The sequence below is a fragment of the Trachypithecus francoisi genome, unplaced genomic scaffold (genome assembly GCF_009764315.1).
Source record: "Trachypithecus francoisi isolate TF-2019V2 unplaced genomic scaffold, Tfra_2.0 Lachesis_group17, whole genome shotgun sequence".
NCBI classification, from domain to species: Eukaryota; Metazoa; Chordata; class Mammalia; order Primates; family Cercopithecidae; genus Trachypithecus; species Trachypithecus francoisi.
Window position 1 is genome coordinate 5,240,144 of NW_022681462.1, and position 251,899 is coordinate 5,492,042.

The 251,899-nt window shown below is 39.3% G+C and overlaps 5 protein-coding genes, 1 long non-coding RNA gene, 1 other non-coding gene and 3 pseudogenes across 28 annotated transcripts in view; 4 read left to right on the forward strand and 6 right to left on the reverse strand.

Moving 5' to 3' along the window:
• The window catches only part of LOC117099655 (translation initiation factor IF-2, mitochondrial), a 37,636-nt gene extending 34,887 nt beyond the window's left edge, over positions 1-2,749 (reverse strand). For 2 of the 13 annotated variants that reach the window (XM_033239079.1, XM_033239073.1), the window contains exons 1-2: positions 2,141-2,747; positions 894-972 (exon numbers count right to left, since the gene is read on the reverse strand). The gene's annotated coding sequence lies outside the window, so the exon portion shown is untranslated. Of the gene's footprint in view, positions 1-893; positions 973-1,665 lie in introns of all 13 variants that reach the window. The other 11 variants (XM_033239074.1, XM_033239065.1, XM_033239071.1 and 8 more) reach the window with 10 other exon arrangements.
• A 12,281-nt stretch (positions 2,750-15,030) lies between these two features.
• On the forward strand, positions 15,031-17,483 carry LOC117099657 (putative prolyl-tRNA synthetase associated domain-containing protein 1). Its single transcript, XM_033239081.1, has 2 exons — positions 15,031-15,484; positions 17,010-17,483. Exons 1-2 carry the CDS (start codon positions 15,176-15,178, stop codon positions 17,442-17,444), a joined length of 744 nt encoding a protein of 247 aa, XP_033094972.1. The 5' UTR covers positions 15,031-15,175; the 3' UTR covers positions 17,445-17,483.
• A 3,911-nt stretch (positions 17,484-21,394) lies between these two features.
• CCDC88A (coiled-coil domain containing 88A) lies at positions 21,395-160,863 on the reverse strand. 10 transcript variants are annotated; one of them, XR_004443936.1, is made up of 35 exons: positions 159,344-160,184; positions 159,147-159,247; positions 131,213-131,321; positions 120,541-120,610; positions 118,178-118,236; positions 109,004-109,087; positions 101,790-101,930; positions 94,665-94,837; positions 88,592-88,673; positions 84,279-84,437; positions 82,463-82,609; positions 81,765-81,909; positions 76,796-76,980; positions 73,986-74,123; positions 71,423-72,493; positions 69,477-69,604; positions 64,572-64,710; positions 57,957-58,121; positions 54,007-54,168; positions 52,744-53,021; positions 52,387-52,530; positions 51,101-51,287; positions 47,241-47,386; positions 43,605-43,697; positions 43,252-43,466; positions 37,467-37,550; positions 36,277-36,477; positions 35,611-35,682; positions 34,226-34,306; positions 30,720-30,985; positions 30,411-30,517; positions 30,058-30,188; positions 25,548-25,647; positions 22,506-25,032; positions 21,395-22,160 (listed from the first exon to the last, which is right to left on the reverse strand). XR_004443936.1 is itself a non-coding variant. In XM_033239063.1 (33 exons), the coding sequence occupies exons 1-32, from the start codon at positions 159,404-159,406 to the stop codon at positions 25,583-25,585; spliced, it is 5,616 nt and encodes a 1,871-aa protein (XP_033094954.1). In that variant the 5' UTR covers positions 159,407-160,184; the 3' UTR covers positions 21,395-21,909; positions 25,548-25,582. The 10 variants fall into 10 exon arrangements, 3 of the variants coding, with proteins under 3 accessions (XP_033094954.1, XP_033094955.1, XP_033094952.1); XR_004443935.1 differs by having other exon boundaries at positions 64,572-64,713; XR_004443934.1 differs by having other exon boundaries at positions 30,058-30,305; positions 64,572-64,713.
• On the forward strand, positions 43,280-77,476 carry LOC117099660. Its single transcript, XR_004443937.1, has 3 exons — positions 43,280-43,370; positions 76,835-77,112; positions 77,421-77,476. It is a non-coding gene; the product is annotated as an uncharacterized LOC117099660 (long non-coding RNA).
• LOC117099659 (protein S100-A10) lies at positions 86,845-87,515 on the reverse strand. The gene has a single exon (XM_033239083.1). The coding sequence runs from the start codon at positions 87,398-87,400 to the stop codon at positions 87,107-87,109; it is 294 nt and encodes a 97-aa protein (XP_033094974.1). The 5' UTR covers positions 87,401-87,515; the 3' UTR covers positions 86,845-87,106.
• A 15,160-nt stretch (positions 160,864-176,023) lies between the features above and the next one.
• Positions 176,024-187,788, reverse strand: LOC117063067 (annotated as a pseudogene).
• On the reverse strand, positions 186,610-186,700 carry LOC117063101 (annotated as a pseudogene).
• A 4,250-nt stretch (positions 187,789-192,038) lies between the features above and the next one.
• On the reverse strand, positions 192,039-192,137 carry LOC117063105 (annotated as a pseudogene).
• Positions 192,138-218,648: 26,511 nt separating this feature from the next.
• On the forward strand, positions 218,649-220,748 carry LOC117099661 (protein DBF4 homolog A-like). Its single transcript, XM_033239085.1, is given in 3 exon segments — positions 218,649-219,615; positions 219,617-219,723; positions 219,726-220,748. Coding segments are annotated over 3 exon segments (1,908 nt in total). The 5' UTR covers positions 218,649-218,680; the 3' UTR covers positions 220,592-220,748.
• Positions 220,749-235,709: 14,961 nt separating this feature from the next.
• Positions 235,710-235,813, forward strand: LOC117063111. Its single transcript, XR_004428734.1, has one exon. It is a non-coding gene; the product is annotated as a U6 spliceosomal RNA (small nuclear RNA).
• The last annotated feature ends 16,086 nt before the right edge of the window (positions 235,814-251,899 follow it).

Consider the following 251,899-nt stretch of genomic DNA (forward strand, 5'->3'; position numbering starts at 1 on the left):
AAATCGTTCACAAATGATAATAGTTATTTGATGTGACCAAAGAAATCAAGGCTCTGGATGGGTGATCTTTGCTAGATAACTAGACATTAAATGTTACATTTCCTTTTTTTTTTTTTTTTTTGAGATGGAGTCTCGCTCTGTCACCCATGCTGGAGTTCAGTGGTATGACCTCAGCTCACTGCAACCTCTGACTCCCAGGTTCAAGCGATTCTTCAGCCTTTGCCTCCCAAGTAGCTTGAACTACAGGTGTGCACCACTGTGTCCAGTTAATTTTTGTATTTTTAGTGGACGCCGGGTTTTACCATGTTGGCCAGGCTAGTCTCAAACTCCTGACCTCAGGTGATCCACCTGCCTCAGCCTCCCAAAATGCTGGGATTACAGGTGTGAGCCACCATGCCTAGCCTAGATGTTACATTTCAACCAATCTTCCCAAAGTGTATTTTATGGTTCTAACATAGTGAATTTATGGTTCTGACATGGTAAATAGAATATACTGCAATTTTTTTTTTTGAGATGGAGTTTTGCTCTTGTTGCCCAGGCTGGAATGCAATGGTGCAATCTCGGCTCACTGCAACCTCCACCTCCTGGGTTCAAGGGATTCTCCTGCCTCAGCCTCCCAAGTAGCTGAGATTACAGGTGCCTGCCAGCACAGCTGGCTAATTTTTTTGTATTTTTAGTAGAGACGGGGTTTCACCATGTTGGTCAGGCTGGTCTTGAACTCCTGACCTCAGGTGATCCACCCACCTTGGCCTCCCAAAGTGCTGGGATTACAGGTGTGAGCCACCGCACCTGGCCTATACTGAATACTTTTTAAAAGAAAGAAAATAAATGGTAACTGAAACAAGCACAGTACAGTGAAGAAAGTATCTTATTGGGCAACAAAGGAAACTTACCTGGACACTCACTCTGATAGTAAGTGTTATCTGGACTCAGCAAGTCACTTGTTTCCTATGGGCCTCATTTTCTGGATCTCTGTTAAAAAATAAATAAATAAATAAGTGTTTGAATATCTGTCCTTCCTATTACAAGACTATGAGGAGAAAATGGGATGATGTAAATACTTTATCATCAGCTATTTTAAAACCATATCACATGCTTCAATACTGGCTTATAAGCTTTGAGGATTCATTGCTTATAAGTTAAAAATATTCACAAGTCATTAACTTGTTTACCTTCAGACAATTAAGAGGTTGCGTATGTGTGTGTAATCGAGCAAGCATTTTACCTTAAAAGGCTTATTCAAGTAAAGATCAAGGAAAAATCTGACTTAATGCCAACGAAATAAACACATTAAGATTTAGAAATTCAGGCCGGGCGTAGTGGCTTATGCCTATAATCCTAGCACTTTGGGAGGCCGAGGCGGGCGGATCACCTGAGGTCTGGAGTTCAAGAGCCTGGCCAACATGGTGAAACCCCATCTCTACTAAAAGTACAAAAATTAGCCGGGCGTGGTGGTGGGCGCCTGTAATCTCAGCGACTTGGGAGGCTGAGGCAGGAGAATCATTTGAACCCAGGAGGCAGAGATTGCAGTGAGCCGAGATCGCGCCACTGCACTCCAGCCTGGGCGACAGAGTGAGACTCTGTCCAAAGAAAAAAAAAAAATTTGGAAATTCATTCAATAGTATTTACACACATTAAATACTTTTAAGAATGGCACATACTTACGGTTGTGCCCCTGGACCAAAAGTAGAGTGCTCGGGAAACACAGGATTCCTTGAGAAAATAATTTTTAAACGAGTATGAAACCAGATTTGAGAAGAGCACAGATTAATGGAATGGGAGGAAGGACACTACAAGATATTAACCAAAGCACAGATATGTAATTGAGGCAGGAACTGGAAAGATATAAATAAAGATATAAAAATAACCCAAATATCAAAACTGGAAGGAAATCTGTCACTTATTCCAAGCTCCTCATTTTACAGAAAAGGAAACAAAAATCCAGAGGGGTCAAAAAGGCGTCTCCAGTGTCATACCGCTAGTTAATGGCAGTCAAGACTAGAACCCAGACGTTCTGACTCCCAGTAAGTTGTTTGGTCACTAGGATATTCTTGTCAAGGAATCTGAAAAAAGTATGTTGCAAATACGTAGTTGCATTAGTGAAAATGTCTGAAAGTGAGCTGGAAGCTTTCGAACTTACCTGAAAGGTAAAAATAAATCACTGCAGAAAAATTACGAAACTGGGGTGGCTTCGCCTCAAATTGGAGCCCAGAAGGCCTTGGGCCCATGGGAGGCTGGAACCTGAGGACCTGCACCCGCAGCGGCGCCCGACGAGGGGAAGCCGGCCGGCCGCTTCCGAGAGAACAGAGCACATGCCTTCGTGAATGCTTAACGTGGGCTTACGCAGGGATTAAATGCATCTTGGAAAGGCTTCCGAACGCACGATGTTTATGAGTTCGCGTGATTTGTGCCACTGACACGTTAGGAGAAACAACACACACCACCCACACCTGACAACCCTGGTTAAAGGACCCTACCCACTTAACTCCTACCTACAGTCCCGGGCCTCTGGATTCTGAGGACGGGTGGAGATCACCTTCCGGACCCGGAAGAACGGTCGGTAGGTCAGTCCGTCCCAGCTACGGTCCCCCCCGGGCTTCCGGTCCCGCTGGAAAAGGTTCTTTCCGAAATTCAGAAGAGTAGGTGTAGCCGCCGCGGGTGGGACTGTCTGCGGTGTCCGCGGCGGGCGTCCAGCCTGGGAGGCACTCGTTCAACTTGTGGCTCCTCCCAGGGTCAGCCGCGCGTGGTGAATCGTTTTTGCAGGTCCCTTCCATTTCTTGTTTTCCTTTCCTTTTTCTTTTTCCTTTTTCTCTTTCTGTCCCTCTCGTTTCTTTCCTTTCTTCCTTCCTTTCTTTCCTCTTCCTTCCTTTCCGTTTTTCGCTTTTTTTTTTTTTTTTTTTTAAAGAAAACTGCCTTTATTCAGTTAGAAGTTGGATTAACTGGTACAGAAAAAAAGTGTAATCAGCTGGAGAAAAAAGTGCCACCCGTGAGAACTGATGGCTCCTCTGGGAGAGAATCTGGATACAGTGAGGGTTTCTAGGAAGCAAATTTACTTCTACTCTGGGACTATGTGTGGCCTCGGTGGTGCTTGCACCGAGGGAACGTTAAATGGAGAACTGTGGGAGAAATGATACCTCCTTCAAAGATACATGTTCCTAACAAGAAGGAAAAAAGAAATGCAAGGAAACAGTGGCCCTAGAACCAGTTAGTATTGTGTGAACAGTACTTTCTCTTTTTTCCGAAGTCAGCTCGTGTGTATGGCATTTGGAGTAATAGAGTCAGAGTGTCTGATTTCCTATCCCAGCTCATTCCTAGCGTGTAGTTGGGGATGTTTTGTCAACTGTCCATGTCCAGTTTGTTCATCTACATTATAGTAATGACAGTAGCTAGTGCACAGGATTGTAATAAGGTTTTTGTTTTGTCTTTGTTTCTTTTTGTTTTTGAGACAGAGTTTCTCTCTTGTTGCCCAAGCTGGAGTGCAATGGCGCGATCTCGGCTCACCGCAACCTCTGCCTCCCGGGTTCAAGCGATTGTCCTGCCTCAGCCTCCCGAGTAGCTGGGATTTCAGGCATGCACCACCACGTCTGGCTAATTTTGTATTTTTAGTAAAGACGGAGTTTCTCCATGTTGGTCAGGCTGGTCTCGAACACCCTGTCTCAGGTGATCCGCCCACATCGGCCTCCCAAAGTGCTGGGATTACAGGCGTGAGCCCCCGCTCCCAGACTGTTTTTTGTTTTGAGACAGTCTCACTGTGTCGCCCAAGCTGGAGCGCAGTGGCGCGATCTCCGCTCATTGCAACCAACCTCCGCCTCCTAGGTTCAAGTGATTCTCCCCCCTCAGCCTCTCGTGTAGCTGAGATTACAGGCACACACCACCACACCCTGCTAATTCACCATGTTGGCCAGGCTGGTCTCGAACTCCTGGCCTCAGGTGACTGCCCACCTCAGCCTCCAAAAGTGCTGGGATTACAGGCATGAGCTGCTGCGCCCGGCTGTAATAAGCTTTTAATGGGTTGATAAACTGTTGATAAATAGTGCCTGGTTCATTGTAAGTGTTTGCTGTTATGGTTATTACAGCCTGCCCCCAGAGCTTTCCCTCACCTTGCTTGGACATTGTGTCTTTCAGCTGGTCCTTTTGACCACAACCATCACCACCTCTCAAATATAAATATTGTTTTATTATCTCTGTCTTTTGGTAAAAGGAATTTGAGAAGAAAACAAAATCAATCAATTAATCTTTGTCCTTAAGATCTACCATTCCCCTAGGTAATTGGTATGGTACAGAAGTTCATTACTCAAAAGCATACTTGCCATCATCTTACCTCCTAACTCATGCCCCCACCCCAACCTACCACCCTCTTTTTTCCCCCCACCTTCCCAATGCCTACTACAAAGGTGTGCAATCGGTGTTACTGAGTGATTTAATGCAAACTCCTCTCCTGGACATTTTTTTTTTCTTTTTTTGAGATAGGATGTCACTCTGTCGCCCAGGTTGAATGGCACAATCTCAGCCCACTGCAGCCTCCGCCTCCCACGTTCAAGTGATTCTTCTGCCTCAGCTTCCAGAGTAGCTGGGATTACAGGTGTCTACCACCATGCCTGGCTAATTTTTTTGTATTTTTAGTACAATTGGCCTGCCCAGTTTTGAACTCCTGACTTCAAGTGATCCACCCGCCTCGGCCTCCCAAAGTGCTAGAATTCCAGGTGTGAGCCACTGCACTGGGCCTGGAAATTTTTTTAACTGAACCTAACATGCACAACACTTGAAAACTATTGAAGTTTATTCCAATCGCTATCATTTTACCTACCACTCACAGATATCTACTGAAGTTTAATTTCTGTGAGAAGTAATTCTTTGCTGTCTTACTTGCCTTGCAAGGCAGTTGAGAAACAAGCAGAAATCAGTTGGTAAACCATCAAAGTAGTTGCCAGGTCTTTTTTCCACAGTATTAAGGTGAAAATAACCATCTATGCCTCTATGTTCCTCTAATGTTCTAATCATTAAGATTTTCTAATCATGCTAATACAGAAAATTAAAGCAATATACCAAAATACAGAAAGTGGCAAAAAAGAAAAAAAAAAGAGAGAGAGAGAGAATGAAAACAGTTAAAGGAACAGAGAAGCCAACCTGAAAGAGCTCCCAATGGCCAAAGCTGGAAGTATTTGAGCAGCAAAATAACAGTACTGGATTATAACCAAAAGTATCAACTAAGTATATATATGTTCATGCTAATATAAATAAATAATAGAATAAATACATAGAGAAGGAACAAATCTTCCTTACAGAAGAATTCCAAATTTTATATATATATACATATATATAAAACCTTCACTAGGAAGTGAAGATTAATTCCTCTCCACCTTAGTGTTGGCTGGACTTACTAACTTGCTTCCGAAGAATACCATATGGAGGCCAGGCGCAGTGGCTGACACCTGTAATCCTAGCACTTTGGGAGGCTAAGGCGGGTGGATCACGAGGTCAGGAGTTTGAGACCAGCCTGACCAACATGGTGAAACCCTGTCTCTCCTAAAAATTAGCCAGGCATGGTGGCACGCACCTGTAATCCCAGCTACTCAGGAGGCTGAGGCAGGAGAATCACTTGAACCCAGGAGGTGGAGGTTGTGGTGAGCCGAGTGCCACTGCACTGTAGCCTGGGTGACAAAGCAAGATTCCGTCTCAGAAGAAAAAAAAAAAAAAACACAGTATGGAAAGGGGAAATTAATAACTTTACAGTGGAGAAACTTGGCAGACAATGCATTAACCAAGTGATCAAGGTGAACATCACCTGCAATGTCTTGTTAATATCATAGACCTCTCCCCCCGAAATGATGTGATGAGGACACTTTACCCCTGTAATATCCTTTTCAAAAACCCACAACCCTACTCTAATCATGGGGAAAACATCAGAGAAACCAAATTTCTACAAAATACCTGACCAGTACTCTTCAAAACTGTCAAGGTTAGGAAAAGCAAGAAAGGACTCAGAAACTGTTACAGATCAGAAGAGACTAAGGAGACATAACAACTCAATGCAATATGGTATCCTGGATAGAATCCTGTAACAGAAAAGCACATTAGTGGGAAAACTGATAAAATCTGAATAATGTCTGTAGTTTAGTTAACAGTAATACCTCAATGTTAATTTCTTAATTTTCACAAGTGTATCATGGTTAATGTAAGATGTTAACAAAATTGGGTAAAGGGCATGTGGGAACTCTCCACTATCTCAGCAACTTTTCTGCAATCTAAAATTATTCCAAAATTAAAAGGTTGATTGCTGGGTGCAGTGGCTCACGCCTGTAATCCCAACACTTTGGGAGGCCAAGGTGGGAGGATCACCTGAGGTTAGGAGTTCAAGACCAGCCTAACCAACATGGAGAAACCCCATCTCTACTAAAAATACAAAATTAGCCTGGCATTGTGGCACATGCCTGTAATCCCAGCTACTTGGGAGGCTGAGGCAGGAGAATCGCTTGAACCTGGGAGGCGGAGTTTTCGGTGGGCCGAGATCACGCCACTGCACTCCAGCCTGGGCAACAAGAGCGAAACTCTGTCTCAAACAAACAAAAAAAGTTGATTTAAAAAAGAAAGGACCAGACGCAGTGGCTCACACCTGTAATACCAGCACTTTGGGAGGCTGAGGCCAAAGGATTGCTTGAGACCAGGAGTTTGAGACCTGGGCAACGTGGGAAGACCCTTCTCTACAAAAAAAAAAAAAAAAAAAAATTAACTGGGCATGGTGGTATGCACCTGCAGTTCTATGCTACTCTGGAGGCCAAGGTGCGAGAATCACTTGAAGCCAGGATTTCAAGCTTACAATGAGCTATGATCATGCCACTGCACTCCAGCCTGAGTGACAGAGTGAGACCCTGACTCTAAAAGGAAGGAAGGAGGGAAGGAAGGAAAGGAGAGAGGGAGGAAGGAAGGAAAAAATATGGAGAGAGAGAGGGAGGGAGAAAGGGAGGGAGGGAGGGAAGGAAGGAAGGAAGGAAGGAAGGGAGGGAGGGAGGGAGGGAGGGAGGGAGGGAGGAAGGAAGGAAGGAAGGAAAGATTGAGATCCTAAAACATGCATAAATATACCTACAGATACAATGTATATTGGTGGCTCAAGCCTGTAATCCCAGCACTTTGGAAGGCTAAGGCAGGTGGATCACCTGAGGTCAGGAGTTCAAGAGCAGCCTGGCCAACATGGTGAAACCCCGTCTCTACTAAAAATACAAAAATTAGCCAGGTGTGGTGGCGGCTGCCTGTAATCCCAGCCACTCAGAAGGCTGAGGCAGAATTGCTTGAACCCACGAGGCAGAGGTTGCAGTGAGCCGAGATTGTGCCACTGCCCTCCAGCCTGGGCAACAGGGCAAGACTTTGCCTCAAATAATTATTATAATAATAAATATATATATATATATGCATACAATCTTATATAAATGGGATTCATACAGTAAATGCTGCCTTTTGCCTTTTCAACAATATATAATGGACATTGGCCAGGTGCAGTGGCTCATGCCTATAATCCCAGCACTTTGGGAGGCCAAGGCGGAAGGATCACTTGAAGCCAGGAGTTCAAGACTAGCCTGGCCAAAATGGTGAAACCCTGTCTCTACTAAAAATATATAAATTAGCCGGGTATGGTGGTGTGTACCTGTAGTCCCAGCTACTTGGGAGGCAGAGGTGAGAGGATCGCGTGGGAGGCTGAGGTTGCAGTGAGCCAAGATAACGCCACTGCAATCCAGCGTGGATGACAGAGGGAGACCCTGTCTCACAAAACAAAACAAAACAACCAAAAAAATGTGTAAACTGTGTAACTTTGTAGATTATTGGTATTCTAAGGAATACATGAAATGATGATGCATATATGTGTGTATATATATGTGCATATATATTTGTGTGTATATATGTGTCTGTGTATATATACACATATGCCGAGAGAGAGAAATACACTTACCATAGCCTTATTTGTAATTATATTGAAAATTTGGAAATTACTAACACTTAGGTCATTGGACATTGGATATTTCCAAATTTGGAGTTGGATACGTAAATGGAATATTATACAGCCATTATAAGTAATAAAGTAGATCTGTTGACATGGACTCTTAGATGAAAACAGAAAAGCAGATTATAAAATATATAATTCTGTCTTGATCAGAAAAATTAGAAATAAGTAGCATTACCAGCCTGAGCAACATAGGGAGACCCCCATCTCTACAAAAACTAAAAATATACAAAATTAGTTGAGTGCAGTGGTGTGTGCCTGTAGTCCCATATACTTGGAAGGCTGAGGTGGGAGAATTGCTTGAGCCCAGGAGGTCAAGGCTGCAGTAAGCTATGATCACATCACTGCATTCCAGCCTGGGCAACACAGAGCAAGACCTTGTCTCAAAACAAAACAAAACAAAACACTCTTTTAGAAATAAACAGCATTAGAGTATGTACATTATGTGTGAATATTTTTATACACCTGTGATTTAAATTTTTGTATCTTCATATGTGGTCTAATTTTTTTTAACTATATATATGTTGTTAACTTGTCTTTATTTTTAAAGTGTAATATTAAAACATTTATTTAAAGAAATAGAGGGCTGGGTGCAGTGACTCACGCCTGTAATCCCAGCACTTTGGGAGGCTGAGGCGGGTGGATCACGAGGTCAGGAGATCAAGACCATCCTGGCTAACACGGTGAAACTCATCTCTACTAAAAATACAAAAATTAGCTAGGTGGCACAATGGCAGGTGCCTGTAATCCCAGCTACTCAGGAGGCTGAGGCAGGAGAATCGCTTGAACCCAGGAGGCAGAGGTTGCAGTGAGCCCAGATTGCATTACTGCACTACAGCCTGAGCAACAGAGTGAGACTCCGTCTCAAAAAAAAAAAAAAAAAAATTGGGAGGCCGAGACGGGCGGATCACGAGGTCAGGAGATCGAGACCATCCTGGCTAATACGGTGAAACCCCGTCTCTACTAAAAATACAAAAACTAGCCGGGCGAGGTGGCGGGCGCCTGTAGTCCCAGCTACTTGGGAGGCTGAGGCAGGAGAATGGCGGAAACCCAGGAGGCGGAGCTTGCAGTGAGCTGAGATCTGGCCACTGCACTCCAGTCCGGGCGACAGAGCGAGACTCCGCCTCAAAAAAAAAAAAAAAAAAAAAAAAAAAAAAGTGCATGCAACTTGTTAGAAAAGACACTATTTTATGTTTGGGAAAAATACTGAATATGAGTTTGTTTTTAATTGAACTGACCCTTTTTGTTCTTAAAGCCAACACATTCCAAAATATATTTATTGACATTTACTCAAATCAGCATTTACTATCAGTAGGTAAATCCATCCAGCAGGGATAGAGGAATAATATGTGATTTCTGATCTCAACTTAATATTTTTATTAAAATGTATGCAAATATATTTCACTTGCAAGTTAATTAAAGCATTAAAATCACAGGAAATTTCTCTTGGCCAGTAAGACTAGGACAGAAATTCCCATGTAGTTCCCACAAACCTAATCCAGTCGAACCAGTCACTGAAATCCACAACTTAAAATATCCGTAGTCCATACATACAAAGCAGGAAAAATATCTCTGTTATAGTACTTTTGTGTGGAAGTCAGTTTTCTTGGGTTGCTATGAGAACCACCTGCAGACCCTGTAATAATATTGAATATATTGGCCGGGCGCGGTGGCTCAAGCCTGTAATCCCAGCACTTTGGGAGGCCGAGACGGGCGGATCACGAGGTCAGGAGATCGAGACCATCCTGGCTAACACGGTGAAACCTCGTCTCTACTAAAAGAATACAAAAAAACTAGCCGGGCGAGGTAGCGGCCGCCTGTAGTCCCAGCTACTCGGGAGGCTGAGGCAGGAGAATAGCGTAAACCCGGGAGGCGGAGCTTGCAGTGAGCTGAGATCCGGCCATTGCACTCCAGCCTGGGTGGCAGAGCGAGACTCCGTCTCAAAAAAAAAAAAAAAAAAAAAAAAAGAATATATGGCCAGGTGCAGTGGCTCCTGCCTGTAATCCCAGCACTTTGGGAGGCCGAGGCGGGTGGATCACCTGAGGTCAGGAGTTTGAGACCAGCCTCACTAACACGGTGAAACCCCATCTCTACTAAATACAAAAATTAGCCAGGCGTGGTGGCGGGCACCTGTAATTCCAGCTACTTGGAAGGCTGAGGTGGGAGAAACACTTGAACCAGTGAGGTGGAGGTTGCTGTGAGCTGAGATTGCACCACTGCACTCCAGCCTGGGTGACAAGACTCCATCTCAAAACAAAAACAAAAAACGAAAAACAAACGTAAAAACCCCTGAATATATGACTCTATTCATTAATTTAGTGGTTTAGGTAGACCCAGAAAATTAAGTCTGATTTAAAGAACAACTCAGGGCAGGACTTGCTCACCTGACCTCCTTCTGCAGGCTTCCTGAATTGCAGTAATTGTGGCTCTCAGGAGTTACACATTGGGAGTTTATAGCACAGCCTAGGGCTCAGCTGTGTCTTCTGTAAACAGTGCTTGTCCAAGGTAAAGCTTCCTTATAACCACAGAATTTTAAATGGGTGTTTTTTTTTTTTTTTTTTTTTTTTTTTTTTGAGACGGAGTCTCGCTCTAGCCGGGCTGGAGTGCAGTGGCCGGATCTCAGCTCACTGCAAGCTCCGCCTCCCGGGTTTACGCCATTCTCCTGCCTCAGCCTCCGGAGTAGCTGGGACTACAGGCGCCCGCCACCTCGCCCGGCTAGTTTTTTGTATTTTTTAGTAGAGACGGGGTTTCACCGTGTTAGCCAGGATGGTCTCGATCTCCTGACCTCGTGATCCGCCCGTCTCGGCCTCCCAAAGTGCTGGGATTACAGGCTTGAGCCACCGCGCCCGGCCTAAATGGGTGTTTTAAAGTGAACAGAAAAGAAAAAAAACATGCTCCTTCTCTGCTTAACCCAGTTGTCATCTACTATGTAGGTTTTGTTCACATTGCATGAAACTAGTGTTTTCCCAGACAGGCAAGCAATGTGTTTACCTATTTTATGGTTTAATTAGAAGGAAATTGGGGCCGGGTGCGGTGGCTCATGCCTGTAATCCCAGCACTTTGGGAGGCTGAGGCAGGCGGATCATGAGGTCAGGGAGTCGAGACCATCCTGGCTAACACGGTGAAACCCCATCTCTACTAAATAATATAAAAAATTAGCTGGGTGTGGTGGTGGGCGCCCGTAATCCCAACTACTTGGGAGGCTTAGGCAGGAGAATGGCGTGAACCCAGGAGGCGGAGCTTGTAGTGAGCTGAGATTGTGCCACTGCACTCCAGCCTGGGTGACAGAGTGAGACTCCGTCTCAAAAAAGAAGGAAATTATATTATGTATGACCGGTTAACTAGTTATTGCCTTTTTTTTTTTTTTGAGACAGGTTTCACTTTTTCCTCCCTTCCTTTCTTCCTTCTTTTCCTCCTTCCTTCCTTCCCTCCCTTTTTCCTTTTGTTTTTTTCTTTCCTTTTTATTTTTTGACAGAGTCTCCATCTGTTGCCCAGGATGGAGTCGTAGTGGTGTGATCTCGGCTCACTGCAACCTCTGCCTCCCTGGTTCAAGCGATTCTCCTGCCTCACCCTCCCGAGAAGAGGGACCATGGGTATGCGCCACCACGCCTGGCTATTTTTTGTATTTTTAATGGAGACAGGAGTTCACCATGTTGGCCAGGCCGGTCTCAAACTCCTGACCTCAGGTGATTCGCCCGCTTTGGCCTCCCAAAGTGTTGGGATTGCAGGCATGAGCCACCATGCCTGGCCTGCTATTTCTTCAGTGGGTGATCTCTGCTGCTATTCTAATTTCATTCTTAGAAGGAAATATAGTGAAAAAAGTGAGCCTACCACACCTTAAAAACCAAGGTAAAATTTAAATAAGGAATTATATATTGATAAGAAAAAGAAAAGACTGAATATTCTATTGCTAGAGGTTAACTTTCTAAATTTAGATCAGAATAAAAAGGAAGAATGACATTTAGTTACGTAAAATTGGGGAACTTTTGTACATCAAACTTGGGTAACTTGTACATAAAACGGAACTAAAACCAACGATTTGAAGGATATATGACAAAAAGTTCATGATTTCATTATATGAAGAGCTTGTATAGGAAGGTAAAAACCACTGATATTCATTCAGTGGCTAAATGAGTCAAGAGATGATGAACAAGCTAATTCACAAATGGGGAAATAAAATAATAAACATGGAAAAGTGTCCAGGCCCTTCGTAATCAGAGAAATGCACATTAAATGAGGTACATTAAATTTGTCTAGGCCGGGCACGGTGGCTCACACCTGTAGTCCCAGCACTTTGGGAGGCCGAGGCAGGCGGATCACGAGGTCAGGAGATCGAGACCATCCTGGCTAACATGGTGAAATCCCGTCTCTACTAAAAATACAAAAAATTAGCCGGGCGTAGTGGCGAGTGCCTGTAGTCCCAGCTACTTGGGAGGCTGAGGCAGGAGAATGGCGTGAACCCGGGAGGTGGAGCTTGCAGTGAGCCGAGATCGCCCTACTGCACTCCAGCCTGGGGGACAGAGAGACACTGCATCTCAAAAAAAAAAGAAAAGAAAAAATTTATCTATTGGAAAATTAAAAAATACATTCTGCAAATTTGGGCAAAAATATAGTAAAGTAGATTAATTCATAACATTGTTAATTATACATTAAAATAATTTTTGGAAAGCAATTTAGAACATCATGATTCATTAACAACAAGGAAGTCCACCATATGGAAATGGTTAAGAAAATTATTAGATTGGTGCAAAAGTAATCGCAGTTTTTGCCATTGAAAGTAATGGCTAATATCAGCAGGGCACAGTGGCTCTGGGCACTTTGGGAGGCCAAGGCGGGCGGATCACTTGAGGTAAGGAGTTCAAGACCAGCCTGGCCAACATGGTGAAACCCCATCTCTACTAAAAATAGAAAAATTAGCCAGGCATGGTGGTCTGCGCCTGTAATCCCAGATACTCGGGAAGCTGAGGCAGGAGAATCGCTTGAATCTGGGAGGCAGAGGTTGCAGTGAGTGGAGATCATGCCATTGTACTCCAGCCTGGGTGACAGAGAGCAACCCTGTCTCAAAACAAAATCAAAACATAATAGCTAATATGATCCAGCTACACAATATATCTTTATTAAAGAAAGACACTGCAGCAATAGAGGAAAATGCTTATAAGTAATAAAAAGGCAGGACACAAAATTTAATATGTAGGAAGTTTCAACTATCTGAAAAAATCATTATGTGTAGCCAAAATAGCAAGAATAAAGGAAACAAGACTGGAAAGATTGCCACCAAAATGGCAATAACATTGCATGAGCACCATGAAAGTCTGAGTGATCTTTCCCCACTTTCTTGTTTTCTAAATCATCTGTGATGTGATACGTCGTTTTTGTTGTTGATCTGAATTTAGTAGGCCATGGGAGGTGTGGCCTGTTGATTCTATAATCAGAGATCACAGAATTAGGTGGAGTTTTTGAAGGGAAACCATGATTTAATCATTAAAGAGGTAGGTTAAACTGAGACATTTTAATATTGTGCTATCCAAGGCCAATTTTGGGTGAAACTGTGAGGTTGACTTTGAATTCCTCCTCTTTTGTAGCTTCCTCCAGGGCTGCGGGTAAGGACTAAGACATTTTACTGTGTCTTAAGAGGATTCCTTCTCCAGCCGTTCAGTTTGCACCCCAGAAATGACCCATTCACACTAAGGTTGAATGTCCCTAGGTATATCTACGTGTTATCTGGGATTTAAGCCTTAATCTAAATTCATAAATGAACTCCTAAGGTGGAATTCCAGGACTCACACATGTGGGGAGTGTGTCCTAGGATAGCTGTGTTTGAAATGCTTGTTCCCCGCTGCCGTAAAAAAACAGCACTTGAACATTAATTTATTTAGTAAGGCTATTTTTACTTCCTGCAGAAAGGGTACACTCACCAGCAGTTTTGCCAGAAGAGTACACCCAGCAAAGGCGACAGCGTCATTTATAACCTGACACATCCACTCTACTGGTGTGTCCGGTTTCCATTGGCTGGAACGGGAAGTCACATTCTGTATTTGCCCCAACTGGCTAGCAACTTAGAACTTTTTAAAAGAGGCAAAGGTAGAGGAGAACAAAGGAAGGAGGAAGTAACTTATGGAATGCTGAGAAAGATAAGAACACTTTTAAATAAGGAAGAGGAATACGCTATGACCTAATGCTTGCTTGGACCAATATAAGCATGCCAGGGCAAATATTTAGGCTAAATTGTGGAAGCTAAGAACTTAAAGCACATTTATTTCTTTATTACGGCTAGCAGATATTTAAAAATGTTAGCACGGGTCTTTGAATGAATTTTGCATCTAAGATAAGTTACTATTTATTCCTAATTAGACGAAGAGGAAAGTCTTTCAAGAGGAACTGCTACTTTGGTTTTTATAGCTGAAAACACCAAGATAGCTTAAAACTACCCGGAGGTAAACTACCTTGGAAAAAGGTGAGTCATAGTGGCACAGTCAGTTATTCTTAGATCAATAATAAGAACTGTCAGAAAGGGTAAAATGTGAAATTATAATTTACAATAAAAGTTGAAAAGCCTTAGAACAATGTGGATCTGGGCCCCCTCCACACTCCCTAATCTGGGAGTTACTATGTGGGTGTGATTGACTAATGATTATTTATTTATTTTTAGAGAAAGGGTCTCATTATGTTGCCCAGAAGGGTCTCAAACTATGGGCTCTGAGCGATCCTCCTGCCTCAGCCTCCCAAAGTGTTGGGATTACAGGCGTCAGCCACCGTGCACCGCCTATCTGCGGTTTAAACAATAAAAGCGGCCGGAAGCGGTGGTGCAGGCCTGTAACCCCAACACTTTGGGAGGCTGGAGGATCGCTTGAGCCCAGGAGTTCGTGACCAACCTGGGCAACAAGGCGAGACCCTGTCCCTACAAAAAGTTCAAAAATTAGACGGGCGTGGTTGCTGCCGCCAGTAATCCCAGCTACTTGGGAGGCTGAGGCGAGAGAATCACTTGAGCCCGGGAGGCGGAGGTTGCAGTGAGTTGCGATCACGCCACTGCACTCCAGCCTGGGTGACAAAGCGAGGCTGCGTCCCGAAAAACAAAAAAACCCCAAAACTCCCAAACCCTCAAGAGAAGATATGATCTGGGAAACCTGAAATGGGATCAGGGAAGGCTGTGAGATCGCAGGCCCCGCCGCAGCAAGGCGCCTGATGAGAGCTCCCGCAGGCCTTCGCAAGCCGGTGCCCTCAGCGGACGATGTTCAGGGACAAGCGGGCGAGGCGCTCGAAAAGGGCGGACCCGCCTCCAGCAGGCATCAGCACCACGCTGCCGGCATCGGCCGAGATCCCCCCGGGCAGTTCCGCCTCAGGCTCCGGTCTGCGCAGCCGCGGGAAGCCGTGCCCAGTTTTTCCGCCCATCGCCACGACAGCGACTGCATGGCGGGTGCAGAGTTGCGGGCGGCGCTGGAGCAGCGGCTTGGTGCCCTGGCCATCCACACCGAAGTCGTGGAGCACCCCGAGGTGAGACCCCTAAAAGTGACCGCCGAGACAGGCCCAGTGGGGTGGGCTGTGTTGCACGTCCATCGGGCGAGGCAGCCAAGATCAGGTGTCTCAGGGTCAATGTACCGTGAGAACGTCGCTCCTGGAATATTTCCCCGGTCTCAAAATACGAAGGTAACCCTGCAGGGGCAGCAGAGGACTTCCGTCTTGGGACCATGAGGTTACTGCAAGGAAATCTTTCCTCTTGGAGTGATTTGCTTACATTCCGTGTTAAGAACTAGCACAACATACGGAGGACTGTGCATCTTAAATCGGTCTGGGGTGTTGGGTCAGTCTGTCCACTTTTTGTGTAGATAAAACAAGCAAGTAGTTAACACTGTGTTCAGTAGGTACGACGTATCGGGCACCATACATAGAGCAGGACACTGAGGTTCAGAGTGATATTTTTCTACCGTGGTCAGGGTTGATCACAAAGCATTCAGCATGGCAGAAACCACCACCCCTAAAAGTGCTTACCAAAATTGACATGCCTGTATTTTCATAAATTGTAACGTTGTGTTTTGATTGGAAGTCTTACTTGCGTTTATTTATTTGTGACTGAATTTCTCTCTGTGGCCCAGGCTGGAGTGCAGTGGCGCGATCTCGGCTCACTGCAACCTCTGCTTCCTGGGTTCAAGTGTTTCTCCTGCCTTAGCCTCCAAATAGCTGGGACTACAAGCGCGCTGGCTAATTTTTGCATTTTTAGTAGATACGGGGCTTCACCATGTTGGCCCGGCTGGTCTCGAACTCCTGACCTCAGGTGATTCTCCCACCTGGGCTTCCCAAAGAGCTAGGATTACAGGCGTGAGCCACCGCACCTGCCCGGCCACTTGCAAATATTTCACAGAACCAATGTGTAACTTGAGTGGTGCAAGGACATGAAGTTTACCCAAGGCTTAACAGTTGATAATGGCTAAATATGGTGATCTTCAAAGAGTAGAGAAATATAACGTTAGTATTCCTCACCTTCACAAATACATCAAAACCGGAATCATTTTCTCTGACCTCCCTCCCTCCCATATAGTCCTATATTCTCCCCCTTCTTTATGTGTGCGTATGCCAACTTTTCTGATGTTCTGTTAGTCTGGGTTCTTATTGCCTCCCCACTCACCTTCTTTGTGGTTACATATTTGTAGAATGGAGGTTGTCACATGGTCTGGACATAAGAGAATGCTAAGGAATAGGAGTCTAGAACTGCTGTAAACTTTCAGTACTGAAAGCTTAAATTCAGAAATAACAAAAAGCTGCTGAGGAGGACTTGGCCAGTACACTGGAATAGAAAACTGACCGAAGAAACTGCCTGAGGTCCTGAGATGAGGAAATGAGATGGCATGGGCTTATAAGTGATTATTTGGTAATGGGGTGAAGATGGGTCTTTAACAGTGAAATTCAGGGCGATGAGCACTCCCTAACCTTGCTGTTTTCACCCAACAAGCAAAATAGGTATAAATGTGTGCATATGTAAACATGCATATTACTTTAAAACTTATTATGTGATATTTTATAGGTGTTTACAGTTGAAGAAATGATGCCTCATATCCAACATTTGAAAGGAGCACATAGTAAGAACCTATTTCTTAAAGACAAAAAGAAAAAGAATTATTGGCTGGTGACAGTTCTTCATGATAGACAAATCAATTTAAATGAGCTTGCCAAACAGTTAGGTGTTGGGAGTGGAAATCTGCGATTTGCTGATGAAACAGCCATGCTAGAAAAACTAAAAGTTGGTCAAGGCTGTGCCACACCCTTGGCACTTTTCTGTGATGATGGAGATGTGAAGTTTGTTCTGGATTCTGCTATTCTCGAAGGTGGACATGAAAAGGTGTACTTTCATCCCATGACCAATGCTGCAACCATGGGATTGAGCCCTGAAGACTTTCTCACATTTGTGAAGACGACAGGACATGATCCCATAATACTAAATTTTGATAAAAACTACTAAATGGGCCAATGTTTAGAATAAATTTCTTTCTGAAAGCTGTTTTTCTTATTTGTAATTTATAAAAAGCATTGAAAGCGTAAGAATATTTGGTACACTAAGTTTGGTGACTATGTAAACCACTTCAGGAGGAATATAGTATTTCATCTTTTTTTTTTTTTTTTGAGACGGAGTCTCGCACTGTGGCCCAGGCTGGAGTGCAGTGGCCGGATCTCAGCTCACTGCAAGCTCCACCTCCCGGGTTCCCACCATTCTCCTGCCTCAGCCTCCTGAGTAGCTGGGACTACAGGCGCCCGCCACCTCGCCCGGCTAGTTTTTTGTATTTTTTTTTTTAGTAGAGACGGGGTTTCACCGTGTAGATGAGGATGGTCTCGATCTCCTGACCTCGTGATCCGCCCGTCTCGGCCTCCCAAAGTGCTGGGATTACAGGCTAGAGCCACCGCGCCCGGCCAGTATTTCATCTTAAAAGAGCTTTTTTTTTTTTTTTTTGAGACGGAGGTTCGCTCTTGTCACCCAGGCTGGAGTGCAGTGGTGTGATCTTGGCTCCCTGCAACCTCCACCTCCCGGGTTCAAGCGATTCTGCTGCCCCAGCCTCCCAAGTAGCTGGGATTACAGGCGCACACCACCACTCCTGGCTAATTTTGTAATTTTAGTAGAGATGGGGTTTCACCATGTTGGCCAGGCTGGTTTCAAACTCCTAACTTCAGATGATCCACCCGCCTCGGCCTCCCAAAGTGCTGGGATTACAGGCATGAGCCACTGTGGCCCTATAAAAGAACTCTTTTTAAAAAGATATATGGAGGTACTTTTAGTCAGCTCCGAGATACAGTTTTCCATCTCCCATGACAACTACTTATTACAGGAATGCCTCCAACAATTAAAAACACTTCTAAGATTAGCTTACATCTTTAGGGTGCTTATTGTACTTGAAAAAAGCAAGTTGTAAAACAGTATGTATAAAATTATGATAGTGTACATAATACAGGGAAAAAATCAAAAGGAATATAGGAATATATTGTTGAGGCCAGGTGTGGTGGCTCCCACCTGTAATCTCTGCTTTTGGAGGCCAAGGCAGGAGGATCAGTTGAGGCCAGGAGTTCCAGACCAGGCTGGGCAACAAAGTGAGAGAACCCCCTCTCTATAAAAAAAATTGAAAAATAAAACAAGTGTGGTGGTTCACACATGTAGTCTTAGCATATTGGGAGGCTGGATCACTTGAGCCCACAAAATGAAGGCTATAGTGAGCTATGATCACAGCACTGCACTGCAGCCTGGGTGACAGACTGAGACTGCCTTTAAAAAAAAAAGTTGATAGTGGCTATTTTTGGGAAATGGGGATTAAAGAATAAGAACTCCCTAGCAAGATAATTAAAACAAACATGAAGGCAAAAGTAAACACTTTCCATTATTGGGGTTTGTTTATAAACTAGTGATTTTTTTTTCCCAGTGAAAAATAAGCTAATTAACTTTCTATGAAAATATATCTTTACAAAATTTTAATCCAGAAAAACAGCTAGGGGTGGAATATATTATGTCATAATCATTGTACTATTAAAGTTACGGGCCAGGTACAGTGGCTCACGCCTGTAATACTAGCACTTGGGGAGGCTGAGCTGGGTAGATCACCTGAGGTCAGGAGTTCGAGACCAGCCTGGCCAACATACTGAAACCCCGTCTCTGCTTAAAATACAAAAATCAGCTGGGCATGGTGGTGTGTCCCTATAGTCCCAGGCTTACTCGGGAGGCTGAGGCAGAAGAATCGCTTGAACCCAGGAGGCAGAGGGTACGGTCAGCCAAGAATACGCCACTGCACTCCAGCCTGGGTGACAGAGTGAGACTCTGTCTCAAAAGAAAAAAGAAAAAAAAAACAGTTGTATTTATAGCCTGGCCTGATGGTAGTAAGTTATCTCAACTGATTGTTCAGTCAGTTACAGATGGAACTCCTTGTTCCACTCTTTCCTCCCCTTCTACTACTACACTTGACTAGTCTTAACAAAATACTACGTTTAAAAATGTGGTAATGGAATATACATTGTTATTAAAAAGGATTTGGGGCCAGGCGTGGTGGCTTATACCTGTAATCCTAGCACTTTGGGAGGCCAAGGGTGAGGTCAGATTGCTTGAGCCCAGGAGACTGGTTTGGGCAACATGGGGAAACCCTGTCTCTACAAAACACATCGTAACAACAGCGCCTGTAGTCCCGGCTACTTGAGAGGCTGAAGTGGGAGGATTACCAGGAAGTCCAGGCTGCAGTGAGCAGTGATCCTGCCACTACACTCCAGCCAGGGTGACAGGGTAAGACCCTGTCCCCCACCCCCAAAACAAGGATGTGTTTAGTCTTTGTTCAGAGGTTGGAAATGTGAACATACAATTAGCCAGGCGTGGTGGCGCATCCCTGTGATCCCAGCTACTTGGGACGCTAAGACAGGAGAACTGAAAGAAATATGAACATACGTGTCCAAGTTTCTTCTGTTCTCCAGGCTATACTAAAGTTTTGCTCGTCCCCTTTCAGTTTTTTTGTTTTTGTACAGAGTCTTGCTCTGTTGCCAGGCTGGAGTGCAATGATGTGATCTCAGTTCACTGCAACCTCCGCCTCCCGGGTTCAAGCGATTCTCCTGCCTTAGCCTCCTGAGTAGCTGGGACTACAGGCGTGCGCCACCACACCCAGCTAATTTTTGTACTTTTAGTACAGACGGGGTTTCACCATGTTGGCCAGGATGGTCTCTATCTCTTGACCACATGTTCTGCCTGCGTCGGCCTCCCAAAGTGCTGGGGTTACAGGCATGAGCCACCATGCCAGGCCTACTCATTCCCTTTCAGTTATGGCATCTGAGACAATATAAAATTTCAGGAAAATCTGGAGTCATCTGTTATATAAAAGCTAGCTCTAAAACAGAAAAGTTGACATTTTAAAAATCTCACTTAAATGTAAACAAAATCCTTCATTAGTGGAAAGAGGATCTGATGTAGGCTATTCCTGTTCTCGTGGTCATGAAAACTCTAGTATTTCCTTCTAGTACAAGCAAATGGGATGGTCTTTTGTTTGTTTTTCTGAAATGGGATATTCTTAAAAGAACCACATTTTCCTAAGTTTGATCACTCAAAAAGTAGTTTCCATCTGGTAGAAATATTGTACTTCATCTGTACCAAGTTGTGTTACTAAAAGGCAAAATAAAAGTAAGGACTTTATTCTAAGGTTCCTCTTAGTTTTTACATACTCTGTATTCTATCTCTAACACAAAGTAGCTGTTTTAGGTTGCTCTGCATATGAAATGAAGGTACTAATGAATACACATAAATTAAGTACCTTAGGTGTTTGGTCTAATTGCCCTCCCCACTTTATGGTTAAAACAGGCCCAGAAAAACTGACTTGCCCAAGGATGAAGCCAGTTGCTTTGTCTCCTAAAGTCTAAGTGAAAATGAGAGATTCATTTGTGCAATCTATGAGATCACATTTATTTATTTATTTTTTTTGAGATGGAGTCTCGCTCTGTCACCCAGGCTAGAGTGCAGTGGCCGGATCTCAGCTCACTGCAAGCTCCACCTCCCGGGTTCACGCCATTCTCCTGCCTCAGCCTCCCGAGTAGCTGGGACTACAGGCGCCCACCACCTCGCCCGGCTAGTTTTTTGTATTTTTAGTAGAGACGGGGTTTCACCGTGTTAGCCAGGATGGTCTCGATCTCCTGACCTCGTGATCCGCCTGTCTCGGCCTCCCAAAGTGCTGGGATTACAGGCTTGAGCCACCGCGCCCGGCCTAGATCACATTTAAACCTATTTTGGGACAAAACTGACAGACGCTCTTTCCAAACCCCTAACACTTATCATAAAATGTTATGACAGAATCAACTAAACAAGGTCATCGGTTATGTCTGACAATAGTTCTCTAGGGAAAACGGAAAGAAATAAAATAACACTTGGCTAAAATGGTATCATTTTTAAATGATTACTAACCATTTGTTACAAAAATCACCTCTTGGTTTTATTTCTTTTTATATTAGTTTGATATGTGAATGTTAGTCCAACTTAATTTTTGAAGGAGAACCAAAATGAAAAATGTTTTTTAAAAACCAAACAGTGGTATCTCTTGTCATGAGTTGGATGCCTGTGACTGACATCAGGTATTGCCAAGTAATAAACATTTTGCCATTCAATTCTAAATCCCTTATTAGCATTAGTTTTAAAGGAAATGTTACAGCTTTTATATTATTTGATTTGGTATTTAATAACAGTTATAAGTACAATGGTAGACACTGAAAAAGAAAACCCTTAATAGAAAAGAAAAAGACAATTTAAAATCAGATTTTGTTGAAGGGTGTTGTAAGTGCAACTTTATCCATATGCATTCCTTTTAAGGCATTTTCATTGTCCAGATATCTCAACATGTACATCAAGGTTTATATTATAAAATGGGCTCCTTTTGTATTCATTCAAGACTTAAAGAAAAAATACATCTCAGGACTAAGTGTAGCTGAAAAGAAAAACACAAAAATTCACCACTCACAAAAAGTAACTTAAAATACAAAAGTCATTTAGCATACATTATTATTCCCCATTGTAATTCCAGATTTGGTACAGTATCTTTTTCATTTCCTGACATAAACCATTAAGACAGCACAGGCTGTAGTACTTCATTGGGAGGTGGCTACAATTCTATAATATGCACAGTGATTTTAAAATAGGCTTTTAGCATGCCTTGCATGAAAGGTGCTACATACAAACCTGTTTTGTGAGGCCGGGCGCGGTGGCTCAAGCCTGTAATCCCAGCACTTTGGGAGGCCGAGACGGGCGGATCACGAGGTCAGGAGATCGAGACCATCCTGGCTAATACGGTGAAACCCCGTCTCTACTAAAAAATACAAAAAAATAGCCAAAAAACTAGCCGGGCGAGGTGGCGGCGCCTGTAGTCCCAGGTACTCTGGAGGCTGAGGCAGGAGAATGGCGTAAACCCGGGAGGCGGAGCTTGCAGTGAGCTGAGATCCGGCCACTGCACTCCAGCCTGGGCGACTGAGCGAGACTCCGTCTCAAAAAAAAAAAAAAAAAACCCAAAACAAACAAACAAAAAACCTGTTTTGTGAACTGTTTGGTAACCACCAATTAAAAAATTTGGACGAAAGCGTTTCCACATGGACAGATCTGAAGCACATTATTGGAGCTCTGAACCAAAGCTATTACCCTGTATATTGATTCTGCAGTTTCCTTGGGGGTTTAGGTGTTGATTTAGAATAGAGCCAGATAATTTAAAGCATGTCAGGCCCCAGTTAAAACGGCTCCAATTAGTTTCCAGTTGACTTTATTATTGTTTGGCAGAAGTTTAAGGGAGAAGAGTGGCTTCCTACAAGGTTTGCTTCTCAAGGTATACTGGAGAAAGTAAAATATTCATGTGGTTACTCTTATCTAGTCCTTTCTTGAAATGGTATGAAAAAAGTGTGATGAATATAATTGAGATTATTCATATTTTTGTAGTCTCAATGTGTTCCCTTGGTTGTCTCTTTAACTGTCCCTTCTCAGGGTCAGCCTACTCAGATTCAGTACTTTACAGGCTGTTTTTCAGCATTTTCTGCTTGAAGCACTAATGCACTTAACGCAGCATGTTCTCTATTTTAAGATATTAGTGTTCTGGAGAGGTCAAGCTGTGATGTCATTCGCCCTCACTGGGCTACCTCACCACTCATTAAATTTCAGCTTTTCAGTAATTGTTCTGGGATATGTTCTAGTTGTGCAAATTAGATGCTAGCTAATATAAATCTAAGTTACCCACTTACTGTATTTAGCCATAACATAATTTCTATGTTTACTTTTATCCACCTAAAAATGAATGTACAGTTTTTGACATGCAAGTGTCTCTAGACTGCTCTGACACCTATTACCAATGTGCTACTTGAATCCAGGGAGTTATGACAGAGAGAGATGTTTCAAAGTCTACAGAATAGGTTTTAAATATTTCTGTTGTGCATTATTTGTATGTTAGTAAGAATCCTTTGTATTTACATTTACATAGCACCTTTCATCCAAGAGTTTCAAAATGATTTAATGTTAACAGCATTTGGTGGTAAAACCTAAGTTATCGGTGGCATTGAAGTATGTAAGTAAGTTCAAGTTCTCTTAAGTTCCATTTCAATTGAAACATGCTCTCTTTTTTATTGATGGTCTTTTGGAAAGTAAACTGTGAACACAACATTGCTACTGGCCTACGAAAGAGAGAGAGAGAGAGAAAGAGAGACAGAGGGAGAGAGACTTTTCTCATGGTTACTGGGTTAGTGATGAAACCCACAACTCATAAACCACACACTACGGAATATGGAATTATTCCAAAAAGTTCTTTAGAGCTGGTAATGAAAGCCTAAGAAGTACACTGTTAAAATTTTAAAAAGTCAGTATCTTTCTCATTTCAGACCTTGAAGATTACTCTGATATTGATGTTAAATAATGAATTTGCATTAATGAGTATCAATGCATTTTTTGATTTCATAAGAAAATAAAACTGTGATATAAAATTGGAACTACTAAAAAAATTGATGTTTCCTGGGTTAACTAAATCTATTTTTTTGTGCTTCTTCCAAATGTTTAAAGGTAACAAATGCATACAAATATTTCAAAAGTACCAATAACAATTATCAACTTTAATGTAATATTATAAAGGAGAAAAAAGTCATTAATAAATGATAGCCTTAATTATAAATGAGTTTCTGGCAAAATGCAGATCATAGTAAGTTATTTACATTCTTTTTGCCATTAGAAAACTTCTTAAGCAACAGTCAGCTCTCAAGTTAAAAAAATACACACACATACATAACCCAATACCAAAGAAAAGAAATGAGTTAAAGCACAACAGCTTTATCTTGGGAATGCCATTTGCTGGAAAACCATCTTACTAAAAAAAGTTTCAGAAAAACACTCTTTACCGTGGATTAACGCATGTATGCTTAGTGTTGCTTAATGGGAAATATGTAAAGATTAATATCACTATAAATTTTTTATAACTCCTATTTCGTTATGGATTTTTCAGATTTATCTTATAAACTGAATTTCTTTTGCATCAAAATAATTGGCTTTAAGAAAAAAAAGTACCAACACATGCAGTCTGCTAACCAAATAAGGCTCTGACATGCCAAAACAACTTTCTCTGTATCTTGCTATATAGTACATTCCACAAAATACTACAGCATTTAATTTAGGTTTACACAACTAAATATAAATGGCTAGATTTTGGCTAACACTTAGCAGAAGCATTAAGCAAACATGGATAAATTCATAAAACAAATGATGAAAAAAGCAGATTGTTCTTGGAGTACTTCTTTAAACACTTAACCTTAAAACACTTGGTCCTTAGCGAGAGAACGTCCTTTATTCAGTAGATCTTAACAGTACAAGGTATAGTAAGTCCTAAAACCTTTAAAAAATTTTGGCAGTTGAATCCAGTAGTGCTCCTTGATTCAAGGAATGAAGGTTTGTATTTCTTGCCTGCTCTATTCACGAAGGACTGTTAAAAGTCTCCTTAAAGATTTTAAAAAATGATTCCTATAGTTGCTAGGTGTCTTGTTACTTCACAAATAAAGGCTTCATACTGAGAAACTGAAGGACACTTTTCTCTCTGTATTTAGTTGGAAGGTAGAAAGAAGAAAGAAAATATAAGAAAAGCTTGAAGAGAGATACAAAATACAGAGCAGCCACTACAAGAACAGCATGCACCAGATATTTCTATAAGAATGAGAATGACAGAAAATCAGAGATAATTTTTGAGTGGCTCATCATAGAATAGGCATTTAGTTTATTCTCATTAATTTTCAAGAAAACTGTGGGGAAGTTGTATTCCTACCACAAAAGGCTTCAAACTAAAAAAGTAATTCCTAGAACATAATTCACTAGTAAAATTAAATTTAAAGTGAGAAAAAAACTTAAAAACAAAAAAACTTGTTCCTTGCGCTGACAAGTAAAAACCTATGGCAGCCAACTCATCTTGCTTCACTAGTAAGTAGAACAGAAAATCAATGAATTAAGCAAGCAATATTTACATCTGTTAATGCAATGTGCTCTTGTTTCACACTTAATTTGGTTAGTTTGTATAAATGAGACTAATCTCATTTACATTTTAAGCAGGAAACTCACCACTTGGCCCACATGTCATGTAGTGGGTAACAGAATTAGGAGCTTTGTTGCTCCCTAGACCTGCTTTTTGAATTTCTGCTTTCTTGTACTTTGTCCACATCTGCAGGAGAAAAGCATTTCATATTATTTAGTCAAAGATGAAACAAAATACAATTCAGAAGATAAGAAATGCACTTTCACTGAGTAGGGCAAGGAGAAGGAATCTGTAACTGGGAAAATTATTAATTGCATAGGCATCTCAATACTTAAAGATTGATTTTTATATTTTATTTTTTTTGAGACAGAGTCTTGCTCTGTCACCCAGGTTGGAGTGCAGTGGCCGGATCTCAGCTCACTGCAAGCTCTGCCTCCAGGGTTTACGCCATTCTCCTGACTCAGCCTCCTGAGTAGCTGGGACTACAGGCGGCCGCCACCTCGCCCAGCTAGTTTTTTGTATTTTTTAGTAGAGACAGGGTTTCACCGTGTTAGCCAGGATGGTCTTGATCTCCTGACCTCGTGATCCGCCCGTCTCGGCCTCCCAAAGTGCTGGGATTACAGGCTTGAGTCACCGCGCCCGGCGATTTTTATATTTTAAAGCTGTAAGTAATATTCCTAGGAAAGCTATAATTTTTTTTTTTTTTTTTTGAGACGGAGTCTTGCTCTGCCACCCAGGCTGGAGTGCAGTGGCCGGATCTCAGCTCACTGCAAGCTCCGCCTCCCGGGTTTACGCCATTCTCCTGCCTCAGCCTCCCGAGTAGCTGGGACTACAGGCGCCCGCCTCGTCGCCCGGCTAGTTTTTTGTATTTTTTAGTAGAGACAGGGTTTCACCGTATTAGCCAGGATGGTCTCGATCTCCTGACCTCGTGATCCGCCCGTCTCGGCCTCCCAAAGTGCTGGGATTACAGGCTTGAGCCACCGCGCCCGGCCTCTAATTTTTTAAAAAACTATAACAATTACATTTTCCCCCCTCTTAGTGCCAGATAGCCTTACTATGTTTATTTCCTAAATGGTCACCTATAGTTTTAAACATAATCTTGCATGTAGTAGCAAAACCATCTGGAATGAAATATTTGTATTATTTACTAAGAAAACCAGGGCTTGATGCATATTTTATAGGCAAATAATGTTCCTCCTTACATTGGTTATAGCTAAAATTGCTTTGGTCAAACGGGATGCAGTGCATAAGAATATGTTTAAAATTTCTAGAAAGGTAGGCCAGGAATACTGAAAGCTATCCAGCTTCATCATTAATAAAATTAGGATACTGAATCTTCGAATAGTTTTACAAATAATCCTTTGGAGAACTGGAGGTGTCTTAGAGAAAATAAGTGCAACTGCTCAATTGAGTCAGAGTTGCTTCACTTTCACTTTAAATGAAATTAGTTTTTTAAAATTTGGGGAATCCATGTAAGATTTCACTTACAGAAAGTGTTGTCTTTCTTAAATGTTTGGGACACATTGGTTCCATATGATTTCTAAGGTATTTCCACCACTAAAAATTTGATTCCAAATGTTATGATAAAACATAGATAAGAACTAGTGTTGTGCAATCGCGGTGGCTCACGCCTGTAATCCCAGGACTCTGGGAAGCTGGTCAGGAGCTGGAGATTAGCCTGGCCAACATGGTGAAACTCCATCTCTGCTAAAAATACAAAAATTTGCCAGGCGTCGGTCATGGCATGCTCCTGTAATCCCAGTTGCTCAGGAGGCTGAGGCAGGAGAATCGCCTGAACCCAGGAGGCAGAGGTTTCAGTGAGCTGATATCATGCCACTGTACTCCAGCCTAGGCAACAGAGTGAGATTCCATCTTAAAAAAAAAAAAAAAAAAAAAAAGAACTAGTGTTGTTTTGGGGAAATTTTATGACGCCACAGCAGGTGATGATTTCTGAAGTCTAGATTGCATTTTCCAACAGTCCTCAGGACACATGGACATGATACATATTTCTCTTACATGCACAGTGTATGTTTTTTTTTTTTTTGAAAACATGCTGCATATATACATATAGCTATTTGGGTAGTAAATAGTTCTTTCCTATAGGTCTAATTTTGTAAAATAATCACATAATTTTAATATCATAGCATGTGATTTTTCAATGAATTTTGAATTAATAAATATATTTTAAAGTGTTATGGTCAGAATTATGATATCTAAAAAGTTGAAATAGCTGTGAAATAATCTTTGACTCAGTGTGGAAAAGAAATAACACTAATTATAACATTTGTGTCATATATTGCCCCCATTTAATTTCAGCTATATTTACCATTAAGTTTTATTACTGGCTTATGAAAAAGCAAAAGGGAAAATATTAGCGCCAAATACATTTGAAATGTTAGACTGACCGGGAGGTAACTGAGAATAAAATAGAAGGATGCAAAAAGTATATTAGGTGGTACTAAAATACGACAATTCTTTGATTGTGTTCATTTGATTACCTGCACCAGAACCATTTTTTTTTTTTTGTAATAGCTATCAGAAAAAAAGTATGATTATAAAGGAGACAAATTTCATTAGGCAAATATTCTCTACATATTTTTTCTTTGGTCCAGTTAATAACAACTTAATACAATAACAACAAGTATAATATAATTTCATCCCCACATGCTCACATTTCAAGGTGTTCCTTCCAGGTGCCAGGCTGAGTCATTATCAGTAATATATAGGCTAAATCCAAATGGCAAAAAACATTCCAGAGAGAATGCTAACATGTATTCCTCTGGAAGTAAACGGATCAGGGTTATGGGTTTTTTTGTTTTTAGCCATTCTGGGAGTTAGAGATTCAAATTTAGCTAATTTGCTGTAAAAGTGCTGTGAACACAAAAATAAAACTTCTTTGCACTGGAGTCAAAGTTAACAAATATTTTCTCTTTTTTTTTAAGCTAAAGAGTTTGTATTCATTCTTAGTTCTAAAATTTGTTCTACTAGAAACATACTTGTTTAAGTGGTTACAAGTTCTAATTTTACATTTTAGTGTGATTATTCATTTTTAAAAATTGTTTTAAGGACATACATGTGTAATTTAATAATAGATTAATTATAGAAGTAATTTTTACCACTTTGTAAACTTGCTACCCTTTTTGATTAGAAGTAAAAATACAGATTTCCAACACAATGAGTATGATTTGGTTTATTTCTCTTTGACTCTATATGAAAAAAAGAACTAGAAAAACTATTGTATTAACTGATTTCAAGTATAGAAGCCATCTTGAAAAAAAGACAGTTACTTGAGCTCTTGTATTTATCAGATGATGAAAAGTGCAGAGAAGAAACAATAAATACAAATGTTCCCAGTCACTGTGTAAATCACATTTAAATTTGATGGGGTTTTCTAAGGATAACACTAAGTTTATAAGTATTAACAATCTTTTAAATCTGAAAAGTGTTTTATAAATATGGGTATTAGTTACTATTTGTTATATAAAGTATTGAATTATTAACTCTTTCTTTAAAACAGGACAGATGGCCTAATTAAATGACAAAAGAAAACATCTTTTTACATTTTCCCTCCTGATATTGTACAGGTACAATATAAAGTACACATTCTGGAAGAAAAAAAGGAGTGAGAGGAAGAGCAAGTGATGGGTGGGAAGAGGAGGAAGGGAGGGAGAAAATGAACTTTTTTTTTTCCAGAAGCAACAAAGCAAATATGACTTGGAAATGTCTTCTTGGTAAGACACCATGCAACTGTTTTAACATGCTTCTGGATATCAAAGTAACAATCGTATCAGGCAACAAAAAATGTGAAGGAGGAGCATGTATGGTTAAGGTTTTTAAAGGCATGCAGCAAACGGACAAAGCAATTAATATTTCATGCAGACTTTGGTGTGGTTACACATTCACATTAATACACATGCCATCATGTACAGCTGAACACTGTGCAACAATTTTAAATAAAAAATATAAACCTAGCCAAATATTTTGTTAACAGCAACTTTTCAAATAATATTAGAGAAGCAGTGCATATCAAATAACATCAATATATTATATTGTGCAGTTTTGATCATATACAACCATATTCATACCAAACAGTTTGATTATCCTCAGAAACCAACAATGCAGCTTCTGTGTCATCAGGACAGAGGCATGCAGGAGTGACAAGATTGCTGCTATTTACAGAAAACTGTAGGTTACTGTTACTAGGGTTCTGATGATCAGAAAACTGTTCATGTTCTTTCTGTGCAGGTTTATCCAAAGAGGCAGAAGCCTGGTCAGTTATTCTGGTGACTGGCCTAGGAGGTAACCCACTTATGTTACTAACTAATTCTGTATTCAGGGATAAGAATGGCTGAGATGAATGGGCCACAGTAAATGGCCCTATGCTATCTTTTGCCAACATTCCGAATGCATCACTAGGCATCTTAATAGTGGCAAAAGTTTGGTTTAGAAAATGTGACCTGTCTGTTCTTGAATTTCTAGCCCGCACATATAGAGACTCAGGCATGTCTATAGCTAAATCATTTTGGGCACAAGAACCTATAGTATGTGTTGGGCTGTCAAGTATATGAGAGGACCACTGGTGTAAATGGTACTCACTAGATGCTGCAGTGGTGTTGCTGTCAGCAGCAGCTGGTGATGAATCAACTGATATAGGCAGTCTACTGTCCTTGGTCAAAAAATCATGGATGCTTGTCCTTCTTGTAGTTCCTTCGGCAGTTGAGATCACGCTGCTTGCACGAGGTAAAGTGGCATAAGGGTTACTATCTTTTGATTGTCGTGACAGAGAAGATTCTTTTACTAATTTTATCTTTCCTTGAGTGCCTGGTGTAGGTTTTCCTGCAGAACTAATGAAGTAGGTATCTTCAGTTTTTCGAGGACCAGGTCTCAAAAACTCAGGCTTAGTTGTCCATCTATCATAGAAGTCCCCTGGGGTTTTTCCACTTACTGACCTGGCCAGACCACAGCTAACTGGTTTGTCTTTTCCCAAAAAGTCAGAAGAAACAGACAGACTTTTCATTACTTCATCTAAAAGATTTTCTTGACTTGAGGACTTTATCTGTTTTAAAAAAAATTCAAAGCAGGTTAGTGAATATAGTACCATGTTTTTACTTTCCTGATTCAGCAGACTGTGCAATATAAAATTGTGGGTATCTCTGAATACTCCTTCACTTAAAAAAAAAAAAAAGCTCTGAAGTTCAATTATAGAAATTTAACTTGTGGTGTTCATCTAAATTAAGGTCATCATAGATAAAACTAACCTGTATTGAGGTAAGCTTATTGCTTTCTTCCAAAAACTGTTGTAGAGTAACAACTTCACTTCCAGGGGAACCAGTTTTGATTTTGTGATGTCGACTCTCCAGTGTTTCAGATATTTTGTGTTGGAGCACTGGACTTGATCTGGTCTGTCTTTTCAAGTACTGGATTGGACTGCTACCACTGCTGGACCAAGCCTCATGGTCATGAAGCAGGCTAAATTCTCCACTGCTGTGGCTTTGTGGCCTGCTTTGGTTATTAACTGCACCTGCTTTTGGAGTAAATGGTGTGTTGACATTTCAATAATAGAAATGGGATTAATACTTTATGAGTAATAACATTTGTTGACTGTGTCCAAATTATATGAACAGCCAAATTTACTTTCAAGCTTTATTTAGAAATGCTTAGTAAACAATGTCCATCTTTTATCAGTGTAACAATTGTCTGCCATAGCCTGCTTCCTTACTTTGTCAAACTGACAACTATTGTAAACTCCACAAGGGCAAAGATTTGCTTTTACTACCACACTCAGAGCCTGAACAGAGCCTCATACAAAGCATTCAATACATTTGATGAGTAAATGAATGAATAAATAAATAAGTGAATAATACATTTTTTTAAAAAGTTAGGTTCAAATAGTTATAAAATGCCTCACAGGCCAGGCGCAGTAGCTCATGCCTGTAATCCCAGCACTTTGGGAGGCTGAAGCAGGCGAATCACGAGGTCAGGAGTTGGAGACCAGCCTGGCCAATATGGTGAAACCCCGCCTCTACTAAAAATACAAAAAGTTAGCCAGGCGTGGTGGTACACGCCTGTAGTCCCAGCTACCCAGGAGGCTGAGGCAGGAGAATCGCTTGATCCTGGAAGGTGGAGGTTGCAGTGAACAGAGATTGCACCAGTGCACTCTGGCCTGAGACTGTCTCAAAAATAAATAAATAAAGTAAATAAAATAAAATGCCTCACAATTTAGGATAAGAACATGATTAGATGAAAAAATATATATATATACACACATATATATATATACATACACACACATATATATATACACATACATACACACACGCACACATTTTTTTTTTTTTTTTGAGATGGGATCTCACTCTGTTGCCCATGCTGGAATGCAGTGGCACGATCACAGCTCACTACAACCTCGGCCTCCTGGGTTCAAGTGGTTTTCTTGCCTTTGCCTCCCAAGTGGCTGGGATTACAGGCATGCGCCACCATGCCAGGCTAATTTTTGTATTTTAGTAGAGACGGGGTTTCATCATGTTGGCCAGGTTGGTCTCTAACTCCTGACCTCAAGTGATCTGCCCACCTCAGCCTCCCAAAGTGCTGGGAATACAGGCGTGAGCCACCATACCTGGCTCATTAGGTGAATTTTATATTATTTCAGTATGTTAAGACCAAAAACTGTTCTAAATGCAGAAAATTCTATTTTAATTCTTTGCTTATCTAAGAAGTCCTCATTACTACTTGAAGGCTTCTCTGTTCATCCTACATGAGTAACTTTAAACATTTAAAAAAATTTAAATAGCATACATATAAGAAAAGTTAAATAAAGACATGAAGCAATTACTTACAACATTTCAGTAAAAGTATAAAATCAAATATGTAGTGCTTTATTCTTTTTTAAAAGTCTTGATCATCTTGCTGTCCACTGTTGATATGGTGCCTATATAACCTTAAAAGACTCAGTTGACATTAGCAACTATATAAAACGCAAATTAGCTAGTTCTAGAATACAACTCCCTCAAATCTTGGTGTTCCTTAAGAGTACTGATTTGTTTTGATCACTAACAAACTGTACATCAAAACAGAAAATGCAACTTTCCATGGTTTCCCAGTCACAGAGAGTAAAGTGGGCCACGAAAGAATTTGGCTCAACTTATGTAACATTTTACAAAAGTAAGAGTTTCTTAAATTTTCAAATCAGAAAAAAAATCATATTTTCAGACTACATTTTTCTACTGGATGTAAAAACATTTTTAATTAAATAATTTATTTCTTTTAAGGCTAGTCAAATGAAGTAGTGGGAGTGGGGAAGGAACAAAGAAATCTGAAAAACATGATAAAAATTTTTTAAAACTCCCACCTCAAAATTAGGTATTTCAGATCACTGTACTAATGTCATAGCATTAATTGATAAAATAAAATTACAACTGAGACAAAATAATTTTATAATACAAAAAGGAACAAAACAAATGCATTCTTTGTAACCTGACAATTCTGGAGTACAGAGAATAACTATGATATGTTGGTTAAATAATTCAGAGGCTGGATGAGGTGACTCACTTGAGCTCAGGAGTTCGAGACAAGCCTGGGCAACATGTTAGAAACCCTGTCTCTAACAAAAATACAAAAAAACTAGCTGGGCATGGTGGCATGGGTCTCTGTAGTCCCAGTTACTCGGGAGGCTGAGGTGGTAGGATCGCTTGAGTCTGGGAGGTGGAAGTTGCAGTGATTTGAGATAGTACCACTGCACTCTAAGCCTGGGTGACACAGCGAGAACCCATCTCACAAAAAAAAAAAAAGAAAAAAGAAAAAAGAAAACCTTCCAGGCCAGGCGTGGTGGCTCACACCTGTAATCCCAGCGCTTTGGGAGGCCGAGGCAGGTGGATCACCTGAGGTCAGGAGTTCAAGACCAGCCTTGTCAGCATGGTGAAACCCTGTCTCCACTAAAAATACAAAAAATTAGCTGGGTGTGGTGGTGGTTGGCACCTGTAGTTCCAGGTACTTGGGAGGCTGCAACAGGAGAATGGCTTGAACCTGGGAGGTGGAGGTTACAGTGAGCTGAGATCACAGCACTGCACTCCAGCCTAGGCGACACAGTAAGACTCCATCTCAAAACAAACAACTTCCAGAATCTGAGTAGACAGAGTATCTTTGAGGAAAAAGTTATCAGTCAAGGTTTCCAGACAATTACTTAAATATCTCACCTTGGAATGCATATTTAAACATTAAGAAAACAAATCTTGAAATAATTCCTTACATGAGCCAAATGCATTCATGTAGTTCTTGTTTTATACACACACACACACACACACACACACACACACACACACACACACAAATAGTTGTTTCTCAAATTAAACACAAAATCCATCCCCTTATTTTGTGGATAAATTAAGTCAAACATATTTCTAAAATATGAGTAATGTGAGTTCAATGTCCATGCATCATAAGAAAATGAAGGACAATCATTTTCACGTCAAAGAAAAAATGTCAGTAAAATAAGGACCTATAGATAATTTTGAAGTATAAATATTACCATAAGACTTTTGTCTGTGAAGACGAAAAACTGAAACTAAATAACTGCTCCTGTTTTTACATTTGTATACATTGAAATACATTTGTATTACAATGTGAAAAGTATAAAATGTTCCAAACAACTATGTTCCAAACATAGATGATTTGGATTTCATGCTTTACCCCAGAAACTTCATCCCATCTCCCACCTTTAAATACTGGAAATGGATGGAGTGCATTAATAAATTTACCTACAGCATACCTTTGACTTCATGTAGTGAAGCATTATTATTGCTATTGCTAGTGGATGTTCTGCCACTATCAAGGCTGGCTGGTCTTGAAGCTAAATGAAAAAACCAGGAGACAGTGTGATAAAACTTCTAGCTGATGATGCTGATGAGCTTTTACATTCTGATTACAGAATGCTTTGAGGAAGCAATCATGCATACTTTCACAAGATGAGCATGCCCACAAATTAGAAAGGAAATTTCCAGATAGTTCATTGAGAGAGACACGTTAGAACAGGACACTTCTGAGACAATAGTTGAGATTCAAAGAGGAGGATAAAGTGCATACTCAGATTTGAAAATGAGTTCTAAATGGATATGCCAGGAGTGTTTTAGTTGAATAGAATGACATATCCCCCTAGATCCCCCAAAATGCTACTGATTGGGTCACTTACAACAGATCAGACAAGGAACTCTGCACACTGCAGAGATACCAAGAAGAGGAGGAATACAAGCATCTATACAGTTAATGTCCTGTATTCCTATCTGTAACAAGGGAAACAACTGTATAGTTAACACTGCCCTATGCTAACTCTTAAAACCCTGCTTACATTAAAATTCCTTTAACATGTTATCCACTTATTGCTAATAGTTTGTAATCCCAGCTACTTGGGAGGCTGGGATTTTCCGGACAGAAATGGAAAAATCTGAAATACTCAACATTGCCCAAAAATTGGCTTCTTTTTGAGTCAGAGTCTCGCTCTGTCACCCAGGCTGGAGTGCAATGGCACAATCTTGGCTCACTGCAACCTCTGCCTCCTGGGTTCAAGCGATTCTCCTGCCTCAGCCTCCCAAGTAGCTGGGATTACAGGTGCCTGCCACCACACCCAACTAATTTTTGTATTTGTAGTACAGATGGGGTTTCTCCATGTTGGGCCAGGCTGGTCTCGAACTCCTGACCTCAGGTGATCTGCATGCCTCCGCCTCCCAAAGTGCTGGGATTACAGGCATGAGCCACTGTCCCTGGCCCAAAAATTAGTTTCTTAAAGTTTATCCTTTAAAACAAATATTTTTAATATTTTAAACTAGTATTTTAAATTGGCATTTTAAACCAATGGCAAAATACAACTCTTATAACTTTAACCTTATACAAAAATGGTAACAAAATTACCTTTGAAGACTGTGCAGGCATACTTTATAAATGACCTTGGCTAAAATAGAGAATATTTAGATGAAGCAATTATCTTAAAAGAGGCAGAAGGGAGTATTAGGTTTGAAGAAATGGTAGAGGTAACTAAGAGATGCAGGATAGAGAAAACATGCTTGCTGGCAATGCCACATTCACCTATTAAGTGCAAGAGTCCTAGCATTCCCATTCTGTATTTAATGTGTACTCTCTAAATAAAGTTCATTATCTTACCATGAACTCTTGATCCCGTACTAGAATCATCACTAACACCTTGTGGACTTATGTCTTCAAAGGACGTAGTATCTACATAAAATAGCAAAATGGATATAAAGATATTTTTGCAATAAAAAACCATTATAAAATTTTATTTACACAGAATATGGAAATTGTTTTTCAATCATGTATAATACAGCTTGACTTAACGTATTTCATAGACTCAACCAGAAACTGGAACTAGGAATAAGAAAAATGGCAACTCTAATGAGAGTTGACTTGCTTAGGGAAAACACCAAAAGCTATGAAACAATCTCCCCTCTGACCCTGCAAAGCAAAACAAGAGCCTGGGTGGTTCTAGGTAGTTCTGTTGGAAGTTGTAGTGCTTTTAGTTTTTAGAAAACTGGCATTGCCTTCTTTTATCACTCTTTACCTGGTTTACTTCTCCTTTTCTTGTGAATTCATTAGCTGTTTATTATGAAAGGAGGCCTGGAAAAGATTTTAGTTATTTGTATAATGTTTTAAAATTTTTAAATGATTTGAAAGTTCCTCCAAATCCAATACAAATCATGTTTTGATAATTATTTCAGGTTGTTGCTTTTTAAAAAGTACACAGGGAAAAGTCAAATTAAAATTCTTGTTGCCAACAGTGACACCACAGTGCAAATAGCAGACGGCCTATACCTTTATTATTAACCAACTGCTTGGGTCTGAAGCCTGCAGAAGAGTTGACAGTTGAAAAGTTGATGGCTGTAGTAGAGAAGGCCATAGCTCCCAATTCTTTTCTCCTTTTACCCGTTGAAATATCATCAGGAACCTCCAAATTCTCAGTACTACCTGTCCACTGTCCTGCTAGGACCATGGACTGCACCAGGTCATTCATGGCTGGGATGCAAATGAAAGCAAATGAATCAGCATGGTTAATGTATTTGTTTGTATTTCTATTTTGCAGTATAAATACTGTGGTTTTTGTCTATGAATTAATGCAAATGGACATAAAAAATTATAACCAAATGTTCATTTAAATTATGACATGCATTCAGCTGAATGAAATGAGTAGGCCAAAGGCTGACAAATTTCAATAAATACTTTTATCCCACCTCCACCCCCTTTAAAAGACAGAGAAAGGAATTTTACTAAGTACGACTGCCATGCTATTGCGCAGCGATGTGCTAAAACTTTAATTAGCAGCCTTCACAATGTGGTTTTGTGGTGACAAAAATGGAATAGATAAAGGTAAGATGAAGAGCAGTTCTTATATAGCATCATTATTGAAAATGAAAGTCCTTGGTCAGAGCAGGTTACTGAAGAAATTACTCATTTTATGACTCAGTAAGTATACCATTCAATAAAAACCTGAAAGAGATGATATCCAAAGTGACAGACACTTAATGTGATTATGTAATTACCCATGCCACATAAAAAAGAAAATCCAGAATATTATTATTTAAAGAATGACAAGCATTTTCAAGGGTTTTGGGCCATTTTATTTATTTAATTAATCTGGTTCATTAAAGGAAATTAATTTCTAATACTAAAAGTTTTGTTATATTCTCCTTAAGTAAACTTCTTTGGGAAAAAAATCTCTATGGCATATAAAGGGTTTTTTTCTGCCAATTTTTAGAAAGCACTGGAAATTTATGAGTAAGTTACATGTATGACTAGAAATATGCATGTATATGTATAAGTGGACATATACATAATGCAAATTCAGTGCCACTTGAAAAAAAAATTCTTCCAGCTCCTTATATTAGAGGAAGACTGACCTCTGCAAAATAAGGAAATTGGCACAGTCCAGAGAAAGGTTAGTGAAAAATTAGTAATGAAAGCCAGTGTAGTCAGTTGAAAGAAGCTGAACTGTCATAAAGTCTTACACATGGAACGACGGTAGCAGGCCTTCATTTTGTCTTTATCCTTCGGTCTGTTCCTCAAAAAGGGCAGTCTTTTCAGTGCAACCACTTTAATGTCAGAGCATGAGGAAAAACAGAAACAGGGAAATGAAAGAAAAAAGGGAGAAGAACAGATGGGAGTTAAATGTTGAAATTAAGGACAGAAATGAATGTTTGAGTTTTAGCTATGTATGCTATATTAAGGCTATTATTCTCATGCTGCTGAGTGATAATGAAATATGAAATATGTACTCTGATATTTTAAAATACTTGGAAAAGCACTGAAGACAATGATGAGGAACATATACATTTTTTTTTTTTTTGAGACGGAGTTTCACTCTTGTTGCCCAGGCTGGAGTGCAATGGCGCGATCTTGGCTCACCGCAACCTCCGCCTGCGATTCTCCTGCCTCAGTCTCCCTAGTAGCTGGAATTACAGGCATGCGCCACCATGCCCGGCTAATTTTGTATTTTTAGTAGAGATGGGGTTTCTCCATGTTGGTCAGGCTGGTCTTGAACTCCCGACCTCAGGTGATCCACCCACCTCTGCCTCCCAAAGTGCTGGGATTACAGGCGTGAGCCACCACGCCCAGCCTGAGGAACATATACTTTTAAAGTTTGGTTTGGTTACAGTCCTATAAAAACAGGAACTGACTAGAATTATTTATGCAGGGATCCATTTTCCTAGTTAAGTTGTAAAGGTAAACCTTTAAAATGAAGGCTATTGGTGCTTCACAGAGTCTACATGATGAAAATGTACAAGGCTTTTGAAGTCTCTATTTTAGCTACTTTAACTTTTTAAACATTAGTTAAAATATTTATTTTGGAAAACAAAAATAACTTAGGAAAATGCACCTTCGACCACAGTATTGTATTAATATAAAGCAACAAAAATTAGGGTGCCCAGGAGATGTTTAAAACAATCTTAAAAAACTTTAAGATTTCGAGGCATGGTGACTTCTGCCTGTAATCCCAGCATTTTGGGAGGCCAAGGCAGGAGGATCGCTTGAGCCTAGGAGTTCAAGACCAGCCTGGGCAACAGAGCGAGAACCCATCTCTACAAAAAATTAGCCATGTGGTGGTGAGCACCAGCTATTCTGGAGGGTGAGGCAGGAGGATCGCTTGAGCCCAGGAGTTCAAGGTTGTAGTGAGCTATGATCACGTCACTGCACTCCAGCCTGGGTGACAGAAGGAGACCCTCTCTCAAAACAAAACAAAACAAAAAACACTCGAAAAAACCTTTCATTAGTTTATCACACTTTAATAAAGAAAATAAATTCCTTCTTGGTTTAAACTGGATTCTGATGCATTATTTAGCAGCACCATTGAAATAAACATTGTTTTGACCAAAGTATTTCTAAAGATTAAATAAACAATCACATTAAGTTCATTTTACAAAACACTGGTTGGGGGAAAGAGGGGAAAAAAAAGAGTATTTAGATAGTAGAAATAAGCATTAGCAATAAGCTCCAATAAACCTAAAAAATAAGGAGGTACCCCAAAGCAAGAAAAAACGAGAGAAAAGTATAACATTTTTTAGATATTTTGAAGGGCTTTTGAAGGAATTTGATTTTGTGAATAAAAGGATTATCACTAAAATATAGGAGTCATTAGAACAAAAATAAAAACGTTCACTAGAGTCACTAACCATTCTTAAGCCACATTTTAGTAAGATTTAACCATAAAAATTACTGTATCTTTTTAGACATGTAATTTAGGAATTAGGAAAAACAATTCGCATAAAGATCTAAAAACATATTATACACTGTCTATTTAATAACTACATTCTTTCTAGTGTTTGCTGTCATCGTGTAAATAAAGTTCTTTTGACAAACTGACAAGTATCATTCATTAAAGAGAGTGCAATGGACATATAGCTCTTTAACCTGTTTGATTGCTATTAGGAGCAGTCATGATTCACTTAAGCTTTTAGTTTGACCTATTTCTTTTCAAGCTTAGTAAACACAGCTGTTTTCAATGATTAAAAAGAAATGAACTGAAAGCAATATAAAAATGGACACTTAGATAAAACAAAGCTGAGTGGTTGCAGCATGCATATGTTGTCTTGTTTACTTTTATTTCTTTTTCTGTTTTTAATTTTTTTTCCAAGGACTGCTTTACTGACAGATACTCTTCCAAAATGAACAGGATAACAGGAGTTTTATATTTGTCAGAAAGAAATGATTCTTCTTATAGCAATGAGTTTGTACATATACAATGTTCATTTCCCAAAGCATACTGAAATTAAGGGAACATTAGTATTTGTTGGGTTTGGGGTTTATTTTAAAAATTCTAAAACTGAACAATTGTAGGAAAGGAGAATATCACTTCCTTCTGATTCTTCTTCTGGATGTTTCAGCAGAGAATATGAAATGATGACAGATTTATACTTAAAACAGACAAGATGACTTCAAAAAAGACTTTTGTGCCTTTCTTGTGTATGCTTATATCTGAATTGACATTTCTTTCCTTTAAAGCCAGGCACAGTGGTTCATGCCTGTAATCCCAGCACTTTGGGAGACCAAGGCTGGAGGTTCGCTTGAGGCCAGGAGTTTGAGACCAGTCTGGGCATAGTAAGTGAGACCCTGTCTCTAAAACACAATTAAATAAAATAACAATTGCCAGTGCAGTGCTGTTTTCCTGTAGTCCCAGCTATTTGGGAGGATGACGCTGAAACAGGAGGATCCGTTGAGTCCAGAAGTTCAAGACTGCGGTGAGCTATCATTACACCAGTGCACTCCACCTTGCGCAACAGAGTAAGAACCCATCTCTTAAAAAAAAATCTTCCTTAAAAAAAAAATTAAGTATACCTATTACCATTTCTTTTTTTTTTGAGATGGAGTCTCGCTCCTGTCGTGCAGGCTGGAGTGCAGTGGCACAGGGTTGGGGGTGCAGTGGCGCAATCTTGGCTCACTGCAACCTCCACCTCCTGGGTTCAAGCGATTCTCTTGCCTCAGCCTCCTGAGTAGCTGGGACTACAGGAGCACACCACAATGCCCAGCTAATTTTTGTATTTTTAGTAGAGGTGGGGTTTTACCATGTTGGCCAGGATGGTCTCGATCTCTTGACCTCGTAATCTGCCCGCCTCAACCTCCCAAAGTGCTGGAATTACAGGCGTGAGCCACCACGCCCGGCCCCATTTCTTATTTACTAAGATGTCAGTTATTTTATATCCAAAAATAACAGATAAAATTAACTTATCTGCCACCTTTTAAAGAAAACTTGATGATCTCTCTAAAACAGTAACTACTCGGAGGATTTATGTAGATTTACTTGGTGGACAAAACCAGACAGCAAAAGACCCAGGGTAACCATAATTTTATGTGGGGATATAGAATTATAAAACTGCTTTCTTGAGACATATATGTGTATATACACACACACACACATATGTATATATACATACACATATATGTACATATATATACATGTGTTTATATATATACACATACACACAAATGTACATGTGTATGACTTTTTCTGTTGCTTACCTATGGATTCTACTTTTCAGATTGCTATATTGCATTCTGAAATATATCCCATAATTTTATTTTATTTTTTTGAGACGAAGTCTCGCTCTGTCACCCAGGTTGAAGTGCGGTGGTGCAATATTGGCTTACTGCAATCTTCACCTCCCAGGTTCAAGCGATTCTCCTGCCTCAGCCTCCTGAGTAGCTGGTGCACGCCACCATGCCAGACTAATTTTGGATTTTTAGAAGAGATGAGGTTGTCACCATGTTGGCCAGACTGGTCCTCAACTCCTGACCTCAAGTGATCTACCCGCCTCCGCCTCCCAAAGTGCTGGGATTACAGGCGTGAGTCATTGCGCCCGTCCTATAGCCCATAATTAATGCCTAATATCCTATACCCTAAAATACTATGTTTTCAGAGATAATTCACCTGAGGCCAAAACACCGTGAATAGTTTTTTGAGTGTCTTGAGAACTGCCCATTTGGAGAGTCTACCTCTGGGAGAAGCAGCAGCTGCATTTACCTGCTATTTCAAAAGAATGGAATGTGTGTGTGTGTGTGTTCAATTAGTGACACTGGCGATAGTGTGAGAGGATATAAAGTATTCTGTTCACATATTTTGTAAGAACTTTGATAGTAGTCAACTTCTTAAGACATCTTTAAAAAAATTTTCTCATTTTCTTGGAATATACTTCCAAAGCTTTTACTTTGCTTTTACTGTTTAAGCATACTAGTAATGAAATTAAAAGGTTATAATTGTATAGAGCATATTATAATGTGGTACTTCTACATTTGTAATAAAAAATTACATCACAAGTTTATATACAAATGTTTATCTCTTCAACTATTTTTTTTTTTTTTTGAGACAGAGTTTCACTCTTGTTGCCCAGGCTGGAATGCAACGGCACAATCTCAGCCTCAGTCTCTGCCTCCCGGGTTCAAACGATTCTCCTAACTCAGCCTCCCGAGTAGCTGGGATTACAGGCATGCGCCACCACGCCCAGCTAATTTTGCATTTTTAGTAGAGACAGGTTTCTCCATGTTGGTCAGGCTGGTCTCCAACTCTGACCTCAGGTGATCCGCCCACCTCGGTCACCCAAAGTGCTGGGATTACAGGTATGAGCCACCGTGCCCAGCCTAATTTTTTTAAATAATAGAGACAGTGTCTCACTATGGTGCCCAGGCTGGTCTTGAACTCCTAGCCTCATGTGATCCTCCTGCTTTGGCCTCCCAAAGTGCTGGGATTATGTGTGTGAGCCACTGTGACTGGCCCCCACGTCTCTATTTTATTTTTATTTTATTTTGAGACGGAGTCTTGCTCTGTCACCCAGGCTGGAATGCAGTGTGCAATCTTGACCCACTGCAACCTTCGCCTCCCAGGTTCAAGTGATTCTCCTGCTTCAAATTCCTGAGTAGCTGGGATTATAGGCGCAGAACACCACACCAGGCTAATTTTGTATTTTCTTTCCTTTTTTTTTTTTTTGTTTTTGAGACGGAGTTTCGCTCTTGTTGCCCAGGCTGGAGTGGTGCAATCTCGGCCTCAGCCTCCCAAGTAGCTGGGATTACAGGCATAAGCCACCATGCCTGGCTAATTTTGTATTTTTAGTAGAGACGGGGTTTCTCCATGTTGGTCAGGCTGGTCTCGAACTCCCGACCTCAGGTGATCCACTCATCTTAGCCCCCCAAAGTGCTGGGATTACAGGTGTGAGCCACCGTGCCCACCAGCACCTCTCTATTTTAGTAGATCCCTTACCAAGCAATCCTTCAATAATTTTCTTAACCTTCTGTAATTTCTAAATCATTGAATAACACCCCTTCAAATTCATACCTATTTTTCTTTGCTTCCCCAAATGTAACTGTGTTCCAATGTGACACCATCAAAGTATATGAGCAGAAACTTCATTATAAAATGCCTTATTATTCTGATTGTTATACATAATTATGAAAATGACATCTCATATTTCTCACTTGCTCCTTGCAACTGTTCTGTGAAGTATGAAGCAAAGGTAAAAGGCCTGCCCATATTAACAGAAATAGCAAGTGGCAGAGGTATTCCAGCTCTTATTTCAACTTTCTTTCTGCAATATTTTACCCCTCTGGCCAAATGATAGTATATCTGTGTATGATTTACCTCAGAAAATTGTTTGGCTGTACAATAATGCAGTACACAATTTTATGATATGAAATTAAAAATAAATGCCACTCATCAGACTATTCCCCCAAAGGACTGCTGAAGTTTTAAAAAATCTTTAGAAAGGATTCTAAAAGTCAATACTATGTTTAAAGAGTTTAAGCACTCACTGCTGCTTTTCTTGGTCCCCAAGGTCTGGCCATCTTCTAAAGAGTTTGAACCTACTGAAGAACTATCTTGACTGTCTTGATGAGGGAGCTGAAGAAATCCTTCACTGGAGTCTGAGCGGGTAGGTGTTAATGTTAGAGATTTCTGGCGTTCCCGATTAATATCTTTCTTAGACTTTATCAATTTTCTCATTTTTAGAGTAATCCAGTTGCCTCTCCTAACAGAATTTTAAAAATTGTTATCAGTTTAAAATTCAACATACAAATCCTTCACAAAATTAGAAGTCATCACAATATTAGAAATAACGTATGGTTTTTTTTCAAAACAAGAATTCATAAAATTTGGTTAATAGTACCTTCTAGGAGGAGATGGGTCATAAAATTTGTATTGATCCATAATTTTCTCTTCTAATTTCTCCTTCTGACGTCTTAATTCATTTAACTTATCACTATAAAAATAAAAATTACCTTTTAGGACAGGCATCATATTTTGTAAAGCTATGAATATTAAATTATTTTGTGACTGTGATCTAACTTCTCCCCAAAACATAAAAAAATACAGATACCATGGTCGGCAACTAAGATTTTATCAGGTAGTTAACAATGGGAATTTTTCCATGTTTCTCCTTTTTTAAAAATTTACAACTTTTTTTTTTCCTTTTTGGAAGAAAGGTGATCTATTACAATTTATATTAGCAAAAAATAAAAATATTTGGATAGTTTGCTTATAATTATAGATATAACGACTAATCCTGCAAACACATGTTCATGCAAATAGATTTTTTTCTTTTTGGCAGAATTACTTAGGCTTGATTTACTTGTAGAGAATCATTTCCTGACTCCAGCAATGCATGAGTCATCACATCCTTTTTTTTTTTTTTTTGAGACGGAGTCTCGCTCTGCCGCCCAGGCTGGAGTGCAGTGGCCGGGTCTCAGCTCACTGCAAGCTCCGCCTCCTGGGTTTACGCCATTCTCCTGCCTCAGCCTCCCAAGCAGCTGGGACTACAGGCGCCCGCCACGTCGCCCGGCTAGTTTTTTGTATTTTTTAGTAGAGACGGGGTTTCACCATGTTAGCCAGGATGGTCTCGATCTCCTGACCTCGTGATCCGCCCGTCTCGGCCTCCCAAAGTGCTGGGATTACAGGCTTGAGCCACCGCGCCCGGCCGAGTCATCACATCCTAAGTCTCATTTTTATATTCTCAGTAGTATTTACTGTATAAACATCAAAGATCACCAAAGTAATGTCTCTAAGAAAACCCCACAATGCCAAAGAATACTATTTACTTAAGAAACATTAGTGATCATTTACAGTGAGGAAGGCATGAGGTATATATGAAGATGAATAATAAATAGCTTTGTTTATAATATAGGAGAAAGAAGATATATCCATAAATATAACATATAATATCATGTGTATGCATACACACACACACACACACACACATATATATATATAAAATGACTATATAATCCAAGGAAGTAGCAGTACCAAAATAAAACACTGTGCAAGGACAACAGGAAGGTAAATATATCCATCTTAGATCACGAAATAAATCCCCATGAAGAAAAAGGCCATTATTAGATAGGCTGAAAAGGAAAGATAAGAATGCTAAATTATATGTTGGTGTAGTGTAGGAAGTTAAAAAAATGCTAAGTTATGTTTAGCTTGAACGTTATAGGCTGAGAGGAAGTAGTGAGGGAGAGTTTTGGTTTTAGATTCTGCTCAGTAGGAAATCAGAAGTATTGCAAGTTTCATTACAAAGTGGTAAGAAATCTTTGTTTAAAGTACTTTAACCCAATGATGGAATAGGATATATCAGACAGATTGGAGATAAGGCAGGGCGCAGTGGCTCAGGCCTATAATTCCAATGCTTTGGGAGGTGGAGGCAGGTGGATCACTTGAGCTCAGGAGTTTGAGACCAGCCTGGCCAATGTGGCAAAACCCTGTTTTTACAAAAAATACAAAAATTAGCAGTGTGCGGCAGCGTTTGCCTATAGTCTCAGCTACTCGGGAGGCTGAGGCAGGAGAATCGCCTGAACTCGGGAGGGGGAGTTTGCCGTGAGCTGAGATTGTGCTACTGCACTCCACCCTGGCTGACAGAGCAAGACTGGAAAAAAAAAAAAAAAAAAGACTGGAGATAAGAAAACATTCAGGAAGCTAATGGGGTAGTCTATTTGAGAGGGAAGGCTGAATTACAGTGGTGGAGACTAGGAGGAACTAACTCGAGAGATTCTGTAGAAGATGCCCTGTGAACAGATGTTGCCAACAGTTATACCACGGCACAAACAGCACACAGCCTACATTTATCATTCACCAACTGCTTGGATCTGAGGCCCGCAGAAGAGTTGACGTTTGAAAAGTTGTAAACGAGGCCATAGTTCCCAGTTAGTTTTTCCTTTTACTGGTTGAAATATCATTAAGAACCTCCAAAATCTCAGTACTACCTGTCCACTGCCATCCTGCTAGGACCATATGACAGAGGCATTTAGCTAGAAATGTCTGACATGTAAGATGGATATTTGTAATTTAAATTCAGTAAGTCATAACAGATAATAATTTTTGGAAGTCAACTATTTGGACACAAGCACTTTCACCTGGAAATGTATTAGTCACCAATGGTCAGAATAGTTAAGACAACAAAGCTTTGGATAATGGCTCTGCTTAAGGGACAGGAGACTCAAATGTCAAAAGTTTTATATATACTCAAAGCTTCTTAACCTAAACCAAGGCTTCTTTTGAAAGCAAGTAAAGGAATATATACCCCAGAAAGGACTAAAAGGACTAAAGGTGGAGCCCAAGGTGTCCAGCCACAAATGTGAAATTTCTTTGAGGTTTTACATTTACTTTGAAAGTTTACACAATTTCTGCCTTTGTTCCATGACACACCTGTGTATTAATAAAGAAATAATGTTCCCTGCCTGAAATTTTTTGGTAAGACTGGTGCTTCAGAAAAATGTATGATGTATCCTGGTTTCACATGTGCCCTGGCTATTTATGTACATCAAGTCTGAAAGGCACAGACATACTACTTCATGCACTCCTTGAATAATCTGGAAAGTAAGTGTCATCTCTATTTTAGAGAAGAAGAAACTAATGATCAAAGAAATGAAGTAACTTGTCTATGGTCACATAGCTAGTGAGTGGATGAATTGGGACATGAATTAGAAGCTGTCTGATTTCAACATCTGTGCTATTTCTATTATACTGTGGTGTTTCTCATTTGTGGGGCAAAGAGATCTATTGAGTAAAGATGAATCATCCTGTAGTAATACAAAGACTACCCACTGGGCCGCACAGGCCCAAATCTGAGTGTTAACAGATTATTTAACTCTCTGGAGACACAATTTACCAATAATTAAGCCTTGCCAATTCTCTTTCACACGTCTTGCAGCTTGATCTCAACTCCTTTGTATGGCATAGAACAACCTTTGTAAACTGAGTCCTGACTGTTTAGCCACTTCTCTATTGCACTACTCCTTTCCTCAATTTTGCTCCAGAAAGAACAATTAATTTTTAGGTCCTATACCACACCACAACATACTGACATCACACCTCCATGACTTTGTATTGCAGCTCTCCTGGGCTGGTATGCCTCCTCAAGCAAATTCCTATTGAACCCATAAGTCTCTGCTCAAGTCTCATCTTTGGAAAGTTCACCTTGCCTCTCCCAGACTAAGATACTCCTGCCCCATATGTGCTATGTTTCTATGGCCTCCTACATATACTTCCATTATAGAATTACTGTATTTAAATGTTTATTTGTATTTCTCACTTTATATTACTAATTTCTTAAGAGCAAGATTCATGTGTTTTCATGTTAGTATTTCTGATTATTAGGAGAGTGCCTGGAATATAAGCACTCAAAAATATTTGTTGAAATAATAATGTTGAAAATCAATAAAAATTAGCATGAATTTTCTCTGCCACTGGGTATGGCAATGATAAAATCATGAATAACATATTTCAGAGTGCAAAATTATTTGGTACCTACATGTACTGTCTTTGTTCAACATGAAAAAGATCCTTGCTTTCCATATTCTGCTCCAAAAGTGTTCTGTTCTGTAGCATTAATGTCTGAATTTGATCTAGTAGATGTCGATTTTCTTCTTCTAAATTTCCTTTAAGTTGGCTTAGCAACTGTTTAAACACAAACATTTTTTTAAAAAAACATTTACATTTAACATAATCAACTGAAAAATATGAAGTACTACACAAAGATTTAAGTGTTCCACTGTTTGAACAATTAGATGATTGTACTTTTATCAGAGCATGATTATTTTAGTGACAATGACACCTACAGCACTGGGTTACATGAGATATATATATATATGTGTATGTTTATGTATATATATACACATACATACGTACATATGTGTATACACACACACACACACACACACACATATATATATATTCTTAATTCTCACAAACACTGGGTCTAATATATAATAAATTATCTAACTCCCCAAACACTGCTTTCTGTCTTTAAAATGGTTTAACTTACAGTCCAAAAGCTAGATTTAAATATCTAATATTTTATTTCTATGAAATGTTAGACAAGTTAGTTCTCAGATCTATGAAATGAGGATAGCTCCCACGCAACAAGACTGTTGCAAGGATTAATTAATATATGTAAAGTATCTAGTAGCATGTGTATAGCACACACTAAGTACTTAGTATGTCTCATAATTTCCCCATCTACTGTTTTCTTTCTTGTGAGACAGAGTTTTGCTCTTGTTGCCCAGGCTGGAGTGCAATAGCCCGATCTTGGCTCACTGCAACCTCCGCCTCCCGGTTTCAAGCTATTCTGTCTCACCTTCCCAAGTACCTGGGATTACAGGCATGTACCACAATGCCCAGCTAGTTTTGTATTTTTAGTAAAGATGGGGTTTCTCCATGTTGGTCAGGCTGGTCTCAAACTCCCAACCTCAGGTGATCCACCCACCTCAGCCTCCCAAAGTGCTGGGATTACAGGCGTGAGCCACCGTGCCCGGCATCCATCCAGTTTTCAAGAAACCTTAAAAGTCTGTGTGTAGTTTTTGTGGCTTGATCAAGGGAAATCAGGTAATTTAGTCAACAGTTGGTATTAACAGCTGGCATTACTAGTAGTTGGGCTTCCAGCAGCATTGGGCCTTTTGTACGCAGTTAGTAGAAACTGGAAATATGCCTTAGCTAGGCCAGAGGTTCAAACAGAAGTTCAGAAGGCCCAAAGTGGTGATTCTAAAAGTTTGGCATCCCTTGTAGAGTAGATTTCTGGGCCCGAGCATTCAAATTTGGCAGGTCTTGACTAGAGCCCAGAGATCTGTATTAAAAAAGCAAAAGCAAATAACACATACCTGCCCTGCCTACACCACCCACCCCACCTCCCCCACAAAAAAAACATTTGGAAAAATTTCAAAGGTAGAGAGAAAATCAGAGATAATGATACTATAATCATAAACAACCATCTAGATCTGTAACTGTGAATATCATACTATATTTATCTGTATGTTGTTAAATTGAAACATAACATACATGGTAGATTTATTTGAATGAATTTATTTTCTTCCCTGTACCTATGCCCTCTTGCAATGTGACTTCTCACTTTTCCCATAAAGAAGTGGAATCTATTTCCCTTCTTCTTGAATTTGGAATGCTTTTGCCAAGAGAAAGTGGTGGAAGTGATGGTGTAACAGTTCCAAGCCTAGGCCTCAAGTTGCCTGTGGACTTCCACTCAGACTCTCAGAGCCCCGCTGGAGGATGGAGAGACCACATGGAACAGAGAAGGGTTATCCCGGTGAGGCCACCATAGACCAGCCAGCCCTCAGCATACATGCCAGCTAATTACAGATGCAGGAGCAAACCCCTGGCAGTGAGTAGATTAGTATAGATGCTCAGCAAACTCAGACTCATTAGGCAAAAAGAAGTGTTTACTGTCCATTACCACTAAGGTCCTCCCATTGTTAAAGAGCATTATCGGTGTCAATAGACAACAGATAAAGCATATATAAAGAAAACAGGCCGGGCGCGGTGGCTCAAGCCTGTAATCCCAGCACTTTGGGAGGCCGAGATGGGCGGATCACGAGGTCAGGAGATCGAGACCATCCTGGCTAACACGGTGAAACCCCGTCTCTACTAAAAAATACAAAAAACTAGCCGGGCGACGTGGCAGGCGCCTGTAGCCCCAGCTACTCGGGAGGCTGAGCCAGGAGAATGGCGGGAACCCAGGAGGCGGAGCTTGCAGTGAGCCGAGATCCGGCCACAGCACTCCAGCCTGGGCGACAGAGCGAGACTCCGTCTCAAAAAAAAATAAAAAATAAAAAATAAAAAAAGAAAATAGAACAATTCTTTTGTTGTTGTTAGATGGAGTTTCGCTCTTTTGGCCAGGCTAGAGGGAAGTGGCGCGATCTCAGCTCACTGCAACCTCTGTCCCCCAAGTTCAAGCGATTCTCCTGCCTCAGCCTCCCTAGTAGCTGGGATTACAGGCATGTGCCACCACACCCGGCTAAATTTTGTATTTTTAGTAGAGATGGGTTTTCACCATGTTGGCCAGGTTGGTCTCGAACTCCTGACCTCAGGTGATCCACCCGCCTCGGCCTGCCAAAGTGCTGGGATTACAGGTGTGAGCCACTGTGGCTGGCCCAAGAACAAATTTTAAGTGTATATAGAGCTCAATGAATTATCACAAAGTGAACACTACATTAAACCAGCACCTGGACCAAGAAACAGAACATTAATTGTATTCCAGAAACACCTGTGCTATCTTCCAACCACTATCCCTTCCCACCAAGGTTAACTACTACCTCAACCTTTTATACTATAGATTAGTTTTTTCCACCTCCACTAAATCATGTCATTATATGACTTAGCCCTCAGCCAATAATTAACATTTGACCCAAGTTGTGAGAATTAGCCAGGGATGCATAGATAGCTAGGGCCCTCTCTGGTCTCTCTCGAACAGTTTTCTGGACCACCAGTGACATGTGGGATCTTATGAAGACCCACTGAGGCTGACTCATTTCTTGAAAATCCTTTAATTTTTGACTAGTTCACTGGTCTGTTACTTGCCCCAATCAATATTTCAACCTCAAGCTATCTAAGAGTTGACCTTTGACAACTCTTCCAGGCATGGGGCTTTGCTATGCTCTGTTCCAAATCAAGTCAGTTTCCTCCAGTAGAAAGACTGCTGGTTTTCATAGCCTGCCCTATGCTCTGTCAAAACTACCAGGTATAGGAACCAGGAAAGGAGAAGAGGAATGGGAGAAGCCCCAAGATAAAATGCCTCAGACTATCACAGTTCCTTCCCAGGGCTGAATAGTTTTGCTTTAATAAATGCTTCTCAATTTGTTATATGCCCTTGTTGGGTTCTACAGTCCCAACATTGTTGTTTTTGATAGTTCTGTCCAATTGTATTGTTTCTTAAGGAGTTGATTTGCTGCATTCCTCACTCTACCATTCTAGAGGTATTCCATCCTAACTACAATTTATTTAGACTTTTATAAATCATAGGTAGAATGAACTACTTTCTGAGCTTTGTTGGGTAATAATTAGTTGTATGTTGTTTCCAACTAATTTTTCTATTGGTTTATAATTTCATGCCAAGTGTGAACATTTTTTCATTAAATGAATAATTTTACAATTTTCAAAGACTCTGGACATAAGTTTAAGCTAATACTTTTTAAAAGATTGTAATTAATGATATGGGAAGTTGTTCTGAATCACGTGTAGGTTTCAATGATCCTTGACCAAATTCTTTTAGATATACACCACTAAATATATACTAGTATTGTCATTGTAATATAGTCATTTATTTCTTAGGCATGTCTTGGTGCCTAAATGAAGGAAACAGCGATTAAACTTATTAAAGCTCACCTCACACTGGTTATTCAGTTTGGTTGATGTAATATCCAGTTGTTGGTATTGTTCCTTTAGCTTTGAAAATTCAGCTTCTAATCTTGTTTGTTCCAGTTTGGAATTATTCAGAAGGCTTTTCAAATTTTTATGGTCAGTTTGTAAAACTTCAGTCTCTCTTAAAAGTTGACTATAGGTATGATTCAACCTATAATTAGAAATCACAGAAATATAATTAGATTATCTTAATAGCTTTTGGTATAATTTATACAATATGAAATGATATAAATAACATTAAGACATACTTAGAATAAAAGACTGTTTTACAAGTTACTAAACTTATCAAAAATCAGTTTCTATTCTGTAAAAACTAGATTTTTAAAAATTCTGAGTACCTTTCCCTTGAAAATAATTTTTAATTGCCCTTTTCCATCCACCCATCTCCACACTGGGAAAAGAATTTTTTAGTCTTTAAATATGTTGAAGTGTAGGTACTGAAAGTTTCAAGTATTAGTAAGAAAGTACTGGCTGGTTATTGATGGTCCATATCTGTAATCTCAGCATTTTGGGAGGTCTAGCAGAAGGATCACCTGAGGCCAGGAATTTGAGAGCAGCCTTGGGGATCACAGGAGACCCTATTTCTACAAAAACTAAAAATTAAAACAAAATTTAAAAAAATTAGCCAGGCATGTTGGTGTGTGCTAGCAGTCCCAGCTACCTGAGGGGCTGAGGTGGGAGGATTGCTTAAGCATAGGAGTTTGAGGTTGCAGTAAGCTATGTTCGAGCTACTGAACTTCCGCTTGGGCAACAGAGCAAGATCCTATCTCTCTCTCTCTCTTTTTTTTTTTTTTTTTTTTAGGAGATGGGAGTCTTATTCTGTCACCCAGGCTGGAGTGCAGTGGCACGATCTCGACTCACTGCAACCTCCACCTCTCAGGTTCAAGCAATTCTCCTGTTTCACCCACCCAAGTAGCTCGGACTACAGGTGCATGCCACCACGCCTGGCTAATTTTTGCATTTTTAGTAGAGACGGGGTTTCACCATGTTGGTCAGGCTGGTCTCGAACTCCTGACCTCAGGTGATCTACCTGCCTTGGCCTCCCAAAGTGCTGGGATTACAGGTGTGAGCCACGCACCCTGCCTATTCTATTTTTTAAAATTCTAAATTCAAACTATGCTTGGTACTACAAAGGGGCAGTATGTATTTTGGATGTAAGAAATAATACATAATAAAAATATATATATACACATATATATGTATATACTTTCTACATAAAATGTTTGTTAGATATAATATGTATTTATTACCTATCATTTTCACCACAAAGTTTCTTGTATTCTGCAGCTACCGTTTCATGGTTTTTATTTTCAAGCAGCATTTTTTCCTGTTCTACTTTGAGCATTTTTTCCAAATCTTCCAATTGTCCTTTCTGTTTTAATAACTGATTGTAACTGGGGGAAAAAAGGCATTTGGTTTATAATAATTACAAAAAAGAAATTTTAGAAATGAAGGAAATGAGTAATTAATATCATTTAAAACACATGTAAATTTATATAAATTTCCTACATAAACTAACATTAGATGTGTTTAACATATAAAATTTATTATACTACTTGAAGAAAATTCATTTTAAATTCACAGTACAACAAAATATAACAAATTACCGGTCTTCAAGGTCTCTATGTTCCACCTCAAGATTTTTGTGGGCAGACTTCAGAGTTCCATGTTTAGAGATAAGAGATTCATACTCTGAAGCCTGACGTTCATGAAGAAGTTCCAGCTTTTCATGATCTTTGATCAGAGAATCATAGAGAGATTTTAGGTCTTCTCGCTCTTTGATTACAGATTCATTTTCATTTTCTAAGGAAGACTGCTGGATTAGGAGTTGTGCATTCTGGTTCATAAGTGAGGTACTTTGGGAATTAAGGGTGGAATTTTCAACCTATAAGAATACGTATTGTTATCAGACATAAGAAAAATAGTTCACGTTCTTTTTTCAAAATACAAGATTACAATGTTAAAGAAAGCTCTAAATGAATCACAGCAGATATATTTACATTATACTGGGAAGATTTTGATTTTAGCTTCCCAAAGAATAAGGCTACCATTTAATTTTGATTTTTGGAAATATTATAATACACACATACATATGTATATGTATTTTACGTTTTGGGTTGAATTTATTTTAAATGAAGGTGATTAGCAACCATTTTATTATATTACAAATGAAAATGTATAGAATTTGAAGTGCTAGTTTATCATTTCTCCAATTTGGTGATAGAAGTTGATAGAAGTGAAAAATTACTTGTGGAAATTTTTCAAGAGTCCAAATTCAATAAATATTTTCTTTATCAAACACAGTGTTGATGCTGATCAAAAAAAGGGTTACAGAAAGAAGAATTCTTAGATTCAGGGAGGGAACTTGTTTCTATTCTTTAAGAGGTTTCAGAGTTGAACTTTTCCCCACCTGAAGGTTCTGTTTGGAAAGACACTAGCGGTGTTAAGTGAAAGATAGATCCTTTGAACTTAGGACAGGTCTAAAGACGAAATTCTCATGTTGTCCTGCTTTCCAGTAACTAAACTGATAAAAAAAAGCTATACAAATGAAATAAGGAATAGTATGCTGCAACCATACTCTCAAACAAGGGTTTCTACCTAATTTATTACAATCAACTTAATGAAATGGTAGAAAGACCACAAATATAATTTATCTTTATTTAGATGTATTGACTGAATTTATTAATATTTAAAGCCTTTGACATTTTAAAAATTGATGTGTGAAAGTTTGGCATGGCACTAAATAAAAACATTTTCATTTATCTTTAAGTTCATTCGCTAAGAAACAATGTTTCCATGTTTACCCTCCCTTATTTTAATAGCATAATTCAAGAGTTTGGTTGCATATTCCCAAAATATTATATTACAACCTGAAGCTTGGCATTCTGCGTTTGAAGAGTGGTATTCTGTTCCTGTAATGACACTGTCTGCCTCTGAAGTGCAAGAATCTGAGCCTGCAAATTATTGTTTTGTGTCTCAAGTTGCTTCAGTTGAGTTTTCAACGCTTGCTTCTCTGCTTGCAGTGTAGCATTCTTAAAAAACAAAAACCGAAACCAAACATATTAACAATAATAGCAATACTAAACATATTTCTATAATATACTGAATTTTATACTATGAGTATTTATTAGCATTACAATCCATAAAACCCCAACAATCTTAAAAGAGAAAAAAAAAAACATTTTCCCCATCCCAAATTGTAAACAGACATTCATCAGAAAGAAGGCAATAATACTAAAACCTTAATATTGTGCCTGTGTCTTGTCTGCACTATAATATCCTAAGAATAAAATATCCTATTCTAAATATATTTATTAACACAAAAACTAGAAAGGAATTGTCAGTTGTATGGTTTTAATACTGCTTGAAGGTTCCCAGAATGACCAGAATAAATGGGGCTGTGTCCAACCATGGAGGTCTATCTTTTCTAATTTATCCAAAGGCAAATATATACCTAAGTGAGTGGTGGTCCCAGAGATAGTGCAAAACTAAGTAATTTCCAGACACAAGTATTTCAAAGGGAAGCAGGTTTACAGGAACAATCTTAACCATCTGTTTAAAATTTGCAGTCCACAACAGACCTAATGCAGATATTTTCTTATTTTTCTCACAATATAAAATGCTAATTAAAACTCTACTTCAACTATAAGACTCCTGGAGCATTTCCAAACAAAACATAAAATTTTCAGTTTTTCTAGTACATAAGGCCATATTTCAATTTTCTAACAAATGAACTACTATGCAAATCAATGATTATTATATTTTAAAATACTTGTCATTAATCTTTTCAGGATTATTTCTAAATTAAATTTCATAAAAAATCAGCAACAGCAAAGTACAAAGAACCTTCCAGAAAACAGAAATAAAACTTTAATGTACAAAAGGTCATAATTGGTCTACGCTGCAGTATGCATAAAAAGTTAACAACTGAATCACGACAGATCACTCTTAACATATCTATATGTAAATACAACATTCACTTTATTGGCTTTATGTTATATACACTGCATGTCACTGTGTAAAAGGCAGGTCAGGATTTGACCCACATATTATACTATAAAATTGAAGCTGAGGAAACAAAATGCTTTAAGATGGGTTATGATTTTGTATTTCTCTTTTGTTCATTTGTTCAAATAAAAAGGATGAAAAAATGTATACTAGAAAAAATAAAATGGAATACTGACAGTACTGATGTATTTATATACCATCTCAGCACAAAGAGGTGAACCATTTTTCACATATATATGTGAAATACTATTGTAGTTTAGCACTTTAGAAACTAAATTGTACAAGCTCTACCGATTATTCCAGGTGTCTCCAGGAATTAAAAAAATTCCTATAGTCTATAATGAAGAGAAGAGATAGCTGAGAGGGTATCTCAGAGCAGGAAAAAATTTACAATGGAAAACAAAGAAGTTAGCAAATATAATACTGGCAAACACAAAAATTACCAGCCTATTATATGGCTGACCATCTTTATAACCCCATTATCTAAAATATGAAACGAAGTAATTTTTTTCCAAAGGAAATTTATAAAGGAAGTCTACAAGAAAAAAAAGATTCACCTTACAGAACTTCATATGCCAGCTCAATTTTCTAAAATGTAATTATGAATCCAAGCAATATAGGTATATATATCACTGATTAAAAATAGGTATTTATAAATGGCCAATAAATACATGAAAAATGTGTAATGCCTAACTCATAATTTTAAATGTGCACATTAAAATATTCTCTCGTATTGCTTTAACAAAAATTAAAGCACTAGGTACTATCCAGTGTTAATATGGAAAGATAGGTATACTCTCTTAGTGGGATTGAAAGTTGATGTGATTTTTAGGCTGGGTGTGCTGATTCACACCTGCAATCCCAGCACTCCGGGAGGCTGAGGAGAGCGGATCACTTGAGGCCAGGAGTTCGAGACCAGTCTGGGCAGCATAGTAAGATGCCACCTCTACAAAAAATACAAAAATTCGCTGGGTATGGTGGTGTGCACCTGTGCTCCCAGCTACTTGGGAGGCTGAGGCAAGAGGATCACTTGAGCCTTGGAGGATGAGGCTTCAGTGAGCTATGATCTCGCCACTGCATTCCAGCCTGGGAGATGAGTGAGACCCTGTCTCAGAAAAGAAAAAAAAAAAAAGAAAGAAAATTGATGGGATTTTTAAAGACTAATAAAAAATATCAATTAAACACACACACACACACACACACACACACACACACATATATCCTTTGGCCTTGCAATTTCACTGTCAGGAATTTAGCATTCTATGAACATGTTTAAAAATAACCTAAATGGGCCAGGCACAGTGGCTCACACCTGTAATCCCAGCACTTTGGGAGGCCGAGGCAGGTGGATCACGAGGTCAGGAGATCAAGACCATCCTGGGTAACACAGTGAAACCCCACCTCTACTAAAAATACAAAAATTAGGCCGGGCGTGGTGGCTCAAGCCTGTAATCCTAGCACTTTGGGAGGCCGAGACGGGCGGATCACGAGGTCAGGAGATCGAGACCATCCTGGCTAACACGGTGAAACCCCGTCTCTACTAAAAATACAAAAAAATTAGCCGGGCGAGGTGGCGGGCGCCTGTAGTCCCAGCTACTCGGGAGGCTGAGGCAGGAGAATGGCGTGAACCCGGGAGGCGGAGCTTGCAGTGAGCTGAGATCCGGCCACAGCACTCCAGCCTGGGTGACAGCGCGAGACTCCGTCTCAAAAAAAAAAAAAAAAATACAAAAATTAGCCGGGCGGGCGTGGTGGTAGACTGAGGCAGGAGAATGGTGTGAACTCGGAAGGCGGAGCTGGCAGTGAGCTCTAGCCTGGGCAACAAAGTGAGACTCCGTTTCAAAAACAAAACAAAACAAAAAACCTAACTGTAGAGAAATGTGAGATTTATTTAAGTAAATTATGGTAACATTCACACTATGGAATAATAGGTAGTCATTAAACAAAATGAAATACACATACATCTGCTAAAATTGAGAGATCTCCAAGATAATATTAACGGAAAAAGCAAATAGGAATTTTGTATAGCATGATCCCACAGGTATAAATTTGTAAAAGAAATATACTTCTATATACAGATAAATGACAAAAAAATTTTCTAGGAAGATAAACTGTTCATAGCGATTCTTTTTGAATGAGAAAGCAGAAATCAATGGTGTGGGGATTATTTTTTGGTTTTATTGCTTAGTTTTTAATTAAAGGTACTATTTTTGTGTTAAATTAAAAAAACCACCACCACAACTATTTTACTTGCTATTGTGTAAGTTCCTTAAGTTTATTCATCTTTTGAAGGCTACTTGTTGTTCAGCTTGTTTGCTTGTTGTTTACTGTCAAGTATATACTGAACTAATTCAGCAAATATTTGTTAAGTGTCTACTACATACCAGGCACTATTCTAGATATTAAAAGCATGGTGGTAAAAAAAAGAAAGACAAATTACCTGCTTTCATAAATGAATACGAAATTTAATTTCACTGTGAAAAGTGCTATGAAAAAACTAAAGCAATGCAACAATAGTGAATAGTTCAAGTTGGGGATAACAACTTTACTGGGGGAAGGAGTCAGGGAAGACCTTCTGCAGGACATATGATATGGCACCCAAATGCTGAGGGAAGCCAGTCATATGTTCCAGGCAGGAGAAGCAAAAAGAAAGGCCCCTGAGGTAGGAACAAATAGAAAAAGGACTATATGACCAGAATTTTCTTATTAAGTGCTATCAATTGTTTAAATATTAGACAATATATCTAAGATAAATACATCCAGTGATCCTCTATTTTAAAAAAAATGATTCCTACTAAAATTAAAAAATACTTACATTTCTTTCTACTTCAATTAATCTGTCTTTAACTTTCAGAAGTTCTCTAGTTGTTTCTTGACTTTCTCGCTCCCATTTGTTGTCTTCACCAGATATTGGAGGAGAGCTCTGTACCATCCTTTCCTCATCTTGTCTCTGTTTGAGAGCTTCATAATTTTTTTTCACCTAAAATTTTATTTAAAATATTTTAATGGGGAGAAAAAAATCACCACAGTTACATTTCTCACAATTAATTTGACTCTGGGCTGATCTGGTGAATATGAGAGGCAATATACTTTTAAATGTGATGAATAATATGTATGATTTGTGCTTTTTAAAATGCAAATCCTTTCCTCCTAGAAATATAAAACGTACTCTGTTTATGTGCCAGAGTAATGTCAAATCCTATTGTTTGTCGTGCAAATGCCCCTGGATAAGAGTGGATATAGATATGTTGCTAATGACTAACAATTCTTTTTAGAGCTATCTGTAACCAATTTAGAAATTTCACAGAGATGTCTATGTAAAGCACAAAGATTTGACACTTTATTAATTTTAAGGACATATCGTGTTCAGGATTTTTTAGTTTTGAGTTGGCTCTCTTAAAGTAGATTATAATCACACTAGAAAATCCTAGAGAAGATATATCCTTGGATTGCGAACAACTCAAATTTGGATTCTCTTCAACTCAAATTTACTATTATTATACTTATCTTGAATTATTAAACTATCTTGAAGCACTAGTTTATCCTAGGAGATTCTTATAATAAATTTCTTTCTTTTTTTTTTTTTTTTGAGGCGGAGTCTCACTCTGTCGCCCAGACTGGAGTGCAGTGGCCAGATCTCAGCTCACTGCAAGCTCCACCTCCTGGGTTTACGCCATTCTCCTGCCTCAGCCTCCCGAGTAGCTGGGACTACAGGCGCCCGCCACCTCGCCCGGCTAGTTTTTGTATTTTTAGTAGAGACGGGGTTTCACCGTATTAGCCAGGATGGTCTCGATCTCCTGACCTCGTGATCCGCCCGTCTCGGCCTCCCAAAGTGCTGGGATTACAAGCTTGAGCCACCGCGCCCGGCCAATAAATTTCAAGTTAACCCTAACCTTTGCATTAAGGCAAGAATAGAAATGTTTTATAGTTCAACATTTAATGCGCAACTTAAGAAAGCCTACAACTCAACAATTAATAATGCTACCACTGAGTTAGAAAATAACGAGGTGAGACTAAAAAGATGCCAAGATAGAATGTAATGTCAAGTTTCACAAGCAATCTAATGGGTACCCTATGATCCTAGTTTCCGGGTTTTGTTTGTTTTGTTTTTACTTTTAATACCCTAATAACAATAGGTAAGTGGCATCATTTCCAGTCTCTATTTTACATGAATTTCCCACAAGGTCTTTATTCTAGGCTTAGAAAGGCTATAAACATATGCATTTATTAAGAAGGGGAGCTGAGAATAAAACTCGAGTCCTCTCATTTTATATTATTTTTTTGAGACATAGTCTCACTTTGTCACCCAGGCTGGAGTGCAGTGGTGTGATCTTGGCACTCTGCAACCTCCACCACCCAGGTTCAAACCATTCTCTTGCCTCAGTCTCCCGAGTAGCTGGGATTACAGGCGTGTGCCACCATGCCTGGCTAAGTTTTGTATTTTTAGTAGAGATGAGATTTCACCATGTTGCCTAGGCTGGTCTCGAACTCCTGACCTCAAGCAATCCGCCCACCTTAGCCTCCCAAAGTGCTGGGATTACAGGCGTGAGCCACCGCACCCAGCCGAAGGCTTCTCAGTTTAAAGCCATTGTTCTTTCAAGTAAGTATTAAAAATGATTACTTTATGTATCATTAATCAAAATTTTCATATTCAGAGAGGAAATGAATACAGAGTCTAGATAAAAATAAATCACTGTAACAAAGTAATTTAGAACTAATTAAAATATCGTGAATTGGCCGGGCACGGTGGCTCAAGCATGTAATCCCAGCACTTTGGGAGGCCGAGAAGGGCGGATCACGAGGTCAGGAGATCGAGACCATCCTGGCTAACATGGTGAAACCCCGTCTCTACTAAAAAAATACAAAAAACTAGCCAGGCGAGGTGGCGGGCGCCTGTAGTCCCAGCTACTCGGGAGGCTGAGGCAGGAGAATGGCATAAACCCGGGAGGCGGAGCTTGCAGTGAGCTGAGATCCGGCCACTGCACTCCAGCCTGGGCGACAGAGCGAGACTCCGTCTTAAAAAAAAAAAAAAAAAAAAAAAAAATCGTGAATTATGTTATGAATTCAAATTTCAAATTTTCAACAGTTCCCAAAGATAATGTAATCTTTAAAAATAGAGTTATAATTTGCATAAAGTTGCTAATGTACAGATTTTAAGTGTAATTCAGTAATTTTGAGAATGGCAAACACCTATATAACCCATATATCAACATGACAGAACACTTCCATTACTCTAGAAAGATCACTGCACCAGGCAACCACTGTTTTCATTTCTTTCATAAAAGTTCTGCTTATATTAAAATTTCACACAAATACAATCACAGTGTATATAATCTGTGTGTGTGTGTGTGTTTCTGAGTATATTTCTAAGCTTTATCCATGTGTTGAGTACATCAGTAATTTTTTTCTTTTGGTCATTATATCCAGTTTTTTGATGATGATGAAGCTGCTAAAAAAATTCATTTATCTATGTTTTCATTTTCCTTGAGTAAAGAGAAGTAGCATTATCACCTTCTTTTTCTTTTCTTTTTTGAGATAGAGTCTCACACTGTTGCCCAGGCTGGAATGCAGTGGTGCAATTTTGGCTCACTGCAACCTCCACCTCCTGGGTTCAAGTGATTCTCGTGGCTCAGCCTCCTGAGTAGCTGGGACTACAGGTGTGCACCACCACGCCCAGCTCATTTTTGTATTTTTAGTAGAGACAGTGTTTCGCCATGTTGGCCAGGCTTGTCTTGAACTCCTGGCCTCAAATGATCTGCCTGCCTCAGCCTCCCAAAGTGCTGGGATTACAGGCATGAGCTACCATGCTGGGCCACGGGCTAGGACTTTTTGAGATACTGCCATACTGCCTGCTAAATTAGTTATAACATCTTATATTTGCATCAGTATGCATGACAGTTCCAGTTGCTCCCAATTTTCACTAATATTTGATCAATATTTCCATATACATTTTAGAATCATCTTGTTAATCTGCCTGTTGGGATTTTAATTGGGATTATGTTGAATCAAGAGATCAATATGGGGAATCTGCCATTTTAACAATATTGAGTCTTCTAATTCCTGAACATGGTTCTTATTTCCATTTACTGAGGTATTCCTTTGGTGTTTACTCTAGTAGAGTTCTTGCACACATTTCCTTAAATTAATCCATAAGTATTTCATAGTATTATAAATGGTGTTTTTTAAATTTCATTTTCCAATCTTTCATGGCTAATATAAATAAAATAGACTTTTATATATTGACTTTTATCCTGTGACATTGATTAGTTCACCTTAGCTGTAGACATTTTTCTGTGAATTCCTCAGGGTTTTCTGTAAATACAGTCATGTCACAGGTGAAGAAAGACATTTTTACTTCTTCCTTTCAAATCTGTATGCCTTTCATTTCTTCTTATCTTAGTATGCTGGTTAGGATCATCAGTACAGCATTTAATAGAAACAGTGAGAGCAAAATCTTTGTATTCTTCCTGATCAAAAGGGGAAAGTGATTAGTCTATAGGCTGTTTATAGAAGCCCTTTATCTGGTAGATGAAGTTTTTTCTATTTATTCTCCAATTATTGAGAGATGAGTATTAAACTCTCTAACTATTTGTGGATTTGTCTTTCTCCATGTAGTTCTACAGATATTTGCTTCATCTATTTTGCAGCTCTGTTACTAGGTGTACCTCTGTTATTAGGTGCATAAACATTTAACCTTGTTAGCTTTGTGCTGGAATGACCCCTTTATAATTATGCAATAAACTACTCAGCTCTGCTGCTATTTATTGCACTAAAATTTACTTTGTCTAGCATTAATATAGCCAATCTAGCAATTTTTTGATTAGTGCTAGAATGATACATCGTTTTCCATCAAGGTTTCTGATAGGTAGCATATAGATGGGTCTTGCCTTTTTGTCTAATTTATTAATCTCTGCTTTTTAACTGGGGTGTTTAGAGTTTTTATATCTAATATAGTTATTGCCATACTTTAGTTTAAAGCTGCCATCCTACTATTTGTTTTCTATTTGTCCAATCTGTACTTTGTTCCCTGTTTCTTCTTTCTTTTTGCCTTTTGGATTTTTTTAACAGATAGGATCTCCCCTGTGTTGCCCAGGCTGGTCTCAAACCCCTGCACTCAAGCGATCTTGCTGACCTCAGCCTTCCAAAGTGCTGGGATTACAGGAATGAGCCTCTGTGCCTAACCTGGATTTATTTTTTGAGTCCATTTTATCTCCCTTTTTTGGTCATATTACCTATACCTCTTTGTCATACGAATTCAGTAGTTACTTTAACCCTTATACTATTCATATTTAACTTTCACAGTCTATCTTAAGGAGAATACCTCTTCACATATAGTATTAAAAGTTTATAACAATATAAATTCAGTTGAATACATAGCAGGAAGCTAGTCCATAACAGTTATGTCCAAACAGCTGAAAGTGGAAGTCAGGAATGGCTTTTGAGACCGGGTCTTACTCTGTCACCCAGACTGGAGTGCAGTGGCACGATCTCGGCTTACCGCAACCTCTGCCACCTGGGTTGAAGTGATTCTTCTGCCTCAGCCTCCTGGGTAGCTAGCTGGGATTACAGGTGCCCACCACCACGCCTGTCTAATTTTTGTATTTTTAGTGGAGACAGGGTTTCACCATGTTGGCAAGGCTGGTCTTAAACTCCCAACCTAAAATGATCTGCCTGCCTCGGCCTCCCAAAGTGCTGGGATTACAGGCATGCCACTGCACCCGGCCCATTGATGGCATTTTAAATATCTACTTGAAACACACGTACACAACTCACACCCAAACCCACTAATTTTCTGGTTGAGTAGCTTCATGAAGTTGATTTTATTTGCAACTCAGTGATACTGCTAATGGGGTAAAAAATTCAGGACAAAAAGCAGGTTAATGTATGTGTGTGTGTGTGTGTGTGTGTGTGTGTGTGTATGTGTGTGTGTGTGTGTTTTTAAATAATCCCTTTGGTTAACTAGACACAGTTCTAAAATTTATTCTCTGGCTCTGAGAATGTCTGGATGAAAAATAAGTAAAACTTATTCTGTAACAATGTATGTTCCATGGCAATGTCTGTGACAAATAGCAGCAATGGTGTCAGCAAATAGTGAAAAAAAAAAAAAATTGGAACATTCTATGTTACTAGATAATATTGCTTATTGAAAAAAATGACTAGGAGAAGTTTAAAGACCAATAGGCAGCCCTATCTCTGAAATTCTCTGAGTATAGCACCTCCTATAATTGGCATGTGCACTGTGAGGATCTTAAATCTACACCTTTGGAGTTGCTGCAAGAGGTAATCACTACTATGAGCATGAGGATTCAAAGCCAGGAAAGCTCCTGCACACACCCAACGTGAATCTTATCTTATACCTAAACCATCTGGTGGAAAGATTATTCTCAGACAACTACGTGAAGAGGATGGACTGACACGGCCCTGCTGTCTATTTGTATTTTTTATAGTGTTCTGAGTAGAATGATTCTAAATGTAGCCTATAGTAATCTTGTCAGTCTAAGTATTCAGCTAACCTTGAGACCACTCCTGGGGCACTGCAGAGATGATAAAAGGGCGAATAAACCAGAACATGACTCTACCAATCTACCATCTACTAGCCCTGTGGAATGGGAAAGTCCCTTATATTTTGATTTGCTTCCTTAGGGAAAATAAACAATTGCCTCTGCCTTGCTTGCTTACTTCACTGAATACTTCCAAATATCAAAAGAAAACAGATCTAGAAAAGACCTCAAATTTATGAGATCAGGTGCTGTCATATTTTGCTTAGCAGAATTTTCCCTGGATCCTCAATAGGAAAGAGTGACAGAGTGAAATGTCAATATCACAATGAGAGCTTTTCCCAGTAATATAAGCCTGCCTCTTCCTCATTCCACCCATACACTTCTGATATATCCCTAACAGCATGCAGGATATCACACACATGAAATAGCACTGAATAAGCTATACCATATTCATATGACAGAGATCTGTTTAAGAATGAATACTCTCAAGCGGCCGGGCGCAGTGGCTCACGCCTGTGATCCCAGCACTTTGGGAGGCCAAGGTGGACGGATCACAAGGTCAGGAGATCGAGACCATCCTGGCTAACACGGTGAAACCCCATCTCTACTAAAAATACAAAAAAATTAGCCGGGCGAGGTGGTGGGCGCCTGTAGTCCCAGCTACTCAAGAGGCTGAGGCAGGAGAATGGCGTGAACCCGGGAGGCGGAGCTTGCAGTGAGCCGACATCATGCCACTGCACTCCAGCCTGGGCAACAGAGCGAGACTCTGTCTCAAAAAAAAAAAAAAAAGAAAACTCTCAAGTTTATGAAAAAGGAATACACTAAATATCAATAAATGTTTTATATTTTTATTTTCTACTTTATATTTTTCTGTCCAAGTATTTATATAATAAATGATCCTTAAAATTCTTTCCAAGAAAATCACTTACTGTTTTAAGTTCTTGGCGCAACTGCTGGTTATAATTCGTGGATTCTTCTAATCGAGCTTCTAAAGCAGCAATTTTTTCTTCTTTTATTTCAAGAGACTTCTTAAGAGTGGATTCTAATTTTGATTCCAAAAGTTTATACCTACTATCCAAGTACAAAGTAATATAGTTCATCATTGGAGGTCAGAAAATCATTTTTAAAGATAATTTATGACCACAAATATTCATGCCATAAATGGGTCTTATAAAAACCTAGTTGTTAAAGAGGCAAAAGAACTTATCCTCTTCTTACTGCCCCATTCTCCCTTTAAAACTAATCCTGGTAATGAAGCAACAAAATCATTGAGTGAATAGAGCTCCAGATTATGGCTTAGATTATCAAAAGCAATAATTAATTCTCAAGGAATCTGGAAGATCAAAGTCCCAAAATAGCCCCTTTTAGTAATGAAGACTCTTTTTTTTTTTTTTTTTTGAGACGGAGTTTAGCTCTTGTAGCCCAGGCTGGAGTGCAATGACATGATCTGGGCTTACCGCAACCTCTGCCTGCCAGGTTCAAGCGATTCTCCTGCCTCAGCCTCCCTAATAGCTGGGATTATAGGCATGTGCCACCATGCCCAGCTAATTTTGTATTTTTAGTAGAGACAGGGTTTCACCATGTTAATCAGGCTGGTCTTGAACTCCTGACCTCAGGTGATCCGCCCGCCTCAGCCTCCCAAAGTGCTGGGATTACAGGCATGAGCCACCATACCCGGCAATGAAGAGTCTTTATCTCAAGGTACAGAGTAGTTACAGTTAAAAAATGACATATTTGTGGCACAGGATACTGGTGACAGAGTGGCAAGAGGGAGATGGATGTGACTGTTAGTATTGCAATTATCTTTCTGAATGGTAGATAAATGAGTAATTATTAATAAATACTTTTTTTTCACAAAAAGGATGGTGTATGAACACAATTCAGAGTGTATTATAAACCAGTATTTATGATCCATTTCTTAAACCCAAAGACCCTGAAGACAAAACCAAATAAAAACTTAAAGTGTGTATATGAGAGTTTCACCACATTCTTTTACTGGAATTAATTTTTATGTAAATATTTTCTTCTCAATCAGATTTTAATTTCATTGAATACAGAGAACAAATCTCATTCATTTTGGTATCGGCTCAAGTCAACAAACATTTAAAAATCATTTACTGAGTCCGATTTTGGGTATGCTGAATTGGTGACGTCTGAGTTGCTTCTGGTCTATCCTGGTAGAAACATACGGTAAACAGAGTCAAAAAAAGGATCTCAGGTGAGATGATGTATGGGAAGGCTCAGCATACAGAATGAATGGATAAGAGGCCTGAAAACATATGAAAACATAATCCTGTGAGCAACCAGATTGAAAGAGAAGACAGAAGACAAAGACATATTAAAGGAGAAAAGACAAGAGTGATCACCTCTGTTTACAACTCTACCACTTTATTTATTTAGAGACAGTCTCACTCTGCTGCCCAGGCTGGAGTGCAGTGGCATGATCTCAGCTCACTGCAACCTCTGCCTCTAAGGCTCAAGTGATTCTTGTTCTTTGGCCTCCTGAGTAGCGGGGATCACAGGCGTGCACCACCACGCCTGGCTAATTTTTCGTATTTGTAGTAGAGGCAGGGTTTCACCATGATGGCCAGGCTGGTCTTGAACTCCTGACCTCAAGTGATCCGTCCCCCTCGGCCTCCCAAAGTGCTGGGATTACAGGCATGAGCCATCGTGCCCGGCCTACTAAATTTATTTTGTTGCATTTAAATTTATCTACTTATACATTCAATTCAAAAACTAAACTATATATTCCTTGATGGCAAGAATAAGTATCTTAATAATAACTGTACTGTCAAAAAAATTCAGAGAGAATAACATGAATTAGAAAGATGGGAAAGTTAGGCCGGGCACGGTGGCTCATGCCTGTAATCCCAGCACTTTGGGAGGCCAAGGTGGGTAGATCCTGGGGTCAGGAGTTCGAGACCAGCCTGGCCAGTAAAAATACAAAATTAGCCAGGCATGGTGGTGCATGCCTGTAATCCCAGCTACTTGGGAAGCTGAGGCAGGAGAATCACTTGAACCTGGGAGGTGGAGGTTGCAGTGAGCCGAGATTGTGCCACTGCACTCCAACCTGGGTGACAAGAGCAAAACTCCGGCTCAAAAAAAGATGAGAAAGTTAGACTAATAAAGGAATTTGGGACATCATTTGAGACTGATATACATAAATCCCAAGGTGGAGGGAATGGCACATTAAAGGAATATATGTCTGTGAGCTTCTGGGGTTTTTTTTTTTTTTTTTGAGACGGAGTCTCGCTCTGTCACCCAGGCTGGAGTGCAGTGGCCGGATCTCAGCTCACTACAAGCTCTGCCTCCCGGGTTTATGCCATTCTCCTGCCTCAGCCTCCCGAGTAGCTGGGACTACAGGCGCCCGCCACCTCGCCCAGCTAGTTTTTGTATTTTTTTAAGTAGAGACAGGGTTTCACCATGTTAGCCAGGATGGTCTCGATCTCCTGACCTCGTGATCCGCCCGTCTCGGCCTCCCAAAGTGCTGGGATTACAGGCTTGAGCCACCGCGCCCGGCCCTGGGGGTTTTTTTGTGACATAAAGACTAACTTCCTGGCTGAGAAAGAAGCTGGTTTAGTAGTAGTTCAAGCCACTTTCTATTTCCAAAAAGCTTTAGTTCAACATATACCCTTACCTCCATGCCTAATATGTAAATAAATATGTGGAAATAATGAATGCCATCATATGTTGCCTAGACTATTATAATCACTTCCTAGCCTGTCTCTGTGCTTCCAAATTCATCCTTTTTGTAATCCATCTTTTATATACTCTAAAAATTGCTCACACATTTTTGTGCTTTTATACAAATGCTACTGTCTACATGGGATGCCCTTCCCCACTGTTCCCACTTTGTAAACCTCTGTCATTTTTTAAGATTCAGTTGAAACATTATCACTACTTTGATGCTAGATGATCAGCAGATAAGAAGAGCTCAATTAACATTGGCTAACTGTATGAATTAAGGTTTGGGACGAGGAGCCAAACTGTATAAAGGGTCCACCCAGAGCTGGGTTCATAAATTTATAATAGGGTCAATTAGCACTATAGGGTGTACTCTACTTTTCCTTTTGCAAAGAACATGCAGTACAGTGTCTTACATATAGTAGGTAATAAATCTGTTTGAATAAAGAGGGGATGCATATTCAGTATCTATATTAAAAGACAGTCAACGAAATCTGCACTTAAAACTATCTGATTAATTCAAATAAAAATATTTCCTCATGAAATACCTGTATAATTAATTCAACAATCATTGCTTGACTTGAACTGATTGCTAGAATATATGCCTCAAATTATATCTCTGTTATTACACAACTTTTTAAGTATCAATCTATCCTATTTACTTTGAACATTCTCAAAACTACATGAACAAATCACTATTAATTTTTTCAATATACATCCAATATAGAATATAAATACTGGAACAGTAATAATGAGTAGATAAAATATAAGTTATACAATTACAGAAATGGAATGAAAATCTAGTCTATGTAAAATAATATTCTTAACAATATACAACCTCTATTCCAGTTGGATTCATGGAGCTGACTGGATGCTAAATAATAGACTACTTGAAAATCAGATTAACTCTGTTTGATAGACTGTAATTATCATGAGAGAATACATATTTTCTTTAAACCTATACTGATCATTTTTAAAATTAAAAGGCATATGAGTTAATTTTTTAACTCATATCTGGCTTTTTTTTTTTTTTTTTTTTTAGGCGGAGTCTCGCTCTGTCGCCCGGACTGGAGTGCAGTGGCCGGATCTCAGCTCACTGCAAGCTCCGCCTCCCGGGTTTACGCCATTCTCCTGCCTCAGCCTCCCGAGTAGCTGGGACTACAGGCGCCCGCCACCTCGCCCGGCTAGTTTTTGTATTTTTAGTAGAGACGGGGTTTCACTGTGTTAGCCAGGATGGTCTCGATCTCCTGACCTCGTGATCCGCCCGTCTCGGCCTCCCAAAGTGCTGGGATTACAGGCTTGAGCCACCGCGCCCGGCCCATATCTGGCTTTTAAGGCTTTAGTATTCCACATTATTTTTATACCTCAGTTGCTTTTCTTTTCCTTTGTTTCATACTCTTCCTCCATTTATCTTTAAGTCAACATTTTGGCAAATAAATGAAAGAACAGAGGTATTTAAGCACATGATTCAGATAAAAAATAACTTGCTTAATTGACTGTGTTTGATGAGCTGGAGGTTGGTTTGTTGTTAATGTCTTATTGTTTTCACAGTCAATTATAGCCTCTGATCTTCTACCTGGGTAGCATCCTGTTTTCCTATTTTATAACTGTATTTATATAGTAACATTTTAGGTTTTTATTTTCTTCTATCTATATTAGATTGTCTATGATTCCTCTTTTCTCTTTAAGAACGTTTTCTTTTTTTTGAGATGGAGTTTCACTCTTGTTGCCCAGGCTGGAGTGCAATGGCACGATCTCAGCTCACCGCAACCTCTGCCTCCCAAGTTCCAGCAATTCTCCTGCCTCAGCCTCCTGATTAGCTAGAATTACAGGCATGCACCACCATGCCCGGCTAATTTTTTTGTATTTTTAGTAGAGATGGGGTTTCTCCATGTTGGTCAGGCTGATCTCGAACTCCCGACCTCAGGTGATCTGCCCGTCTCAGCCTCCCAAAGTGCTGGGATTACAGGCGTGAGCCACCGCACCCGGCCACATAACCTTCTTTAAGGGAAGAAAGGAACCAGAAATAGAGTGAAATATATAATATATAAATGTTTTCTATAGCTAATACAGAAAAGAATTAATGTATGAGCAAAAAAAAAAAAAAAAAACAAAATTTCAACTGTTTGCCAAGTAGACTTAGTACTCACCTGTCATCAGTACTTTGCTCATCATGTAAGAGTCTCTCCTTATTTAACCCTATCTTCTCAAGCTCATGAGTTAATTTTTCGAGATCATTGTTCATCTGTTGGGTCTTCAATTTTTCACTCACTAAATCCTTATTTTAAAACAAATGCAAAACTCACGTAAGTGTCAAGGGCATAAACATCTAAGAAAGTCAACTAAGATTCTAATTACCACCATCTAGGAATACATGTAATTTGAACCAGGAAATGTCGTTAAACCATTCCTTCATTATTAAAATGTAGTTGAAGTTATAACCTAGTTGAAATAACTTTTTTCCTTTTTTTTTTTTTGGCTAATGCGTTAAAAAAAACCTTAAAAGGGAGTAGTAACTGTTTACTTGTGAATACGCATTTAGGTTTGAATACTGTGGGGGAAAAACATATCCATTTACTTTTTAATAATGAGCCTCAACTTTAGTGCACATTTCTTCTTATAAATACATGTTGACTATAACACTTCTCTCCCACAAGATCCTTCTCCCAGTGAAAGAGGTCTTATGATACTGATCTGAAGAACTAGAGGATGTTCTTAGAAGTTTAGGCACAAGGAACCTGTTGTTCATGTTTTTAAGTCTACAGAAGAGAAAAATAAAAGGTCCCTCTCAATGCCTCTTTAGCAGAAATGCAGACTGCCCAATGTGACCTTCTGCCAGAATGCTAATATACTTTCAGATTGAACTTAAACAGTTATCACATATTATAATGCTTAGAGATGGGAAAAAAGAGCCAAACATACACCTTCTGACTTGCACCAACCATGTTTCACAGAACATACTGCCAATTTACTCCTGGAAGTTTCAGAATTCTTCTTGATACATAGATTCAAGCAAATACTAGTGGCTCAGTGTTGAACAGTTGAACCTGATTTGCATTCTCTGGCTTTGAGGTCAAAATTCATGGGGCTTTGGAGTCTGAAAAATCTGGATTTGAATCCAGTAATCCAACTCTGCTATTTATTAGCCGTGTGATCCTGAGTAAATTATTTAATGTTTCTGAACCTGTTTTCTCATCTAAAAAATGGATATAATACTTATAAAGGATTAGTTGTAAAGATTATGTGCATGTATATATATGTATATATATTTGTGTGTGTGTATATATATTATTTATATATATACAACTTACATGAAGATTTTAGCCCAGTATTTGGCACATAGCACTCAATAAAAAATAGCTATCATGCTTCTGTATTATACTTAGAATTTAGTAAGAGTTTTGATCAAGCATTTTATCATTATATTGAAATAAAAGTTTAAAATTATAATGTAATAAGTCAGATACCACTAGGAAACTTTATTACTACAAATTCTTTTAAAAATACAATTTAGGGCCGGGCGCGGTGGCTCAAGCCTGTAATCCCAGCACTTTGGGAGGCCGAGACGGGCGGATCACGAGGTCAGGAGATCGAGACCATCCTGGCTAACACAGTGAAACCCCGTCTCTACTAAAAAATACAAAAAACTAGCCGGGCGAGGTGGCCGCGCCTGTAGTCCCAGCTACCTGGGAGGCTGAGACAGGAGAACGGCGTGAACCCGGGAGGCGGAGCTTGCAGTGAGCTGAGATCCAGCCACAGCACTCCAGCCTGGGTGACAGAGCGAGACTCCGTCTCAAAAAAAAAATAAAAATAAAAATAAAAAAAAAAATAATAAAATAAAAATACAATTTATAGGTCTTTCTTAGTTTAACAAAAGTAGGAAACTTGGAAGGTATTTCTAAACTAATTCCAAAATTCTACTGAACCATAAAATAGATGATGCAAATTACTGATAGATTCCAATAAAACTTAAAGAAACCTTGAGTTAAAAATATTAAAAATGATGCAAATTAATCATAGGTTCCAATAAAACTTAAAGAAACCTTGAGTTAAAAATATAAAAAATATTTGCCTTAATTTAGGTAAACATATTTACCTCACGTAGTGTAACCAACGTTTTTATATCAATAGTTGCTCTTTTCACAAGCTCCTTATTTTCTTTTTCTAGTTCTTTTAGACGGATACAAGATTCTTTATATACACCAATTTCTTTGGATAGAGTTTTGTTTTCTTTTTCCAAATTTCCAATCTTCACATTATTTTCTTCTAATGTGGTATCTTTAATTTCTGCTTGCTGTCGAAGTCTCTTATTTTCCTTCTCCAATTGTTTCTTATCCTTTTCCAGTTGAGAAGTCTCTTGCTCTAATGATTTATTTTCTTTTTCCAGTTGTTCTAGTCTTTTGCTAGATATTTTTAGTTCTTCTAGGTTTTTTTGCAATGTTTGATTTTCCATCTCTAAGTCTTGTAGTTCACTCTCTAATTGCTGGATTTTTTTATTGCTGTTCTCTAAAGCTTTTTGCAGTCTTTGATTTTCTATATCTAAACCCTGGTAGCTAACTTCCAAGCGTTCTGTTTTCTTGAAAGATGCTTTCAGGAGCTCCAAACCTTTCTTAAGTTGCTCTTTTTCACTTTCCAGTTCTTTGTTTTCTAGCTGTAGCTGAGCCATTTTCATGCTTGCACACTTCAAAGATTCTACATTCCTTCGCAGCTCTAAGTTTTCCTCATCAAGTTGGGAATTCTCTTTTTCTAGGGATTCTAACTGAAAGGTCAGATTTTTAAAGCTATCCAATGTTTTTTTTAATTTTCTATTTTCTCTTTCTAGCTCTGAATTTTCTTGTTCTAAGGCCTCAATTTTTTCACAAGTAATTTTTAAATTAGTTATTTTTTTCTGTAACAATTCATTTTCTTTTTCAAGATGATGCAATTCATTTTCAAGTTCTTCTGCTCGTTCTCCTTTTTCTTTATAATGTTCCAATTCTTTTTTAATTTGTCTTTTTTCAAATTCAATCTTGCTTAGCTTGCTACTTGTTTCTTTGATAGATTCATGGAGAATTTTGTTTTCTTTTTCAATGTCTTTCACTCTTGCTTCTGCACTTATCTGGGACCGCTGCCTTAAAGAAGACACTGTTTGATTCAGATGTTCATTTTCCTGTTCCAGTATCTTAATCTAATTTGAAAAAGAAAATAATTAAAAGCTGTAATTGAGGAAAAACTAACTATGGTTTATCTCTTCCAAAAACTATCAAGAAAAGGGGAATAAAAAAAAAGGGTACTAGAATGCCTGTCTTACTTTTAATTCTGACAAGTATTTACTGAAGACCACTGTGTACACATACTGTCAGGTCATTAAAGTTCATGTCTTTAGGAAGTTCACAGTTTAAAGGAATGGTTGAGAAATGTATTTTCTATTAATCATAATGGTCTTCAGATTATTTATAGTTACATGCTTCAAATACAAATAGGAATACCGGTGTAACACACACACATACCTCCTTGAGAACATAAGGTTTTACTTTTACTGAGTAACTTTTGCAATGACTACAGTGGGTCCTCAGTAAATATGTGCTGTATTGTATGTGTATATATCGGTTTGTATGTGTGTGTATTCATTCCCAAAAAGAATTCTAAGTAGGAAGCATCAAAATCATGAAAATTACTGGGTACATTTGAGAACTAATTCATCCAATTTATACCATGACCTAATACAATGATTCTCAAAATTTAGTGTGTTAAATAATCTCAAGAAGCTTAGAAAAGTGAAGATTGAAGCTTAGTCTAGAATTTCTGTTCTGTATCTCTAAAGAAACCTTCATTTTTATGGCTGGTCTGAGGACTATACCTGGATGATATAAACAAATAATCTTACTTCTAAAAAAATTAACGCTCAGGCATGGTGGTTGACACCTATAATCCTAGCACTTCGGGAGGCTGAGGCAGGAATATCTCTTGAGCTCAGGGGTTTGAGACCAGCCTGGGGAGCACAGCGATACTTTGTCTCTACCAAAAAATAAAAATTAAAAAATTAAAAAATTATCTGGGCATGCTGGTGCATGCCTGTAGTCCCAGCTGAGGTGAAAGGATTGCTTGAGCCTAGGTGTTCGAGGTTGCAGTGAGCTATGATTGTGCCACTGCACTCCAGCATGAGTGACAGAGCTGGACCCTGTCTCAAATACATAAATATTTCAAAAACAAGTCAATTAATCTATCCAGTTCTCAGTTTCCTCAAACATAAAACAAGAATGAATATTAAACACTTGAAAACAAATTTCATAATATCCAAGACAGTGTGGTTGCCACCGCATTTCTCCCTCTTTGGTAGGTCAGAGGACAGCTGCATTTCCTGGCCAACTCCACTAAGGGACTCTAGAATCTGCAGCCCTATTCCACAGACGCTTGAAAGCACAAGTACTGCAAATGCTTATACTAGATGATTATTAAGCACACTGGCAGTTTAAAAAACTTTAAGCTTTCTCTTCAACTTTCCTAAGATACCCAGGTTAGAAAATGAGGTAAAATTATAATTACTTTGAAATAAAAAAATTCTAAAATATTTCCCTTTAATGTTTATATCAACGTTTTGTTTGCATATATTTTAAACAACTTTTGCTAATAAATTTTAAAATACATTGTTTACTTAGTAAAAAAATGTATGAATGAACCTGTCTCTCTGAATTTTCTCTCAGTGTTTCAATTGTTTTTTCAAGCTGAGCTTTCTCCTTCATTAGATCCTTGCTTAAATTCTGACAATTCTGAAGACTTTGCTTTTCTTGAACAATCTCATTTTCAAGAATTTCAACCTAGAGAAAATTAAATCACAAAACAATATGTTAAATATTCTACAATAGTGAAAACATGTCAAAACAAAAGATAATCACTGAATAAAGGATAAAATAGTGTTAATATCCAAATGCTAAAATTTAATAACTCAGTATAGAAATTCAAGTAGCATTCCATGCTAATTTCTGTAGCTGTATAAAATATGTAGACATGATTTCTTATCCTGTGCATCTTTTGGGGTCAGTTTCATTTTCTAAACACAAAGACAAATCCAGCTGAATAAATGATAATGTGCTATATGAGAACTATACAAGCTTTTTAAAAAGATTCTCTTGGCTTGAGTGGATTTGTAAAGTAAAATTTTACTTATACTCAGAGAATTTCAGTGAGCAAGAAGGAAGAAGATATAAAAAGCACGAAGGAAAAGATGAGAAATAGTACAGTACAGGTTTAATGAGGAAAAAAGAAAGGACTTGGTTTAAAATAAAAAAGAGGGAGAAAAAGAATACTACTATAAAAAAGGACTAAGGAAAACAGCAGCAAATATTTATATTTCAGGTTCAAATTTCTTTTCAATTACACATTTTAGAGATAAAAAATACTGGTAGTTAATATGTACAAAATAGCAAATTAAAGTTAAAAATATGCTAAGACTATTGATTTTCCCATTATCATATATTCAAACCAGGCAATTAAAAAAATCGAGAAGACTTTATAAAATATTCTACCGCAAGTTAAATGTTAAATTCTTATGTCAATAGTGAAGCACTCTAAAGCAATTTTAATTTTTCTATTTTAACATTAATGGAAATAACTACACACGGAAACAATCTTCCAGTAATATTTCTAGCCTGGGCAATATGGTGAAACCATATCTCTACCAAAAACAAGCAAACAAAAAAACCACAAAAAACAAAAAACTGAGCCAGGCATAGTGGCCTGTGCCTGTAGTCCTAGCTACTTGAGAGGCTGAGGTGGGAGGACTGCTTAAGCCTGAGAAGCGGAGGCTGCAGCGAGCTAAGATTGTGCCACTGCACTCCAGCCTGGGTGACACAGTGAGACCCTAGCTCAAAATACTACTACTACCAATAATAATGATAATAATAATAATATGAAAGCACTAGGTCAAAAAACTTATCCAATAACTCAATTCAACATTAATTTACAGTTCAGGAAGCTTTCAGTTATTAATAATTAACCTGGTTCTCACATTACATATATGGAAATATATGAATGACAGTTATTGAAACTCATTTGTTGTTTTGTATCAACGGGATTAAAGTGAAACATTCAGTTTATAAAAAATCATTTTTACAATTAATTGATCAAAAATTGCTTGAATCACTAAGAATTTACAAATCAAACTTCAAAGCTAATTTCAAAAAGAAACTGTACTCTACAGGCCCAATTTTAATGACAACCAAAATAAAACTGTTCTAAATTCTAAATGATCATCCTACTTTAACACTATATTGTCAAATGCTTACTAAGATTATTTAGTTAATGGATTGAAGACAATGCAAAAATGTTTTAAAACAGTAAAAATCTTACAAGAATACCAAGGAGCCTCTGAATAATCTAAGGCAGTGGTTCTCAAAGCATGATTCCAAGAAAGCATGATGAGCATCACTTAGGAACTTCTTAGAAACAACTCTTAGTCATGCATGTTTTTATGATGGGATTCTATGCATGTAGAATTATGTGCACAGAAAGATATGCAAAAACAAAACACTTGTTCTTCCACAACTGAGTATTTCTGTTCAACCAGAGTCTGATTAAGATTCAGGTTTCATAATACCTAAATTGTGGTCTCTAAATATTATTTCCCACTAAAAGGAATAAAGGCTAATTTTAGAGAAATGGCTGTCTCCAGATCTGGGACAGAAAATATTCAAGATGAGCCTAGAATATTTTGTCATGGCAGAAAGTAAGACAGCTCTCAAGGAGTGCTAAGGCCATGTAATAAGGATTCACAACCAAAGCAGCTTTTAAAGAGGCTTCCACTAGCCCGAGTTGAGACAGTAAGAAAAACAAACGGAGTGGACTGAAACAATACAAATATTTTTAAATTCATGGGTTCATAATGATACTGAAACAACAAACTCACTCACTAGTTCTCTCAAGAAGATATGAGAGAATCAATTAATTATTTGGAAACTGGCAAATATAACTCCTCTAGCCCTGCTGCTTTTTTTTTTTTTTTTGAGACTGAGTCTTGCTCTATGGTCCAGACTGGAGAGCAGTGGCGCATCTTGGCTCACTTCAACCTCCACCTCCCAGGTTCGAGAGATTCTCCTGCCTCATCTTCCTGAGTAGCTGGGATCATCAGCGCCCACCACCACACCCGGCTAATTTTTGTACTTTTAGTGGAGACAGGGTTTCACCATGTTGGCTAGGCTGGTCTCAAACTCCCGACCTCAGGTGATCCATCCGCCTTGGCCTCCCAAAGTGCTGGGATTATAGGCGTGAGCCACCGCACCTGGCCAAGATCAGCTAGTAAGTTCTTAATTGTTGAAGCTGAATAATGAGTATAGGGTTCATTCACACCATATTTGTGTATACCTGAAAATTTTCATAACAAGTTAAAATAACATTGAGGGTGCATTTAAAAAGTGGAAAATAAATGTGCCATTTATTTACACTTTTACAAGTATTTTTTTAACATTAAAATAAACATTACATTTTAATTTACCTTTTTACTGAGTCTTTGATTTTCTTTTTCAATTTTCAGGATTTTGGAAGCATTGCCTTCTACAGAATCCATAGTAGTCCGAAGCTCTTCTACAGTTTTTGTCAAACTTTGATTTTCCATCTCTAACTTCAATAATCTACTTGATGTCAACTCATTCACCTCATGGCCCAGGGATTTCTGTGGTGCTATAATATTGAAAAATACACCATCGTATTTACTCTTTACTATTTTTACTATGTTTACTCTTTACTATTTAAAAAGTTCAGTATATATGCATTGCATCATTTGATCCTTAACTTTATTAAAAATTCAATGAGGTTGGCCGGGCGCGGTGGCTCAAGCCTGTAATCCCAGCACTTTGGGAGGCCGAGACGGGCGGATCACGAGGTCAGGAGATCGAGACCATCCTGGCTAACACGGTGAAACCCCGTCTCTACTAAAAATACAAAAACTAGCCGGGCGAGGTGGCGGGCGCCTGTAGTCCCAGCTACTCGGGAGGCTGAGGCAGGAGAATGGCGTAAACCCGGGAGGCGGAGCTTGCAGTGAGCTGAGATCAGGCCACTGCACTCCAGTCCGGGCCACAGAGTGAGACTCCGCCTCAAAAAAAAAAAAAAAATTCAATGAGGTTATATAAGATAAACATGATAAGAGAGGTAAATCTTTTTTTCCTTTTCTTTTTTTTTTTGAGGCGGAGTCTCGCTCTGTCTCCCGGACTGGAGTGCAGTGGCCGGATCTCAGCTCACTGCAAGCTCCGCCTCCCGGGTTTACGCCATTCTCCTGCCTCAGCCTCCCGAGTAGCTGGGACTACAGGCGCCCGCCACCTCGCCCAGCTAGTTTTTGTATTTTTAGTAGAGACGGGGTTTCACCGTGTTAGCCAGGATGGTCTCGATCTCCTGACCTCGTGATCCACCCGTCTCGGCCTCCCAAAGTTTTTTCTTTTTTTTAAAGAGATGGGATCTCTCTCTGTCATCCAGGCTGGAGTGCAGTGATACGTTCCTAGCTCACTGCAGCCTCAAACTCCTGGTCTGAAGGGATCCTCCCACTTCAGTCTCCCAAGCGGCTCGGACTACAGGTACAGCCAGCTAATTTTTTTATTTTTTAGTAAAGACTGGGTCTCTGTTACTTAGGCTGGTCTGGAACTCCTGAGCTCAAGCAATCCTCCTGCCTTAGCCTCCCAAAGTGCTGGGATTACAGTCATGAGCTGCTGCATCCAGCCAAGAGATAAATCTTTAACTTTTAATGCATCTACAGCATTCTAGTGAAAAAAAGCATAAAATTTAGATTGAAGAAATTGGAGTTCAAGCAGACCCATTAAATATTTTGCTGATACAAGAACATTAGGATTTACAAATGAAAGATGAGACCTATTTCAAGAAAGGAAATGAATAAAGGCACTGGAGGGAATTTCCAGGTCTACTTTTGTGTATGTTTCAAATTCTTCTTCATAAAAATCAAAGAAACACATGCACATCCAACACATCCCCCAGCCATGCATAAAATCTCTTCAAAATTATATAAGTAAATAACCTCCATATTTAAGTAAAGAAAACCTCAATTTTTATTTCCAGCTTTTCTAGTCATCATGTTGTTAATCTTTTACTGAAAGCTGGTATACTGAATAGTTACTGACTTTTAACATTCCATTAGTTGCCCAAGTCTTTTTTTAAATTAAAAGATTATTTACATTTAACTATAAACTTACAGGATACATTACTCTAAGTAGCAACTAATGAAGGATTAAATGAATTTTGAAAATACAATACTATTTGTTTTATTTTGGCTAAAAGTTCCAAATGAATATTCTGAGCATGCTGAAATTATTTTAAAATCTTTAATCCACTTCCATTCATTATCCCTTTATAAATCTGATTCTGTCTTATGATAGCTATTAAAACACAGTATAGAGTTTAAATATATAATATTCCCCGAGAGTAGCATTACTGTTAATCTACCTGGATTAGATGTTTTTAAATAGTCACCATGATAAACAATAGATCTCTTGAAATTCTTCTAAGTGAAATCTTGTGTCCTCTGACTAACATCTTCCCTATACCCTCAACCCCTCAGTCTCTGCTAACAACCATTTTACTCTGTTTCTATGAGTTTGAATTTTTTTGATACCACATATAAATGAGATCATGCACTATTGTCTTTCTGTACCTAGCTTATGTCACTTAACATAGTGCCCTTCAAGTTCATCCATATTGTTGCAAATGACAGATTTTTTTTTTTTTTTTGAGATGGAGTCTCGCTCTGTCACCCAGGCTGGAGTGCAGTGGCATGATAGTGGCTCACTGCAACCCCTACCTCCCAAGTTCAAGAGATTCTCCTTCCTCAGCTTCCTGAGTAGCTGGGATTACCGGCACCCGCCAGCACGCTCGGCTAATTTTTGTATTTTTAATAGAGATGGGGTTTCACCATGTTGGCCAGGCTGGTCTCAAACTCCTGGTCTCAGGTGATCTACCATCTCAGCCTCCCAAAGTGCTGGGATTACAGGCGTGAGCCACCATGCCCGGCCAAACATTTTTTTTTTTTGAGACAGAGTCTCACTCTGTAGCCAGGCTGGAATGCAGTGGCGCAATCTTGGCTCACTGCAACCTCCGCCTCTTGGGTTCAAGTGATTTTCCTGCCTCTGCCTCCCAAGTAGCTGGGACTACAGGCATGCACCACCATACTCAGCTAATTTTTTTTTTTTTTTTTTTTGTATTTTAAGTAGAGACAGGGTTTCACCATGTTGGCCAGGATGGTCTCGATCTCTTGACCTCGGGAACTGCCTGCCTCGGCCTCCCAGAAGTGCTGGGATTATAGCCGTGAGCCACCACACCCGGCACTGCCCCCTTTTTTTTTCCTGGGACAGAGTCTCACTGTGTCATCTAGGCTGGAGTGCAATAGGGTGATCTCAGCTCACTGCAACCTCTGCCTCCCAGATTCAAGAGGTTCTCCTGCCTCAGCCTCCCAAGTAGCTGGGATTACAGGTGCACGCCACCATGCCTGGCTAATTTTTGTATTTTTAGTAGAGACAGGGTTTCACCATATTGGTCAGACTGGGCTTGAACTCCTGACCTTGTGATTCATCTACCTCAGCCTACCAAAGTGCTGGGATTACAGGTGTGAGCCACTGCACCTGGCCAGAATTTCATTCTTTTTATGACTAATATTCCATTATGTATATAAAACATGTTTTCTTTATCCATCATTTCATTGACAGACACAGATTGATTCCATATCTTGACATTTGTGAATAATGCTGCAACAAGCATGGGAATACAGATATCTCTTTGATATACTGATTTAATATCCTTTAGATATACACCCAGGAGCAAAACTGCTGAATGCTATGAGAGTTCTATTTCTAATTTTTTGAGGAACCTCCACACGTTTTCCAGAATGGCCGAACCAGTTTACACTCCCACCTATTCCATAGAAACTTGAAAGCCAACTACTGCAAACTTTTATACTAAGTGATTATTAAACACACTGGCAGTTTAAAAAACTTCTAAGATACTTTTAACTTTCCTAAGACACATGGGTTAGAAAATGAGATAGAAAAGTTCTGAAGCAAATTTTCTAAAAAATCCCTTGTAAAATTTTCTAAAAAGTCCCTTGTATAATTAAAAAAATAAAAACTACACCACAGTAAAGCAAATATTCAGTTCTACAACCCCAGCTAAGGTCAATTACAAAACAACAGTGACAGAATAATAATGATATTTAATACTTGAATGCTTACTATTTACCAGGCAGTATTTAAGGGCCTCACAAATATCAACAATTTAATCCTCAGAAGTCTAGACTAACACAGTAGTAATTCTTAATTAATAAGTAATTCTTAATTAACAGAGTAATTCTAACTACCTTTAGTAGAAAATATTTAAGTCTGAATTGCTTTCTTTTTAACTCAATTCACAAGGAATATAATTTTTAAAGTTTCACAAATATTTTAAGTAACACAAGTTCAATGATTGAATATCATCACTTACTCTATAGTCGGTACATGGGACTCCAGAATTTGGTATTCGATTCTCAAGTGTAAAATAGGAAGAACATAATTGGTAATCAATAGGAGGAATCATCTATAGAGGTGATTATTCTGTAAGCACCAGATTATAAAATCTCAAGGGTTTATGTCTACCTCAACAGTACATCCTCAGTGTCTGGTATAGTATTTTACACACGGTAGGTGCTTAGTAAGTATTTGCTGAAGAAATGCAAGTAGAACAATCTAACACTGGGCAAAACTGAAGAGTTTTGAAACTAGTCTAATTTGAATAAATGTGACCTAACTGAATTTTTTTGTAATTTCAAAAATTCATATTGCACATTCAAAGCTATAATCCAAACAACTGTACAAAATTATGCACAGCTTTAAGAAAGAGGACAAGTCAATGTGAAGCCCAGGAAAAAAGAGCCAAAAGTTAAAAATTTACCTGGAGGATCTTTCATTAGGTCCATAGTATAACCAGGCTGGGCTGGTTGCCAGGTATAATCTTATAATGGAGACTATACATATTACAAGTAGTCATGAAGATCCTTAAATTAACTAATTCTAACTATATTTTCGCCTGAAAATTTGCCCATTATGCTTTGACTCCCTATTTGGGTTTACCTATAGTCAAAGAACATGCTGACCACTAATATGACTTTTCTGTTCTATTTACTAGATGACTATATTTCTTAAAATAAACTAATAAACTGGTATTGCAGCCTCTTAGGATACTAACATGAAATAGTGGATAAGAAACCAATCAAATCTGTTACTGCATTCATAAAATTCGGTTGTAAGACATGCAAAGCTAGGGACCAGACTCAAGAAAATGCAAACAATGTATTACTGTGTGAAATCATATCTATGGAGACAGGTAGTCTTCTGAGATATCTCCCACTGCGGAAAATAAAGAACTGAAAGTAAACATAAATACAACTTCATGATTCAATTATCTGTTTAAATTTTTTAAAAAATTGGGAATACCTTCGGAAAGTTCACTAGTTCTAGATATCTGTTCCAGCTCCCAGCCAAGATGTAATGATTCATCCATACTTTGTTTCTGTGCCATTTCCAAAGTCATATTTTCTTCCATTAATTCTTCAATCTTTTTTCTATCCATATCTCGTTCCTTTTTTATTGGCAAGGATTAGGGAGAGAAAAAAGGCTAAGAAACAGTACAATTTCAAGCAAAAACTTTATTACTCAACTTTTATTTATCAGAAACTTAGTCATAATTATGAGTTCCTTAAATTGTTGTTTTGAAGGCACTTATAATTATCACTGGTAATTATACTGATTAAGTGTCTGACATCCTTTTAAGCTGATCTTTGGGGACACAATGAAAATTCTTCTTCATAGTCAACACACTGTTTTGGTGATATAACAAAAGAATTATGAACCAACGCTAAATTTTAGCAAACAGATTTCTGTATTTTTAAAGACATGTTTACACAATAGCTTATTTACTGTGGTATTGAAAGGTTGAAGACAAAATTAGTAAGTAACATGCTTCTGTAACAAAAGCAGAAATTTCTACTACTTTTATATTTATATAAAGTTGGAGGCATCTAACTTATTTAGCTCTCTCTTCTCTGTTAAAGCCTCAAGGACACTAGCCATCCTTGCCAATACAAGGAAATCAGCTGAATCTTGAAAAGTTTTCCTTATCTCTTAAAACTTACCATTTCCATATCATGAAGTTTAGCTTTTAGTTGTAAGTTCTCTTTCTCTAATTCATGTAATTTATCAGAACGAGCACGAGTTCCTTCTAGTTGGTCTTCCAACATGGTTTTTGTTTCTAATAAAACTTGATTGTCTTCTTTTAATTCCTATAAACATTTATCACAAATGTGTTAATATCTGTTAATTTTTTAAAGTTATGGAACATAAAGATTACCACAAAACATTAAGCCATCTTTATCAACAGTTCTATGCATGAGTAAACCTACTAATAGAAATACAATTAATGTTTTCTTGGCTTTTTACCCCAGAATGCAAACAAAAGACTCAGTATTTAAGATATGTAATACTACTGTAACTTCACATTAAATTGTCGGGGCATATTTAACTTCCTCAGTCACAAAGATAAGGAATTAACTAAGTACAAGTAGTCTTCCAGATATTTAAGATACAACTCTCCATGGAATCAAAGCTTAATGTATTGACTGAAATAGATTTAAATATTTCTCTGTACTTTGAGCTATAACTTGGAAGTGAAGGGCTTCAGGTTTTTGCAGTAAAATACCAAGACTTGAATCAGAACTCACATAAATCATAAACCAAGGCTCTATTAATAAATATTTTACATAAATACACCTTGAGGAAATCCTTAAAAGTCCCTGCATATGTTTTGAAGATAAGAGTTCATAATTCTATCTTGCTAAGTTATATACCTATGGTTTCTAAACTAAAGTCTAGAAAAAGTATACTAAGACAGTGATATTCATGAGAATCCCTTAACAGTGTCATGCATACACATGCCTTAAATAACTGGCAAATAATTAATATGTACTTTATCTCTACAGTCCTATTGGGTCTACTTACTGGTAACCTTCAAGCTAAAATGTTCTAACTACTTTCTCTTATGTTTTCATTTCTTGATTTTGTATACTCTTTCCTTCTTATCCTACTACTGAAACTGACCAAAATCTCCTGTTTACAGATAAAGAGGAAATTAGCTGAGAAAGAAGAAAAAGATACAAGACCTGTCAAAGTCTTTTTTTGTTTTGTTTTGTTTGAGACAGAGTCTCACTCTGTCACCCAGGCTGGAATGTAGTGGCACGATCTCGACTCACTGCAACCTCCACCTCCTGGGTTCAAGCGATTCTCCTGCCTCAGCCTCCTGAGTAGCTGGGCTTACAGGCATGTGCCACCATGCCCGGCTAATATTTTTATTTTTAGTTGAGACGGGGTTTTGACATGTTGGCCAGGCTGGTCTCGAACCCCTGACCTAAGGTGATCTGCCCTCCTTGGCCTCCCAAGTGCTGGGATTACAGACATGAGCCACTCTGCCCAGCCTGACTTGTCAAATTCTTGTCAAACTCAACTTCATGTAACACTGAACTGTAACTATCAAGTTAGAAAAAATTTTTTTCATTTGTTTGCATATATAGAGGCTTCATTAATCTTAATTTAGTGATCTCAATTAAGAAGCAATCTGAAATATGTTTTGCTTTCACTTTTGGGAAAAAGTTTGAAATTAATAGAAATAAATATTTTGACTATAAGAAGGACTTCAAAGGTCTGCTCTATATATGATGCTAAGAAAAGGAAAAAAAGAAGAGCCCCAAAGAGTTCAATAAAACTAGTAATATCCACAGGTCCCTTTTGTAGAAGTCTAACTAAAAGCAATATGCTAATCTATCATAAAATAAACATACCCAAATGTGTTTACTGTTTGTTCACCATTTCAAGAGTTTCTCATGTTTATTAACTGCATTTTAAATGTGTTAAAATTCTAACACAGAAAAAAAAATCATGGTTAATTATGCAACATACCTCAACTCTTGCCTTATAAAATTCAATATCATGTAGTCTCTCTTTATATCTGCTGACTTCACTTTCAAGCTTATCAACTCTGACTGCTTTCTCTCGAAGTGCATCTAATTCATCTCGGTACATTCTGGCAGAGCGAGCATCCGAAAGCAAATTCATGTTCTAAATAAAAATTTAAAAATATATTTTAATTATTATTTTCCGTTATCAACTTGTTATTCTTTGTTGCACAATATGATAAATTTATTTATTTACTGAGACAGAGTTTCACTCTTATTGCCCAGGCTGGAGTGCAATGGTGTGATCTCAGCTCACAGCAACCTCCGTCTCCCAGGTTCAAGCGCTTCTCCTCCCTCAGCTTCCCAAGTAGCTGGGATTACAAGTTCCCACCACCATGCCCGGCTAATTTTTGTATTTTTAGTAGAGATGGGGTTTCATTATGTTGGCCAGGCTGGTCTCAAAACTCCTGACCTCGGGTGATCCACTCACCTCAGCCTCCCAAAGTGCTGGGATTACAGGCGTGAGACACTGCACTTGGCTGATAAATTTACTTTAAAAATTAATGAATTACATACTTTAAAAAGGTGAATTTTATGTATGTAAATTATATCTAAATTTTTTTTTAATGGGGAGATATAAACTTTTTTTTCATTATCTTGGATACATTACTAAAATTTTTTTAAAGCCTTTTTTAAAAAAATGAAGTATTTTAAACATATATATATATATACATTTATGCTCATATTTTTAAAATATATTCTCTGTCAGGAATGTAAAAAATATTCAGGATATTTTAAAATAAGTTAACATCTATGTAACACAACCATTTGCAATTAATTTATGGTGAAAAAGTTAATTTTAAAATAAAAGATGGTAAAAATACAGAAAAGGCAAACAATATTACTAAATCATTAATTACTGTATAGAAGTAAAGTTTCTATAGATATGTTGTGACATACCAAAATCTTGCTGACATTTTTTTAAAGCTTCCAAGTAAAATCATTAGTGCATATATTAATGTCATTTGAGACAAATACTAAAATCCAACCTTTTAAAAGCCTTATTGTAATCTTTTAGGATAGTAGTTCTTAAAGTGTAATCCAGGGTCTTCTGTGGGCCCTGAAACCTTTTCGGGGAGTTCAGAAGGTCAAAACTATTTTCATAATAACACTAAGACATTATTTGTCTTTTTCACTTTCATTCTCTCATGAGGGCACAGTAAAGTTTTCCAGAGGCTACATGGTGTGTGACCTTTTTTTTTTTTTTTTTGAGACGCAGTCTTGCTCTGTCGCCCAGGCTGGAGTGCAGTGGCCGGATCTCAGCTCACTGCAAGCTCCGCCTCCCAGGTTGACGCCATTCTCCTGCCTCAGCCTCCCGAGTAGCTGGGACTACAGGCGCCTGCCACCTTGCCTGGCAAGTTTTTTGTATTTTTTTAGTAGAGACGGTGTTTCACCGGGTTAGCCAGGATGGTCTCGATCTCCTGACCTCGTGATCCGCCCGTCTCAGCCTCCCAAAGTGCTGGGATTACAGACTTGAGCCACCGCGCCCGGCCTGTGTGTGACATCTTAACAGACTAAATGCAGAAACAGCTATGAGAATCTAGGTGGTCATCTATTAAGCAAGGTATTAAAGAGATCTGCAAAAATGTAAAATAGTACCATTCTTTTCATTATTCTTTGTTTTGGAAAATAATGGTTATTTCATTAAAATACCTATGTATTCATCTGTCTGTTTTTTTTTTTGAGACAGAGTCTCACTCTGTCACCCAGGCTGGAGTGCAGCAGTGGCACAATCTCAACTCACTGCAACCTCCACCTCCCAGGTTCAAGCGATACTTGTGCCTGTCTCCCAAGTAGCTGGGATTACAGGTGTGCACCATCACACCCACTTAATTTTTGTATTTTCAGTAGAGACAGGGTTTTGCCATGTTGCCCAGGCTAGTCTTGAATTCCTGGCCTCAAGTGATCTGCCTGCCTTGGCCTTCCAAAGTGCTGGGATTACAGGTATGAGCCACCACGCCCAGTCTATTTGTTTATTTTTAGAGATGGAGTCTAACATGAAATGGTTTTTTTTTTAATGATTTTTTTTTTTTTTTTGAGACAGGGTCTCACTCTGTTACCCAGGCTGATCACTGGCACATTCACAGCTCACTGCAGCCTCGATCTCCCAGGCTCAAGTGATCTCGATCCCACCTCAGTCTCCCAAGTGGCTGGGACTACAAGCGTGTGCCCCACTACGTGCAGCTAATTTTTTCATTTTTTTTGTAGCGATGAGGTTTTGTAATGTTGCCCCGGCTGGTCTTTAACTCCTGGGCTCAAGCAACCCACCTGCCTTGGCCTCCCAAAGTGCTACAATTATGGGCATGAGCCACTGCACCCAACCCAAGTGACTTAATTTTTTTTTTTTTTTTTGAGACGGAGCCTCGCACTGTTGCCTGGGCTGGAGTGCAACGGCGCGATCTTGGCTCACTGCAACCTCCACCTCCTGGGTTCAAGCAATTCTCCTGCCTCAGTCTACTGAGTAGCTGGGATTACAGGTGCCCACAAACACGCCCGGCTAATTTTTTGTATTTTTTTTTTTTTTTCGGAACTAAAAAAGAACTTTATTTATTGAGGGCAAGGGGATGCAAACAATACAAAAATCAAAAGCTTATCTGGTACTTAACTTTCCTTTCTCAGCTTGTCAAATGGGAGTTTAGACTTTATTTTTACATTTGCTAAGGGTCCTGATCTGCTCATGAAATCCTTCTACGGGGGAAGCTGTGGGGCAGATTCCTTAAGCAACCCTTTGGGACAACTCTTATCAGGGAGGAGGGAATTGCTCGTTTCTGCCTACTTCTTTCCCTTCTGCTTCATGTGTACTACAAAATAGTCATTGCATGCAATGGTGAGGCCCGCAATTAGGGAAAAGAAGCTCTGGAAGCCCACTTTGCCATCTCTGCACTGATCCAGGTCCTTCATTATTTTGTCCACGGCCAGAGGGTCTTTTTGATTTTCCAAAAATCCAGGGAATTCCTTTTCCATGAGTACTCTTAGGTCCTCCTTTGTTAAGTAGCCTTTATCCCCCGCGAATTTGTGAAATGTAAACATCATGGTTTCCATGGCGTGCTCCATTTGAGACGGCATTTTGGTGTGGTCTGTTGAAGCCTTGGCCGAGGTGCGGCGGACGCTGGGCGAGCTGGACGCGGGGTGGCCAGGCGAGCGCGGCAGGCCGTGCGCCTTCCTTAGTACGTGCGGCGGGTGGGCAATTTTTTGTATTTTTAGTAGAGACAGGGTTTCACTATGTTGGCCAGGCTGGTCTTGAACTCCTGACCTCTTGATCCACCTGCCTCAGCCTCCCAAAGTGCTGGGATTACCGGCGTGTGCCACTGCACTTGGCCAGACTTAAGTTTTTAAAAATTCATAGTTTTAGTTTTTAATATGATAAATACCAATAGATATAATCCATATTCAACCAATCCTCATTAATTTTTAAGAGTGGTGAGGAGGGTTGAGACCAAAAAGATCGAAAACTACTGCTTTAGAGAGAACCAACATACATTTAAAAAAAAAAAAAAACCCTGCTGCCAACAAGTAGAAAAGCAGCCACAGCATGTCTAGAAATAAAGACTGTGAAGACCAGTCTCATTTATCTATGAAGTTCCCAGTTTATGATCCGGCAATTACAGTATTCCCTGCATCTAAAATGGCAGGTATGGGGAAGCGAAGGGAAAAAAACAACTATCCAGCCTTATCCTAATCCTTAGCACTTATGGATTAAAGAGCTCACACACTAATCTCAAATAAAAATGAAACATTAGAGTGACTGTGAAAGTGAACTATTAATTACTCTTGGTTTAAGGTGAAAAAAGAAGAAGCTGCTGTAAAATAAAGATACTTTTTAAAGTTTTTAAATCTTATTTAATAGGAAAAGAGTGAAAAAATCAAAAAGCATTCTATCAAAAATAAGTTCGTATAAAGCACTATCAGGGAGCAGAGACACAGAGAGATACACATAAAGAGCATAGTTTACAGTAGAGGTGTTCTAGCTTCCAAGGCCACAGAAGCCAAACACATCAAAAAGAAAAATCTGGAACTACCCCAGTCCTAAGTAGCTCTTTTGAATCTTAGCAGAGTTTGAATAGCATTAACATGGAAGAAAGTTTGGCTCTGGCATTTTTGAAGAGAGAGACTCTGAAAAAATCATCCAATCTCTTGAAGCCTCAGTAACCTCATTTATTTATATAAAGCATTGAAGGAAAGGTTATAAATTACAAGGAAGAAAATCAATTTCCAATTACTTGGTGGTCCTAAATAATAGATATTCCAGGTACCAACCTCTTGTTGCAGCCTTTTGAGTTCTATTTCCATTTGCTCAAGTTCTTGTTTACAATCCAACAACTGTTCAGTCTTTTCCTCCCTTAAATGCAAAAATATATTCATTAAGTATATTCTTTTTGAAAACTGCGATCATCATCTGCATTAATATAAATGTATTATCATTACTAAATAACTAGTTGAACACAGTATTAGCCATAACCCTAATCTAGAAGAGAAAACAAAGATAGACATTAGGTATTTATATAATTAGACGCCATTAATCAAACCTCTTCCCTTTTTCCAAAGGCTAACCTCAATGGCTGATGTTCTCATAGTATGTAATACAATTTTTCTCTTTCTCTCTTTTCATCTTTCCTGCCCTCCACCCCTTCTATTTCCACTCTTCTTTCTCTCTTCCTCACTCTCTGCAGTCACAGACAGTTAAGCTAAGAATTTTTTTTGAGACAGAGTCTTGCTCTGTCACCCAGGCTGGAGTGCAATGGCAGGAACTTGACTCACTGCAACCTCTGCCTCCCAGGTTCAAGCAATTCTCCTGCCTCAGTAGCTGGGATTACAGGCACCCACCACTATGCAGGCTAATTTTTTTTTATTTTTAGTAGAGACGGGGTTTCACCATGTTACTCAGGCTAGTCTCGAACTCCTGACCTCAGGTGCTACCTGCCTTGGCCTCCCAAAGTGCTGGGATTACAGGCATGCGCCACTGCGCCCGGCCTAAGCTAAGAATTTTTATGCAAGGCAGTTCTACCTGTGTCTGAGACTTATAAGAGTCTCCAACTATTTTCAACATTTACAATGGCTGAAAGGAAATTATTACTTCCAATTGCCGTAAGATACTAAAATCTTTACTTCTCTATTGGTTTCAGCCTATAAACATCCTCAAATTTCTTCTATTAGTTTTTCTCTTAGAATTGCTTTACTTCTAATCTCCATTTTCTCTCTCTCCTTCACAATCAAGCTTCTTAAAATAAGCCTCCACTACTATCTCTACTTTTCTACCCTCTGTTCTTTAATAATAAAGTAAATGTTCACTGTATAAAACAATTTATTGTTCTAATCTCCTCATGCCCTTACATTTTTCTAAACCATTATATATTAATACATATTATAAAATAGAATGTTTATATTATTTAAAATATATTATTAAAAATATACATACTTATATATTTTAAGAGACAAGATTTCACTCTGATGCCCAAGCTGGAGTGCAGTGGCATGATCACAGCTCACTGCAACCCTGAACTCCTGGACTCAAGTGATTCTCCTGCCTCAGCATCTGGAATAGCTGGGACTATAGGCATGCGCCACCACTTCTGGCTAATGTTTTGTAGAGATGAGGTCTCACTCTGTTGTCCAGGGTGGTCTTGAGCTCCTGGCCTCAAGCAATCTTCCTGCCTCAACCTCCCACAGCACTGGGATTACAGGCATGAGCCATGGTGCCCAGCCCAAAACTATAATTTTTAATGGTAGAAAAATATTCCCTTTGCTAGAGAAACCATACTCTATTAAATGGATTCCATTTTTCATTGTACTATATAATCTTTTAGTAAATAAGCTCATTACTATACATAAAATCCTGTGTATTTCAGGACAGTTTTCTTTTTCTTTTCTTTTTTAAGACACAGGGTGTCACTATGTTGCCCAGCCTTGCTTTGAACTCTTGGGCCCAAGAATTCCACCTCAGCCTGCTAAGTAACTGGGACTACAAGTGCGCACTGCTGTGCCTGGCTTTTGAGACAGATTTCTAAAAGTGCATTACAAGTTAAAAGGCATTTGAAACAGGTTAAGTATCCCTTATCTGAACTGCTTTGGACCCAGAAGTATTCAGAATTTTTTCAAGTTTTTTTTTTCCCCTTTGAGACAGGGTCTCACTCTGCTACCCAGGCTGGAGTGCAGTGGTACAGTCCCAGCTCACTGCAGCCTTGATCTCCTGGTTCAGGTGATCCTCCTGCCTCAAGCTCCCACGTAGCTGGGACCACAGGCACGTGCCACCACACCCGTAATTTTAAAAAATTATTTGTAGAGATGGGTCTCCCTGTGTTGCCCAGGCTGGTCTCAAACTCCTGAGCTCAAGCAATACTCTTGCCTCAGCCTCCCAAAGTGCTGGAATTATACGCTTAAGCCACCATGCCCTGCCTCATTTTAACCATTTTTAAACATATAATTCAGTGGCATTAATTATGTTCACAATGTTGAATGTTGGCCATTCCTCATGTATGTTAACACACAGAATTCAAAACAGATGTCTACACAAAAATATGCACCTGAAGGTTTATAGCAGCATTATTCATAATAGCCAAAAACTGGATTCAAATGCCCATCAACCAAAAAACGGTTAATCAAAATGTGGTATATCCATTCAGTGGAATATTATTCAACTCTAAAAAGAATAAAGTATTGATACATGCTACAACATGGATGAACCCGGAAAACATTATGCTAAGTAAATGAAGCCAGCCACAAAAGGCACGTACTGTATGATTTCGTTTATACATACAATGTATACAATAAATGTCCAGAATAGGCAAATTCATGAAAACAGAAAGTAGATTAGTGATTGCCAGGAGCTGGCAGCAAAGGGGGATGGATAGTGATAATTACTAAATACGGGGTTTCTTTTTGCGGTGATGAAAATGTCGTGAAATTGGTGTGTGGGCCGGGCGCAGTGGCTCATGCCTGTAATCCCAGCACTTTGGGAGGCTGAGGCAGTGAATCACAAGGTCAGGAGCTCAAGACCAGCCTAACCAACATAGTGAAACCCCATTTCCACTAAAAGCAAAAAAAATTAGCCAGGTGTGGTGGTGCACACCTGTAAATCCCAGCTACTCAGGAGGCTGAGGCAGAATTGCTTGAATCCAAGAGGCAGAGGCTGCAGTGAGCCAAGATCATGCCTTTGCACTCCAGCCTGGGTAATAGAGCGAGACTCCATCTCAAACAACAACAACAAAAAACCCACAAGAAATTGCTGTGTGATGACTGCACAACTCTATGAATAGACTAAAACCACTGAATTGTTCCCTTTAAAAGGATGAATTTTCTGACCTGCAAATTATATCTCAATTATATCTCAAGGCTTTTATTTTTTTGAAAAATAACGAAGAGTTTATATTAGAAAAATTCTTTCAAAACATGGGATTTATGGAGGCAGAGTTAAAGGAACTCTTTGGTAGTATTAACTACTGCATAAAAGTGAAATTACTATTTTAAATAAAAAAATTACTTCTTTCACCCATATCACAAATTATACTTTTACACTATATGTTTATAAATCAAAAGCAATTATATCATAACGTACTGCCCCATAAATGAGTATGCTGTTAATTTGCACTTTCTAGTTGTAATTACTTATTGTATAGTTTCCATTCAGTATAAGGCAACCTGCCGTTTTTGTCGACCATGATTTCTGCACTTCATTCACTTTAGTAGAGATTTGTCCCAATAAAAAGAACTAATAGGAGATTTATTTCTTTTTAATAGAAGAAATCCATAAAGAAACACACTTTCAAAGGGCAACGAAGATATTAGATGGTATTTGTTGAAAAGCTAGTTACTGGGAATACTTCTCACAATACTGGCACATTTATTTACCCATTAAAAATATCCATTTACATTTTCTAATCAGTATTAGAAAACCAAATTTCATCAATCTCCTCAAGTTGTTTGGAATTTTAATATACTCTATGTACAAGTAAATTTTATTTAAAAATTAAAATCGAACATAGTGCAAAACCTTAAACGAATTCACAGCCATCATTACGGTTCTAATTGCAGGCTTTATCTAAAGACTGGAGAAATTGTGCTAAATTATATGGAACAAACTAGTGTTCACTATTTAGACTATCCATTAACTGCCAGTCAAACTAATAACAGCAATCTCTTCCCTAATTTTCCTGGTGCAGCTGTTTATAGAATATCCTGGGCGTGTTCATTTCAATAGATACATAATAATGCAGACATCCACAAATGAAAGCTGTTATTTTTTATTTTCAAATTTTCCTATGTACTGTAATATTTTTTGTACCTTGCATATTCAGTCACTTTCTTTAACTACTTTAAATAATCAGTAAATAAATTTAATTGCTACATTGTGGTTTTAAACTTAAAATCTATATTCTGAAGCTCAAATTCCAAGAAACCAAACCAAAAAAAAAAAAAAAAAAAAAAGCCGCCACAACAAAAATCCTTTGTTCTTTTAAAAGTACAAAATAAAAACAAATCTCCAGCAGAGACTGATCACATCTTTACTTGTGGTTCACCAAAGAATGCCTATGTAACATTTATACTTAGTTTTCTGTAATGGTCTTTTAAAATTAAAAAAATAAAATTTCATCAGCACTATCCAAATCTGAATGCAGTCATGCATCGTTTAAGTATGGGAATACACTCTAACGAGTTAGGTGATTTCATCACTGGGCAAACACCACCGAGCATATATAGTACTTACACAAATCTAGACGGTAATAGCCTACTATACACCTAGGCTATGTGGTATAGCCTAGTGCTTCTAGACTACAAACTTATACAGCATGTGACAGTACTGAATACCATAGGCAACCATAACATAATGTTAAGTATTTGTGTTTTTAAACATATCTGAACATAGAAAAGGTACAGTAAAAATAGGGTGTAAAATATTAAAAATGGTACTTTTTTTTTTTTTTTTTGAGACAGAGTCTTGCTCTGTCCACCAAGCTGGAGTGCAGTGCTGTACTCTTAACTCACTTCAACCTCCACCTTCTGGGTTCAAGCGATTCTCCTGCCTCAGCCTCCCAGGTAACTGGGACTACATACAGGTGCCTACCACCACGCCTGGCTAATTTTTGTATTTTTAGTAGATACAGGGTTTCACCAAGTTGGCCAGGTTGGTCTTGAACTCCTGATCTCAAGTGATCCACCTGCCTCGGTCTCCCAAAGTGTTGGAATTACAGGCATGAGCCACAGCACCAGCCATGTTTTTAACAAACCTTAAAATTTTTAAACTTAACTCTTTTAGTTTAAAATGTAAACACATTGTACAACTGTACAAAAATATTTTCTTTCTTTATATCCTTATTCTTTTTTTTTTTTTGAGACAGTGTCTCGCTCTGTCACCCAGGCTGGAGTGCAGTGTCATCATCTCAGCTCACTGCAACCTCCACCTCCCCGGTTCAAGCAATTCTCCTGCCTCAGCCTCCCGAGTAGCTGGGATTACAGGTGCACCCCACCATGCCCGGATAATTGTTTTGTATTTTCTAGTAGAGACAGGGTTTCACCATGTTGGCCAGACTGGTCCTGAACTCCTGACCTCAGGCAATCTGCCCACCTCAGCCTCCCAAAGTGCTGGGATTACAGGTGTGAACCACCGCGCCTGGCCTATATCCTTATTCTATCAGCATTTTTCTTTTCTGCTTTTACTTTTAAACTTTTTTGTTAAAAACTAAGACACACATTAGCCTAGGCGTACACAGTGTCAGGAACATCAAGGCATTACTAGATGATAGGGATTTTTCAGCTCCATTGTAATCTTACAGGACCACCCACCATCATATACGTGGCCCACTGTTAAATGAAATGTCGTTACGTGGCACATGACTGTATTTACCTTTACTGAGTACGTGACTGAGGCATTTCAATGCAAGACACATACACGAAACTATCTTTTGGTAATAGTATAACGCCAAGAACTCAGTCTTTTAAAACATTAAATTTTGGGGGGGAGAATAGGTACAAAACATTAATTTTAAAAGAGTTAGACTTACTGGTCTCCATCAGTAGTTCCTAGTAATTTGGATTTCAAGGAAAGTAAGACAAAAAACTAAGAGCTCCAATTTGCCAAAGGAGGACCTTATTTTAATAAAAAAATACATTAATACTAGAAAGCTAGAAAGGCCATAAATCCAGAATAACAGGTATCCTTTAAATTGGTAAGATTTAACAATAGGAAAACCTTATGCCAACCTCATTTTTCTTATTTTGACACATACTTGTGAAAACACTGACACAAGCTAGCAATATTTCCATAAGATTAAAAATATTGTTTAGGTCACCTTTGGGACCACATAAATTGAATGAACCTCGAAAATCAGCAACTTACAATTCCTGTCTAAGCCTTCTTATCTTGGCTTTAGCATCTGCCAGTTCCACCGACAGATGTTGTCGACTTTCTGTTCGCTTCATGCCTGGAGAACCACAGGGTGACTGTGCAGATGAAGAGGCATGGGGTAGAGAATGAAGACCATCCCGCTCTTCAGAGAGTTCTATGATAGTCTAGAAATAAACACAGAATCACTTTCAGTATTCTACGTATTAGCAAACTAAACATATCAACAAGATCCACTAGGTCTAAGAATTGCACTACGATATCAAAAACAATTCATTGGTCAAAAACATCTAAACTATCATATTTAGTTGTCATTCTTAAAAGTTCCATTCAACAGTTCATGCATGAGCTACTTAGTAAATGATACTAAACAAGATAATAATGTTTTTCCCTTCCTAGTTTTTTTCTTTTTATATTTATTTATTTATTTATTTTTTAAGTTCCGAGGTACACGTGGTAGGGTATGCATGTTTGTTACATAGGTAAATGTGTGCCATGGTAGTCTGCTGCACCTGACAACCCATCACCTAGGTATTAAGCCCAGCATGCATCAGCTCTTTTCCCTAATGTTTCCCCACCTGGCCTACCCCGACAGGCTCCAGTGAGTGTTGTTCACCTCCCTGTGTCCATGTGCTCTCATTGTTCAGCTCCCACTGAAAAGTGAGAATGTGTGGTGTTTGCTTTTCTGTTCCTACATTAGTTTGCTGAGGATAAAGGTGTCAAGCTTCATCCATGTCCCTGCAAAGGATATGATCTCATTCCTTTTTAAGGCTGCACAGTATCCTATGGTTTATATGTAACACACTTTCTTTATCCAGTCTATCATTGAGGGGCATTTGGGTTCATCCCATGTCTTTGCTATTTTTTCCCTTTCTAGTTTTTTTAACAAAAGAAATCAATTATGATGAAAATGATTAGATTAGACAGCCAATGGTGGAAAGGCATAAAAGACCTGCTGACATAGAAAAGAAATAAAGTGATTTGGCTGGCACTATGTTGTCCAATATAATAGCCAGTAGCATAGGTGGCTATTTGATTAAAAATTTTTTAAGTTAAAAATTCAGTTCTGGGCCGGGCACAGTGGCTCACACCTGTAATCCCAGCACTTAGGGAGGCCAAGGAGAGCAGATCATTTGAGGTCAGGAGTTCAAGACCAGCCTAACCAACATGGTGAAATCCCATATGAACCAAAAATACGAAAAAAGTAGCTGGGCATGGTGGTGCACACCTATAATCTCAGCTACCCGGGAGGCTGAGGCAAGAGATTACAATAAGCCAAGATTGCTCCACTGCACTCCAGCCTGGCTGACAGAGTGAGAGTCTCAAAAAAATAAAATAAAATAAAATTCAGTTCCTTAGTCACACTAGCCACATTTCAAGTGCACACAGCCATTACTGTATGCACTGGGACAGCCAAGAAACAGAGTCTTGGACAGCCCAGAAATACAATCTTAGACAGCCCAGAAATACAATCTTGCCATCACAGCAGAATTGGACAGCACTGCTCTTGAATTATGAACAGGGTTCTTGGAGGGTTCTAACAATACCTCAAAGGTTTAGCTTAATCTCTTTACTCTGCAGTAAGTAACTGAGGAACAGTGATTGATTTCTCCATAATCACACAGCTAGCTAACATGCCACGACTTCAGGCCAGCCTAACTCCACATCTTCTGCTCTCTCTAATAGCAGTTCCAATCTGCTTTCCATCTCAAAGATAGATTCCTTCCTTCCTTCCGCTTTCAGATTCCTTCCTTCCTTCTGCTTCCCATCTCAAAGACAGATTCCTTCTTTCCTTCCCTCCTTCCTTCCTTCCTTCCTTCCTTCCTTTCCTTCCTCCTTCTCCCCTCTCCTCCCCTCCCCTCCCCTCTTCTCTCCTCTCTGCCCCCCTCCTCTCTCTCTCTCTTTCCCCTCCATGGGACACAAACCTCCTTTTCATTTTCCTAAATCTAAACTTTAAGGGCTATATGTACCTATTCCTCCATTCCCCTAATTTTCCTTTTGTTATCTGTAAATTATCTTACTCTAAACCAATTTCTCAGGTTTTTCTTTCAAACTTCTCAAGCAAATAAACTGTCTTATATAGAAATTTCAGCTGTACTACTATTCAAGAAAGAATGGGTGGGGTTACCATCTTGGGATCATGAAATAAGCATCCTTGCTTTATTTTTCATCACCAAGTCTTATCTGCCTTCCCTGAATCATTATTCTTTTTTCCTAACATCTACCACAATTCATTTATTTATCCTCAGGATACATTTCAGCACCTGTATCAAGGTCTGTCTTACCTTCCTGCCTGTAACTATTGCTTTCCGATTCCAGTATGTCTGTTGATGAATCTCAGAATGTTACTTCCCATTTCTTTTTCTCCCTAGTAATTTCATGTCCACTCCTTATTCAATACATACAGTTTTCTCTAACAAAGGAAGCAATTTTTCTATTGTAGCATGCCTCCTTTACTGTCATTTTCCTATGTCACCATACCTACTCCTGAATCTTTAATCACTCAACTCCTCCCCGCTTTTACTCAGTCCAGAAGATTATTCCTGGCTACTTTAGTTTCTACTCAGCCTGGAATTATAATTAGGCCCTTAAATGTCATCCTTACTGTGCTGTTACTGACTCACTCTTTGCAGAAAAAGGAAAAAGGAATTAATATTTATAGAACTTGTGAGGGATTTTCCAACAAGATCTCATCCAATACTACAATTTGCAATAGAGGGATTATGCCAGTTTTAGACATGAGAAAACTTAGGCTCATATAGATTAAATAACTTAACCAAAGTCACCCAACCAATAATACAGATAGCAGAGATTCAAATTCAAGTTTGACTCTAACACTGTTATCTTCCTGACCCACCATCAGTTTTCTCTATTTTTGCTCCAAGATGATAAAGCTCTAGCAGAAAAACAAGAAGTTACGCAGTCCTACTACAGATCTTGCCATCCATTTTCAATTAAACTCTTTCCACTGCCCATCTATCCTTTTATTGAAATATTGCTGATCTCCTTTCAAATTTCCCTATGATGACTCTGTAAATGTATTACCTTTTCACTACTTAAGCCTCCAACTGCAAACTGCTATCATTACTTCCAATAAATGACCTCTCCTCCAATTTGCCAAAGAAACAAAACCACCTGGGATTAACTCCTTTCTTCTTATGCATTTTTTTTGCTCCTAATACATATTCCTTACTTAAACATTTCAACTTCTTTCTTCTTATTGGCTTTTTTCTCAGTGTTCTTCAAAGATATACAAGTTTCTTTTACTCGGGAAAAAAAAAAAATCACATTCCCTTCCTGGCACTTTTTGAAGGATGGTTCCTATGTACAATGACACTATTCAGTTCTATCCTTCTATCAGTGTGCTCATCCCAACTTCCCTATCTCTCTGTGAATAGTGTTATTAATTTTCATAGTTGACTCCATGTACTTGGAGTCAACTTTTATTTGTATATTTTCTTACTGTCTCAATTACCTTTAATCTTGCTTTCTAACATCTCCTGACTCTAACAAAGCTGACAGATAGTAGTAAGTATATAATATTTGTCTCATACACAAATAAACTAGCACTTAATTATATGCTAGCTCATATTTTGTAGTTACAAATAATGTAGTTTTCTCAATAAACCAGAATCAATCTTTCTTACACCTCCTTTGTATCTCTCAATCTCTAATTTAATCTAGCATAGTATTTTACACAAAAATGGGTGCTCAAAAATATTCAATTAAGCAATTCACAAAACTAAGAACAGGAGAAAATACAGGAGACAGACACTACATTTGAACTTAGTAGGTGGTGAAATGGCAATATCTATCAAGAACTTCCAAAAGTCAATGAACTACATATTACAAAATATTAAAAAGAAAGAAAGAAACCTAGTATTTTAAAAGTTAAGAGTTCCCAGAGTATTTTCCATTAAAGATTATTTAGATATTTTGACTTTTTTCTAATGGCAGTAACTTCTTGAGCTCAAGGTTTCCCATACATTTTCAAAATAGTCTGATGCAAAAACAAACAAAACAAAATAATCTGACGGCAAATGTTTTTAAAGCATAACTAATTTCATATGCCCTCCTACTCCTGTAGCATATGTGTAAGAATATATATAGGAATATATACTATATGCTACAGGAATATATATAAAAATGATATATATTATTTTTTGTACTTATCACTTTCACAATTTTATTATAGTTATTATTTTAATAAAATAACTTCCTTATTAGACTATAACAATCTTTGGTTCTTTTTTGAAATAGTTTGTCAGTTTTTTTGCTCCCAAGCACAAGACCTTGCAAAAACCAGTTGTTTCTTAATATATACTAAAGAATGAACATAAAAAGATACATCAATGCTAAAGACAAAAAAAAAACAAAACACAAAAACAGGTGACCTATTAATTCTACTTGTAGAACTCATTATTAAGGAAAAGAAATTAGAGATGTGCCCAGTACAATCATGGATTTAGGCAAAGGTATTACAGTATTATGTTTCTAACCACAGGCAGTGGAGTTAGATCTGGCAAATTACTTAACTACTTGGGGCTCAAGTATCTTTATCCATAAAATGGGGTTTTCATGCAGATTTAATAAAACAGTATGTGTTAAACTTACAGCACAAAGTCTAGCATAAAATAAACAGTGATAATAAAGAGATCTTAAATTCATTAAAAATCCCCATTTGGTTTTTAGTAAAAGGAGAGGACTGAAGACATACTTTTTCTATAGCATTAAGAACACAAAAGAGAAATGTTAAAAAGGGTGACCAAATATATACTTTTTAGACTGAAGTGAAACAATCATAACAAAAGCTAATCAAAAGAAAAAAAAGTTAAAGGGAAACTCTAAATAAGAACTTGTTTCAATCTAATATATGACACAGAATTACATTTACATGCCACCTTTACATTTGTCTAACATTTTTCACAATTTTTAAAATGACCTTTTCAAGTTAGTCTACTGGTAGCCCAAATTGAGGGAAAAAAATTTCCCAGATGATTGGATATCTCTCCCCCACCCTATCCCAGCTAGCAAGTTGCTTCCCAAGTATCTGAGACAGAAGAGTATGACTTTTTCTTCCTTATTTGAAAAACAAATTCAACAAAAATGCTTAATTGGCAGGATAACATATTTTAAAAGGGTTTTCAAACAATCATTCTATATAGTATTTCATATTCCTTTTAGTTTACCAGAGTCATGTAATGATAAGTATTCTGTTTACCCCGCATTAATCAATTCACTTAAATGGGATCAAACTTTTTTTTTTTTTGAGACGCCCACCCCAAGATCTAACATTTTATATGCACCCATCAGTCATATAAAACCAAAGTATAGGCTGGGTGCAGTGGCTCACACCTGTAATTCCAGTACTTTGGAAGACCGAGGTAGGAGGATCACCTGAGGTCAGGAGTTAGAGACCAGCCTGGCCAACATGGCCAAACCCTGTCTCTACTGAAAATACAAAAATTAGCCATGCATGGTGGTGCACGCCTGAAACCCAGCTACTTGGGAGGCTTAGGCAGGAGAATTCCTTGAACCTGGTAGGCGGAGGTTGCAGTGAGCTGAGACTGCACCACTGCACTCCAGCCTGTGCGACAGAGCCAGACTCCATCTCAAAAAAATTTTAAAAATAAAATAAAATAAAATAAAAGTATAGATTCTTAGAAATAATTCCTCAGAAACTGGAGGATACCTTACTGCAATACCTTTAACAACTTGAAATACAAATAAATATTCTAGAAAATGCATAGATCAGTAAAAAGACACTAAAAAATGATAGCATATAGCTAAATAATCTGATTGAAAATGAAATGATCTGAGTATCTCAGGATAAATCTGATGCATAGTAGGAATGTTTTCCAATTTATTCTTTCCTTCCTTTGGTCTCAATATCCTAGCTTTTTAAAAAATTTAATTGTTGCTTTAAAATGTTTATCTCCTATATTTTCTTTTTGTTTAACGCCTGAAGAAAAATTGAAAATTCACATCAGAACTGACTAATCCCTACAGAGACAAGAAAGTTTTATTCTGAAAAAAATGTTTAGGAATTTTCTCTATGTAGTCTTTCACTGGTCTCAAGAGTATTGATACAGACCTCTACAAATAAGCTCAAAACTGTCTCTCGCATATAAATGAAACTGATAAAAGTTATACATTCTGCAGAATGGCAGAGTACTTTGCTCTGCTATTAAGAAAATATTACCCACCATCACATGCATTAAAAGTCTAGACTCTTTAAAATTATAAACTGCTTTCAGACACTGCAGATAGAAAACTTGGTACACTTTTACTCTTTTTAAAAAGCAAAGTTCTGTTTTAACAGACTTAAAATAATTCTTTTTTTAAAAATCACACCTCATTTGAGATCTTTTGTGGGAAATTTTATTCAGAACACCTGTTATTCTCCTTTTATTAAAACTTACTTTTCCAACCTCAACATGTGGCAATAAAACTAAGAAATTAGCCTTAAGCAAATTCTTAAGCTTCACGGCAATGATTTTTCCAGTTACATCAACTATATTTTCAGTTTCACACTTTTGTATTGTTGCCAAAGCTGCGGGGATGACTTGAAAAACACACAGGAACAAAAGAATAATGTTAATTTAAAAGAAAAGGAGAAGAGAGGCCGGGCGCGGTGGCTCACGCTTGTAATCCCAGCACTTTGGGAGGCCAAGGCGGGCGGATCATGAGGTCAGGAGATAAGAGACCACAGTGAAACCCCGTCTCTACTAAAAATACAAAAAATTAGCCGAGCGTGGTGGCGGGCGCCTGTAGTCCCAGCTACTGAGAGAGGCTGAGACAGGAGAATGGCGTGAGCCCGGGAGGCGGAGCTTGCAGTGAGCCGAGATCGCACCACTGCACTCCAGCCTGGGCACAGAGCGAGACTCCGTCTGAAAAAAAAAAAAAAAAAGAAAAGGAGAAGAGAAAACCTAACTGCAATCTGTTTACTAGCAATTTGGGGTTCTTACACATCCTTTCAGGTTCCTGTGTTCCACACAAAAAAAGACACTCCTGTATTACCCGCCTCTAAGAATAGTATCATTTCTGAAAACTGCCTAAAGCTACTATTTTCTTTTTGGAAAGCAGACTTTCACAATATACTGAAAGAAATTTACAAACCTCTGAATGTTCATCTCTCTCATCTATAAGTCTTTTTAGATGCAATGCCATATTTTTCAAGAGTGGTTCTATGTCCTCCTGTGACATATCAGTCACTTCCATCCATTGCAGGTCAAACACATTTTCCTGATTATGAGTTACCTTTAGAAAAGTAACCGAAATAAACAACCAAAAAAGTGATTAATACTTAAAAATCTATTCCACTATAGTACAATATTAGCTCAAGTATTATATAACCCATATAAAATATGAAAGGCCAGCGTGATGTTAAAAGGAGAACATTTGAAATTAATGATGAAAACACTACAAATAAAAATTATTTTTAACTAAATATAATCCTTAAATGAATTAATATTCATTTTCTAGTCAAGAAAAATAAAATATTAATATTTAACTCAAGGCATTCTTAAAGGAAAGTAATGTTGATATATCCTGACAACTTCTTTAACAAAATCAACTGAATTTTGTAGATAAGACTTTTAATTTATTGTACTTGAATTCAAGAGCAAAAGGTTTTTAATCTTGTAGGATATATGTTATTGCATTGTTGTTATTGAATATCTAGGTCTTTATAGATTCTTTTTTTTTTTTTTTGCCTGGCCAACAGTGTTTATTTTTGTAATTTTTTTTTTTATTTTTTATTTTTTATTATACTTTAAGTTCTAGGGTAAATGTGCATAACGTTTATATCATGTATAACTCCCCAATGCAATCCCTCCCTCCTCCCCCCTCCCCCTGATAGGCCCCAGTGTGTGATGTTCCCCTTCCCGAGTCCAAGTGATCTCATTGTTCAGTTCCCACCTATGAGTGAGAACATGCAGTGTTTGGTTTTCTCTTCTTGTGATAGTTTGCTAAGAATGATGGTTTCCAGCTGCATCCATGTCCCTACAAAGGACGCAAACTCATCCTTTTTGATGGCTGCATAGTATTCCATGGTGTATATGTGCCACATTTTCTTAATCCAGTCTGTCACAGATGGACATTTGGGTTGATTCCAAGTGTTTGCTATTGTGAATAGTGCCGCAATAAACATATGTGTGCATGTGTCTTTGTAGTAGAGTAATTTATAATCCTTTGGGTATATACCCAGTAGTGGGATGGCTGGGTCATATGGTACATCTAGTTCTAGATCCTTGAGGAATCGCCATACTGTTTTCCATAATGGTTGAACTAGTTTACAATCCCACCAACAGTGTAAAAGTGTTCCTATTTCTCCACATCCTCTCCAACATCTATTGTTTCCTGACTTCTTAATGATTGCCATTCTAACTGTGTGAGATGGTATCTCATTGTGGTTTTGATTTGCATTTCTCTGATGGCGAGTGATGATGAGCATTTTTTCATGTGTCTGTTGGCTGTATGGATGTCTTCTTTTGAGAAATGTCTGTTCATATCCTTTCCCCACTTTTTGATGGGGTTGTTTGTTTTTTTCTTGTATATTTGTTTGAGTTCTTTGTAGATTCTGGATATTAGCCCTTTGTCAGATGAGTAGGTTGCAAAAATTTTCTCCCATTCTGTAGGTTGCCTGTTCACTCTGATGGTAGTTTCTTTTGCTGTGCAAAAGCTCTTTAGTTTAATGAGATCCCATTTGTCAATTTTGGCTTTTGCTGCCGTTGCTTTTGGTGTTTTAGACATGAAGTCCTTGCCCATGCCTATGTCCTGAATGGTACTACCTAGATTTTCTTCTAGGGTTTTTATGGTATTAGGTCTAACATTTAAGTCTCTAATCCATCTTGAATTAATTTTCGTATAAGGGGTAAGGAAAGGATCCAGTTTCAGCTTTCTACTTATGGCTAGCCAATTTTCCCAGCACCATTTATTAATAGGGAATCCTTTCCCCATTTCTTGTTTTTGTCAGGTTTGTCAAAGATCAGATGGCTGTAGATGTGTGGTATTATTTCTGAGGACTCTGTTCTGTTCCACTGGTCTATTTCTCTGTTGTGGTACCAGTACCATGCTGTTTTGGTTACTGTAGCCTTGTAGTATAGTTTGAAGTCAGGTAGCGTGACGCCTCCAGCTTTGTCCTTTTGACCTAGGATTGTTTTGGCAATGCGGGCTCTTTTTTGGTTCCATATGAACTTTAAAGCAGTTTTTTCCAATTCTGTGAAGAAACTCATTGGTAGCTTGATGGGGATGGCATTGAATCTATAAATAACCTTGGGCAGTATGGCCATTTTCACGATATTGATTCTTCCTATCCATGAGCATGGTATGTTCTTCCATTTGTTTGTGTCCTCTTTGATTTCACTGAGCAGTGGTTTGTAGTTCTCCTTGAAGAGGTCCTTTACATCCCTTGTAAGCTGGATTCCTAGGTATTTGATTCTCTTTGAAGCAATTGTGAATGGAAGTTCATTCCTGATTTGGCTCTCTGCTTGTCTGTTACTGGTGTATAAGAATGCTTGTGATTTTTGCACATTAATTTTGTATCCTGAGACTTTGCTGAAGTTGCTTATCAGCTTAAGGAGATTTTGGGCTGAGACGATGGGGTTTTCTAAATATACAATCATGTCATCTGCAAACAGGGACAATTTGACTTCTTCTTTTCCTAACTGGATACCCTTGATTTCTTTCTCTTGCCTGATTGCCCTAGCCAGAACTTCCAACACTATGTTGAATAGGAGTGGTGAGAGAGGGCATCCCTGTCTTGTGCCAGTTTTCAAAGGGAATTTTTCCAGTTTTTGCCCATTCAGTATGATATTAGCTGTGGGTTTGTCGTAAATAGCTCTTATTATTTTGAGGTACGTTCCATCAATACCGAATTTATTGAGCGTTTTTAGCATAAAGGGCTGTTGAATTTTGTCAAAAGCCTTTTCTGCATCTATTGAGATAATCATGTGGTTCTTGTCTTTGGTTCTGTTTATATGCTGGATTACGTTTATTGATTTGTGAATGTTGAACCAGCCTTGCATCCCAGGGATGAAGCCCACTTGATCATGGTGGATAAGCTTTTTGATGTGCTGCTGAATCCGGTTTGCCAGTATTTTATTGAGAATTTTTGCATCGATGTTCATCAGGGATATTGGTCTAAAATTCTCTTTTTTTGTTGTGTCTCTGCCAGGCTTTGGTATCAGGATGATGTTGGCCTCATAAAATGAGTTAGGGAGGATTCCCTGTTTTTCTATTGATTGGAATAGTTTCAGAAGGAATGGTACCAGCTCCTCCTTGTACCTCTGGTAGAATTCAGCTGTGAATCCATCTGGTCCTGGACTTTTTTTCGTGGGTAGGCTATTAATTGTTGCCTCAATTTCAGAGCCTGTTATTGGTCTATTCAGGGATTCAACTTCTTCCTGGTTCAGTCTTGGGAGAGTGTAAGTGTCCAGGAAATTATCCATTTCTTCTAGATTTTCTAGTTGATTTGCGTAGAGGCATTTATAGTATTCTCTGATGGTTGTTTGTATTTCTGTGGGGTCGGTGGTAATATCCCCTTTATCATTTTTTATTGCGTCTATTTGATTCCTCTCTCTTTTCTTCTTTATTAGTCTTGCTAGCGGTCTGTCAATTTTGTTGATCTTTTCAAAAAACCAACTCCTGGATTCATTGATTTTTTGGAGGGTTTTTTGTGACTCTATCTCCTTCGGTTCTGCTCTGATCTTAGTTATTTCTTGCCTTCTGCTAGCTTTTGAATGTGTTTGCTCTTGCCTCTCTAGTTCTTTTCATTGTGATGTTAAAGTGTCAATTTTAGATCTTTCCTGCTTTCTCTTGTGGGCATTTAGTGCTATAAATTTCCCTCTACACACTGCTTTAAATGTGTCCCAGAGATTCTGGTATGTTGTATCTTTGTTCTCATTGGTTTCAAAGAGCATCTTTATTTCTGCTTTCATTTCGTTATGTACCCAGTAGTCATTCAGGAGCAGGTTATTCAGTTTCCATGTAGTTGAGCGGTTTTGATTGAGTTTCTTAGTCCTGAGTTCTAGTTTGATTGCACTGTGGTCTGAGAGACAGTTTGTTATAATTTCTGTTCTTGTACATTTGCTGAGGAGTGCTTTACTTCCAATGATGTGGTCAATTTTGGAATAAGTGCGATGTGGTGCTGAGAAGAATGTATATTCTGTTGATTTGGGGTGGAGAATTCTACAGATGTCTATTAGGTCCGCTTGGTGCAGAGATGAGTTCAATTCCTGGATATCCTTGTTAACTTTCTGTCTCGTTGATCTGTCTAATGTTGACAGTGGAGTGTTGAAATCTCCCATTATTATTGTATGGGAGTCTAAGTCTCTTTGTAGGTCTCTAAGGACTTGCTTTATGAATCTGGGTGCTCCTGTATTGGGTGCATATATATTTAGGAGAGTTAGCTCTTCCTGTTGAATTGATCCCTTTACCATTATGTAATGGCCTTCTTTGTCTCTTTTGATCTTTGATGGTTTAAAGTCTGTTTTATCAGAGACTAGGATTGCAACCCCTGCTTTTTTTTGTTCTCCATTTGCTTGGTAGATCTTTCTCCATCCCTTTATTTTGAGCCTATGTATGTCTCTGCATGTGAGATGGGTCTCCTGAATACAGCAGACTGATGGGTCTTGACTCTTGATCCAGTTTGCCAGTCTGTGTCTTTTAATTGGAGCATTTAGTCCATTTACATTTAAGGTTAATATTGTTATGTGTGAACTTGATCCTGTCATTATGATATTAACTGGTTATTTTGCTCATTAGTTGATGCAGTTTCTTCCTAGCCTCGATGGTCTTTACATTTTGGCATGTTTTTGCAATGGCTGGTACCGGTTGTTCCTTTCCATGTTTAGGGCTTCCTTCAGGGTCTCTTGTAAGGCAGGCCTGGTGGTGACAAAATCTCTAAGCATTTGCTTATCTGTAAAGGATTTTATTTCTCCTTCACTGATGAAACTTAGTTTGGCTGGATATGAAATTCTGGGTTGAAAATTCTTTTCTTTAAGAACGTTGAATATTGGCCCCCACTCTCTTCTGGCTTGTAGAGTTTCTGCCGAGAGATCTGTTGTTAGTCTGATGGGCTTCCCTTTGTGGGTAACCCGACCTTTCTCTCTGGCTGCCCTTAAGATTTTTTCCTTCATTTCAACTTTGGTGAATCTGGCAATTATGTGTCTTGGAGTTGCTCTTCTGGAGGAGTATCTTTGTGGCGTTCTCTGTATTTCCTGAATTTGAATGTTGGCCTGCCCTACTAGGTTGGGGAAGTTCTCCTGGATGATATCCTGAAGAGTGTTTTCCAACTTGGTTCCATTTTCCCCCTCCCTTTCAGGCACCCCAATCAGACGTAGATTTGGTCTTTTTACATAATCCCATACTTCTTGCAGGCTTTGTTCATTTCTTTTTCTTCTTTTTTCTTTTGGTTTCTCTTCTCGCTTCATTTCATTCATTTGATCCTCAATCGCTGATACTCTTTCTTCCAGTTGATCGAGTCGGTTACTGAAGCTTGTGCATTTGTCACGTATTTCTCGTGTCATGGTTTTCATCTCTGTCATTTTGTTTATGATCTTCTCTGCATTAATTAGTCTAGCTGTCAATTCTTCCACTCTTTTTTCAAGATTTTTAGTTTCTTTGCGCTGGGTACGTAATTCCTCCTTTAGCTCTGAGAAGTTTGATGGACTGAAGCCTTCTTCTCTCATCTCGTCAAAGTCATTCTCTGACCAGCTTTGATCCGTTGCTGGCGATGGGCTGCGCTCCTTTGCAGGGGAGATGCGCTCTTATTTTTTGAATTTCCAGCTTTTCTGCCCTGCTTTTTCCCCATCTTTGTGGTTTTATCTGCCTCTGGTCTTTGATGATGGTGACGTACTGATGGGGTTTTGGTATAGGTGTCCTTCCTGTTTGATAGTTTTCCGTCTGACAGTCAGAAGGACTGTCTGTTGGTCTGTTGGAGATTGCTTGAGGGTCCACTCCAGACCCTGTTTGCCTCAGTTGAAAATGCAGAAATCACCGGTCTTCTGTGTTACTCGCGCTGGGAGTTGGAGACTGGAGCTGTTCCTATTTGGCCATCTTGCTCCGCCCCTGTAATTTTTTTTTTAATCATCGGTCTTTATAGATTCTGAAGATGACACTGTCACAGAAGCTTAGGAGAAAGGATTACCAATATAAAGATTTTTAAAAGAATGGAAAAGTTATGTAAGTGCCTTCCATTTCTCACTATAATTCTAATAATTTGCTTTAACTTTCATAATAGCAAAAATAATTACACTTCCAAGGATGGTGGCAAATTCCATAACTTGCAATACTTAGCATTTATTCAGAATAAAATAAAACCATGTAACTAGCGTAAAGCAAGTATGTCTCTATAATGGGAGACTACCAATAAAACTACATCTTGTAAAGTACTAATATGCTTATGGTTGATAATAATGTTACTGATAAGAAATCTGGGCTTTACGAATGCTAAATAAGAGAAAAGATTACAAAACACAAAAATCTTCTAAATAAAGAATATTTTAAATACTACCAATTTTCACTATTTAAAAATTTTCTTTTCCCTTTTCTAATCAACATGTAAATTTAACATACTCTAGTTCTAAAGTGTCTTTATAAGATTAAAAGCCCAAGAATAGACAGATACAGAAATAGCTTTTAAAATGAATCTTAACAAATTTTAATTTCAATTATTTGACACTGCACAATATGCCCGAGACTTAATTTTTTGTATGAATGCTACAAATCATTAATGTGTTTATAATTCAAGTAATATCTTTAATAAAAATTATGCTGTCTATTCATTCAAAAGAAAATCACTAGAATGACAATACTAAGCTTGTCATCTTACCTCACTATCGCTTTGAATTACAAGCAGTGTTCCACTTTCTGCTGTTTCCATTTACTGCTTTGTAATCCATTCTAACAAAGACATATACCTCATTCCTCAAATAACACTTTCTGCCCATGTCACTATAGAATAAAGGCAACAGTATATTTATAGTTAACACTGTGCCATGTGTAAGGAACTATCTCTAAAGACAAGACAATTTGTATAAAAGCAGGCTCCATATCTATTTGATCTTGATTTGTTCTTGCGTATACTATGACTTTTTAACACTTTCTGCCTATGTCACTATAGAATAAGGGCAACAGTATATTTGTAGTTAACCCTGTGCCAAACTTAAGGAACTATCTCTAAAGAGAAGACAATTTGTATAAAAGCAGGGTTCATCTATATTTGGTCTTGATTTGTTCTTGCTTATTATATTACTTTTAGGTACTTTAGGAGATAGATAAATAAATACACCACACGCTTCAAAAATAGCACATAAAATTGTATATATTACCTCTTGAATATGTGCGGCAACTGCTGCTTTTGTATCAAAATCTAAACCTTGAATTCTTTCAATAAATTCTTCTTTTTTCTGACACTAAAATAAATGAATAAAATAGTTATTCATACTTTATAGGGTATGGTCCTTAAAATGTTGTATATAACTAAAATTTATGAGGTTTGCTATATTTTGAAAAGTACAGTAAAAGTTTTGTTTTGCATTTAAATTGTCTAACATACTTACCTAATAAACAACAACTTAGAAATAATTATTTTAAAAAGCAAGGCACTGAAAATGCATACTATTTTTATGCTGGAAAGTTCTAAAGTGGGAAACCATTACACAAGCCATCTGAGGCTAGCACAATATTATTATGCTAACTTTACACACAGAGAAGTAAAGAATCAAGAACTTGTTTCAGTGAGGATAAGTTAGTTACTTGCCAAAAAACACAGTGAGTCAGTGGCAGGATTCGGAATACAGCCAAAATGCTCAGCCAGTCCCCAACTATCACCAAACAACACAGCCTTTCTTCTTGGAAAAAAAATTTAAGCAATTTTTACTTCAAGCTTACAATTCATTCTCACATCTTCATTCTATCAGTCTTAATAAAAGAAATCCACTTTTGTGGCCCAGTTCAACATTTATAATGTAATCTAATAAATATTTGATTTGTTTCTAACATAGCAAAGTTACTGGGGCAAAATTTAAAAATATATATACGAGTACACATGTAACCAAATGGAATAAAGGGGGTAATTCTTTACTGTGTAACTTTTAGAAAGCTTTATATAAATTACAAATATTAAAATGTAAAACAATCTTTTTCTTTCCAGTCAGCATTAACAATTTAACATGCATTTTAACCTCTGCCTTCACCTACATCTCTAATGCTGCAAACCAACTGCTAGTATCACTGTATTCTTACAGCTAACAAATGAGAGGTGCCTACAAAATAGCACACTGCCTTGTCTCACTTAGATGCATCTCCTGGACCAATTACTGAACTACTAGTGAGGACAATATAGTCACAAAATTAAAAACTAGCTCTTTGATCATGAAACTTATAAGGCTCTGATTTATGCTTTCCATGTTTATTTTATCAAATTGTAATGCTCTATTTTCTACTACTATACAATTTAAACACACTTCCATCAATGCAGAAAGTTCTATATCTTGTAAACACAGAATTATTAGGATAACAAAATGGTTAAAACTAAATTACCAGAAATGTATAATTCCTAGTTGTGATTAGGAAGTCAGAGTTTTGGGTGGATGGAATACAAATTAGTGGGTTTAAACACAAGAATTTTTGTCTAGCAAATAATACTTGACAGGCCTTGTAAGAACAATTAAGAATTACGTTCTAATAATAAATTCGTAGCATATATAAAATAATTAACATTTCAGGTATAGTAACATCAATTTTAAAATTTAACACTAGCAAAACTGCTGACCTATGCAGTTTCTGAGCCTATCAGAACACAAAACAGCATGATTATTATCAAAGGTATTGACTATGACTCACCAGGGTCCCTTAATTCAACTGCCGTATTTTTCTCTGCCTTCAGTTTAGACTAAATAGATACACTTCCCTTTTCTAAGCCACAGCCACTTGTATTTTACTTGTATTATCTTTAGGAACTCATCCTTTAGCACAATCTCAACACAAATCAATGAAAATTTTTCCTTTACCCTTGTAACACACACAATTTCTACTAAATCTCACACCTTAATTTAACTCTTAAAAGTTAAGCATTCTCAAAATGTTTTATAAACAGGTTAGGCTTCCCTAAAGATAGAGAATAAATTTCATAGGCTTTTGAAGGATAGAAAAGAGAAAGACTGTCAAGCTGGAAAAAAGAATAAAAGACTCAAACTTTGAAGTTGAATAATCAGATCAAATTTCTGTATCAGAGCTGCCCAATAAATATGGTGATCATTAGCTATATGCAGCTATTGAGTACCCGACATGTAGCTAGTGCAACTGAGAAACTGAAATTTTAATTTAATTGTAATTAATTTTAATTCAAATAGCCACATGCGGCTAGTGGCTACTGTATTGAATAGCCCAGGTCTACAGCGTGAGAAAGTCTGGTGTTAAAAACAGATATATAGCTTAATACCAGCTGTGAAGACTAAATAATATCAGCAAATTGTTTTTTCCAATTAAAATTAAGCTCTCTTATTTTTTTTTTTTTTTTTTGAGACGGAGTCTCGCTCTGTCGCCCAGGCTGGAGTGCAGTGGTGCGATCTCGGCTCACTGCAAGCTCCGCCTCCCGGGTTTACGCCATTCTCCTGCCTCAGCCTCCCGAATAGCTGGGACTACATTAGTTAGGACTACAGGCGCCCTCCACCTCGCCCGGCTAGTTTTTTTTTTTGTATTTTTTAGTAGAGACGGGGTTTCACCGTGTTAGCCAGGATGGTCTTGATCTCCTGACCTTGTGATCCGCCCGTCTCGGCCTCCCAAAGTGCTGGGATTACAGGCTTGAGCCACCGCGCCCGGCTAAGCTCTCTTATCTTTATGTGAAGTTCTTAAACTATCATGGGCACTAAAATTAATTGTTTAACTCTGAGTTAAACAATTGTATTACAGTAACTGATTACTAAGCCAGTAGATTACTACGATATTCTAAGAATATGGTATGGAGGCCAGGCGTGGTGGCTCATGCCTGTAATCACAACACTTTGGGAGGCCAAGGCAGCTGGATCACCTAAGGTCAGGAGTTCAAGACCAGCCTGGTCAACATGGTGAAACCCTGTCTCTACTAAAAATACAAAAAATTAGCCAGGCGTGGCGGCAGGCGCCTGTAATCCCAGCTACTTGGGAGGCTACGGCAGAAGAATTGCTTGAACCCAGGAGGTTCAAGTGAGCCGGAGGTTGTAGTGAGCCGAGATCGTGCCACTAGACTCCAGCCTGGGCAACAGAGTAAGACTCTCTCTCTCACACACAAACACACACAAGAATATGATGTGGAAACTGGGACATAGCAAAAAAGCAAAAAAGTGATTAGGGTGGGAGGTGGGTGGGAGAGAGAAATGCATAAACCCTAAAGTTGTACATCTTCTACCAGAGAGCTTGAGCTCTTAATACATTATTCCTCAAATTCCTCATATTTTCAATACCTGCTCTATGATCTTAAAGAAAGAAGACAGATTTATGTGGAAAAACTATACTAAAATAGAGGAAATGGCACCCAAAACAAGATATTGAACAAGAAAATAATAAAACAAGGAGCACATTACAGTGTTTTAAATACGAAAACTGATAATATAGGTCTAAACAAATCATAGTTCTACCAAAGAGCAATAAGCAGGGCTTCGAACAGACATTTGTACACTCATGTTCATAGCAACTTTGTTTACAAAGGCCAAAAAATGGAGGCAACTCAAGTGTTCATCAATGATGAATGGATGAACAAAATTTGGTATATATAAACAATGGAGTATTATTCAGCCTTAATAAGGAAGGAAACTGACACATGCTATAGCATGAAAAAACCTTAAAGACATTATGCTAAGTGAAATAAGCCCATCAAAAGGACAAATACCGTATGATTCCATTTGCATGAGGTACCTAGAGCAATCGAATTCACAGAGACATAAAGTAAAATGGTGGTTACCGAGGGCTGGTAACAAACGGAGTCATTATTTAATGGGTACAGAGTTTTAGTTTTGGAAGATGAGAAAAGTTCTTCAGATGGATAGTGGTAATGGTTACACAATAATGTGAATGTACAGCAATCAGAATACCACTGAACTATATATTTCAAAAATTGTTAAAACTGTAAATTTCCAATTACGTATTTGAAAACAATACTCGTATCAACAAAAGTCTCCCTCTTTGAGCTATATTTGTATTTTTAAATATTCTCAGAAAAACAAATGCCTTGCTAGAAATTGTTTTATTTCCATTTTTGTTTTTCTTAAGAGACTGGGTCTTGCTACGTTACCAGGCTGGAGCACAGTGGTTATTCACAGGCATGATCATAGCATACAGCTGCCTTGAACTCCTGGCCTCAAGTGATCCTCCCAAGTAGCTGAGACTAAAGACGCATCACTGAACCAAGCAGAAATTTGTTTTATTTCCTTAAAAAGTGATATGATAAAGTTCTAAAATGCTAACTTTTAAGATGCTTTACAGATCAGTGATAAGAAAACAACAGATTGTAGCCGTCAAACTGACCAAGTTCAAAACTGGTTTTCCGAATCAAATACTAATGTTTGATTCCCTCTGAGGGTACATAAAAGGGTCAAATTTTTAATTCCAACCACACTTGACACTCAGTTACTTTCAGCACTACCCAACCTGGCCAAAGTCCAAAATAAGTAATATTTCTGGATACTAAGCAGCCTGCACTGATAGGTTTTAAGTTCTCCTAAAAAGGGTGAATTTCACATAGTCTAAGAACAAAGAAATTTCCAAACAAAACACTGCAAAAAGTTTTCTTCTGCATAGGATGGTTTCACCTAGAACTCTCTCAACTACTTCAGGGCTAGGAGGAAGAGTCACGGATGTGTGAAAATTCTAGGTGATGCTCAGAACTGGTTCGGAAGACTTGCGTTACCCATTGAAAAAGATTCTGGGGGAACCTGACTGAGTCAGACAGTCAATAACAAAAATACTCAAGCCCTGGCCTTGGACGGTTTTCTTCATATTTAAAGTTATTTCTGTGGCTTTTACTTACATATAATCAAGGATTAAAAGTTGTAATTTATTTTGTCAGGTAAGATCTTTGGATGGTGGTTAACTTTACCATTTTTGAATGTTGCTTCCTCTTAAGAAATTCATTTTTTTCTTCAAAAGAAAATATTTTTCAATTTCCCAATGCTTATTTCTCTCTCCCCCCTCTCTCTCCCTCTTTTACTTAAATTTTTTTTCTTTTCTTTCTTTTTTCTTTTTTTTGTACAGATAGAGTCTCCTTATGTTGCCCAGGTTGCTCTGAAACTCCTGGGCTCAAGCAATCCTCCCACCTCGACCTCCCATAGTGCTAGGATTACAGGCATGACCCACTGCACCCAGCCCTATTTCTTTCCATTCATATAGTATCTCTTGAAACCTGTGGTCCACTGATTTCCTAAACTCTAGTATCATATCAGCAAATTTTACCTTGCTATTTCTACCTACAAATAACAATTGTAACAGATAAAATTGATTGACCTAGATGTGGGAAAACATGCTATTTACATATTGTACTAATCATCAGAATTTTAATCTGTCCAACTACAAGATGAACAAAATTTCTGTAATAGAGAGGACATTTTACAAAGTATTCCAACAATACTTGTTGGCTGATTGGTTTACTCAATAGCTTCTTGTCCAGAAGCACAGTCTGGCTATTAAGTATCAACAAAGACTTCTAATTGTTTATATGGTCATGGTGAAGGCTGACAGATTTTGGTTACACACTTTATATTATTAGTAGTAGTGACTCCAAAACACCTACAGAATAATTTTTTTGTTTTTTTTTTTTTTGAGATGGAGTCTTGCTCTGTCACCCAGGTTGGAGTTCAGTGGCATGATCTTGGCTCACTGCAACCTCCGCCTGCCAGGTTCAAGCAATTCTCCTACTTCAGCCTCCCGAGTAGCTGGGACTACAGGTGCCCGCTACCACATCTGGCTAATTTTTGTATTTTTAGTAGAGACAGGGTTTCGCCATGTCAGTCAGGCTGGTCTGGAACTCCTGACCTCAGGTGATCCATTGTTCCAGCCTCCCAAGTGCTGGGATTACAGATGTGAGCCACCGCGTCTGGCCTGAAATCTGAACTCTATCTTAAAGTGGCAAACCCAATCCTTCGTAACTCAATTCATGTAAACTCTCCAGTCTAATATCTTGCCATTCATCCCCATAAATCCTACATTTCAACCACATTTTTTTTTTTTTTGAGATGAAGTCTTGCTCTGTCGCCCAGGCTAGAGTGCAGTGAAGCCACCTCGGCTCATTGCAACCTCCATCTCCCAGGTTCAAACAATTCTCCTGTCTCAGCCTCCTGTGTAGCTGGGACTACAAGCACAAGCCACTATGCGCGGCTAGTTTTTTGTATTTTTCTTTTAGCAGAGACGTTTCACCATGTAGTCAGACTGGTCTTGAACGCCTGACTTCAAGTGATCCACCCACCACCACCACCCCTGGCCCAACCACACTTTATGTTCCCTGAATAGGCTGTTTTCTCAACATCTTTGCTCTCATTTCAAATACTACCTTGTCAGAGGGCTTTCCTAATACTACAAGTAAACTTAAGAAAATACTTCTTCTATGTACCAATGTATATTACATTATGGTAATTATTACGTCAAATTTGTACTGTTTACTCTGTCTTCTCTAAAATTCAAACTCTTTGAGCTTTACATCTTTTTTTCTAAAATCCCTGTCCCTGTCCTTTACTATAGCACCCATAAGCATTAAAAAAAAAAAAAAAAATTTAGGTCACTAACATTTTTAAAATACAGAATGATAACAACATTTTTCAAAATTGGATCTTTCCTCCTTTCTTGGTAGGTAAGTCATTCTGGCACCAAAATAGATGCAAGTCTTAAGGGCTCTCAAGTAAAAACATAATTCTGCTATGACTACATGGACATCAAATATATAAAAAGATGGGTCTCCAAGTTTCTTGACAAGCTGATATCACATCAAAGACCAAGGTCTGACACCCTTTCCATCTCCTCATTTCTAAAAAAGCCTTGAATGGTGTTAACATAGGTTAGAATGACAGTCTCCTTGAGCTTTTGCTTTGTTTTCTACAGTTGATAAAACTTACTCTCTTTTAATATGAAAAAAATTAGGCCGGGCATGATGGCTCAAGCCTGTAATCCCAGCACATTGGGAGGCTGAGGTGGGCAGATCACCTGAGGTCAGGAGTTCGAGACCAGCCTGGCCAACATGGTGAAACCCTGTCTCTACTAAAAATAAAAAATTAGCCAGGTGTGGTGGTGCACGCCTGTAATCCCAGCTACTAAGGAGGCTGAGGCAGGATAATCACTTGAACCCGGGAGGCGGAGGCTGCAGTGAGCCAAGATAATACCATTGTACAAAAAGAATGAAACTCCATAAAAAAAAAAAAAAAAGAATTAATTTGAGTATAATTAGTTTTTCTTTATTTTCAGATAAATTTACCCTTTGGGGCCAGGCAGGGTGGCTCATGCCTGTAATCCCAGGACTTTGTGAGGCCGAGGCAGGAAGATCACTTGAGGACAAGAGTTTGAGACGAGCCTTGGCAACACAGTGAGACCCTAGTTCTTAAAAAAAAAAAAAAAAAAAAAATTAGCCAGGCATGACGGCACATGTCTGTAGTTCCAGCTGCTTGGGAGCCTGAAACGGGAAGATCATTTGAACCCTGGAGGTCAAGGCTGCAGTGAGAGTCATGATCATGTCACTATACTCCTGCCTGAGTGACAGAGTGAGACCCTGTCTCAAAAAAAGGTCCTTGGTTCTGCTCCATTCCTACTGTCAATTTTAGTAATCAGCAATAACGACCAAGCAGTAACCAGCAATAAAAACCATATTTATGCTATTGTTATGTAATCAAATTTACACAACATTCACCAACACAAGGTATTTTTTAAAGCAAATATAGTACATAAAGGCTGTAAATAAGAGTTGTGCTTCTGACTCAAAATCTGATGAGCAAATTAGAAGACTACAAACACCATATTCAACTTAATATTTAATCAGCTGTGAAGTAAACACCTGTACATTACACAGCATGAAATTTTAATAACATATATTATGTAAGATTATTGCTTCCAAGCAGTCAGCTCTAAAAGCCAACACTCTCTGGGACATATAATTTCTGTTGTACGTATGTAAAAAAATTACTAGTAATCATATTATTTGTTTATAAATAATCTCATTTCACAAAGAAGATAGTTTAGAATGACACTATAATAATTCATCCAAAAAATGGCTGAAATGAAAAACTAACATAGTATAATAGATTTTGAAGTCCAGAGCAGAGTTGACTCTCAGTTCTTTGGCCTACTAGCAATATGACCTAAATTTAAACTTAGAGCAACCATCCTGGTTTGCCTGGGACAGTCCCAGTTTACACATGCCATTCCACTGTAATTACTACATGTATTTAAAACAGAAATGGGATTTCATTATGTTGCCCAAACTGGTCTCAAACTCCTGGCCTCAAGTGATCTTCCCATTTTAGCCTCTCAAAGTGCTGGGATTACAGGTGTGAGCCACCATGCCTAGCCCACTATAATTATTAACAGTACCTTCTTTGATTTTCGCAAGTGTCCCAATTTGGATAATAACTTAAATATCACCCTACCCAATCTCCTGACCTGAAAGAAGATATTATGAGAAAATATATATAAGGGCCAGGCGCGGTGGCTCAAGCCTGTAACCCCAGCACTTTGGGAGGCTGAGACGGGCGGATCATGAGGTCAGGAGATCGAGACCATCCTGGCTAACACGGTGAAACCCCGTCTCTACTAAAATATACAAAAAAACTAGCCGGGCGAGGTGGCGGGCGCCTGTAGTCCCAGCTACTCGGGAGGCTGAGGCAGGAGAATGGCGTAAACCCGGGAGGCGGAGCTTGCAGTGAGCTGAGATCCGGCCACTGCACTCCAGCCTGGGCGACAGAGCCAGACTCCGTCTCAAAAAAAAAAAAAAAAAAGAAAATATATATAAGGGATAATATCTGACCAAAAGCAGGCATTCTATAAACCATAGCTATTATTATAGTCATTGATCAAAGATCAATATAATAATAACCAAGATTCCTAAAACACTTTTCATAAATTCTGCCTCCTTTTTACCTTTTTTTTCTTTTAAATAAATTCTGCCTCCTCCCTTCCCTTCTCTTTTCCCTTCCCTTCTCCTAAAATATACACAAGTACAACAAATCACAAGGATGTTTGGGGAGAGATTTTTAAGGCCACCTCTGGAAAAAAAACTCAAAAATTTAGGGACACTATAAGCTTCAGAATAAGGAAAAGAGTAATTAAATATTTTAAATGATATGACTATGATAATGTAACTAAATTCTAAAATAAAGTTAAGCGTTTTTCTTCAACATAATCTCCTTAGGAGGTTATATAGTTATTGAAAATTTTCTAACATGGACTTTGAAAAGCAATGGTCAATCCTTAAGTCTTTCAGAAATGAGAGCCTGATAAAAATATATAAAGAGGTTGTTAAAATGAAAATATGAAAAAATGTTTTAACTTACCTGAACTGCACAACCCAATAAAAGTAAAAGCAGTTTTTTAACTTCTTCTGTGCCTTGTTCTAAAATAGAAACAATTATTAAGGACAACATTTTGCTACATTTTCAACTCTATTTGGAGAATCATTTCTAGAGGTAATTATGCACAGTAACTTCACTGAAGGATTCAGTGTAAGCACATATAGTGGAGAATTCAAAATAGCAGCTGTGTACGTACAAGGTGGTAACAGCAGAAGAAATGGGCAAGAATATCAATTTTGAAGGGCTAATGAAGAGGTTTCAAGGCTCTGTGCAACAAGTATGCTAACTATGAATTTACTCCTTTTCCATAAATGATTGTAGTACCCCAGCCTGAAAAATCAAGAACCTACCAAATCAGGCTGATAGAGGGACATGCCACAAAGGCAGCCAAAATGGCTCCTAATAGGTCTGGCTCCTCCTAGGCCTATTAGTGTTTTCTTACTTAAAACACAGATCTTATGATTCATCTCCTTATAAAACTTAAATGGTTTTCCACTGTGCATGCTCATGAAGACCAGAATCTTAAATGTCTGTTACAGTGAGGCTGTTAAAATAAATGTATATAACAAGCCAGGTAAAAGTTAACAATCTATAACAGAAATGGAGAGAATATTCCCTGTCCAACAGCATTCAGTTAAGATTTTCTTAAAATATTCAACTGGAAAAAAATTACTTCTTTGGGCCAGATTTTCACCACCAGGCCAAATTGTCTATGAAAAAGTCCAAATCTTCTTATCAGACATTTCCTTCTACTCCCCATGAAACAACCTACTTTCTAGCTACGCTGAGCCATTAATCACCATTCCTCCCAAATATGCATATATACACACTCCTCTGCCTTAATACTACTCCCTCTATCTGTCCTCCTTCCCCAACCTCCTCATCCCCCTAGTGAACTACTTGCTAATCACAATCCTAGGCACAGCTCTTATCACCTCTGTGTAGTCTTACCTGACCCAATCATCAATGGTCCCCAACTCTCACTTATATGTCAACTTTAAGAATAATTAATGGCTCCATATTTTATATGCCAGAACATTTGGTACATATTTCCACTTCATACTAATTATTACATGATATCTCCATAATCTGTGTATCCTTTACCAAACCATAAGAGCTTCTAGAACATAGACCATTTATTTCCACTCCTGGTCCCTATAACTTGGTAGGTACTTATCAAAGGTATGTAGGATGGAAAATAATTCCATCCTACATGCAATTTTTTTTTTCATTTTTAAATTTATATAATCAAACATCCCATTGGATCTCTAAAAACTATCTAAGCTGCTAATTCACCACATCTAATTAATAGTTTCCTCTATAAAAATAGCTATTTGATTTTAGTTTTTATTTTGGTTTTGTTTGTTTTGACTGAGAGGGGGTATGGGCTGAAGAAATACACTAATTTGGATAACATGTAGACTGTAAGGATAAGCCCATTGTTGAAACTGTTAGGTAGCTGCTAATTTCCCCAACTGTTCAAAAATTATAATTCTAAAATATCACATTTAAAATGTGCTAAAGGGCAGAACATTTCGAAGAAAAAATCTGAATGATCTAAAACTGCCTCTCATCTTTCCATTCAGACTAAGTTTAATATAAATTAAAACATATCAGACTGGGCGTGGTGGCTCATGCCTGTAATCCCAAGCACTTCAGGAGGCCAAGGCGGGCAGATCACCTGAGGTCAGGAGTTCAAGACCAGCCTGGCCAACATGGTAAAACCCTGTCTCTACTAAAAATACAGAAATTAGCGTGGTGGCCACGCCTGTAATTCCAGCTACTCAGGAGGCTGAGGCAGGACAATCGCTTGAACCCAGGAGGCTGAGGTTGCAGTGAGCCGAGATCATGCCATTGCACTCTAGCCTGGGCAACAAGAGCGAAACTGCATCTCAAAATAAATAAATAAAGAAACAAACAAAAAAAACTATCAATCAGTAAAACTTAAGATTCAAACAATTTTGGCAATGGTAGATAGTAGATATATGAATAGAAACCTGGAAATTATTTCAAAATCATTTCTTTTCTAAGGGAATAATTTTTAAGTTTGTAACTACATCATCTTCTATACTTTATAATAAGATACTAAAAATCATCACAGAAAAGTATGTTTGGTATAGTAGAAAAAATACTGAACTTAATGTAAAATATATGCCTGGTCTTACCTATAACTTACAAATATTCTAAGCTTGCATCTTTCTAGAAAATGGAACATCACCTCCAACTTTTACAGTTATGAAAAATCTAGTGAGCTAATGTAAATAAGCTCTTAGTAAAAAATAAACATCATATTATTACACAAAGGTTAGACATTACTTTCACATTATGCTAATTTTAATACTTACCAGAAAAGGGATTTTTGCCAATGATTAAGACATTTGGCAACGACATCATGATCAATTGCTGCAAAGTCTCCTGTAAAAAAATATCCAATACTTGTTATATGGGTAATGCTAACTAGGTAATTATTCACCAAGCTATAACTTATGATTTGTACATTCTTCTATAGGTGTGCTATACTGTAATTAAACAAATATGGAAAAAGTTATATAAGGTCTTAAATCTTTTGTAACTTTAATGAATTAAATAACTAAAGTTATAATATCAGATAGACTTCAGTTAATAATATATCAGGCTGGGTGCGGTGACTTATGCCTGTAATCCTAGCACTCTGGAAGGCCAGAGAGTGAGGATCACTTGAGACCAGCCTAGGGAACAGAGTGAGACCTTCATCTCTACACACACACATATAATAATAAAAAAGTTTTAAAAATATCAGATGTCCCCAGATTAAAGCATTCAAGTCAAAATGGTCTAATTATTATTTGGAACTCTGAAGTTTTAGGTGCTAGAAAATTAAGAAACATTCCTCAACAAAAGATTAAGCAAAATTAAGAAACATTCCTCAATAAAAGTTCGAGCATGTGTGCTGTTTTTGTTCTTGTTAGTTCTCCCTGAGGAAACTAAAAATACATCATACAAATTTATGAGTACTGTCACTGTACATATATATATATATATATATAATATGTGGTTTTGTTTGTTTTTTTGAGATGGAGTCTCGCTCTGTCGGCCAGGCTGTAGTGCAGTGGTGTGATCTTAACTCACTGTAACCTCTGCCTTCTGGGTTCAAGCTATTCTCCCACCTCAGCCTCCCAGGTAACTGGGACTACAGGCACCTACCACCACGCCTGGCTAATTTTTGTATTTTTAGTAGAGACGGGGTTTCACCATGTTGACCGGGCTGGTCTTGAACTTCTAACCTCCCCAGGCGGAGTTCAGGAACTCCAAGTGATCCACCCGCCTCAGCCTCCCAAAGTGTTGAGATTACAGGCACGAGCCGCCACACCTGGCCATATTTTTAATATAATAAATAAGAGCTATATTTTTAAAATGTCAACTGATATTAAAATTAAGAAACCTAATTGCTTTATTAAAAACGCTGTCTAGGCCAGGCGTGGTGGCTCAAGCCTGTAATCCCAGCACTTTGGGAGGCCGAGGCGGGCGGATCACGAGGTCAGGAGATCGAGACCATCCTGGCTAACACGGTGAAACCCCCGTCTCTACCAAAAATACAAAAAAAAAAAAAAAACTAGCCGGGCGAGGTGGCGGGCGCCTGTAGTCCCAGCTACTCGGGAGGCTGAGGCAGGAGAATGGCGTGAACCCGGGAGGCGGAGCTTGCAGTGAGCTGAGATCCGGCCACTGCACTCCAGCCCGGGCGATAGAGCGAGACTCCGTCTCAAAAAAAAAAAAAAAAAACAACAACAAAAAAACGCTGTCTAATGGTCATTTCATGAAAGTCAGTTCCTCCTCAGTGAACCATTATTTCTCTCCTCTACAATAGATGTTTAACTTCTGTAAAACTTTAGTGACAAGAATATATGTAGATTCTGAACATACAAGGTGATTCAGAAAGAACTGAATGCTTTCAAATTCTTCAATTTAGGTAATATATCAAGTATGCACCTTCGGTTTCTACCACCTCTTCCTTGAAGAAATGAAGAAATACATTGTGTCTGCCATTACAACCACTGACACTGATGATATGAAAAGGGTCTGGGATGAATTAGACTATAGGATGGATGGGTGCCATGTGATAATTACTGAATCTTTGCAATATTAAGGAATAACTATGACAGATTCTTCATAAATTGACTACATGTTCAGATATAACTAGTTACTAAGGAATAAGTTTTTGAAGGTATTCAACTCTTTTTGAATCCATTATTTAACTTAATACTATGATGAGAAAGCAAATAACCATGAAAAACAACTATTAAAAGTTAACTTGTGCTGCTTTTTTAAAATTTCTAATTCTAGATTCACTAGAGCACTTACCCATGGTCAGAGGCTGGCATGACACGAGATGTTAATTAGAATTCATCTCTTATCTATAATTCTTTATAGATATAAACAAGAAAGTTTCAAAAAGTTTTCCTCAGTATTACATTAGCACTTTAAAAAACTACTGCCAAAATATGCCTGCATTTAAAGGAAAGTACATACTTGATATATGTATCATGTTAGAATAAGTATCAAAACTTGCTAAAATCACTTATTCCAGGAATGATATGGAGTTTGGATATTTAATGAATTAGTTTTCCAATTAAAAGCAAGTTATCTCAAGAGAGAATATGCTATAGCTATGTGTGCAACAGCTAAATGGGCTTAAAGGAATAAATTTCTGCTTCATTCAATTTTTTTTTTTTTTAGATGGAGTCTCGCTCTGTTGCCCAGGCTGGAGTGCGGTGGCATGATCTTGGCTTACTGCAACCTTCACCTCCCAGGTGCAAGCAATTCTCTAGCAGCTGGGATTATAGGCACCTGCCACCATGCCTGGCTAATTTTTTTTGTATTTTTAGCAGAGACGGGGTTTCACGATCTTGGCCAAGCTGGTCTTGAACTCCAGACCTCATGATCCACCTACCTTGGCCTCCCAAAGTGCTGGGATTACAGGCATGAGCCACCGTGCCCAGTCACTTCATTCGAATTTTTAGTTTCCTTGCCTTGAAGCAAAATTATGAGGACTGTCATTATAGACTTTTTTTTTTTTTTTTTTGAGACAGGGTCTTACTCTTATCACCCAGGTGGGAGTGCATTGGTGCAATCACAGCTCATTGCAGCCTTGACCTCCCAGGCTCAAGCGATCCTCCTGCCTCATTTGTTTTTATTTTTTATTTTTTATGGAGACAAGGTGTCACTGTTGCCCAAGCTGATCTTGAACTCCTGGACTCAAGCGATCCTCCTGTCTTGGCCTCACAAAGTGCTGGGATTACAGGCATAGGCCACCGTGCCCAGCCAGATTTTTTTTTTTTTTTTTTTTTTTTTTTTTTTGAGATGGAGTCTCGCTCTGTCGCCCAGGCTGGAGTGCAGTGGCCGGATCTCAGCTCACTGCAAGCTCCGCCTCCTGGGTTTATGCCATTCTCCTGCCTCAGCCTCCCGAGTAGCTGGGACTACAGGCGCCCGCCACCTCGCCCGGCTAGTTTTTGTATTTTTTAGTAGAGACGGGGTTTCACCGTGTTCGCCAGGATGGTCTCGATCTCCTGACCTCGTGATCCGCCCGTCTCGGCCTCCCAAAGTGCTGGGATTACAGGCTTGAGCCACCGCGCCCGGCGAGATTTTTTTTTAAATCATAAATAAGAGAGCTGCATTTTTTAAAATCACTGTTTTGTCTATATCCTACTTTGTGAAGATAACCTAAGTCAGATGCAAGAGCCTTCAAATTCACCTTCATAAAGAGAAGCTTTAAATTTTTTATTTACTTTTATTTTTTATATTTATTTATTTATTTATTTACAGACAGAGTCTCTCTTTGTCGCCTAGGCTGGAGAGAAATGGCGTGATCTCAGTTCACTGCAACCTCCCCTTCCCGAGTTCAAGAGATTCTCCTGCTTCGGCCTCCTGAGTATCTGGGATTACAAGTGCACACCACCATGCCTGGCTAATTTTTGTATTTTTAGTAGAGACAGGGTTTCACCACATTGGACCTCTTGATCTGCCCACCTTGGCCTCCCAAAGTGCTGAGATTACAGGTGTGAGCCACCACACCTGGCCAAGAAACTTTAAATTTTAACAGACACCGAATTTTTTTTTTAAGTTTTATCTTAAAGATGTTAGAGATAAAACTCATTTACGTCACTTACTTTTGAGTATATATATATTTGAGTGTGTGTATATATATTATATATATATATAATATATATAATTTTCTTGAGACAGAGTCTCGCTCTGTCGCCCAGGCTGGAGTGCAGTGGCGCATTCTCGGTTCACTGCAACCTCTGCCTCCCAGGTTCCTGCGATCCTCCTGCCTCAGCCTCCCAAATAGCTGGAATTACAGGTGCATGCCACCACGTCCAGCTAATTTTTGTATTTTTTAGTACAGATAGGGTTTCATCATGTTGGCCAGGCTGGTCTCAAACTCCTGACACTGAGTGATCTGCTTGCCTTGGCCTCCCAAAGTGCAAGGATTACAGGCATGAACTACTGCGCCCAGCCTGGATTCTAGCTATATTTTTGTAAAAAGTCTTTTTATTTCCCCATTCCAATTTTATGAATAATATTAAAAAATATACAAGACATAAAACAGAGATGCTTAAAAACTGACTGCCATTGTTAAGACTTATTATATCATCACAGCCTGCCCAGACTTAACTTAGCTCTAAAGAAATTCACCATTAAAGTATTAAAGAAATGGAAAAAGATTATATAAATCAGCCCAAGATGAGTTCGCTGAAAGGAGGAACAAATTAACGAACAGGTCAAAGTTGATAACATGTATATAAACTAGTGAAGATAATTCAATTTGTTAACTCAAGTTATAAGAAACCTATAAAAATAAATGGAGAGCCGGGCGCGGTGGCTCAAGCCTGTAATCCCAGCACTTTGGGAGGCCGAGACGGGCGGATCACGAGGTCAGGAGATCGAGACCATCCTGGCTAACACGGTGAAACCCCGTCTCTATTAAAAATACAAAAAACTAGCCGGGCGAGGTGGCAGGCGCCTGTAGTCCCAGCTACTCCGGAGGCTGAGGCAGGAGAATGGCGTAAAACCCGGGAGGCGGAGCTTGCAGTGAGCTGAGATCCGGCCACTGCAGTCCAGCCCGGGCGAAAGAGCAAGACTCCGTCTCAAAAAAAAAAAAAAAAAAAAAAAAAAAAAAAAAATAATAAATAAATAAATAAATGGAGAAATAAAGTATTTTAGCAATTCAACTGAAAGAGAAAAAGGTTTAGAGAAAATCAGGGCAGTCACCTATTCAACAAATATTTACTGAATATCAATTATCTGCCAGACGTTCTAGACACTGAAAATGCAGCAATGAATAAACAGAAATCCTTATTCTCATGGAATTTATGTTTTAGTAAGAGAAGACAGACAATAAAACAAGTAAGTGTTTTTGGTGATAAGTGCTAGGAATAAAAATAAAGCAGAGGGGCCAGGCACAGTGGCTTACACCTGTAATCCCAGCACTTTGGGAGGCCAAGGCAGGTGGATCACCTTAGACCAGCCTGATCAACATGGAGAAACCTTGCCTCTACTGAAAATACAAAATTAGCCAGGCATGGTGGTGCATACCTGTAATCGCAGCTACTCAGGAGGCTGAGGCAGAATTGCTCGAACCCAGGAGGCGGGGGTTGCGGTGAGCCAAGATTGTGCCATTGCACTCCAGCCTAGTCAACAAGAGCGAAATTCTGTCTCTAAATAAATAAATAAATAAAAAAGCAGAGGCCAAGTGTGGTGGCTCATGCCTGAAATCCCAGCGCTTAGGGAAGTCAAGGTGGGTGGATCACTTGAGGCCAGGAGTTCGAGACCAGCCTGACCAAGATGGCAAAGCCCTGTCTCTACTAAAAAAAAAAAAAAAATAGCTGTGTGTGCTGGCACATGCCTGTCATCCCAGCTACTCAGGAGGCTGAGGCACAAGAATCACTTGAACCCGGGAGATGGAGGTTGCAGTGAGCCGAGACTGCACAACTGCACTCCAGCCTGGGCAACAGAGTGAGACTCCGTCTCAAAAATAAATAAATAAATAAATAAAAATAAAGCAGAGAATAGGAAAGAGTATTATAGGTAGAGGTGGGTGACAGAGCGAAACTCCACCTCAAAAAAGAAACAAAAATCCAGAAATGTATACATATTCAGGTGACAAAGTGGTAATTTCCTGGCACTAGAACTATGTCTGTATTATCTATTTTTTTTTCTAATTTTCTACAGTACAACAATATTGCTTCTATATGAACTTGCTTAAATATACATATTCAATTATAAATATAAGTACATAAATATATTTAATTATATATTTAATAATATTTATATATATATATGTATTTTTTAAGACAGAGTCTCGCTCTGTTGCCCAGGCTGGAGTGTAGTGGTGTGATCTCCACTCACTGTAACCTCTACCTCCCTGGTTCAAGCAATTCATGTGCCTCAGCCTCCCAAATTGCTGGGATTACAGGCACGCACCACCACACCCAGCTAATTTTTGTATTTTTAGTACAGGCAGGGTTTCACCATGTTGGCCAGGCTGGTTTGGAACTCCAGACCTCAAGTGATCCACCCATCTCGGCCTCCCAAAATGCTGGAATTACAGATGTGAGCTACCGCGCCTGGCCAAACTTGCTTAAAATAAAGGTGATTCAGGGTTGGTTGCACAACAGGTAACAAATCCTCTCTGAAGCAATGCATCCTTAACTTGAATACAAAGAATCCGCACAGATAAAGGCCCCCCAAAAATGAGTTCACAATTAAAACACACACATATCACTGGCACCCCCGCCACTGCCACTACTACTATCACCACCACTACCACAAGAAACAGCAAGTAGAAAACAAAGGACAGATTCAGATCTGTACATATTTCAGATTTTTAAATAATCAGATATGAAATCTAAAACAGAAAAAATTTAAATATCTGAAAAAGTAAAGAAAATGACTAATGAAAAAAATGAAAAGGCAATGTAAAAAGAACCAAATCTTCCAGAAATGAAAGATATAATCAATGGGTTAAACAGAAGATTTGACACAAATAAGAAGTGAATTAGTAAATTAGAGAGTTCTGAAAACAAGACTCAGAATGCAGCACAAGCTTAATTCTTGCTTATTTCTTAATAAGCAAGAAATACAGTAAGAAAGTCTAATATATATAAATAGAAATATTTGAAAGAGATCAGATTAGCAGAATAGAAAAGAGCAAATATTAGAAGAATAAATACTAAAAGCAGCTTGGAAAGAAAAAAGACAGCTTAGCCAGGCATGGTGGCTCACGCCTATAATCTCAGCAGTTTGGGAGGCTGAGGCGAGTGGATCATCTGAGGTCAGGAGTTCGAGACAAGCCTGGCCAACATGGTGAAACCTCATCTCTACTAAAAAATACAAAAATTAGCTGGGCGTGGTGGCACGTGCCTGTAGTCTCGGCTACTCGGAAGCCTAAGACAGGAGACTCCCTTGAATCCGGGAGGCAGAGGCTGCAGTAAGCCAAAATTGCGCCATTGCACTCCAACCTGGGAACACAGTGAAACTTCATCTCAAAAAAAAAAAAAAAAAACCGCTTAAATAACAAAAATTAGAGAGTTAATTTCTCCAGAGCAAAAAGAAACCAGAGAGGCCAGGCGTGTTGGTTCACGCCTGCAATCTCAGCACTTTGGGAGGCCGAGGCAGGCAGATAACTTGAGGTCAGGAGTTCGAGACCAGCCTGACAAGTATGATGAAACCTGTCTCTACTGAAAATACAAAAATTAGCCAGGCGTGGTGGCATGTGCCTGTAATTCCAGCTATTCAGGAGGCTGAGACAGGAGAATCACTTGAACCCAGGAGGCAGAGATTGCAGTGAGCTGAGATCGTGCCATTGCAGTCCAGCCTGGGCAACAAGAGCAAAATTCTGTCTCAAAAAAAAAAAAAAAAAAAAAAAAAAATCCAGAGACAGAAGAATTAAGTCTGCAAAGTACTGAGAGAAAAATAATTGTCATCCTAAAACTGCATACTTAAAACTATTTCATCCTAGTGCAATCACTCATGTCTGTAATCCCAACACTTTGAGAGGTTGAGGAGAAAGGACTGCTTGAGCCCAGGGGTTCAAGACCAGCCTGAGCAACATAGTGAGACTCTGTCATTTTTATTTTATTTTATTTTATTTTATTTTATTTTATTTTTTGTAGATGGAGTTTTGCTCTTGTTGCCAAGGCTGGAGTGCAACAGCGTGATCTTGGCTCACTGCAACCCCCGCTTCCTGGGTTCAAGTGATTCTCATGCCTCCGCCTCCTGAGTAGCTGAGATTACAGGTACCCACCACCAAGGCTGGCTAATTTTTGTATTTTTAGTAGAGACAGGGTTTCGCCATGTTGGACAGGCTAGTCTAGAACTCCTGACCTCAAGTGATCTGCCCACCTCGGCCTCCCAAAGTGCTGGGATTACAGGTGTGAGCCACTGCGCCCAGCCTTCTGTCTCTATTTAAAAACTAAAACAAAGAAACTATCTTCCAAAAACAAGAGTGAAATAAAGGCATTTTCAGACAAATATTCTCAAAGAAAAACATGCAGCTTGAGCTAAAGAAAAAGGGCTGGGCACATGGCTCATGCCTATAATCCTAGCACTTTGGGAGGCTGAGACAGGCGGATCACACGAGGTCAGTAGTTCGAGACCAGCCTGGCCAACACGGCGAAACCCAGTCTCTACTAAAGATACAAAAAAATTAGCCAAGTGTGGTAGTGGGCACCTGTAATCCCAGCTACTCAGGTGACTGAGGCAGGAGAATTGCTGGAGCCCAGGAAGCGGAAGTTGCAGTGAGCTGAGAGCATGCCATTGCACTCCAGCCAGGGCGACAGATCGAGATTCCATCAAAAAAAAAAAAAAAAATTGGTTTTATTTATTTAACAGTACTTCTCAATATTTAATTTGTAGGGTAAAGAAAAAACCCTAAAATACAAGACAAGAAGAGCTTAAAAGTCATAAAAGAGAATGACTAGAATTAAAACATTCTAAAGTCATAGCACTATTCCATAAAAGGATAATGATACTCATCAATTTTGGCCTTTCCTGTGTTTAGGTATAAAATGTATAATTTCGAAAGTCACCTCTGAAAAAAACAGGAAGAGTGAAAAAATTTTAAACCAGTAGAAAGGAAAAACATGTAGAAACAATTATTGATAGGCTGGGCATGGTGGCTCAAGCCTGTAATTCCAGCACTTTGGGAAGCTGAGGGTTGCAGATCACTTGAGGTCAGGAGTTTGAGACCAGCCTAGCCAACATGGTGAAACCCTGTCTCTACTGAAAACATAAAAATTAACTGGACACGGTGGCACGCACCTGTAGTCCCAGATACTTAGGAGTCTGAGGCAGGAGAATCGCTTGAACCCAGGAGGCAGAGGTTGCAGTGAGATGAGATCGCGCCACTGCACTCCAGCCTGGGCAACAAAGTGAAGCTCCATCTCAAAAAAAAAAAAAGAAAAAAATAGGAAAAGGAACAATTACTGATAAATAATCAAATTCTTCAGGCAAATTTAACAATTTTAAATTTATTTGCAACTAGTAACAGCTTCAAAGCCTATAAAAGAAAATTTGATAAATTCATCATATGGGATATTTCAACTCCTCTTTCTCAATAACTAATCGCTCAAAAGACAAATCAATAAGGCTGTAAAAGATTTGAACAATACAGTTAACAAACAAGGTTGCTCTCACTCTGCGTCCAAACAATAGGAGAATACATACTTTTTCTTTTTTTTTTTTTTTGAGGCGGAGTCTCGCTCTGTCGCCCGGACGGGAGTGCAGTGGCCAGATCTCAGCTCACTGCAAGCTCCGTCTCCCGGGTTTACGCCATTCTCCTGCCTCAGCCTCCCGAGTAGCTGGGACTACAGGCGCCCGCCACCTCGCCCGGCTAGTTTTTGTATTTTTAGTAGAGACGGGGTTTCACCGTGTTAGCCAGGATGGTCTCGATCTCCTGACCTCGTGATCCGCCCATCTCGGCCTCCCAAAGTGCTGGGATTACAGGCTTGAGCCACCGTGCCCGGCCGAGAATACATACTTTTTCAAGCACACAAAGAACTTTAAAAGAAAACTGACAACAACATACTAGGCCAAAATAAGTAATTCTTAACAAATACCAAAGAATCAGTATTATACAAACCACATTCTTTGACCAAAAATCAAAACCAAAAAGGATACTTGAAAAATATCATGTTCAAAAATTTAAAAGCATACTTAGAAGTAACTCATAAGTGAAATAAATCATAGCAGAAATTAGAAAATGCATAGAAATAATCTTTTAAAATATGCCAAACCAAAATTTATGCAATGCAGATATAACAATTCTGAGAGGTATACTGAAAGCCTCGACAATGTTCATTTTTTTTTTTTCTTTTTTTGAGACGGAGTCTTGCTCTGTCACCCAGGTTGGAGTGCTGTGGCCGGATCTCAGCTCACTGCAAGCTCCGCCTCCCAGGTTCACGCCATTCTCCTGCCTCAGCCTCCCGGGTAGCTGGGACTACAGGCGCCACCACCTCGCCTGGCTAGTTTTTTTTGTAGTTTTTAGTAGAGACAGGGTTTCACCGTGTTAGCCAGGATGGTCTCGATCTCCTGACCTCGTGATCCGCCCGTCTCGGCCTCCCAAAGTGCTGGGATTACAGGCTTGAGCCACCGCGCCCGGCCCAACAATGTTCATATTTAAAAACTAAAATATGCATCCAATTCAGTTTTTTTTTTTTTAAATGGAAGTACACTTTTCAAAGGCATAATTCAAGAAGTCTAACAACAAAATGTTACACTATGCAAGTTCTCAGGAAACTGGGACCTGATTTTTAAAACATAAAATAAGTAGTCATTTGTAACATTAGAAAATTATTAAGTGCTTGCTTAAGCCTTTAACATTCATAAGAAATAAACTATCTTATTTACTACTCTAACTCTAGCAAATAGATCAGAACCTGGCATATAATAAGCATTTAAATATTTGTTAGATGACTGATGCTAAATAATACAAAAATGTAAGTAGTTATTAAAACCCCGATTTTTAAAAAGGGCACTTACCTGGTAATAACATTTTATCTGTCTCACCAAAATGGATACATTGTGCATTCTAAGTGAGGCATCATTATTTACTTTTTTATTTACTCTCTGACTCTCCAATTTAGGATTACTGTAAGAAATACAAAAATAATTTAAAATTACATAAAATACTACTATCAACCTATATATAATTAAAATTAATCATATAGTACTTTTTTACTTAAATAAATTGTGTGCTCATCTGCATTAACAGAGATGGTCCAAAAGGGCAGATTATTACTTTGACACGTATTCCGTGCTTCTAATTAATATAAACGCAACTGATTTCCCAAAGCAAGAACAACATTAATTTCAAACCTAAGTCAAATGTTGCCTTTCATTGTCATGTTGCCACTCCACATTCCTAGGATGAATAACTATTTCCTTTGAATATATAGTTCTATCACACAAAATAAATCCATTTAAAATATGGGCTAATAACCAATAAATGTTATTTCTCGTCACTGGGTAATAGGGATTATATTTGAACAGGCAATGTCCCAGAGAAATTCAAGGATAAAGTGGATGACACAGGTTAGTTAGTACTTTTACCTTGGGTAAAACTGTAGAGTCAATGAAAGCAAGGGACTCAATAATCCTGAGGCAGCAGAAACTGCAGAAGAAAAATAGTCAGGCCATCCATGGTTTAGAATGGGATATTGTGGCACCTCCACACAAAGATGCAGAAAAGTCAACAAATTGACACCCATCCAACAGGAAATAGAAACTGAATAGAAACGCCTCATTCTTTAATCTGTTCCCTTTTTACACAGTCCATTGCATTCCTAATGCCTTTAGTTCCTTCCCTAAACAGGTTAGACTCTATGGTGCTTTCTTTCCATAATTCTCAAACCTTTAGGTCTCAAGACCCCTTTGTAATCTTAATTGATGACTCCAAACAATTTTTGATGTTGCGGGCTATCTTTAATTAATACTTAGTGTGTTAGAAATAAAGACTGAATTAGGGCATGGTAGCTCATGCCTGTAATCCCAGCACTTTGGGAGCCCCAGACTGGTGGATCACCAGATGTCAGGAGTTCAGGACCAGACTGGCCACCATGGTGAAACCCCATCTCTATTAAAAATACAAAATTAGCCAGGTGTGGTGGCATGCAACTGTAGTCCCAGCTACTTGGGAGGCTGAGGGAGGAGAATCGCTTGAACCCAGGAGGGAGGAGAATCGCTTGAGCCAGGATCACACCACTGCACTCCAACCTGGGCTACAGAGCGAGACTGAAAAAAAAAAAAAATTGAAATAAAGACAGAACATTTCAAAGTTATGTATGCATTAACTCACTTTAACAAAATAATAAACCCATTATATGCTAACAAAAATCAAACAAAAAGAACTTAGAAAACTGAGCGGTATTGTTTTACTATTTTGTGCATCTCTTTAATGTGTGGTTTAACTTTTAAAAAACAGATTCTTATCTTTGCTTCTGCATTGAATCCATTGTTTCTTATTTTGGTTCAAGCACATGAAGACATTTCACTCTCACATATAGTTAGAAGTGGGAAGACCCTATGGATCCCCCAAAGGATCCTCCATCCACACTCAGAGAACCACTGCTTCAAAACCACTGTTTGCTTGCCACCACTCCCAACATCCTGATTCTTTCATCCTTTGACCGCATTCTTAATCCCCAACCTTGGATCAATTCAACCACTTATGCTGAGATTACTCAAGGGACTAGTTGAGAAAATAATGCAATCAAACTAAGCTATTAATAAAATAGGAAGGGGTAGCTATTACAGAAAGGAGGAAGATGCCTTCTTGCCATAAAAACTAGAAAACTGGACAAAGCACGAAAAAACTGTTTTCAGACTTTGGACAGCAGGTAATGCAAGAATAGGTTCTCTCTAGTAAGGCAGAGAGGTGCCTTCCAGAATGAGGTACGGGAAAATGGGTAGCCCAAGTCTTGTTGAACTTGAGGAGACAAAGCTGGAGTTCATGGATGCTGAACTGACTGACACATTCAGAAAAGAATACCAAAGAAAAGAGAGCTACACTAACAAAGAGCTCCAAAAATCTGCCTTTAAGATTTTGGCTGTGGCTTCACACAAGCATGGATGTAGTGGCTCATGCCTGTAATCCCAACACTTTGGGAAGCTAAGGTGGGAAGAATGCCTGCGGCCAAGAATTCAAGACCAGCCTGGGCAACATGGTGGGAGCCTGTCTCAAAAACAAAACAAACCAAAAAACCAACAAAATTTTGGCTAAATACTAAATTGTGCATGTATAACCTAAAACTCCACAAGGCTAAGCAGAGATCAAATACAAGAAAACTGTGAGCTAAACAATTCTCAGAGCTCACAATGTAAAGAGAGAAATTTGAGTTCTGACAAGCAGAGTTGAGTAGACTTAATGAACATCTAGAACATACAGCAGAGACCGCACGAGAGTCACGTCTTAGAAGGAGGACTAAATCAGCAGATGAGTAAAAGCTATTCAAGAACCCCATCCCTAACAAAACAAGTCTTGAAAGGATCATGCTGATTGCAAGTAACTTGACAACCTGCCAAAACAAAGTTTGTCACTCTAAAAGGACAAGGTCCAGACACTCCAAAATATAATCATTACAATATCCAGCATAAAATAAAAAAAAAAAAATGAATAGACACAAAATATCAGGAAAATGTGATCTATAACCAGGAAAGAAAATGGAAACAGTCAACAGAAACAGACCCAGAAATGAAAAAGATCACAGAAATAACAGACAAGGACTTTAAAACAGTTATTATAAACCTACAAAAGGATTTAAAGAAAGACATGAATGTTAAGCAGGAAGAAACGTAAATCATGTTTTGAAAAACTCAAATGGGACTTCTAAAGCTGCAAAATACAACTATTTGAAATGAAAAATTCACCACACGAGCTTAACAACGGATTAGAAACTACACAGCAAACGATTAGTGAACTTGAAGACATTACAATAAAAACAATCCAAAGAAGCATGGAGAGAGGGGGAAAAAAAGCTGAAATGAATGAATGGAGACTAAATGATCTATGGGGCAGTATTAAACATACATTACTACATAGTCCAATCTTAAGAATCCATTCATGTTTCCCTACTTGTCCCTATAATGAATGGATGTTCTTTATAGAAAATAGATCCAGTTCAGAATCACACTTGGCATGCGGTAGTCTGAACTGCAATCTTTAATCTCTTTCAGGCTGGAGGTTTCTCAGCCTTTTGTTGATGTACATGAACTAGACACTTTAGAAGGGTTACAGGCCACATACTTGATAGCATGACTTTCAGTTGGGTTTGTCTGATAAGACTGTGTTGACTCATAATTAAGTTCAGGATATATATCCTTAACAGGAAAAACACAGAAGAGATGCTGTGTTCTTCTCAATGCATCCTATTAATATATGGGCCTGGCTTGTTTCTGTGTTCTCCTTTGTTTCACTGGTCTACCTATATATTCCCATGTCAACAGCACCACCTTAACAACTATAGTTATTTACATCTTGATGTGTAGGTAGGGCAAGACGCCCTGACTAAACTGTTTTTTCAAATTTATCTTAACTATTCATTCATGGTCCTTGATGATTTTTAGGATCAGCTTGTCATATTCTGCATAAACAAAAAACAAAACCTATTAAGATTTTGACTGAAATTGCACTCAATCTACAAATTTATTAAGAATGAACTGACAACTCTACAGCATTGAGTCTTCCCACTGATAAGCATGGTGTATCTCTCTACATTCATTCAGCTCTTCTTCAAAACCATTTTATAATCTTCTTCAGGAAGGCCTTTTATTAGATTTGTTCCTAGATGCTGATAGTTTTTGCCATTAAAGTTAATGTAATATTTTAAAAATTTATTTGCTGATATGTTAATGCTGATATGTGAACATGAAATGATATGCTATCATTTTTTGTTTATTCTTATCTTTAGCAACAATGCTAACCTTTCTTACTCTAATAGGTTGTCTACTGGTGCTCTTGAAGGTCTTCTTGAATTTAATTTGTAGCTTTTCCATACTGATAATCAATTATGCCAACACCATTTTCTAAAGAGCTTACATTTCTCACTGATTTCAGATTCCCACATTAAGTGTATGTCTACTTTTGGAGTCTATTCTGTCCCACTAAGCCATTTGTCTATCTCTGTGTCATTAAAACCTTGTTTTACTATAGCTTATTACTATAGCTTTATTATGATTTCAATTCTACTAAGACAAGTCCCTTTCTTTTGTTGTTGTTTTTTCTATACTGTCTTCATTAATTGAACATAGTGATCTTTTCTATCATTTTAGGATATTTATAAGGTTCTATGAAAAACCTTGTTGGGATTTATTGACATTAGTAATATTAATTTGATTAAAAACTGGCATTTCATTTCCATCAGTAAAAATTTAAAATTTCCCCACAGAAGTCTTACATATTTAAGGTTTTTTTTTCTTACTTGGGTAAAGAAGCTTTTGTTGCTTTGTGAAATGGATTTTTTTTCTATTACATTGTCTATTGGTGCTATTGTGTAACAGGAAAACTACACGGTTTCGTTTTTGGTTTTTTGGGTTTTTTTTTTTTTTTTTTGCCACAGAGTCTCACTCTGCCAGGCCGGAGTACAGTGGCACAGTCTCAGCTTACTGCAACCTCTGCCTGCAGGGTTCAGGCGATTCTCATGTCTCAGCCTCCCGAGTAGCTGGGACTACAGGCACGCGCCACCATGCCCGGCTAAGTGTTATTGTATTTTTAGTAGTGACGGGGTTTCACTATGTTGGCCAGGGTGATCTCGGCCTCCTGACCTCAAGTGATCCACCTACCTCTGCCTCCCAAAGTGTTGGGATTACAGGCGTGAGCCACCGTGCCCAGCCAAAACTACAGAGTTTTTGAATGCTGAATGTCTAATTAACCACCTTTCAAAACTTAGTTTACTAGGTTCATGTTCTTAGGTTTTCCAGGTTAAAAAAAAAAAAATCACACCATCAGTAAATGACAGTTTATTTCCACCTTTTCAATCTTGCATTACATTTCTATTTCTTTACTTGGTGCATTAACAAATAGAAATGGAGACAACAGATATCCTTCTCTTGTTGTTCTCTAAGAGAACTGCATTTAATGTTTCACCATTAATGCATGATGTTTGCTGTAATTTTCTGATAGATACCATCTATCAGGCATTCCCTTCCATTTCTATTCACTGTCTGAATGGGTGCTGAACTTTATCCAGTATTATTTATTTTTTATTTTTTTGAAGACAGAGTCTCCCTCTGTTACCCAGGCTGAGATGCAATGCCATGATCATAGCTCACTGCAGCCTTTAACTTGTAGGCTCAAGAAATCCTTCTCAGTCTCTCAAGTACCTGGAACTACAGATGTGCACTACCACACCTAGCTAACTTTAAAATAAAAAGTTTTGATTTTTGTTTTTTCTTTTTTGAGACAGAGTCTCGCTCTGTTGCCCAGGCTGAAATGCAATGGCACAATCTCCGCTCACTGCAACCTCCACCTTCCGGGTTCAAGTGATTCTCCTGCCTCGGCCTCCTGAGTAGCTGGGATTACAGGTGTGTGCCACCACACTTCGCTAATTTATTATTTTTAGTAGAGATGGGGTTTTACCATGTTGGCCAGGCTGGTCTCAAACTCCTGACCTCAAGTGATCTGCCCGCCTCGGCCTCCCAAAGTGCTGGGATTACAAGCATGAGCCACCGTGTCCTGCCTAAAAAATGTTTTATAGATGAGATCTCTCACTATGTTGCTCAGGCTTGCCTCAAACTCCTGGCTTCAAGTGATCCTCCTACCTCAGTCTTCTAGCTAGCTAGGATTTCAGGCACAAGCCACAGCACACCTGGCATATCCAATTTTTCCTACATCTACTCCCACCTGATCCTTCTCCATTAATATGTTAATGTAGTGAGCTACACTGTTATATCACCCTCAAAGTCCTAGACTACACACTCTCTCAGCTCCACTCTATGGTATAACTATTCCCCTTTATTTGTACATAACTCTGTCACGGGTCTTCCAATACTTGGTCTTTTTGACTCCCACTTTCTCACTAGATTCTAAGTTCCTTGAAAAGAGGGACCGTATCTTCTTATTCATGTTTTTGTTTCTAAAAATTAGCATGTTTCCTAACACAAATATTGTTTGAATAAATAAAAATAAGAATAAACAAAGACTAAGCATAGTGTTTTTTAAACCATTGCTTTCTATTGAGAGTTACAAGCTGACAATCTCCAAGCTAACAACTCACTTGGCAGACTGGAATAGGTACTCTCACTAAGGTGCATATCAAAAATCAGTTGAATAATAGAGTCCTAAACTACAATTTGAGATCTGCAGAACAAGGAAGACTATTAGCAAGGCAAGCTAAATCTGACCTGTGACTGATTTATGCTTATTGCAAGACAAATAGTAAAAAAATCAGAACAGCCCGAGGCAAATGAGAGTTTAAATGGAAAAGCGAGTCTCTCAAATAAAAGCATCAACTAGAACTAGTTACTTATAAAAACAAGGAGACTATATCGGAGCAGTCAGATCACGTGTCATGGCAAACAAAGACAAATAGCAGCATGGTCAAGAAGTCACGGTAAAACTGAAGGAAAAACTTTGTTTTATTTAGGCAATCAACTCTGGTATCTTTTTTTTTTTTTTCTTTTTTCTTATCTGGTATCTTTTTTAGTCAGTAAGTTAAACAAATACTCACTGAGTACCTACTGTACTGGCCACATTACTTAATGCATGAAAGCTCAGTCTAGTCAAGCTATCATTGTGGAGAAAACTATACTTGTAATTGGGAGAACAGAGTAAGAACAACACCAGTAACAAAAATTTTAGGTATATTTACAGTTATATAAATTTCATTTGCAAACACGAAATACCTTTCCTTTCTAGCCTTCTTCTATCTTTTCTTTCTATTTTCTTTATTCTACATTTGAATCCCTTACATACCTCTCATCTATGACTGTCTCCTACTCATACACTGACCACATTTAGACCTACAAACACTTTAGAGATACCTGGTTTCACCATAAATCAGAAAACCAAAGTTCAAACTAGTAATCTGCCTAGGATCCTAGAGCTCCTTTACTCTCTCTTAGTTTTTCCTTTTATAGGATCATTCAAGAAAACAAAGAAAAGACTGACTTAAAAAAAAAAAAGGTTTCAGCAATGTTTTTTCTAAAACCCAAGTGTATATCATACATCACTGTTTTACTGTATTGTTTGAGCATATACCCAATTCTGTTTTCACAGTGAGTAATCAAACTAAAGATGATTAATTTCCTTTCCTCCTCCAGTTCAATGTGGTGATATTTTATTATAAACCTGGGTATTTAAATCTAACAATAAGTACTCAAGAAAAAAAAAATTTTTTTTTGAGATGGAGTCTCGCTCCGTCACCCAGGCTAGAGTGTTGTGGCATCATCTCAGCTCAATGCTCCTGGGTTCATGCAATTATCCTGCTTCAGTCTCCTAAGTAGCTAGGATTACAGGCACCCACCACCACACCTGAGTCATTTTTGTTATTTTTAGGAGAGATGAGGTTTCAGCATGTAGACCAGGCTGGTCTCGAACTCCTGGCCTCAAGTGATCCTCTCACTTTGGCCTCCCAAAGTGCTGGGATAGCAAGCGTAAGTCACCACGCCCAGCCTAAGAAAAATTTAATATTAGAACTAAAAATATATATAAATTTTAAAATTGTATTATTTGTAGTGCAAGCTCATTACTACATGACCATATACAATTTGGATTATACTAATTTGGATTATCCAAATACATAATTTGGATTATATTATACTTTGGATGTGTAATATTCTAATGAACACATGGTGATATCATTCCTTTAATAAATTTTATAATGTAAATGCTACCTTTGTCCTTGACAGAGTTGTTATCAAGTTCTGTTTCCTTTAAAGTGTTTTTTTCAAAAAAAGTGTTAATGCTTCTTCTTAAATTTTGTGTCCAATATTCCTCACATGATATCTTGAAATTTATTCAGTTGTCAGGAAATTCTACCGTCTTTGCATAAAGCTCTTTCAAGAATTAGCAAGTTTTCCAAATTTAGAATTTTGGTTTAATCAAAATCTGTTAAAATTTTTTTGTAAAAAAAAAAATTGATGTTTTATATTAAGTTTTTTCAGACTTTGCGAAAGACTGCTTTTAACAATTAAAATAATTCTTCGTATAAAAGGAAGGAATTATATAGTTATATACTAATGATACCAGATGAAATTTTAGAAATCTGAGGAAAAATGAAAAACGCAATTTAAATATTTGAGTGAAAAGTACTTCAACACCTAAAATTAACCTCACAATCAAAAGGGATCTTAAAGATAGGTGAATGAAAACTTTCTATATCCCTTCATAAAACTGTGCTGCTTTGTGTCTACAAATCTATGAAATTAGTACATGGGCTGTGAAGGGATTTCTATGCTCTGATTTGACTCTAGGAAAACCAATAGAATAGTGGAGTTCTTGAACAGGCTAATACCCTAAGCACTCCAAGCCTCTATCTATAACTTCTATTCTACACTGTACCTATTCGAGAGTTATTTTAGTATGAAAACAGAACTGAAAAGTTCCTATTTCTTTATAATCATCAGATGTTATATTATAGTCTATTATTACAAACTTTCTGTACTTAGAGCCCAGGATAACCATTAAGCACTCTCGGCATGGATCTAGAAAGCAATAAACTTCCCATTATAAGGCTTGAGTTTCCCATTTGATGTGGGCCCAATTTGAGTAAGGGTCATACTGACATATGTTAGGATCACGGAAAACAGGCCCTTTCACTCTAAGGATGTGATCTCTTTATTATCCCTATATATGGGCTAAATAACAGAAGAAATTGCTTTAAAAAAAGTTTAAAAAGTTGTCACTCTGGGCCAGGCGCGTGGCTCATGCCTGTAATCCCAGCACTCTGGGAGGCCAAGGTGGGTGGATCATGAGGTCAGGAGTTCGAGACCAGCCCGGCCAAGATGGTGAAACCCCATCTCTACCAAAAATAAAAATAAAAATAAATTAGCTGGGCACGGTGGTGGGTGCCTGTAATCCCAGCTATTCGGGAGGCTGAGGCAGAGAATTGCTTGAGCTGGGAGGCGGAGGTTGCAGTGAGCCGAGATTGCGCCATTGCACTCCATCCTGGGCAACAGAAGGAGACTCCATCTCAAAAAAAAAAAAAAAACGAAAAGAAAAAAAACCGTAAGAAAAGAAAACAGTATTAAAAATTTCTTCTATAAAAATAATGTATCCAATATAAAGACAGAAAAAAAACACTCATTCCTGTGTGTGTGCTTTTATCAGCTTCCTCAGGTTGAATCCTGTATTCCAATACTTTTAATATAATAAAAATCACAATACAGTAATTTAAACAAACAGTATGGTATGACTCCAGAATGCTCTAAAAAGAAATGTAGTCTATTAAGTATGACTCACAGAATTCTCTAAAGAGAAAATGTAGTCTATTAAATATTCCAAATATTCTGCCTTTCATTTTGTTTAATACTTAAAATGCAAAATAAAAATCAATTCGGAATAAATAATCACAATAAAGTTTTTATCAGGCTCTTTTTGAAAGCGTACTATACCATTTTTTTCTACAGAATGTATCTTTGGAAAGGCCATTTTCTAAAATAAAAGATGAGCTATTGAACAAGATACACGTGGCATGTGAAATGTGAGCAAGTACCTTTCCAATCACACACAGCTATTTCTAAGGCAACACAATTTCAAGTCAACCATCTTCCTTTATAAGATGAAAAGTAAAAAAATGCTTTAGTGACAAATAGCCTAATACAGCTCAAATCTGTTCAACCAGGAGTTAAATGCAACATGGCAGTAAAAGACGGCCTCAAGCAATTTCACATTTATAAATGACCTACTTATGACAAGTTGCATTAATTTCAATTAAAATAATAAACGGACAGTAGTATTATCAACCATTGTATATAAAAATTTATAAATCAGGAAAAAATATGAAGTTAAAGTTAGCAATTTTGCAACACTAATATGCTAAGATTTGGTCCCTATATGACCAAGGATTATATCTTTACTTATTCATTAACTAATATATATAAGAAACAGAAATCTGATAGTTTTAATGGCTCTATGTTTTTCTCCTCCAGACTGTAAACCTGTTGTATGTCCTCTTGGACCATCTGTTCTGTGTTGCTGCTTAACTGATGGGGGTTTTTGATCATGGCACTGTAATTTAAAACTATGGTTGTAGTGTGGTCTTTTAAAATTTTTGAGATAATTTATATAATAACATAACTATGTAATATTTGCATGTCACCATGATACATCTGAAATAACTAATTTACGTTTCTAACTTTAAGTGTGAATAAACCAGAATGTTTGCTTGATGAAAAATAATTAACTGGGTAAATAGCACCACCACTGAGGGTTATCCAAGTATCCAAGTAGTAAGGTATTTCAGGAAAATTAGTGGCTTTCTTATTTTGCAGCACTGTTCAGAGGGTACATTACAGAAAATTAGTAGTTTTAAGGGAAAAAATGTATTGGCTAGAGGAGGTGGCTTATACCCATAATCTCAGCACTTTGGGAGGCTAAGGCCAGAGAATCGCTTCAGGCCAGGAGTTTGAGACCAGCCTGTACAACATAGCAAGACTCCCTGTCTATAAAAAAAATTTTTTTTAATTAGCTGGGGATAGTGGTGTGTGCCTGTAGTCCTACCTACACAGGAGGCTAAGGCAGGAGGATCACTTGAGGCCAGGAGTTAGAAGCTGCAGTGAACTATGATCTCACCACTGCATTCCAGCCTGGATGAGAGAGCAAGACTCTGTCTCAAAAAAACAAATATATATATATATATATATATATATATATATATATTCCTTCAACTCAATTTCTTCCCACTTTTATAAATTCAATTACTTTGCATGACAGCCAACAAGTCTAATATTAATAAAAGCTTTTACCTATCTACAGAATATTTTCACATATATTAACTATCTTGATCTTCACACTGACTGAACAGGTCATTCTTGGAGAGGTACGTGACATATAATTACCGTACAGAGATTACAGACACAGTCTTTCATGTTTTTGTTCGCATAATTTTGGACACATTAAGTTACCTTTTCAAAAGTTGGAAAATCTATGACATTTTCTAGTTAGTCCAAGATTAAGCTAGCAGTAAAGCATGATATTCACTGATTTAGCAAACAGAAGTAATGCTTTAATTTAAAAACTGCAAATGGACACAAAAATAATTAAAATCCAGTACTATACATATACTTTACTTCAGTTTCATCTAAACTTAATAAAATGGCTGAACCCACCCTTTATTTATTAGAATAAGTCAACTTAGCCCTTCAAATATTAAGTTAGCAGTTTTTTAACTTTTGGTTTCAGAACCCCTTTTTACTCTTAAAAAATTACTGCAGATTCCCAAAGAGCTTTTGTTTATGTGGATTATATCTACCTATATTTACTATATTAAAATTTAAAATAAAGAATTTTTTAAAATATTAATTCACCTAAACATAACAGTGTTTGTTAACATAAAGAACATTTTTATAACTTTTTCAAAACATAACATTTTAGTGGGAAATAACATTCTTTCACTTCTTTGCAAATCTCAGTGTTTGGCTTAATAGAATACACCTGTATTCTTAAACCTGCTTCTGCATTCAGTGCGCTGCGATACATTGTTTTTGCTTTAAGTATAAGAAATATGACTTCACACAAGTATGTAATTAGAAAAAGGAAAATTATGATTGGCACATTCACACAATTATTGATATTCTTCTTTGATATTACCAAAATCCGGTAAAGGTTATTTCTTAAAGGTTAAGTGCAATGTGGAATCTGAATATCAATGAACTTTTCTTTCTCTGTTTTACATTAAAATCCATTGGTCTATCTGGCACATTCAATGGATCTTTTAATTATGTGTGCATAACTTCTTAACATCATTCATTGGTCATGTAGAAATTATTGGTTCTCTGAATTATACAGATCTTCCAAATGTCAGCACATTTTATTACTTTAAAAAAAAAACAACAGCCAGGCACGGTGGCTCATGCCTATAATCTCAACACTTTGGGAGGCTGAGGGTGGTGGATCATGAGGTCAGGAGATGGAGACCATCCAGGCTAACACGGTGAAACCCTGTCTCTACTAAAAATACAAAAAATTAGCCGGGCATGGTGGCAGGCACCTGTAATCCCAGCTACTCTGGAGGCTGACGCAAGAGAATGGTGTGAACTGGGAAGCGGAGCTTGCAGTGAGCTGAGATCAAGCCACTGCACTCCAGTCTGGGCAACAGAGCAAGACTCCGTCTTAAAAAAACAAACAAACAAAAACCAAAACACATTCATTAATATCACCTCCAATCTCATCAGAAAAGTCTTTAAATATTGAGTAACTGTCAAGCCCATGTTTTCTATAAATCAAATTTCATCATTGACAACAACCAGTTGTTTTCCCTGAAGTGACAGGCTCACTTTATTCATTTCTGAGGAACTGTCTGCCCAGTACTCAAGTATTAACAACCAGTTTGTCTGTCATTCTTTCAAATAAAAATGGTGTTCCAAAAAACAGGGACTACTTCAACCTTGCAACTCAAAAATCACGAATACCTTTTCTTGAGATAATCATCGAGCAAGAACATTATATATGGTTCCCATTTTGCCCGCAGAATGTTAAAAAGATTCAAGGGTCAAGACCCAACAAAATAACTTTTACTGCTTCATCAAGGACATGGTGAAACTAGGTTTATTTATATATAAGTATATAATGAGAAAAATACAATGATTGCCCATACAATTTGGTACAATTCCTTGATTCATACTAAAATGTCAGCAGTTTTACTAATCTCTGCTTTTGCACCATCAGTGCTTTAGCAACACACACAAAAAGGCAAAGGATATCTTAGTATTATTATGAAAATAATTCTGACCTGACAGACAACCTTGAAGGAATCTCTGTCCTAGCAGGGGTCTGATCTTATTTGAGAACTACTGTATTAGGTAATTCAATTCCTGTTGTTGGTATAGAGACCTGGGGACTTAATATTATGCTAATCTAGAACATTCACTTATATGGTTGCCAACCTCATGACCAGTAACTGAAACAAAAGAAGGCTGTTTATAGATTCAATGGACAGCACTGATCTGTGATGGAACATTTTACCCATCGTCCCTAAGTCCTAAGATTGGGTCACAGAAGTTGGTTTTAATCAGTATTCTAGAGTAGTAATTGCTCCAGATCTACTTAGGCCTAGAGACTCAAGAAATTCCAAAGTGAGCTGATACACAGTCAGGTATTTCCCTTGATCAGTGACAGACTTACCTACTACAGCTTTCACTCCCATACTATCAATTCAGTATAGTAAGGCCTCTTAATCTGTACTCCCCTCCTAAGGTAATTTAAATAGTTCACTTGATTAATTATGGGTGACAAGTATTAATTATGGGTGACTTTCATTTTTGAGAAGAAAGCCCTTTAAAATGAGAAAAAAATCCCAAAGAAAATCTCTTCTAATTAATGAATTAAATTTAGTCATGGAAACTTACCTTAAGCAAGCAGTTTTTAAATTTGGTAAGAAAATCTTTTTTCCAATCACCAATTTCTCTGATTTTTTTTTAAAAGTTCCCACACAGGACAACTCTAAGTATATGAATAAGATTACCGCAATATTCGTTTGTCTTTTTCAGTGTACCAGAAAAGTGCTCCAAATGGATCAACGCTAACTTCATTATAGACCCACCAATTAAAGGCAAAATAATAGATACCTATTACAAAAGCCCTAAGACAAACAAAAATTAATTAGAAATATAATAAAAAGTAAAATAGAAGACAAAAAATAGCCACACATACATTCAAGATGCGATGAACCAAGTTAGAGGAAAGATACACATACAGAAAGGTAAGGAATTATTAATAGACAAGTTAACAAAACTTGCAGTCATGTTCTACAAATGGTCCATGAGAAACAAACTGTTTTGGGGACCTCCAATTTAGCAAAAGAGTCATTTTTTCGAGACAGAGTCTCGCTCTGTCAGCCAGGCTGGAGTGCAGTGGTGTGATCTCGGCTCACTGCAACCTCTGCCTCCCGGGTTCAAGTAACTCTCCTGCCTCAGCCTCCCGAGTAGCTGGGGTTACAAGCATGTGCCACCACGCCCAGCTAATCTTTGTATTTTTAGTAGAGATGGGGTTTCACCATGTTGGCAAAGCTGGTCTCAAACTGACCTCAGGTAATCCGCCCACCTCAGCCTCCCAAAGTTCTGGGATTACAGGCGTGAGCCACCGCGCCCAGCCACTAAATAGTTTTTAAAAGGCAAAGGAACAAATGACCTAAGATTTTAAAATACTGTATTGTACTATTCCTCAACTTGGTTCCTCCACTAAGGCTAGTCTCTTCACCATTTCCCAAATCATACGTGCAGTATGCTTTCCCCCCAAAATGCTTCCTTGGCCTAAAATACCCTCCTCTCCTCATGGATAGCTATCCAAGTCCAGTCACCTTTCAAGGTTTAAATCAAATCTAACTTCCTTCACAGATAGGTTTCCCTGACTAACCATACCTTCAGGGCCAAACCTAACTTCTAGACATCGGGGCTCCCTAATTTATTTCAGTTCACATGCCTGCACAACTCACTCTCTCAGCACACTCTCTCTCTCAAAAGAAACATGAAACCCATACAGATTAATGAAAAAAAAGAAGAAGAAGAAAAAAAGCAACCTAATAACCAGAGATTTGTTTTCAAATACCTGCTTGGGATCATTCACTATTAACTACAGGTTTGTCTTAGTCAGTATACACATTCAGTACTATGCTTCGGGGTCCCCAACCCCTGGGCCAAGGACTAGTCCAGGGCCGTGGCCTGTCTGGAACCAGTCTGCACGGCAGGAGGTGAGCAGTGGGCAGGTGAGCTTTACCACCTGAGCTCCGCCTCCTGTCAGACTGGCGGCAGCAACAGATTCTCTTAGGAGCACGAACCCTACTGTGAACTGCCATACGAGAGACCTAGGTTGCCCATTCCTTATGAGAATCTAATGCCCCCCGCCCTGGTCCATGAAAAAAATTGTCCTCCATGAAAATGATCCCTACTGCCAAAAAGGTTGCTGCTATACTTAAGTTAAAAAAAAAAAAAAAAAAAAGTAATCCCAGCACTTGGGAGGCTGAGGCAGGCGTATCACAAGGTCAGGAGATCGAGACCATCCTGGCTAACATGGTGAAACCCTGTCTCTACTAAAAATACAAAAAATTAGCCAGGCATGGTGGCACGCCCTATAGTCCCAGCAACTCAACTCAGAAGGCTGAGGCAGGAGAATCGCTTGAATCAGAGAGGTGAAGGTTACAGTGAGCCAAGATCAGGCCACTGCACTCCAGTAGCCTGGGCAACAGAGCGAGACTCTGTCTCAGGACAAAAAAAAAAAAAAAAAATACAAATTCTGAATCATTACATGTATATTCTATTTGCAAAGGTGGAAATACAGTCTAATTGATTTGCAAATATATGAAATAAGGAGCTGGAAAAAATTAAGTTAACCTTCAAATATGAGAAAACTCACCCCATTTTCCCTAATTATTCAAGTTAACTGGGATATTACTACAGTTCACCTTTTAAACCATGGATTAGGGGTTTTGTCTTTCCATTGGTATTTCCCTGTAAATTCTCATCCTCCACTACTTTGTAGTAGTTCAGGTCTTAATCAAGGACTAGTGGCCGGGCATGGTGGCTCACACCTGTAATCCCAGCACTTGGGAGGCTGAGGCAGGCTGATCACTTGAGGTGAAGAGTTGGAGAGCAGCCTGGCCAACATGGAAAAACCCCGTCTCTACTAAAAATACCAAAGAATAATTAGCCGGGTATGGTGGTGTACAACTGTAATCCCAGCTACTCGTGAAGTTTTGGCATGAGACTCGCTTGATCCCAGGAGGCAGAGGCTGCAGTGAGCTGTGATCACACCACTGCACTCCAGCTTGGGTGACAGAGTAAGACCCTGTCTCAAATGAAAAAAAAAAAAAAAAAAAATCAAAGACTAGTATCTAACATCTAAAACTAAACCAACTTCCTTGGTCCTTCACCACCCAGGGAAAGGAGACATTAATAGTTATGTTATCGATAATAACGTGAAGTTCAACTTTTTTCCTAGCCTTCACTAGGAAAATCAGTCACATTAAGAATACAGGCCAGGCACAGTGGCTAATGCCTATAACCCCAGGACTCTGGGAGACCAAGGCAGGAGGATTGCTTGAGCCCAGGAGTTCAAGACCAACCTAGGAAACAAAGTAGGACCCCATCTCTACAAAAAAAAATCTTCATTAGCCAGGCATGGTGACACACACCTATAGTCCCAGCTATTCAGGAAGCTGAGGTGGGAGGATCATCTGAGACTGGGAGGTCAAGGATGCAGTGAGCTGTGATCATGCCACTGCATTCCAGCCTGGGCAACAGAGCAAGACCCCGTCTCAAAAAAAAAAAAAGAATACACTATCTAAAAATTTTTCATGAAGGACTACTGAGCTACCTCACAAAGTTTGATTTTTAATGTAAGGACTATGTTAATATAAAAAGTTGTGGGCTGGGCATGATGGCTCATGCCTGTAATCCCAGCACTTTAGGAGGCCGAGACAGGTGAATCACCTGATGTCAGGAGTTCGAGATCAGCCTGGCCAACATGGTGAAATCCCGTCTCTACTAAAAATACAAAAATTAGCCGGGCATGCTGGTGGGTGCCTATAATCCCAGCTACCAGGAAGGTTGACGCAGGAGAATTGCTTGAACCCGGGAGGCAAAGGTTGCAGTGAGCCGAGATTGTACCACTGCACTCCAGTCTGGGTGACAGAGGAAGACTCTGTCTCAAACAATAAATAAATAAAATAAAATAAAATAAAGTGTTATAAACAATGACCTTTTTTGTCTTCCCCACTAATTATACTGCTCAGCTTTCTAGTTTAAATTTTTTTTTTTTGACAGAGTCTTGCTCTATCTTCCAGGCTGTAGTGCAGTGGCATGATCTCAGCTCACTACAGCCTCCACCTCCCAGGTTCAAGCAATTCTCCTGCCTCAGTCTCCCGAGTAGCTGGGATTACAGGCACTCACCACCATGCCCAGCTAATTTTTTTATTTTTAGTAGAGATGGGGTTTCACCATGTTGGCCTGGTTGGTCTCGAACTCCTGACATCAGGTGATCCACCTGTCTCGGCGTCAGCCTCCCCAAGTGCTGGGATTACCGGTGTGAGCCACCGCGCCTGGCCCCAGCTTTCTTTAATTCAAAATACTAACTTCTACCTCTAGCGTGAAATCAAGAGATCACAGTCTCATAAAAAAAAAAAAAACAAGGAAGAAAGTTCCTACTCAACTTTACTTATCTTCATTTTATTCTATTTTATCCACCCATTAGTATTGTCTAATCATAGTCCTAATCACTATTCAGAACTGCAACCTCCAAAATCTCAAATTCTGAAAATCTACTTTGACCTTGACCTCCTATCTTTTCACCCTCTCTCATGCCCTCACTTCTAACCTACTCTTCCTTCATTCTTATTACAACTCTCAGAGACGTCTGAACCACAGCAATTCCATCTTGAATAGGGGCTAGGTAAAATAAAGCTAAGACCTGCTGGGCTTCATTCCTAGCCGGTGAGGCATTCTAAGTCACAGGTTGAGATAGGAGGTTGGCACAAGATACAGGTCATAAAGACCCCGCTGACAAGACAGGTTGCAGTAAAGAAACTGGCCAGAACCCACCAAAACCAAGATGCTGACAAGAGTGTCCTCTGGTCGTCCTCACTGCTACACTCCCACCAGTGCCATGACAGTTTACAAATGCCACGGCAATGGCAGGAAGTTACCCTATATGGTCTAAAAAGGGGAGGCATGAATAATCCACCCCTTGTTTGGCATATCATCAAGAAATAACCACAAAAATGGGCAATCAGCAGCCCTCATGGCTGCTCTGCCTGTGGAACAGCCATACTTATATTCCTCTACTTTCTTAATAAACCTGCTTTCACTTTATAGACTCGCCCTAAATTCTTTCTTGCCCAAGAGAACCCTCTCTTGGGGTCTGGACTGGGACCCCTTTCCAGTAACACAACCTTTAATCTCTAAGCTTCCTCCTGATCTTTGCTTTCTTCCTCACTTTAATGCTCACACATTATTATTCAACTATTCAGCTAAGAATCTGTAGTCTGTTTTTTCTCTCATCCCACGTCTGTTTATTCAGAATTCTGAATAAATTCTACAGGTATTTTTGTCAGTTTCTGAGCAGTTAAGCATTACTGGCTAGTCAACCATGCTCACTGGCTCAACTACAAATGTGTGGTTTCCAAATCTCAAATAAGCCATCAACCCTGCATGACAATACTTGTATTCATCTTTAACTGACACTCTTTGTGATTTCCTCTTAGCAGCCTTGTAAAATGTTTCCACTTTTCTCAAACCTAATTCCTCCACCGTTATTTACATCTTCATGCCTCTTTTTCATGCTATTTTCTTTGCTTAAAATGTCCTTCCTTCCACTCTCCCACTGCTTATGACTCCTGTTCAGCCTGATTTCTCCTACGGAGCTCTCACGTCCAGCTCAAACAGCTCCTCCAAGAAGCCTTTCCTCCATGTAAATCATTACTTCCCTTTCTGTGCGAACACTGTCTCAAGAACATAATTCCTTATCATGGCACAGATACCACATTGCAATTTGTTTACATGCACCTCCCCCTTATCGTGGGCAAAGCATCCTATTCCCAGCATCTAGCAGTTTGTTACACAGTTTAAGCACTTAGAAACTACTCCCATATTAATTGATCTTCGAAGGAACTAGCCCTTCATCCCTTTCACCGAGTATTACACTTTAGATCCTGACAAGAAAGAGCTCTGCCCTGAGTCCCACTCTGGCCCTCCTCGGCCCACATGCTTCCACTGGGAAAGGAGCCCACGTAAACAGGGGTATGTGCCTATATACCTCCTTTTTTTTTTTTTTTTTTTTTGAGACAGAGTCTCACTGTCACCCAAGCTGGAGTGCATTGGCGCCATCGTGGCTCACTGCAACCTCCGCCTCCCAGCTTCAAGCGATTCTTCTGCTTCAGCCTCCCGAGTAGCCGGGATTACAGGGGTCTGCCAACATGCTCAGCTAATTTTTGTATTTTTAGTAGAGACGGGGTTTCACCATGTTGGCCTGGCTGATCTTGAACTCCTGATCTCAAGTGATCCACCGGCCTCGGCCACCCAAGATGCTGGGATTACAGGCGTGAGCCCCCATGCCTGGCCTACCTCCCCACTTTTAAATGACACTCCAGGTACCCAGAACTTTGCAATTTCTTGCCCAAACACTTTTAACTCAATTTCAGGGCCCACACAGGCCTCTTTCCTAGGTCTGTCCTTAGAATAGACTGTGCCACACTTGTGTACACCCTTGGGCCAAGGAGTACTTGTTTGGGGATGGGAGTACAAGAGCTTAGACCTTGTGCATGCATGCAAGGTGTTCACAGCATGTACATGAGACCTCTTTGTGGTGCCAGAAAGAGCCAGGGATGGGGGAAGGATGTTGGGCTTAACCACATTCTGCTGCAAAACTGTGAATTTATGAATTCTAAATTCCACAGATTTTAAATTTGAACCTTTCAAGTCATTATGAAGGTATATTTATCAAGAGAAAAGACTAGAATATAGTTAATGATTTGCTGGCCTGGTTTATAAGCTTTAAATATTTAGGCCTATTGTGGTAAATGAATGCTTATCCTGGATCTTACAAATGTTAGGGGCAGATCTCCTCTCACTCAGAGTGAAGTTAATGAGTTTTATCCATCAATTTTTATTAAACTAGGCCAGGCACAGTGGCTCACGCCTCTAATCTCTGTATTTTGGGAGGCTGAGGTGGTGGACTGCTTGAGCCCAGGAGATTGAGACCAGTGTGGACAACATGGCAAAACTCTGCCTCTACAAAAAAAAAAGCAAAGAAAAGAAAATTCGCCAGCCATGGTAGTAGTCCTAGCTACTCAGGAGGCTGAGGTGAGAGGATTGCTTGAGCCCAGGATGCAGAAGTTGCAGTGAACCAAGATTTCGCCACTACATTCCAGTCTGGGCAACAGACAGAGACCCTGTCTCAAAGAAAAAAAAAAAAAAAGAAAGATTATTAAACTAGCAAAATAGATCTAAGAAGGCATAAAAATAGAATCAGGAATAAAGAGAACATTTCAAGTAATTTTCCAATTTCAATAACTAGCTAAATATTAAATGACTGATTGAGGATTTAAACTTTCAAGTCCATGTTTTTGTTTTTGCCCTCCTACCACTCTGACTCTCCAAAAGCAGCCAGTTTACTAATTAATAAATTAAGTATTATACAGATGTCCCAATACCAAGTATAATCTCAAATACTATTTCTAAATATTGAAAACTTCATGCCTAGAATGGTATCAAACTGTTTCATGGATCCTAAAAGTCAACTGGTGTCCTACTGAAAGAATTGGTCTTCCTTTCCATTTATCCTGTGAGAACTAGTTTCCTGTAATATATATTAAGATAAAATTTTCAGTTAAAAAATTTAAATATACTCTCATGTATAACATCTAGTTCACCTGTTCTTCTCTAGGTTCTCATCATTTCTGTAGTTTAACTAAATATGAATCATACTGAGAACAAGGCAATCATGATGGACTTTTCTTGAAGACAGTCCAATACAAAGCTGTAGACAAAAAAATCTCAACATGGCCCAGGTGCGGTGGCTCACGCCTGTAATCCTAGCATGAGATTTTGGGAGGCTGAGGCGGGCAGATCACTTGAGGTCAGGAGTTCGAGACCAGCCTGGCCAACATGGTGAAATCCTGTCTCTACTAAAAATACAAAACTTAGCCAGGTATGGTGGTGGGCACCTGTAATCCCAACTACTCAGGAGGCTGAGGCAGGAGAATCAGTTGAACCTCGGAGGAGGAGGTTGCAGTGAGCCGAGATCACGCCACTGTACTCCAACCAAGGTGACAGAGTAAGACTCCGTCTCAAAAAACAAACAAACAACAACAAAAAAACCCACAACATATTGGACAGGAAAGTTACTGGAAACCAAACTGAAAGCACTCTATACTCTAATACTGTAAAAAACCATGGACCATGAAATCTTGTTCCAATCACCTTGCCTCAAAGGAGATACAACATAGATGGGAAAAATACACAATAAAGGTAATTAAAACAAATACGGGGACAGAGAGAGAACAAATGAAAAGGAGAAATAGAAGACAAACTAAAAAAATAAACTAAATTCTACAGTACTAAAACTAGAAAGTATTCTCAAAATTTTGAAAATTAATACAATTATAGCTATCTTCACTTAGTTCTTCAACATTTACTTACAACTTACGACATGCCAACTTCTATGCTAGGTGCTGGTGATACATGCTAAGTACTAGGTTAGGTGCTAGCAATATATGAGACAAAACATCTAGCCCTAAACAGTAATAAAGCAGAGCAATAGCTACTCAGGTGAAGGTACTTCAGAATCATAAGCAAGAAAACAACTCTGCCTGGGGACTTCACAAGGTATTAAAGGAAGAGCAGGAATTGGTTAGTCAAAGAAAAGGGTAAGCATAGTCTAGAGCAGGAGTCCCTAATCCCTGGGCCATCGATTGGGTCCATGCCTTGTTAGGAAAGCCACACAGCAGGAGATGAGTGGTGGGCCAGCAAGCATTACTGCCTGAGCTCCGCCTCCTGTCAGATCAGCGAAGGCATTAGATTCTCACAAACCCTATTGTGAACTGCACATGTGAGGGATCTAGGTTGCATGCTCCTCATAAGAATATAAAGGCTGATGATCTGAGGTGAAACAGTTTCATCCTGAAACCATCTCCCCTCAGCCTTAGTCCATGTAAAAATTGTCTTCCATGAAACCAGTTCCTGGTGCCAAAAAGGTTGGGGACCACTGCTCTAGAGGAAAATAATTCTAATGATAATAATATAAATAAAACAATAAAGAGCTAACATTATTGGACACTTTCTATACGTTAAGCATTGTACATACATTATTCTATTTGATTCTCATAATAATCCTGTGACTTTTATCCCACTTACAAATTAAGTAACTTACTAAAGATCATACAGCTATATAGAGGTGACACTAACAGAGATCATACAAAACTAAGCTATAGGCCAGGCTCAGTGGCTCATGCCTGTAATGCCAGCCACTTTGGGAAGCTGAGGTGGGAGGATCACTTGAGCCCAGGAATTCAAGACCAGCCTGCGCAAAAAAGTGATACCTGTCCTCTACAAAAAAAATTTTAAAAATTAGCCAAGTGCAGTAGCACATGCCTGCAGTCCCAGCTGCTTGGGAAGCTGAGGTGGGAGGATTGCTTAAGCCCAGGAGTTTGACGTTGCAGTGGGCTGAGATTGTGCCACTGCAGTCTAGCCTGGGTGACAAAGTGAGATCCTGCCTCAAAAACAAATGAACAAAAAAACTAAGCTGTGAACTATCATGATTTACTTGAGGAACCATAAGTAGCTAGATATAGTATAGCACAAGATAATAATAATGACAGCAAACAGGACTGGGGATATAGTGGGTCAACAAAACAGAAAATAGACATATCTGTCCCTGTCTTAGTAGAGATAATCCTTCCCCACCAGGAAGGAAACATTATCTCCCATCTTATAAATGTAGGAACTGTAATTTGGAGATGTTACGTTCACAATAAGTAGCACAGATAGAACTGAACCCAAGTCTATCTAACATAAGGTCCAAACTCATTCTACTTTACTACACATGGCTCTATTATTCAATCATTCAACAGAAATACAGCAAGAACCTACTGTTTGTCAAGCACTGCCCTAGGAATACAGAGACAAAAGATAAGAGTCCCTGGCTTCAGGAAACTCAAAGGCTAGTCAATAGAGTCAAGCAAAGAGTCAGGCTGGTTCACACCTGTAATTCCAGCACTTTGGGAGGCTGAGGTGGGTGGATCGCTTGAGACCAGCCTGGGCAACATAGTGAAACTGCATCGCTACAAAAACCACAAAAATTAGTCAGGCGTGATAGTGCGTGTCTGTGGTCCCAGGTACTTGGGAGGCTAAGGTGGGAGAATAGCTTGAGCCCGGGAGGTGAAGGCTGCAGTGAGCGGTAATCATGCCCCTGCACTACAGCCTGGGCAACAGAGCAAGACCCTGTCTCCAAAAAAAACCAAAAAAACAAACAAACAAAAAAAACAGGAGGTGACTTCTGAAGTCCCTTCAAACCCAAGATTCTAAAGGAAAAGAAAGGCTGTAACAAGCATATCACAATTACCAAGTGTTCCAAGTATAGTTCTCTATAATTATCTAGTGGGTTTGGATCATAAATAATAATTCCAAATACTGTTCTGATACTATTAACAATTTTCTCAGTACTTAAAACCCTCCCTAAGACATCCATATTTTCAACCATTTGGGTAATACGAATTGCACGTTTTTAAAATTTTAGGAGTATGAAATTAACTACAATGTCACAAATTCCTTAAAAACTCACAGCAAGTAATATTCAAAACTGGCTCCAGAACTAAACAACATCTTAAACAGGAAAACAATTATTTCTACTTCACTGTCACCAAGCCCTACAACTGGTAAGTAACAATAAAGAAAAAAGATTTCAATCCACTGAAGTAGGAAAATGCCCTATAGCGGTACAGAAGGGCTGGCCCATCATTCCAGATCTCTAAATAGCTTCCCTCTTCCTTCCCATTAGTTAAAGAGGATTGATGTCATGTTACAAGTTCTTACAGAGATTATTTGATTCAAAAAGCTACTCAATGAAATTCAGGATTCATCTCTGAATACAGTAAATCCCAAGTCAGTGAACAGACTTCAAAATTGTGAGGCAGAGTCAGTAAACAGTGTCGTGAAGAAGTTAGCTCTTCACTTGCAGAGTCTGGGTGCAAAACGGCAACACCAGAGTCATTAAATTAATCAATTTTCTTAGTCTTAATAAACATTTAAGGTGAAAAAACTTATATAATAAGGTTCCTGGCCAGGCACGGTGGCTCACGCCTGTAATCCCAGCACTTTGGGAGGCCGAGGTAGGCGGATCACGAGGTCAGGAGATCGAGACCATCCTGGCTAACATGGTGAAACCCCGTCTCTACTAAAAAAAATACAAAAAATCAGCCAGGCGTGGTGGTGGGTGCCTGTAGCCCCAGCTACTCAGGAGCCTGAGGCAGGAGAACGGCATGAACCCAGGAGGTGGAGCTTGCAGTGAGCCAAGATCAAGCCACTGTACTCCAGCTTGGGTGCAGAGCGAGACTCCGTTTCAAAAAAAAAAAAAGTTCCTATAACAAAAGTACATGTTACATCTAAAAGCAATAATATAAGACTAGCAGAGCAAAAATGTAATTAAAAGTATATAAACAGCCAGGCATTGTGGTGCACGTGCCTGCGGTCCCAGCTACTCAGGTGTCTAGGGTGGGAGGATGGCCTGAGCCCAGGAGTTTGAAGCCACAGTGCACTATGATCACATATTCCAGCCTGGGCAACATAGCAAGACCCCATCTTGAAAAAAAAAAAGTATACAAACATATTTTTACTGGTGGCCAGAGACCTAATTTGCCCTCCTCCCTGAAACAACTGGGGGGGAAAAAAGACAAAATACATAAAACATTTTTCAAGACATTGTACATCAGGCAACAAAAGACAGTGATCCCCAATAGATGGGAAACAAGCATGAATCCAATAACTGCTCCAGCATTACAGCCTTGAAAGAGTTTCCAGGCCACAGAACAGGAAGAGGGGAATCCAGACAGAGCACAATGGAGTGAGCTGAGGAGACAGAACTGAGTCTGGAGACAGCAAGGTAGCTAAAGGTGACAGCAAGGTAGCTAAAGTACACAGGGCAGAGTACTTAAGAGAGCTGCACAGTGAGAAAGATCTGCAAAGGGTATCCCTCAAGTCTGAGTACTTATCAGAATGTAAGTGTGAGGAAACAACCCAAAGATAGTGAAAGAACCACCAAAAAGATTGAGAGCGAACACCACCAAGTAGGTCCTGTTCCCACCAGCTAGAGTATTCGGAGGGGTTTTGCCTCAACAGTGTGACAAAGTGGTACTGCCTAACAAATCTTAAAAGCATGTCCCCAAAAGATCAAACTGTTTTCAGGTAACTTAATGCATCCCAGAACAAAGCTCAAGATTTTTGTATTTAATGGAATACAAAAATATCCAGCACCAAACAAGTTAAAATTTCAAATGTCTGGCATCAAATAAAAAAAAAAAAAAATCACCAGGCATGCAAAAGAAAACAGAATCCATAACGGGGAGAAATATCAATCAACCAAAACCAACCCCAAAATGACACAGACAGAATTAGCAGACATAGACATTAAGCCAATTATAACTGTATTCCATATGTTCAAGAAGCTACAGAAAAGACAGAGCAGGAAAAACATAGACATGGAAGATACAAGACAATTTCTAGAGATGAAGCTATATGAAATGAAAAATACAGTGGGTGGGATCAAGAGCAGACTAAACATTGTAGAAGAAAAGATTAATAAGTTTGGAGACATCACAACAGACTATTCAAAATGAAACAAAGAAGACTGAAAGAAAATTGAATTAAACATCAGTAAGTTTTAAGACAACATCAAAGCGACTAGTATATATGTAATTGGACTTTCAAAAGGGTGAAGAGGTCATATATATATATTTGTAGTGATAATGACTGAAACTTTTCTAAATTTGATAAAAACTACAAACCCACAGATCCAAGACACTCATCGAATTCCAAGCACAAGAAACATGGAAAATATATATATAGTTTCATTTACAAAGGGTTCTTGCTCACAAATTCTGTAACTAAATGTACTGTAGAAATTAGACTAGGCCTAACTTTTACATTTATTAGGTACAGAGTTACAACAACAACTGACACTTTATAATAAAGTACATTAAAGCATACATTAATCTAAGTAAAGTGCTTAACAGAAATCCTAATGACTTCAAAATTAGCAAAATACAGCTTTTAAAACAACGTATATTTTGTTGTCCTATCAGTTAAATAATTTAAGATAAATTTGTGTTGATCTTATTTTAGCAAATTATTCAAACAAAGCAAAAGTATGCTTTTTTTCTTTTCTTTTCCTTTAATTTATATAGGTCATTTACAACAGAATTAGGACACCAAAAAAAAAAAAAAATCTAAAGAAACTGAGAGGTGGAACTGAAAATACAGAAGCAGATTTGTGGTTTGGAAAGGAGCTAGCCCTCATGAAAAACAGCAACCTGGCAACCACTATTTTGGAATACCATCATTTTCAAAATATACATATATTTTTTAAGCATAAAACTGCATTCGAAGTGGAAACAAACTTATGTATTTGTTTTTAGCACCTCAGTTAAGTATTTAGGATGCAAAAAAAACCCCAAATTTTTTTGGAAAAAGAATCGTTCAAATAAAATTAAAGTGGAAAACTAAAGTAATATATTTCCCTATTTTTGTGAACACACTTTTTTTTTAGCACACAAATTCAAAATTTTCTGTTTAAAAATAAGCACATAAAGAGACATAGGGGAACAAGTTCTGAATATCTAGTGTAATGGCTACCCTTTCTGCCATGTAGTTTCCCCAAAACAGAAGTCAGTTTATTATCCTACCATTTTGCTTAGGAAATAGTTAGATATTTTGTGGATAAAAAATAATTCCATTACACAGCTGTCAAAAATATATTTACTAACCCTGGAAATAATGTTTATGCTCTTTTTTCCTTTCTTAAGGAAAACATATATACATATTCAGATAGCATACATATTTCTTTGGGTGCCTATGAAAATAAAACACTGGTTGAAAATGTATAATAGTACAATACTTCCCTGTTGGATCAACACGTACATGAAAAACAGCCCACAAATCTCTTTGAGCACATAGAGAAGTTAACGAGAGAGCAATTTTTTATAGATTTGACTTCTACCGTCTTAAACATAAAAATCTAAATCAATAAAATACAAACTTGATAAGGTTATCAGAGCAGTAAGGCAGACTTATTCTCTAATAACAACTATTTATTAATAACACACCAATTTCCCATACATATAAAAGTTCCAAACTACCTCTTCCAATCAGATTCTATTAAAGAGAAATAAGCCTAAGTACGCATTACTTTGAGCACAACTGAAAAATTCAGTTTGATAAACTACATTAGCGTACTTAGAATGCACGTATGCTACAATATCTGTAATTGGATAAAAACCGAGTTTTAATTTTACTAATCCAGCTACCAATACACTTTCACTATTCAATTTCCATCTCAAAAGCATACTTTCCTACTTAGTACAAACCCAATATTATAAACACAAAAGACAAAGATTTGCCCAGTAAGTCGTTATCTAATTGTTATTAAGACTTGATACTTGCATTTCAAAACCTGTAAGAATACCTTAAAATGATCCCTAAAATATTAAGCAACCTAATAATTCACACAATAAATCATCTCATCAAGCTTTAGTTATTACAGGCATTTAAATTACTTACTACAGCAAGAGTCCTCACCAATCAGAACTGTTTCAAATTTTCTCTTCTGAAATCTGCTATTACTTAACGAGTTTCAAATTTTGAGCCACTTATTTCTAGATATAAAGGTTAATAAGAAATATTTCTGCATCAAATGCACGTAACTTCACAGTAAAGTCTTTTTTCCTATCTTAGGAAACCAGATTCTCATTCTCTCTCTTATTTTACCAAATTATCAAAGAAGACACAACGTGGCTTGGATTTCAGTACTGAAGACAAGTGACGATACATGGTTGACAGAATGAAAAACTAAAGTATCACAATTTTAACAGGTAGAATTCCTAGGTTGTGATAATGGGCTGAGCGCATAACATTATCATTCCTTTCAAGATCTAATTCTTAAACCACCTGAATTTTTCTGGCCAATGAAGCAAATCAGGGGCTTAAAACATCGTGTCTCAAAGTTCACCGTATGGTATTTCTCAAAGAAAACAAGTTACCTAGGAAAGAAGGAAGAACTTACATTTGGAGCATGACCTGGTTCAGGAACACCCCATCCACCAAAGCCACATATTCATCAAGGTTGGTCCCATTTCCTGCAGTCAGAGGTCCAAACGTTTTAACCTAGAACAGAAGGATCACCACGACATGAACGCCCACCTCCATCTCTGCAGCCACAAATAATGCAGCAAAATATACAATAAAGGACACCCCACTTACCCAAGTGACCAAGGGGCTGCTCATGAACTGCTCCAGAAGGGGAGTAAAAATTTCGTTCTCCATTTTACAGAGTATGTATTTGAAAAAAGGAACTACCACAAAAATACGCCTAGGGAATTGGTCACTAAACGTGTAAGTAAGTAGAAATCAATGAAAGTCCATTTCGGCAAGGGAGGAAAATCCCATCGTGGAGGAGGGGGGCACTCTCCCTCCTCAAAAAACACCCCAGAGGGAAACAAGCCGAAATCCCAAGAAGTGGCTTCGACGACCGACACCACGAGCAGCAGCCTGCGCTGGAAATGTCTGTACCGGGCGAGGAGGGGCAGAGAAAAGGCATCTGGAGGAGGAGGAAGGGAAAGGGGGCTGGAGCCCAAGACAAAAAGCCCGTCAAGGTTGTCCAGCTCCTGGAGGAGCCAGACCAGCGAAACTGCTCCCAATGAATTAATCCCAACGTGGGCTAAATGAAATACGTTAGACAGAGACCACGTTAAGGATTCCGAGGGGCCGCCAGACTCGACCTCGGCATTCCGACCTCTACACGTTCCACCCAACGATGGGCATGGAGCCGCTTTCGACCCGCGGAGCCTCCACTGCCCGCAGCCCCTCAGCACCAACAGGCAGGGCTCACCCCTTCCCCCCGAACAGACACCATCCCTCCGCCGCCCAGCCCCCTTGCCTCCAGCCCCCTTCCCCTCCCGGGGGTGGGGGCTTGAATGTGTGTCCCTAACCCCCCAGTTTCCTAAGCCCTGCCAGCCTTTTCAGCGCTTCTCTGGGAATCCCTGGCACAAAATCACCGCCGCGCTCCAGCCTCCTCCGCCCTCTATGGAGAAGCCGGAGTAACGGCCTCAGAACCGCAGTGCCGCATCACACCCCACCCCTCGCCGCCCGCCAGAGCCGCCCGCCAATGCCGGAGGCCGCCGTCAAAGGGAGCGCGCAGCTTCCTCCGCGCCGATATCCTTCCGCCGACTCCCCGCCCCTCCCGCGCAGCTGCCTCTGGATTGTGGGAGAAGAAAACCGCTGCATGAGCGCGCTCCCGAGCGAGCGCGCCCCCGGGCTAGCCCCGCCGCCGCCCAGATCCTGGCGGCGGGCGCGGTCGTGGACGCGCTTTTGCTGCAGCTGCTGGGGAGACACCCCGCTCCTCGCTTGCGCCCAGGACGGTTGCCAGGGTTTGGGGGGCGGGGACAGGGAAGGCAAAGCAAGGGGTCTGTCTGCTCGCTCGCTCGCTCATGCCTAATTATGGTTTATTTCCTCCCCGAGTGCCTTCCTTGATATGTGAAGGAAAGGGAAAGAAATCCTCTTTTAAACGTGAGGGTTGCAGACAACCTTTTTCGGACAATTTGATGTGTTCTGTAAAGCATGCCTTCCCCCCAGCAAAATGGAATAGGAAAACTCACTGCAGCAAATGGCAGAGGGACTTGAGCCGCAACTTGGTGGGTTTTTTCTCCTTCTTTTTTTTTCTTCCAAATCCAGTCCACTAACGCATGAATGTTCTTCAGAGTTGCAAGTGACATATAGTAAGATTTTTTAAAAACCAGAGCTGTCTGTCAGCACGTTGGTATTCCCTGACTGGAGCAAACGTGACATAGACATTGTTTTTTGGTTTTGTTTTGTTTTTTTCTATTTGGCCATTGAGGGGTCGGGGTGGGGGGGAATCCCAAGCAAAATCAAGAACTACAAAGAAGAAACATTTGGAAGTCATCCAAGTTGGGTGACAAATACACAGATTACATATTTGTCATAAATCTCCATGCCATGCACGACTGGAACCTCGACATAATTTTAAGTTCCCTGGCAAAATCAAATGTTACTCCTCATTTAAAAGGAAAATAAAGACTTTTTTTCCCGGGGTAAAATGGGCATGTAGAATACAATCTTTTTTGAGAAAAGATAATATAGTTTTATAATGTGTGCTATGTTTACATTACATAAATATTTACATAGAGTATATATTTTAAATTAGCAGTAAAAATGTTTCTGTCATCACACAATTAAGAAACAGCACGATTTCTTTCTTTTTTTTTTTTTTGAGACGGAGTCTCGCTCTGTCGCCCAGGCTGGAGTGCAGTGGCCAGATCTCGGCTCACTGCAAGCTCCGCCTCCCGGGTTTATGCCATTCTCCTGCCTCAGCCTCCCGAGTAGCTGGGACTACAGGAGCCCACCACCTCGCCCGGCTAATTTTTTTTATTTTTTAGTAGAGACGGGGTTTCACCGTGTTCGCCAGGATGGTCTCGATCTCCTGACCTCGTGATCCGCCCATCTCGGCCTCCCAAAGTGCTGGGATTACAGGCTTGAGCCACCGCGCCCGGCCAGAAACAGCACAATTTCTTAATTGGGTAGTTGAGAACCTGGACTCTGAAGTCTTCCTGCCTAGTTCCAATATGCACCAGCTGTGTGAGCCTAGACACGTTATTGAGGCTCTCTGTGCTTTGGTTCCTTCACGTGTAAAGCAGGGCTAATAATAGGGGTAAGTGAAATGGCAGCTTATAGTAAGATGTTCTATAAATGTCATTAATGTTGTTTTTAATATTATTCCTTCAAAATAAAGAACCTTTATGAAAAAACTTGAAATGTAACCTTTCCACTTCAGTTACAGGAGAAAGGATCTTGCTTTGAGGAGTAGGGAACTGAATGCCCTTTGAAAATCATTCTAATTAAAATCAGGATGCATTCATGTGGCACTTTGCTAGGTAGTGTACAAGTAGAACCTTGAATTTCACTAGTTAGTACACAAGCCTTCAGACATCCTTATTGCTAGCAATCTTTTCCATCTGTTCTTGATGACTTTTTAAAAAGTCTTTTAGATATGGGAGTCTCACTATGTTGCCCAGGCTAGCCTCAAACTCCTGGCCTCAAGTGACCCTCTCACCTCAGCCTCCCTAGCAGTTGGGACTAGATGTGTGAGCCACCACGCCTGGCTTGGTGACTCCTTTTTTTGTTTGTTTTGTCTTTTGAGATGGAGTCTCACTCTATTACCCAGGCTGGAGTGCAGTGGCACGATCTCAGCTCACTGCAACCTCTGCCTCCAGGGTCCAAGTGATTCTCCTGCCTCAGCCTCCCGAGTAACTGGGATTACAGGTGCCCGCCACCACCCCCTGGCTAATTTTTGTATTTTTAGTAGGGACGGGGTTTCACCATGTTGGCCAGGCTGGTCTTGAACTCCTGACTTCAAGTGATCTGCCTGCCTCGACCTCCCTAAGTGCTGCGATTACAGGCGAGAGCCACTGCTCTTGGCCTGATGACTGTATCTTAATAGTGGCCCTTTATTTGGCAAATGAAATGCAGACAGAAGGAGAGTGGGCACCAAGAAGACAGCATTGCTTTCAGGAGCAGCCCAGTGCTTGACATATCCACTTTTCTTTGTAATCCCCCAGACACAATGGAAGTAATTATGCCTATACTGGGTTTATCCTAGGACAAGTCAATCTGCTTCATTCAGAGACAAAAAACCAAAAAGTATTAACACCAAATACAGCAGGTTAGGGGCATTTCGAAGTGGTGACTGAAGAGTTAGCACAGGAGTCATACATTAAGGTAGTATTGTTTATGCAATTTAGTACCCATCCCTCACAGAAATCTGGATTCTCCTGTTGAGCCAGATGGCCCCAGATGCTTTCTGGTCTATCTTTAGGTTTTACGCGTGCGCGCACGCGCGCGCACACACACACACACTCAACAAAGAAACATGAGGAGTTAATTGTAAAAACAGGAAACTTTAGACCAGACTGAGGTCTGGAGGAACTTATTTGAAAACCTACCAATTCACAATTCCCTAGTTTAACAGCAGCCTTAAAAATGCTTTATAATATCTCAAGAGTACAACCAGTAATTTCTCTGTCTGGTTAAAGAGGGATTGTACATTATACCCAGTTTAATGGTCTTTGAATTGCAACATCCTATAAAATTAAATCCAAGTTTCCTATCTACCTTTCACTGAGGAAGAAATTTCTCAAGATTTCTTCAAAGTACTTTTGTTTTGTACTTTGTAGTCGTTTATGTGTCCTGAATGCATTCTTTCTTGGAATGTTAAATCCAGCACGAAAGGGGTTTGGAAAAATCATACCCATCTGGTTAGGATGTAAGTTGTTTGCTTAGCTCTCTTCTAATCCGAAACTAAACGGTTAGAATGGACCATGGTCCCATTTAGAAATCACTAGAGAAAGACTCTCCCCTGTGTATTATAATTGAGGCTTTCTCCTTCAGGTTGCATATGAATAACACAACCCATGTATCAAAAGTACCCATATGAATTTCTACCCATGTCTGTTTTGATCTATACTATAGGAAGTGATAGACTCACCCAGAACCAGGTTCCTTGGTGACAAATATTTTTAAGTACAGATTTGCAAAGCTAATCGCATTCATAAGCCAGTGCAGCAGCAGAATGGCACCATTGTTTATAATAGACAATAAGTGGAAACAACCCACATGTCCATGGACTGAAGAATGAATAAATAAAATGCGGTATATCCATATAATAGGATACTATCTGGCAATACAAAATAATGAAGTACTAATACATGCTACAACATGGATGAAAGGATTATGCTAAGTGAAATTCATAAAGAACAATATATTGTATTATTCCATTTCTGTGAAATGTCCAGATAAGACAGATCTATAGAGACAGAAAGTAGATTAGCCTAGGGCTGGGGAAGTTGGGGGAGAATAGGAGTGATGGTTTAGGTATGTGAAGTTTCTTTTGAGAAAACGAAAACATTCTAAAATGATCATGGTGATGGTTGCACAACTCTGTGAATATACTAAAAGCCATTGAGTTGTATACCTTAAATGGCTGAATTGTATGGAATGTGAATTACGTCTCAATAAAGCTTTACAAAAAAGAATGGCACCATTGCCTCATGAAGTTTTTTTTAAGTCATCAAGAAATCTAGTCTCTAATAGCCTTTTTAAAAGGGCCCCTTGATCTAATAAATTAGATTTTTAAATCACCTAAGAACACAGAAGGCTTATATTTTAATTAGCCAACATAGTTTTAAGAGGAAATATACAGAGAGAGAAAGAGAAATTAGGCAGTTTGCTTAACTTTTTTGAGCATCAGTTTCCTGTTAATGAGCACACTAGTTTCATTCTCTACTGGACTTTTGCTTTGACCAGTGGAGTTGTTCTGTCCTGTACCTCAGCTGAGGAGAGGAAAGGTGGAAAGATATGACAGAGAAGAGAGAAGGGGTCCTCCTTTCAGACCAGTATCAATTGGTCTTCTCAAACATCTTACTTCCGTGTTCCAAGTGAACCTTCTCAAATTCACAGTAATATCCCATATGCCTGTAACTCTGTGTATGCTTCCATCCCTGTCCAGAATACCCTTTTCTGCTTGCTAGCTAGGCCAACTCCCACTCATCCCTTGGGATTCAAGCGTTACCTCTCTGTGAAGCATTCCTCTACATCAGACTCGGGTGACACTCCTTTTTGTACCTGCATAGTATCAAATCTTCCCTTCATTTCTGCAACTTGCTCTAAATGGCATGTATTTGCCTACAATTACTTCTCCTTTATTCATCTTTGTGTCCCTGGGTCTAGGGCAGTGCTGTGCAATGGAGGGCACTCTCGGTCAACGGATCAGAGTCTTCCTCGCGCCACGATGATTAGTGTAAAATCCTAATGATAGGCAAGAACTCACAGCAGAGTGACTTCTGAGAACTATTTCATTAACTAATGACCTTGAGGAGCCTTTAGCTAGATTCTTGCTTGCCAGTGAATTTGAAGAATCAAAGGTTTTGCCCAGGACGTTGAGGTCATAAAATAAATAGCTTTCAAGAGAGCTTTTTTCCAAGTAATTTTTTTTTTTCAGAGAAAAGCTTAGAGGAATACATAAACATCGTATAATCTTTTATTTCTCAGTCAGCATGTAATGGCATATATCCTTCTCAACACCTAAACTATTTTTTATTTTTTGTCATGTTGATGGAAATCTTGTAAAAATGTATCTAAGCTTTGTTGAACAGTATATTCTGAACAGAAATTGGTCTCTTAATTGTTTCACTACATTTGACCTCATTGTGTGGTGCTTTTAATGTTGTGATAAATTCAGAGGTTTTTAAAAGTGCAAGGGTGCGGCCAGGTGTGGTGGCTCACGCCTGTAATCCCAGCACTTTGGGAGGCCAAGGCAGGTGGATCATGAGGTCAGGCGTTTGCGACCAGTCTGGCCAGTATGGCAAAAACCCATCTCTACTAAAAATACAAATATTAGCCAGGTGTGCTGGCGGGCACCTGTAGTCCCAACTACTTGGGAGGCTGAGGCAGGAGAATCACTTGAACCCGGGAGGTGGAAAAAAAAAAGTGCAAGGGTGCATTCACAGTCTCCAGATAACTAAGTTTTGAGTTTTATTTTACTTTGAATTTACTTTGAATAGTTTTCCTATCTTCTTTTGTGGCTGTCAGTAACTCCACCTACCTATAGTCCCCAGTCAAATGTGCTGCTTCTAATTTTCTGGATGCTGGGAATACACAGACTGTTAAAACACTCTGAAAGAATTAATAGTCTTTGAGGGAAATCCTGATAGGCTCTTCAGTGAGTGGAATTGATGGATTTGTGATAGGCCTGGAGTGTCTCTTGGTATAATGTTTTTGCTTACGTTCAGTCTCCTGGTCTTTATTTAGGTAAGCGTGGTGCTACTCAGTTTATTTAACTAGTTTGCTATGGTGTGATGCAAAAGTTCTGAATGTTAATCATCACTTACAAAGTATTTCCAGGGTATGACTGTCCTATCATATAGTCAGTCCTTGCGTTGGCATTGTTCCTTCTTTAATTCTTCAAATCTAAGCAATAGGCAGTGACTCATTTCCTCTTAAGATTCTGTTTGGGCAATATGTATAGTGAGACTTTACAAAAAAATTAAAAATTAGCAGAGCGCGTTGGAGCACAGTTGTAGTCCCAGCTAGCATCATGGGAGGATTGCTTGACCCCAGGAGATGCAGACTGCAGTGAGCCTGAGATGCACCACTGCACTCCAGCCTGGGCGACACAGTGAGTGTCTCAAATGAAACGATACGCTGCTAACAGAAAGATACTAAGCAAATGAAAACCTTATAGAGCTGTGGTCCCTAACCTTTTTAGCCCCAGCAACCGGTTTTGTGGAAGACAGTTTTTCCCTGGGCAGGGAGGGGGGATCTTTTCAGGATGAAACTGTTCCATCTCAGATCGAGGTATCGTATTCTCATAAGGAGCACGCAACCTGGATCCCTTGCATGCGCAGTTCATCACAATAGGGTTCCCGCTCCTATGAGAATCTAATGCCGCCGCTGATCGGACAGGAGGCAGGGCTCAGGCAGTAGTGCTGGCTCCCCACTCAACTTCTGCTATGCGGCACAGTTCCTAACAGGCCATGGACCAGTACTGGTCTACAGCCCAGGGGCTGGGGACCCCTGTTATAGAGGAGAAAATAAAAATGTGCAGAAAAGGACAAATACTGTAAAATAAAATTTTAGAAGTTGAAAAAAAATTAACTCTCCTATTCTGATCATAAGCCTATTCCCAACCTCTACTATTCAACTATTTACATCTTAGAGACAGACATTAGCAATACCTAGTTGAAAGAGAACCTAGGCAGAACACCTGATGGATGATTAATAAAATACATAAATATTCCATGTAATGGGCCCTTTCCTCGTGGTGAAGATCACAATTAGAACTGATGAGTAGCATGACACAAGAGCTTAAGATGTTCTAATAAAAGAAACACAAACCGGGCATTCTTGGGTATAACAATACCATCTTTAGAACATGACTTAAATTTTTCACACAGCATTCCTTTTAAGATAAATGAGCAAAAAGATTTCCACATAAAGAACCATTGGTAGTTTTAAGGGTACTGAAAATAAGCGTGAGTTAAAACAAGTAAATACTTTGAACCATAGGAAAAGCAAAGATCTGCTTCCATTTTAAAAATACAAATTACAGATTATAATAAACATTACAAGTGAGGATATCTGAAGATATTTTATTTCCTTCTAGTGAATGATAGTAGGAAGATATTAAGAAATGCATATATTAAGTGACTATGTAATTGATGTTCTGCTGTTAAGAAGTTAAAATTCACATGAAATGTTTTAAAAATTTACAATTTAAATGATATTTCCTAATTTTCAATCAATACATGCTCACTGATTATTTTCTTAAAATATTAGTTTGAGAAGAGTTCTCAGACTCAATTTTATTTCAACAATTTTTTTAAACTAAAGATCTCTCTTTGGTTTCTTCAACTAAAATAGCGGTATAAAATATTCAGTTACATTAGGTTTACTATTTTTCATATTTTGTAAATCATTTTATTTTCTCATCATAAAAATAATACATTTCATTGTCATATTTGGGAAAAAAATCCACAACACATAAATAAAACACTTAAAAAAGAATAGGCCAGGTGTGGTGGTTCATGCCTGTCATCCCAGCACTTTGGGAGGCCAAAGCAGGTGGATCACCTGAGGTCAGGAGTTCAAGACCAGCCTGGCCAACATGGTGAAACTCCTTCTCTACTAAAAATACAAAACATTAGCCGGTTGTGGTGTCAGGTCCCTGTAGTCCCAGCTACTTGGGAGGCTGACTCAGGAGAATCGCTTGAACCCAGGAGATGGAGGTTACAGTGAGCCGAGATCACGCCACTGCACTCCAGCCTGGGCGACAGAGTGCCTGTCTCTATAAAATAATTTTAAAAGTAGCCAGATGTGGTGACTCATGTCTATAATCCCAGCTACTCAGGGGGCTGAGGTGAAAGGATAGCTTGAGCCAGAGGGTCAAGGCTGCAGTGAGCCATGATTGTGCCACTGCACTCCAGCCTGAGTGACCCAGTGAGACCCTGTCTCTAAAGAAAAACAAAAACAAGCCTGAACATGCCTCTCAGTTTGAATTAATCAATAAATAGAATTCAAATGCATTTTTAGTAATGATATTTATCATATACTAAATGCGTAGTATTGCCAGATCAACAATTTTTTTTTTTTTTTTAAGACGGACTCTTGCTCTGTCAACCAGGCTGCAGTGGCGCCATCTTGGCTCAGTGCATCCTCCGCCTCCCAGGCTCAAGTGATTCTCATGCCTCAGCCTCCCAAGTAGCTGGGATAACAGGCATGGGCCACTGTGCCTGGCTAATTTTTGAATTTTTAGTAGGAGATGAGGTTTTGCCATGTTGGCCAGGCTGGTCTCAAATTCCTGGCCTCAAGTGATCTGCCTGCCTTCACCTCCCAAAGTGCTGGGATTACAGGTGTAAGCCACAACACCCAACCCAGGTTAACAATTTTTACAACATCAGAGTCCAAATTCCTATAATCATGTATACGATTTGGTTAATAAATCTTATAAAAAAATTAAAATAGATTCTCCATGTTAATCACAAAATTGAGGGTCATGAGTTCTAAGTTTGTCAGTGCATTCTCAATTTCTTCACTAACCAATATTTATTGAACCACCATATGTATAAGATAAGCATATTGAGCACAAAAGGTTGTGTCTAAATGAGGCCAAAAGAAATAAAACTACAAACTGTATATTATTCAATCAATTAGTTCAGAGGTTGGCAAACTTTTTCTGTAAAAGGCCAGATAGTAAATATTTTAGGCTCTGTGAGCCATAAGGTCTCTGTCACAATGACTCAACTCTGCCATTGTAGCACGAAGCAGCCATACACTATAGGCAAAGAAATAGGCGTGGCTCTATCCTTGTTGAATACACAGGATGCGAAAAAACAAAACAAAACAAAACAAAAAACAGGAATGACTTTCTTCCCAGTGAATTAACTGACTACAGATAATTAAATAAACTATCCAACTATATTGTATAGTTACCTTCTGGAATTGCAGAAATTGTCTACGAGCTCCTTGAAAGCTGAATTTCATTGCTCTGTTGATTCAGATGTAGTTCAAATTGCTTTCATTCTTTCAGCATGTTACCATTGAGAACTTTTCTTCTGGATATAAAACTTTTTGTTTGTTTGTTTCTAGTCTTCTTGAGTTCTAGCAGGAAGCAGAGGGCACATTAAAATGTTTAACTTTAGGCTGGTTCAAACAAAAAAAAGCATTTAAGTGAAAAGAAAGTAATGAAGGGATGATTTAGAGAGGCATGAGAAGGTAAGTGAGCCAACACGGGGGCAGGGAACCACTCAAGGATGAACAATAGCAGTGAGCACTTCTCACCCCTAGGCCTGAAGGGGCAAGAGGAGGAAACTGTGCTGCCAGAACCCTGAAAGACCTGGAGTCTTGGAAGAGGAGTCACTAAGTAGGAACTGTGTCCATAGAATGTGGAGCCACTGCCATAATCATGATGCAGAAGAAAGGCAAATAAGTATCTCAATCTCTCTGTACTCCTCACTTATATTTCAGGCCAGTGCTTCCCTTCTGGATGAATCCCCTGGAAGCAAAGAATAAGAAACCCCGTATGATGGTGTCTATAGAGGTCAACTTCCAGGGCACAGAGGACAGAGTGGGACCAGAAGCCCCAGCAGAAGACTGTGTAGTACAGAGCTGCCTGTGAAAGGTATGGAGAACACCTAGAACCATTTCTGTAGATTTTCTGAAAGTCATATAAGAAGGTAATTATTGGCCGGGCGCGGTGGCTCAAGCCTGTAATCCCAGCACTTTGGGAGGCCGAGACGGGCGGATCACGAGGTCAGGAGATCGAGACCATCCTGGCTAACACAGTGAAACCCCGTCTCTACTAAAAATACAAAAACTAGCCGGGCGAGGTGGCGGGCGCCTGTAGTCCCAGCTACTCGGGAGGCTGAGGCAGGAGAATGGCGTGAACCCGGGAGGCGGAGCTTGCAGTGAGCTGAGATCCGGCCACTGCACTCCAGCCCGGGCGACAGAGCTAGACTCCACCTCAAAAAAAAAAAAAAAAAAAAAAAAAAAAAAAAAGGTAATTATTTCCAATTTAACAGAAGCTTAAGCTTTTGGTAAAATGTCATGAAGAGATAGAGATAGCTGATAAGTACGTTAACAAACTGCCATAATGTTTATGGCATATAGGTCAACATTTATGATCTATTGCTGCAAGGTATTAATATTTTTTTTGACAGTGTCTTGCTCTGTCACCCAGGTTGGAGTGTAGTGAGTGGCATGATCATAGCTCACTGCAGCCTTGATCTCCCAGGCTTATGCAATCCTCCTATCTCAGCCTCCTGAGTAGCTGGTACTATAGGTGTGTGCCACCATGCCTGGCTAATTTTTTTTTTTTTGAGATATGGGGTTTCACTATGTTGCTCAGGCTGGTCTTCAACACATAGAGTCAAGTGATCCTCCTGCCCTTGCCTCCCAAAGTGCTGGGATTACAGGTGTGAGCCACTGTGCCTGGCCAACAATTTTATTTTAACTGACAAATATATAGTATCAGTGTCCTGCAGTGTCTTGCATATAGTATGTGTTCTGTATTAGTGGAATATGTAAATTTGTTGAATTAATTAATTTTCAATCATTATGAAATTAACATAGTAGGCCGGGAAGAGTGGCTCACACTTATAATCCTAGCACATTGGGACGTGAAGACAGGATGATCTCTTGAGCCCAAGAACTTGAGACCAGCCTGGGCAACATGGTGAAACCCCCCTCTACAAAAAGTACAAAAATTAGCCAGGCATGGTGGCATGCACCTATAGTCCCAGCTACTGGGGACACTGGGGTGAGATGATCACCTGAGTCCAGAAGTTCAAGGCTGCAGTGAGCCGTGATCACACCACTGCACTCCAGCCTGAGCCACAGAAGGAGACCCTGTCTCAAAAAAAAAACAAAGAACAAAAAACAAAAACAAAAAAACCCACAAAGGGGCCAAAAAGTCTCCTAACAAATCTTTTTTTTTTCTAATCATCAGCTAGATTGCCTATATTTTGCAATACATTCATCATGTGAGGATTTCGACTCTGAATTGGGAAGAAATTATTTGTGTCATGGATCACAAACTCCTACACTCTTTTTATGGAAATTTACTAGTAGACAGACCTCCAAGCTCTGGATTGGATTTATTTTGATCCCAGAAGGCAGCCTACTCTTAGTTTTAGATCTCAACCTCCTCATTCTGTTTAGTTTAAGACATTGCAGTAGTATATCTATTTTATTATGGTAGCTACAAACAGTTTTGATTTAGTCACAATTTTGAATTCCTCAGCTGTCTCAGTCTTTTTTATTTTCGCTTTTATTTACTATACCCCTATGATTGAATATTTTTTAACAAGGGTCATAAGGACAATGGCCATATTTTTCCTGCAGTGCAATGTGAAAGCATTTTTCTCTTACTCAATTAGCAAGAGCATATCAAATTACGTAGAATTGGCAAAACTCGACATGGTTTTGCGAAGAGCAAATCCTGCTGAACTAATTTCTTTCTTTTTTTTTTTTAACCAACTGCAAAACCTGGCAGATGGTTTAGCAATGATCACCTCTGCAAAACATCAGCTGTGTCTACTTACTGGTATATACATCATGTGTTTTTAAATGTACTGCAATTTACAAGTCTGAGGTAGAATCATGAGAGGAATACCTTCTTCTGTCACTGTGTGAATGCTAATCTCAGCAAACAGGCATAAATGAGACTGGAATTGGTTATTGAGTATGCCACATACACACAGACTGTAGATCATCCTTTGTCTCCAGAGAAGCAGGAAAGTAGAATTCCACCTGGCTTAGAAATAGGTGACCTCGTGCAACCAGGATTTCTCTAAATTTTAAGTGACATAATATCTCTGTACTTCTGCACCAAAGAACCTTCATCTTAACTATACTACAAAAAAATCTGGCTGCTAAGAGGCAATAGGGAAATTAAAATTCACCAAAAACATCTATATATTTCAAAAATAATCTTTTAGTAACATCTGATGCTTCCTGAACTTGCGAGAAGCACCATCTACAAGCCTTAGCTGCAATGTCTGTCTAAAATTTTACACAAGGTGTTTTGTTCAGTTTGAGAACTCTCTATTTAGTTCCTTTTCTTTGTTCATTTAACAAACACACATTATGAGTATTTACTGCATACTAGGCACTGGAGACATGAAGATGAATAAGACATTTTCTTTTGACACACAAACCCTCAGAGACCTTGTAGTCTGCTAAGGAATACAAACTGATTATTCTAAAACAATTCTATCTGTAATATATGCTATTTGTGGGAGAAACAAGGTTCAACAATGGGGAGTCAAGAAAGTCTCCACAGGAAGATGACTTTTGAGCCAGGCCTTGAATGAAAAGTAAGTGTTTAATGGGGAGTGGAAGTACAGGGAATTTCAGGTGGAAGAACCACCAAAGCAAAGCATCATCAAGGTATAGAAGATTATATTGTGTTTGGGGAGCCATGAGTAGCTTGGCGTGGCTAAAGAAGTTTCCAAATGTGGATAATGGTGAGAAATGAAAGTTGAAGTCATATTGAGAACAAACCCAAATATCACGCTAAAGAATTTGGCCGTTTATCCTATGGATCATAGAGTACAACTGAGCTTTAAAAAAAAAAAAACAAGGGAATGATATCAGATTTCTCTTTTAGAAAGAAATTTCTAGCAGCAGTATAGTAGGGGGATTGGAAAGAGGTGAGACTCTAGGTAGAGAAACCAGACAGGAGCTCCTCCTACTAACATTTTATAGTTTCAACTTGTACTGCTTTTGTTTGTCACAAGTTTAATACTGTCTGTTTTGAACTTTGCTGAGACAGGAGGTTTGAACACTACCATCAAGTCAGCAACTTGTTCATGTTGCCCTCTATTGGTAGAAAGGAAAAGAAATTACTATCAAGGGCATTATTTCACATTTCATTTGTTGATGGTATTTCGATTTTCCTGAAATAAGGTTTGTTATGTTTGGTAACATCAAAAAAATATGCTGGCATTATATTAAAATTACGGGAATACCTCTGAAATTACACTTTGAGTAGCAAGGGGATAGTGTAAACAGTAACAACCACAGTAGATCAAAGAGAGAAATAAATATGGTCTAGTATGGGGACCTCTCTCTAAACTTCACTTGCCTCTAATAATATGAATAACCATGTCTTGATTTATCTGCTTAGGATACACATACAGATATATTTTAAGAAAACAAATTAAGACATCATGATTTTAAGTATAGGCACACCTTGGAGTAGTTTCGTTCTAGACCACTGCAATAAAGCGAATATCGCAATAATGCAGGAGATACGAATTTTTTGGTTTCCCAGTGCACAGGAAATTATGTTTATACTATACTATAGTCTATTAAGTATGCAGTAGCATTATGTATCAAAAGATGTATATACATGCATTAAAAATACTCTTGCTAAAAAATGCTAATGATCATCTGAGCCTTCAATGAGCCAAAACTATTTTGCTGGTGGAGGATCTTGTCTCGATGTTGCTGGCTCCTAATCAATCAGAATAGTAGTTATTGAAGGTTAGGGTGGCTGTGGCAATTTCTTCAAATAAGACAGTAATGAAGTGTGCTACATTGATTGACTCTTCCTTTTACGAAAGAGTTCTTTGTAACATGAGCTGCTGCTTGATAGCATTATACCCACAGTAGAAGTTCTTTAAAAATTGAAGTCGATCCTCTCAAACCCTGCCATTGCTTTATTAATTAATTTTATGGAATATCCGAAGTCCTTGTTGTCATTTCAACAACGTTCATAGCATCTTCACTTGAGAGTCGATTCCATCTCAAGAAACCACTTTCTTTGTTCATCTATAAGAAATAACTACTCATTCGTTCAAGTTTTATCATGAGATTGCAACAGATCAACTATTTCTTCAGGCTCCACTTACAGTTCTCTTACCATTTCCATCACAGTTACTTCCTCCCTGAAGTCTTGAATCCCTCAAAATAAACCATGAGGGTTGGAATAAACTTCTTCCAAACTTCTGTTAATGTTAATATTTTGACCTTCTCCCATGAATCATGGATATTCTAAAAGGCATCTAGAATGATGAACCCTTTCCAGAAGGTATTCAATGTATTTTTTCCAGAACCATCACAGAAATCACTATCTTTGGCAGCTATAGCATTATAAAATGTATTTCTTAATGTGATATAATGAAATATATGGCCGGGTGCGGTGGCTCAAGCCTGTAATCCCAGCACTTTGGGAGGCCGAGACGGGCGGATCACGAGGTCAGGAGATCGAGACCATCCTGGCTAACACGGTGAAACCCCGTCTCTATTAAAAATACAAAAACTAGCCGGGCGAGATGGCGGGCGCCTGTAGTCCCAGCTACTCCGGAGGCTGAGGCAGGAGAATGGCGTAAAACCCGGGAGGCGGGGCTTGCAGTGAGCTGAGATCCGGCCACTGCACTCCAGCCCGGGCGAAAGAGCAAGACTCCGTCTCAAAAAAAAAAAAAAAAAAGAAATATATATTTGGGGTTTTTTCCCCATTTCCTGGCACACAACTCCTAAAATCCTTGGAATCTCCGAAGTGCTGTCTTTTTGTACAGCTAATGTTGAATAATAGCTTCAGGGTGGGAGTGGTCACTGGAAAGACCAATGATTAGAGGATTGGGACTCTCAACCCCATCCCCCAACCTCTGGTGAGGGGGTAAGGGGACAAAGGTCAATTGAACACCAATGGCCAATGGTTTAATTAATCATGCCTATGTAACAAAACCTCTCTGAAACCCAAAAGAGCAGGATTTGGAGAATTTCCAGATAGCTGAATATGTGGAGGTTCCTAGAGTATGGTGCACTTAGAGAAGATATGGAACCTCCGTGTTCCTTCACCTATACCTCATTGTATACTTCTCTTCATCTGCATCCTTTGTAACGTCCTTTATAATAAACCAGTAAGTGTATTAATAAATGTTTCCCTGAGTTCTGTGAGCCACTCCAGCAAATCAATTGATCCCGAAGAAGGGTTGTGGGGACTCCAACTTGAAGACAGAAGTTCACCAGGCCCAGACTTGTGACGTGTGTCTGAAGCTTGGGGATTAGTCTTGAGGACTGAACCTTCAACCTGTGGGATCTGATCTGTCTCCAGGTAGTGTCAGATTGGTGTTCACTGCTTGTTGGTGGGGAAAAATCCCCACACATTTAGCCACAGAAGCCTTCTGTGTTGATTGTTGTGGTGTGAAAACAAAAGGAAAAAACACTTTAAGAGTTTTTCTCCAAACAAATAATAAGATGAAAGTTGAATTATTCCTTGACCTGTGGGCTGCGGAATGGATGTTGTTAGCAGGCATGAAAACATTAATCTCCTTGTATACCTCCAACAGGGCTCTTAGGTGACTAGGTACATTGTCAGTGAGCAGTGTGATTTTTATTTATTTATTTATTTTAGACAGAGTCTCATTCTGTTGCCCAAGCTGGAGTGCAATGGCGCAATCTCAGCTCCCTGCAACCTCTGCCTCCCCAGTTCAAGTGATTCTCCTGCCTAAGCCTCCTGAGTAGCTGGGATTACCCACATATGCACCACCATGCCCGGCTGATTTTTGTATTTTTAGTAGAGATGGGGTTTTACCATGTTGGCCAGGCTGGTCTCGAACTCCCGACCTCGTGATCTGCCTGCCTCGGCCTCCCAAAGTGCTGGGATTACAGGCGTCAGCCACTGTAATGGGCCCTAGCAATGTTATTTTGAAAGGAATCTTTTTTCTCCTGAGCAGCAGGTCTCAACAGTGGGCTTAAAATATTCAGTAAACCATGCTATAAACAGATATACTGTCAGGCAGGCTTTGCTGCTCCTTTAATAGAGCACAGGCAGAGTAGATTTAGCATAATTCTTTTTTTTTTTTTTTAACTAGGCAAAGAACTTTATTAACCTTTGTTTCAAACTTGATTCCCAGACTTCTTTGGCTTAATTAGCTGCAAAGAATGAATTGCGTATAAGCAAAAACTGAAAAGAGCTGCAGTGTCCAGGGGGCTTGGACTTAAAAATATTAGAGATCTAGATTTTTATCAGATCCATAAACAAAAATTTCTTAAAAAGCAGTCATAATATAAAATAGCAGCTCCCAGTAACTTCAAGTTTTATCTTCAGAAGTTGACTCAATTCAGTTTGCCTCATTCTTGGAAGCCTCATCAAAATTCTCCACAATATCTGGAACTTCATCATCATCCTCCTCTCCAGTAGCAAGTGGTGCTTTTCCATCCACAGATTGTTTGGGCAGAGCTTCAGTCAGTCTCCTTAAACTAGTCAGACTGCCTGCACCAAGCTCGCTTAAGATGCTGAGTAGCATTTCTGTCAGCTGCTTTGTCTCAGCATGGCTTGTAATGAATGGTGAAAGGGTTCACTACCAGAGATGCCTGAACCTTAGGGTGGTTAAAGTGGTCACTGTTCCTTGGTTTGTAAACATATTCAACTCTTCAATACTGGAGATACTGTTTACCCCTAACTTCTTTAAGAAGAACTGAAGTTTTTTAACATCCGCTGCGGCTGCTCTATGAACCACCTTCTTTCTGCAAGAAGTTCCTTTCCCACCTGTGCACACTTGTGCCTGCAGTTTGTGAGGTTTTCCTGGTTCATGATTGTTTCATCTTGTCAGAGCGGATAAGGGGCTGCCCAGGGGACTAGGGTTCGTGCTCAGCGGGTCTTGGGTGGACCAGCTGAGATTAGGCGCACACACCAATTTCGCGTAATTCTTAAGGGCCTTAAAATTTTTGGAATGCTAAATGAGCATCGGCTTCAAGTTAAAGTCACTAGCTGCATTAGCCCCTTCCAGGAAAATCAGTCTGTTCTTTGAAGCTAGGCATTGACTTCTCTCTAGCTATGAAAGTCCTAGAAGGCATCTTCCTCTCATAGAAGGTGTTTCATATACATTAAAAATCTGTTGTTTAGTGTAGCCACCTTGATCAATAATCTTAGCTAGGTCTTCTGGATAATTTGCTGCAGCTTCTGTATTAACACTTGCTGTTCACCTTGCACTTTTATGTTATGGAGACAGCTTCTTCATGAAATTTCATGAACCAACCTTCACTAGCTTCCACCTTTTCTTCTGCAGTATCCTGACCTGTCTCAGCTTCACAGAACTGAAGAGAGTTAGGGCCTTGCTAACTCTCTTCCCTTAGATTAAGGGAATGATGTGGCTGGTTTGATCTATCCAGACCACTAAAACTTTCTCCATATTGGCAACAGCCTTTCCCACTTTCTCACATTCTCACTTTCTTATTTGCGTGTTAATTTCTTCCAAGAACATTACTTAGACAGTGCAGTGGCTCATGCCCATAATCCCAGCATTTTGGGAGGCCAAGGTGGGCACATTGCTTGAGCCCGGGAGCTTTTGACCACTCTGAGCAACACGCAGAGGCCCAGCCTCTACAAAAAATTAAAAAATTAGCCAGGCATGGTGGCTCACGTCTGTGGTCCTAACTACTTGGGGTAGGCCAAAGTAGGAAGATGGCTTGAGCTCCAGAGGTCAAGGCTACAGTCAGCCATGATCATGCCACTGCATTCCAGCCTGGGTGACAGAGCAATACCCTGTCTCAAAAAAAAAAAAAAAAAAAAAAAAAAGAAAGAAAGAAAAAAGAAAAGAACTCTTCCTTTTCATTCACAACTTGACTGTTTGGCACAAGAGGCTAGCTTTTGGCCTATCTTGGCTTTTAACATGCCTTGAGAAAATGACAACTAACATTAATCTTAGTTGTAAAATTAATCATTCCTGGCTTTTGATGTAAAGTGAGAGACATTCAACTCTTTCTTTCAGTTGAATACTCAGAGGCTGTTGTAGGGTTATTAAGTAGACTAATTTTAATATTGTTGTCTCACAGGAAGGCTGGAGGAGAGAAAGAGAGAGAAGGGAGAATAGCTAGTTGGTGGGACAGTCAGAACACACACAACCTTTATTGACTAAATTCACCATGTTATATGGATGTGGTTCGTGGTGCCCCAAAACAATTAAAATAGTAACATCAAAGATCAGTGATCAAAGCCAGCCATGGTGACATGTGCCTACAGTCCCACCTACTTAGGAGGCTGAGGCAGAAGGATCACTTGAGGCCAAGAGTTTGATGCCTTGGCCTCCCAAAGTGCTGGAATTACAGGCACAAGTCACCATGCCAAGCCTGAAGAGTTTATTTTGTATTAAATAACTTAAATGTATTATTATAAACCTTCCCACAAATAAAACCTTGGTCCCACATGGTTTCACTGGTAAGTTCTTCCAAACATTTAAGGAAGAAATAATACCAAGCTTACATATATTTTGTAGAAAGAATAATAGTACCCCAAAGATATACACCTCCCAATCCCTGAAAACTGAATATGTTACTTTCCAAGGGGAAAAAGACTTTGCAGATGTGACTACATTAAAGATCTTGAGATGGAAAGAGTATCCTGGATTATCCAGGTGGGCTCAGTGCAATCACAAGGGCCCTTATAAAAGGAGATAAACGTTGTCAGTTAGAGAGTGAGAGAAATTTGAAGATGTTATACTGTCAACTTGGAAGACAGAAGATCTTCAAAGGGATCATGAACCTTGAAATATAGATAGCTTCTAGAAGTAGAAGCTGGAAAAGGCAAGGAAACAGATTTTCCCTCAGAACCTCCAGAAGGAATACAGCCTGCTAGCCTATTTTGGACTTCTGATCCCCAGAACTGAAAGATAATATATTTGCATTGTTTCAAGCTATTAGGTTTGTGGTAATTTGCTATGGCAGCAATAGGAAACTAATACCGGTGGCGGCAGCAGCCCATCTAGAGTGGCTGCTGCCATGATGGCTGCAGGAGGGAGGCGCTGCCCAGCCTCCCTGGGTGCCGCTGCAGCTGCTCTGGTGCAGCTCCAGACTCCAGCATCTCTGTGGTCTTGAGTGCCCAGGAAGGCCTCCCTTTCCCTGCAGGCTCAAAAGTGCTTGCTCTCATTGCCTGGTTTCTCCTGCTGTCAGTGCCTGCTCCCATCTCGGAGGTGTGGCTGGGACTGCACACTCCATGGAGCTGGCAGGAGCCAGGGACAAACAGGAGCCTCACCCCTTCTGAGTTAGCGAGGCAAGATCTCCCTGGGTGCAGCTGCAGCTGCCCAAGCCTGGTTTTGGACCTGGGCATCTCTGTGCTCTTGGGGGCCCAGGAAGGCATCCCACAGGATTGAAGTCCCTGCTCCCATTGCCTGGCCTCTCCCTGTTCCCAGTACCCACTGCAATTGTGGAGCAAGTTTGGGGCCAAGTCCAGGAACTGTCACAGTCCAGCCAGGTGGGCACATGCTTGGGGCAGCCCCTGACATGCCAGCCCCCTGCCTCAGTGCCCTCCAGACTTTGGGCACCCATGAGTGCAGGAGGGAAGCTGAGGGGAGGCTGAGGGCAGCTCAGCATTGGCTTGCAGGTGTCCCTTGGCATGAATAGCCTGTGAAACATGAACAGCAGAGGGAGGCAGACAGGCTCCTGGGCAGAAGGGAGCAGGAACCTGGTGAAGCCCCACCTTTAGGCAGGAGAAGGCCTGAAAGCTGGGGGCTGGGCTGCCAGTCCTGTGTACTGGAGGCAGAACTCATGGAACCTTTTCCTGGGCTCACCCATGGCTGCCCGTGGACCAATCAGCATGCATTTTGCCCCTCTGAAGACCATAAAAACCCCTAGACTCAACAAGAGCAGGGCAGACACTGGGAAAACCAGCTGCAGAGAGGAGCTACCTTCTCCAGGGCCTCCTCTCCACTGAGAGCTGCAGATGATGGGATGACCAGCTACAGAGAGGAGCCACCCCCTCTGCTAAAGGCTGAATGTTTGTCAGGACAACCTGCCTGCAGACAGGAGTCAGCCACTACAGGTCTCCTCTGAGCTGTTCTAACACTCAATAAAGCTCCTCTTCATCTTGCTCACCTTTCACTTGTCTGTGTACCTCATTTCTTCCTGGACACAGGACAATAACCTGGGCAAAGATACCACCAACTGCAGAGATTTCTGGCCATAAAAGCAATACCCCAAAGATCCTGTAACAATACAGTATATATTTTCAAAGAATAAAAAAAGAGAAAACATTTTCTAACTCTTTATATAAAGCTAATATAACCTTGATTTTTCTTCTTTCTTTCTTCTTTCTTTCTTTTTCTTTCTTTTTCTTTCTTTCTTTCTTTCTTTCTTTCTCTTTCTTTCTCTTTCTTCTCTTTCTTTCTCTTTCTTTCTCTTTCTTCTCTTTCTTTCTTTCTTTCTTTCTTCTTTCTTTCTTTCTTTCTTTCTTTCTTTCGTTCCTTCCTTTTCTTTCTTTCTTTTTCTCTCTCTCTCTTTCTTCTCTCTCTCTCTCTTTCTTTCTTTCAAGTTTTTTCCATTGCCCAGGCTGGAATGCGGTAGTGTAATCACTACGCACTGTAGCCTTGACCTCTCGGGCTCAAGCAAGCCTCCCACCTCAGCCTCCTGAGTAACTTGGACCACAGGCATGCACCACCATGCCTGGCTAATTTGTTTTTAAATTTTTCTTTTTTTTTTTTGAGGCGGAGTCTCGCTCTGTCGCCCGGACTGGAGTGCAGTGGCCGGATCTCAGCTCACTGCAAGCTCCGCCTCCCGGGTTTACGCCATTCTCCATTCTCCTGCCTCAGCCTCCCGAGTAGCTGGGACTACAGGCGCCCGCCACCTCGCCCGGCTAGTTTTTGTATTTTTAGTAGAGACGGGGTTTCACTGTGTTAGCCAGGATGGTCTCGATCTCCTGACCTCGTGATCCGCCCGTCTCGGCCTCCCAAAGTGCTGGGATTACAGGCTTGAGCCACCGCGCCCGGCCTTTAAATTTTTCTTGATTTAGCAATGGGGTCTTGCTATGTTGCCCAAGCTGCTCTCAAGCTCCTGGGCTCAAGCAATCCTCCCCGCTCAGCCTCCCAAAGTACTGAGATTACAGGCATGAACCACCATGCCCAGCCAAGAGCTGGATTTTACATAATATGATGCCAAATGGTTCCAATTTGATCTATTTTTTGAAACGAAATAGTTTTTTACTTTTCAGTTTGTAAATTTTCAAACATACGTAAAAGTAGAGAAAATAGTATAATAAACCCATGACTTAGGTTTAACAGCGGTTACTATTTTGCTGATTTTGCTTTATCTATTTACACCTCCCTCCCCCACTTTTTGTCTCCTTTTGCTGATGTACTTTATTTTTATTTTTATTTTTTTTTAAGACAGAGTCTCACTCTGTTGCCCAGGCTGAAGTGCAGTGGTGCAATCTTTGCTCACTGCAACCTCTGTCTCTTGGATTTAATCAATTCATGTGCTTCAACCTCCCAAGTAGCTGGGATTACAGGCATGGGCCACCACATCCAGCTAATTTTTTTATTTTCAGTAGAGATGGGGTTTTGCCATGTTGGCCAAGCTGGTCTTGAACTCCTGGCTTCAAGTGATCATCCTGCCTTGACCTCCCAAAATGTTGATGTTACAGGCGTGAGCCACAGCACCTGGCCTTGCTGATGTACCTTAAAGCAAACCTCAGACATGCCATTTCAGCCACAAATACTTCCAGTATGCATCTCTAATGCAAAAGGACTTTTTTCATAGAAACGTTTGAAATCTTCAAAAGTGATGTTTAAATGTGTCTGAATGATTCATCAATAAACGTTTTAAAAAAGAAGAAAATAGGCCAGGTGGAGTGGCTCACACCTGTAATCCCAGCACTTTAGGAGGTCAAGGCAGGTGGATCACCTGAAGTCAGAAGTTCAAAACCAGCCTGGTTTGGTGAAACCTCCTTGGTTCGTTGGTGAAACCTCATCTCTACAAAGATACAAAAATTAGCTGGGCGTGGTGGCGGGCACCTGTAATCCCAGCTACTCGGGCGACAGAGGTTGCAGTGAGCCGAGATTGCGCCACTTCACTCCAGCCTGGGTGAGAGAGCAAGACTCCATCTCAAAAAAAAACAAAAAAAGCAAACGTGGAGAAAGTCAGTTGGTCAATCCAGTTGAAAGGTACACAGGTGTTCCTTTGTACTATTCATGTAATTTTTCTACAGAAATTTTTCAATGAAAAATTGTTTATTCAACGAGTGTTTTCCTTTGCACTTTCAGTTCATCAGTGCCTAGTTAGCAATTCTTTTTTTTTTTTTTTTTTTTTTTTGAGACTGAGTTTCACTCTTGTTCCCCAGCCTGGAGAGTAATGGCATGGCAGGATCTCGGTTCACTGCAATTCTGCCTCCCAGGTTCAAGCGATTCTCCTGCCTTAGCCTCCCCAGTAGCTGGGATTACAAATGTGTGCCATCACACCCAGCTAATTTTGTATTTTTAGAAGTGATGGGGTTTCATCATGTTGGCCAGGCTGCTCTTGAGCTCCTGACCTCAAGTGGTCTGCCCGCCTCAGCCCCCCAAAGTGCTGTGTACAGGCATGAGCCACCGCACCTGGCCAGCAATTCTTTACATAAATAATCACAATTTTTTATAATTGGTTTTTTGTTGTTGTCTTTGATGGAGTCTCGCTCTCTCAACCAGGCTGGAGTGCAGTGTTGCAATCTTGGCTCACCGTAACGTCTGCCTCCCAGGTTCAAGTGATTCTCCAGCCTCAGCCTCCCGAGTAGCTGGGATTACAGGCATCCACCACCATGCCCAGCTACTTTTTTTTTTTTTTTTTTTTTCAGTAGAGACGAGGTTTCACCAAGTTGGCCAGGCGGGTTTAGAACTCCTTACCTCAAGTGATCCACCCGCCTTGACCTCCCAAAGTCCTAGGATTACAGGCATGAGCCGCTGCACCCTGCTTCAAATTAGTTTTGAAAATATAACTGATAGGAGCTCTGCCTCTTGAGAGCTGGCATGAGCCTTGAAGGAAATGTATTTTAAGGATTCAAATGTGTCTTGTGGAATCCCATGGCAGAAGTCCTCAGAAAGAGCATGAGATAAGAAAATGATTATCAACTAGGATCCCAGGAAGTGCCTTCTCATATCCTGCCCCTGCTTCTCTGGTCTCATCTCTCTGCCTTGCAACTGTCTCTACTTTTCAGTTCATACATCAGGTTACAGCTGTATCTCAGCTTTGAAGTTTTAAAATTTCTTTCTTTTTTTTTTTTTTTTTTTGAGGCGGAGTCTCGCTCTGTCGCCCGGACTGGAGTGCAGTGGCAGATCTCAGCTCACTGCAAGCTCCGCCTCCCGGGTTTACGCCATTCTCCTGCCTCAGCCTCCCGAGTAGCTGGGACTACAGGCGCCCGCCACCTCGCCCGGCTAGTTTTTGTATTTTTAGTAGAGACGGGGTTTCACTGTGTTAGCCAGGATGGTCTCGATCTCCTGACCTCGTGATCCGCCCGTCTCGGCCTCCCAAAGTGCTGGGATTACAGGCTTGAGCCACCGCGCCCGGCCTAAAATTTCTTTCACTCAGGAGAATAGCTCAGTCTGAATAAGAATATTATGGTCCCAGTTTCAAATTCCTGGTAGAAAGAATCTGATGTCCCAGTTTGGGTCAGATGTCCACACGTGGTCTGATTATCTGTGACCAAGGAATGATGTCATATAGTAGAGATATGGTTGTCTGGAGCCTCTTTAAGGAGGAGGAAGCAAGCTAGGTCTTTGTGAGATAAGCCAACACCCAGAAAGGAGCTAATACAATTGTTGAGTGGAAACACAAAAGAGTCATGTATAATGCAATTCCATTTCTGTAAAACAAATCAAAACAAAGCTCTATCTATATATAAATATGTCTATTGCTAATATATATATTAGAAGAGTCTGGAAAGACTTGTAAACAGGAATATATATATTAATATATCTTTTTAAAGTTTTCATTATGAAATAATTTTAGACTTACAAATGAATAGCAAAAATAGTACAAAGAATTCTTGTATACTCTTCACCCAACTTCCCCAAATGTTTAATCTTACATAATTGAGTAAAATGATCAAAATCAAGAAAATAACACTAGTAAATGCCACTAATTCATCTATGAACTGCATATACATTTTGTCAATTGTCCCTATGTGCCCCTTTTCCTGGATCAGGATGCTATTAAAGATCACACAATGCATTTATTTATCTTCTTACTCTTTAATCTGGGATAGTTTCTTAATTTTTCTTTATCTTTTCTGACCTTCACAATTCTGAAGAGTGTGTGCCAATAGTTTTGTAGAATGTCCCTCACTTTGGGTTTGTCTGATGTTTCTTTTTGATTAAAATCAGGTTATATATGTTGGCCTCATGGCTGCAATATTAACTTGGATACTTGATTAAGGTAGTGTCTGCCAGACTTCTCTATCGTAACATTATTTTTCCCTTTGTCATTTAATAAATATCTTCTGGGGAGATACTGTGACACTATATAAAAAATCCCATTTCTCCTTTTAGCCCACCAGTTTTAGCATTTGTGAATGACTCTCGCCTGAAACAATTTTTACTCTAGGGTCTGGCAAATGGTAATTTTGTTTCCATCACTTCTTCATTTATTACTTGGAATTCTACTGTAAAGAAGAACTTCCTCCACTCCCCCAATGATCTATTTATTCAACTTGTTATCACTCTGGACATATGGATATTTGTTTTATTCCATGAGTTACAACCTATTACTATTTATTTTGTTGCTTAAATTGTCCCTGATTTGTCTTGGGATCTCCTTCAAGTTGGCTCCTATGTTCTTTCAACATGCCCCATCATTTTTTCAGCATTTACTTTTTGGCATCATGACATGTTCCAGGCGGATCTTGGTTTTTCTCTGTTCCAGTTCTGGAACCAGACATTTCTTCCAAAAGTTCTGGTTTTAATTTTCTTTTCTTCTCTCTTTTGAGATAGAGTTTTGCTCTGCTGCCCAGGCTGGAGTTCAGTAACGCGATCTGGGCTCACTACAACCTCCACTTCCCGGGATGAAGCGATTCTTATGCCTCAGCCTCCAAAGTAGCTGGGACTAAAGATGTGCGCAACCACAACCGGCTATTGTCTGGTATTTTTAGTAGAGATGAGGTTTTGCCATGTTGCCAAGACTGGTGTCGAACTCCTGAGCTCAAGTGATCCTCCCACCTTGACCTCCCAAAATGCTAGGATTATAGGTGTGAGCCAATGCCCTGGCTGTCCTGATTTATTTCCTTTTCTCTTTTTTCTTTTGTAAAATTGCATATTTAAAACAAGATCTGGCATCAAGCATGTTCATTGCTACTGATATTCCAATACCTGGAGGTAGGTAATATTTTTATCTGCATTTCATAGAAAAAAAATGTGAGGCATGAAGAGGTTAATGCGGCTATTTATTAGGTGCTAGAGCCAATATTTGGACCCAAGCAGTCTGACTCTAGAATTCATGTTTTTCTTTTTGGTTTTTTGAGACAGAGTCTCCCTTTGTTGTCCAGGCTGGAGTGCAAGGGCATGACCTCCGCTCACTGCAACCTCCGACTCCCAGGTTCAAACGATTCTCCCTGCCTCAGACTCTTGAGTAGCTGGGATTACAGGTGTGCGCCACCACACCAAGCTAAGTTTTGTATTTTTAATAAAGACAGGGTTTTGCCATGTTGGCCAGGCTGGTCTTGAACTCCTGACCTCAGGTGATCTGCCCGCCTTGGCCTCCCAAATTGCTGGGATTACAGGTGTGAGTCACCATGCCTGGCCTCTTAAAAGCGTTTTAGTAACTGAGAGAAGTAGAAAAATCATGGTGTCCACATTGCATGTGGTCACTACTTGACCTGGCACTTTATATCTGACAGACACTATGTGGAGTGAGCTATTACCAGCAATCTGTTCATGCTACCCTCCAGTAGGCACAGCACATAGGCTATGTTCCAAATAGGCCATAGGTCTCCTCAAGAGCTAAATACTACATATGACATTTGTTGAATCATTTTACTGTCCACAAGATGAGATATAATCAGAGGTATCATTCATCTGGAAAATCTCTGAGCTTCTTACCTATAGGTGGTGAATAAATGTGTAAACAAGCTGTTTTCCCTAGTCCCAAACTCACCCGATTATAATTAAGGAAATTCGTTTTGGTTGCAATATTCACTGCTATAGCATATTGGTGGCTTTTTCTGAATCAGTGTTAGCCTACATTTGCTTATAAAAATCTTCAGGTTTCCATTTTAGTGGTATTGCTTGAGGGAAAAAATCCATAAAATTCTGATGCCAGCTATTCTACACAGTTCCATCTACTGAAAAATATAAAGTGGATCAAAGTTTATATACTACAAAATCTTAATGCATGGAAAGCTTGAATATTTCTTGTTTTTTATAACATCCAATTTAATACACATAAGCCAAAGATTCCAAGTATAGAAAAGTAGGAAAAAGAGAACAGGAAGGGCAGATGGGGCTGTGGCAACTACAGTTTTGGGCAGTTTGGTAACACCGCTTCTTCTGCTGCTGCTTTAATAAGGTATAATTGACAAACTTGAATTGTATATATTTAAGGTGTACAACTTGATGTTTTGATACATGTGTGCTTTGTGGAATAATCACCACAATCAAGCTAATTAACCATCACCTGACCTAATTGTGTTTTTGTGTGTGTACGTGATGAGAACACTTCAGATAAAATATATAGACTGCTTTGCAAATTTTCATGACATCCTTGTGCAAGGGCCTTGCTAATCTTCTCTGCATTGTTCCTATTTTATTTTATTTATTTATTTTTTATTTTATTTTATTTTTGAGACAAGGTCTTGCTTTGTCGCCCAGGCTGGAGTGCAGTGGCGTGATCTTGGCTCACTGCAACCTCTTCCTCCTGGGTTCAAGCGATTCTTCTGCCTCAGTCTCCTGAGTAGCTGGGATCACACGCACGCACCACGACGCCCAGCTAATTTTTGTATTTTTAGTAGAGACGGAGTTTTGCCATGTTGGCCAGGCTAGTCTTGAACTCCTGACCTCAGGTGATCCATCTGCCTCGGCCTCCCAAAGTGCTGGGATTACAGGCGTGAGCCGTGGCGCCCAGCCTAGAATTCACATTCTTGACCACTATGCGTATCTTATTAATAAAACCAAGGAAGCTAGCACAGTATAAACCAATCTTACCCATATATAAATGCAGTTTTCTAACTAGAGATATTAAAGAATTAAATGTAATAAAAAAGCAGAAAATGCATAAAAAAGAATTAAATGTAAAATCTCAAATAATAAAAAGAAGGAGAAACTATAAGTGAATATTCAGTCAATCTCAGGCTGAGAGAAAACTCTGTGAGAATACAGTTGTGCACTCCCCAGCTGCATCACTCACTTTAGCATATGCCCCCAACTTTAGCTGTGGCAGGAGCCAGTTAAAAAAGGAAGTTGGCACTGTGTGCATTTTTTTCTCAGGAATCACTCCTGGCTTGTCTGACTGTTTGAACTCTCTTTGCATTGCCTTCTCTGTCAGAACGATTAACTTTGAATTAGAACTTTCTCTTTTTATTTATTTATTGCCCTGCCTGAATTTGGCATCCTGACCCTGGACTATTGGTCTCAGCATTACTGACCCAGAAACTCCATAGGAAACTGACCTGGTAATGATTCTCTTGGCCCCATTCACCACAGCCTCAGGCCTACTTTCAGCCCAGGGACTCAGGGCCCCCCATCTGCCTGAGGCAGGAGTATGTGCTCAAAAAAAGAATAGAAAACACACATCCAAGCAAACATAGGAAAAGATGGACAAGCTTGACTAAACGGTAAAGTGTAAAATGATTATTCTTCAAGATAACATACAATTCTATGATTCTATACACACGTACGTCCATGCATGCATACGATAATTGACTTCTCAACTGCTAACATTTCTTGAGTACTATTTGCTCAATAGTACTCATTTTTCCATAAATTTATGTTTTGAAAAATGTCAAACTTACAGGAAACTTTAAATAATAGTACAATGAGGCAAGGTGCAGTTGTTCACACCTGTAATCCCAGCACTTTAGGAGGCCCAGGTGGGAGGGTAACTTGAGCTCAGGTGTTTGAGACCAGCCTAGACAACATAAGGAGACTGTCTCTACAAAAAACACAAAAATTAGCTGGGTGTGGTGGCAAATACCTATAGTCCCAGGTACTCAGGAGGCCGAGGTGGGAGGATTGCTTGAGCCCAGGAGGTTGAGGCTGTAGTGAGCCATCATTGTGCCACTGCACTCTAGCCTGGGTGACTGCAAGACCCTGTTTAAAAAAAAACAAAATAAAATAAAATAAAAATAAAAAAGAAGAAGAAGAAAAATAAATAGTACAATGGACAGCTTTACATTCTTTACCAAGATTCAGCAATCAAGAATTGACTTTTCCCATTGGATTTTAATATTTATTGTTTCTTCCCCAAAATTCATGTGTATTTTGCATCTTGTCACAGGCCATATTTCAGGGGTGCCGTAACCACTCCTCGTTTGGTGTTTTTTTAGAAAGACTCAGAAGGCTCAATATCAGGTTATATTCATGGCTAAGACTTATTACAGCAAAAAGTAGACAGTAAAAATTGCAGAAAGAAGATAGGCATTGGGTAAAATCCAGAGAGGTCAGATACACACTTTCAAGTTTTTTCCAACCAGAGCCACACAAGACATGCTTTCCTTCTAGCAGAATCTCTCTACCCAATGCAAGTCTCAGGGCCCAAGGCTTTTATGGAGATCTGGTCACATGGGTACATTCTGCTACATGACCATCCTTGACAACTGAAACTCAGGACTCTAATAATGAAACCTGGCATGCATGATCAGTCTTGATGTCTGTGCAAAGCAATTCTGACAAGCTAGTAGGACATGGTTCATTGCTTTAGGTGCATACAACAAAATCATCAACCTTAGCATAAAGAGCCTTCCAAGGGCCACATACCTAGGATTGACCAACAGTCAATCATGGGTCCAGGTTTCCTTGGAGATATGCAAGGACAGAGCAACCAGAATTGCTGTGTAAATCTCTCATATGATACCTTTGGTTTGTTACATTCCTGCCATTTGAATTGCCTTTTCTTTTCTTTTTTTTTTTTGAGACGGAGTCTCACTGTGTCGCCCAGGCTAGAGTGCAGTGGCATGATCTCTGCTCACTGCAAGCTCTGCTGCCTCCCGGGTTCATGCCATTCTCCTGCCTCAGCCTCCCTAGAAGCTGGGACTACAGGCGCCCACCACCACGCCCGGCTAATTTTTTTGTATTTTTTTAGTAGAGACGGGGTTTCACCGTGTTCGCCAGGATGGTCTTGATCTCCTGACCTCATGATCCGCCCGCCTCAGCCTCCCAAAGTGCTGGGATTACAGGCGTGAGCCACCGCGCCCGGCTGAATTGCCTTTTCCAGAAGCCTAGTTCAAATTCCACATTCTCTCCAGCACCTGCCCAAGGCCCTTCCTGGAGAAGCTACTTCCTAAACATATGCTCAGTGAAGGAACCTTGAGTGATGTCTTCACAGACCTATTCAACCCAGGGATCTCTTCCTTTTCAGTGAATTTTCCCCTTATTTTATAATTAGTCATATAATGCCTAGGAATAGCTCTTGTGTTATTATCTGATATTGCCATTTAATTTTTCAAGTTTATATTTTCTCCTTAACCACAGGCTAAACAACAATCATCTTTTAGGTCACTTTGTATATATTTTGCTGCTCCTAGAACAAAATATAACACTTAATAAATATTTATTGATGCTAATTGATAACTGGTTCAAAAACTACCCTCCTACAACTTAGTCTTTAATATATAAATAATAAAGAGCTGGGCACGGTGCCTCAAACCTGTAATCCCAGCACTTTGGGAGGCTGAGGTGGGAGGATTGCTTGAGGCCAGTAGTTTGAGACCAGCCTGGGCAACATGGTGAAACCCTGTCTCTACTAAAAATACAACAATTAGCCGGGCGTGGTGGTGGGTGCCTATAATCCCAGCTACTTGAGGGACTGAGGCAGGAGGATCACTTGAGCCTTGGAAGTCGAGGCTGCAGTGAGCTGAGATCATGCCACTGCACTCCAGCCTGGGTAACAAAGTGAGACCCAGTCTCAAAAAAACAAAAAAAAAGTGATAAAGAAAATGAGGCTGTTTTAACCCAGCTAACATCCAGGTTTGACCATTGGGTGAAAGGAGTCATTGCAACAGTGGTGGTCTACTAAGTTGATTTATTGCTGCAAGAGAAGCCTGTACATCAGGTGCTTCTCTCCATGCTCAAGTCCCTTGCTTTGGCAGTTCTACAAGCCATCAGGAGAGTGTGTGTAACTAATTAGAATGGTGCCTCTCAATCTGTAGCATGCACTGGGAGCACCTGGAGGGCTTGTAGGACACAGATTTCTGGCCCAGCTCCCAGAGTTTCTGATTCAGTAGGTCTGGGGTGGGGCCAAATAACTTGCATTTGTAACAAGCTCCCAGGTGATACTGATTCTGCTGATCCCATACCATACTTTGAGTCGCAAGGTCCTAGTATATCATTCACACACACTCAACAGTGTATGTTTTCAGTACTCTAAGGGCAATTCTTAGCGATCGGTTAGGCCATAGTAGAATTTTGACTTTATCACACACTGTTCCACCTTTATATGTCTTGTCTACTTGCACACAGCCACTATTTTTCATATAAGAATAGTAATTTTTTTTTTTTTTGCTATAATGGCACTCCTCTTCAGAATATATTCAACAATGGAATTTCATGCCAGAAAATTGTTGTGCATCAATTATTATAACAGTTTCTGTCATAAAGAATTAAAATTGCAAAGGATACCATCTGTCCATTTTAAAATCCACACTGCTATAAATTAGTCATCATAATGTAATGGTCAAGTATCATACCACAATTTACTATTGTCTGATAGTATTCTTGAAACTTGTTCTCTTTGTTCCTCTTTGAAGCTTTTTTTTTTTTTTTTTTTGAGACCGATTTCGCTCTTTTGCCCAGGCTGAGAGTTAAGTGGTGTGATCTTGGCTCACCTGCAACCTCCACCCCCTGGGTTCAAGAGATTCTTCTGCCTGCAATCATGCCCGTCTAATTTTTGTATTTTTGGTAGAGACAGCGTTTCGCCATGTTGGCCAGGCTGGTCTTGAACTCCTGACTTCAGGTGATCTGCCCGCCTTGGCCTCCCAAATTGCTGGGATTACAGGTGTGAGTCACCATGCCTGGCCTCTTAAAAGCTTTTTAGTAACTGAGAGAAGTAGAAAAATCATGGTGTCCACATTGCATGTGGTCACTACTTGACCTGGCACTTTATATCTGACAGACACTATGTGGAGTGAGCTATTACCAGCAATCTGTTCATGCTACCCTCCAGTAGGCACAGCACAGAGGCTATGTTCCAAATAGGCCATAGGTCTCCTCAAGAGCTAAACACTACATATGGCATTTGTTGAATCATTTTACTGTCCCCAAGACAGAGATATATTTATCAGGGGCATCATTCACCTGGAAAATCTCTGAGCTACTTACCTATAGGTGGTGATTAAATGTGTAAACAAGCTGCTTTTCCTAGTCCCAAATTCACCTGCTTATAATTAAGGAAATTCATTTTGGTTGCAATATTCACTACTATAGCATATTGGCGGCTTTTTCTGAATCAATGTTAGCCTACATTTGCTTATAAAAATCTTCAGGTTTCCATTTTAGTGGTATCGCTTGAGGAAAAAAATCCAGAAAATTCTGATGCCAGCTTTTCTACATGGTTCCCTCTACTGAAAAATATAAAGTGGATCAAAGCTTATAAACTACTAAATTTTAATGCATAGAAGCTTGAGTATTTCTTGTTTTTCATAACATCCAATTTAACACACATAAGCCAAAGATCCCAAGTATAGAAAGGTAGGAAAAAGAGAACAGGAAGGGCAGATGGGGCTGTGGCAACTATAGTATTGGGCAGTTTGGTAACACCGCTTCTTCTCCTGCTGCTTTAATAAGGTATTATTGACAAATTTGAATTGTATATATTTAAGATGTACAACTCAATGTTTTGATACATGTGTGCATTGTGGAATAATCACCACAATCAAGCTAATCAACCATCACCTGACATAGTTATGTTTTTGTGTGTGTACGTGATGAGAACACTTCAGGTAAAATATATGGACTGCTTTGGAAATTTTCATGACATCCTTGTGCAAGGGCCTTGCTAATCGTCTCTGCATTGTTCCTATTTTATTTGTTTATTTCAGACAAGGTCTCGCTTTGTCACCCACCCTGGAGTGCAGTAGTGAAATCTTGGCTCACTGCAACCTCTTCCTCCTGGGTTCAAGTGATTCTCCTGCCTCAGTCTCCCGAGTAGCTGGGATAACAGGCGCGCACCACCACACCCAACTAATTTTTGTATTTTTAGTAGAAACAGGGTTTCACCATGTTGGCCAGGCTAGTCTCAAACTCCTGACCTCAGGTGATCTACCTGCCTCAGCCTCCCACAGTGCTGGGATTACAGTCGTGAGCCACTACATCCGGCCTGTTCCAATTTTAGTATATGTGCTTCCAAAGCAAACACTTTACCTTCTTCTTACAACAGTACTCCCCAACCCACAAAACATCAGGTCAGCAATCCAGATTTAGACCGAACCTCAACTTCCTGGCCAGAGGAATTATCCAAGGATTATTATTAGGGCAGGTGACACAAGTTGAGAAAATCCAAGTTCTTCCCGAGCAGGTACTCAAGGGGCCCTTTGGCTCTGGGGTCACGGAGCTAGATGAAGTGAAGCCAGAGGGGCTTGCATACCTCATGAAAAGGCCTAGCTGAAATAGAAGGGAATGAGGCCAAAACCCAGAGAAATAGACCTGTGAGGATATACACACAAAGCAGAGGGGCAGAGAAAAAGAGAATGAGAAGACCTTTCAATGTCCTTGAGTCCCGGGGTTCAGAGTAGCTATGGTCAGGGCCTTCCCTATTCTCCCCAGGAACATGAACCACTAAACGTTGCTCTTTGCTTAAATTATTTTGAGTAAAATTTCTGCTCCTTGACTAATAGTAAGGCATATTACATTTTATCTATTTCTGAGTAATGGCAACTATTTTAAAAATCAATCTTACTCCCACACCTAGGAGGAAAAAAAATACTGTCAGATATGAAATTAGGTTTAAACATTAATAGCTAAAGGTGTCTGAGATTTTTGTCTGGAATTTGCTGGTAAAAGTGCTATTTTGAAGTGTATGTGTGTAAATTAATCCACACCCTAGGGACAATTATTTAACATTTTTAAACACCCAGGTCAGGAGTCTACACCTGAGGCGGAGTGAATAACTAGCTATCTAAGGGCCTTAATCTGTTGGCCACCCTCCAAAGGAGGCAGGTGTAGAACTTTAGATATCTCACTTTCTGAACCTGCACCATAAGCGATGTTGCATTTTTTCATAGTGAAATGAGCAGTATTCAGGATATACTGCCAGATGCCTAGCAGCCCTTTTCTTTTTCTTTTTTTTTTTTTGAGATAGAGCCTCGCTCTGTCATCCAGGCTGGAGTGCAGTGGTGCGATCTCGGCTCACTGCAACCTCCGCCTCCTGGGTTCAAGCGACTCTTGTGCCTCAGCCTCCTTAGTAGCTGGGATTACAGGCACACATCACCATGCCCAGCTAATTTTTATATTTTAGTAAAGATGGGGTTTCACTATGTTGGGCAGACTGGTCTTGAACTCATGACAAGTGATCCGCCCATCTCGGCCTCCTAAAGTGCTGGGATTACAGGCAGGACCCACCACACCTGGCCTAACAGCCTTTTAAGTAGCATCAAGGTCTAGAACTTGTTTACTTCCATGTGACCCTTCCTAATACTAGATTCTTTCACCTGAAGTGACTGGAAGGTTAGATTGTCTTCTGTGAGAATAAAGTTGCTTTGACATCCAAGTGAATCTTCCATGCAAGGTGTTTGTTAGAGGGCCAAGAAAGGGGTATGGACTTCACTGACTTTATAGGAATCATTTGTACGACTGCTTTCTTTTGGCCTATTTGTTAATACTGGTGTGTGGAAAATTTAGATCTGAGATTAGTTTTCATTATAATAAATCATAATAACAATGTTGTAGAAGAGGAAGCATGACTCCCTTCTATCTCTAATCTCTGAAAGTATTTTTACTATAAGAAATGGACAGTCCCTGAATGGACAAATTGGCTTAGGTCAAGTCTTAAGGGTGAGAGAAGCTGCTCAATGACCTCTTATGACCTAGATTCTCAAACACTCCCTGGGTTTTCATCCAGTCTGGTTTCCTACTCTTCCTTCTAGACTGACCCTTCTATGAGCTCTTCTTCTTGGTTCTAATCCAGTTTAGTTCCTGGTATTAGAGGCCATGATTGCTTGCAGCCCACCTCTGGTTTTAGACTTAGGCCAACTCACACCCACATTTGAATGCCACATAGCTCTATTCCTCCCCTATACTCCTAGGCCTATTTCATTTTGCTTAAAGAAAGTGTTTATTTCTCATTTGCATGTGGAAAGTCTTTATTATTGTACACATTACTTGCAACTATCTGTCCAAAATTAGAGTATCTTGTACTTGAACATAAAGACAGAATGACAGAATTTTTTTTAAAAGAGTAAAAGCATATTCCACGTATGTAAGTGAATTTTAAAAAGTCTTTAATTCAAAATAATATTTCACCATGTAATTTCTTAAGTTTCAGCCATAGGTATGTGTTCTTGAAGTATAGATCCTTTTTTTTTTTTTTTTTTTTGAGATGGAGTTTTGCTCTTGTTGTGCAGGCTGGAGTGCAATGGCATGATCTCAGCTCACTGCAACCTCTGCCTTCTGGGTTCAAGCGATTCTCCTGCCTCAGCCTCCCAAGTAGCTGGGATTATAGGCATGCCCCACCACACCCCGTTAATTTTTTGTATTTTTAGTAGAGACAGGGGTTTACCATGTTGGCCAGGCTGGTCTCGAACTCCAGACCTTAGGTGATCCACCCACCTTGGCCTCCCAAAGTATTGGGATTACAGGCATGAGCCATTGTGCCCAGTTGAGACTTTTTTTTTTAAGAGGCAAGCTAGTTTATTGATATAGTAGTTCCTGTCTAATTCTTAGACACTCAATTTAAGAGATTGAAAAGAATGGAAAGATAGTTCCAGCCCCATCAGGAAAACTGTATTTGGGCTCTTCTCACTATAAGAGTGAGAAGCTAAAAATGGGTTCATTTTTGTTATTGGCGTGAAGAAAAAATACACAAGGAACCAATAAGGAATTAAACTAAGTTGCCGCCAAAGGAATGGAGAGGAGAGTTTGATTTTAGCAGAGACCTGTGTCCCACTTACAAACGATGTATGGATGAAGAAATGCCTACATGGGGTATGTAGCCACTGGTGCGGTGGCTCACACCTGTAATTCCAACACTTTGAGAGGCCGAGATGGGTGGATCACAAGGTCAGGAGTTCGAGACCAGCCTGTCTAACATGGTGAAACCCTGTATCTACTAAAAAATACAAAAATTAGCCAGGCATGGTGGCGGGCGCCTGTAATCCTAGCTACTTAGGGGGCTGAGATGAGAGAATTGCTTGAATCCGGGAGGTGGAGCTGGTAGTGAGCCAAGATCGCCCCACTGCACTCCAGCCTGAGCAACAGAGCAAAACTCTGTCTCAAAAAAAAAAAAAAAATATGTGTCTACATGGGATCCCAAGGTGAGTGGACGCTAGGCATTATGGCTTGGGAGCACTGGGAGAGTTGCCCAAGCTTGGCATGGAGAGAGTGGAACCACCTGCTTTCAAATGACCATGAAGTGGCAACAATGGCCTGAAGACAAGGGTCCTTCCCTGAATATTCTGGAGTGTGTAATCTTCTCTTTCACCATTCCATCATTACTCCAAGATTGTGGTAATATGTATTGCACATCTGTGTTTTGGAGTAAGTTCACACCTATCACAAGTAAATACACAATTTTTAAAATCTAGATTAAGCTATTTACAATATATCTAAACCAACAATGACTACTTGAGGATATTCTCTTTAAATAGTATTCATTACAGAAGGCTGAGTCTACATGAGGCAGATGTGCGCTTTGCCTACTATATCAGCGTTTCCTAAGCAGCCTGCTTGGTGCTAGCTCACAGATATTGACTGCCCTCGGTCCTTGAGACAGTTGGTTGCCTTGGGTGATTATCTTCAGCTGTAAGCAGCCTCTTCCTCTTGCCCCAGTGAAACTGCCTTTGCAAAATTATGATTGAGACAGTGAAAGAGGTCCAACTTAAACGACTCCATCTTGCCTCTAACCTCCAAGCTGTGCTTGTTCATTCCTGGATACAGGCTGAATTAACTTTGAGAGGAACTTAGTTTATCTTTTAAAACAAAGATGATAGTAGCCTTTTCCCAGGACAAACATCTTTCTTGCCCGGGGATTGTACTACTAACATGAGCCACAAAATTTAAAATTATGGTTTAAGAGTCACATAGCTGGAGGCTACAAGATTCTGACCCTCCCTAAACTGCTCCTAAGATCAGTGCTTGAGGCGTTTTGCAGACTCTACCCTGGATGGATCTACCAGCACCACCCAGATCGAGAAACCGGCCATCTGATCTTGTGACCCCCCCCAACCCAGGAACTGACTCAGCACAAGAAGACAGGGACGCCCCATGATTTCACCTACGACCCAACCAATAAGCACTTCCCAACTCACTACCCCTCCCCTCCCACCAAATTGTCTTGAAAAGCTTTGATCCCCAAATGTTCCGGGAGACTGATTTGAGTAATAGTAAAACTCCAGTCTCCTGCTCAGCCGGCTCTGCATTAATTATTCTTTCTGTATTGTGATTCCCCTGTCTCGAGAAATCTGCTCTGTCTAGGCAGCAGGATAAGGTGAACCCACTGGGTGGTTACAAATTGGGTAAAGTCAACCCACTGGGCGGTTACACCAGTGTGCTATACAACTACTGTATTATCATTTCTGTGTGTGCCATTTGTGTTGGAAGCACTGGTTCACATATCTGTAACAGTTTAGTGCAAGAGGCAAAATGTTCCTTTAGCTGCTTCTCTCCTACTGACAAAATAAATATAAACGGTAACTGCCTGCATTCAAGAAATACTTTATCAGATGTAAGCACAGAGACAGAGTTAAAGCAAGATTTAGCCTAGGAGACTCAGAGACTTGGTAAAGTTTCTGGATAGCTCTTCTATTCAGAAGTAAAGATGTTAGATACATTTTTGGAAAGAGTTTTTTTCTAGTTCTACAGTCATAGAAAAGTGGAGACTAATGGCTGAACAGAACTAAAATTCAGAAACAGCAGAAATAAAATTTAAGAATTGAGTTCAACCATTCTTTCCTCCCAGGGAGGTCAAACCTACCATAGAGTATCTGATTCACTCAGGGATTCTATCTGAAGTTCAAGTTCTTTCATTCATTCATCTGAAGTGTCCCGATTCAAGAGGGTCAGGCTTTCTGTACTTTCTGTTTCCCTGCAATTTGTGAGCCAGCAGTACTAGGGCAGTGATTTTTTTTTTTTTTTTATTTTTTACTCTGGCTGCATGCACATTGAAAGTACTTAGAGATTTTTTCCCCCTAACAATCTGTGCCTGGGTCTTACCCTAAACCAGTGATTCTCAAATGTGGTTCCCAGATCAGCAGCCTCAGCACTGCCTGGTAACTTACTAGAAACGTGGATGTTGGCCCCAACCCAGCTCTACTGAATCAGAAATTCTGAGGTTGGTGCCCAGCAACCAGGTGATTTTGATGCAATCTAAATTTAAGACCACTTGACCTAGACTAATTAAATCAGATTCTCTAAAGTGAAGCCTGAGAAAATAATCATTTCAAGTGATTCTAATGTACAGCCAGCGTTGAGACCATTGCCTTGGACAAGTGGAAAGCCGTAGGAACTCAGTAGAATTCCTGGTCTGTCAAGTCTCCATTTTTCACATCAGACCACGCTCCCCATTCCAGGTAAGATTATCAGTAACTCTTTCAGCAGAATTTAGAGTTGACTCCTGAATTTATTTCTGGCCTTGGGCAGATTTCATGTGTTACATCCTTGCCTAAACTGATTACTCACTTGTAAACACCTGTGGAAGTGAACTGCCAGGTCCCACAGCATTTGTTCTCTAAAGCATCTTGTAAGAAATGAGAGATGCATTACAAAAGGAAAGCAGAAGGAATGAGGTCTCTTACATTTTAGAGCACAAGTCCTCAATCTTCGCTGTATAATAGAATCACCTTTTAAAAACTACCATTACATTATAGACCATATACCAGACCAATTAAATACAATATTGTGGGCCGGGCGCGGTGGCTCAAGCCTGTAATCCCAGCACTTTGGGAGGCCGAGACGGGCGGATCACGAGGTCAGGAGATCGAGACCATCCTGGCTAACACGGTGAAACCCCGTCTCTACTAAAATATACAAAAAATTAGCCGGGCGAGATGGCGGGCGCCTGTAGTCCCAGCTACTCGGGAGGCTGAGGCGAGAGAATGGCGTAAACCCGGGAGGCGGAGCTTGCAGTGAGCTGAGATCCGGCCACTGCACTCCAGCCTGGGCGACAGAGCGAGACTCCGTCTCAAAAAAAAAAAAAATATTGTGGGATAGGGTCCAGAAATCAATTTTTCTTAAAGCTCCTGAGGTGAGTAAAATTGGCCAAGAATTTCACTCTAGCAGGAGAAACTTGACTAAGAGGTTGGTCTTGAACAAGAGATAGGGAGACTGACAGGAGGAAGAAAAGCTTCTCAGTGCCAGTGAGGAATTGGTATTCACATGCACACATTCATCCTGTAACCTTTTTAAAAAATACTTTCTTCTCTAACCTTAACACAGAACTAGATGGGCCCCTTTCATACACTCTTAGGTTGCATGAGAGAGAGAGGGAAAGATAAGGAATAGATGAAGCAAGTCTAATGAACCTTTGAAAATTGTTCATCTTGATGATAAGTATGTAGGAGTGTATCACGCTATTCCTTTTGTGTATATTTGAAATTTTCTAGTAAAAAAAATCAACTAAATTTTTTCAGAAGTGGGGACATTATTACCAACTTATAGAAATAAAAAGGATTATAAGACTACTATGAAAAATTGTACGCCAACACATTGGATAACTTTAACTTGTAGTTTGAAAGTAGGGTAAATAGGGGTCCGTTCCAAGATGGCCGAATAGGAACAGCTCCAGTCTGCAGCTCCCAGCGTGATCATCGCAGAAGATGGGTGATTTCTGCATTTCCAACTGAGGTACCTGGTTCATCTCACTGGGACTGGTTGGACAGTGGGTGCAGCCCCCAGAGGGCGAGCTGAAGCAGGGCGGGGCATGGCCTCACCCGGGAAGTGCAAGGGGTCAGGGGATTTCCCTTTCCTAGCCAAGGGAAGCCGTGAGAGACTGGACCTGGAAAATCGGGACATTGCCACCCAAATACTGTGCTTTTCCAACGGTCTTAACAAATAGCACACCAGGAGATTATATCCCGCACCTGGCTCTGCAGGTCCCATGCCCACAGAGCCTTGCTCACTGCTAGTGCAGCAGTCTGAGATCAAACTGTGAGGCGGCAGCCTGGCTCGGGGAGGGGCGTTCACCATTGCTTAGGCATGAGTAGGGACACAAAGCGGCCAGGAAGCTTGAACTGGGAGGAGCCCACTGCAGCTCAACGAGGCCTGCTTGCCTCTGTAGACTCCACCTCTGGCGGCAGGGCATAGCTGAACAAAAGGCAGCAGAAACTTCTATAGACTTAAACATCCCTGTCTGACAGCTCTGAAGGGAGCAGTGGTTCTCCTAGCACAATATTTGAGCTCTGAGAATGGACAGACTGCCTCCTCAAGTGGGTACCTGACCTCCGTGTAGCCTAACTGGGAGACACCTCCCAGTAGGGGCCGATCGACACCTCATACAGCTGTGGGCCCCTCTGAGATGAAGCTTACAGAGGAAGGATCAGGCAGCAATATATTTGCTGTTCTGCAGCCTCTGCTGGTGATACCCAGGCAAACAGGGTCTGGACTGGACCTCCAGCAAACTCCAACAGACCTACAGCTGAGGGACCTGTTAGAAGGAAAACTAACAAACAGAAAGGAATAGCATCCACATCAACAAAAAAGACATCCACACCAAAACCCCATCTGTAGGTCACCATCATCAAAGACTAAAGGTAGATAAAACCACAAAGATGGGGAGAAACCAGAGCAGAAAAGCTGAAAATTCTAAAAACCAGAACACCTCTTCTCCAAAGAACCATAGCTCCTCGCCAGCAACAGAAAAAAGCTGGACAGAGAATGACTTTGATGAGTTGACAGAAGAAGGCTTCAGAAGGTTGGTAATAACCAACTTCTTCGAGCTAAAAGAGGATGTTCAAAGTCATTGCAAGGAAGCTAAAAACCTGGAAAAAAGATTAGACAAATGGCTAACTAGAATAAACAGCATAGAGAAGACCTGAAAATCATGGCACGAGAACTACGTGATGCATGCACAAGCTTCAGCAGCCAACTCGATCAAGTGGAAGAAAAGTGATTGAAGATCAAATGAATGAAATGAAGCAAGAAGAGAAGTTTAGAGAAAAAAGAGTGAAAAGAAATGAATAAAGCCTCCAAAAAATATGGGACTATGTCAAAAGACCAAATCTACGTTTGATTGGTGTACCTGAAAGTGGCAGGGAGAATGGTACCAAGCTGGAAAACACTTTTCAGGATATTATCCAAGAGAACTTCCTCAGCCTAGCAAGGCAGGCCAACATTCAAATTCAGGAAATACAGAGAATGCCACAAAGATGCTCCTCGAGAACAGCAACCTCAGGACATATAATTGTCAGATTCGCCAAGGTTGAAATGAAGAAAAAAATGTTAAGGGCAGCCAGAGAGAAAGGTCGGGTTATCCACAAAGGGAAGCCCATCAGACTAACAGCGGATCTCTCGGCAGAAAGACTACAAGCCAGAAGAGAGTGGGGGCCAATGTTCAACATTCTCAAATAAAAGAATTTTCAACCCAGACTTTCATATCCAGCCAAACTAAGCTTCATAAATGAAGGAGAAATAAAATCCTTTACAGACAAGCAAATGCTGAGATATTTTGTCACCACCAGGCCTGCCTTACAAGAGCTCCGAAAGGAAGCACTAAATATGGAAAGGAACAACTGGTACCAGCCACTGCAAAAACATGCCAAATTGTAAAGACCATGGATGCTAGGAAGAAACTACATCAACTAATGGGCAAAACAACCAGTTAACATCATAATGACAGGATCAAATTCACACATAACAATATTAACCTTAATTGTAAATGGTCTAAATGCCCCAATTAAAAGACACAGACTGGCAAACTGGATAAAGAGTCAAGACCCACAAGTGTGCTGTATTCAGGAGAGTCATCTCACCTGCAGAGACACACATAGGCTCAAAATAAAGGGATGGAGGAAGATCTACCAAACAAATGGAAAGCAAAAAAAAAGCAGGGGTTGCAATCCTAGTCTCTGATAAAACAGACTTTAAACCAACAAAGATCAAAAGAGACAAAGAAGGCCATCACATGATGGTAAAGGTATCAATTCAACAAGAAGAGCTAATGATCCTAAATATACATGCACCCAATACAGGAGCACCCAGATTCATAAAGCAAGTCCTTAGAGACCTACGAAGAGACTTAGACTCCCACACGATAATAATGGGAGACTTTAACATCCCACTGTCAATATTAGACAGATCAACAAGACAGAAGGTTAACAAGGATATCCAGGAATTGAACTCATCTCTGCACCAAGCGGACCTAATAGACATCTACAGAACTCTCCACCCAAAATCAACAGAACATACATTCTTCTCAGCACCACATTGCACTTATTTTAAAATTGACCACATAATTGGAAGTAAAGCACTCCTCAGCAAATGTAAAAGAACAGAAATCGCAACAAATTGTCTCTCAGGCCACAGTGCAATCAAATTAGAACTCAGGATTAAGAAACTCTCTCAGAACCACACAACTACATGGAAACTGAACAACCTGCTCCTGAATGACTATGGGTAAATAATGAAATTAAGGCAGAAATAAAAAGGTTGTTTGAAACCAATGAGAATAAAGACACAATGTACCAGAATCTCTGGGACACATTTAAAGCAGTGTGTAGAGGGAAATTTATAGCACTACATGCCCATAAGAGAGAGCAGGAAAAATCTAAAATCGACACCCTAACATCACAATTAAAAGAACTAGAGAAGTAAGAACAAACACATTCAAAAGCTAGCAGAAGGCAAAAAATAACTAAGATCAGAGCAGAACTGAAGGAGATAGAGACACAAAAAAATCCTTCAAAAAAAATCAATGAATCCAGGAGCTGGGTTTTTGAAAAGATCAACAAAATCAGTAGACTGCGAGCAAGACTAATAAAGAAGAAAAGAGACAAGAATCTAATCGGCGCAATAAAAAATGATAAAGGAGATATCACCACCGATCTCACAGAAATAAAAACTACCATCAGAGAATACTATAAACACTTCTATGCAAATAAACTAGAAAATCTAGAAGAAATGGATAAATTCCTGGACACATACACCCTCCCAAGACTAAACCAGGAAGAAGTTGAATCCCTGAATAGACCAATAACAGACCCTGAAATTGAGGCAAGAATTAATAGCCTACCAACCAAAAAAAGTCCAGGACCAGACGGATTCACAGCCAAATTCTACCAGAGGTACAAAGAGGAGCTGGTACCATTCCTTCTGAAACTATTCTAATCAATAGAAAAAGTGGGAATCCTCCCTAATTCATTTTATGAGGCCAGCATCATCCTGATACCAAAGCCTGGCAGAGACACAACAAAAAAAGAGAATTTTAGACCAATATCCCTGATGAACATCAATACGACAATCCTCAATAAAATACTGGCAAACTAAATCCAGCAGCACATCAAAAAGTTTATCCACCACGATCAAGCGGGTTTCATCCTTGGGATGCAAGGCTGATTCAATGTACATAAATCAACAAATGTAATCCATCACATAAACAGAACCAAAGACAAAAACCACAGAATTATCTCAATAGATGCAGAAAAGGCCTTTGACAAAATTCAACAGCGCTTCATGCTAAAAACTCTCAATAAACTAGGTATTGAAGGAACGTATCTCAAAATAATAAGAGCTATTTATGACAAATCCACAGCCAATATCATACTGAATGGGCAAAAACTGGAAGCATTCTCTTTGAAAACTGGCACAAGACAGGGATGCCTGCTCTCACCACTCCTATTCAACATAGTGTTGGAAGTTCTGGCCAGGGCAATCAGGCAAGAGAAAGAAATAAAGAGTATTCAATTAGGAAAAGAAGAAGTCAAATTGTCCCTGTTTGCAGATGACATGATTGTATATTTAGAAAACCCCATCATCTCAGCCCAAAATCTCTTTAAGCTGATAAACAACTTCAGCAAAGTCTCAGTATACAAAATCAATATGCAAAACCCACAAGCATTCCTATACACCAATAACAGACAAACGGCCAAATCATGAGTGAACATACAAGGGATATGAAGGACCTCTTCAAGGAGAACTACAAACCACTGCTCAACAAAATAAAAGAGGACACAAACAAATGGAAGAACATTCCATGCTCATGGATAGGAAGAATCAATATTGTGAAAATGGCCATACTGCCCAAGGTAATTTATAGATTCAATGCCATCCCCATCAAGCTACCAATGACTTTCTTCACAGAATTGGAAAAAACTACTTCAAAGTTCATATGGAACCAAAAAAGAGCACGCATTGCCAAGACAATCCTAAGCAAAAAGAACAAAGCTGGAGGTATCACACTACCTGACTTCAAACTATACTACAAGGCTACAGTAACCAATACAGCATGGTACTGGTACCAAAACAGAGATATAGACCAATGGAACAGAACCTAGGCCTCAGAAATAACACCACACATCTACAACCATCTGATCTTTGACAAACCTGACTAAAACAAGAAATGGGTAAAGGATTCCCTATTTAATAAATGGTGCTGGGAAAACTGGCTAACCATATGTAGAAAGCTGAAACTGGATCCCTTCCTTACACCTTATACAAAAATTAATTCAAGATGGATTAAAGACTTAAATGTTAGACCTAAAACCATAAAAACCCTAGAAGAAAACCTAGGCAATACCATTCAGGACATAGGCATGGGCAAGGACTTCATGACTGAAACACCAAAAGCAATAGCAACAAAAGCCAAAATTGACAAATGGGATCTAATTAAACTAAAGAGCTTCTGCATGGCAAAAGAAACTACAATCAGAGTGAACAGGCAACCCTCAGAATGGGAGAAAATTTTTGCAATCCACCCATCTGACAAAGGGCTAATATCCAGAATCTACAAATAACTTACACAAATTTACAAGAAAAAAAATCAAACAACCCCATGAAAAAGTGGGCAAAGGATATGAACAGACACTTCTCAAAAGAAAATATTTATGCAGCCAACAGACACATGAAACAATGCTCATCATCACTGGTCATCAGAGAAATACAAATCAAAACCACAATGAGATACCATCTCACACCAGTTAGAATGGCGATCATTAAAAAGTCAAGAAACAACAGGTGCTGGAGAAGATGTGGAGAAATAGGAACACTTTTACACTGCTGGTGGGAGTGTAAACTAGTTCAACCATTGTGGAAGACAGTGTGGTGATTCCTTGAGATCTGGAACTAGAAATACCATTTGACCCAGCAATCCCATTACTGGGTATATACTCAAAGGATTACAAATCATGCTACTATAAAGACGCATGCACCATATGTTTATTGCGGCATTATTCACAATAGCAAAGACTTGGAATCAACCCAAATGTCCATCAATGATAGACTGGATTAAGAAAATGTGGCACATATACACCATGGAATACTATGCAGCCATACATAAAAAAGGATGAGTTCGTGTCCTTTGTAGGGACATGGATGAAGCTGGAAACCATCATTCTGAGCAAACTACTGCAAGGACAGAAAACCAAACACCACATGTTCTCACTCATAGGTGGGAAATGAACAATGAGAACACTTGGACACAGGGCAGGGAACATCATACACCGGGGCCTGGCGTAGGGTGGGGGTATGGGGGAGGGATAGCGTTAGGAGAAATACTTAATGTAAATTATGAGTTAATGGGTGCAGCAAACCAACATGGCACATGTATACACATGCGTAACAAACCTGCACATTGTGCACATGTACCCTAGGACTTAAAGTATAATAAAAAATAAATAATAATAATAAAAAGAAAGTAGGGTAAATAGGCCAGATGTGGTAGCTCACGCCTGTAATCCCAACACTTTGGGAGGCCAAGGCCGTTGGATCACTTGAGGTCAGGAGTTCGAGACCAGCCTGGCCAACATGGTGAAACCCTGTCTCTACTAAAAATACAAAACATTAGCCAGGCATGGTGGCAGGTTCCTGTAATCCCAACTACTCTGGAGGCTGAGGCAGGAGAATTGCTTGAGCCCAGATGCAGAGGTTGCAGTGAGCTGAGATGGCACCATTGCACTCCAGCTTGGGCAACAAGAGTGAAATTCCATCTAAGAAAGAAAGAAAGAGAGAAAGAGAGAAAGAAAGAGTAAATAATTTTTTTAGAAAAGCAGATTGGATAACCTACAGGAAATGGACAAATTCCTAGAGACATGCAGACTGCCAAAACTGACTCAAGAAGGAACAGAAAATCTAAATAGACCTAACAGAAGGAGATTGAATCGGTAATTCTCAAACTGTTCCAAAAAAATAGGAGGGAACACCTAACAACTCATTCTATGAGGCAAGCACTACTTGATATAAAAGACAGATAACAACATCACAAGAAAACTACAAATCAATATCCCTTCTGATTTGGGATGCAAAAATCCCCCCATTAAAAAACAGATGCTCAACTGACAATGGGGTTACATCTGATGAACCCACCATATATTGAAAATATCATAAGTTGACTATATATAATACACCTAACCTACTAAATATCATACCTTAGCCTAGCCTGCCTTAAACGTATTTAGTACACTTACATTAGCCTACAGCTGGGCAAAATTACCAGGCAATCCAGTACATTGTAGAGCATCAGTTGTTTACCCTTGTGATTGTGTGGCTGATTACAAGTTGTGGCTTGCTCCCATTGCCCAGAATCACAAGAGCATGCTACCACATATTGATAGCCCAGTGATATGGTTTGGCTCTGTGTACCCACTCAAATGTCATCTTGAATTGTAATCCCCACATGTTGAAGGAGGGGCCAGGTGGGAAGTGATTGAATCATAGGGGCAGACTTCCCTCTTGCTGTTCTCACAAGATCTGGTTGTTTCAAAGTGTGTAGAACTTCACCCCTTTGTGCTATCTCTCTCCTGCCCTGTCATGGTAAGAAGTGCTTGCTTCCCTTTTGCCTCCCGCCATGATTGCAAGTTTCCTGGGGCCTCTCGGCCATGCTTCCTGTATAGCCTGTGGAACTGTGAGTCAGTTAAACCTCTTTTCTTTATAAATTACCCAGTCTCAGGTGGTTCTTTATAGTAGTATAAGAGCAGACTAATACACCCAGGAAAAGATCAAATTTTAAATTTGAAGTACATGGTTTCTACTGAATGCATATCGCTTTGGCACCATTGTAGAGTTGCAAAATTATAAATTGAACCATCATAACTTGGGGACCATCTGTACTAGAAAATCACATCCAGCACATATTAAAAGGATTACATGCCATGACCAACCAAATGGGATTTAATCCCAGGAAAGCAAGGGTGGTTCAGTATAAGAAAATTAGTCATTGTAATATACTATATCAGTAGAATGAGAGGGGACAAAAGATACAATCACCTCAATTGATGCAGAAAAGGCATCTGACAAAATTCAACACCCTTTTACAATAAAACACTTAAACTACAAATAGAAGGGAACTTCCTCAACATACAAAAGGGCTTATATGAAAAACCTACAGCTAACATCATACTCAACGGTTAAAGACAGAAAGCTTTCCCCCTTATATCAGGAACAAGACAAAGATGTCTGATCTTGCCACTTGTATTCAATATTGCACTGAAAGTTCTAGCCAGAAAAATTATGCAAGGGGCTGGGTGCGGTGGCTCACACCTGTAATCCCAGCACTTTGGGAGGCTGAGGTGGGTGGATCGCCTGAGGTCAGGAGTTCAAGACCAGCCTGGCCAACATGGTGAAACCTTGTCTCTACTAAAAATACAAAAATTAACTGGGCATGGTGGTGTATGCCTATAGTCCCAGCTACTCAGGAGGCTGAGGCAGGAGAATAGCTTGGACCCAGGAGTTGGAGGTTGCAGTGAGCCAAGATCACTCCATTGTACTCCAGCCTGGGCGACAAAGTCAGACTCCATCTCGGGAAAAGAAGAAAAAAGAAAAAAAAAAAAAGAAATCATATAAGAAAAAGGAGGGGGTAAAACATCCAAGCAAGAAAGGAACAAGTAAAGATATCTCTATTTGCAGATGATGTGATCTTATAAATAGAAAATATCATGAAATCCACCAAAAAACCGTCAGAGCTAATAAACACATTTAACAAAGTAATAGGATACAAGATCAGCATGCAGAAACCAGTTATATTTCTGTGCACTAGCAATGAACCATCTGTAAAGGAAATTAAGAAAGCAATCCCATTTATAGTAGCATCAAAAGAATAAAATACTTCGGAATACATTTAACCAAAGAGGAGCAGAACTAATATGCTGAAAGCTGTAGAACACTGCTGAAAATAATTAAAGAAGACCAAAATAAATGGAAAGAATTCACATATTTATGGTTTGGAAGACTTGATCTTGTAAAGATGACACTGTTCCCCAAAGTGATCTACAGATTCAGAGCAATTCCTGTCAAAATCCAAAACCTTTGTTGCAGAAATGGAAAAAGTCTGTCCTCAAATGCATATGTGATCTCAAGGCACCCCAAACATCAAGACAATTTTGGAAAAGAAAGACGAAACTGGAGGACCCACACTTCACAATTTCTTTTTTCTTTCTTTTATCTTTTTTTCAAGACAGTCTCGCTCTGTTGCCCAGGCTAAAGTGCAGTGGCACGATCGCAGCTCACTGCACCCTCCGCCTCCAGGGTTCAAGTGATTCTCCTGCCTCAGCCTCTCAAGTAAACTGGGATTACAGGCACCTACCACCACACCCAGCTAATTGTTGTATTTTTAGTAGAGACGGGGTTTTGCCATCTTGGTCAGGCTGGTCTCAAACTCCTGATCTCAGGTGATCCACCCGCTTCGGCCTCCCAAAGTGCTGGGATTACAGGCATGAGCGACCGTACCTGGCCTCACAATTTCAAAACTCACTACAAAGCTACAGTAATCAGGGCTGCGTGTGGTGACTCACGCCTGTAATCTCAGCACTTTGGGAGGCCAAAGTGGGTGTATCACAAGGTCAAGAGTTCGAGACCAGCCTGGCCAACATGGTGAAACCCCATCTCTACTAAAAATACAAAAATTGGTGGCGCGCACCTGTAATGCCAGCTACTCCAGAGGCTGAGGAGGAGAATCGCTTGAACCCAGGAGGCAGAGGTTGCAGTGAGCTGGGATTGTATCACTGCACTCCAGCCTGGGCGACAGAGTAAGACTCCGTTTCAAAAAACAACAACGACAACAAAAGCTACAGTAATCAAAACACTGTGGTACTGGCATAAGAGAGACATATGAATCAGTGGAATAGAATTGAGCATCTGGAAATAAACCATACATGTATGGCCAATTGATTTTCATCAAGGGCGCCAAAACAATTCAGTGAGGGAAAGAACAATAAGTAGGGCTGGAAGAAGTGGACACTCACATGCAAAATAATAATCTTGAACTATTACCACATACCATCTACAAAAATTAACTCAAGATGGACAAAAGACCTACATGTAAGAACTATGAAAGTAGGAAAGTGTAAAATATAAAACTCTCGGCCAGGTGCAGTGGCTCATGCCTGTAATTCCAGCACTTTGGGAGGCCGAGGCAGGTGGATCACCTGAGGTCAGGAGTTCCAGACCAGTCTGGCCAACATGGTGAAATCTCATGTGTACTAAAAATACAAAAATTAGCCAGGTGTGGTGGTAGGCACCTGTAATCTCAGCTACTCAGGAGGCTGAGGCAGGAGAACTGCTTGAACCCGGGAGGTGGAAGTTGTGGTGAGCCGAGGCGCCATTGCACTCCAGCCTAGACAACAAGAGCAAAACTCCATCTTTAAAAAAAAAAAAAAAGAAAAAAAAAAAAATATATATATGTGTGTGTGTGTATATATGTATGTATGTATATATATGTATGTGTGTATATATATGTGTGTATATATATGCTCTCAGAAGAAAACACAGGCAAACATCTTCCTGGCCTTGGATTTGGCAGTCTTAGGTATGACACCAAAAGCAACAAAAGAAAATAATAAGTAAATAGAGTTTCATTAAAATTAAAAACTTGTGTATCAAAGGACACTGTCAAGAGAGTAAAAAGAGGCCAAGCAGGGTGGCTCAGGCCTGTAATGGGAGGCCATTAGAGGAGATGGAGGCCAAGGCAGGAGAATCAAATGAGCTCAGGAGTTCAAGAACAGCCTGGGCAACATAGTGAGACCTTGTCTCTACTAAAAATAAAAAAAATAAAAAATTAGCCAGGCCTGTAGCCTGCATCTGTAGTTCCAGCAACTCAAAGGCTAAGGTGGGACGATGGCTTGAACCTGGGAGATGGAGGCTGCAGTGAGCTATGATCACACAACTGCACTCCAGCTTGGGCAACAGAGTTAGACCCTGTCTCAAAATAAAATAAAATAAGAGAGAAAGTAGAAAGAAAACCCACAGAGAGGGAAATATATTTGTAAATTATACATCTGATAAGTATTTAGTATCCAGAATATATAAAGAACTCCCACAATCCAACAATTAAAAGACAAAAAGCTCAATTTGAAAATGGGCAAAAGGGGCTGGGAGCAGAGGCTCATGCCCTGCACTTTGGGAGGCTAAAGTGGGAGGATCTCTTGAGGCCAGGGTTTCAACACCAGCCTGGCAAAATAGCAAGACCCTGTCTCTACAAAATAAAATTTAAAAATTTAGCTGGCCATGGTGGCGCATGCTTGTTGACCCAGCTACTTGGGAGCCTAGAGCAAGAAGATCTCTTAAGCCCAGGATGCAGTGAGCCATGATCATGGCACTGCACTTCCTCCTGGACAATAAAGTGAGACCCCCCCAGTCTCTTTAAAAAAATGGGCAAAGGGCTTGAATGCACATTTCTCCGAAGAAGATATACAAACAGCCAACAAGCACATGAAAGGGCGCTCAATATTATTAGTCATTAGGAAATCAGAACCATGATGAGATACAACTTCACACTCACTAGATTGGCCATAATATTTTAAGTAGAAAATCAGCATTGATGAGGAGGTAGAGAATTTGGAACCCTCATCTGTTGCTGATAAAAATGCAAAATGGCACAGCCACTGTGCAAAACAGTTTTGTGGTTCCTTAAAAAGTTAAACATAGAATTACCACATGACCCAGCCATTCCATTTCTAGGTATATATTTGTAAGGATTCAAAACAGGTATTCAAACAAATACTTGAACACAAATGTTCATAGCAGAAATCTTCACAATAGCCAAAAGGTGTAAACAACTAAAATGTTCATCAATTGATAAATGGGTAAGCAAAATGAGGTATAATCACACAGTGGAATATTATTTGGCCATAAAAAGAATGAAGTACTGAGACATGCTACAACATGGATGAACCTTGAAAACATTAAGTTAGGTGAAAGCAACCAGACACAAAAGGTCACATATTGTATGATTTCATTTATATGAAATATCCAGAACAAGTAAATTATCAGGGTCTGTGGGTAGAGGAGGAATGGGGAATGACTACTAATGAGTACGTGATTTTTTCCCAGGGGAGAGTGACCGGAGGATGATGAAAATGTTTTGGAGTTAGACGGAGGTGATGGTTGTACGACATTGTGCATGTACTAAATGCCACTGAATTGTACACTTAGTTAATGATTAATTTTGTGTTATATGAATTTCATCCCAATTTTTTTAAAAAAGGAAAGAACATTCAAGCAAATACAAATCAGTTAAGGAATGTAAAAGTAGTCTGCAAAAATTATGATTTCATACGATGACTGTAGCTTAGCAGTTGTTTGTGAGCATATGTGGTCCTCCTTTTGGGGGATTTCCAGACAGAGGACTATGTAAGGAAATATGGCTCCTATTTTTCAAGTGAAAGCATGAATAGGAATATTGTGTTTTGTAAAGATAATGTGAAAACATTTGTATCAAAAGACTGATAGAGCCAAGCCATATGAAGTAAATAAAGGCTCTAATGTCATGAGAACCTTGAGAGAGCTATAAGCAAAGTTCTGAAGGAATAAAATGGAAGAAGCAATTATGTCTTCAGGAGAAAGTCCAAACTAACTAGGACAGCAATATGAAGTGAATTTTGGCTATACAGCTTCTTTCTTTTTTTCTTCCCTTTTTTTTTTTTTGTGACAGAGTCTTGCTTTGTCACCCAGGCTGGAGTGCAGTGGCACAATCTCGGCTCACTGCAACCTCTGCCTCCCAAGTTCAAGCGATTCTCCTGCTTCAGCCTCCGGAGTAGCTGGGACTACAGGCGCCTGCCACCACGCCTGGCTAATTTTTATATTTTCAGTAGAGGCAGGGTTTCACATGTTGGTCAGGCTGGTCTCAAACTCCTGACCTCAAATGATCCAGCCACCTGGGCCTCCCAAAGTGCTGCGATGACAGACGTGAGCCACCGCACCCTGTAAAATGGCAAATTTTATGTTACATATTTTTGTACCACATTTTAAAAAGTTAACAGTGGCCTTCATGTAGCCAAATGCTTAAAATGTTCTGGAAGGCAATTTTAGAGTGATGAAATATAAATATAGCTTTTTATCTCTAGGGATTAGATGACACATGGTAATACATGAAGTTAAATAAATGTGATCAAGCTAAATAAAATTGATATAGTTGTATTTGACTTTGGAAGTCACAAAAAAAGCCAAATAGAGAAAGACAGAAGATGATCAGACCTTGACATTTCTTCCTTCTTTCAACAGACACCTCTTTCTTTCAGGCTTTGTCATTTTTAATACTAAGCACTAAAAGGACTTTTGTAAATCATTATTTCCAGTACAAGGCAATATTTTCATCAAACTAAGTTTGATGAAACTTGGCTTATGTTAATAATATTGCAAAAAATCTTCCTGGATATTATACCTAAGATTTACTTCTAAAAACTCTGGGGACTGAAGCAAATGGAGAAGTTTATGGATAAAGCAGATTGACCATGAATTGATCGTTTCTCAGAATGAGTTTGGATTCATGGAGATTCATTATACTATTTCCTCTACTTTTGTGTCTGTGTGAATTCTCCACAATGAAAAGGTTTTTTGAATCCTAAAAAACAAAAATCTCTGAAACAGAAAGTGTAGTGAGTGTAGTTTGGGTCACATGCTTACCCCTTGACTATGTCAGAGAGGTGAAAGAAGAAGCCTCTAGGGACTCCTTTGCTTTCTGTAGTAGGAGAGCATTTGTATTTATCATCCTGACAATGAGACACAATGGGGGTGAGGTAATTCTCCCAAAAGACATTGGGGTGCAATTAGGAAGAGGGATGAAGGCTGGGTGTCCATATAATGACAAATACCCACTTCTGTGCATGACAGATGGGGCACTTTATCAACTTTTGTCCCTCATCTCTTATCTCCTCCACTACAGCCTGCACTCCAGCCAGGCTAGCAACCTTGTGCCTTTCTGTACGCTGCCCTTGTCTGTGTTTGTGCCCTGAGGAAAGTCTACTCAGACTGCAGACTCAATTCAGATGTCATCTCCTTTGACTTTCTAAGCAGGAGGTGGTAGATTTTGGATGGCTCTTGACTCTTCATCTCACAGTGTATTTAGAGTAGTGGTCCTGCATCAAAATCAGCTGACAAACTGGTTAAAACATATATTGCTGGGCCCAACCCTTAGAGTTTCTGTTTCAGTAGGTCTTGGGTGGGCACCTGAAAATTTGCATTTTTAAGTTCCCAGGTGATGTTGATGCTGCTGGTCCGGGGACAGCACTCTATGAACCTCTGATTTGGAACACTGGTGTCCAAATCTGACTACGTATCAGCCTCAAATGTGGAATGTTAAAAGTATATGACTTCCTGGATTGGCTGTAGGCTTGAAGAATCAGATACTCTGGGAGTGGGATCCAGGAATCTGCATTTTGAAATAGATTCCCAGCTGTTATTTCCGCAGTGGTCCTGACAATTTTTTGAATAGGTACTGGGGACCACAGCATCTGAGGGCACTGATTAGTCAGAGCACCTCCCCCCACCCTTTAGGCAAAGTGAAGGAGAGGCTGGTATATTTCTTCCTAACAGGATGGAAGCAGCCCTGAAGAAAACGATGCCTTCTTACTGGTTAAAAGATTATAGTGGGCCAGGCACAGTGGCTCATGCCTGTAACCCCAGCACTTTGGGAGTCTGAGGTGGGAGGATAACTTGAGCCCAGGAGTTCACAACCAGCCTGGGCAACAAGGTGAGACTCTGTCTCTACAAATAGAAAAAAATTAGGTAGGCACGGTGGCTCATGCCTATAGCTACTTAGGAGGCTGAGGTGGGAGGATCACTTAAGCCAGAGTGGTCAGGCTGCAGCAAACCATGATCGTACCACTGTACTCCAGCCTGAGCAATATAGTAACACCCTGTCCTGTCTCAAAAAAAAAAAAAAAAAAAAAAAAAAAAGATTATAGTGAAGATTAATATAATCTCAAATATTCAGAAAGTGCCCTTGTTAGTACTTTAAAATTTTTAATTGAAATCAGATGTCAATTTCTACCTCTTAAATGAGCAAAGAATTGAAATAATTTAATAGATAGAGATAGTGAGTTGAAATGCACACTCTCATTTATTACTATTGGCATTAAAAACTGATACACTCTCTTTGAAAACCAATTTGGTAACCTACATCAAGATCCAGGAAATGGGCCAAGATCCAGAAAATTGGCCAGGTGCAGTAGCTCATGGCTATAATCCCACAACTTTGAGAAGACAAGGTAGGAGAATCACTTGAGGCCAGGAGTTCAAGACCAGCCTGGGTACCATAGCAAGACCCTATCTCTACAAAAAATAAAAATGTAGCCATGTGGTGTGTGCCTGTAGTCCCAACTACTTGGGAAGCTGAGGTGGGAACTTCCCTTCACCCAGGAGACTGAAGTTGCAGTGAGCTGTAATGGTGCCACTGCACCCTAGGCTGGGTGACAGAGCAAGACCCTGTTTAAAAAAAAAAAAAATATATATATATACACACACACACACACACACACATATGGCCAGGCAAAGTGACTCACTCCTGTAATCCCAGCACTTTGGAAGGCCAAGGTGGGCAGATCACAAGGTCAGGAGATCGAGATCATTCTGGCCAACATGGTGAAACCCCATCTCTACCAAAAAATGCAAAAATTAGCTGGGCATGGTGGTGCGCGCCTGTAATCCCAACTACTTGGGAGGCTGAGGCAGAAGAGTTGCTTGAACCCAGGAGGTAGAGGTTATGGTAAGCCAAGATTGTGCCACTGTACTCCACCCTCGATGACAGAGCAAGACTCCATCTCAAAAGAAAACAAAACGAAACAAAAAGTATGTGTGTGTGTGTATATATATATAATTTAAATTTAAAAAACAGAAAATATTTTATTTGATTTTGTAATCTTGATTTAATGACTTTTTAAAAAAAATTTTTTCAGACAGACCCTTGCTCTGTTGCCCAGGTTGGAGTGCAGTAGTATGTTCTCAGCTCACTGCCACCTCCGCCTCCCAGGTTCATGCAACTCTCCTGCCTCAGCCTCCTGAGTAGCTGGGATTACAGGTGTGTGCCAGCATGCCCAGCTAATTTTTGTGTTTTTAGTAGAGACCAGGTTTCACCATGTTGGCCAGGCTGGTCTCAAACTCCTGACCTCAGGCAATCCGCCCGCCTCAGCCTCCCAAAGGAATTACAGGCATGAGCCACCATGCCCATCAATTCAATGACCTTTGCTTCAGTAATCTCACTTCTGGGTATTAATCCAAAGAAACTAATCCATAATATATTAAAACACACAAATGAATACATATTACAGTATTATTGTAATAGTAAAACACTATAAGCATTTTGAATGTCTAAAAATAGGGCATTGATGAAGTAAATACATATACTTGATGGACTTTTATAAGGAAATTTAAATACTGGTTGTTTATTCATTCATACAAAAAAATAAAATAGTTGCCAAGATGTCCCCAAAAGGTTAATTTGCACTTTTCCCAGGATTGTATTTGTATCTTCAATAATAATGGACGTTATCAGTTTTTAAAACAGCTGTCAATGGTATTTGTGCTGTTTCATGTATTACTTTTATAATGGAAACATGCTATTAATAAAATTATATTTTTAAAAGATTATGTCAATTAGGGAGAGATGCATATCAAGTGCCAGGGCTGAATATCAGTGTTTTCATTTATTTTAGTTCCTGTAATTGTATGCAGCTTAAATTTTGAATTGTTCTAATTCAGGATAGCTTTTGCCTCTGAAAAGAACTATTCATTGAAGGCCTGATGGTGTCTTATTTGTTTTCCTCTTACTGAACCCTATATATTCGTTTGATTCATTTAATTTTTCTTGCCCATGAAGGACAAATTTCTCATATGTATATACTTGTATTCATCGAAATAAGGAATCATATCTAAAATATATCAGGAGCCTTTAAAATATTCTAATATTTAGGCCTATTAACTATATTGCTGAAAATAAATAACAAGGCTCTAATGCAAAATGGTTTTAATATTTTAAAATTATCCAGGTAGTAGAGGAAATGTAAGAAAATTATATTTATAAGGCGGTTTAAGAAAATGGGAAGATATAATAACATTAAATGGAAAAAATTATGATTGTACTATGTAAAATAAATTCATTATTATCATAGCTGTATAAAATAAATGTACTATGATCATAACTATGAAAAAATAAGCATTTAAAATACTACAAAAACTCTAAAATGCTAGTCTGGTTCTACTTGAAGCATGAGAGAATAGATTATTTTTTTCTTTATACTTAGATGTATTTTCCAAATTTCTTCTATAGTGAGCATGTAGTGCTTTTATATTTAGAAAAATGAAAATATATAAAGACTATTTCAGTTGAAATGGACAGAAATACAACTCTAGTTTAAGCCAAAAAGAGAGAGAAACTGAAGGGAGTAGGGAGGGAGAAAGAGAATTATTTCCTGGATGACTTTGGCTTCAGGCCCAGATGGAAATTATATTGTCAGGTCTCTCGCTTTCCCCCTCCCCCAATATCTCAGCTCAGCTTCCTCTGTGTGGTGACCTCATTTTCTTCCATTTTCCAGGCTGCCAGAGAAGTAGGTTGCCCACAGCTCTAGGCTTACATCAACTGCTTTAGGAATCCCAGTGGAAAGAGACTGCTCTCTCCCAATGTCTCTATATCAATTCCAGAGAAGAATTCTTAGAGGCACTGCTTGACCCACAGGTCCACCCCTAAACTAATCACAGTCTCTGGGGAATGGAGTATTAAGATTGGGCAGGCTTGTGACATACACCCACATCTGTCCCAGAGAAGAACATCCGGCACTGGAAGAGAGAAATAGCATGATGGCCAGACAAATTAAGAAAGACATTGGGGACTGGGAGTAGTGGCTCACACCTGCAATCCCAGCACTTCGGGAGGTCAAGACTTGAGGATTGCTTGAGGCCAGGCGTTCAAGACCAGCCTGGTAAATAGAGTGAGATCATGTCTAAAAAAAAAAAAAAAAAAAAAAGAGGCCAGGTGAGGTGGCTTACATCTAATAATCCCAGTATTTTGGGAGGCCGAGGCAGACGGATCACCTGAGGTCAGGAGTTTGAGATCAGCCTGGCCGACATGGTGAAACTCCGTCTCTACTACAAAGACGAAAATTGGCCAGCATGGCATATGCCTCTAGTAACAGCTACCTGGGAAGTTGAGGCAGGAAAACTGCTTGAACCCAGGAGGCAGGGATTGCAGTGAGTTGAGATCGTGCCACTACACTCCTGCCTGGATGACAGAGCTAGAAGCTGGCTCCAAAAAAAAAGACAGAAAGAGAGAGAACACAGGGACTGAAAGTCTAGGAACTGTGGGCCATGGTCCTGCAATGCAAATATCATCTAAATTTGCTTTCCAGGCAGTGAAATGAGTTCTTGCTGCCCTGGATCTGTACATGTGAGGAACAAATCTCCCTCACCTGTCCCATTCCAGGACTGTGCCTCTTTAGCCACCAACTTCTTGTTGGCGTGATTATGGAGACTGGGTATTGTCTTAGGCTTTTAACAATTATAGGCTTATTTCCAAGGTGGGGTTTTCAGGCTATACAACTCCCTTCCGACCTCAGCTGACTTTTTGCCAATTTTATACAAGGAGATTCCATAGCCTAGGCACTAATACCAGAAATCTTACCATGTCTCTGCAGTTTCTGTCTCTCAACACATCTCAGCTTTGCCCATCCTGTAGGCTCTCAATGTGCCCATCCTATAGTTCTCCATAATGACTAACCTGCCTCTGCTGTATCCCGGTGGATAGTGTTTTGCCACAGGTATGAATTTTAATTATGGTTGGCAGGGAATAACAGAGTTGCTTGAGAGAGAGGGATGAGGGAAATGGGATTCCCTAATACGTAGACTCTTATCAAGTCCCTAGTGCATTTCCTGCCTCTCTCCTTTATGTCAGTTTCATGTTGGAGGACAGAGTTCAGCTTTTTCAAGTCAGCAAGAATAATTATTGTTTGACCCCCAGTGGTTCTGGATTGCCAGCTAAAGGCAGAACAGGCCTTCCCACGTGCTGTTGCATTTCTGCTTTCAGACAAGTGAACTTGGATTCAAACTTGTCCCTTCCTCCTAGCTTAGCAGGGTTTCCTCTCAGTATCTCCATGTTTGCATCATCCTGTTTGGCAGTGTGTTCAGAGAAATGAGGCACTGTGTTTGACTGAGCCTGAGTCATGTGCCCATTTCTGAGGGGGTGGAATTTATTGGAGAAAGAGAGAAAGAGTGGGAATACATTCTGAAGTAGACTACAAGCTATAGTTTAACCCTCCCTCCCTCCCTTCCTTCCTTCCTTTCCACTGGCATGAAAATCTATAATCGTTTTTAATTGTTTTATTTATTTATTTATTTATTATTTTGAGACAGAGTCTCACCCTGTCACACAGGCTGGAGTGCAATGGCATGATCTTGACTCACTGCAACCTCCGCCTCCTGGGTTCAAGCAATTCTCCTGCCCCAGCCTCCTGAGTAGCTGGGATTACAGGTGCGCGCCACCACACCCAGCTAATTTTTTTGTATCTTTATTAGAGACGGGTTTTCACCTCGGCCAGGCTAGTCTTGAACTAGCCTTCTATAGTGAGCATGTAGTGCACGTGAGCCACCGTGCCCAGCCTATATATATATATATATATATTTTTTTTTTTTTTTTTGAGATGGAGTTTTGTTCTTGTTGCCTAGGCTGGAATGCAATGGCACAATCTTGACTCACCACAACCTCCGCCTCACGGGTTCAAGCGATTCTCCTGCTCCAGCCTCCCGAGTAGCTGTGATTACAGGCATGCACCACCACGACCAGGTAATTTTGTATTTTTAGTAGAGATGAGGTTTCTCCATGTTGGTCAGGCTGGTCTCAAACTCCTGACCTCAGGTGATCTGCCTGCCTCAGACTCCCAAAGTGCTGGGATTACAGGCCTGAGCCACCAGCCTATTTTAAAGAAAAAAAAATTAGTGTTTCACATAGAAGTATTTGTTTGTTTGTTTGTTTATTTATTTAAGACAGGGTCTTGCTCCGGACCCAGCATGTAGGTACCGGGCGACTGCCATGAACTCCGGAGCCATGAGGATCCACAGTAAAGGGCATTTCCAGGGTGGAATCCAAGTCAAAAATGAAAAAAGCAGACCATCTTTGAAATCTCTGAAAACTGATAACAGGCCAGAAAAATCCAAATATAAGCCACTTTGGGGAAAAGTATTTTACCTTGACTTACCTTCTGTCACCATATCTGAAAAACTGCAAAAGGACATTAAGGATCTGGGAGGGCGAATTGAAGAGTTTCTCAGCAAAGATATCAGTTATCTTATTTCAAATAAGAAGGAAGCTAAATTTGCACAGACCTTGAGTCGAATTTCTCCTGTACCGAGTCCAGAATCTGCATATACTGCAGAAACCACTTCACCTCATCCCAGCCATGATGGAAGTTCATTTAAGTCACCAGACACAGTCTTTTTATAGGTGTGTTTAAGCAGAGGAAAATTATTAGTTGAAAAAGCTATCAAGGACCATGATTTTATTCCTTCAAATAGTATATTATCAAATGCCTTGTCATGGGGAGTAAAAATTCTGCATATTGATGACATTAGATACTACATTGAACAAAAGAAAAAAGAGTTGTATTTACTCAAGAAATCAAGTACTTCAGTAAGAGATGGGGGGAAAAGAGTTGGTACTGGTGCACAAAAAACAAGAACAGGAAGACTCAAAAAGCCTTTTGTAAAGGTGGAAGATATGAGCCAACTTTATACGCCGTTTTATCTTCAGCTGACCAATATGCCTTTTATAAATTATTCTATTCAGAAGCCCTGCAGTCCATTTGATGTAGACAAGCCATCTAGTATGCAAAAGCAAACTCAGGTTAAACTAAGAATCCAAACGGATGGTGATAAGTATGGTGGAACCTCAATTCAACTCCAGTTGAAAGAGAAGAAGAAAAAAGGATATTGCGAATGTTGCTTGCAGAAGTATGAAGATCTAGAAACTAATAAAATACAGTGTTGGATCCCTTTCTCCTGTTTCTGCAAATGTCCTGAAAAAGACTGAACAAAAGGAAAAAGTGGAATACCAACATATTTCTCAGAAAGATTGCCGGGAGATGATATAACGGTGATGGAGCAGAATTTCCTGTATAAAGAGACCCAGGAAACTGAAAAAGAGCTTCTGTTTATTTCAGAGCCCATCCCCCACCCTTCAAATGAATTAAGAGGGCTTAATGAGAAAACGACTAATAAATGTTCCATGTTAAGTACAGCTGACAGTGACATAAGACAGAGTTTTACACAGCTACCTCTACATAAAAACAAACAGGAATGCATTCTTGACATTTCCGAACACACGTTAAGTGAAAATGACTTAGAAGAACTAAGGGCAGATCACTATAAATGTAACGTAAAGGCATCTGTACATGTTTCTGATTTCAGTACAGATAATAGTGCATCTCAACCAAAACAAAAGTCAGATATTATGCTTTTTCCAGCAAAGGATCTCAAGGAAAAGGACCTTCATTCAATACTTACTCATGATTCTGGTCTGATAACAATAAACAGTTCACAAGAGCACCTAACTGTTCAGGCAAAGGCTCCATCCCATACTACTCCTGAGGAACCCAATGAATGTGACATCAAGAATATGGATAGTTTACCTTCTGGTAAAATACATCGAAAAGTGAAAATAATATTAGGAAGAAATAGAAAAGAAAATCTGGAACCAAATGCTGAATTTGATAAAAGAACTGAATTTATTACACAAGAAGAAAACAGAATTTGTAGTTCACCAGTACAATCTTTACTAGACTTGTTTCAGACTAGTGAAGAGAAATCAGAATTTTTGGGTTTCACAAGCTACACGGAAAACAGTGGTATATGCAGTGTTTTAGATATTTGGGAAGAGGAAAATTCAAATAATCTGTTAACAGCGTTTTTCTCGTCCCCTTCAACTTCTACATTTACTGGCTTTTAGACTTTAAAAAATGCATACTTTTCAGAAGTGATAAGGATCATATTCTTGAAATTTTTATAAATATGTATGGAAATTTTTTTTACCAGCTTTGTTTACAGAACCAAATGTAAATATTAAAAATAAACGTTTGCAATTTTCTACAGAAAAAAAAAAAAAAAAAAAAGACAGGGTCTTGCTCTGTAACCCAGGCTGGAGTGCAGTGGCGCAAGCTCAGCTCACGGCAACCCCCACCTTCCAGGCTCAAGCAGTCCCCCCACCTCAGCCTCACAGTCCCAGCTACCAGTAGAGACTGGAGATGGGGTCTCTCCATCTTGCCCAGGCTGATTTCAAACTTCTGGGCTCAAGAGATCCCCCTGCCTCGGCATCCCAAAGTGCTGGGGTTACAAACATGAGCCACCGTGCCCGGCCATAAAAATCTTTAAAGCTAAAACTGTAAATACATGAATAGAAAAGATTATTAGGATCACATCTTAATCTTTAAAAATTACAAGGGCCGGGCGCAGTGGCTCACGCCTGTAATCCTAGCACCTTGGGAGGCCAAGGCGGAAGGATCACGAGGTCAGGAGATCGAGACCATCCTGGCTAAAGCGGTGAAACCCCGTCTCTACCAAAGCAAAACAAAACAAAACAAACAAACAAAAACAAAAAAACAAAAAATTCAGCCGAGAGTGGTAGCGGGCGCCTGTAGTTCCAGCTACTCGGGAGGCCGAGGCAGGAGAATCGCTTGAACCCGGGAGGCGGAGCTTGCACTGAGCCAAGACTGCGCCACTGCACTCCAGCCTGGGCGACAGAGCGAGACTCCGTCTCAGGAAAAAAAAAAAAAAAAAAATTACAAGGGGAGGCTGGGCACAGTGGCTCACGACTGTAATCCCAGCACTTTGGAAGGCTGTGGCGGACAGATCACTTGAGTTCCGGAGTTCAAGACCAGCCTGGCCAACATGGTGAAACCTCATCTCTACCAGAAAATACAAAAATTAGCCAGGTAGTGGCAGGTGCCTGCAGTCCCAGCTACTCAGGAGGCTGAGACAGGAGAATCACTTGAACCCGGAAGGCAGTGGTTGCAGTGAGCCAAGATCATGTTACTGCACTCCAGCCTGGGCATCAGAAGTAGACCCTGTCTAAAAAAAAAAAAAAAAAAAAAATTACAAGGTGATCTCAAATAAAATGAGAAAGAGTTGGAGCCAGAAAAAAAGGAAAACAGCAGAAGACTTTGTCACCCTATCTTCACACTACCAGAAATGCAAGAGCCAATCCTGTAAATATTCATCAACTTCCTTAGCTTTTCTTTCAACAACAGCTTCCAAATGTTTAACATGTAGAGTCTAAATTTCAAAAGTACTTTTAGAAAGTGGCTTGTTCAGTGCTATATCAATCATTTTCATTTACATATATGTTTTGTTTTCATAACAATATGTTTGATGTTTTGTTTTGTTTTGAGACAGAGTCTTGCTCTGTTGCTCAGGCTGAGTGTAATGGTGTGATCTTGGCTCACTGCAACCTCAGCCTCCCAGGTTCAGGTGATTATCATGCCTCAGCCTCCCAAGTAGCTGGGATTACAGGCGTACACCACCATGCCCAGCTAATTTTTGTATTTTCAGTAGAGATGGAGTTTCACATGTTGGCCAGGCTGGTCTCCAACTCCCAACCTCAAGTGATCTGCCTGTCTCAGCCTCCCAAAGTGTTGGGATTACAGGCGTGAGCCATGCCCGGCCAATATCTACTTTTAACCTAAAAAACCTCATTTTTAGGTTTATAGTATCAGAAGATTTCCTCCCCAGTCAAGAGCTTTCAGCCAGCTTTGAACTTCCTCACCCAGAGACTCTTTTGCATCTTGGTTCTCTGTCTTGTTTTTCTTCATAGCCCCATGTTCAATCCAGATCCCTGTTACAGTGAGCCTAGCCCACTTATTCATGGAGATAGACTGGAAAATATAACTTCAACATGCTGTTAAATTTTTTTTTGAGTTTTTAAAAATAAACGTTTTACTTCAGAACAATTTTAGATTTACAGAAAGTTGTAAAGATAGTACAGAGCATCTCTGCATATCCTTCATCCAGTGTCCCCTAATGTTAACGTCTTATCTAGCCAGGATATATTTGTGAAAACTAGGAAATTAATATTGGTACATGACTATTAACTAAACTCCAGACTGTATGATTTCAGCAGTTTTCCACAATTTTTTAAAAATTCCAGGATCATTTCCAAGATAGCACATTGTATTTCGTGAGCTAAATTTTAAAACAAATTATTTTTTCAAGTTGTTCCCTGTTAAGCTATGACAATTACGAAGAATATGGCATTTTAATATTTAAGATAAACTATTCCTTAGCAAAAACAACACAAGTTGTCAAGATGCCACTTGTTCTGTGATTATAAACTCCTCAGGGAAGAGCCTCTATTATTTGTTTGGCACATTCTAGCTATATATAGTTTCGTACATTCTCTACAGGATGTAGTTTTCACAGCAGTAAGAGCTGAGAGAAGTATAAGAAGTTTAAAGTATTTTTACTTTTAGTGGAAAACAAGCTCATTCTTTCTAATGTAATTAGCAGAGTTAGAATTTTGTTCTTATGTCATGCTATAAAAGATAGTGTGAATATACAGCTTATTAATACATTATAAAACTAATCTAATTATTGCAGTCTGAGCCACAGACTCAAACTGCAAAAGACCACAGAAACAGATTCTTTTTCAACCAGCTTCTGCAGGGGGAAAAGGACATTTGCCAAGAAAACCCCAAATCTCTTTCTAGGAGTCATATTTGGAGTAACCTGGGGGAAAGTAAAAGTTATTATACTTTGCAATTTTAAATAAAGACATTTTCAGACTGGTAGAAGCTATTTTATATTCAAGGCTCTTTAAAAAAAACTACATATACCTTCATTTTAAGAGACCAGTATTTTAGGCATTAAAACAAAAGAGCTACAAAGAATTCCACTTGAAGTCAATTCAAGGACTTATTCAATCCAAGAGAAATACAGAGCTTAGCTAAGTATATATTCCAATCTAGTTCCTGCCACAGTTAGCAGGTATCTTCAGGAACTATCATCAATCATAGGATGACATGCAAAATTCTTGTAGAAAGCATGTGCTCACTCTCTCCCAGAAAAAAAAAAAAAATGTGTTACCTAAGTTATTTTGTAAAACCCACAGAAGGCAAAGACAGAGGAAGAATGCAACAAGGAACAACAAAATATTTTGCCAAGCATTAGAATATAAAGAAGACAAATGAAGATATTATATATTTAACTCTTCATTTAGCAATTTATTTTCTGGAGGAATCAGGAATATAGTAATTTACCTAATAAATGAAAAGAGAAAATAAAATATTTACATAGCACCTTAATACATTCTAATCACTTGCTCGTGTATAATATCTTGAATTGTTAACTGATGACTTTATATTTTAGGCACAGCTACCATGGGTGCTGGCACAAAGTAAGCAAGGTCTTATTGTCCTCTGAAGGCTTTTCAAATATCACTTCCTCTGGGAAGCTCTTTGATTTTTCCCAACTCCAATATGAGGGTAGTATCTGCTCTCTGTCCTGTATGTTCCTAACATACTCAACCAATTAATTTTACCAATTAATTTCTATGATAGCACTTATCACATTGTCACCTCTTTAGGGAGGTGCAATTTTTTATCTTCATAAAAAGTAAGCTGGCCATGCTGATGTGCACCTGTAGTCCCAGCTATCCCAGAGACTGAGGCAGGAGGATTACTTGAGCCCAAGGGTTTGAGTCCAGCCTGGGCAACATAGCAAGACCCTGTCTCTTAACAAACAAACAAAAAGTAAGTGACAGTGTTATGGGCTGAATTATGTTCCCCCGCCCCACCTATATTTGAAATCCTAACCCACAGTACCTCAGAATATGACTGTATTTGGAGATGGAAGAGTCTTGAAAGAGGTGATTCAGTTAAAACGAGATAGTTAGGGTACGTCAGTTAGGATACAACTGATGTCCTTATAAAGAAGTGGAAATGTGGACACAAAGAGAGGAGCCAGTAGATATGAATACAGAGGAAAGGCCATGTGAGGTCACAGTGAGAAGGTGGCCAACTGCAAGCCAAGAAGAGTGGGAATAAACAAACCCTGCTGACACCTTGATCTTGGACTTCTAGCCTCCGGCACTGTGAGAAAATAAATTTCTGTTGTTTAAGGCATCCAGTCTGTGGTGTTTTGTTATGGCAACCCCAGTAAATCAATACAGACAGTCACAGGTAAATGACAAATAGAAAATGTTTTAAAAACGAGAGCTATTATGTGTAATTGGCAGTTACTATGTATATACATCTCGTATATAGATTATTTATGCACATGCTTAGCAAGCTTTAGGAATTTATGTCTCTGCATTCATGCTTCCCTTATGATTGTCTTTAAGTTCTATGACTGTCTCTTTGTTAGGCAGTTGAGTGAATTATTGTTTTTCAAGATTTGCATTCAAGAAATTTTGAGAGAATTCTTAACCATTACAAAGACTTCTATCATACATAAAATTGATTCCCTGAGGTAAATCATTGTGTCTTACAATTCAATTGTATGAACACTTTATTTAGGTAAGGGGCATAGAAAATTATCAGGATTCAAATTAATTCAGAAGGTAAATAGCTCTGGATTTTTCATAAATTTGTATTAGCTTTTTTCATATTTAGATTTTTCATAAGAAATACAGTGAGAAAATAAGGTAAGAGTTTTGATAATTTTTTACATAAAATGGGGAAAATTAAATTAAAAATGAAAATGCTTAAATTATTGCTGTTAGGTAAAATAATAAATAAATAATTTCAAGTCTTACCTGTATGATTCATGGAATCATAGCTTAAAATGTAACTGATCGCATCATTCTCTGCTCTCAACACTGCAAGGACTTCCCCTATTGACCTTGTCTCGAGGGCTCTGAATGACCAGGCTCCAGGCTACCTGTTCTGACTTCATTTTCTACCTTTTCCCCCTTTTCTCTCTGGGCTTTAGCCACAAAACCTCCTTGAGGATCCTGAAATACACTAATTCCATCTACCTGGAGAACGGCTTTTTCTGAGTCACATGACTTGTTCTTTCCCTTTATTCCAAGCTCTACTTAATGTCACCTGATCAGGTCTTCGCTAATCATCCAGATAAACAGCATCTCTGTCATTTCCTTTCTCCATATCTATTGTTTTCTTCTTTTTTTCAGAGCATCTCTTAATACCTGGGCATTATATCTTTGTTTATCCTTTTATTGTCTCTCTCCTACTCGATTTTCAGCTCCCCAAGGACAAGAGCTTTGTCAAGGAATACTATTGGATGAATATCTGTAGCGTTACACACTGAAGTCTGACATAACAGCTTTTCATAGTCCTTAACGATATAATAAATATTGGAATGTAGCAAATAATGCTGAAGAGATGTATCCAATTATACACTGATTACATTATGTTGTCCCAGAAATCTCTATATTTGTCATTGTGTTCTGTGTGTTTGATGCCTTTGAAGGTGTCTTCTGCTCAGAACTTTCACCCAGTCTCTCACAACTGCCCCCAACTGCCCCTAGTCCCCAGAAACAAATCTTTGGTAAAAGCAACACTGTTCAGTAGAAATAAAATATGTGCCACACATGTACTTTAAAATTTTCTAGTAATAGTAATGCTAATAGTAATTAAAATGAAATGTAGTTCTACCAAAATAATAAAGCTGTGTGTAATGGAAAAACAATTAACATTGCTTCAGTTTTAAAATTTAAATCAATAAAAATTAAATAGAATAAAAAATTCAGTTCCTCAGTGACATTTCAAGTGCTCCATAGCCATATGTGGCTAGGAGCTTCTGTATTGGGCAGTACGGGATATAAAGCACCTGATGCTACCTCCAGGGCATACCTGATTGGAGTGACAGCAGCCTGATCCAATCAGATTCCTCTCCGCAGGATTTTGAATTTTGAGCTGAGATACAGAGAGATTAGAGAAGTTTGGTGCTGAGTCATGTTTGTGGCAGAATTCCAAGGGAAGGTTCATAAGCAGCTGTTGCCAGGGTCCCCAGAGCTTCCTTAGCTTCCACTCTTCATGGCTGGTTGTTCAGTTCTTTGGATTCTGTGAGAGAGCCTAATATATTTCCAATAAATTATTTTCTCCCTTGAGCCAGCTCAAGCTGGTTTCTGTTACTTGCAATGATACTAATTTAAATAAATAAATAAATCTTAGCAACAAAGTTTTCTTAAAAGGAGATACATAAAATAACATAATTAGGCAGATGGGTATGCAAAACTGCTTTGACTACTTTAGAAAATCTTAATTGTCCAGGGTGTTATCGACTGTCAACAAAATGGAACACAGTGTAGATAATTCAAGAGTAAACTGATACAAAAAGAGCATTTATTTGGTCTTGAAATGCATTTGTGTGAATTGGGGTTGGGGATGGGGGCAGAGCAAAAACAAGATACAGCTTTCTAATTGTTTTACAGAGAATTTAATCAGCACGAATTCTCCAAGAATGACGCTGATCACACAGCAGGTGCTTGATAAATGCATGTTGATTAATTGATTTAGAATACACCAGCTGTCGGTGAAAGAATGTGATCCACAATCAAACCATTTGACAGAAGAAAGCCAGGATGGCTTTTAAAATTAGTAACAACATGGAAATCTACATGCAAATAATCCAGAGATGGTGCTGCTGTCTTTGGTTCCCTTCCTAGATGAGAACAAGATAAATCATACTCTGCTTTGGGAAAAAGGTGTTTAGTGTTTAAGGCTGTAAACAGAGGAGCACATTCTCCAGTCATTTGTTTCTAGCAGTATGTGTGTATCCGGAAGCCCATTTGATTGCAGATACCAAGTTGTGGGAGGGAGAAAGGCAGTGAGAAGCACATGTGATCATAAATGATCTCCCCTGATCCTGGTGAGCTTTGAATTTTCCTCCTCTTAAATTTCACAAGGTTGAAAAAGAGAAATAAAAAAGAATTTTGGAAAGCCAGGCTTAAATGGGTGGAGGTGAATCTAATCAAGCCTCTAGAACTTCTACCAGCTTACAGAAAGTATCAGATAAAGAATGCACACAAGGACATAATCAGCCAAATCTAGGAAGTGGGAAATTCTACAGGACAAATGACCTGTTTTTTTTCAATAGATAATAAATTCTAGAATTATTTTGTAAATAACATGATTGCATTGGATGACAGTATCCCCTGGTAGAATACTGTTTTAGGCTGGGATTCCTAGATACAAATTCTGGGTGGAGAGTTGAATGCAGAAGTTTATTGCAGCGAGACCACCGTGAGGAAGTAAGGAAGGTGGGACTGGACACTGAAGAAAGTGACCCCAAGGCCAGGTGTGGTGGCTTACAACTGTAATCCCAGCACTTTGGGAGGCTGAAGTGGGAGGATCACCTGAGGTCAGGAGTTCAAGACCATCCTGGCCAACATGGTGAAACCACATCTCTACTAAAAATACAAAATTAGCTGGGCATGGTGGCGTATGCGTGTAATCCCAGCTACTTGGGAGGCTGAGGCAGGAGAATCACTTGAACCCAGGAGGCAGAGGTTACAGTGAGCCGAGATTGCACCATTGCACTCCAGCCTGGGCGACAAGAGTGAAGCTCCATCTCAAAAAAAAAAAGGAAAGTGACCCCAGTGAGGTTTCAGCTATGGCCTCAGTTTTCCTATGGAGAGTTATGGAGTGGGGATGGCCCTTCAGGATTGTCCTAAAGTGAGGCAAGGGGTCCAGGCTATGTATTCCTACCCTCAGCCAGTCATTTGACATAGGCCACCCCTGGTAAGGGTATAACTTTAGGAGAGGCAGTTCATTGCAGCCAAGAGGTGTTCCCCACAGAAAACAATAATATCCAATACAATAATATAAAACAATTAAATCCTGAGAGTAGGCCAGGTGTGGTGGCTCATGCCTGTAGTCCTAGCACTTTGGGAGGCTGTGGTGGGCTGATTGCTTGAGCACAGGAGTTTGAGACCAGCCTGGGTAGGCAATGTGTCAAAACCCTGTCTGTATTAAAAACACAAAAAAATTAGCTGGCCGTAGTGGCACACAGCTGTGATCCCAGCTACTCGGGAGGGTGAGGTGGAAGGATTGCTTGAGCCTGAGACGTTGAGGCTACAGTGAGCTATGATCGTACCACTGCATTCCAGCCTGGGAGACAGAGGGAGACCCTAACTCAAAAAGAAAAAAATAATGTATCCTGAGATTAGTGACACTTTGCTATTATTCAAACCATAATTTGCATAATAATGGAATTTTATTTATAGAATTCTAAAATATCATTACTATAAAAGGCCTGGCATTTAGATCAATTATCTTCCATTGTTCTATATTTTGACACAGAGAAATAAAGAACTGTGTTATACTAACCCGTTAACCTTTAATTATACCACCATTTCTGGAACCCTAGGTGGGGGCACTTTCTTTGCTTGGCTCTCAGGCTGCCATACTTGTTTTTTCCTACTTCACTGGACACTTTTTCCTCATCTTCTCCAATGACTGCTCCCCATGTTTGGCCTCTGAATTTTGGAGTGGTTTAGTAGGCTTAGTCCTCAGACCTCTTTTTTTTTTTTCTTAATCTACTTTCATTTTTAAAATGTTCTCATCCTCATCCAGTCTCATGGCTTTTTGTATCAGGTATACCTTCATGAATTACAGATATTTATCTCATCCATGAAATCCAGGCTGGTGTATCCAAATGCTTACTCAATATCTCTACTTGAGTATCTATACACATCTTAAACTTAGCATGTTCCAATCAAACCCATTATTTTTTCCCAGATGTTTTGAAATCTCCCATAGAGATTTCAAAATCTCTGCAAATAATAGTTCCACTCTCTAACTGTTCAAGCCAAAAATCTTGAACTCACTCTTGAGTAATTTAAAGAAAATTTCAGACATTGTATCAGTTCACTCATAGATATGGCATTTTGCATCTCTAACTGATAAGAACTTTTATTTTTCACATAAATGCCATACCTACCAAAATTAATGTAATTAATATCATCTAATACTTGGTTTGTATTCAAATATGACTAATTCTTTTCTTTTTCTTTTCTTTCTTTCTTTTTTTTTTTTGAGATGCAGTCTCCCTCTATCACCCAGGCTGGAGTGCAGTGGTGCGATCTTGGCTCACTGCAACCTCTGCCTCCAGGTTCAAGTGATTCTTGTACCTCAGCCTCCCAAGTAGCTGGGATTACAGGCGCACACCACCACATCTAGCTAATTTTTGTATTTTTAGTAGAGATGGGGTTTCACCATGTTGGCTACCCTGGTCTCAAACTCCTGACCTCAGGTGATCTGCCTGCCTCGGCCTCCCAAAGCACTGGGATTACAGGTGTGAGCCACCGAGCCCAGCCCAAATATTACTAACTCTTTCAAAGATGCCATTTTACAGTTGTTTTGTTCAAATTAAGACTGAATTATAAGGGATAGTCTATAAAGTAATATAAAATATGTCAGGTGGTTATTAATACTGCAGAGTAGGGAGGTAAAGTAAAAGGGACTATTTGGTTGGCTATTTAACCCACAGAGTTCAGGAAAGTCCTCTATGAGAAAGTGACATTTAAACAGAGGTGTGAATAAAGTGTTTCAAGAAGAACATGATCAACTGTGTCAAATACTGCAAATGGGTTCCATGTAAGAGGATGACTGAGGCTTGATCTTTGGATATGACAACAGGGAGGTCACTGGGCACCTTGACTAAAGCTGCTTTTGTGGAATGGAGGAGGTAAATGCCTGATTGAAATGGGGTCAGGAGAGAATAGAAGGAGGTGAAGTGGAAACAGTAAATACAGACAAATTTTTTCACATAAGGGGAGAAATATAGAAGAAACAGTAAATATAGACAAGTTTTTTCACATAAGGGGAGATGACAAGTGGGACATTGGCTAGAAGGGATGTGGAACAATGGATAGTTTTTTTTTTTCTAAAAGGGAATATTACAGCATGTTTCATACTAACAGGAATGATTCAGTAGGAAGAAAACATTGATGGTGCAGGTGAGAGAATAATTGCTGGAGAGAGGGCCTTGAGAATGTGAAAGAGGGCCGCGCATGGTGGCTCATGCCTGTAATCCCAGCACTTTGGGAGGCCACGGCAGGCAGATCACCTGAGGTCAGGAATTCGAGACCAACCTGGCCAACATGGCAAAAATCCCGTCTCTACTAAAAATACAAAAATTAGCTGGGCACGGTGGCACACACCTGTGATCCCAGCTACTCACTCAGGAGGCTGGGGCAGGAGAATCATTTGAACCCAGGAGGTAGAGGTTGCAGTGAGCCAAGATCGCACTCCAGCCTGCACTCCAGCCTGGGCAACAAAGCAAGACTCTGTCTCAAAAAAAAAAAAAAAAAAAGAATGTGAAAGAGGATGGAATTCAGTGCACAACTGTAGTGTGTGTCTTTAGACAGGAGGATGGACAGTGTATCCACAGTAACAGGAGACAAGGCAGAATATGTGGGCACTGATGCTGGTAGCTATGGAAAATTTCTCAATGAAGTAGGAAGCAAAGTCATCAGCAGAGGGATCAGATGATGGAGAGTTGAAGAGGGAAAAGGAATGAAATAGCCCTTTGGGAGAGTTGGAGAGTAAATGGGCTAGAGAATGTACAGGAATCTATTAAGACTCATTTGAAGGTGGAGCCATGAATTTGCAGTATTTTCTGCATGGTTGGTTGTTTTTCTCTAGTCACATTTAATTGCTGGGTGTGACACAGGAAGAGAGCTGGATTTAACTGGGCCTGGAGTTTGGCCATAAAGCACAGTGAAGGGAAACAGAGAAAAGATATTTAAGAGTGTATGCAAAAAATAATTATAACGATGGACCATGAAATACAAGCTGGAGAAGTAGGAAAGAGTGAACTTAACAGGGAGTGATGGGCAGTGAAAAGGCGGTAATGGCCTATAGGTTTCAGGAGTGGAAAAATTGTGGGAGTCAAGGAATAGTGAGAGTGAGAAGGAAAAAAAAAATGCTAGTAGATTTAAGGCAAAAATATGGAGTCTAAAATTAAGATAATTGAGAAAATATGGAGTCATATGAACTGATAGTGGTAATGTAAATTTGTATCACATTTTTCGTGTGGTAGCAACATGGCAATATCTAAAATTGCCATCTTACTGAGCATGGTGGCTCACACCTATAATCCTAGGACTTTGGGAGGCCGAGGTGGGCAGATCACCTGAGGTCAGGAGTTCGACACCAGCCTGGCCAACATGGTAAAAGCCCATCTCTAATAAAAATACAAAAAATTAGCTGGGTGTGGTGGCAGGTGCCAGTAACGGGATTGCTGGGTCAAATGGTATTTCTGGTTCTAGATCCTTGAGGAATCGCCACACTGTCTTCCACAATGTTTGAACTAATTTACATTCCCACCAACAATGTAAAAGCATTCCCATTTCTCCACAGTCTTGCCAGCATCTGTTGTTTCTTCACTTTTTAATAATCGCAATTCTGGCCAGGTGCGGTGGTTCATGCCTGTAATCTCAGCACTTTGGGAGGCCGAGGCGAGCGGATCACCTGAGGTCAGGAGTTCAAGACCAGCCTGGCCAACATGGTGAAACCACGTCTCTACTAAAAATACAAAAATTAGCCAGGCGTGGTGGCAGGCACCTGTAATCCCAGCTACTTGAGAGGCTGAGGCAGAATGACTTGAGCCCAGGAGGTGGAGTTTGCAGTGAGCCGAGATTGCGCCATTGCACTCCAGCCTGGGTGACTAAGGGAGACTGTGTCTCAAAAAAATAAATAAATAAAAATTTTTAAAAATCACCATTCTGACTGGTGTGAGATGGTATCGCATTGTGGTTTTGATTTGCATTTCTCTAGTGATCAGTGATGATGAGTTTTTTTTCGTATGCTTGTTGGCCGCATACATGTCTCCTTTTAAGAAGTGTCTGTTCATATCCTTTGCCCACTTTTTGATGGAGTGGTTTGTTTTTTTCTTGTAAATTTAAAACTCTGCAATCTTAAACTTGAATAGCCTTTTAGAGTACCTGTAGACTCCCTGTGGAGAGGAGAATAAAATCCTAGTATCTAATTTTTCTGTCAATAATATTTACGTAGTTATAATGTATCAATGATTGTTAGTGGTTTTCAATTTTTAGCAGTAGCCTAAAAACAAAACAGAGAAAACTTAAATGTGGTTATGTCAACCTTTGTAATGTCAAAGTAACAGTGTAAGCACAGATAGCAGGAGGAAGAGGGAGAACATGAAAAGATGGGAATTAATCTCATCTACTACAGTGTTTACCACTAAATCAAGAAATAGTAGTAAAGGCCCATTGTTTAGAATTAGAGAAGTAACCATTAAAAAGCCTTGGTAGGAGGGTCTGATGGCACATACTTACAGTCCCAACTACTTGGAAGCCTGAGGCAGGAGGATCGCTTTAGTCCAGGAGTTCAAGGCTGCAGTGAGCTATGATGGTGCCTGTGAATGGCCACGACACTCCAACCTGGGCAACACAGCAAGACTCTGTCTGTTTAAAAAACAAAAAAACAAAACAAACAAACAAGAAAAATGAGAAAAAGAAAGACATGAGATAGCAACAGTTAAAAGTGGTTTCCTCTGAGCAGTTCAATGAGGGGTGGGAGAGGGTGGGGCAGTAGAACACCTTTTTTATTTTTCATTACAAGCCCTATTACATTATTGTTTTTTTCCCCATGTATGTAATTATTGTGATAAAATGTTTTAAGATAAGAAAATTTTAATAAAGAAAGGGGAATTACTTACAATTCATTATGCCTGGAGTTTAAATTTTATCAGTTTCCACAGAAGTTCCTGGGTGGGATTGGTTATTAGAGGATCTATGGGCATGAAAAGCAGAGGAGGGAGGAAGAGGGAGAAGGTAATGGGTATATTCAAATATAAAATTTGGTTGTCAGAGGTAATTTTCAGTATGGTACAATGTATATTTATCATATTTTTTATCCAACTGTGTCCTAGCAACTAGGGCCTTGGGCCAAATCCCTAAGGAGAGAGAGCTATTACTTTAGAAAGCATGAAATCCCTGGAGTCTCTAAAAGTGAGATGTACAAAGGAACACTGTTCTGTAGAGGTCTGGAGGTGACAGGGAACACTGCTGTGGTCTTAAGGGACTAGGGCCCCAGTCTGGATATGTACCAAGAAGAATCCTGGGCACCAGGGCACTCCTTGCAGAAGCACGTGTAGTTAATATTGAGGGAAAGACAAGGCTTTGCATTGCTGTGGGTATAGGTGAAACTAGAAAAATACTGTCCCCTTAATGTTATTATAACTTACAGTAGCCATAGGCTGGTGTGGTCTATAAAAACATGATAAGCACAGTTGATTTTATAGCAAAAGCATTTAGGAAGACAAGCAGCATTATACCATGATTAAAGATACATTTACAAATGAACACATAAATGCTATAATGGTGAATCTCAAATATAATCCAACAACAGAGTTTTGATTTGACAGAGACGCAAGGATAAACCTTTCTGGTTGCAGCATTATGGGGGATAACATGGGATAGAGTATGTTATTTTTCCCTATTATTTGCTGTCCTCCCTACGAAAGGATTATGTTTATCCATTTTCATCGACATTAACCTTATGACTTGCTTTGCTTATGGAATGTGTGCAGAAGTGATATATGCCCCACAACTAAGCAGAAGTTTTAAGACATCTGGTGATTCAGACGTGAGGTCTGTGTGTCCTGGGTCAAGGTTGCTCCTGGAATAAAGATCCTAGAGGAGAGCTATAACCACCATGTATAGTGGATAACCTTTGTTGTTGTCAAGTCACTGTGATTTTGTTTTTTTGTCATTGTTGTTCTGCAACATAACCTACAGAAAGCTAACTATTACAGAGCATAAGCTTAAAACCCTTTTGTTACCAACACCCAGAAAAGCTAGTTTCATTATGGCAAACATAATTTTAAATGCATAAACTCCCAAGAAAGTAAGGGAAATATCCAGGACCACTAAACAAAGGGGATACTGAAACAAAGTGTAAGTTCTTGAAATGATACTGTAGTTATAAATAGTAATAAGAAACAAAGAGAAATGAAATAAATTAATCTTTAAAAATCCACAAAAGAAAATGGATAATTTTTTTTTTGAGACGGAGTCTCACTCTGTTGCCCAGGCTGGAGTGCAATGGCATGATCTCAGCTCACTGCAAATTCCACCTCCCAGATTCAAGCGATTCTTCTGCCTCAACCTCCCGAGTAGCTGGGATTACAGGTGGGTGCCACCACACCCAGTTAAATTTTGTATTTTTAGTAGAGATGGGATTTCAGCATGTTGGCCAGGCTGGTCTCGGACTCCTGACCTCAAATGATCCGCCCACCTTGGCCTCCCAAATGCTGGGATTACAGGCATGAGCCACCGTGCTTGGCTAGAAAATGGGTAATTTCTTAAAGGCAAGTGAGAAAAAGGGAAATATTAAAAGCAAAAGCAGAAATAAACAAATTGAGTAATAGAAAACTGAACACAAAATACATGTAGCCAATGACTATATCTATTTGTTTAAAAATGGTTTCTAGAGCATTCCATTTCCTTGCTGTGATAATTAGGCTTGATTTCCAAAGTGTCATGGGTTTGATATTCACTGAGAGAATGCAAATACGTATTTGGCATATTAATAAATACTATTTAACAACAATGAATTATGGTTACATATAGAAATAATTTACATTCTGAACAAATGTTTATGCTTCTGTAAAAAATAAAATGGAAAATATTCTGTATCAGACACTCTACATCTTGACCATAGACTTGTCACAATCTAGGTCAGTGTTTTTCATTTGAGGATAGAAACCTACTGGTAAATCATAACATCAGTTTAACAGGTTATAATGTACATTAAAAAATAGAAAAAGTGGCCGGGCGCGGTGGCTCAAGCCTGTAATCCCAGCACTTTGGGAGGCCGAGACGGGCGGATCACGAGGTCAGGAGATCGAGACCATCCTGGCTAACACGGTGAAACCCCGTCTCTACTAAAAATACAAAAAACTAGCTGGGCGAGGTGGCGGGCGCCTGTAGTCCCAGCTGCTCGGGAGGCTGAGGCAGGAGAATGGCGTGAACCCGGGAGGCGGAGCTTGCAGTGAGCTGAGATCCGGCCACTGCACTCCAGTCCGGGCGACAGAGCGAGACACCGCCTCAAAAAAAAAAAAAAAAAAAAAAAAAAGAAAAAGTGCTCCCTTTGGCGGCACATATACTAAAATTGGAATGATACAGCGAAGATTAGCATGGCCTCTGTAAGAAAAAAAAAAAAGAGTAGAATTTGAAAATATCATTGTGCAGTGCACGTAGGTAAGTACTGTTTCATGAAATATTACTCTTATTTCTATAATAAGTGTATGTCCAAGGTTGAGATTAAAATGTATATTTTACTGTAGGAGGAGTAGGGTTTAAAAAAAAGTTTGAAAGTTGCTGACTTTGCCCCCTGTAATCAAGCGACGCTCAAAATATTTCACAACTGGTGATGCTTAGTCATAGCCCAGTCAGAACTAAAGCTGGCTGCAATATTGGAATCCTGCTATGCCAGGGGTTACTCCTTTTATGCTAGACTGAGGGTCCTCAGGGAAGGGTCAGGATGGCCGAGGCACTAGGGGGAGTTGGTACAGTGACTTTATGGGTGTATTAGTTTTCTATTGCTGCAGTAACAAATTACCATAAACTTAGTGGTTTAAAATAACAAAAATTTATTATCTTACAGTTCTTTAAGTCAGAAGTCAGGCACAGGTCTCACTGATCTAAAATGAAGGTGTTGACATATCTGTATTACTTTTCCGGTGCGCTAAGGAAGAATAGGTTTCCTTGCCTTGTTCAGCTTCTAGAAGTTGCCCACATTCTTTGATTTATGGTCCATTTCCTCTGTCTTCAAAGCCAGCAACATTGCATCTCCCTGTGATACTTCTCCCATAGTCACATCACTATCTCTGACTGCAGCTGGGAAAGGTCCTCCACTTTGAAGGATCATATAATTAGATTGGGCCCACCTGGATAATCCAGTGTACTCTCTCCATTTCAAGATCCTTAACCTTAACCCCATTTGCAAAGTCCCTTTTGCCATATAAAGGAATATTTTCACAGATTCCAGAGGATTAGGGAATGGGCATTTTTGGAGGTCATGATTCTGCCTATCACAATGGGTATGGAAAAGTTTCATATCTGAATAATCAGCACAGCCACATCTGTGCATCCTGCCAGAGTGGAACTGAAGACAGGTCACCTGTGAAATGACCCATTTGGAGTCTCCATTGCAGCATTCTATGAATGTGTCTTGAATGTTTACCCTATCACTTCCAAGAGGAGAGAGGGGAAAGTTTACGCTTCACAAATATAACAATCCATTGCTTTCGCATATCGGGTATTTTCCTAGAAGGTTTAACTATGAAATGGGTTGACGGCCGGGCGCGGTGGCTCAAGCCTGTAATCCCAGCACTTTGGGAGGCCGAGACGGGCGGATCACGAGGTCAGGAGATCGAGACCATCCTGGCTAACACTGTGAAACCCCGTCTCTACTAAAAAAAAAAATACAAAAAACTAGCCGGGCGACGTGGCGGGCGCCTATAGTCCCAGCTACTCGGGAGGCTGAGGCAGGAGAATGTCGTGAACCCGGAAGGCGGAGCTTGCAGTGAGCTGAGATCCGGCCACTGCACTCCAGCCCGGGCGACAGAGCGAGACTCCGTCTCAAAAAAAAAAAAAAAAAAAAAAGAAATGGGTTGACTACCTCGGACCCAGGAGAACTGAGAGAGAATTCTGCACAAACTTAAGAAAAGTATATAACAGAAATATTCTTCCTTTTATCACAAGTGAAAAATTTAAATGTATAGATGAGCTTATTTTAATACCTATATCAGTATTAATTTACATTAGTAATATTAGGCATTTTATGATGACAGCAAGTGACAGCTTTAAAAAAATAACTTTTATAATTCTAAACTGTTTCATAATTCTGGAAAAAGTCTCTGGAACAGCATTTCAGAATAGTATCTCACAAAATATACTCATAGATGTAAGATGTCTGTGCACATACACATATGCCCTGGAAAGGAGAAAAGCTTATTTTAAAAACTAGTGTTTTAAGTTTATAAGATCTTTTAAAATTAAATATGCTCTACTATACAGTTTTCAAAACAATCTTTGAAATGATTTATGCATGTTTACCATTAGTGTAATCCTTCTGCTCAGTATTGCTCATTGAATGCTTTTTATGCTAATTAACAGAATAGGAATTAACTCATTTTCGAATCATTTAATTCCGGCCACAAACCCTCAGTGAACTCTAACCAAGCACTTTATGAATCACAGTGAGAGTGGAGGAAATAAAAAGAAGCTTAAAAAAATTCCACATCAGGTATCAAATGATGGTAATGTGAGCCTTCTACAAATGCTTGTGGATCTGCCTGAGTGGTATATGAAAAGGAAGTTAATCTTGCGACATAACTATTATGCTGTTTTACTCAGTTGTCTAAAGACATTGAAGGATGCTAATTTAATCTAGCTTTTGTATTTTTGGTGACTTGCTCTTCTTCCATTATAAAGGAGACTTTACATATAATTAGTAAGCTAGATTTTTTTTCTTAAGAATCTCATTGACTCTTGCCACTTAGACAAAAGGAAAGGTTTCAATTGTTGCTCCTCTACCCCCATCCTCAATTTTGAAGACAAAATGCTAATTGGAAAAAATGGAGTCTTTTTCAAAATCCATGCTGCCTTTTATCAAGTTAATTACCTGTAAATCTACTGTTGGAACTGTCCTGCACTGTTCATTTTTCCTTTCCTCATCCATCCTTCACTACCTATCTCGGTCTTGTGTTACTGCCATCCTTTTTTAAAAATTTAAAAAATTTTTGTGGGCACATAGTAGGTGTATTATTGCATCCTAATAAACCTCAACAGTAAGATTTCCCAAGAAATGATTGGGAAGTGATTAATGTTTTATATTTGTTCAGTCATTCAGAAGTAATTTCCTATCAAATGTAACTGATTAAAAATTATTTAACATTCTTTTAATAATTTTTTTTTTGAGATGGAGTCTTGCTCTGTTGCCCAGGCTGGGCAGTGGCGAGATCTCAGCTCACTGCAACCTCCGCTCCCTGGGTTCAAGCAATTCTGCCTCAGTCTCCCTAGTAGCTGGAATTACAGGTGTGCGCTACCACGCCCAGCTAATTTTTATACTTTTAGTAGAGACGGTGTTGGCCAGGCTGGTCTCAAACTCCTGGCCTTAAGTGATCTGGCTGCCTCGGCTTCCCAAAGTGCTGGAATTACAGGCGTGAGCCACCACACCCAGCATAATTGATATTATTGTGCCAGTTACATTTCTTGGCTCAATGTCACATTCCCTTTCTGCACTCTGTTTTATAACTGCAGGGCCTGGAAGCCTGTATACTCCATTTCCCAGAATCCTTTACCAACTGGCTTCCAGTCAAGTTTGGCCAATGAGAGTTACCGGTGGGAGGAAAGATGCCATTCTGATCTGGCACCAGTGGTGGAGGTGTCTCAGTGGCCAATTCGGCACTGGCTACATAATGCCTCTTCTGTGAAGGTAGAGAATAGGCACTGGCCACACTATAACCTCCAGCAGCAAATGCAGCTAGAGGGCTCCAGCCTAAGACTGGTAGCAGCTCTGTCATCTCTGGGCAGTGTTCCTTCCTTTCTCTCCCTTTCTCCTTTAGCGCTTCCAATGCCTTTGCAACCACTTCCCAGAATTAAATCCCTTTGTGTTTGAATTATGTATAGTGTTTTTTGTTTTCCTGATTGGGACTGACTGGCTGATTATAGACCGAAGTATTCAGAAAACTACCAAAGCTTTGGGAAACCAAGGTGTTTATAAGTCAAAATAGTGTAATACTTTTCTGGAAACCAGTCTTCCTGCCAAACTATTATCAGGCAAATTTTGTGCAGTTCTTAGTCCTAAACACTTGAGGCTCCACCCAAATGCAATGGATCATGGAGTTTGCCTCCTGTTCCAGTGTGTGGTTTGGGCACCCTGGAAAGTGGCTATGGGCAACATAGTGGACATCCTTGGCTTTTGGGCAGTACAAATAGCTAGGATCACCTGCTGTTCAGGGATACCTGACTGAGGTCTCAGCCTCTGCTGGTTCCATGAAAAGTTGTTGAGAATCTTTAGCAACTTGCAAGTGAGGAAGGAAATTGGTTAGGCAATAGAAGGTTTAGGCACCTAACTGAAGGTGTAGTGGTGTAGGTGCTCTCCTACCTAGGTCTTCATCTGTTTGACAACTGTGTCCAGTAGGAATATTTCTGGCTTTTGTTTCACAAACCAGGGACTTGGATGGGAAACCCCAAAGGGAATAGTGTCCATTAGGGTTAGATTTCCTCCGGTTGGTTAAGTCTACATTGGGGAGGGTGCCTGTGGCTGCCAAAATTTCTGGGCTCCTCAAATTCTTTTCTCCAGGACCAGATGATGCATTTACCTTGGTCTTTACTTAATGTCTCTTTCTCCCTCAGATCTGTTTTCACTTATCATTGTACCCTCTGGGCATAGCAAAGTGCTACATATATTCATTCACTGAATTCTTCATTCATTCAATTAATATTAAATATCTAATTTATTCCCCAAACATCAACATACCAATAACCTCTTCAAAAGTTTCAGAATTTGGGTGAGGCGCAGTGGCTCATGCCTGTAATTCCAGCACTTTGGACGACAAGGTGGGAGGATTGCTTGAGCCCTGGAGTTCAAGACCAGCCTGGGCAACATAGTGAGACCCCATCTCTAAAACAATAATTAAAAATATATAAACATTTTAAAATTTTTCAAAAGTTTATGTCAATACATATTAAACACTCTTAAGGTGACTTTCTGTAACCAAATCTTCTCTATATACCCTTGAATCTCTATGCATATATACATACAGAAATTATATATTTCTTATGTATTTCTTAATTGATCTGTAAATCAATTAAGAGATTCATAAATTACTATTTCTTAATTGATTTACAGATCTTCTGGAATGTTTTCCTACTGTTCTTCTAACTCTGCAGGCAAGAGCCCTTTGTCTATATATGATAACTCCAGTGCTCACAACTTTAATGAACATACCATAAAAAGTAGGTATAACTCTTTTTTATTTTTATTTTTTATTTCCATAGGTTTTTGGGGAACAGGTGGTGTTTGGTTACATGAATAAATTCTGTAGTGGTGATTTCTGAGATTTTGGTGCACCCATCACCCAAGTACTATGCACTGTACTCAGTTTGCAGTCTTTTCCTCACCACCCCCAACCCTTTCCCTTGAGTCCCCAAAATCCAAAAGTCGGTCTAACTTTTGATTAAGCAAATGGACAATAAACAAAATTTCCATTTTGTGGGAGACTAAAAAGCTTAGTAAAATGTTTGGAAATAAGGTAATAAACATAAATAAGGAAAAAACATAAATAAAATACATACAGTATATGTAAAATATTCATGTATAAATTAAATACCATTCACAGGTACCAAAACCACTCAGTTTGAAATAAGTAATTAAAAAGGAATCCTAATTTACAATAGCAGTAGACGTGAATAAGTTAATGAACTTTGAGGGAAAATAAATTACCAATATGAAGAAAATCAGAAGATTTTTCTGAAAAGTATAAAGTACAAGAAAAGCAATATCATATTTTTAGAAGACTACTATTTTAATAATGTCTTTCTCCCACCAATGAATGAATATGCACAGAGCAAAATCCCAATAAAAAATAATTTGGGAGAACTTGACAAAATAATTCTGAAATTTATCAAAAAGAATCAACAGATAAGAATAGCTAATATCTCCAGCTATCATAAAAAATGATCTAACATTACATTATCTCTTTTTTTTTTTTTGAGACAGGGTCTCACTTTGTCACCCAGGCTGGAGTGCAGTGGCACATTCATGGCTCACTGCAGCCTTGAACTCCTCAGCTCAGGTGATCCTCCCATCTCAGCCTCCTGAGTAGCTGGGAGTACAGGCATGCAACTACAGGCATGTGCCACCAGGCCCAGCTAATGTTTTGTATTTTTTGTAGAGACATGGTATTGCCCTGTTTCCCAGGCTGATCTTAAATTCCTGGAGTCAAGCAATCCTCCCGCCTTGGTCTCCCAAAGTGCTAGGATTACAGGCATGAGCCACTACTCCTAGCTACATTAATTTTAAAAATACATACAAAAATAACGAGGATTATCTCATGTTTTATATTATTTTTTGTGTTCACACTGTTATTTTAACAAAATATTTTTCTACAAAAAATGCAAGAGGCCGGGCGCGGTGGCTTAAGCCTGTAATCCCAGCACTTTGGGAGGCCGAGACGGGCGGATCACGAGGTCAGGAGATCGAGACCATCCTGGCTAACACGGTGAAACCCCGTCTCTACTAAAAATACAAAAAACTAGCCGGGCGAGGTGGTGGGCGCCTGTGGTCCCAGCTACTCGGGAGGCTGAGGCAGGAGAATGGCGTGAACCCGGGAGGCGGAGCTTGCAGTGAGCTGAGATCCGGCCACTGCACTCCAGACCGGGCGACAGAGCAAGACTCCGTCTCAAAAAAAAAAAAAAACAAAAAAAAACAAAAAAAAACAAAAAATGCAAGCATACATTTTATATCATAAATTATAAATTGGTGAGGTTCAGATGCCATGAGTAGCATAGTAAAAATAAGTAAATAAATAAATAAAAAGAGGAGCACCAAGGTAGTAAGATTATATTTTATCAAGAATTGGGACCAGGCACGGTGGTTCATGCTTGTAATCCCAGCACTTTGGGAGGCCGAGGTGGGCAGATCATTTGAGGTCAGGAGTTAGAGACCAACCTGGCCAACATGGCAAAACCCTGTCTCTACTAAAAATACAAAAATTAGCTGGGTATGGTGGTGCATGCCTGTAATCCCAGCTACTTGGGAGGCTGAGGTAGGACAATTGCTTGAACCCAGGAGAAGGAGACTGCAGTGGGCTGAGATCACACCACTGCACTCCAGCCTGGGCAACAGAGCAAGATCCTGTCTCAAAAAAAAAAAAAAAAATCTTAATAGGCAATTTTCTCCATAATAGAAAAATATATTTTAAAACTTGAGTTTGAACTGTTACATATTCAGCCAGTCCAATATTTCAACGTTTTCAACAGCTGGATTGCAGTCACATATAATTTCATTTAAAATTAGCTTAGCTTTTTGTTTTTTATATGTAGGCAGCTACCATTATTCCTAACTACTGAAAGATAATGACTTAAATGATGAATTCATTTATTAAATGATGAAGTTTCAGCATCAAATGAATGGTTGGTCCAACCTCTCTCCAACCTCTCTAAAAATGGTACTTTGATATCTGTTAATCAAAAGATAATTCATTGAAATAATTACTTGGTCCTATTAGGTCATTTGAAACCAAAATCCTTTTATTTTTTGAGACAGGCTCTCGCTCTGTTGCCGGGAGTGGAAAGCAGCGGCACCATCATGGCTCACTGTGCTCACTGCAGCCTTGAACTTCTGAGCTCAGGCCTTCCTTCCTCCTCAGCCTCCTGTGGAACTGGGACTACAGGTGTATGCCACCACTCCAAGCACGTTTTAAAATAATTTTTTTTTGTACAGACGAGCGGTGATGGGGCTAAGGGAGGGCTGACTTGCTATGTTACCCAGGCTGGTCTCAAACTCCTGGTCTCAAGCCATCCTCCTGCCCTCCTGCCTCAGCCTCCCAAAGTGTTGGGATTGCATGCTTAAGCCACCACGCCTAACCTGTAAGGCTTTTTAAAATTTGTATTTTTCTGTGCATGCGAGCTAACAAGTTGCCAGAATGTGTTTTAAATATACATTTATACTCCTACAGAAATACGAGAAGCAATATATGCAGGATTGTTACAATAGTATAAACACCAAATCTTAAAGTTTCAGTAATAATGGATATGGTTGTGGATACTACATGTAAAACTGGTGTTTACTGAAGTGCATAGTTTTAGTGAGTTTTAAAAAGAGTGTAATTATGGTAATGGATTAGTACAATGGATTCATCTTTGAAAAGTAGTTCAATGATATGGGTGCAATTTCAGTACTAAAGTGTTGATTCTATTCTTATAGTTCTCATTAAAATTTTTTTTGTACTTTTTTTTTTTTTTTTGAGACAGGGTCTCGCTCTATCACCCAGGCTGGAGTGCAGTGGCTCAATCTTGGCTCACTACACCCTCCACCACCTGGGTTCAAGTGATTCTCCTGCCTCAGCCTCCCAAGTGGCTGGGAGTATAGGTGCACGCCACCATGCTCAGCTAATTTTTGTATTTTTTGTAGAGGCAGGGTTTCCCCATGTTGCCCGGGTGGGTCCCAATCTCTTGGGCTCAAGTGATCTGCCCACCTTGGCTTCCCAAAGTGCTAGGATTACAGGCTTGATCCACTGCACCCGACCGCCAAAGGCATTTTTTAAATTCACAAGACAGCCAGGACTAAATGATTAATATGTCCCTGGATGCTCAACAAAATAAGAACACAATTTAAAGATTAGATACAATAACCCATAAATAGTTGTAAAACCATTCCTTAGATTCTAGAGTGGAAGAGATAACTAATCATAAAAATGAGATATTCAGGGAACCCGAGGAGATGGATATAACTGGCACTCTCCCAAAGAGCTAGGATGCCCGGTCAGGTAAACTCTTTTTTTTTTTTTGAGACTGAGTCTTGCTCTGTCGCCGGGCTGGAGTGCAGTGGTGTGATCTCGGCTCACTGCAACCTCCACCTCCTGGGTTCAAGCAATTCTCCTGCTTACCCGTGACCATTTTTTGATATAATTATCCATAATTTATACATGGCAAAATACTCATGTCCAGTATTTAAACCAAATCACCTATTAAAAAACAGCAAAAATTCAGTAGGATTAGACGTAAAAGTACAGAGAGAGCTAAAAGCATGTTAACCAAGGGAAACAGCAGCAACAAAATGCCAAAGGTGGGAGAAACAGATCCTTCTCAGAATGGCAAAATAAGGAGGCTCAGATAGGAAGTGTCAAATCAAATTTTAAAAATCCCAGTATAAATAATTTTGGAGACATCAGCAGAGAATGATACTGATTCTCAATTGTCAAAATACTGGAAATGAAAATTATTTACGCACAGTAAGGACACGTTTAGTGGTGAAACATTCTGAGTTTTTAACGTACTCATACTGAGTAAATTTCATACTTTGAAGCTGCACTGTCCAATATGGTAGCTACTAGCTGCGTGTGACTACTTAAATTTAAATTAATTAAAATTAAATAGGCCAAGATGGTGCCTCACACCTGTAATCCCCGCACTTTGGGAGGCTGAGGTGGGCGGATTACCTGAGGTCAGGGGTTCGAGACCAGCCTGGACAACATGGTGAAACCCTGTCTCTATTAAAAATACAAAAATTAGTCGGGTGAGGTGGTGCACGCCTGTAATCCCAGCTACTCAGGAGGCTGAGGTAGGAGAATCGCTTGAACCCAGAAGGCAGAGGTTGCAGTGAGCTGAGACTACGCCATTGCACTCCAGCCTGGGCGACAGAGTGAGACTCCTTTTCAAAGTAAATAAATTAAATTAAATTAAAAGAAAATTCAGTTTCTCAGTTGTACAAGCCATATTTCAAGCTTTCAGGAGCCACACTGGACACAGAGACACATTGGACATGCAGAAATAGAACATTTTCATCATGGTAGAAAATTCTGTTGATGCTGTCATGGAGTATGACTGGTTGTGAGTGAAAGGGTCATAATTAAGCTTTATCAATATTACTCACCTGGAAGTTTATCACAACTACTTTTTAATTATCCATGCCATGAGTTACTTCTATTTTTCTTTTCTTTTTCTTTATTAACATACCATTGCTGGCTTGAAAAGTTACTTCTAGAGGCAAGATATACAACTAGATAAAACAAGGGTCAAATTCTTTATTCCTTTTTTTCTTCCAAGAAAGACTTCCTTGGAATTTTATTATCTATACGCTAGGAAGAAATGTAATGGCTTATTGTGCCTCTTATCTTCCAGCACCTAAGAAATGCAATAGCTTATTGTGAAAAGTAAATATGCAGCAACTTTTGACTTGGTATAACATTTCAGATGCTGAATCACTAGGCATCATTTTATTCTTTCCATGATTGAGCAGAACAGCTGAGGAAAATAAAAGGATTTTGTCTGCTTTATGTAATAGTATAACCCATAGCACACCCAGACAGAAATAATCTTTTATAATGGGTTTGGCATGCACTTCTTTAACATGTTGGGGTAGAAAAAAATAACCTCTATTAACAGTTAAAGGTTTGGAATTATAAAACGTCTCTACTGTGATATAGGCATTTATTTATTTTCCACTTTAAAATTTTAAAAATAGTATTCTTTTCAGAAATGCCTTAGGAATATATAAAACTGACATGGATAAAAATCATTATATATTTTTCTGGAACAAAAGAGAAAATACTTGTATATTATCTAGTTCTTTTATGAGTTAAACATAGTTCTGACACTATAATTCAGTAAAGATGTGATACACCAAAAAATTTTAGTAAGGCAAATCTTACTATAAATATTAGATACAAAATAGTTAAAATGCCAATGAACAGTTCAAAAATACATTAAAACCTTAACCTGGGCTGGGCAAGGTGGCTAATGTCTGTAATCCCAGCACTTTGGGAGGCCAAAGTGGGAGAACTGCTTGAGCACAGGACTTCAAGACCACCCTGGGTAACATAGTGAGACCCCCATCTCTACAAAAACTTTCTTTTTCTTTGTTATGAGGCAGAGTCTTGCTCTGTGGCCCAGGTTGGGTGAAAAAAAAAAAATTAAAATAAGCATAATGAAGAGTATTTCTTACTTTTTTTTTTTTTTTTTGAGATGAAGTTTTGCTCTTGTCACCCAGGCTGGAATGCAGTGGCACGATCTCGGCTCACTGCAACCCTCGCCTCCCAGGTTCAAGTGATCTTCCTGCTTCAGCCTCCTGAATAACTGGGATTACAGGCTTGTACCACCACACCCAGCTATTTTTTTTATTTTTAGTAGAGACGGGGTTTCACCATGTTGGCCAGGCTTGTCTCGAATTCCTGACGTCAGGTGATCCGCCTGCCTGGGCCTCCCAAAGTGCTGGGATTACAGGCGTGAGCCACCATGCCCAGCCTTTCTTACAAATTTTAAAAAGTCAGTTATACCTGGTAAAGATGTATTCTTTTGTTTTTTTGGTTTTTTTCTGAGACAGAGTCTCCCTTTGTCACCCAGGCTGGAGTGCCCTGGTGCAATCACAGTTCTACCGCAGCCTCCACCTCCTGGGCTCAAGGGATCCACCTACCTCAGCTCCCCCCAGTAACTGGGGCCACAGACGCACACCACGCATGGCTAATTTTATTTGTATGTTCTATAGGGACAGAATCTCAAAATATTGCCCAGGCTGGTCTGAAACTCCTGGGCTGAAGCAATCCTCCCACCTTGGCCTCCCAAAGTGCTGGGATTATAGGGTGTGAGCCACTGTGCTTGGCCTAAAGATTTATTCTTTATCATCATTACTAAACATTTCACATTGTTTATCATCTTTAGTGACTGTAATAAAATATGAAACAGAAAAAGGAGAAACAGTGATAGGGCAAAAACAACAAAAAATATTTTTTAGAATATATGTTTGCATAGCAAGAAAATTAAAAAGAATCAACTCATAACTGCTATAATTAATAAAAAAATCACAGATATTGACCAGGCACAGTGGCTCATGCCTGTAATCCCAGCACTTTGGGAGGCTGAGGCGGGCTGATCACGAGGTCAGAAGATCGAGACCATTCTGGCTAACATGGTGAAACCCCATCTCTACTAAAAAATACAAAAAATTAGCTGGGCGTGGTGACGGGCACCTGTAGTCTCAGCTACTCAGGAGATTGAGGCAGGAGAATGGCGTGAACCTGGGAGGGAGAGGTTGCAGTGAGCCGAGGTTGCGCCACTGTACTCCAGCCTGTGAGACAGAGCAAGACTCTGCCTCAAAAATAAATAAATAAACAAACAAACAAACAAATAAATAAAAACACAAATATTAAATGTTAATGCTGCCAAAATCAATGTATTTCTGTAAAATCATCAAAATCCAATTAGAATATATGTAAAATAAACTCATCCAAGCAAAATGAGTGATATGCACTATCTTTATAAGGAAAACTACAATGCTGATTGAGAGATACAAATGAAGACTTAAATGGCTAAAACACCATCTTCTTCAACAGGAAAAATAAATATCATAAGGACCTTTTTTTTTTTCAAGCTGTCTTACAGATTTGATGCAATTCTAATTCAAACATTATTTTTGGAGGCCATAAAAGAATGATTAGAAATTCATGAGAAAACATAGATATTTTATCTGATAATAAAATACATTACTCTCAGATAATTAAATATATTACTATCAGATAATTAAATGCATTACTATGGTTTAAAACAATGCCTCTGATTAATCTCCCCTCCTCTCCAATATTAATGGTAGAGCAAGCTCCCTAAGACCTCTGGGTCACACTGAAGCAGGATCTTGGTAGATGTTTATTTCCTTCCCTTTTTTCTCTTTTTCCCTGTGGTCTGCCCTCTGGTGACCTAAATCAGCAACTACGTTTTCACTGCTGCAAGACAGTTCACAACTTGTTATGAAAGTGCAAGGAATTAGGAGTGAGTGCCTGAGTCAAAAGGGCATTAAATGACATCTTCCAATCTTACTTCCTATATAAAATAATATGATGGCTTCGTTTGGCAAAAACGTTGACAATTTTTTTTTTTTTTTTTTTTTTTTTTTTTGAGACGGAGTCTCGCTCTGTCGCCCAGGCTGGAGTGCAGTGGCCGGATCTCAGCTCACTGCAAGCTCCGCCTCCCGGGTTTACGCCATTCTCCTGCCTCAGCCTCCCGAGTAGCTGGGACTACAGGCGCCCGCCATCTCGCCCGGCTAATTTTTTGTATATTTTAGTAGAGACGGGGTTTCACCGTGTTAGCCAGGATGGTCTCGATCTCCTGACCTCGTGATCCGCCCGTCTCGGCCTCCCAAAGTGCTGGGATTACAGGCTTGAGCCACCGCGCCCGGCCACGTTGACAATTTTTAAAGTATGATGTTTCTTTTGTGTATGCTTGCAAATTTCCGTAATGAAAAGTTAAAAATAGAAACTACAAAAAAGTATTGCTCCCATAAATATAACTGACCAATATATAAAAGAATCCTCAGTCACATTAGCAATTAAACAAAGGCAAATTAAAACAAGTAAAAATTTTTTTTCATTCCAGATCAAACAGAACATTGAAACACTAATAGCTTTTAGCGCTAAAGAGGATGTGGGAAAATAAGCAGCCAATCTTTTGGGGAGGGTATTAGTGCTATCTTTTGGAGGGCAATTAAGTAATACCAATGGAAAATTTCATTGTTCCAAAAATGTTTCATATCCTTACACCCAGAATTCCACCTTTATCTCATGAAAACACTCATGGAAGAAAACAAAAATATATGTACATGAATGTTTATTGTAGCATTGTTTATGAGAGCAAAACATTGGGAATGAGTATGAATAAATACTTATTAAATAAGATACATCATATAATGGAATACATGCATCCTTTTATTTATTTATTTATTTATTTATTTATTTATTTATTTATTTATTTTTTAGAGACAGGCTCTCACTCTGTCACCCAGGCTGGAGTGTACTGGTGCAGTCACGGCTCATTGCAGCCTTGACCTCCCAGGATCAAGCGAACATCCCATCTTAGCCTCCCGAATAGCTGAGACTACAAGCGGGAGCCACCAAGCCCGGCAAATTATTGTATTTTTTGTAGAGATGGTAGTTTCACCATGTTGCCAGGCTGGTCTTGAACTCCTGGGCTTGAGAGATTTGTCTGCCTTGGCCTCCCCAAATACTGGGATTATAGGCATGAACCACTGCATGTGGCCCATGCATCCTTTTAAAAGAACAATCTCTTTTTATCAACACAGAAAGATATCCTTGGAAAATTAAGTAATGAAACAACTTGTATAAATGAGAATGGCCACATTTTGGTTAAAGAAGATAATATATGTTAATATGTTCATTTAAAACAAATTTGGAGGCCAATAACCAAACAATTACAATGGTTTCCTTTAGACAGTAGGAAAACTGGGAGACTTTCACTTTCTTCATTGTATAGTTCTGTAATGTTTGATTTTTCAAGTGCACATATATTACTGTTCAGCTCAATGTCCTGGGTTCCAAATACGAATCTTGAAGTTATCATCATCATTTTCCCCAGAATATTCTATATATATATATATATATTTTTTTTTTTGAGACGGAGTCTTGCTCTGTCGCCCAGGCTGGAGTGCAGTGGCCGGATCTCAGCTCACTGCAAGCTCCGCCTCCCGGGTTCACGCCATTCTCCTGCCTCAGCCTCCCGAGTAGCTGGGACTACAGGCGCCTGCCACCTCGCCCGGCTAGTTTTTTGTATTTTTTAGTAGAGACGGGGTTTCACCGTGTTAGCCAGGATGGTCTCGATCTCCTGACCTCGTGATCCACCCGTCTCAGCCTCCCAAAGTGCTGGGATTACAGGCTTGAGCCACCGCGCCCGGCCCCCAGAATATTCTAAAAGGGACTAGAGCAAATAGGACACTCAGAGACTTCCTTACTTGTCTGACAAGGATAAAGCCCGAGCTAGTGGCCTCCACAGTGGGTGCACAAGATGATCCACTGATGCTCAGAGAAAAAGTATTTGAACATCAACATATATATTTTAATCTCATCCTTTGTTAATTTCCATTGTCAACTTTTGTTTTTAAATCATACATTATATAATTATTTATATTCATAAACGTATATTACATGTATATAATTTGTACATAAATATATACTCATATATTGGGGGAGTGTTCAAACATTTTTTTACTGATGGAGTATCTGATCAAAAGAGTTTAGGGTCCATTAATTTAGGCCAAAGCTGCCTTCAAGAGAACTAGAATTAAGAGCTAACGTAGATATAAACATTTTCCACAAGTTAGTTGTCCTCCCCAAAGTCACTAATACAGTACTTAAAAGGAAAAAAAATCAGGAAAATAGGTGAGAAAACACAATGGAAGACATATGAAAGAGTCAACTCAGTACGTAACAAAAGGTAGAAGAGAAGAGAAGAAAGTAAAATGGATAGAATGATTATTTACCTATACACAAATCAAATAAAACAATGGGGGAAAACCTTAATGAATAAAGAAAGGGAAGTCAAAAAGCAGGAATAATCCCACAAAATATTTAGGGATGAAAAAACCACACTCTATCCTGAAAAAAAAAAAAAAAAGCAAATTGTCAAACAGAATTTAGAATGTAACACATCTGTAGTTCTATGTTTTTAGACACATCTGTGGTTCTATGTTTTTAGCATAATGCTTCAAGCATAGTATGCACTCAATGAGTAAAGAAAGAAAGGATTTTAGGTTATAGCATTTTACACCAAATTAATATGTTTAGCTGCAATTTGAAGGGTTAATGTATTTTTGTTATTTCTCTATTTTAAATTCAGCTGTTGAATATTTTATAGATTATAAGAAACAGAAAACAAAATAAATTGAAAAAACAATGGAAATTTTGTGATGCTACATTTGCAAATGCAATGAAAAAGGTAACAATTCACTGGGAGAATCTGAAGATACGACAGGTAATTATTTATTTGCCAACCCATGGAAACCTCCTCTATTCCTTTGCTGTTATATGAGCCAAATAATCAAATAAGAATATTTGCAATGAACTTATAATTTAGAACTTCTACAATTTCTATAGCCAGAATAAAGGCAATTAACAGGATTAAAGCAGTGAACTTTTTCCTGCTCTTGAAAGCTGAATTCATTAGTGATGTTCAATACAGTCTATAAATTATTTTTTAAAATGACACTTCCATTGTGTGGGTATTTTTAAGCCTATTGCTAACAGTAACTTTAAGCCATCTGATCTGGAATGTAAGCATGTTTTGTTAGAGTTAAAACAAAATGAAATCCTGTTTTGCCAGTAGTTGCAACTTTACCATCTCTCCCAGGGGCAGCAAAAAGAAACAGATTATTTTTAGGCAAATGTGAGGCACTATATTCTTAGATTATCATTCAGATATTCATCAAATATTCAATGAAGGTTTCTCAGTGCCAAACATTATGTTGGAGTTGGAGATCCACTCGTGAAATTAATGAGTCAGCCTCCTCCAGAATTCACAATAATTTCTCTAGTCCTTCCTTGATTAATTTTGCAATCACCAAACTATTTGAGATATATCTGTGCATGTGTATGGATGTGTAGACTCATGAATATAAAACATTACTATAAAAAAGATAACTACTTAACATTTAACCATGATTATTGTAGGACGTGCAACACTTACTCTTAAAAAAAGTAAAGTACAAGTATCTTTAAAAGCCGCATAATGTGGAATTCAACAATTCTACTTTTAGGAATT

Bases quoted from the DNA above. Each gene is read 5' to 3' on its own strand.
- LOC117099657 (XM_033239081.1), top strand. From the start codon at position 15,176: ATGAGAGCTCCCGCAGGCCTTCGCAAGCCGGTGCCCTCAGCGGACGAT. The intron at 15,485-17,009 runs GTGAGACCCCTA...GATATTTTATAG, and splicing joins AAGTCGTGGAGCACCCCGAG to GTGTTTACAGTTGAAGAAAT.
- CCDC88A (XM_033239061.1), bottom strand. From the start codon at position 159,406: ATGGAGAACGAAATTTTTACTCCCCTTCTGGAGCAGTTCATGAGCAGC. The intron at 118,237-120,540 runs GTAAGTATTAAA...TTTCTATTTTAG, and splicing joins TGGCAAAAATCCCTTTTCTG to AACAAGGCACAGAAGAAGTT. The intron at 84,438-88,591 runs GTTGGTACCTGG...ATTTTTATTTAG, and splicing joins TCAAAAGGCTGCAACAAGAG to AACATGAATTTGCTTTCGGA.
- LOC117099659 (XM_033239083.1), bottom strand. From the start codon at position 87,400: ATGCCGTCTCAAATGGAGCACGCCATGGAAACCATGATGTTTACATTT.